This window comes from Epinephelus lanceolatus, chromosome 24, assembly GCF_041903045.1.
Source record: "Epinephelus lanceolatus isolate andai-2023 chromosome 24, ASM4190304v1, whole genome shotgun sequence".
Classification (NCBI taxonomy): domain Eukaryota; kingdom Metazoa; phylum Chordata; class Actinopteri; order Perciformes; family Serranidae; genus Epinephelus; species Epinephelus lanceolatus.
This window is the reverse complement of record NC_135757.1, coordinates 14,329,057-14,573,945: the sequence shown is the minus strand read 5'-3', so window position 1 is coordinate 14,573,945 and position 244,889 is coordinate 14,329,057. Positions and strand designations below refer to the sequence as shown.

General features: G+C 40.8%; 6 protein-coding genes and 1 long non-coding RNA gene across 14 annotated transcripts; 3 read left to right on the top strand and 4 right to left on the bottom strand.

Moving 5' to 3' along the window:
* Nucleotides 1–3,456: 3,456 nt before the first annotated feature.
* stk24b (serine/threonine kinase 24b (STE20 homolog, yeast)) lies at nucleotides 3,457–18,788 on the bottom strand. Its single transcript, XM_033616029.2, has 11 exons — nucleotides 17,967–18,788; nucleotides 14,901–15,131; nucleotides 14,450–14,506; nucleotides 12,786–12,894; nucleotides 12,305–12,462; nucleotides 9,146–9,331; nucleotides 8,900–9,048; nucleotides 8,526–8,649; nucleotides 8,258–8,326; nucleotides 5,875–6,011; nucleotides 3,457–5,594 (listed from the first exon to the last, which is right to left on the bottom strand). Exons 1-11 carry the CDS (start codon nucleotides 18,006–18,008, stop codon nucleotides 5,558–5,560), a joined length of 1,299 nt encoding a protein of 432 aa, XP_033471920.1. The 5' UTR covers nucleotides 18,009–18,788; the 3' UTR covers nucleotides 3,457–5,557.
* Nucleotides 18,789–20,695: 1,907 nt separating this feature from the next.
* On the top strand, nucleotides 20,696–78,244 carry LOC117249933 (sodium-driven chloride bicarbonate exchanger-like). Of its 2 annotated transcripts, none has more exons than XM_078165984.1 (27): nucleotides 20,696–21,075; nucleotides 22,728–22,757; nucleotides 40,762–40,843; nucleotides 48,198–48,341; nucleotides 48,564–48,702; nucleotides 49,069–49,229; nucleotides 50,306–50,494; nucleotides 54,204–54,292; nucleotides 54,611–54,768; nucleotides 54,929–55,016; nucleotides 56,814–56,960; nucleotides 58,815–58,915; nucleotides 61,885–62,059; nucleotides 63,390–63,523; nucleotides 63,692–63,937; nucleotides 67,411–67,516; nucleotides 68,244–68,405; nucleotides 69,512–69,625; nucleotides 70,393–70,554; nucleotides 71,259–71,510; nucleotides 71,631–71,699; nucleotides 71,800–71,973; nucleotides 72,058–72,180; nucleotides 72,295–72,359; nucleotides 75,302–75,415; nucleotides 75,760–75,797; nucleotides 76,304–78,244. In XM_078165984.1, the coding sequence occupies exons 1-26, from the start codon at nucleotides 21,028–21,030 to the stop codon at nucleotides 75,770–75,772; spliced, it is 3,285 nt and encodes a 1,094-aa protein (XP_078022110.1). In that variant the 5' UTR covers nucleotides 20,696–21,027; the 3' UTR covers nucleotides 75,773–75,797; nucleotides 76,304–78,244. The 2 variants fall into 2 exon arrangements, with proteins under 2 accessions (XP_078022110.1, XP_033471705.1); XM_033615814.2 differs by having other exon boundaries at nucleotides 48,561–48,702.
* A 2,071-nt stretch (nucleotides 78,245–80,315) lies between these two features.
* LOC117250142 (glucagon-1-like) lies at nucleotides 80,316–83,752 on the bottom strand. The gene is made up of 6 exons (XM_033616175.2): nucleotides 83,603–83,752; nucleotides 83,385–83,491; nucleotides 82,161–82,313; nucleotides 81,412–81,528; nucleotides 80,778–80,921; nucleotides 80,316–80,696 (listed from the first exon to the last, which is right to left on the bottom strand). Exons 2-6 carry the CDS (start codon nucleotides 83,480–83,482, stop codon nucleotides 80,672–80,674), a joined length of 537 nt encoding a protein of 178 aa, XP_033472066.1. The 5' UTR covers nucleotides 83,483–83,491; nucleotides 83,603–83,752; the 3' UTR covers nucleotides 80,316–80,671.
* Nucleotides 83,753–91,838: 8,086 nt separating this feature from the next.
* On the bottom strand, nucleotides 91,839–108,541 carry LOC117249735 (dipeptidyl peptidase 4-like). Its single transcript, XM_033615425.2, has 26 exons — nucleotides 108,375–108,541; nucleotides 108,180–108,267; nucleotides 107,592–107,690; nucleotides 104,640–104,731; nucleotides 104,394–104,468; nucleotides 104,244–104,296; nucleotides 103,966–104,038; nucleotides 103,633–103,753; nucleotides 102,521–102,675; nucleotides 102,323–102,420; nucleotides 102,095–102,224; nucleotides 100,136–100,174; nucleotides 99,854–99,952; nucleotides 99,629–99,699; nucleotides 97,105–97,158; nucleotides 96,879–96,994; nucleotides 95,987–96,040; nucleotides 95,798–95,896; nucleotides 95,196–95,265; nucleotides 94,905–95,099; nucleotides 94,622–94,676; nucleotides 94,286–94,385; nucleotides 94,118–94,176; nucleotides 93,943–94,015; nucleotides 92,530–92,603; nucleotides 91,839–92,442 (listed from the first exon to the last, which is right to left on the bottom strand). The coding sequence occupies exons 1-26, from the start codon at nucleotides 108,375–108,377 to the stop codon at nucleotides 92,350–92,352; spliced, it is 2,238 nt and encodes a 745-aa protein (XP_033471316.1). The 5' UTR covers nucleotides 108,378–108,541; the 3' UTR covers nucleotides 91,839–92,349.
* LOC144461930 (uncharacterized) lies at nucleotides 108,219–113,419 on the top strand. Its single transcript, XR_013490509.1, has 3 exons — nucleotides 108,219–108,350; nucleotides 110,036–110,185; nucleotides 113,353–113,419. It is a non-coding gene; the product is annotated as an uncharacterized LOC144461930 (long non-coding RNA).
* Nucleotides 113,420–115,740: 2,321 nt separating this feature from the next.
* LOC117250250 (sorcin-like) lies at nucleotides 115,741–136,312 on the top strand. The gene is made up of 8 exons (XM_078165891.1): nucleotides 115,741–115,897; nucleotides 120,500–120,736; nucleotides 121,943–122,012; nucleotides 125,581–125,624; nucleotides 125,899–126,046; nucleotides 130,108–130,221; nucleotides 130,479–130,537; nucleotides 134,733–136,312. The coding sequence occupies exons 1-8, from the start codon at nucleotides 115,874–115,876 to the stop codon at nucleotides 134,757–134,759; spliced, it is 723 nt and encodes a 240-aa protein (XP_078022017.1). The 5' UTR covers nucleotides 115,741–115,873; the 3' UTR covers nucleotides 134,760–136,312.
* kcnh7a (potassium channel, voltage gated eag related subfamily H, member 7a) lies at nucleotides 136,300–233,919 on the bottom strand. 7 transcript variants are annotated; one of them, XR_004501006.2, is made up of 19 exons: nucleotides 233,360–233,919; nucleotides 232,349–232,579; nucleotides 192,431–192,586; nucleotides 184,738–185,217; nucleotides 183,475–183,495; nucleotides 180,357–180,380; nucleotides 179,365–179,579; nucleotides 171,766–172,191; nucleotides 163,117–163,348; nucleotides 162,826–162,993; nucleotides 162,197–162,397; nucleotides 157,542–157,796; nucleotides 154,175–154,374; nucleotides 150,727–150,811; nucleotides 148,168–148,449; nucleotides 146,544–146,703; nucleotides 141,102–141,291; nucleotides 139,826–140,281; nucleotides 136,300–139,555 (listed from the first exon to the last, which is right to left on the bottom strand). XR_004501006.2 is itself a non-coding variant. In XM_078165888.1 (18 exons), exons 1-18 carry the CDS (start codon nucleotides 233,433–233,435, stop codon nucleotides 140,012–140,014), a joined length of 3,669 nt encoding a protein of 1,222 aa, XP_078022014.1. In that variant the 5' UTR covers nucleotides 233,436–233,919; the 3' UTR covers nucleotides 136,300–140,011. The 7 variants fall into 7 exon arrangements, 5 of the variants coding, with proteins under 5 accessions (XP_078022014.1, XP_033471473.2, XP_078022015.1 ...); XR_004501007.2 differs by having other exon boundaries at nucleotides 136,300–138,887; XM_078165888.1 differs by having other exon boundaries at nucleotides 136,300–140,281; nucleotides 157,542–157,794; nucleotides 162,198–162,397.
* Between the last annotated feature and the right edge of the window lie 10,970 nt (nucleotides 233,920–244,889).

The window sequence follows — 244,889 nt, the reverse complement described above, 5'->3', positions numbered from 1 at the left end:
TGTAGGATTTAGGGGCCTATATTGGCAGAAATTGAATTTAATAATAATAATAATAATAAAGTAAGTTTTATTTTGTGTACAGTTATCTGAAAAAGAGTAGTTGGGACAGGGGCAATAAAAGACAGGGAAAGTTGTGAGATGCACAAAAAACCAACAGGGGGCTACATGGTTAACAGATGATAGTATCATGGGCGAATCTGGATCTGCAAGGACAGAGTCAGGTAGTTGAATGAGGTCAGTAAATGACTGTCTGCATGCCTTGAAGGTCCAGTGTGTATGATTTAGGGGCATCTGTCAGCAGAAATGTTAGTTAATATGTTTTTATTGGTTTATAATTACCCTCAAACAATAACTTTGTGTTTTTATGACTTTATATTGTTTCTACAGTAGCCCAGAACGGACAAATCAAAAACACTGGCTCTAGATAGGGTCATTCCCGTTTTCTACCGTAGTTACCCTACACACTTGGCACACCGGAGAAGTTTCTGCAACCTCACTGCTGGAGACCACTAAACTCTAAACAGGTCACAGTCATTGACATTATGCCAGTATATAAGTGCCTCATCTCTTACAGTATAATATATGGCCAATGAGCCATCTTGAATGTTAACACAGTGTTGACATTTTTTGAACTAAATGGAAAAAATATAGACAATTGGGTAAAATGGACCCACGTTCTTTATGATTTAGTTTAAAGGGCCAGTGTGTAAAATGGGTTGAAAACCGTTGGAAACAGTGACATCAGTGGTCAAATTCTAGATTGCAGGGCTCACTCGCTCACCCCTCCCGTCGGGTAAATGACGGTGGCCTCGTAGGGACAAAAAGCCTTGCGCACGAGTTTTTCAGGAGTAGGTCTATCTAGCAACGAGGTGAATGTTTACTTAGAAATCTAAACCATGTTACAATATTGTAATGAATCCCTCACGAGCAGGAGACCAGAGGAGCGTTCGGGAAAAAGGCCCGTTTATTTGAGCAGTCCAGAAACTCTGGTAACACTCCACTCCATCCCAAACTCTGACTCTTCTGGCGTAACAGACACACTTCATAACTTTACACACATACTCGTTTACGATACTAAGTGGGGACCCCCCTCCCCTCTCTGCTCCGCCAATCTCCAGCCCACACACTGACTGACAGGGTAGCCGGTATACAGTGCTCAGCTGTTTATTTAGCATAGCAATATCTCCGGACTATAGTAGCTGCGATGGACAACTTTGAACGCGATTTTGAAGAGTTTCTTGTAGCGGACACAGACCCAGAGCCATACCTGTTTGAGCCGGAGCATACAGATGAGGAACTCCATGTGTTTGATGCTGAACAGGTGAGAAGAGAGGCTGAATGCACAGAATGGGATTCGGTGCTACTGCTGCCATTGTTGGGGAGATATATCATCAGGAGAAAAAGCGCTGCAGAGAGTGCATCACAAGGAGTGAAGTTGCGTCTTCTTTTCCTCGCAGATGACGGTTCGGGTTCATTCTCTCCTGTTGCGTGGTAAGTGTGGTCCATTCGCAAACTTTATAACTAAAAAAACTTTTCACTACTCTCTATCAACGAACTACTAACACTCTGCTGTTTCCTCCTCCTCCTCCTTCTTCCTTCCTTCCGCTGTCTTCGTTGGTTCATTTATACACGCGAAACGCGTTCTCTGGCTGGCTGGATTGTCCACTCGGTCTGCCATACATACATGGCGGCACAAGATGGCGACCTCTCTAAAGCAAGGCCCTTGATATATATATATATATATATATATATATATATGAAAGCATAATTATAAGGCTACGAAAACCAAACGTATTTTATTTTATAGCGATCATACACTTGTATAAACATATTAATGGGTAGAATATTCAGATTCAGATTCAGATTGACAATAAACCATGCCAAATATTACACACTGGCCCTTTAAGACAATGCCTGTTACAGGCTAATTATGTCACCTCAGAAGGGGGCAATTTGTCACCGTTTTCCTTTAAGATTAAGTGGCAGTTGAAAACGTAATATCTAAGATTTGTCTTTTACTTGATCAAACAGCAGTTGAAATTCATTCACATTAATTTTTTACTACCTACGACGTAGTACAATGTGCTTTAATACAATTTTGGACCTGCTCTGCACGCTCCTATTGTGATAGTTTTCAGTCTATGTTCATGCTGAAATTGACTGGAAAGTCACATTTTTAAGCTGATATTTAAAAAAAAAAAAAAACTCGCCATGGGAGCATGCCCTCAGACCCTCTCTATGGGGTTCACATCTCTGTCACCTTTCTCTACCCTGGTGAGTCTGCTGCCATCCACATGTCGTCTTTTTCAGGGATGTCCCTGCCAAGCCACATTCTGCATGTGTTACAACAATGTGGCTTCATAGTAAAAGAGTGCAGGTGCTCGACTGGCCTGCCTATAGTCCAGACCTATCTCCCATTGAAAATGTGTGGTGTATTATGAAGCACAAAATATGACAGGGGACAGCCCGGAGTGTTGAGCATCTGAAGTCACATATCAAGCAAGAATGAGAAAGAATTTCACTTTTAACACTTCATCAATTTGTGTCCTCAGTTTACAAACACTTCCAAGCTGTGTTTTGAATCACACATTTTATCTTCTAACTTTTATTGGGTACTGCAGCTGCCCTTACAAAGTACAAACTGTTGCATGCAGCATGCACACAATTGGGACATACTACTTTGTCGTAACATTGCACCCTAAATGTTGACCCCTTGCTCATATATATCAGTTACCTTGGAGATACAACAAAACCAAACCAAGATAGCCAGAGATGGAGGTCAACCCAGAGCGCTCTGCTGTTGTTACTTTGCAATGTATGTAGTTTAACTTTTAAGTAATAACTATGGACATAGATTCAGACATATTCGTGGCAGTAAAATTACATTGGCATTTCTGTCATTGTTCTTTTCATACTTATGTCCTTTTGATGTGGGTTATGATTATTTCAACTTAAACAATTAATATTCCTATATTGGACTTATCAGGCACTTGAGTCCACTGTCATCCATCATTGCGGCTTCTGACTGCTGTTTGTTAGTGGCTCATTCGATGACATGCCTCCCTCTGCGCAAAAGCATGCTGGCTTGATTACTGCAAAATCCAATTGGATGTAGTAGAACATCCTGGTATCTTGACACACTGTGTTAACATATTATATATTGAGACATGCTTTATATTTTTCTGGCATACTAAATAATATGGTAGTTTTGGTATTGGCATGCACAGTAAGAGTCTTCAGCTATGCCAGTGGCTCTGTGAAGCTGCATTTTGGCACATTGGTGCTTCCAGAAACTGATCATGGGAGCTTCTTCTGTGTGGATCCATTTGTTTCTGCTCTGCTAGATTGTTATTTGACCCAGCACCCATTTCATTGGATACTGGGATGTGTGTCTTTTTTTTTTTTTTAAACTGTTTTTAATGCTTCCAGACAATGACGCACGCACAACAAAGCTCATTAGCATTAGATCTTTATTTCTCATGTCACTTTGAAAGCTTACAAGGAGCTTACATTTAACTTGGGAATTCTCAAATGACACAAGCAAAGATTATATACAGTACTATAAACTGTCAGCTATGATAAAGGAGACCAAATGTACACATTTTGTAGTTATTTCCGTAGCATATGTTTTTCTGTAAGGTATAGATATTTTTTTTTTGCCCGAGGCAGGTGCCCGTATCCATAAAGCATTCCATATTTCCATACTTAACTCTTTGCCGTTATAAAAATATCAGATATTTCTTTATTTCTTTCAATCCCTGTGTTGACAAGTGCGTCTTGATGCAACTCCTCAACATTATTGCTGCATTAGCACAGTAGTAAATTCTGGAACTCTTAAGTAAACATATATAGTAAAACATGGCTATTAGCGACTTTTTTCTTTTTTTTTTTTTTTCCTCTTACGTGTTTCTTTAAATACTCGACACACTTTCAAAGTGCAAAACACTGATCTGAAAATTAAAAAAACAAAAACAAAAAGGTGCAAATCATACTACAAACATCTGGTGAGAGCATAAAAGAGGACATGGCACTTCTAGCGTGGTGTGGAAGTGAGAACAGAAATGTCTGGAGTAAGGAAATAAGGATGGCGTTGATGTCTGCAGCTTGGCTCGTCCTGGTCTGCAGCTTAGTTTGGCCATGAGCACGTGTCATGATGGGATTGCCTGTGATGGTCCTTGCCAGTTTTTCCTCGCCTCCACTTTTAAAGTAACGCTAAGGATAAATTACAAGCCAAGTAAAAATAATACTTCACATAATATCAGCAATCAACCACCCTTAGTGGTTTGCCCTTGTAATTGTCCTCAGCTCCACTCAATACTGTTATTTAAGAGCCGCTGCCGACACAGATCTACCTCCATTCTTGTCCTAAACAATTTCAAAACTGACTTAAATTGTCTAAACATAAGTACAAGCAGCAGCTTCTCCCCTGACTACAAAAACAAAGGAAAAGCTTCTGCCTCTAAACAAATAAGCTTAGTATCATAGTTAGTTCGGTGATTCAGCAGGTGATTGAAATGGAAGATTGGAACTCAGTCATTTATAAGGAGAACACTGATGAATACTGAACTGAATATCATTCACCGACAAGTAAAAGAAACTAAATCTCAGATGAAATGCCGGAACGTAGATGTGTGTATCTCAAAAAGGCAAGGCATTTTCTGTTCTTTCTGTTGGAGTAACTTTTGAAATCTTTAAATATCTACTTTTTTAACATTATCAGTATCTACAAAATGCGCATGACCATTTTGTACACAGTGATTCATTTCCCGCAATGACAACTTGTAATCATGTACAGCTTGGCGACGCCCCCCCACCCCCTCCTCCTCCTCCTCCTCCTCCCACTGCCTCGGAGGACAAAGTCCACTTAAAGCACTTTACCTGAGGTTTCATTAAGAATGCTGCAATTTGCCTTAACAGGGAGTCTTACATACGCAAGAGCACACGTGCACACACACACACACACACACACACACACACACACACACACACACACACACACACACACACAAACGCGCTCGCAGAGGTGCTCACACACGTTGTGCATTTAAGCACGCACACACGCAGCTTGCACACTAAGATAATATCCCTGCAGGTTCATCAAGCATGCTTTCAGAGGTTCTGGGGATATGACGCCTGCATTAAGAGGGGGATTGAAGTCTTGTCTAGGATTTTGGGGGAGATTTTCGGCTCCTCGTCGAGCAAATTCCATGTAGAGACTCCATGGTGTGAGGCTTGAGAAGTCTTGCGTATACAGAGCCCAGAGTCTGACTTGGCTGTTGCTGTTTTACTGGTGGGGTTGCTCTGACTTTGAGTCTTGTCCCATCGCAGCCGATTCCATGGGCTCTGCTGCCCCCTGTACTTATCCTCTCGAAAGTAGCTCCGCTTTGGAGTTCAGTAATTTTTACAGGCTAGATTAGCCCCCCCCCCCCACATGGGAGGTCAAACGCGGTCAGCTGGTATTGAATGACTTGACCCCTGACTTTTAACCCTCTGACCTGGCTGTGGTGTTGGGGGGTGGGGGGCCTGGGAGAGCAGGGCTGGGGCAGAGAGCCAATTACTAGGGGGTGGAGGAGGACGTCCTACCTGTGGAGAAACTGCAAAAAAAGGAAAACAAAAATGATAAATTATTGTCATCTACTGCATAAAAAACATATAAATGGATAGCTTTTCAAAATGCAGCACTCAAGCTCACTGAGTCAATGAGGCACCAAACTAAACTCTCTTGTATGCGTTTTTTCTTACAAAATTAACCAGTTAATTACCGGTTAGTTGGTGTAAGGCTATCGAACACAAACTTGACCGAAACTGACATCCCTAATCTGGATTATATGATGAGGATTCTGCTTTGTACACAAAATCAGAGTCAAATGTTACCTCTGGAGCCTGTGGACCATGTGAGCCACCAGGGAATCGGAGATGCCGGGATAGGCCTCCTCAGCCAGCAGGATGGCCTGCCTCAGCTCATCCAGGACCATGGGGTTTCCATTCACCTGCTCCTGTCTCGCCTTCAGCTGGTAGCAAGGGGAAAGGAGAGGAGGCAGAGATTTGGTTAGACTGATAAAATACAGATAAGATGAGATCTCCAATTTGATCAGAGCAGGGAGCCATCAGGGTATAATTCTAGGTCAATGTACCAGAGTTCGTTTTATGTGAAAGCACCCAAAAAGTCAGTTTGAGAGACACAAAGTACAAAAGTAACATTTCACTACATTCAACATAGGCCTAGTCATGACTAGGTATGGGACAAATGAACATTTTTGGTCACGTATATCCTGGCCACAATAATTCTGATTCACAATATAATCCTGATAATTATCATAATATGCTTAAAGCTCTTAAAATGACACTTAAACATATTGGAATCATTTAATTTTATGTTTTGTTAAGAAACAAATATTTGTCTTGCCTCACAGAAAGGACACACATTTTTTAAAAACAATTTTGCGTGAAAAACAATCTTAAAAAGCCAGTGTTTCAACTATGTGAAATGGCTTCATATCTTTTGATACAAAACACGGCATGGCTGATTGAGATCTTTTGCGTTTTTTGAATTTGCCGTACATGCAGCTGGTTTTTGCAGAGTCTCTCTTATTGTTGGTACCCAGCCCTCAATCTGATGACATCATTCTACATAATAATTAGCCATGTGCTTCTGTTTGGCAGTGTGTTTAGCATTTCAGAGAAACAACAACCCTTCAGGGCAAAGCACATTCCTTTTTGGGATATTGTGCAGTGCTACTAGCATGACAAGTTAGTAGAACTGGCTAATGGCTGCTGCTGCGCTGGTTTATAACAGTCGTGCGCAATATTTCCACCCATGTAGCTGTATTCGAATTGAAAACACAATTGCATTTACACTTGTGTTGAGTGTGGTCACAGTGCATCCCTGACAACATCTAGATGTGGTTTGGCAGATCATAGTCCATCCTCAATGCATTTTAGCTGCAGTCACACCTGCACTTTGATGTGGTCAAGCACTATCTAATTGCAACCCCATCACCCAAAAGGCTTTTTAATGCAAGGGATGAAGGGCGTCTTTGGGTGCCACTGAACACGATATTCACAATTATCCTGATAATGGAAACCAACATCAACTTATTGTGAGTGGGGTTTTTTTTAATCACAATATGCAATAAAATTCTTTATTTTCCAGTTGTGAGTGTGAGGGAGATTGATTTGTGGCCAGCCGGTCTGTTGGTTATCATATAGTAGGGATGGGAATCTCCAAGCACCTCACGATTCGATAACGATTCAGATGCATCTTGACGCATCAACATTTTTGATTTCTGTTCTACTTGCTACTTTTAAAAAGTTGTGTACTGCATTTGTGGTGATCCATACTTTAACAAATTAATTCACTTACATTCAGTGTGGCTCTAGTACAGGTCCATCTTCCCCTTCAACCTTATAACCAGAAAGCTTCCATACAGTTACTTTTAAACCAGGAAGTGCCAGTCGGACTGTATCTATCTGTGGATGCTCATACTAACCCACTGTGGGATGTTTATGTCAGTGTTTACATCCTGTAAAATTCACTGGAAATAGTATGCAATTCATGTACTGTTGAGTAGTAAATGTTCCGAAGCCTTTTTATTTGTAAACGTTAACTGCATTAATTAATGAATTAATTAATGTTAAAGCAGCTTACAATCTCCTGCCTGTATGAGGGGGAGGTGGAGTGCAACACTGTGTTGTTTTAACTTCTCGAGCAGTGGAGAGCAGCTTCTCTGCTGCACATTAGCTCCAGGAAAAGCTAGGATGCTGAGTGGGCCACGCACATGGTTTTTGAAGTGCAACAGACTAAGCAGAGAGTTATTTTCTTCACCACAGAGTTCGTTTAATTTTTTTAATGTTGCAGTGTGTGTGTTGATCATCCGGTCTCATTTGTTTACATGCTGATCGCTGCTACACTTAATGTTCGTCTCTGGGTGATGGCGTAGAGAGTATATACAATATACTTCACGTTTGCCTCGCAAATGTAATCAGTTAGATATTAAATTAAAACAAGCAACCGCTGCCTTTTGTGAAGATAAACTGCAAGTTGATTGTAGTGTTTCTGCTCTGTAGACTGTGCTTGTCTGCTGCTCTCACGGCTGAGTTACGCCTCCTTCGTTCCGTCAACATCTTGGTATTAACAAAAAAATTTAGATAATCGATTTCTGACATTTGTGAATTGATGCCAGATTGTCCATGTCCTCATCGCGGTGCGTCTAAGAATCGATTATTTCCCCCACCTCTATCAGATAAAGCTCCTTACCTCAGCTAATGCAGGAGAGATGACAGTGGCCAGGCTCTGTGAATAAGGCCTCTTTGGAATGTCTTTTGTCTGTGGACAGAGTGAGACAGACATGAGAACAGGGAGAGTGGAAGGAAATTAAATTAGTGCAGCTTCACCTTAGGGGGAATTATTTAAAATTAGCTGCATATTTGCCCAAATAACATCCCACCATTTTACCATGGATTAGTTCTTGTGAAATAATGCCCAATATCAATGTTGTTCTGTCACAGTGAGATGAAGGCCTCACCTGGTCTGTTGCCCCCGACTGTCCCTCCCCATTCTGCAGCTTCTTGGGGTCCTTCTCTCGGATGGTGAAGATCCAGTCGTCACTGCCAAAGTCGTTCCCGCCCGATGCCTGGCCATCCTGCTCTCTGATTGGACAGGTATTAAAGCGGCTTTGAGCATTTATCAGGATGGGTGATGAAGTCATTCATGTTAAGTGCTTAAAGCCTATCATAACAAATGTGGGAGGAAAGCAGCACTGAGGATGTTTCTCTCCTGCAGCAGGATGTGTTTGTGTCAAATTGACTTTAGCACTTTTTCAAATCGGAGTAAAACAGCTGCATGCAGTAGAAACAAAAAGGCAAACATCACAAGTACGGAGGATGGTGTCAGACTTACGAGTCAGACTCATCAGAACTTGACTCTGTGGTTCTTGACTGTTCTGCCTTCCACCTCTTGTACTTGTCCACCAGCTCAGTCAAGTAGGAGGTTTTTTTCGCATGGCGGACGATCAGCTTATGCTTCAACAGCTCTTTGGCAGTCGGCCTCTGTGGAAACGTAGAGATGAACACATGATGCGGTCAGAAGAAACATCCTCTGTGCAGACACACAAAAAAAAATCTTTCAATATGAAATGCAACTTACAAAACTGGGCTCTTTGTTGAGACAGGCCTCGACAAACTCCTTGAGCGGTTTGCTGTAGTTGCCCTCCAGTGTGGGCGGGTTGTTCTTTGGGATGAGGAATAAAACCTTCATAGGGTGGAGGTCTGAATGGGGTGGCTCACCTTTTGCCAGCTCGATGGCTGTGATGCCCAGAGACCAGATATCAGCCTGAAACACAGAGAGAGACATGGTAGTATCTTTGCATGAATAATATCTATACAAGCTAACCAACAATCAGAGCTACTAATAGAATCTCTACAGTAATCCACTTCTTCTTTAATTTTTTTCCTGTCATTGTATGACTTCAGCCTTATGGTGCTTATTATATGCTCTATATTGCTTTTTAATTCTAGTGTTCTGAGCTAAACCTCTGTAGAAATCATTGACCTCTCAACAGAGGAGGGTACAGCAGCCAAAACTGTTCTCAAAATAACTGAGTACATGTAGGAAAACAGCAAAAAATTCGACTAAAAGTCAGTCATGGGCTGCCAGGAATGACTGCATCTCATACAGTACATCAGTGGTTCCCAAAGCGAATGCCCTGTGGATGGCTCATGGCACTCCTGAAGGTCTAAAACTCCACATGGGACCAATAATGATGAGCCACAGGTGCTGCAAGATTTATGTCAACTCTTTATAAGCTGTAAGTTTGATGTTTTAAACCGTGAATTTTTTAACGTGCTGAAACATCCAAGTGGGAGAAATAAGCCAAAAAACTTAAACCACTGTATTAAAAATATTACGTAGTTACGCAGCAACTAAAAGCCTGTTAACAGCTGGTATTTATGTGCGCCTTGGGTGATCTGATCACAAGCGGACAGCTTGAGTCTGTCTGTTCACACTTGGCATTTGAATGCATCTCCACGTGTCTCACTTGTGATCGGCTCTCACCTTCCTGCTTTACATGCAAACTACATGTACATCATTTCTGTTTGCAAAGACCAAATGTGTTGTTTTTCGATAATGGCAGATTTGTCATGCTATGTGCACCACTAAGAGACTACTCCTAGTGAGTCGACCTGCATACACACAGTGACAGGGCTAACTGCTGGCATTACACAGCTAACATTACTCAATGGTTATTAAAGAGTTTAACAGCAGAGTTGACCCGTTGTGGTGTTGGTTTTGAGTTGAAGTCGCTGTTCCCTAGGGATGGGTACCACCTGGTACCTGTACCCAACGGTACCTTTCTCAGTACTTCACTTTCTCTGTAATAAAAGCTGCTGGGGTGTCGTAGTAAACTAAAACACTATTCTATTCCTCTGTTATTTTCTAATCACACATAGAGCTAATCTATCTGTCTGCTTGTGTGGGTGTGAGTGGGCGAGTGCGTTTGTGTGTGTATGTGTCTGCTCGTTTAGCAGCGACACTAAGCCTTTACTAAAATAATATAGAAAAACAGAAAACAGACAAGACGCCAAAACCGTCGGTGCAGGTCAGCACGGCAGTAATAGTTTTGACCCACTGGTAAGCTGACCGAGTGGGCAATGGAGTGGCTGCAGAGCTCCGTGGCCAGCTTCCTGGCTTGGGGCACTTCCACCTCGTGTCTGAAATTGAATCCTGGGGCTCAGCGGAGCTTTGTTGCCAGCCTTGGAGCTCTGTGGCTGGCTTCCAGGCTTTGAGGAGCTTTGCAGCACTTCTGCCTCTTGTCTACACCCGTCAGTCTCTCTCAGATGCACTCTCACGTACTGACATTTGGCACCGATAGATTTAACATGAATCGGTACTCTGTAGTACCAATGTCATTTGGTAGGTACCAAACTCTACGATTTGCTGGGGGGGGGTGGCGGCTCTGGCAACAGCCGTTAGCGCTGCCTGTACCAGCAGGGAGTTGATATGCAAGGATGTCAGCTGAGTAGGCAGTCCTTCAGTGTGGCCCTGGACACATCAGCATACACACTGCTGAACGAAAGTGGCCATATGCGGACCAGACCACCTCCAAATGTGGTCTGAGTCACTTTCTTATTGTGGTCTGAGTGATTGGATCTCAAGATGCATTGAGGATGCACTGGGTGCATTTACACCTGCACTTAAAGCTGATTTGATCTAGGCTTGGGCGATTGGACGAATATATCGCCAATCGCAGATCAGCTGAGTCCATCACAGTTGGTTTCATTTTTGGCGATTTTTTGGGCGATTTTTGTCATTTTATTTTGCTAAATTAATGGTCTGTCTCCACAGAATTCAACTCGGTACATATAGTCCATAATTACTATGTAGAGCACAATTCAAAGTGTGTGCGTATTGGAACTGGTAGCTTCACACTGATTTCCGACGAGTCTTTCACAAAACACGTCAGTGATGGCGGAGCTGAAAGTTACCGGAGCCCACCGGGCACGTCAGCGGCGCGACACGTCTGCAGCGCGAGTCCTGTAGCAGCTCGCCCCCCTGTTAATCAGCGGCTCCACCGGCAACGGGAGCGGAGTGACAACCCCAGTCTGCCGCGCGACAACTCTCTATTTTAGGATGCTCTTCTATTTTTGTCGCGCTACGCTCCCCTACGCGACCCTCCAGCAGATCAAACTACACGAAATAGTGTGGTAAACGAGCACAATGTGTTTTTAAATGAATAAACCATTGTCAGAGGTGATATGTGATGATTTTTTTTTCATGCATTTACCCATGTTTATCCGTGACATTGTGTAAATGTCCGTGGCGGACATTTGAAAGCTTTTTTTTTTCTTCGCCACACACACAACTGCCGAATATATCGGCAACCGCCGGTTGATGGGCTGACGGTGGCCGGTTGGAAATTTTTAACATATCGCCCAACCCTAATCTGATCACCTATATTAATACCAGGTGTAAACCCTATACTGGCAACGACAGCGCATAGCTGCCTGCTGTCATAGTAACACAACATGCCTTCCAGCTGCAAAGCAGTCACAAATAGCAGCAGCATTTGTTTTTACATACTGAGAAAGTATTTTAATGCATAGATGATGATGGGCGTAAAAACAGCAATAATACAGAGTTGACTGCTTTCTGTCACTTTAGTGTCAGCAACTCCAATGTTCTGCTCTCAAGCTGTTCACAGGTTGAGCAGGATGTAGTTAGTACTCATTTGTCAGTACTGTTTGTGGAGGAATAAAAAAATCAATGTAGTGAAAAGAGTGTATGACTCATCGTCTTTGACCTTACCTTGGAGTCATAAGCCGACTGTTTGATGACCTCAGGGGCCATCCAGAAGGGCGTGCCTACAAAGGTGTTGCGTTTGATCTGAGTGTCGGTGAGCTGTCCCGCCACACCAAAATCTGCCAGCTTCACCTCTCCTTGCTCGGACAGAAGCACGTTGGCAGCTGTGGAGGGGAGCACAGATGGATGGTTTGATGTGATGCAGCTCAGAGAACACACATCTTCAGACACTTCTGCCGACGCCATTTATAAGCATCGCCAATTTATTTAATAAAGAGGCAACAACTGTCAAAAGCCTCTTAGTGAACTGCCGCAGAGGTTCATCATCTCAATTCCCTGATGAAATTCAAACTATATAATGAATGAAACCATAAGTGGACGTCAATACCATTAACATGCTATGTGATATTTGTGTGTGCTCAATGATGCCATTTAGTGAGCTGAAACCTGCGTCCTCTAATAGCAGCACTCTCAGTCAGCCTGCTACCTTTGATGTCCCTGTGGATCTTCTTCTCAGAGTGCAGATACTCCAGACCCTTGAGGATTTCTCTAAGAATCGTGGCGATCTGGGTCTCATCCAGAGCTCCAGGCTCCATCTTTAGAAGAAAAACAAACAAAGACCATAAACTGTGGGTGTCAGCTGAGCCTCTGGGGACGATTATTCATTCTACAGGGCTGACAGTAGAGCATCTAAAGCTAAACACACGACTCTGATTCAGATTGAAAGGAGCAGCTTACCTAAACTACACTAAAGAATACGTCTGGTGATATAACTTTCCTTATTCACGTTAAATCCCATGAAAAAAGCCAAACCAACAATGAATGCATCTAACAAGTATAACGGCGATATATCTTATTCCTCTGTGGCATACATTTGTTTGTTTTTTAATTACTTCCCCTCTCTACCTATTCCTCTTTTCTCTTTCATGTTCTCTTCCTTCCTGTCTTTCTATTGAGTATGTGTAGCAACTGTATCTCTGGAGAAAAAAGAAACCTGTGTGAGCACATAAGGAGGAGATATGACAGGAAAAGCATATTCGGCGTTTTTCACAATTTTTATAATGGAGGCGCCACGTTTCATGCCTCCACTAACGTCAGAGGAAATGATAATTTTTATGAAATGTAATATTGGGGTTATTAAGCTTCAGGGAAAACGAGCAGATGTGCCACATGACACAGCAAAGGAGGTATTTAGAGCTGCAGTTTGTAACTGTCATGTTTGTTTAAAGTGTCACTATATTTACACAGCACTTAATGAGACAGGTCTATGAAAAAAATGATACTCCTCTGGCTACTCTATTGCCTTGTAGTGCTTCTAATGACCTTATTGCATGTGAACAAATACAACCAATTAGAGTCGATGAGTCTCTAACGCAGCTGTGAATCACGCCAATCACTGCTTGTGAACTCAAACTGTTAAACTAGGCAGCGCTGATCAAATATGACTTAATATTCTGTTATTGCCTATTTGTCACCTCACATGTTTTCAGAAACATATTTTAGCACATTGTTTAGCTGTGTAATGGGAAAAGCTGGTTGGGCTGGTGCCTGATGCTTCTGTCGACCATTTCCAACATGGCAGCCACATCACAATCCCCAATACAGTTGTTATGAAATAGGGAAATTAGCTATAAAGACCAAAACTATTTTTTTTTTTTTACCAGGCAGCATGGTTATTTCTGCTGTAAAGTTGGACATTGTAACATGGAGGTCTACGGAGACTGACTGGCCTCTGAAGCGAACTTCAAGTGGCCTTTCAAAGAACTGCAGTTTTTTTTTGGCACTTACTATTGGCTTCATTTATCAGCCCCAGAGGTTTCCACTTGGTGTGTATACATATGTAAAGATGGAGTGGAGTAATGGCGTCCTGAGCAGAGAATGAATTGTGGTAAGCCAGTCTAGCTGTGCATGCCTGCATATGTGCATCGCCCCAGCTAACTCATCGACCCTGCAGCAGTTACCCCTGATACTGGGGCGTTGTTGTTACTAAAGCCCACTCCAGTCATACTGTATGTTTACTTTGCAGAGAGTAGCACTTCGTAATATTAAGGAAATAAGAGAGGCTGTCAAAAGTGTTGGATACATCAACGTGTATCTCTCCAGCAATCACATTCCCCAGTGCAACAAAAACCCAAAGCAGGAATCACTTACCAAATCTAATGCTGAGCCTCCACCTAAATACTCCATAATGATCCATAACTTTGTGTCCTGAAACAGTGGAGACAGAGAGACAGAAGAATGAGCTCCCAGTGATGAGCAAAAGGGGGTCATTAAGCACTGGGTTGCATTTGTGGAGACATATTCATAGCTTGTTTATGAAGATGGTTGCCGGCTTATTGCAAAGCGTCAAGAGCCAGGTGCATTCCAAAACAAGTCGTGATGACACTAATAAGGGCTTGGTGGGTGTCTGAATTTGTCTGAGGCTAATCCCTTTTTAATTTAGGATTATTTTAGGGAAAAAGTGGATAGAGGAAGAGAAATCCTTTTTATGTCTCATCCCATTTGCTCACTTTGAGGGGAAAACCAATGAAAAAAACATTGTAATTCATATCACTATGACTATTACCTTGACCTGTGACATCATATATGTAACAAGCATCACCTTCAGGTATGAGCCGTAGTACTTGGTGACAAAGGGGCTGTCGCACTGGCTCAACACTGTGATCTCCTGCTGAATGTCTTCGATCTCGTCTTCTGCTTCCTCCAGGTCAATGATCTTGATAGCCACCACCTTCTGTGTGCGATTGTCGATGCCTTTGAACACCTCGCCAAACGAGCCCTTGCCAATGCGCTCCAGCTTGGTGAACAGCTCCTCTGGGTCAGCTTTGGCGTTCTGGCGGTGATGGGAGGGGGAACAAAGCAGGGGAGGAAAGGGAAGGTGGATTTAAAACAAACAAAAGAAAAGGAAAGAAAAAGGAATGTTTGAAAAGAACTGAATGTTGGGGAGTAAATAGGAAACACCAGCAGGGTGCCATTCTTACAGGATACATTAATTCACTCATTACAGCACCTTGTGTTTGTGTACACAGAGAGAAAAACACAGGAGAATGAAAGGGAAAGAGTGTAACAATTGGATAACAGGCACATTAAAAGGAATTTAAATAACACAAAATATGCTCCTAAAATAGCATTTTTTCAATATCCTGCTGTACCTATGTGGTTCATGATTGGCTAGTTACTTTCTTATTAATCCCATAAAATGTCAGAAAATCAGTCTACCGACATGTCTTCAAATGTCTTGTTTTGTCCAACCAACAGTACAGAAGCCCAAGACATTCAATTATATTATATATATATTATATTATATAAATTCAAAATAAAAATTGATAAAAGCAGACACACGCAGGGAATCTTATGGTTTGAGCTGCTGAAACAGCAATGTTTTTTGGCATTTTTGCTTGAAAAATGACAAAAAAAATGTCATTCATAGAATTCTGACACATTTAAGGCCAAAATTTTACTCCGAGCAGTGGCAATCCTAGACTCTGCGTGGGCCCAGGCAAAAGATTCGTTCGAGGTTCTGACGGTTGTTCTGACGGTATGACAGTTACAGGTAGCTAGAAGACTGTCCTCTCTAACAGTATCCAGGATTTTGGAGCAGTAGCAGTGCTCTGTATCGTGCCTTTGTGGGAGGCTTAAGGGGGTTTATAGTTGTCATTGCAAAATATGCCAATATGATCACCTAAACATTTGTCTGATATGCATTGCCTGATGGTGCGCTCCTGACTCTGAGTGAATTTATGCATACCAGCCCTAGTGTAGATGGTTTACTTTTCTAATCCATAACAAACAAACATGAGAGACACATGGAGAGGAGTTAATTTAACTAAATTTGATATGACTTAAATAAAGATATACAAGTCTATCATGAACAGTTTAAATTAAATGCATTTATATTGATTTGGTGACGTCAGCATGAAACCTCATGCAGAATCTCATGCTGAATCTCATGCCGTTAAAGATTTTACATATGACTGGATTTTGGACAGATAAAGTGCTGTATTTGTAAAGGAGCCAGTTTGTGCTGAGATGCAATGATGAACAATCTCTAACATCATACTCTGTTTACAGCCCAAATGACTCTTGGCACTCTGAGACGCAATGATAACTCCTCTTGAGGCCGTAAGGACAGGAAACACAAATCAAGCACTGATGCATGATTCCAAACTGTGTTAAAACGGTCAGACAAAAAAAAGCTTAGGTGGACCTTTGAAGTGTTTATGAGGTAGGGAAAATGCTGAACATGTGTTCAGTGAACCAATTACAAACCACATTTCCAACTTTTCTATAGCAGCACACTGTAGCATGTGTATGTGAGTGTTGACTCAAGAAAAAACTACTTGAACGCCGCAGGAAGTGAACAAAAATGACTTAACTCTCCAGAGGCTGTTATGTGGGAAACACAAGAGCAGGCACCGACAAAAACAACTTCCTTTTATGACCTCTTTTGAGCAGAGAAAGGGTCAATATGCCCGTTTTGAGACAGCTAAAAATTTAACAGCTGCCTCATGCAAGAGGGGATCCTCATCTCAGCAGCGAAGCTCCTTGAAATCCATGAAAGAGATTTATTTCGGAAACTGAGCAGTGTAATGTAAAATGTGGTACAGAAGTGATAAATTGATGAGTCATATCTTACTAAAACAATAAGATGCTTTGTTTGGGGACAAGGATTCAAACTGGCACTAGAGCTTCAAGTCACATTAAAGATACTGACTTTTCCTGCCAGATTTACAACGCACATTTAACTGGTCTCACAGCAGTCATTGAAATTTAGAATTCAACTCAAAATGCTGTGCTTCTGTGTCCTGTGATTTAATGTAAGAATAATCGCTACAAACAATCTTCACCTGACTGGCAGCAAAAACTTCTTTACAACTTAGCATGAGTTATTATGTTTTAGATGGGCTGAGGGTTTTATAGGTGCCAAAATCCCAGCAGTTTGTCTGCTTCTGATGCATCCTCCCCCAGGTTCTGAGTCTGCATGTCCTTACTTCCAAAGCAGAGAAATCTGCTAACAAGCCTGCACAGGGAATATAATCTGGTGCATGAGGCAGTTTACTTTAGGAACAGTTATCTCCTCTAGTTATCTGCCGAACACAATTATCCCCTACAGGCAAAATCCTAAAGATAGCAGCAAAGGCAAGAACAAGGCTCATGTGTGCATAATAGTTTCTTTGTACAGGGGACTCAGGGAGCTCTATTGCTTTCAAGTCACGGCTGAAATATCGGAATTTTGCGTTCAATCTTTCTGTTGCAGAGATGTGGCATTCAGAGGCTGGCAGACAACATGACATTAACTAATAATGATGACATAGCAGAGATGTAAATTAGCTTTTCACTATAATGTCTGGCGTCCCATATAAATTATAATTGCTATCATGGACCTTTATTTCTCATTTTTTCTTTCAATCAATATTGACATAAGTTACACACCGAACATGCATTTTCTCCTAATCACTGCAGCACGAATACACATCAGTGCACGATCTCTGACATACTTCCGACCTCGGGAGTTGTAGAGTTTACGAGGTGTACTTGAGATGCTCAAAGTCACAGAGTTGCATAGGTGTGCATTGCACAAACACACAGCAGGGAGTCAGAGAGTGTACATTGTGTTCTGGTAGTGAACTACTTATTGCGGAACAAATCCAAAAGACATCAGTCTTACCTGCATCCCCGGCAGGTTACCCTGAACTGGAGAATGAGCCATGGTGATGCTGCCTGGATATGCGCCTCGTCCAAAAACGCAGGGCTGAGCTGTCCTCGGCTTCACTTATGTTTACAGTCCCGGCTGTGGTGCCGTTGATGTTAGCAAGCTTCCAGGGCTCCTGGTCACACGGGCCTACTGAGAGCCGTCCCAGGTACTTTTATGTAGAGAGAAAATGTCCTTCCACACACGCTGATGTACCTCCCCTGTGTCGGAACAACCCCAAGTCACCCAAAACAGCTGAGCAAGCTAACAGCCGTCTGCTAATGCTAACTCCGAAGCTGCAAGCAAGAAATCCGCAATGTTAGTTTGCTAACCCGCTGGCTAAGCGTCAACTAGTGCGTTAAATCCGATTTCCCACTCAGGGAAGTAATGCTGCTGAAACAAATTGTAGCTGTCAGAAACGAAGAAGTAGCAACAACTAATTATAACAAAATTACCCCACTGTCACTTTCTCAACGCGTATTCTCTCGCAAACGGTGTTGTCAGCTAGCTAACATGGTTAGCTCGCTAGCTAGCTAGCTAACGCAGACAACCTGACAAACGTTCTGTCAGCGGGCTGGCTTGGAGCACGATTGGTCTGCATATCGAAAATGTCACCCACAGAATGGAGTCTTGAACAAACCGATGACCCAGCTTTTTATCTTTGCACTAACTTGTCTTCGGCAGCTCTACAGGTCTGGCATTTGCGGCAAGGATAGCTCGCCAGTGTTTTTGTTTCCTCCCTCACTTTCGTCCTGTACTCTCGGCCATCTTGTCGGAGCTGTGACGCCTGGCTGGGCGGATCCGGATCCGGATCAACAGCAACATCCTGACTGCTCTCTCAGGTGCTGATGCGAGGTGCATAGACCGAGGTTCCCCCAAAAGTTTATGAGTCAGTGATATACAGAGAGAGCTACATTAAATTGTTTTATTATGACTGTGCAATTCATGATCACATCTAAGGCTACTACAGTTGATGATTTGGTCCACACAGCCTGAGAGAGTGCTATTAAAGGGATAGTTCAGATTTTTTTGAAGTGGGGATGTATGGAGTACTGATTCATGGACAGTGCATCGCATACAGTAGATGTCAGTCATCATGCCCCCAGTTTCAAAAAGAAGGCTGGAGTCAGACACAGAAGCTAAGCAATGTACTGCTGTGGAGGGGTCAGCAACAAAATATATTTTAGCCACCTAAAAAAGGTCCCACTGAAAAAACAATGGCAATTTAAGTGAATGCTAATTTTAGAATAGTTTTGCTGCTTCACCTGAATGTCAGAAAGTGATTTCCAATGGGAAAATTAAGCTGTTATGTCGCTCTCTTGAAAGCCAGACTCCATTGAGAAAAATGGTGATTTAACATTGCTAAGAACAGGAGCTGCTGGTTTACCACTGCCTCAAATAGCTATGTTCTTTCTTTTGTTATGTGACTTTGGGGTTTAAGAGTTAGTTCAGATTCACCAAAGTCACACAGTAACACAAACAAACCAACCAATCAAAGCAGCTGTAGACCAGCAGCTCCTGTGTTCAGCAAGATAAAGTGACTGTTTTTGTCAGTGGAGTTTGGTGGCTTTGATGAGAGCATACATCAAGGATTGAAGCTGTTAAACGGAAATCTCACATTTTTGGGTGGGACTCTTTCCTTAGGTGGCTAAAATATGTTTTGTTTTTGACTCCCATCCACAGCAGTATATTGTTTAGCTTCTGTGTCTGACTCCAGCCTGCTTTTCCAAACTAGGGGTATGCCGACTGACATCTACTGTATGTACAATATCTCTTTAAGGTAATTCATAAACCACCTTTACACAGCTATAGCTTAATAAAAGTAGAGATACTGATTAAATCTCTTCCTAGTTTGCAATGACGCCATGTGAAAGCCTATCAGGTTATATGCTCCATCTTGGGAATCACTGCCTTAACTCACCGGCAGCTAATCCTACCAAATCCACTTTTTATTATTAAAGGTTGCATTAATCTTGTAACTTAATTACAGTAAAACACTTAAAGTCATCTGTAATATTGATACTCAGGTAATAGCATTATACTGCCAACTCCTCAATTGAGATAACACAATTGCATTGACTAAATCAAATTCCAGTGATTTCCCAACCAATGCTACTTGCAGTGCATCAGTGCTAGTTGAGTTTAATTGACGTTTCGTGTGTTTCCCCAGAGGAGGGCGCCAGTGTATAAACTTTTCTGCAACGGCATCCTTGTGTAATCTGGATGCTGATGCCGGTGCACCATCGCGTGCTGCAGCTACATATAATGACAGGATGGCCGGTGCATAACTGCAGCTGGTGTTTTTGTTGTCGCAGAGAACATTGGATGCAATAGGCCGATCATATAATATTTATTTATAACTGAGGACAGATTCTGATCACAATGATGTCTGTACAACCTGTTCTAATCTTCGCTTGTATGGCGCAGGCCAGCGGTTGAGAAAATCCACATGGGTCGCTCCAACAAGGCACACTGCCTACACTGAGAAGGCATTGCAATATAAATGTATTGGTATTGCTGCTGTTTTTAAACTGGATGTCATGATACACTAGGATTTTATGTGTAATGACAGATTGATATATGGATGAAACGCCAGGTCGCTTTAAATTCAAAATCGCGTGATACACATGCCCCTGTAATGAAACAGCCAATTGGAAGAGATTTTTCATGTAAGAGCCCACGCTTATTTAGACTCAAATATTTCTCTGTGGCTATTTATACATAATTCTGTTGGAGCAGTCTTAAATGAATCCCTGGATAAAAGTGTGCGCACAGCGCGTCTCACTTGTGCGCCTCATCATCGCCGCGTCCAGGGTTGAACGCGTGTAATGGGAAGCACTGCCTCCCTCCTTCATGCGTAAATTATGTAGGGCAGGACGGGAATGCTGTGCTACCTCCATTTGAGAAAACCCGGCCGGTGAATGTGAGAGAGAAAGACAAAAAAAAGAAAACACAAAAAGCCGCCTTCAACCAGCGTCTGGCAGAAGAGGAGTAGCGCATCACGACTTTCCTATTGTGAGGCTGAGGAGAAGAAAAGATGGACATCACGGATCAAGGAGCTCAAATGGAGCCGCTCTTACCGACGGTAGATAGACACGCTATTGTTATATTGAATTTCATAAACTGTGGAATCTTAGACAGAGCTGAATGGACTCTTGGTCCTCAGTTTATATAATTTCTCTTTAGAATAAAGCACGCACACTTGGGATGACCATCAATGTACGATTCATATTCAATACCTCTGTTTCAAAATGACCCATATTTTGACTGCTTTGCTGGTGTCGCGTGGATATCGTGACAAGTATGAATGTTGCGCACCACAAATTGACCAAATTGATTTTTTCGCCGTGTGCACAATTCATATTTGGGCAAGCAATTATCTCGCTATCACTACAAACGCCTACGCTTTCACACAGAAGGCATTTGTGATGCACTGTACAGGTTGATATGTTACACAGCTGCTACAGTAATGTGTTGTAGCTTTCTGCCTGCATGGAAAGGCTCCTTTAATATGTTGCCTTTCAACCAAATCATATAGTCAGTCGACCCAGTTGTTATGCTCTATATCAGACCTGCTATGAAGCTGTTGCTTTATGTATACAGTCCTGTGGGTCCATGATGTTGCACTGAGATGAGAGCATAAAGTGTTTGAACAGTGAGCAGACAGTGGAAGGTATGCCTCATCAGTTGGATATAATGAGCTCACTGTCTTTCCATCTTTCCATGGGGAGCCTCACTGGATTATTACGACTTATTCATAACCCATTTGGCCTATTTGTGCGCATTTTGAGAGCATAACAGAAATTCATAAAAATCAGATTCTTTGACATGCTCATCATGGTATTCTCGACTGAGCAGTTATCCTCCCTTCTCTTGAAATCACCATCCATTGGCCTGAATGATAGAGAGTTGCTGCCCAAGCACCCCCCACATGTTGGTGGACTTCAGCAGGGATCAAAGGGGTTGAATCTGCATCCGCTCAGGTCACAGGCCCCCGAGGCCACTGGCAAAATTTCAAATGAGCATGTTTCAAACCTAACAGCCACTTGAAGGCAGATCCTGCATCTGCGGTCAGCCTCTCCTCATTAACATTCAGGTGCTGAGAAAAAAAAAAGCATGCTGCCTTGGGTGCACTGTTAATGCCGGAAAGAGATGAAATACATTGCTTTGTGCTCACCATGTGTAAAAGCAGTGATTGGTCTGGAGCCAAATCAATACTCTCCTTGTTCTATTTGTGGACGTGTTACATGAGGACTTAGTTTTCCAGAGCGTACAGTGTACAGTTGAAGCCTGACAGCCGGGCTGATGTGGCGTGGGATGGCTGCTCTGTTTTTCCCTGCAGTCTCAATGCAGTGTGGTTGCTTCCCTGTCATTGTAACTCAGTGCTGCTTCCCCACTGTCCCTCCTCCTACGCAGCAAGCGAATGCGTTGTCATGGTTTCACTAGGATGTGTATGGGTATGTGAGGTGTTAGTATGGTGAGAATTTCAGGGAGTCCTCAGTACACAACATGGTTAGAGAGAACTATCCTATTGTACTCCATTTTACCAGGTTACCAGGTTCCCAAGGTCAAGCATGAGAGCATGTATAATTTACAGCAGGAAGGAGTGTATCTGAATGCCTCATTGCCATAATGCACTCTTTCTCAGTTGTTAGAGTTTAGACACTTGAGTTTTCACATTACAGTAATGAATGCCTTGTTATGTTGTCTTATTTCTTGATGTTCTCTGACTTGCAGGAGCAAAGTCCCCAAGAAAATAAAGAAGTGGTGAGTACATCTCTCATTCTCTTCATCTGGCATGGACAAATGTCATATTGATCTGCTCAGTAATGACAATGATAAGTCAATACAGTGCAGTTGTTAAGGACTAGTTTTAAAACCCAGCATGGACACAATCAGAAAATCAATAGTAAAAACAATAAAATAAGAAATATAAAGGGCAAGGCAAGAAAAAGGAGATCATAGGAAATGTGCTGACTGTTGAATATAGGACAAACACTACTCCAACTGAATGTTTATGTTGCTTTGTATCTGCCTGATGTGTAACTCACAAGTTTCCCTTAATAACTTTATATGGTAATAATATGGCAATGTTGAATATAGGACTTTTACTTGTAACTTAGTACTTTACAAAGTTACAGTTGTGATTTTAATTCAGTAAAGGGCCAAAATACCTCTACTAAAGAGGTAATTTAAAGTTTAAAAAGTAAAAAAAATAGGCAGATTTCAGGCAGGCTGTTTTTGTCTTTTTTGGTAATTTCTGTCTTTTAATAGTCATTTTGTGTCTCCTTGTAGTATTTTTTTTATCTCTTTGAGGTCATTTTGTGTCTCTGAGGTTATTCTGTGTCGTTTTGTTGTAAGTTTGTGTCACTTTGAGGTTATTTTGTTTTTTTGTTGTTTTTTGGTCTCTGAAGTTATTTTGTGTCTCATTGCAGTTCCTTTGCTTCTCTTTGTGGTCTTACTGAGTCTTTCTTGGTCAATTCCTGTTAATTTGAGTGACATTTTGCAGGTGAGGGCCAGGAGGCCCCTGACACTTCGGGCCCTGTAGGCCCATTCAGTAATCCATCCATGCTCTGATCCGATATGATCATATTTTGCTGTTAATCCATGTTTTCTATAATCTGTAATCTACGGTAATATTGCACAACTGCATTTGTTTTTATATCTTTGATTAGCCAGCTTGTTTAGCAGATGTTGTGTATTTTTAAAGGCAATTGTCACACATGCCACAATGCATCTGGCAATCACACAAGGCTGAGAACATGCCGGGTAAATAAATAATAATAGATAATGGGAATTAAGTGCAATTGCTTTAAGAGCTCAAAGGATACGAGCATAAACAGACAATTGAGCCGGTCGCGGAGAGGAGTTTTGATGCATGCATGTCATCTGTCCTGACAAAATATTGCTTATGCAACTGTGGGCTACAAGCCAGACTGAGGACAAGAACTGAGTACAAAGTGCCTGCCAGTGGCTAAACTGTGAATCCTCCACTTAGTAGAACTTCATTTTCCCCCTTCGGACTTGTACTTTCCTAAATAATGTTAGAATGCAGGGATATTTGCCACTTTTGTTGTTTGTTAGCGTTAACCCTTGTACTCCTCAGGAGCTGAGGTTGCTTGCTACATTGATGGAATTTAATGATCATAAATAGTGAATTATTTCAAATCTTAGTTTTTGAATAAATCGAAACATGAGCTCAGTGCTAATCTTTTAACCTAAAGGATCAAAATTTCTGCAGGATTTATTTTTTCATTAACCTCTGTCATAATGTATCTCATTTTCTAGGACACAAAGCTGCTTATCAACATGTCAAGAAGACTGTTATAGAATATTTTGTGTAGCCTTCAGCAATTTTTACACTAAAACAAATGTTTTATAGGCCTACTAGATTAAATATGATAGTTTGTGGACTCATGTGACACGTGATGACTCACTCCAGAAAAGCACCTGATGAAACACCACCTCTGACAGCGTCAGTGCTGTGGCATTTAACTGATCCTTAAGAAATAGTTCAACATGTAGGGAAAGCCGCTTATTCACTGTCTTGCAGAGAGTCAGCAGAAAAGTTTGATACCACTCATGCCTGTACACTTAATATGAAGCTATAGCCTTTACCTTGTTAGCTTAGCTGTACGGTGGCCCTGAGAGCTCAATGTAAGTGGCCCTAGTAGGGCACTGACTTATGCAGGGGCGGCATAAAGTGCGTGCATATACACATGTCGGCATTCATTTACTTTTTTACTCTTTACTACTCATATTTACTTTAATTAGTAACATTAGTATCTTAGAGTTTTTCTATTAACATTAGTATCTTAGAGTTTTTTCTATTAACATTAGTATCTTAAAGTTTCTTACATTTCTCACATCACAGATTTTGTTTGAAAAATCTACAACACACAAGAGAACAGAGTAAATGTAATATAAAGCATCATTTGTCCTCAAAAAGAAATGATACATGCATAAGTAGGCACCATACAAAAGGAAAAAAATGCAAGTTTAAAAGCACAATTAAAATAAATAAGCCTGTGTGGACAAAATATTGTATTGACAAAACAGTGAAATGCCAAGCTATAGCTGCCTCTGGCAACCATTGATGTATAAAGATAACTGGATACCGTGTTGGAGGTGGGATCCATTTATTCCTATGAAAGTTGCACAATGGTGCATGAAGCCAAAAACATTTGACGCACCCACTGTAAAATTAAGATTCAAAATTCAAGAAGTTTATTGCCATATGCACATTAAAAACTCAGCGGTTTATACCATACAATTAATTTCATGTCTCCCTTTTCACAAATATAACAATAAAATAAGAATTAAAACCCAGATCTTCAGCATCATTGGGCCCACAGAGCAAGTGCACAACAGACTTTGTCAGCCGAGTGGCTAACTTCCACTGGCTGAGCTGGCTACTTCCAGTTTAACAAACCTGAATTGGGATAAAAATGCTTTAATTGTGCAGCTCTTCTAAACTTTTGAAATGTTATTGGACTGAATGGATCAAATCCTGATAGTGAAACATGTCATTTTTTGGGGGTTGTGATGCTCAAAAAATGTATCCACTGATTTACATAGGTCGATGAGAAAAAGTCTTTTTAGGCCCAATGACATCACGTCACAGACTTTGAAGTTGTTATTTCACTTTGTCAAATTGGCTTCAAAGTCCAGTGCACTTCCTGGAGGCCTAACAATAACACAACTCATGATACACTGGCCACATTTCTGCCTCTCAGATTAAAGACTGAATTGCACCAACAGAAAAACCTAAATGTACAGTGTAGGTTTCAGTTTGACTGAATAAATACCTGAGCTGCTAACGGCCATGTAATGTTCCCGACTGTGTCTTGCTTTCCAGCTGCTGAGTATAGTGAAAGGGGTTAGCTGAAGCAGGAATGGTTAACTGAGGCTTACATTATGTTAGCCAGATATAACATTGATAGTTATTTAAAGAATCTGTGTTAGGGGACATGTAAGTTAACCCAGCAGTAGGTTTTGCTCACATGACAAATTGAAAGAATTCCCTTTGCTTGATTTGTTTATCTGTTAACAATAAAGTTAGTGCTGCCTGTTCTGTCATTACAGAAAGGTTTGGTACCAATTTAAAAATAATGTTCATGCCTTCAAATGGCAACTTATTTTGACTTTTTGAAAATCATTAATTAAACAGTTTATTTCCCTTGAATGTTAATTCGTGACATTTTTGAAAGCAACTACAGCCAGTTAACATGATGTTAGTTTGTGTCACAACTAATTGTGTGTGTTTCATCAGATTATGTGAATTGGCAGACTCATCATAAGCAAAAGGCTAACGCTAGGTTAATTTCACTGTGTGCATCAGTTTTTAGTGTCCCCTGGAAACAGTTTCCATTGTTGTGTGGTGCTACTGTGTTTTTTAAAAATGCTGTGCATGTGTTGTCAAAGTTGTGAAAATATTTGTTTTAAATTGCTTGTGTGTTGTCTATTTGCATGTGTTTTCTTAATGTGGTTACTGATTGCTGACTCAGCTACATACTTAGCATAGAGACTATCAGTGTTCTTATCTAACTCTCAGCAAGACAGTGAATAGGTAATAAGAGTAATAACACAATATATGTCAGACTGTTCTTGTAATCTTGAATCTGATCTTGAGAAATCTGTCTTGAAAGCTTTGACTTGTCCCTGGTTTGAAACAGACTTATTTAAGTCTGCACCAAATCCAATTGCCCGAATAAATGTTGGCATTTTACATTTCCGCAAACACTGGATACTTTACATTTGTACGTTATTATGTAGCAGATACACTGAAACATTACTTTTCAACAACACTGTGGTGAACATGTGGTTAGGTTTAGGCATAGAAAACACTTCATTATGGTTATGAAAAGATCATGTTTTTGCTTAAAATACCCAGTTTTGAGGACACAATCTCCACTTGAAAAGCAGTGATGTCTCTGTAAGGAAAAAACAGCTCTTTGTGCCACTATCCCCTCTGGAAAAACAACGACATGTTGCCAGATTACACCCATGTTTGGTGTCTGAAAAGCAGCAAGAAACACAGCAATGACTTGCTAAATCATTACAGGTTTTATTGTTAGTTGTGTGTTTTTGCAACCGTATGAAAAGGGGCTTGACCTGTAGAAATTTGTGGAATACTGTAGTAAGTAATAATGTACAACAAGGTACAACACATGTTTTTAATGTGTGTTTTCTATGGTCATGGTATGCTTTGTTGTATAGCTACAGAGATTGATATCTTTGCTTGCCTTGAAAGTCTGTCTACTTCTTGACTTGAACTCGAGTGGACCTGGTCCTAGATTTAACTTGGACTTGATTGCCGTGGTCCTCATTACAACCCTGACATAACAGCAGGCTCTCTGCCAGGCTGTCTAGTTAGGGGCTGGTTGATTGGCAAGGTCGGAGAAGATCAGTGAGAACAGACGGAGGAAGTTTGCTGGAGATGCCCGGGCTTGTTCTTTTGAGCGTGGTGTTCTTGGATCAGTGTGAAATCTCTGTTTGACTTGGTGATCCAACTGTGCAAAACTGGCAGGCAGGCAGGAAGCCTCCCCACCGCAGCTAGGAGCCTAGACCGGCTGTGCTCCTTTCCATGGTTAATTATAGCAGTGTCAGTGGGGTGGAGGGTGAAGAGGGCATGGAGGTAGGTAGAGGGAGAGGATACGGAGCTGGATGAAGAACGTGAGAGACAGATGGTAAGATGAGGGGAGAGAGGCGTACAGAAAATTAGATGTTGTATTGTGATTTTTCTGTCTAATCTTCACCCGTGAATATTATATACGTCATCTTTGTCATTGGAAACTTCAAGAAATATCAGATAGCACAAAGCACAGAGACAGGTACTCAGGCAGTGCAGCAGAAATAGTTGCTTGTTCCTCCGGATCTGTTTCTAGCACACCATGCCTCGATCACAGTTTCGCTGACAATGCACTACAGCCAGGGAGCAGCTTCTTTGCCTCAGATAGGTTGTGCAGACACACACCCTCAGACTCATACACTTAAAGATGCACGTATACAGCAAGACTGCAACGCCAACTCTGCTTACTGCTTCTTTTATGTGAGGTGTGTAGTGACCGTGGCACATGTAGCCGTCAGGTGCACTGGGGCTGTGTGAAGCCCCTCATACAAGATGGTATTGTTTGACTCCGTGCGACCTAAGGCTTCTCTTAGGTAACAGAGCTACAGAGCAGAACTGTGCACAGCACAGCGTCAGTGATGTCAGAGCACTAATCTCTCTGGGGGGATTGGCGGATGGACGCTTGTCAGAAACATTTGATGCTACTCTGGATGAAAGCCGTTGGAGGCAGAGGGAGAGGCAGAGGCAGAGTCGGAGCTGTGCTGAGCTCCCTGCTTTTGTTTTTATGTTGTGTTCGTGGAGCTTTCGGGGTGAGGTTGTTGCCATATTCCAGCATGGGAAGAGCTGCTGAGGAGAGCGGCTGAGGAGAGGAGAGGGTTCGACTAATGGCCCAGCAGAGAGGCTGACTTTATCTGTGTCTGCTGTTCTCTCTGACTTTCATTCACAACCACAAACACACAGTCTGAGTCCAGAGTGGGGCTCAGGCCCTGAGCCTTAGCCTCTCGTCTTACCATTGCTGCAAGCACAAGGGGAGTTAGCGGGCATCCTGCCCCAACCTTATAGGAGGCACACCATGCTCTCAGTGGACCACAATAAAGGATTTATTTATCAGGTAGGTCACTCTGATCTTGCTCTCAAAAGTATGAAAGCAGTAATAGAGTGAGCATTTCTTTGACTTTGCTGTACTTTATGTTGCTTTTGTCAATTTAGACAACATGCAAAAATATACATCTGTTAATTAGTCAAGATCTGGATTGATTTCTGATTTGAACGCACTTTTGTTGTGACATTGATATCAAATAGTAGATAAAGGAGATGGCAGATATTATCTGGAAAAAGCTTACATGTGATCTACTGGCCGCAAAATGTAAATCATGTATAGGTGGTAGTCTGCGGAAGGCTCGCCTCCTGTGCTGCAGAGAGGGCCAGTTGTGCTGATGTGCATGCGAAAGGTCCCGGGGAGGTTGGCTGACAGATGGGACTGTCATTCTGGGGCAAGAGAGGAGCTTATACCCGCTGTACTAACCCTGGTGATCTCTGAGGGGGAAACAGGTAAACAAAAGCCAGGAACACTGGATTTGTTTGTGTTTGAGCACATTGTTACATACATTGATGTTTTCTGGGCTGTTTGTGTTTTTAAGACATGCAGAAAGTTCTCTAATAGTACAATGCCAAACAGCTTTCAAAAATCTTATCCTTAAATCTTATTATGGAGGGCAGTGTTCACACTTCTTATCTCCCTGTGTCCGACAAGGTCATAGAGAAGTGATGATGTAGAAATGTTCTCAGTGTACTTAGCATATTCTTCCCTGTGATGCTGCCGATGCTGATCCTGCTGCCATTGCCACGGTAACCATGGCCATCTGTAGGGATGAAAACCATGACAACAGAAGCTGTCAGCCAATCATAGGGCTTGTTCAGCTGCTGATAATCCATCTCCCCTCTTAGCTAGCTACAAGCTATAGAGTCATTGTGGCTCTTAGCACATGTACAGTAAAAAGTCCCCTAAAGCAGATTGAAAGTAAATAGACAGATTTACATTTAGACCCATTCGTATGGGTTTTGTATCAGACGCCACCTGCTTGGTTATTTTCTGGGCTTACTGTGGAGAATGTGTGCAACTTACTACATCTGATATGGTTTTAGAGTACACCTCCTGGCCCAGATCTCAAGGTATAGTAATGTAAACATTCATCATCCCTGCTGTTGTGAAAGCCTCAGGAGAGATCCCTGACGAACATAGAAATGAGGTCACATATCTGCTTCCCTGAGAGCCATGTGATAATGTGCACAGATTCCTGGAAAGGGGCTTGTGGGAATCAATAGGTCTGTGATTTGTACTGGCCAAGAAAATGGAATATAAGCTCTCAGACAAATCTGGTGGTGCTGACACTTGAAGACATCCTCTCTGCTGTTTTATGACCGTTACGTACGAAAGATAACATCACTGGATAGTTAATATGCCCAGCCAGTACTGCACTGATGATATTTTTTCCATTATGTCTTGTGTTTTCACTCCCAAGTGCTGGTAGAAAATTCTGTATGAAAATAAAAAGACATGAATTTTATAAGAATGACTATTGTTTTGCAGACTAATCCTGATTTGACCACTCTATCTCTAGCACTGAAAGCAATAGTTTGAAAGTCAGGGCTCTAAAAAATGGTATTTGAGAGCTGAATGTGAAACAGTAATTTTCTTTTTCATCTTAGCAGAACATTGAATCATATTTTTGCCTGTAGCATCCATAGTCAGAATACTCAAAACAATCACAAAGAAGTCTTCACAGAAAAGTGTGGCTGAATTTTAATATTTACATGTGATGCCACATGACAGTACTTCTCCATAACTAGATCCAGAGAAAATTATTTTTCACATTCCTCCTTCCAGTTTATGACTTACTGTAATTTCATGGGGTGGTGCAGGAGGCAAACTTTCAAATTATTTTGAGTTGTGTTTTGTTGATGAAATGAAAGTAACTTAAATGTCAATATCAATACAGAGCATTTGGTGCCACAGGAAAATCGTTATGAGTATTCCAGCATTTAGTATATAGCATTATATAGTATTTAATAATGAAGTGTTGCTGTTAAACAAAGTTGAGAGTTCACAAGAGAAAGATTGAAAAAAAGAATGGTCAAAATCGAAGTAGCAGAGGCTGATAGATCCTTCATTTAGGCCTGATCAAACAGCACGTTTTAGCAGCCAGCTGAGATTTTGGGTACATTTTCTTTTTCTTTTTTTAATAAATTTATACTGTACTAGTTTTAGGCCCTGATCACACAGAAAGTATTTTGCAACCTGCAAAATCTCAACTTTGTATTCTAACCTTCCTGTGTAATCGATCTACCGTTTATTTATACATTTTAGTTATTTGACAGTAATTAGTATCTAGTTCCTAAAATGTTGAGGCAGAGGGTACTTGCTGTAGCTCTGGTTGAGGGTGAGAGGCTGTCAGCAAATAGTATGTTGGGCACAAGGAAACAGAGATCTGTGTGGGTACACGAGACCCTAAAAGAGAGGGTGGATCATGGGGAGTACCACCAGTTGGTCAAGGGTTATGCCTCGATGATGGCCATTTCCAGGCATATTTTAGGATGAGTCAGGGGCAGTTTGACAAGCTGCTGTCTATCGTCAGGCTGTGTAGATCTGGGTATCCGGCAACCGCTACCACCAGATTCTCCTCTCTTGTTTACAACTGTAAACTTCTTGTCGTGACCACCACAGAAGGCCCGCCTCTCAAATCATCCGATTGGAGAATGGGGAAAAAAAGAGCAGACCTTGGGCCTTTTTCCACTTTGAGTTGAAGTTTTTCCAGCTCAAGGAGTTCAGAGCGCTTCGGCAAAAAACGAGAGCACAGAAACGTAAGGTGTGTCGCACCGCAAAAAATGCGAGCAAAAAGCTTCATTCTCATTAAAAACAATTACAAAAACACGCCTGCAGCTGCTAAAATGCTTTCTGTGTGATCAGGGCCTTAGGTAGCATACATTTTATGGTTTGTGTCAAGCCAACATTTGCTCACTCTCAATGTCAGTTTGGGAGGCTGCGAGACATATCTTAACAAACTGTAGCCTCGACTGCTTTCTAATATCAAGGTTTATTGTTTGGCAACTGACTGGCTGTTATAACTAACATCCTTTTTACCCTGTGTTGCTGTCAGATCATGGTAGCTATGGTTGGTAAAGTCATGCAGACCCAAGTATCCAGCAACCGCCACCACTAGTTTGTTGTCATCACCATTGATGAAGGCCTGCCTCTCAAGTCATTCGAATGGACAATGGGAAATAACATAAATGACATTGACTTTTCCACTCTGAGTTGAGGTTTTTTGTCGTTGTTTTTTTTTTTTTTTTCCCTTTCAAATTTTGGTGTATAGGAGCTCTTGCAAAAATATGAGGTGCATAGAGTGGAAAAAGTGAGGCACTCAGCAACACAATTAAAGACATTCACACCAAGAAATTATGCAGGCAAAAAAATGGGCTGAAACAGGAAATTAGGTTTGTAATGCTCAGAATTTTCTGACGGAGGACTCCCAAACCCCCAGTTGTATATGTGCACTCCCCCCCCAAATGTTAAAATGAAAACTCCACCCTTGACCCTGTTGGAGACTGACTGCCTCCTAAATGCCAACTTCTTTCACACCTCCTGTTGGTAATGCTGGCTTCCTGTTATAAATTATAAAACTAAGTTACATGATGATATAATCAGGGTTGATGGTGATTAAAAGTACTCTCAAACAGTTCCTGCATTTATACAAACAACATCAGTCAACAAAGTCAGTCTCTCATTGATTGTCACTACAGTAGCCCCAGGCAGTACACTGCTATGACAAACCAAATTAAATTCGCTCTCTAGTTTTCAGCTGGGTGGTTTATAACTGTACATCTGAAGGAATGCTGACTTGCCTGTCACTGTCAGTTTCAATTGAGTGGCATTCACCTTTTACTGCACTTACACAGAGAGGTCAGAGTCAGGAGGAAACTGGGGCATATTGTAGAGGAAATTTAGATCTGTGAGATGTAAAATGAGTCTTGATAGAGTTGTTTTTGGAGCAGGATGTTCAGAGAGTATCATCTGAGTTCAGGCAGACACATTTCAGGTCACTTTCAGTGTTGGCTGGGTTTATTTTTGGCATGTATCCGATGAAAGTACACCACAAGATGCTGTGTACAGGATTATGCTGAGAGTACAGCACGCGTTTTTGTCATCCTTTGTCCCATGTTGGCTCAAGAACAATTCAATGAATATCAAAGTAGCTGTAAGTGTAGTTAGGATAGTAGGAGTAAGTGCAGGTGTGTGTATGTGTACAAGGAAAGATTGTTCTGTCTGTTTCCCACGATAGTTCATTCTTTTTCAGCTCAGCAGTGGTCATTAGATGTGTTGAAGCCAGAGTGTTGGCTGCCTGGTGATCCTGAGGATATGCTGGCTTTGTTGGCCCTTTCAGGACAATCACTCCATCCTCTGCAGGCACTGTTTAACAATGTCAGGCATGAAACTCATTAGGAAGAGTGGTCGGGACACGGAATCAGGTGTTGAGAGGTGGTGGATAGATTGGTTAAGAAATGAGTCCAATGATTCCCTTGTATAGAATTTATTTGGCCCCAGAAAATGCATTCTAAAGCTTTTAAGTGCAAGTGCTTGTTACTGTGTGAATTCAATGCTTTTTGCAGCTCCCCACATACATCCAGCTTACACCACGAATAATATATCAACCTGTGGGAAACCTGTGCACTGTCTCACAGATCCAGTACTTCCAGAGATGCCTGTAAATAGGGAAAGCGCCTAAAATGCAGTTTGAGGTTTGCCCCTGAAGTGATCGAATGTAAAACATGTTTACAGCCTGGTACAAAAAACAGTTTTGGTCTCTATAGCCAATTTCCCTGTTCATGATAGGGGATTTCCTTATTTTGATGTGTTCAGGACGTTTCAGGCAGCCAGCCTTTGGGCAGTGTTGTGTAGCCCCCAACCAAAAATGGCACTTAAGGTGTGAGGGCGGGACTCAATCAAAACATAGCAACCAGACACCAAATCATAAGCAACTTTAATATTGCGTTTACATACCACAAGCCACAAACTTACTTATTCCATCGTTAAATAAATCAAATTAAAACCAAAAACTAATGAGCAACAGTATCTATGTCAATACAGGATATTGACTTTGATTCTATACTGTATACACTGACACACTGTGCATTGAATCAAAATCAGATGAAGTCCTTTCAAGGTCAGGATGCTCTACTTACCATCACTGCATAAATGCTTGCATTGTGCCTACATACAGTACATGAACACACACATGCACTCTTAACACAGTGTGACATTAGAACATCCTCTGGTCCTCGGTTTGTGTCCAGGCCTGAAGCCTTTTGCTCCTCTTCCCCCTGTGTGTGGCTCATTTATGTACACTGCTCCGCCCCATCACACCACTGCCTGCAGAGGAACTGTGTGCATGAGCAGGCCGATGCATGATGTGTGCCCCTGTGTACAGTACATGTGCAGCCTGCATTCAATCAGTTGGTACATGCTGCACATGTAATTAATGAGTATAGGACTGTGTATCCAGATCAATAACCAGTAAAGCAAAGAGGCTTATAATGAAAAAAAGCTTCATGGTGAGAAAATGTAGACATAATATATGTTCATGTTATATTAGCGTGCGTGTATTTATCATGCCTGTCACATGTCTACCCCTCCTCCACCTCTACCATCCGGATTCCCCTGGAGTCTTGGTCACGTGCTTTCTGCTCTCGTTCCCCCTGAAGCCTTCATCACTGGCCAGCGGGCCAACCGAGAAACGGCTGATTTAATTCTCTCCACCACGCAGGGCCCTCCATCACTGATCCCATGGTCAGAGACAAGGTTTTAAAGGCTGGCAGATTAATCTCAACCCAGATTGGCGAGCAGGGATGCAACTCTCTGGGCTGGTCTGGGGTCAGCATCATGAGGTAGAGAAACCAGTGTCTATAAATAGGAGCAGAGACCTGCGGGCAGGAGATTCTGGCTCATGTCGTACTGAACAGGGTAAAGCTTTGTTTGGGACAAAGCGGAGGGGGCATAGCATCAGGCTTAGATATGTCATTATTTCAGATCAGCTGGGAAAGGAGGTGGATTTAATTATTTTTAAGACCGTGTTTTTGTTTTGTTTAGGTGAAACCAGTATTGTAAATGTACATAAAGCCCTACTTCTTTCCATGTTAATAAAATCTTATAGATCCAGTTAAAGGGGCAAACAAGTTAAGGAAAATGTTTCACAGTCAATGAATAGCAGAATACATCATGTCAATGTTTAAAGAAATGTATTCCCCGGATATTCTTGCAGACTTTTTCTGTCATCCGAAAATGCGTTCATTGGTATCAAAACTGGCACTGGGTAGTATGAAGTGAAAACAGTGTAATTTATGAGAAGCAATCATAGCTTGACATTTAATCAGACAGCTATTAATATATTTTGATTTTTAGGCTTTATTCATTCAGGAAGCTCCATTGAGATAAAGTTAAATATCTCAGAGCTTAGAGCCTGTTAATACCTGGTATTAATGTGCGTTTTTGTGATCTGAACACAAGTAGACAGCAGAGGTACATCGCCATTCATACCTGTGTCAATCATGCATCTCCAGCTGACCACTTGGGTTCAGATTTTGTTACCGCCTATGTCACTTACACGAGAAGGTCAAAGGGCCCCACACACAATTAATACGTCCACGCTCTCACTAGCTGCTCACTTGTCACATTAGCAGTTTTGTCAGTACAGCTGGAGATATCGCTGTCAACAGAATCCAACACATCTCCTTCCATAGGTCAATACTGATGGACGGTCACGCAACACTTTGTCCAACTCGTCGTAAAATGTCCAAGTTATGGAGTGCAGCCACTGTCACGAAAACAACCAACGTGTTCTGCTTTGATGACATAGTCACTGTTGTGGATGCATCAGGATGTATTAGCGCTTACACTACCAAAGATATGTGGTCAACTTGGTTCCAGACCCCATCTCCAAGTGGTTTGAGTGATGGGATCACAATGTGTCCTGGTGGTTGTTTACACATGTAGTTAGTGCTGTTCACTTTGGATGTCACCTTTTCACCTATTAACTTACAGTGGTGAGGTCACCAACTGTCTTGAATAATAAATTCAAATGACACTGTGAAATGGCATTGAGTACTGTAATGGCAGCAAGTTTCAGTGTCTGCATGTCTGCAAGATGTTACATAAGACACGGTGACACAACACTATGTATGATCAGCATAACCAAAGTCAAACTTTTCATTTATTTTAACATGTGGATCATCTGATTAACAATGGTGATGGTGATGATGCACCTGGCAGAGAGTGATTAGAAACCTGTGTACATGCTACAGAATCCCTGCCACTGCAGGAAGCATATCAAGGTTTCTCAAGATCATGGTAAGGACTTATGTATGTTTGCAACACCAGTTTATGGTGTTTACATGTGCATGTCCAAAACCTGATCATTGCGAGGATACCAGTGTGCGTGTACCTTTTTTCTACTATAGATAATACGGCTCTCCTGTGTCTTTTCCTCAGTGAGGCAACTTTGGATAAATGTGTTACAGTCTGCCTGTCACACTTTGATATACAGTGGTGCAGTGACCACTGCAGTGCTAATGCAGGGGAGATGCAGGATAGACAGAGATGGCTATTGATGTACTTGGTAGACATGTATTAGAGAGACAAATGGGTTCCACACAGTAAGTCTCATTCAGTGGTGCTCCCAGAAATTTTTCAGAGGGGTGGCCAGATGGGGCCACTGCAGACCTTAAGGTGGCACACCGAAACTAAAAGCCACAGTTACATTTCGGGAATTCTATTGTCCTGTCAAAGAAAACAGGCTAGTTGAAAACTATGTCAATATGAAAGTTAAGGAATTGCATACTGATATACTTTGGTTTCTTATTTTACTGTCACTGATGATTATGTTGGCACATTGATTGTCAGGAACAAAACATTTACTGGGAACAAGCCTTCTCAAGTTCAAGGGAGACTAGTGGGTATCCACTGAAATCATTTTCATTCAGATACCTTGAGGTGAGAATTCAAGGGACACCCCTGAGAATGGCCAAGCCGGTTGTTCCCTCACCAAAATTTAACATAAATTTGGAGCACTATGTAGTCCCCTTGCGGTCAAGCTATGCTGACATGGTTGGTACCAATGGATGCATTAGGTTGTCTTGTTAACAGGATACCACTACCTTCGCACTAGCCTAAAAAAGGAGCATGCCCCAGCCTCTTAAAGACACTAATGTTGGCCTCAAATTATTTTCTCCAAGGGGTCCTGCAGTTATCTCAGGGTTGTTACGCATTGTTATGTATTTAGATTTTTGTTGTTCTCGTGGGTCAGAGACAGGGAGACAGTGCGTTACTGAGACTGACTGAGGTTCTTTATGGACCTGCAGAGCCAAAACCCCTGCTCCTCTCATAGGCTCGTCACGAACACTCACATTTTAGCTGCTGTCACTGCCATGAAGGCAAAAAAGAAGAAAATGAATGTATTAGTTAATAGTCAAGTCTGTCAAGTCTTTATGCATGTATATTGCCCACTCTGGCATTGGGATATTACCTCTCTGTCTTGAGTGCTGATTATGCCTGTGATTCCTCTCACAGTAGATGGTGTGCAGTGGTCAGTCTGTGGAGGGCTGGATCGGAGTGAATTGGAATGCAGAGGCACGGACAATGACAAATTAACACATTAATAAAATGTCAAAATATTTCAGATTACCATTACCCATCTGTCAGGGGAAATCTAGGGAAGTCTGTCTACAGGGACTTGATAATGAATCCTCATCTGGGCCTGTGTCTGTGTGTGAATGTGTGCTTGCATGTCTAGGAGAGGACTTCCTCTGTTAATGCCGCCTATACAGTAAGCCCACCATGTCAGTTCTCAGCATCTGTCCACACACTCCTTTGATGCATTAGCTTGTTTCTCACATGGTCAGCCATGTGTGTGGGCATGTGTGTGTGTCTCTGTGTGTGAGAGTGATGTACCATCACTGCTCTTACGTAATCTCTCAGGATCAGGGATTGATGGCCAGTATCAGCCACCTTTAGCTTGTCACAATACAGTATAACACATGCCTCCTGTGTCGGTCATGATTTGATGTAGTTGTCTACAGTATTGTGTAGCACTCAGAGAAAAGAACCTGAGCTCAGTCAAGGCAGACTTACCTCCACTTTGTATGCCTTCATTGTAAAATACCCATAGACCCATGTAGTCACTGCAGCTTCAGCTCCTCATTTAAACATTCCCATGCTGGTTAATCCTTTAAGGGCATTATATCTCATATCTTGCCCATAAATCATATGTGGGCAAATCTGATTGAGGACTGAAAGCATGTACAGCAGATTAATCTGATATCATCCCTGCCCCTTATATATTGCCACCGAGGCTTCTGCCCAAGCTATTATCACTGTATTGATGGTGGGGGCAGCCTTTTGTCTTGTATCTTGACGCAAGGGTTTGGCGGTTAGGTTAGACAAAACTACTTGGTGAGGGCAAGACTGTGGTTGATGTTCGTCACATGAGTCAACTGACTTGACAAAATAACTCAATGCTGACTTTTGGTTTCACACAGGACATAAACACTGATCTCCTTGGTCAAAGTCCTGTGCTTGTTGAACCCCTCTACCTCTTCTCCCATTTGCCAAAAACAGACTTTCGCACTATTTATACTCGGTCCGTTGCTATAAACATCTATTAATGTTGCGAATGGGTTTGCACTGGAGTTAGTTGAAAGCCAGATGGGTCTTTTATGGACACTTAAGGGTGTATTGTGTGTCTGTATCTGATGCAGAGGATACCACTGACCAAGAGACACTTTTTGATGTCCTCAGAGTTAGACCAGGCTGAGCAGATTGTTGTTGTATGGTGTTAATTTTGTCAGCGTTTTTTTACATTAAAGGTTAGTCTTAGTGTCAAATGTCCCTGTTAGTATTTTCCATATTTATTTAACCTCATCATGTTGTTTTTAAATCAATTTGTAGTTGACAAAAAGTCTGCACATTTTAATCTCTTAGTCAAAGAAAGCCATAACTATTTCAGTATAGTTTAAGTCAATGAAAACTGCTGATATTTGAGTCTTTTTTAATCATCAGATTGTATTGAACATTGGAGTCAATCTAGTATAGCTTATAAACCAATAATTTTGTCATTTTTGTCGAAATTTATTACACATAAATTTGTTGTGAAAATCCAAACCTCATATACTATTAGTGATGCACAAATAACACTTTGTAATTTTGCAAACTAATGCAGCATTGCAAATTGTTTACGCTGTCATGATGTACAGTAAGCTGGAGTGATCTGTCTCATGGCTAACAGGAAAACAACAACAATCCAACAGCAGAGTGTACATCCCTTCCAATGTCCAGTGTTTCCCATACATTGATGTACTTGTGCACTTATTTGGAAAATCTTCCTTCATTGTAGAGCTGCTTGCAGGACATTGCTTTGAGCAGTGATTGACATGATTGACCGCTCTGATAGAGAATCCTCGGCTTTGGTCAGTTGTTGATTTTCTTGTGCAGTAAAGCCATTAGAACCACAACAAAGAAACGGAGGCATGATTTTCTTTACAGATTATATATGTGGTATTTGTAGCTCTCAGTGTGCACACAAGCGTGAATCCAAGTGTGGATCTTTTTCTAAAAGTCAATGACATGTTTTGCTTATTGTTCTGCTAAATATGTTTGAGCTTCAGTTTTGCAGAATGATGCAAATCATACTGTTGTTTACTATCTGTTCTCTTACATATTGGTAGTAGTTGGTAGGCTCATAAACAAGTAACAGAATGACTCAACTCACCAATGTGAAAAATAAGTGCTATTACAGCACTAATGACCTGATGCAGGACACAGTCAGGACCCACAGCAAATACATGGAGGACATCTGGAGGGCAGAGAACACATGATCCTAATGATAAACACAACAAACACACCCACACATACACAGACTGGAGGAAGGCAGGAGAGGAGGGAGAAAGTGATGGAGAAAGTGTAACCAGAGCAACTTCTTGTCCTTGTCTTCTTGTTCTTGTGTTCATGGCGGTATTGGCATGCAGCTCCCTGGACAGCAAGTTTTTGATTTTGATCTAAACAAGCACAGGAAGCCATCTCTCTATATTGAGGCTAAAACTGTCAGCATCACTGTCCACTTGCTTGATGATCATGACTGGATACATGCAGCCTTATGTTATTACTAAACCCTCAGTGTTAATAAGGGTTGGTTTTTCAGTGACACATATTTTGAGTTGATAAGTGTTGATTGGAGCACTGATATGGCCTGAGGTCTTCTGTTCAAAATGATCAAAAGAACTAAAATAAGTCTGATTGGTGCAGACATACAGACACAAAGTGGGGATTTCTACACTATCAGAGCTAACAGTTTCGCTCTGCAGCAGTGTTTCTGTGTGATCATTTTCCTTTTATATGATCTGTCCCAGGATGAGATGGTGTGCAAGTTTATGAAAACAACTGGAAACATGAATACCAAGCCAATGTTTTCATTAAATATTAAAAAGCAGAGTAAGCATTCAAAGACCCGTCCCTTTTTCATTTTTCAAGGTCAGAGCTATTTATAGCATGGAGTAACGAGAAAAGCACGATGTTGCATCCATTAGCACCAGGCCTTGTTCCCTCCACTCTGCTGTTGCTCCAGTTCAGACATTCATCTTGCCAGAGGTGTGGGTGCTGGAGCATTTACATGATTTAAGGCTTACACACAATGATGTATTCTTGTTAAAACCATGACTCAAAAACTGTGTAATCTGGCACTCAGCAAGATGAGCGTGGCCTTTTTTTCAAATTGCGATTGGCTGCCTTTTGTTGCCATGGTGACAGTCGGGGGAAGTTAGCGTGATGATGCTGAGTTTTGTGTGTTTTCATTTCAGGACACATCTTCCCACTAGGCAAGGGGGGGAGTGAGGGGGAGCTCTTACGTAACAACTTGTAGCATTTAGATGAAATATGGATTTTGCTTCAGTGAGGACAGACGGGCTTTAGATGGACACGTGTCGTGAGGAGTCAGAGATCAGTGTTAGGGAGTGTCAAATGTACTTGTATTAATTATTAACTCTGAGTAAGTGTAGAGTTGGTGTCATGTGTCAACTCATGTTAACCTCCAGTGTACTTACTGTATATGTGTATGAATCTGTGTAACATGCATCCTTTTCTGTGTGTGTCTCTTCTAGAGAACTGATGAGGAGGCAGTGGTGGACCGTGGGGGCACACGCTCCATGCTCAACACCAACTTTGAAAAGGAAGAACTAGAAGGTAACTCCCATAAGTGATCATTAAACTACAGTTGGTAACTTGTATAAAAAAAAAAAAAACTTGGGGCGTCGGTGACTTAGTGGTAGAGCAGGCGCCCCATGTACAAGGCTGTTGCCGCAGCGGCCCGGGTTCAAGTCCAGCCTGTGGCCTTTTGCTGCATGTCATCCCCCTCTCTTTCTCCCCCTTTCACACTTAACTGTCCTGTCCATTAAAGGCAAAAAATGCCCAAAAAATATCTTTCAAAACAAAACAAAACAAAACTTTTTGTCATATTTGCTGAAACTGGCACTACATCCTAGTGACGAGTGGACAGATTCCTTTCACAGTAAAGTTCCTTTGAGCTTAGATACTTTTTGCAAAATATGGTGTCAGTTTCATTGTGTCACTCTTGTTATAGTGCATACATGTTTGACAGCTAGTCCCGCCCACTCCACAAAACTTTACATACATGAAAATAAAATATTTATTTTAATGCATTGATTCAGCATCCCACTTTTATGTAGGTAGGCTGTGTAAGCTCAAGACATTGTTACAGAAATGTCACTGTCCAACGATCTGTGGTTCTTCAACTGAGCAGATGTCCCAGTTGCCTCCGCAGCCTTGTGCTGCATTCATGCGGTGTTGGAATAATCTGAAAAATTAGTTCCCAATCATATTTTATTGCTCACCAGATCCATTTCCTTTGCTCTTTGTTGTCACCGTGTTGTTTAAATACTCTGAGCGCTAAAATACGGCACATCTTCTTTGAAGCTGCCATGTTGTTTACATGTTACAACGTAAGGCTCATGAACACTGAAGAAGGGATGTCAACAGTTAACTGTTATTTGGTAAATATAACACCCACCCAGCAGCCCTGCTATGGAAACTTTGGGCCCACTCTCCTGGTCTCCCCCCGTGTCACCCCAGTCAGTAAGCGGTTCAATTTTAACCCCCACAGCTTTGATCACTACTGTCAGGTCTGTCAGTGCTGTTAGAGGTGTCAACATAGCTATTGTTGCTAACATAATCAACGTTCATGAGCAGTGATTGACAGCTGCTTTTGAGACTCCTCAGCTCTGATTGGTTATTTTTGTTCATTCTAGCAAATACCATGAGAAGCACTATGAGGGGGAGGAATTTAATTCCTCTACAGATTAAATGTCTCATGCACTGATGTGAGGATGTCGTGACAGTTTCGGCAAATATGACAAATATGTATTTTTGTACCAACGACAGCTTGAACATTTACATTACACAATCAAGAGGACATTACAGTTGCATTCCATATTTTAGATGGAGAAGATGATTTTGGGATTAGCCTTGCATTCCCATAACCTTTAAGTGACACAATATGAAGTGCCTCAACGTTTACAAAGAACCATTGTTGTTGTTTTTTTTGTATTTTTGCCCCATTTTGTCATTTGGAGGTGTATTGTCTCTACCTTTGTAGTCAACTTTAATTGATGGGATGTTACAATATATTTCCAGCCAAGCACTATTACAGTTTGAAAGCAGTAAACTTGTCCAACCTGGCAGATTTACTGACAGCAGAGCTTACTAATAGCAGAAAACTTGTCCGACCACCTGTCCAAATCATTACAAATGGATATTAGGTTTTGATGCGAGTCCTGCAGCATCAAAGAGCGAGGGCTTTATTCTCTGCACGTGTGTTTGCATCAGCATTTCATCCATCGTAAAAGAGACAGAGATGCCTGTTTCTGCACCGACAGCATCCTGAATTGACACAGGGCCTGTTCTGAAAACTCATTTTTTGTCTTTGCTGAGTGAAAGCAGAATCTCTCTCAAAGAATATAAACTGATGTAAAACGATTTCTTTTCCAGACTTTTGAGATTCTTTATTTGAATATTCATATAGATTAAAAAAACCTGCATGCTAATATAAAAAACAGCAGGAAAGATAAAACAATACAGGTAAAGGTAGTGCAATTATTTAAACATTATTGCAGAGAAAAAGGATAAGCAACCAGGTACAAACATATTACGCTGATTGTTAAGAGAAGTTTCATGTTCAGGAAAATGCTGATGCTGACAGAAGTGTCCCTGATGACGTATATGACTTGTTTATTAGGGAGAAGTTTTTCTTTTTGCAGCCAGACGGCTGCATTATGTGTAAGACAAGAAAGTAAAGTACGGGAGAATTGAGGCAATAAAAGTCCATCACCGAGAGATTTGGTTCCCCCGTCAGCATCCACTGTAGTTTTGTTGCCAGGCAACATTCGCTGAGGCAGCCGGCAAAGATGTCACTCTTTGATTCTGACAGTGCCGGTGAGATGGTGCTTTCATCTCAAGGACCCTCATCCTCGGATGATGGTTGCCGCGATGACAAGCTCTCTGTCTGGTGCTGCGGTAACGCTGACACTGCGTCAGCACCACGCAGGAGAAGGAGATCCTCTGAAGTTATCTCGCTCATACATACAGCGCCTCTCCGCTCCAGCACTCACCTACTTCCTCATTTTCGTACACTCTCACATTAGGGATAAAACAGTGAGCAAGACATCTGTTTCTATTGGGAGTCCATGATTGGTTTACTACTTTGTGTTATGGCTTGAATTTTGTAAGATGGTTGAGAAAGAGACAGTGCCAGGGGATTTAAAGGATTAGTCTTGTGATATTTTATGTTTTTCTTACCGTTGACAAATCTCAAAATAAAACCTACAATACAGTTATCACACTAAGCGGTGTTATCTGAATGGCTATGGAGCCAGAGACACAAACAGCAGCCTAGTATACAAGATTTCTATTTGAAAGAATGATGCAACCATTTGATTTGATCATATCACTCAGCATTTGTGAAGCATTGGAACAAGCAGTAACAGAATGTCCAGTACACTGTACATTTTCCGGCCTCTAAGTTACAGGGGTAATAAAGGGAGAACATTAGATTGGGCGATATGGTCCTTCATTAACATGAACACACACACTGTTGCTTATTTTGACTCAATCCCATATACACTGTCCTGCTACCCCAAACACTCATTAAAGCACCTAAGCACTTTCTGAAAGTCAAAATATTAGTTTTTTTATGATATTTGAATAGAAATTTTGAGTGAACATGGTAATAAATTTGACTTTACAACCCCAATAAGTAGGAGAAGTCATTACCTTGTAACCGCAACTATGAGAATAATTTAAAGAAGCGATTGTGCTCCAGCATCAGAGCCGCATAGCTGGAGCCAGTTGTCTGAAGAGAACACAACCCCCAGCCAATCAAAAGTGCTGTACTCAGTGGCCATGTAAAGAAGTACATATATGAATACACACAGAAACTCTTCAGGATATGGAATGCCGAAACCCAGCACGTCACACACCGCTGCATTATTTCAGGCCTTGACTGACAGAAGAAAAGAGAAGAGATTGTATGACATCAGCAGTAGTTCAGGCCTGAAGGAGGCGAGCTATTTAAGTCCTCCACTCACGAGTCTTGACTCCTGAACTCTGAAGCTTTAGTGCCCCGTTCTTATGTTTTCCTCAGATACCTTATTGTTCCTGTCCGCTGGAATGTGCCTTTTATTTTGAAATTTGCTTCATGTGCATAGTCGGGCTTCCCTCTGCTTCTGTCACATACATAATTTACACAGTGCTAACAGTAATTTGCTCTGGATGAATGCGTCTTCAGCAATACACTAACAGAGTACAATACACTCTCAAAGTGCAAAGACATTTTGACATTTAGTTCTCATTACGTTCTCTGAGACCTCACTTAACCTCTGTCCTGGATTAGATACTGAGTGAGTCTGTGCATTCCTTAAATCTGATTAGAGCGCTACAATGTGATTAGTCGTGTCTCCAAGCAAGTGAAAACAATTTAAGGCGTTCATGTGGGATATCCTCCCCTCAGACAAAATGAAAATATCGTGTGATTTCTCACTGTAAGTCTGACAATAAGAAACAGGATGAGCTCAGTTATTTCCGAACTTGCACACATGGCTGAACTTGAGCCATTGGATTTCATTTTGAAAGCAAAATGGGTTCCCCAACATTTTTAATAGATTAGAATCAAGGGCACAGGTTGGTTTCAGAGATGAATAAGACACAAGGAAGTCAGGGATTCATTTATAAAAACAAACAACAAACAAATACACTGTAAAAAGAAACTTTTTGTTTGAGGTTATTTTGTAGTGATTCAATTTGCCTTCACAAATTCAGTCAATGTAATATTTGAAGGCAGCCCAACACTTTTTTTTAAAGTCAAAACAAATGGTATATTTTCACAGTGATAAACAAGTAACATCAATGTCATTTTCTTCATTTATATAAAGTGTATATAATCAAACAATTTATAATTTATGATTGTTTTCTTTTCATGATAATATTAGTATACAAAAGCCACATGAATTTCTGCATTATACTGCACTATAACATACAATTTACCTTCATAGTGGTCTGTTAGCTTTTGATAAATATTATTATTATTATGTTACATGAAAAACAACAAAAGAAATGACCATTTCCAGTGTCAGCAATTAAACCTTAAAGGGGCTGTATGCAAAATTCAGAGCCTACGTATCTACTGTTTGATTCAGAGGATGGGCCGGGATTGCCTGCGCACGGCTCTCAACATGGAGGTGACTGAGCCAGCAGCTAGCATTTAATGGTGCTAACAGCATAGACAGTGCTAACAAAGGCAACAGTGCTAACAGAATGAACAGTGTTAACATGGGGGGGTGTTTTGCAGTGATGCCATTTGGCCACTGTGGGTCGGGATGCCATTATCAGTGGTAACTGCCACTGTTAACTGTTGACTGTTAGCTAGCTGGGGTACATACACAGGCTCACACATGCACTAACACGTACGTTGGCAGGCCCGTCTACCAAAGCAAAGAACAGAGAAGCTTGCATTACAACACACAGAGGGAGTGTGACTTCATTCTCTGCTCAGGGCACCATTACTTCAGTATATCTTTACTTAGAAAATAGTTGTTTGCTGGTATATTAATACCCTGAATGTCACATACAGCTCTGTCTTTTGCTGTATAACCTTTATTAAGGATCAGTTCTTGCATCTTTTTCAGGAGAATCATTTATTTTTTATCCAAAAACGCAGAAGAGTTGGGGAACTTTTTTCAGTCCTGAATAGTGTCTGCAGCCTTTCTCTCAAGCTACATTTAGCCCCAGCAGCCCCACTAAAAAGGTAGGGCAGCTTAGATGTTGCCTGAGAGGCAATATGGGGCATATAAGGTCAAACAGTGACCCCATCATCAGTAAGAATTCTGCCTTTGGTTCGATCACAGTTTCAAAAATGTTATCTGAGAATATTTTTGCAACATGGAACAATGTGTTTGGACTGCCTGTACTTTAGCAGTAAGGTGAGCAACATGTATTATTAAAAATGATCCCTTTGTAATCTGTCATTGTGCTTAAAAAAGAGGTAAATATGTTATAGGAAATCAATTTATTATCCTCTGATGGACCCCAGTTTAGCTCTCAAGCATCAAATTGCCCTTGGTGTCACATTATGCTGGAAACTATGGTGCCTCATTCAGTGCAGGAGGCAGATAAAGAGAACAGGGTGTCCGATAGTCCTGTCTGTGTCCGGCCACTGAGCCGAAAGCCGGCGGGAAGGAAACAGCGGCCGGGCAGCTCGCCTGCAATAAAGGAGGAGAGAGTCAGCTCGCATTATCTTCACGCTGACCCTGTGGATTCACACTCATGTGTGCATGTACACGCACACACATCAGAGAAAGGCCCTTGTGCTTGCATTGTACAATATCCTTTCAGAATCCCAGTCTCATTATTTCTTCTGTATTGATTTAAAATTAAAATCTCCATAATTGTGAAGGTCATCCAGTTTCAAAATCGATTTCAAAGAGGACAATAGCTTTTTATTCAAGTGTGGGCACAGGAGGGCGTGGAGATGGCAGAAGATCCATTAAGAGCTGCTTCTCTGGTTCCACTCTAAGTGACTACATGACGTGCTACTGTCTATTACTTTGTGTTTCAATAGTTGTTTTTCACTGCATATTTCTTTTGACCATGTGAGTTTCAGGGTTACTGACTCAACCACTTAGTCACAGTCACGTCATTGCTCTCACTACCAATATTGGAAGCTACGAGCTCTGAAAGCCTACCTTATTTCCGACCTCATGATACCTTATGTGAATTATGAGCACCACTCCTGTTTTTATTCTTTCACTAAACTGATCTGTGAGAGTTAATAGTATGCAATAGGTGTCTTCCCTTTTGAGATGAGGTAGTACAGCCTGTAACACCTTAAAAAGGGACCTATTATGCTTTCATGTATTTTGTGTCTTATATACTGTTACAATAAAGGATGGTCATATAAAACATGGCCAAAGTTTCAAATAATAAGGTAAATGTATGCAAAAGAAAACCCCAAGAGCAAAAACCTCAGGCTTCCTACTGTTCTGTGTTTGTTTGTTGTGTGTGTCATACAGTTTTTTCTACTGGCTGCAGTATGATGTCATAGTATGCAGGCATGCTACAGGCACACTACTGTTTATATTACGTAGCCTACGCTGCTAAACAAAGCTGTATGCTAACATCAGGGGAACATGTAATCTTGGTTGCAGATGTTGTAGATTTCTCTCAGGTATCAGATCAGATTCCTGGTGAAACATGTCATCATTACAGTTATTCACCGCCTGCCAGTATGTTGTGAACATACAAGTAGCTACATCCTAACATCAATCTTTGTTGCTGGTGGTCATTTGTCATTAATTTCAGATCTCGGTCCTGCAGGAACATGTGTGGTTGTGTTTAGAAGCTTTTATTGGTGATTTTACAGTCATTTCCCAGCTGCAATGATGGTACTGACCAATTAGAGCAGACTGGGCTTTTTTGGGGGTGGTGCTTAAAAAACAGGCGCAAAAACAGTGTTTTAGACAGAGGTAGAAAACAGGTGGTACAGCACAGACAGTATGAGGAATATAAAGTGTTTCTCTTTTTACCATTAAAGCATGTATACATTCTAGTAGAAATCTTAAATACAAGTATGAACCTGAAAAAAGGAATAATAAGTCCTTCTCCTTCGGTGTGATAGGAGGATGACCTAAAGAAGTGGCCTTGGATAATGTATTGTAGCATTTTTACCTACTTCACTGATTCTATGTGTCATGCAAAGGATGAAGTGATGAACAATCTGAAAAACTCTTAGGCCTTTGCACTCTTTTCTTTTCAGAGCAGCAGTCAAGAACCTCTTCATCTGACATCTCTTCCTAGTGCATGAGTAGAGTCAAAAGCCTCTTAAATTTGTGTTATAAAGAAGTACTTTTAAATTAGGTAGAAGGAAACATGAGATGGATGACATTGTAAAAGGGTGAGAAAGATCAAACTAGTGTTAGGTTTAAAGGACAGATGGAAGAATCTAATGTTGTCTGCTGCATCTTGTCTCCAGGTCACCGTACTCTCTACATTGGGGTTCACGTTCCCCTGGGCAGGAGGTCGCACCGACGCCACCGTCACCACGGACACAGACACAGGAAGAGGTCCAAGGAGAGGGACTCCTCAGCTGATGATGGAAGAGAATCCCCTTCACACAGTAGGTCTTCAAAATGGACTGATACAAACTCCAGCAAGTTTGAATTGACTTTAAAAAATATGAAAAATCTCATTTTTTAGGGAAGATTTAAGTTAACTCCAAACCACTTCCACCAGTGTGCATCACGTTCTATTTCTCTGTGTCAAATCTTTTCTGTTGCATGCTTTCCTTCTTCATTCTCAATCTCCACTCGTCCTCCGCCTGTCCCATTTGCTGCAGCAGACACACCAGCTCAGAGGGTGCAGTTTCTGTTGGGGACAGAGGATGGCGATGAGGAACACATCCCCCACGCCCTATTCACGGAGCTGGACGAAATCTGCCTCAGGGAGGGTGAGGACGCAGAATGGAAAGAGACAGCCAGGTACACCACTGCAGTTGGCCACATGGGCTGGATCTGTCCAGCTGTGCCATTGTTCCTTTGTTGCACCTGAGAGTTTGATCCTGTTCGTGTTTGACTGCAAGCTTTTATCATAGGGCTGTTGTTATGGCGACATACCTCTAAGGGTGTCTACACTTTACTTCATTTTACACTACACACTTTTTACTTCATCAAAGCTTACTAGCACTTGTTATAAAAATACATTTTGACCTTAATTGTGCTGCTTGTCAAGAGTAAAATTGATCTGTGCAGGCATGTTTAATAAGAAATCAGCTTTTTATACTTCTGTCAAACATAAATGCTTCACATCTTTATGTATTTACCAAGTTGTGATATTAATGTGTGCAGGTGGCTTAAGTTTGAGGAGGATGTTGAGGATGGTGGCGAGCGGTGGAGTAAACCCTACGTAGCCACTCTGTCTCTACATAGTCTCTTTGAGCTTCGCAGCTGCATCATGAATGGCACTGTAATGCTGGACATGAGAGCCAACTCTCTGGAGGAGATTGCAGGTAAACACTCTGTGCCACATCTGAGCAAACAAAAATTATGTGGAGTTCCCCAAGGCTCCATTGGTGGGCCTCTTCTTTTTAACCTTTACTACCTCAGATTATGATAAACAAAGTATCTTAACATGATTACACAGTCAACACACATAATTACTTAAAAGAAGACACCACTGGTTTGACATATGTAATACTGGCTCAATCCCAGTACACCCCTTGTCCCTATTACTTAGCCCTTATGCCTCTGTTTTGCACATTCATATCAAGCGTGTCCTAATTCTTACATAGCCCTCCAAACAGAGGTGTTTTACTCCAAACCAAGAGTTATGAGAAATTAATAAAGATATTAAAACTATAAAGACCTTTATCCTAGTATATCTTAGAAAATGCCATCAATGATCATAACGATACTGATGATGTATCCGAGTCTCAAAGGGTCGTCCCATTTCAGAGGGCAAGATTTTAACCACAAATGTTACTCCCTGTTACTCTGTTCTGAAGGGCAAAGGGGCATTCGAAAATGAATGATGGGCTAAAAATAAGAAATGGGATTGGGCCTTTGTTACATTCATAGTTTTTAAAAAGACTCCCTGGCCCCAGCTGACTTCACTTGAGGTAATTACTCAGACTTTGCACAGCTCCTTCTGCAACCACAGAAGGCTTTATAACATATATGCAGTACATATAGCCCACAAGTCCTGTAAAGAGACTTTCCCCTTCACAATACAACCAACTTGAAAGCTTTGCAGTAGGGCAGAAGTCAGGTCAACAAGGCTGACATCATGACCAGTAAACAGATGTCCACCTAGAAAACTGTGTTTTAGTTTTTGAGGGCAGAGTGTTTATGTCATTGTGGGAAAAACTGTGCTACTGAAGAGATCTGGCGAACTTAACCTGGTTTGGTGCGATTAAATCAGCAGCAGTGGGTCAGTTTTTGTCGGAATAATCAGCTTAGCATCTCTGGCCACCACGCATGGACAGACACCATCAGGAGTAGCCTTTGTGAGTTTAAAATGAACTGTTCAATGAGTAATGAGGAAACCTACATTTGTGTGTTCCCTTATGTGTGTTTTACTTGTAAGACATGGTTCTGGATCAGCACGAGTTGTCGGGCACTGTAGGTCAGGATGCCAGGAAGAGGATCCGCGAAGCCCTCCTCAAACAGCACCACCACCAAAACCACAAGAAACTGGCAAACCGCATACCTATTGTACGCTCCTTCGCTGACATAGGCAAGAAGCAATCTGAGCCTCATTCCATGGACAAGAATGGTGAGCACATACACATCACCCTGTTATATTCTCTACTCTTTCCATGGTGACCATAAATGTTGTTGTATGTTAATATATACAGGATGTATTATATGTATGATGTCATAATCCTTTGCATGATTTTTCCAAAGTGTGTCCATCTGTGACTTGCTGTTTTACTACTGTTTGATGTCTCATTTTCTCCTCTTGTTTGTGTTTCTCCGTGTTTGTGTATGTGTTCTCGTCTGCTGTATGTTGCATGTGTGTGTGTGTGCACGTGTGCCATTCACTTAACCAGTAAATGGCCTCCATTATTACACTTTGAAATCTCCCAAGTGTTTGCCTGAACTCCCCAAGAACACTCCACCCAGAAAGGCCTTTTCCTGCGTGGCATGGCGGCGGTGTGTGTGTTGTGTGTCATGTTTGTCCACCCCTCCATCTAGCTCCTCCAGGAGCTTTGGCCACATGACCCCAGACACGCCCTTTGGCAAAACCAACACCAAACGCCTTAGTGGTCTCCAGGCAGTTGCGCAGGGCTACTGTCCCATCGCATATGAAGACACAGAGCAGGAAATCTGCACAGGCAACCAGAGCGCCCAAGCTGATGCTTAACACTAAAAGCCTAGAGATAGTCCTGCTGTAGTAATAGAATAAAAAGGAGCAAATTAAAGTGAGAGCATCATCATGAAAGGTTAGAATGGGTTATTTGCAGTCAAGAAGAGAGAGGACCTCTGCATTCTTAAACTCGTGCATCTGTATTCAGAGCTCACTGTCATGATGCCCCTTTGGCTCTTCTATTTTGAAACTTTATTTGAAAAATAAAAAGGATGTAGTAAAGTATGCAGACCTTTTTTGTACTTTAAGTATCTTAAGTATCTTCGAATAATTTTTAAGTAGTAGTCATTCTACAGAATTATTTATAAGGCCAAACAGGGCGGGTTCAGTGTTGTCATGGTAATGCTCTCCACTTTTTGTCATCGTCAACAATTTGTTTAATGACTAGAAACCATAGGAGATTTGTGACTCATGTTTTTCACCCATAACAATGTCTAATTAATTAATATTGGTAGCTCTTTGCTTTATTCATTGTGTGACACCCCAACACGAAATTTAATCTTTGTTTTGTTGCCTTTGTCATTCAAAGAAATAGTTCAATATTTTCGGAATATGCTCTTTCACTTTTTTGCAGAGAGTTAGTTATAGTGTGGTGCAGGAATGACCCAGAAATGAGTTAGCATTTTATCACCTTGAATCTCCAATTTCCCTTGTCTCAAAGTCAATAGTTTTTTTGAATGGGTTTATGGTTAGACGCCTGAAATAAGGTCTGCGGTTAACACAAGCTTAAGAGACTTTCACATTTTGTTTTATGACATAAAATACATAAGTAAATACCCCACCCATGAATTTTGAAGCCTCTACGTGTCTTAATAAAGATAGTTGCTAAGAAGCCTTTGCCTTTTACTTCTGGTGATTGCATTTACTTTTCAAAAATCATAAACGTAATGTTAATTTGTGAAGTTTATCTTGTTGAACACAACATTTGAGCATAATTTTGTTTGTCATAGGTCTTACTTTCTGCAATAATCCAAAATCCAGTAAAAAAAAAATCCTGTATTAAGGGAACCAGGGTCAATGTTAACTTCCTTGTGGGCTTAAAAAAAACCGTCATCCCTGCACCACTTTGTTTCTCCTTATGTCTTAACGGTAGCCTAAATGTGAAGCTGTTTAGCTTAGCTTAGCATACGGTCTAGAAACAAGGGGAAACAGCTTGCCTGGCTTTGTCTGAGGGTGATAAAAATCTGCCTACAAGCACCATAACTCACAAGTGACACATTACATTAGTTTTTTTTGTCTGTATTAAAAGGTAAGTGTAAAAATAACTGTTTGGGGTTTGACGATGGGGGTTATGTTCTGGAGTATTTATGCTAAACTAAGCTAACCAGCTACTGGCTCTGCCTTAATTTTGAGAGTGGTATCGATATTCTCATTTGACTTGTTGCATGTATTTCTGAACTATTCCCTCAAAGGAATCTTTTAACTTTTTTTTTGAGACAATCGATATCATTCTCATGTTCATATGCTAAATATGAAGCTACAGCAAGCAGCTGGTTAGCTTAGCTTAGTGGTGAGTTTAAGAGATGCTAGTGCAAGGAATTTGTTACCACTGGAGAGCCAGGCTAGGTATTTCTAGTTAGCTAAACTTGGCTAACCAGCTGCTGGCCATAGGCCTTCTATAGCTTCATGTTGAACTGACAGCCATGAGGGTGGTATCAATCTTTTTATCTGACTCTCTGCAAAAGAGCATATAAGAATATATCCTAAAGCATCCAACAATTCCTTTAGTGGTAGTAGCATCACTCCTTTACTGAAACAGGTGTCATTTTAAACAAGCCACATTTTAACGTTGCCTTCAAGTGCTGTGATTAGCTCACACAGCTGCAACAGGTGCATTCACATCACAAACAGGAAATGGGAATGTGTTGTCATTAACGGTGGGTCGGACATTTTGGAAGGATAAGGGTAAGAGTACCATCCGCTGCTGTTTACTGTGTCAAAAAGAACTGCTTAAAACACTATTGAGAGATTCAAAAAACTGTCATAAATATTGTATACAGTCAGACACAAAGGTAGGCTAAAGTTGTGTGTTTCATTTTGATAGATGCTGGTAGATTAGTAATGCATTGTTAGTTGATGTTTTGTTAGCATTATGTTAGCATAATATTTGCTAGTTTAGCTTTGTCCAGATGATTGGGCCTCCAAATATTTAAAGTTTTTGAATTGCAGACAGGTGTCGGCGCTAACACCAAACACTACAAAGACATCAGGGCCCATAACCTTAATGAGTGGCAAGCTGTCAATGTCTCCAACGATCGATAGCTTTAACTAACTTCAGTTTTGTAATATTTTGCTCCTTTGCCTCTATCAAGAGCTCCTCTTTATACAGACATTTGTCTTTCACACATATTTTTACATTTTTGATGATGAACATTTCAAAGATAAGAGATGATTAGACTAGTAGCTACCTAAGCTTATCCTTCCAAGATGGCCTTAGAGTGCTCTGTGATTCCCATTCCCTGTTGGTTGAGATTTAAGTTTAAAAGGAGCAATCTTTGACTTTGTTTCAGTGCAACTGAAACAAAAAAAACATTTTAAATAAGCACCTATAGAGTGCCCCAGGAATGAGTCCTTCAACCTGAAAATAAGTTAGTATTTACTACTCACGGTACTCACGGTTCCCTTGACTCGAAGTCGAAAGTGTGTTTTTTGACGAGGAACCAAGGCTACGCTAACTTTCACGTCAGCCAACGGAACAACTCCCTGCAGCACTCTATTTGTTGATACACTTAAATTTGAAATTGAAGTTAAAGATTGTACCTCTTTTATTTTATTACACTTGATTTGGAGAGACTGAGCCTGAGGTCTAAGTATAACCACTGTGTCCACTGCACCACTGAGTAGTCATCAGATTAATATTAAGCTAACTCACCAGGTACACTCTGAAACCAGATACAATATTGTCCTTTGTCTTTGGGGCTGAACCCCTTTTATCAGTAAATGTATAGCACCTACAACAAAGGGGTCCACTGTTGTATCATCTGTTTCAGAGAATGTAACTGTACCCTCTCATTACTCACTGGAGACCTTTGTCTTTGTGTGGGAAAGTAGTGTTGTAATAGGCTGAGTCTCCGTGAAAATTGACATCATGATGCTTTCCTGCTCTGCCTGACAGGCCAAACGGTTTCACCTCAATCCCAGCCAGCTAACAATGAGGGCAAACAGGACGTCAGCCGAGAAAACAGCGCAGTCGACTTCAGCAAGGTGAGCAACCAGACCCACCACTGATCCTGCTGTTTATCTACAGCCACTGATAGCTGGAAACATAACTAGTGCTGCATATTTAACCAAGGTTGGGTTACATGTGAAATGGTCACCGTAAGCCTCTGACCCTGGGAAACCAACTGGAATTTAACAGGAGTAAAGTTTGTTTTCTTTTGTTGTGTGGAGACAGATTCAGCCAGTGTTGGATTTTAATTCAGATTATTTATTATAATAGTCACAGTCAATCTGTAAGGTAAAAGCAGAACAGAACATTCATACGTGTGTTTTGTCTAAAGATGGTTTCTTTCTGTCTCACAGATTGACCTCCACTTCATGAAGAAGATCCCTCCTGGTGCTGAGGCATCTAACGTCCTGGTGGGAGAGCTGGAATTCCTAGAGCGCCCTGTGGTGGCTTTCGTCCGCCTGGCTCCTGCTGTGCTGCTCAATGGCCTGGCTGAGGTTCCCATCACCACCAGGTTATACACAGACTGCTGGAAAAGCTCCCTGCTTCTCTCTGCTTCTCTTTCTCTCTGTATTCTGTGTCAAGTCTGGACAGATGAGCTGATAATCCCCTGAATGCTTCACTGGGAAAGGATTGGACTTTTACCCAAACCTGTTGTCCTTTGTGTTGCACAGGTTTCTTTTCATCCTGCTTGGCCCGATGGGAAAAGGTCCACAGTATCATGAAATCGGTCGGTCTATTGCTACCCTGATGACTGATGAGGTGAGGCACATTATCAAGGTTCAGATCCGAGCTGTGGTATTGATGCTAGCAGTGGTGGACAAACTATTCAGTTATTTTACCTTCATGATAGTGGAAATACAACAATGTGAACATATGCCATAACAAAAATGAGAACTTGTGCTTTGAGACTGGACTCACTTTAGAAATGAAGGCTAAAAGCTGAGCAGACTTGTCTTGGTGACCCATAAATATTGAAAATGCTCTACTAAATGTAGTTAAGCTGTTGGTGCTCTGCCAGACTGTCATGATTAATAAATAACATGACCAGGAAGCACCAGTGTCTCCATAACCTAATGCACACCTTTAGTTGCAGCAGCTGGCTCCAGAGTAAAATGAGGAAAACTCTGAATTCAGATGAGAAAAAAATAACCTTTCATTATCAAATCGATTCATCTATACTCATAAACGAGTAGCTTAATAGTGTTAACCTCCTCTCCAGCATATATTTTCTTCCTTGCAGCCATGCAAATGATTCTGCCATAAAAATCACTTATTTATGTTCTAGTTCCTGCCTGCTTTAGTTATTTAAAGAGATCCTTTTGGTTTTTGTCAAATATTTAACATAACTATTAAAATGTTTTCATTTGTCTATTGTATTGATTATTAGAAATACTTAGTTTTCATGTCATCTTTCCTATTTTAAATAAGTTGTTCGAAGCCGGGAATCAAACGGCTGAATCAAATCATTGCATCTCACCACAGGCCGACCTTCACCACTGCTTTGTGTATTTTCGGTGTAAATGCTCAGGCTGCAACGTATTCGCGTAAATGACATTACGTCCTTAAGGTACAGCTACGTAATTAACTTAAAGTTATGGAGGTTAGTTTTAGGCAATAAAAGTTACTGTGGTTAGATTTAGGAGGAGTAACATGGCGAGGATGTACCTTAAAATGACTCAAAAGTTCACATGGATCCGAACACATGACTCGAGGGAAAAGTCCCAGGGGGAAAACTTTTTTTTTTTTTTTTTTTTTTTGTGTGACCCGTGCACCACCCCAACTTGCCTCTTTAAAAGCGCTTGGGACTGCTTGTTTACTGCTGTCAGTAAAGGTATAAATGTAACATATTTGTGGTTTGCAGAAACATACAGTGCCAACATTGTTGTGTGGCGACTGTGCTGTAAGTACAATGCTTGAGGAGATATACTGATGTGCTTTCAACAACTAGATGTCAGTTCCATGATAAAACTCCATCTTTAAGTTACTCACTGTAGATGTGAGATATTTTCTATATATATTTTTAAATTTTTATATATGGCATTAGGGTATTTTAGGGAGTAGGGAAACAATCCTGTAAATCCACCTAAGAGCTCTAGTATCTAGAGTATGTCATAAAAACAGTGACAGGATTTCCCAGTGCAGCCATGAGCTAACGTAACTGACTGTCATAAGTGCCAGATGTTGCTTTTTTTTTCTTTTGTTGGCAGCGGTCCTGTGGGATGTATGAAAATAGAAGTGTATGGATGTCAGCCTACTTCATTATGTATGGGAATGAATTGTACCCATCACTATGATTTGCTTTACAGCCACTGTGTGCAAAAATCGTGTTCTGTTTTCCATATAAATACAGTATGATGACGGCTGATTGACGTTCTGAATATTTCACATTGATGTGTTTATTTCATGTATGGTGATAGTAATAATCCTCTACTGACAAAACCTTTTATGGCGTTGATGTATGACTTTTGTAAATCGATTTAAATGTACTCAGTGACTCAGCGTTGTAGCACAGAACAGACTGTTAAAGAAAAGAGCGCTCTTCATCTGTCTCCACAGATTTTCCATGATGTTGCTTACAAGGCCAAAGACAGGAATGACTTGGTGGCAGGCATCGATGAGTTCCTGGACCAGGTGACAGTGTTACCCCCTGGAGAGTGGGACCCTTCCATCAGAATAGAGCCTCCCAAAAACGTTCCCTCTCAGGTAAACTAGTTTACTTTTTCTTTTCTTTTCTTTTCTTTTCTTTTCTTTTTTCAAGTGTGTTTTTTTGGTACAAATTGATTGGTTGTTTGTACACTCTTAGAAATATGGGTTCCAGTAGGGTTCTTCACGAAGGGCTGAGGCTCTACCTAGAACCATTTGCTTCTGAAGAACCCTATTTTGAAGAAAGGGTTCTTCAAGAGTTCTTTGTAAGACTTAAGCTGTGTCTCAATTCAGGGGCTGCAGCCTTCGAAGGCTGAATTTGAAGGCAGATTGCGTCACATTGGCGCGACCACAGCTATCCCATTTCGAAGGCTCCTTTAAATGCGGCCGAGAAATGCAGCCTTCTTTTCCGAGAATGCAATGGATGAATCCTTTGAGGCCTAGCCTATCCCAAGATGCACTGCACGCTGGTGACGATTTTGAAGGACGTGGCTGACATCGACCGCAAAGGCCGCGTCCTTCAAAGGCTGCAGCCCCTGAATTTGAGACACAGCTTTAGGGTTCCTTGAAGAACTCTCCTTTTTGAAACAGAGAGTTCTTCAAGGATTGTTGAAAGCATGGGTGTTAAAAGATCTTCACCCTAAAATATTCAAATGTTTACCTATGTTTCAAATGGTGTTTTAAGATGTAGATGTTTCTGGAATCCCCTTAATCAATTCATTTTACTTTTGCTCTGCCATAGTTGATATCTTTACCATCTTTTCATGCCGTGCAATACCTGCGGTCTTCTTCTTTTTTTTTAACATGTACCCAGTACATGGCCCTTTGTATCTGGATCTAGTTTGGAACAGAGTTTTGGTTCACAACTTTACTGCAACGTTGAAATAATACTAACTAAATCTGCTCCCCCTTAAAACATAATTGTGAACCATGAGTGTTGTGCTGGCTGGACCACATCAGCCCCGGCCCTTTAGGAGCCTCATGATGCCTGAGGCTGCAGGACGTGGTTCCCTTGGTTCCAGGCTAACTTGTTATTCTAAAACCCTGATGAGAGCAAGAGAGATCCATGGGAAATGTCGTCAATTATTATTTTAAGAGCCCTCCTGGGTGGGTACTAGATGAAACCCTTTGGATATAAAAGGGTTTTTGGTGGAAGCCCTTAGGTGGGCTCTTGTTTGCACCCTTAGAAGGTAGAAAGTTCAAAGGTTCTGAACTGAACCCCTATTGAGGGTTCTGGGTGGAATCTGTAACATGAAGTACATAGGATGACTGGTGCGATTTTTAAGACCCCCTTCATTGTTGCCACGCAAAAAGCTCAACCAAAACTAGACTGTTTACAGTTGGACAGTCTGTATATATCACTGTTCTTTGAAAATGTGCCTGTGAGTCCCCTCTGCGTCACACCGCCTGCTGAGAAATATTTAAACATCTGTGTTCTCCTCTAATCTCAACTGCGTTGTACTCTGTGCTTTGATGCCGCTCCCCAGGGTTCTGCTCTCAATCCTCTCCAAAACAGTAGTTATCTTTTCTCCATTAGTTATTTTGGTCTACTTTGAAAATCCGCCATCTTGTTTGGGAGAGAAATTTTGTTATCTAACAGAAAGCTGCTCCAGATGATTAAAAGAGTCTTGACTTTCTTTTCCTCATTGTCATTAGGCTCGTGTGGTGAATTAATGACATGCCACTGTGCAATTAGACTGTGGTGCTGATGAACTGTGTATCAGAACTGCCAGATTCATGCACGAGATATCAGTCATTTTGCGTTTAGGCTTGGATATAAGTTTGTTGGAATAACTGTAACATCTGCTGCAACAAATGTCTGAGTGGAGATTTTAGTGCAGCTGGTGCTTGTTATCGTTCTCTTGATGATGGCCAGTAACAGACAGTTGACTGACAGTGATCTTAACTGTACAGGAAAAGCGAAAGATTCCTCCCGTTCCCAACGGAGTGACAGATCTCGGAGAGTCGGAGGAACATGGAGGGCATGGTGGCCCTGAGCTCCAGCGCACTGGGAGGTGAGTGTTACATGGAGACGGTGTGATTTGTGTTGTACAGCCTTGAGCTCTCTGAGCGCGTCTTTGTCTCTGTCTTCCTGTCGCCTGTTAGCTGTCTCGCTGTCCCCCAAACTATAAATATAGCTCTCTTAAGAGGCAGACTACCATACTGGCCCATTATCATTCCTCACACTTCAACTTCACAAAGACCTTTGTTTGAGTTGTATTCATTAAGAGTTTAGATAGTCCAGCACTTTATCCCACACAAAATTACATTCTTCAATATTACAACATTGTGACATTATTTGGCCCATGCCTCGTTTAAGTACATTTACTCAAATACTGTACTTGTGAAGACTCACAAGTCAGTCTTTAGACGCTTTGCTTAACTAAAGACTGATGACTTTCTCCCTGATTTTGTGTTTAGATGGGCGGATACAATTTCTCCAACGTAGGGAGTTTAAAAAAACTCCCTACGTTGGAGAACCAATAGTAAATCTGCAGGGCGGTCCTTCGGTGGCTCGCTGAACTCTTGTGCTTGTAAACATAGTCCCACTAGAAACACGTGTAGCGCTACAAAATGGCTCAGTCGCGCTCACAGAAAACGCCGTCAAAGTTCAGTGGATGTTTGTTGCGTTTGCGGCGACACATTCTCGCCAACTAAAAGAAACAAACATAATCTTTTACAAGGCCATGACTCATCCATCCGGCCGGACTATAACGTTAGAGGGAATTGCCTTGTTGTTTACAAATACTTCCGGGTAGAAAACCAGCAGAGCTTTTAGCTATATATATAGCCTATATATCACATTTTTCACATCACTGTATCACCGTTTGGACTAATCCGATGTTTGTAAAGTCTATAAACACAATGATTGAACAAACATTACTATTTCTGTGTGCAGTGTCTGTAATAGGTAATAACTCATTAAACGGTCCGTGAAAAAAATATCTTTTCCAGCAGATATCTTAGTTACAACATGATTGAGCTAGCAAAGCAGTTTTGTGTTGCTATGTATGGTATTTATTCAGTTTTAGGAAATCACAATGTCTAGAAAGCATCAGTGGCTGCAGCTGACAGGGACAGCTAACAGCAGCAGCAAAGGTAACAGGACATCATCTGTTAAAAGCCTCCCATTGTCGGATACGACATGAAACTACTCCAGTTAGCTCAATAATGGACCGCAGAGTGAAGGCAAAGGGGCCAACAAGTGCTAAACACCTCTGGGAACTCCTTCAAGACTGCTGGAAAACCATTTCAGGTGACTACCTCTTGAAGCTCATGGAGAGAATGCCAAGAGTGTGCAAAGCAGTAATCAGAGCAAAGGGTGGCTATTTTGAAGAAACTAGAATATAAAACATGTTTTCAGTTATTTCACCTTTTTTTGTTAAGTACATAACTCCACGTGTGTTCATTCATAGTTTTGATGCCTTCAGTGAGAATCTACAATGTAAATAGTCATGAAAATAAAGAAAATGCATTGAATGAGAAGGTGTGTCCAAACTTTTGGCCTGTACTGTATATACTGACTCCTTATCTGAGTCTGGGTCTGACTGAGGCTTAAACACGTACGGCTGAATCTCTCCAATGATTCCACTAAAGCTAACATTAGCCATCTTGATGCACACTGCTCTTTTCACCAGTCAGCCTACCATGAGGAGCACTGGAGAGAGCCGAAAGTCAATGCAAAACCTGCCACAAGCAGCGGTGGGTGGAGAAATGGCCACATTTAAACAATATTACACAAGAGATTGTGCTTTACTGTCATTACTGGCAGGACAGTGATGCAGCAGGACCAAGGTGTTTTTGGAGTGATGAGGAAGGTGTGCTGTCATGGTGATTTGCTCATGTTCTAAATGTATAGTTGACCAATCAGATTGCCTTGTCGGATATAGTTATCGTATAACTATAATTTCTCAATGAAGGAGAAAGAGTAGATCTGTCTCTAAAGTCCCAGGCTATGTATAAATGTTTGAGAGAGCACCCAGGCTTTTAAGGGTTAAAACTCAAAATGTACTGTTGTTATTTCTGTTCAGTCTTGACAGCAAGAATTAAGTTTTCACATATTTTGATGGTGCAAAGGGACAGCATGATTTGACAAGCCAGATATTAATATTTACAGAAGGAAATAAAGATGAAAAAAGCATTATGTTGTCATCACCCAGAAATCCCCTGATGGCAACCAGGGGATTTTTGAACTCCAGCTTGGAACAATGAAATGATAGAGCAGTGTGCAGGGATGTTAAGTGTACATCTCGTTGGTTTAATTGCAGGCGAGTGAGTGATGTGGTGCCGCTGAGCTGTGGCATGCTGCAGTACAGGATCTTATCCCAACTAAGATTGGCTGGAAGCTCAGTCTCAGCTATCAACCCCCCGCCCCCCCCAACCCCCACCCCTACTTCTCCACCAGCACCTCGTGGGACATGGCACTGCTGCCTCAGACTGAAATAAGCATAATGTCCCACCCACTGTTGCCATAGCAACCATCTCTAGCTGGTTCACCGCGGTCCCGGCTCGCTGCAGCAGGCGGGCCTGCTCACTGTGGCTGAGAGTCATTCCGAGATAGATGCGTGAGTCGACAAATGTACACACTTCCATGGATATTAGCACGTGCAACACGCAAGTAGGCTTCGTGTGGGAGCACTGTCCCTTTTTAATATTCTGGTTCACATGAGTAACACTATATATACTGAAAGCAGAGGAGCTAGTACTCTTAATACTTCTCTGCTAAGCTCACTTTTGTTCAGCAGCGGAGAGAAGTGCTGCCAAACTGCAGTTATTGAGGTCTTAGTCACTGCAGCATTAGAACATGATACAGTTTATTTTAAGACAGTAAATAAGTTAGATGAGAAGATCAATACCACTGTCATGTCAAACTGTGTTTCAAGTTCTGTTCACAGAACCCCCAGATGCCATTTGTGGTGCCATAAGTATATGTATGCCTAATGTTTGCGAGCGATTGTTAAATAAAATCCTTGTTTCACCACAGGTTATTTGGCGGGTTCGTCATGGACATCAAGCGAAAGGCTCCTCACTACCTTTCCGACTACACAGATGCCGTCAGTCTGCAGTGTCTGGCCTCCTTCCTCTTCCTCTACTGCGCCTGCATGTCACCTGTCATCACCTTCGGAGGACTCCTGGGTGAGGCCACAGAGGGACGTGTGGTAAGAAGCAACATCTTTATTGAGACTCACACTGAAACATTTTGTCTTAAACTTGCAATAACTGATTCTTGAAGTCATGACCACAACATTGATATATCATCACCACGTCATTGTACAGTCATGGCCAATATATTCACAAGAGTTAGAGAAACACTTTAGAAACAACCAAGGTCAGATATTTCCTTAAATCTACATATTTTGCCTGAGTATCTGGGGAGGACATGACTCAGAACACACGCTCTTTTTCAGCAGCACCCTGAATCAAAGGCTTGACTGGTCTTGCTCACAGGCTCCTTGAAACTAGTTTCTGATTAAAAAGAACACATAGTGTTGCTTGAATTGCTGATAGTGCTTCACATATCTACACATATCTACATACATTTCTTTTTCATTTAAAACTGATATTGTGGCTTAAGGGATGGCAATGTCAGTCTGTTGGTTGGCTTTTTCACCATTTTGGTTTGGAGTGAAATATCTCAGCATCCACTGGATGAACTGCTTTGAAAATCTGTACAGGCATTTATGGCACCCAGAGAATTGATGCTAATATGACTTGGTGATCCCCTGACCTGATTTAGTGTCACTATTAGGTTGATATTTGTAGTTTTGAATGAAATGTCTCAAAAACAACTGGATAGATAGAGGGGCAAAATCCCTCCCTACTCGCTGTCCCTAATGGGATCTTATTTTGGAACAACATCAACATAATTTTGCAAGTCAAGAAAGATACAGTTTGTTGATGGTTTATTGTTGTACCATTTAATTTTATATAAAAACCAGTTAACTTCATCTCTCATCCAGGACGACATACATCACCAACACCAGCTAGCTAGCTAGCTTGCAAGGTAACTGAGCTGTGTTCCATGCACAAATGTAAAGTTATCTTACCTGATGTGTTTTATCCAGCAACTCACTGATTCACAGATTTACCCCTCTTAGACTATTCATTTCCAGTCATCATCAGGTCAAAATTTTGTTTGTGCGATACTTGGTTTATGACAAACTACCTGCAAAACTAATGATGTTCCTATCAGACTTAGCTCCACTTGACATTTAGTGCTAAGACATACAGTATAAACATAAAGCTCACCAACACTCTCTTGTAGGGTCATTTCCCCCAACCTGTTAGTTCGATCTCTGCTGTCCAGAAGCATCCATACTGTTTGTATGAACTGTGACATTTTACTTACAATTGTCAAGGGCTTACGGGAAATGATGTTCTTCTAGAAACAGAAATATTTACTAAATGTTAGATCGTTTTTTTAACAAATGATTAACAGCATCTAGACAAGAAGAGTGTCTCACATTACTTACTTTCCTGTGTTTCCAGAGTGCTATTGAGTCCCTGTTTGGGGCTTCCATGACTGGAATAGCCTACTCTCTTTTCGCCGGTCAGCCCCTCACCATCCTGGGCAGCACTGGGCCTGTTCTTGTCTTTGAAAAAATCCTCTTCAAGTTCTGCAAGTAGGTTATCATCTTCAATTTTCAGTACAAATTGTGTTTTTGTCGTACTAGAAAGTGTGTGCTTTCTGCTTGAGTGCGGATGCCATATCTAATTGCTTATCCCTTCACTCCTGTGTATGTGTGTGTGTGTGTGTGTGTGTGTGTGTGTGTGTGTCCTGTCTCTCTCAGGGAGTATGGCCTCTCCTACCTCTCCCTGAGGGCCTGTATTGGCCTCTGGACGGCCTTCTTCTGTCTACTGCTGGTGGCCACGGATGCCAGCTCGCTTGTCTGTTACATCACACGCTTCACTGAGGAAGCTTTCGCTGCGCTGATCTGCATCATCTTCATCTACGAGGCACTAGAGAAGCTGATCCACCTGGGGGTGCACTACCCCATCAATAAAAATAACAACCTTCAGAAACTTACACAGTACTCGTAAGTGCTCTTTTGAAAATCCATAGTGCTGCTGTTTGTGTTTGTTTGATTGTAGTTTTGGACTGTTGGATAAAGACAGAGGAGGGAGAGGAGTGAGCCTGAATTTATTTCTTGGAAAAACAACTCAAAGTCAAATGTGAACACACAGACATGATACACATACTTTTAGATTCAGTGTGACCAAAGATCCTGACACACCAAACAGACAGTTAGCTGTCAGTCAATGTTGGGCCGTCGGTGAGTGTCTGTTGCCCTAGTTGGTGCAGTGTGTGTCCTGCACCATCTCCCCTCGCTGGCAACCGTTGGCTTATTTTTTGCTGATTACGCATGTTGAATCAGTGACAGCAGAGCCCTTCAGTGAATTAAATCATTCTGACTGGCAGTTCAGCTCAGCACACAAGATGAGAAACAGAAGTCAGGAAAGTGAACAAAGAGCTAAAGGCAAGAGGGAGTGAGACCAAAACAAACTTGTTACAAACGGTAGGATTATTATTTTTTTTTAAATATTATAATATTGTAAATTATATTATTATTATTGTTATTATTATTATTATTAAATTATAATATTTTCTTTAGCAGAAACATTGCTTGATGGTTTGTGGTCTTGTTCACTAGCAACGGTAAATATGCTTTGTTCTTTCAACACTGGACTGTGTTACGGTTTCCCTTTTTGAATGACGATTACAGAGTACCGCCGTCTCCTGGTGTGGAGAGTTATTTCCTCTCATGCAGGCACAGAACGTGTGTGCTAGATGGCCTTCAGCTGTAGTCTTTCCAGTGTGCTCATATGCAACTTTTTGGCCGAGACACAGGCTTTCATTGCCAGAGGAATAATTTCCTTTCTTGAATTTAGAGGGAAGTCAAAAAATGACCACTCATTAAATATCTGTTTGGAAAAATTATGAACTAACTGATGTCAAATATCCACTCTGACCCTTGAGACATTCTGTACTGATGTTGCCATTGTTGTTGCAACCTGCGTTGCATACACAGTGTACCCAACTTGGCACATTTACACCCACGTGCTCTAGAGTTTTGCTGCATCATCAAATGACAGATGGTGCAGTGGTATAGTAGACACACTGTCCAGTTTTTCAGTAATGGTGCTTTATGGTGAATAATCCCATGTTGAGCGTGTGTCAGGAGCATCGTGCATTATCCCGACACATAAGCTGGCTGGTGGCTGTGTCAAGCCAAGAGCTCCTTCTGTGGTTTTCTATTCTGGTGTAGTGGACAGCAGGGGATGCTGACATTTAGTTTTGTAAAATGCCAGCAGAATAAGTCATTTCATGTTGATGGTTGAACGTGTTGGAAGTGGTGTGTAATGAAGAGTGAAACACTGCAGGACTGCAATTAATCTGCCCATAATTTTCTTGATTATTAAATGAATTGTTTCCTCTGTAAAACTAGAAAAACTGCCCATCACTAATTCCAAAGTGTACATATTGAACTTGCTTGTTTGGTGCCACTAACAGTCCAAAATCCAAAGATATTTAGTTTAATATCCAGAACACTAAAAAGCTCAGCAAATAATTACATTTGAGAAGATGAAAACAATGAATTTTTGGCACTTTGGCTTAAAAAAAGACTTAAAACATTGATCAATATCAGTGAGTGGGACTTTAGATTGCTCATACAACAGATAGTAGTTATACATGTTCTGTATTTGTACCGAAAAGCTCTATAGAGATCTTTGCGGGGTTTTATTATGATTTAATCATAAAATGCGATCCTGTGGTTAATAGATATTAACCTTTACAAGCCACAAAATTTTGGGTGGACATCCCCCTAAATGGCATTTGTTGTCTTGTTGAAGTTGCCATGGTATGTGAAAGCACAAAATGAAGACAAATCTATTCAGATGAAATGTATGCACAACTAATCTTTTTATAAAGCTTTCAAATGCAGCAAATAATTGCTGCAACTGCCAGTCTGTGGATTGTTCTCTAAAGGGTAACTTCTGTGTTTTTCAACTTGGACCCTATTTTTCCATGTCCAGTATTTAGCGAGATGCAACACAGGATGTCAGTGTAACCACTCAGTTGTTCGAACCGTCAATTTACGTCCAGTAAAAGTGCTTGTTTTTGCCACTGACAGGCTCAGATTTTTTTTATGAATGTCGACATCATTATGGATAGGATCCCTACAAAGATAGACCTTTTTGTTTAAGAGTAAGATCCATTTTCTGTAACCAAAAACAGCCTCGAAATTTGTATCACCTAACCCACCAGACTTTATTTAAGAAAACTATAATTGTGTATGCAACCAGCATATGTATACATCTCAAAAGGTAAATTAAGGGTTCATTTCAACCAAACCAAGGTTTATGATTGTCGGAGCAGTGGAAAGATGAACCAAGATGGTTTTTGTGAGTTTTATTTTGTTTCTGTTGACAATGAATGAAGGTTTTATGATGCTGAAATGGTTTTTTATTTAAATGGAGTCTGGTGAATTTGGCAGTAGCCATTTTTATGACGTTTCTGGTTAAACGAAAATGATTTTACTCTTAATAAAAAAAGGCCTATCTCCTTAAGGATCCTTTCATAATGTTGACACTTAGAATAACAATATGTGAGCCTGTCAGTGGCAAATACAAGCACATTTATTGGACAGAAACTGATGTTACATTATAGCCTTTTTCGTCACTGCCAGCTGCAGTGTTCTTTTTTTTTTTTTTTTTTTTATAAGGGCATTTTTAGCCTTTATTTGATAGGACAGTCAAGTGTGAAGGGGGGAGAGAGAGAGGGAGTGACATGAAGCAAAGGGCCACAGGCTGGAGTCGAACCCGGGCCGCTGCGGCAACAGCCTTGTACATGGGGCGCCTGCTCTACCATAAGCCACCGAGGCCCCAGCTGCAGTGTTCTTACTCATTACTGGACCATTTTCAAACATTGAAATAGGGAAGACGGGAAAACAGGGTCCAGGTTAAAAAATACCAGAGTAACCCTTTGAATTGACGCTGAAATGTAATTAGTGATTGGAGCCTGATCAATTCCCACTGCTAAGACCAAACCAACGAACTTAAAAATGACAAGAAATATCAGTGCAGAAATGCCAAAGATTGTTTTGATGTTATTTTGAATCATAAATTATACATTATAAAACACTGACAGGTTTGATTTTCAGCGGTGAGATGTCTTGCTCCATGCATATCTTCACCACAGGGCTTTGGAGAGTAAATATATGGGATCCTAATCAAATATAAAAAAGGGGGTACAGGAAATTTCAGTTTCAGTAGCAGCCTAAGTAACCAGTATGGTGAACACAAATGGTCCTTAATGAAGATACTGAGAATCTTAATTATTTACTGAAAGTTACATCACGTGTTTGTTAGTTTTTACTTTCTTTTGTTTGTTTTTCTCAGTCTTTTGAATTTGTCCTTCTGAATGAATTTGTTTTTATTTTCTAATGTTATACACATCTTGATCTCTGATAAGTATTTAGACAAAACTTAATAAAAATATCCTCTATAGGTGTGCGTGTGTGGAGCCCATGGACCCCAGCAATGAGACTCTGCGGTACTGGGAGGAGAGAAACATCACAGCCTCACAGGTCAACTGGACCATGCTGGAGGTCAAGGTAAGGAACCCGAGACAATATGGGGTGAATAACAGCAAAATAACTGTACATAAGGCGCAAAGAAATAAGGATTATCTTTAGCCTTAAATCTTTAGCTCTTGTGTTCAGGTGGACTTTTAATAGAATCCCAAAGAAGATCTGAAAACATAAGACGTTAAGAAATAGCAGTGAGGCGGAGAGAAGAGGAAAGGCTGTGGAGACAGAAATAGCACATCTGATCACAGTCACTTACGCAGCCACAAACAAAATACCCAAGAAAGTTGGTGATATGTTTTACAGTCTCTGGCATGGCATCGTGTCTCCCACACTTTGCCTCAATCAAGAAGTGTCATAAGTCTAGGCGGGGATTAAGAACATGTGGGCAGGATTTGACGGGATTTAGCCGTGCAGAATGAGCATGGAGATGAAGTGTGAAGAGTGGATTCTCTCACTGTCAGACACAAATAAGTCGTGCCAGTGGCGGTATGTGACTCCTACACATGCTTGTTAGAGGTATAGCAGCAAACAGTTCGAGAGGCACGGGAGGCCACTGGGAGCGTATGCAAATGGATGAATCATGTACTATATGGATATTTAAAGCCTAGAGTGCTGAATACATCAAAACTGAATGCACCACTGACACGGACATTCATCATCGCCATTATCTCCTCTGCCATCCTATAATCATTTTTATTGGCACCATCTTCATCCTCATCAACATCATTACTGTGTCCTCTGGTGCCAGTAGGAGTGCGAGATGTTGCACGGGGAGTTTGTTGGCAGCGCCTGCAGTCCCCACGGCCCCTACATCCCCGATGTCCTCTTCTGGTGCGTGGTCCTCTTCTTCTCCACCGTCTTCATGTCCGCCTTCCTCAAGGAGTTCAAGACGAGCCGCTACTTCCCCACCAAGGCATGTATCACGCTATAGTCATCCCTGAATAAAGCTCAAACACCCACTTCTTACCATTATTTTAAAATCTTTGCATCCATTATGAAGTACGCACTCTTTTAGAGTACCTGCTCGACACTGTGTTCAAGTAAAATTGAGTGTGCTTCATTAATTTTACAGTCCTGCATTCACTTCTCATTTTGTTATGGGACTGAAATTGCTTCACATGCCAGAGCTTTGCCTCAGTCTGTCATTTAGATTCTGCTGCCATCTATTTGTTGGTCTGTGTCACAGCAGAAGCCCTGCAGTCTGTGTGGCCCTTCTATGTGTGCAATTTCTATGATTTATCATTGAGATGACACTCATGAGCTAACGTGTGGCGTGATGCTGGAAAACTCATCTATAGTGTACCAGCGCCACCTTGTGGTGATGATAATGACACTGTAGTCTGACTGTACAGTACTTACTGTAGATGTCAAGCCAGAGAAAAGTTCTGCAACAGAATCTTTCTGATAGCGCACAGTAAATTAAATTTAACAGAGCCATATTTCAGTCTCACAGAGATCGTTGTCAAATCAACATATGAACAACAGCAGAATAAAACACATGTAGACACAAACACTCATCACTGAGGGGGCGACTGAGTCAGTCTGTGCTCACACTGGACCATCAGAGCGGAGCTGGACAGCTGGACTGAGTGTGTATGTAGGGGACAAAACATGCCTCTATGGAAAGAGCAAAAATTAAAGAAATATACAGTATATGTAACAATATCCAAAAAGTAAACAATGATTGTAGAATTTGCTACACAGAAATGTATATATAAAGAAATAGAAACTAATAATAATAACATATTACTTACCCATTTTTCCTTTGCTTTTATTTTATTTTGTTTGTTTTAGCTTTTGTTTTCAGTGTAGTTTAGTTACAGTTAGTGTCCAGAGTGGGTTTTAATGTTTAAATCTGTAAAATAAGATTAGCTGGGAGCTATAAGTACGGTGTGTTGATCTTTTGTCTGAATCCTGTCTTTAGATTTTTTTTTCTTTTCTTGAATCAGGACCTTTTTCTATGATATTTTGACGTAACATGAACTGTGTCTGAAGGGTGTGTCTCTTTGTTCCATCCAGGTGCGCGCCATCATCAGTGACTTTGCGGTCTTCATTACCATCCTCACTATGGTTCTCATAGATTATGCCTTGGGGATCCCCTCGCCTAAGTTACAGGTCCCCAGCAAGTTCAAAGTAAGTCCACATGAAAACTGCTGCATGCGTCTATTTCATATCCTTTCTTTTACACCTTGAAATCTTAAACAGCATACTCCAATGAATGCATAATAAGAATATCATTTAGATTGATGCCAAGGGTCATGTTATTTTAACATTGATTAAATATGTTTCCACACATTTGATTGTGTAACAGCATAAAAACAGATTAAATAAGTAAAACAGATGTGACAGGAGAAGACAAAGAATTGCTACTTTAATCTTAAGAGCTGCATTACAGTTGATTGTGGCCTGTTAGCTTGCCTGTTAAATGTTTCTTTGCAATGTGCATATTTAGCTATAATCACTTTTTTCTTGACAGACTTCATCAGTGATTATATTGTTCCTCTTTGATTGACTCTCCAGATACTTAAACTTTGCAGAAAGTTTGTCAAAAATGGATTGCACAATTGAAATGTATTTCAGACCGGTAGCGTGGTTGGAGAGTCTTTTGTAAAATCATCTAAGTGCTTTTGTGAGAAATGTAAACTGTTCTGCACATCTTTCATAATTCTGTCAATCCTTTGGTTGGTAGTAGCTTCTTCAAACACTTATTTGAGCAACAGGAAATAAACTTGAAGTCCTTTGTGAAAGCCACGTTAAAACCATGAAGCTAGTTTGTATGGAATCAAACATATATTTTTGTCTTAGTTCACGCGGCTTGTAGAAGCACACGTGTGTGTATATTCTCTATGTATTAACACATTCTTCAACTCATTTCTGCCTTTCTTTTCACTCTCCCCTAGCCAACCAGGGATGATCGTGGCTGGGTCATAAACCCTGTGGGGCCCAATCCCTGGTGGACCACCATCATCACCTTTGTCCCTGCGCTGCTCTGCACCATCCTCATTTTCATGGACCAACAGATCACAGCTGTCATTATCAACAGGAAGGAGCACAAACTAAAGGCATTTCAAAACTTTGGTTTACATGGTACCTCCAGGGTTCTCCAAGACATTTAGAGACCTGTTTGATACCACTTAGGATGGCATGTAATGCTAACTTCACAGATCTTTTACTTAAATAAAAGTTGCAATACAACATTGTAAAAAAATAACCTCTTACAAGTAAAAGTCCTGCATTCAAAACCACGTAAAGAAACAAAAGTATTAGCATCACAGTATACTCAAAGTACCAAAAGATCTGGTTAGTTTAATCTGTAATAATTCATCATCATTTCTTAGTTTCTTGAATTTTGTATTGATAATCTGAATCTGCAAAGTAACATAAGTTACTAAATAAATTCTGTGAAGTAAAAAGTTTGCCTTAATATAATGTAGTAGAAGTATAAAGTGGTGTAAAATGGAAATGCTCAAGTAAAGTACAGGTAAAATTGTACTTCAAATAAATGAATGACATGCAGCAAATGGTCCGGCCAACCATGTGGTAAGTGCCTAAACCACTTAGCCATGGAGTCGTCTAGTTATTACCCACTTGCGCAACAAGTGTGTTAATGAATCTCAAAAATAATATTCCTGCCAGCTCCAGGACTGCTGTTCTGTCATCGACCCTGACCTCTGATTTTCCTAAAGTGGGTCAAGCAATAACAGAGCTCCCCTAAAGTAATAACTGCTGTATCTAAAACCCACTGTCCTTGTCCGGCTCCCTGCAGAAAGGCTGTGGCTACCACCTGGACCTGTTTGTGGTGGGGGTGATGCTGGGCGTGTGCTCGGTGATGGGCCTGCCGTGGTTTGTGGCAGCCACTGTGCTCTCCATCTCCCATGTGAACAGCCTGAAGCTGGAGTCGGAGTGTTCGGCCCCCGGAGAGCAGCCCAAGTTCCTGGGCATCCGAGAGCAGCGCTTCACCGGCCTCATGATCTTCACCCTGATGGGCTGCTCTGTCTTCATGACCTCTGTGCTGAAGGTGAGAGGATAAACACCAAAATATACACAGTGATTTCACTAGCTTTGCAGTTTATTTTTTCCAGATGACAATAAAAACTATATTTAGAGGAAACATAATTATTATTCCGTCTGTCTCCAGTTTATCCCCATGCCTGTGCTGTACGGAGTCTTTCTGTACATGGGGGCTTCCTCACTCAGAGGTATTCAGGTGAGCTCGGAATTCTGCCTGCTGGTATTTTACAAGAAGGAGTAACAGAGAAAAGAAGCAGGATGAATTCTTGAATGGATTTGTGTTTACATCTGTGCAGTTCTTTGACCGTCTGAGGCTGTTTGGCATGCCGGCCAAACATCAGCCAGACTTCATCTACCTTCGTCACGTCCCACTGAGGAAGGTGCACCTCTTTACCATCATCCAGCTCAGCTGCTTGGTCCTGCTCTGGGTCATCAAGACCTCCAGGGCCGCCATTGTCTTCCCCATGATGGTAACCAGAGAGTGTGCTTGTGTATGCATGTTTAGTTTTGTGCTTATATGATTGGTTGACATCTCTCTGTTTCTGCTGCGTCAGGTCTTGGCCCTGGTGTTCATTCGTAAGCTGCTAGACTTCATCTTCAGCAAGAGAGAACTAAGCTGGCTGGATGATCTGATGCCAGAGTGGAAGAAGAAGAAACTGGAGGATGCAGCAGAGGAGGTTCATGAACAGACTACAGCAGAGATGACAAAATGCCAACAGTGATGACTTCAAATTTCCACCACTGCATCGGCAAAGCTGCCAACCAGATTCTCTATTTGTCTTTTTCTTCAGGAGGAGCACAGTATTATTGCAGAGGAAGAAGGCATTGTACAAGTGCCACTGGAGGGACACTATAAGTAAGTCATTTTGGTCTTTTATCTCTTCCACTCCACCCCTCCCTACCATAGCCTCTTATTTGTCTTTTTTAGGGGGGACAGGGGATCTTTAGGGGGAGAAAGCAGGTCAACATTAGATGCCACATAGAAGTGGTGTTCATCATCTGAAAGCTGGAAGCTGAGGATTAATATGAGCTGCAGCTCAGCACTGTGCGTCAGGTTTTTCTAGCTATAAACCCGTAATAAACATTGTGTTTTGGTTAGGGACCTAATCAAACTTCAAAGGTTAAGAGTGTATAGTAGCTTAGAACATAATGATGAAAGTATATGATGGCCATTTTCATGCTCAATTATGTCTCATAAATTGTTGCATCAATTTTTGGCTTGATACAATTTGTAACACTGATTTGGTGCTAAATTTAAACATTTTCGACTACTTGAGAATTAGATAAAAATGTTCAAAAATCCCTCCAGAACACCTCATTAAGACACCAAGACCTTGAGGGACACCATAGAAAAAGCCATGCTGGGATTTTGCATCAAAAACTTTGAGGCTGTGTATCCATCAAAATAGGTCATTTTATACAGTGAGATCCCTTTAAAAATGGTGCTACTACAATGAAATGGCTACTATGGGGGCTAAAATCATTATGCATAAATACATCTGAGTCTCGGCTTTCCAGTCATACCCAAATTATGCAATTCCAATACTGTTAGAACCAGTGTGCAGAAATATTCAAATATAATAGGCAAAAATAACACATTTGTTACGTATTCTCTATCTTCTTCTCTTTTGTCAGTGATGCAATATACATGTAAACTGCTACAAGTACATAACAGCTGTATGCATGTACAGTACTTGAGTAAATCAAATGAAGACAGAGTCAGAGCAACTACATCTGTTTAAATGCAGTAGTCAAAGGTATTTAGCTTTAGTATTTTGCTATTTTACTGTAAAATATGAATCTATGTTTAAAATCTTGAGCTGGATATGTTGTTTATGTTCAATTAAGTGATATGCTTAAAAGTAGTGAGAGTTTCCTTCCAGACCGTCAGGTTTTTCTAGCTATAAACCCGTAATAAACATTGTGTTTTGGTTAGGGACCTAATCAAACTTCAAAGGTTAAGAGTGTATAGTAGCTTAGAACATAATGATGAAAGTATATGATGGCCATTTTCATGCTCAATTATGTCTCATAAATTGTTGCATCAATTTTTGGCTTGATACAATTTGTAACACTGATTTGGTGCTAAATTTAAACATTTTCGACTACTTGAGAATTAGATAAAAATGTTCAAAAATCCCTCCAGAACACCTCATTAAGACACCAAGACCTTGAGGGACACCATAGAAAAAGCCATGCTGGGATTTTGCATCAAAAACTTTGAGGCTGTGTATCCATCAAAATAGGTCATTTTATACAGTGAGATCCCTTTAAAAATGGTGCTACTACAATGAAATGGCTACTATGGGGGCTAAAATCATTATGCATAAATACATCTGAGTCTCGGCTTTCCAGTCATACCCAAATTATGCAATTCCAATACTGTTAGAACCAGTGTGCAGAAATATTCAAATATAATAGGCAAAAATAACACATTTGTTACGTATTCTCTATCTTCTTCTCTTTTGTCAGTGATGCAATATACATGTAAACTGCTACAAGTACATAACAGCTGTATGCATGTACAGTACTTGAGTAAATCAAATGAAGACAGAGTCAGAGCAACTACATCTGTTTAAATGCAGTAGTCAAAGGTATTTAGCTTTAGTATTTTGCTATTTTACTGTAAAATATGAATCTATGTTTAAAATCTTGAGCTGGATATGTTGTTTATGTTCAATTAAGTGATATGCTTAAAAGTAGTGAGAGTTTCCTTCCAGACCGTCAGGTTTTTCTAGCTATAAACCCGTAATAAATATTGTGTTTTGGTTAGGGACCTAATCAAACTTCAAAGGTTAAGAGTGTATAGTAGCTTAGAACATAATGATGAAAGTATATGATGGCCATTTTCATGCTCAATTATGTCTCATAAATTGTTGCATCAATTTTTGGCTTGATACAATTTGTAACACTGATTTGGTGCTAAATTTAAACATTTTCGACTACTTGAGAATTAGATAAAAATGTTCAAAAATCCCTCCAGAACACCTCATTAAGACACCAAGACCTTGAGGGACACCATAGAAAAAGCCATGCTGGGATTTTGCATCAAAAACTTTGAGGCTGTGTATCCATCAAAATAGGTCATTTTATACAGTGAGATCCCTTTAAAAATGGTGCTACTACAATGAAATGGCTACTATGGGGGCTAAAATCATTATGCATAAATACATCTGAGTCTCGGCTTTCCAGTCATACCCAAATTATGCAATTCCAATACTGTTAGAACCAGTGTGCAGAAATATTCAAATATAATAGGCGAAAATAACACATTTGTTACGTATTCTCTATCTTCTTCTCTTTTGTCAGTGATGCAATATACATGTAAACTGCTACAAGTACATAACAGCTGTATGCATGTACAGTACTTGAGTAAATCAAATGAAGACAGAGTCAGAGCAACTACATCTGTTTAAATGCAGTAGTCAAAGGTATTTAGCTTTAGTATTTTGCTATTTTACTGTAAAATATGAATCTATGTTTAAAATCTTGAGCTGGATATGTTGTTTATGTTCAATTAAGTGATATGCTTAAAAGTAGTGAGAGTTTCCTTCCAGACCTGAAGGAATAGTGTGACATTTTGGGAAATAATCACGTTCTCTTTCAGCCTCAGAGTTTGATGTGAAGATTGATACCACCCTCATGTGGGAGTGATATCAGTCTTCTCATCTAACGCTCAGCAAGACGGCAGATCATTTCCCCAAATGTTCAACTATAGCTCGACCTGTCTCCCTTTTGTCCATGATTCTTCAGCAAAGGGAAATCATCATTTTTGTCCCTCTGCTCGTGTTTTTGAAGGTGTGACCCAGCCACAGTGAACATCACTGATGAGATGTCCAAAGGATCTTTTGGAAATGTGTGGAAGAGTGTCAACCCTAGTGAGAGCACAAAGAAGGAACCAAGCACTAAAAGGTGAGCCTCCTTGTCCACATTACTCTTAGCTATCCAGATTAGTATCAGCTTCAATACCACATGCTGCATAGAGACTTGCTGAGTTAAATGTGTTTTTGCAGGGTCATAATAATGTCAGTTTCTAGGAGAAAACTGTGTCTTTGGGTGTCAAAGCAAGCAGTGGCAGGTGTTTACTATTAAAATGTTATGGAACATTTACTTTCTATTTTTCCAGGAAACTGAGGAGCTAGTATGTTTGGATAAAAATGGTTTATCTAAGAGCAGCCCTGCCCTCACAGAGTTCCCACAGAGTAGACTAACATAGTGTCTCCTGCCTGCCTCTCTCATTCCACTCCACCCCTAAGCTCCCCTTCCTAACCTCTCAGAAGCTGATATCCCAAAGGTAAGTTGTTCCCAGTCCCTCAGCATGGAGAGTCTTGTCCTGTGTCTTCTGTTTACTGCTAATGACTGTTGATTGTTGCATGATGAAAACGGTGTTGGTCTGTGCTGCAAGTAATGGTTCAGTGATGGAAGTTGACTCAAGAAATAGAGAGATAAATCAGTAATAAATTGGTGTTGACAGAACAGCATGGCCTGGGCGTGCATGTTACTTCAAGGACGCATTTTATGATGCTATTTGCATGTTGTAAAAGCTGTAAAATGAATAACTCTATTATTATATTTTAGTGTCACAAGATATTGAAGTGTTAGGGCAAACTGCTGTTAAGCTTTATGAGACATATTTGCATGCTGTGTGATCTGGATTAAATGAGTGATTATCAGCCAGCTGGCAATGCGTCTGTATTCTGCACTTGTGTCTTGAATTGTGAGAATGTCGTCCCAAAACATCAATACGCTTGCTTGTTCTCTTTTTAATATTTTCCTGGTTTAAATACTTCTTTTGTGCAGTTGTTCCAGCGGCGGCGAAAAGCGGCACAAGCGCCGGAGACATGAGAAGAGCTTGGACAGGGAGACAAGTTTGTGATGACACATACTGGCGGTGCCACTGTGCTGTCAATCAGTAGATCAAAAAACAAAAAACAAAAAAAATGATACCGTGCCACACTCAACCACCTTTGTACTGTGCTACACTGTGTTTTTGTCATGTAAGTCCGTGTGCAAGTTGTGTAAAACGAAGAAAAAAATTGTTAGAAACAGTATTAACACAAGGAACCAAGACACATTTGTGTTCTTTTTCTATGTATATCAATGTTTGGTGATACCAGCAACAGAAGGAAGCCAGAACTTCATGACACTTACAGTAACTGCTGTGTCAATGGGCCAATTAACGTAAACATTTTAAACAATTTTTAAATCTATTTTATTTGTATTTTGTATGTTTTTATATTTTTCCAACAACAACAGTTGTGAGTTGTCCTTTTAAGAAACCTGCCACAGCAAACTGCAAATAAGGGGATTTTGTGTGCAGCATCTAATGCCGCAATTGACTGGATGCACTTCACAAGAGAAAATCTAAAAAGTAGATATTTGCCAATACTATTCTATTTCACTGGTATCTAAAAGAGTCGGCTATATAGCGAATCTAGTAATTTTTTGAAAGTATTGATTAAACGTTTTATATATTCTGTATATCTAAATGTTTTTGTGACAGTGACAGCTCATATCACTCCAGAGTCTTCTCCATTGCTATTTTACAAATAAATGTCTCCCTTCCAATAAAGCATGTCTCCAAACGAGTTTAAAGGAATAGTTTGACACTCTGGGAAATACACTTATTTGTTTTATTGCTGAGTGTTAGACGAGAAGATTGATACCCAACACGTTTGTACGCGAAAGATAAAGCTAGAGCTAGCAGCTACCTAGCTTAGCTTAGCATAAAGACTGAAAATGGTGGAACAGCTAGCCTAGCTCTGCCAAATGTGACAAAATCTGGTTAAAACTCATAAATTAACACAAAATATTGTTTGCTAAATCCATACAAAAACTGAACTGTAAAACGCCTCATTTTAGTTTTGCTACTTGCTTAATAATTGCTTAATATTTAGCGCACAGAAATGAGAGTGGTATCTGTCTCTTTATCTAACTCTTGGCAAGAAAGTGAATATTTCCCAAAATTATTCTCTTGACGATAATGTACTTTGGGGGCAGCTTATTGGAACATTTTCAAGCTAGCATTTCAGCATAGTCCAGGATCTTTCAGCACCTTTAGCTACTTGGCCTTGGCTTTTTAAAAACTCATCCAACTTGTGAATGCTGAACTTTAGGGTGACTGTACAGACAGCTCTATGTTTTCCACCTGCATACTCTTTGTCATCTTGTCAGTAAGTGTCATCCATGGACATGTGATCTCCTATCCAAATGACCCTCAATGTGTTAGCATCTGAAGCTAATTGTTTTAAAAAGAAAAACACCTGCATGACGACGAAACAGACTTGACTGTCTCGCTGCAGGACCATGGTTACTTCTAGAGATGCAATAATACCTTTTTTCTGGGAAGGGCAACATGTAATAAACGGTAAAGAGTCTTAACAATGTATAATACATAGTATATTTTATTCATGTAAAATGTTACTAATATATTACTAACATGAAGTCAGTGTTGAAGGCAGGTTTTTGTTGTAGATGTTCTTTTCCCATTGTCTAATTGATGGTTCTTAGTTGATTAGAGAAACTAATAAGGGGTCAGAATTATATCAGTATCAAATATTTTGACCACTTCTGTGTGGAATTCTGCCTTAAATTTGGTAGTGATAGCTGTACACTTTCTGTTTAATAATTTAAGTCACCTGTATAGAAACCTATCAGTTCAGATCTGTTGTTATATTGTGATTTGTTTCATGAGAATGAGAGTGTGACTGAGTGAGAGCATAAATAAAGATCTTAAACAAACTGCTGAAATCATGTGGTGCTTTATTGATCCCTATACTTGCTCTTGTTTACAGGGAGGTCAGAGGTCACATAGGATAGCTCATTCTCACCATACTGTTATATATAAATATTTGTTTAATATTGTACCATACTGTACCCTAGAGTTATTCTATACTACTCTCCAGATACAGTGTCAGTAGTGTGTGAATACTGGCTGTCTTGTCTCCACCTTTGACCCCAGGAGCTCCATGTCTTTGGCTTCATTGGAGCAGGGGTGCGCAGAGCAGCCCGCACCCTCAGGCTGAAGCTCCTCTAGCCTCCGTGGGGCAGAGCTACAGGAGGTGACTGACCCGTGATGCTGCTGTTGATGCTCCCAGAGAGACCAGTATCCTTGTTTAAAATCATATATCAGAAATAGTGGGAGGAATCTGTAAAGACTGTTGCACTTCCTGTAGGCCTATTATGATTTGTGTTGTGAGGCTTTCCCTGATTCCTGATGCCATGAAATGTGGGAGACAGGACAGGCTTGGATTATATGAAATTTTCGTTGAGAGTTGCGGTTCATTTCATAACTTAAGTATTCAGTTTCATGCTACTACAGTATATACTTGTACTCAATTCATTTAGTTATTGCAGATTCAGATGAATAATACAAACTGTAATCAACAAATAAGTTATAATATATTGATATATGTTAAGATAATGATGTGTGACATTAATGCATAGATAATTATAATCCAGTAATGTATATATTATTCTGATATGAGCCATTATGCATAATTAGTACTTTTACGTCAAGTTAGGTTTAGGTTATATAGAGAAAATCAAATATCACAATATTTTTTACCAAATACCTCGACATTTATATTGTGACAATATTGTAGGGTTGACTATTGGTGCTTTCTCAAGATATTTTAAAAATTGAAATTTTCGATAAATATTGGGTTACTAATGTGGACATAATGACTAAGTGGCAAGTAGCAGGACAGAACAGTCTGGTAAGTTCAGAAAATTACATCACTTTACTGTACTACAGCCTATGGGATCAGGAAAAGACAACTCTTATTACCAAAATCTAAGACGACAGCTGGTTTCATACCACAATATTAATTTAATATGGGTATATTTCCCAGATTGAATTTGAGTACTTCTACTCAAAGATCCAGTGTGTAGGATTTAGGGGAACACATTGGCAGATGTATGTTTTCATGTGTTTATGAGCAACTGAAGAATTATTGAGTTTTTGTTACTGTAGAATGAGCCATTAAAATCTACAGAGCGACTCCTCTTCTGTGAAGTCAGCCATTATCTATGTTGTTTCTACAGTAACCCAGAACAGACAAATCAAAGACTGACTTTAGATAGAGCCATTTTTGCATTTTTTCGTCAGCCACAGTTGTTCTCCTACTCACTTGGCACGCAGGAGAAGTTTTAGTTGGTTTGCAATCTGTAACCTCACAGCTAGATGCCAGTAAATCCTACACACTAGACCTTAATGTAAAAATTAAATGCATGATTTCACCTGTAACAGAACACACTCTGTAGTTTATCTTGACATGGTCCCACAAACACTGTCCTGCTACCCCAAAAACTAGAGCACCAACTCTGGATTAATCCGCTGCTGAAAATAGTACCCAACAAATGCACTGTTTCCTACTGTTTGAGTAGCCTGTGATAGGAACTCCAGTGACCAGCTGTTTTAGGGAATTACTGAGTGTTTTAAGCTGCGATCTACAGCTCTACAGCTCGCTCTCTCTTTTGATTGGTCCACAAAAATGTCCCCGCACTTTGGCAGACACAGCTATTGTGAATTCATGGTGTGTTGTGGTGGCCAAGGAGTTGTAGGCGCTGACCATGAACCATAACATTCCAGGTTTTAGTTGTGCTGGAGGTCTTTGTTATTTGTCCTTCTTTATCTCCTTACTCTGTATCACTAATTAAGATATAAAAAATCCAAAAAAAATTTGAGCCGTATTTAAAGCTTCACGTCTCCACTAAGAACAAATGTTGTAATGTTAACCCTCAATGACACAGTTAAAGCATTTATGTGAAGCTCATTAAAGATGTCTATCTTAAAATAATGCCACAAACACTCAATGAACAACTTTATTTTTGCAGAGCGAATCAATAATATGCGATGAAAACCAACTACACTACATGTGTTTTCTGTAGGCCTACCTGAGATTTCACTTTTTGTGTTCTTGTTTTCACCTAATAAATATAGAAAATAATTTAAATTTGTAGAAAAAAATAATGCCCTCAATTCCATTTCTTTTCTCTGGTGCACCATAAAAACTATGGAAGAGTAGTAGTTTTTGTATCTTTGCATTACATACGGTAAGTAAAAAAAGATGTGTTGACATTACAACATGCAAAGCAGTATGGCTTTCTATTCCTCCTGAATATGGCTTTGTGTGCAGCACACAGAGGGAGTCCTTGATGAGCGCCTCATTGGTCCTCTTGTCTTTTCATACTGCAAAAGAGAGAAAATCACGATCATGTTGAGTTCAGCATTTTTGGAAATGATCACATCAGCCATGTGACTCAGTTTTACCTCTGCCCTGAAGGCTTGGAGGTCATGACCCAGAGTAAATATTCCTTGGCAGCCATGGAGTCCAGCACTTTGCTCACATCACTGGTGAAGCTTCCATCTACATGCCTCCTGCTGAACGACTCACCCCACCTGTCCGTTTCAGATCTGAGTATGTACACAGGCACATAATGTAAACATTGCCTGTTAAGGGTCAGTAGCCCCACATTGTGGAAACCTGCCATTTGAGCTCTTATATTTGACCCGCAGTACAGAGTTAATCAGGGAATCATCGTGTTAGTTGTTGTTATTTTTTTTCCGATGAGTACAAATATGTTGTTGCTGTGATCATTCTGTGATTGGTTCATTGTCTGTTTGCATGTTTTGTGTAAAATCATTTCAGACAATCATCACACAGTGTAGAAACACATCAATCAACACGGTGCAAAAAGTTAAGGTGATTTATTTTTGCACAACCACAAGGAACATCGAGAAAATAAGCAAAGAAAGGAAAAAGGTGGAGTGACACAAGAAGCAGATGATTAGCTCTTTCTCTCTGACTCTGTCTCTCTCATCACGGTGGAATCAGACACAAGAAGGCAGGCCGGCAGGGGTTTTGGTACTGCGGGAGGAGGAGAAGGACGGAGGGGCAGCCTACTCTCTTCTGACTTGTCCCGACTTGAGCCTGGCGACAAAGTCTTTGATTGCCTGTTCCTTGAGGTACGAGCTCACGTCGCTGGTGAAGGTCCCGTCTGCATGGCGCTTTTCATCAGCACTAAAAACACAGCATTTTAAAGTTTTAATAAGCTGTTCTAACACAACACATCCATGTAAAAATCCAATTTTGGCTTGTGAGCTGAAAAAGTTTCTAAATTTAGATGTCTGTTAGCAGCTCCCTCAAAGAGACATCTCTCTCTATTTATAGTATGATGCCCCAAAACTTATAAATATAACCTTTTTGGACTTAAGTGGCTCAATATCTATATCTATATATCTATATCTATATCTATATATATATATATTCTTCTTTCCACTCTCATTAATCATATTTCAACCCCTCAGATTTACCTTGTGACCCTTTGAAGGGACTCAAACTAAACTAGCTGTATATACAGTAGTTTAAAATGCTGCTTATACACTTATGCAATCCAATGATTTCATGTATACTTATCAGTCACAGGACATATTTTTACTATAGAATGAATACTTTTTATGTTCATTTAATTAAGAAGTAAAAAATCTGAGCACATCTTCCACCACTGCTGTTTAGTCCCTTTATCGTTGATTGTAACATCCTGAGTTTGAACATAGCCAGTGTTTCACTGTTTAAATATAAGGCTAACAAGTCAAAGCTCTTTTACAATATAAATTCTTATGATAATTTCAGGAATTTGTTCCCGCACTGACCCGCTCCTCTTGTTGTTCATCAGCCACTGAACAAAGTCCTGCGCCCTCCTCTCCTCCAGGTATTTGCTGTAGTCGTTTGAGAAGGTTCCCTCTGAATGTCTCTTCTTGCTTGCCAGCTCCCTCGGCCCATCCGCTAATGTGTCTGCCTCAAAACTACAGTGCAGGAGGGAGAACAGTATGATCAATTTGATTTCACATGACCAAAATATATGGGTCAGGTTTGCACAGAATTCTACACAACACTTAAGATGATGCAGATGAATCATATGCAGTATATTTATTTGGGGTTGTAAAATGCAGCCTCTGTATCTTCCAAACATATTTTTCAAATCTATCTCATATTTTTCATTGATACAAGAGTCTTCCATTGTTTTAGTTGAATTTTAGCAATTTGATGATCCACATTTAAAGCAGCATACGTCTTTAGGAGAAATGTGCAGTACAGTATATCATACACAGTTTTATTTCTTAAAATTACCTTTATCCAAGGTTATTATAGTTAACTAAAACTAAACTAAAAACTAAAACTGGTTGTGAAAAAAAAATCATTAACAATAAAAACTAGACTTAAGGAAAAAAAGGAAAACTTACTGAAACATTATGTAGCCTATTTACAAAACTAACTACAATAAAATTCATATACATGAAATGTCTCTAATTTTAGTCTTTGTCAGTTTAGTCAAATTTGTGAATTTATTGAGACTGAGATGTCTACATGACTGAGTCATTGCCAAGGCAACTTATCAAATCTTGCCCCTGACAAATACCCACCATATTATTAAAAAAAAAAAAAAATCCAAACATGATAAAAGCGAAACGTTTTAAAACAACAAAAACTAAACTGAAACAAGCAAACTCACTCTGGAAACTAAAGGAAACTAAACTTAACTGAAAACAAAAACTAAAAATTAAATAAAAAACTAATGGAAAATACAAAACTATTATAATTCTAAAAGTTTTATCCTCTTTGTTTTCCTCTTTGCAGGAACAAATTTCAGTTTGAGATCTGTTCTCATGGTTGTCCCCATCACTTTGCAGATTTGGGTTCAATGCCACATATAACCTGACTTTTTACCCACCATTACCACAGTTTTAATTGTGATTCAGTCAGATTTAAACCCTTTTTGCGACAGAGAATTTTCTGTTTCTGTGCTCTGGGGTTTTAATACAAAGGTAGTAAAAGTAGCGAAACCAACTTAATTTGTTTAGATGTGATCTCTGTACCTTGAGCTGTCATCAGCCTCCTGCAGAGAAACCTGCCAGCTGCCCTGGACAAAGCCGAGGACCAGAAGGATACCGGCCAGGGAGTGGATGCTTTTCATGGTTATATCCTGCACCACAGAACCACACACACATATATTGGATTGAATTGGATATTGGATCAGAAAAAAGCTTTAGCTAAAGGTACAATGGTTTCTCCATTACAACAAAACACAACTCACCTATTCTTCTTTCTTTCCAAAGAATGGTGCTGTTAGTTCCTCTGCTTGTTTGTGGTGTCTGTCTCTAACCCTCGTCTCTTACTTTGTGGTCTTATATACTGTAATAGGAGGCGGAAGATGGGTCTGCTCAGGTGGGCCAATTTTACCACTCTGCCAAGTCCACCTGTTACTCTCAACCCATTAGACACAGGCCCCGTCACATCGGCCGAATCAACAAGCCGAGCATTTGTTCAGAGAGGAAAGATGCTATTCATGCGTGATGCCAGCTGGTACTTAGGTGTTAAGATCAAACAACCACGGCTCATCCTGTTAAACAGAAAGTAGGGGAGATGCTTTAATGTGCTACTGTGTCATCATGATGAGAAGTGATACGTGTGCTGTCATATCTGGAAGGCGAGTCAGTGTTTGTGTCCTCTTTCTGATCAAACTTGAAAGATGGGGGATATTGACCAATCCTTTTTGCATCAGTGGCGGTTGTCCCCATTTTTACAAGCGCCATTGTTCAATAAAGGCTGATGCTCTATAAAAATAAATGTTCATGTATTGCTACATGACTCACATACAATCCTATGTATTTTATTTGTTGTAGAGCTATATTAGCATGGTATCAAGACTGAAAAAACACAATAATAATCAGATATTATTCTCAAAAATTCCCATAGATCCAAAGTTTTATACAATGCAATAAAGAGTACTGGGCCCCAGTGCTGTGCGCAGCACATTATGCACCCTAGGTGAGTTTTCCCATCATGCTAGCTTCTTCCATTCGCAGTTTGTGAGACAGTGCAACGTATGTATTAAGTTACCTGAATGCAAGACCTTAAATGCAAATCCACAAAAAAATTAGTAATCAATCATATAATGCTAACTCGATATGGAAACCAAATCCCGACACAGAGACAACTTTCACTAGTAAGAATAAGATTTATAAGACATTTTGTGACCTTAAATTTTAAGAATAAAATGTAATACTTTTTAAGACTTATTAAGAATCCGTGGCCACCCTGTGGTAGTTCAGGAGTGGTGGGGCCACGGTGTCAAGGGTTTTATGGAGGAACAGTTTCTCCAAAACTTTATGTCCAAGGCTAATCCTAATATCGCTATTGGTTCCTCATGACCACACTGTCACGACAGGAGTCAGAATGTAGGCAAGCTATCCCTGTCAGAAAGCGTCTGACAGTTGGACTTTATTGGCTGGCAACTGGGGCAGAATACCACAGCAGCAGTACAGGTACAGCGGCATTCTGTAGTTTCAACTGACTACTCCGATACTGTGAGAGATATGTGCCTTCATAGTGAAGTGCAACGTGGAAAAATCATGTATGTATGGAGAGACACATGAATTCCAATATGACTGTTCTCACAGTGGTCACATGACTAATGATTGTGTATCGGATAGAGGACCACATATAAAACTAGCCCAGATTTGATTGGAGGGTGTCTATTTATTCATAATGTTGCATAAAACATCTGTCTATTCTTAGGTATTAGAAATAAATTGTTTTGGTGCTGATTATCTTTAAAGGCAGGTGAATTTCATTTTTAAAATCTGTGAAGCGAAAGGGGGGAAACTATGCCCCCTTGTGTCCGCTAAAAGGAACTGCGCAAATAAACCACCTTCTGCGTCAGAACAAGATAATGCCTTTTTTCAGTCGAAAATAGTCAGACATGGTTTTGTTAACCAACAGACTAATGAATGTTAACTGTTAAGAGAGACTTTTGGATATACTGGGACTCTTCCTGGTGAGTTGAACTGTTTCTGAGTGAGACATTAAGCTAAACTCACAACTCTTATGCTAACGGCTAATGCAATTGGCTAAGGAAGTGTTAGAGTGAAATTGTGAAGGCTGGGCTTTTTACAATATGTTGTTAGCTGGTTGTAATATTGTACATAAACAGTACAGGTTACATGCACATTGTAGGGTTTGTGTGCGTTGTTGCACCAAGCATAGGTGCATATATTGTGCAGTGCAATGCACTCAAAATGTTTTTTTTTTTTTAACCTGTAGTTTCTCTGTGGCGCCACGCAGTCGCCATTTTGAGACTTCAGGAGAGCCCAGTTTCTTGTTCCCGTTGGTAAGAGACAACCTTTATCACTGCATTTGTTTTTAGTCATTTGTGTACATTGTTAATAATTAATTCTTCGTTATTTATTTACAGACTCCAGGTCCAATGATAAAAACAGACAACAGGTTACTAACAAACAGACAAACAAACAATATAGACAGCACTATGTCTGTCCACACACAAATTAAAAAAGGTGCAGTTGTTCAAGCTAATATTTCCAATACATAGAGGTATATCTTGAGTCACTCAGAGTAGGGTCAGTCAGAGACATTATGATTCCATTCTTGGATCGACACATTCTACACATAAACTTATAAATAAAATTCCTTAGCAAGGCATTGAATGTAGGGATATTACAGGTCACAAACATATAGCTGGCACTTTCCCACCATGGTACCTCAATAAGATTCGAAGGGCATCATTATACGCAACCTTGATCTTATTCATCTTAACTTTGCTATAATTGCACCAGAGGTGTGCTGTATACAGTGGTGTACAGTAGGCTCTAAAGAGAGCAATTTTAACATCCTATGAGCACATGTGAAATTTGCATGCAAGTATATTTGCTTGAGCATATAGCTTACAGCATTGGCGTTGCACATCGTCATTATCACAGAGGTTATCTCGAATAATATGCCCCAGGTATTTAACCTTGGTGACAACATTAAGTTCTTGCTCAGACAGAAAAAGAGAAGGAAACGTTTGCTTTTGGTCCTCCTTAGTTCTGGCTATCATAACCACACTCTTCTTGGTGTACCAATAGTACAAGATATGTATCAAATAGGGGGGGACCCCTCGCTCTTGTAGTATAGTGAACAGCTTGCCATGGTTAATACGATCAAAAGCTTTCGTTGCATCAAAAAAACACATAAACACTGTTGTATTGTGCCTCTTATATTTAGACACTACTTCTTTTAGTGCATACACACACAGATCTGTGCCATGCTCATTTTTAAAACCAAATTGATATTCAGTGGTTGTTACATATTCTTGGAGTCTGCCTAATAAAATCCGCTCTAGCACCTTAGAAGGTGTACTTGCCAGAGCAATAGGTCTGTAGTTATCTAAACTTGATGCTTTACATGTTTTATCTTTAATGACTGGCACTAGTAGTACAGATAACATGGGGTCAGGCAATATGCCATGTGCTAACAGTCCAGAGAAACGGATAGCAAGTAGGATACATAGTCTGAAGCTTGCGTGCTTAAGATGTTCAGTTGTTATCAAATCAAGACCACATTATTTGTTTACCGTTAGTTTCTCAATAGCAGTATACACTTCATCTGACTTTAACCTCCTTCCAAAAAACATTGACATCATTCTTTTGAAGTTTCCTTGCCATGGAGTTAGCTCTCATCATCTGCTCATTCTTTTTAATATAGCGTTTGGCATATTTAAACTTAGCATTTGTTTTTTTTTCCTGTGTTCAAACTCAGGCCCATGTCTGACTTTTCCGGCTAATACCCATCTGTGGGAAGCTTCTTTAGCCTCAGCATTTAAGTCAGACACATGATCATTCCACCCTGGCATGGTTTTGTGTTTTCTTTTCTCTTGAGCAAATTATTTACTGACATTAATTAAACTGGTCACCATTCTTTCATACATTTTAAGTATATCACTGTGATGCTACTGGCTCTTGCAATTTATGTCATCACATATAATGGCTTCACAAGGAATATCAATATTACTAAGACTTATGTCAGTTTGACAGTTGTATTTCCAAAGATCATATTCTGAGAGCTTTGGCCTATTTTTTCACAGTCATGCTTAACATAGCTGGTCAGCTCAGGTAAACTGTCCAGGTCTAGTGTTATGGAGACCAGAATATGGTCTGCTATAGCTAGTCTATACAGAATCTCAGCTTCCACTAAGCAGTTGTGTGCATCAGCTGTGCATATGCAGTGATCCAGCCATGATGTTGTTCAAATGCTGCCCAAACAGGGATTTGTCATCTGACACATCAGAAACAGGGATTTGTCATCTGACACATCAGCATTCATATCACCCATGACAAATACACATGTACATTCACTGTCTTTAATAAAAGAGCTAATAAAAGCTAGTCTATTGAGGTATTCACTTTCATTCTGGTGACATTCATAGGGATTATAAACATATAAAATAATAAAGGTGATCCTCTCATGTGCAACTTTAACTGCAGTGGCCCAGTCAACCTCAAGCCGAATCACAGAAATCAGTGGGTCATATTTCTTATGCCACAGAATGGCCACACCCCCGGGTATTCTGCCACGCAATATGCCCGTACTTAAGTCTGTTGTTGACTCCCCAACCCCATAGAAGTCATTGTGCACAGAGTTAAGTTTATCTAGCTCTTGTTTGGGTAGCATAGTCTCTTGTATACATAAAATATCGAAGCTCTCAAAGAGTGTGAATGATTGTACACTGTTAAAAATGAATCAATTTGAACTAGTAGAATGATGTATAAAAAAAGATAAGGCAGTTGGGTGTAGTTTTTTAATATCATTCTGATTGTCATGTACAGGTCAGGTCTCAATGTCTGATTCAACAAATGATTCAATCCAGAGATGGCGAGGCACTACACCATAGTCCACTGTAATGATGACAAATGGTCAGGAGAAGCTGAAACTCCTTGGATGGGCCTGATTCTGCTTGAGTGGTAGGACGCACTTGCACTTCATTGCTCCTCTGCATATCCTGCAAGGAAAATAAGTAACTTCAAAGTATCAAACTAAACCTACTGAGTTGGTCTCGTTAATTAGCTATTCTGCTCCAGCAGTCAAACCTTGGTGTTGGTCCAGCATCCAACTGAATGCTGAAATTTGTATTCCACTTACTGAATTGTGTGTTTCAGTTAACCCTTGCTCGTATGGCTCACAATTTACTCCAGTTATCTGAAAAATGTATCATTCGACTGAATTAGAATGGGAGAGTGCTGACGGAGAAACGGCACTTCAGAGCAGAGCATGTTTGTTTTTGGGATACCCTACTGACAACTGACAAATGACTTTTCACGCTAATGGAATGAACTAATGGAGCTACAGACTTTTAAGTCGTCGTAGAAAAATGGCATAGAACCATTTGGACCGCATTTGCTTGTAATGTGAGCGTAACCTAAGGGCCAATTTATAGTTTTCGCATCCATGAAGGTCTGCAAGGGTCCGCTTTGGTCCATATGACATAAATGTTGTCTTCCATCCATGTCTATGAAGGTCTGCATTAATACACCAACAGTAATGCAAATTCATATATACATACCGGAGAGCAGAGGCATAGGTTTTCCAGGTAGCAGAAGGGTGAGAGCCGCAAGGCAGCGGCTTGATGACTACCGATAAACGGAGGCCAAATAGAAGCCACCCTAAGTCAGCAAAATAACATGAGCCAGCCCAACAAAGAGTGAAGTCGTGCAGAGAAAAGGCTCAAAACAGTATCCCTCCAGATCTACTGCCTTGAGATGCGTAAGCTACGCTGCAAATCAAGGACCAGAGGCAGATATAACGTTAATAACACACACTATGAATGTGCAGCACAGGAGAGAAAAAGAAGAAGAATGCACACCTTACAATTGCTCGGACACCTGATCATGAGGAAACACCAGCCATGTCCAGCTTTAGGACACGCCAAACTGTGGACCACACCACACCACACCACACCACGGAAGCCAAGTAGGAAGTGTACGTCTGAGCAACAGTCACCCAGACATAGCACTAAATGGTGCTTCCCAGGGAATTCAGTGCAGTGACAAGTTAGTGGGCAGGTAGAAAGGGGAAAACCCTGCCATTTAGTGTAGCCCTCAGAAATCGTTCATAGGGGTGGCCAGATGGGGCCACTGAAAATCTTGGGATGGCACACCAAAACTAAAATCCATGACTGAATTGCAGGAATTCTTTTACGCTGTTGACGTATACAGGCTTGCTGAAAACTATGTCATTATGGAATGTGAAGGAGTTGCATGCTGATATGCTTTGGTTTCTTATTAGTGTCCGGGCAGCTAAGCTGCCAGGACACTATTGTAATCCTAGGTATTCTTCTTCTTTCTTCTACCGAGGAAATCATACTTCACATGGGTGAAAACTCACCAAACTCTGCACAAAGGTCCAGTCTCATGCCAGATATCCTCAGCTGTAAACTCAAGCCAATAGTCCTGATGGTGGCGCTACAGCAGGCGTCTAAAGTTCAAAACTTCATAACAAATCAACCATACGTGCTACAACTTCACAACTTTCATCAAACTGTAGCCCCAATACTGAAGAAACTTTTGTACATTTAAACCTATTAAAAATTATGAAGTTCATCACTCTGTTTTTTCAAAAACTGTAAAACTTCTTAAACCTATCTCCTCCCACAATTTTTGCTCAATTGACACCAAACTTGCTACAGAGCATCTTCAGACTGTCCTACAAAAACTACGTTTCTCAGATTTTTGATTTATCAAAAATTGAGCCTACAGTGCATCAAAATGTTTGACTGTAAACGGTACTGTAAACATATACATGCAAATTCTTGCTAATAAATCTTCAATGTTCATAAAAAAATGACAAAATTCTAGAGTCATGGTAGATGATGTGTGGCAAATTTCAGAATTTTATCTCAAAAACTGAATTTTTGACAGCATTTTGAATTTTGCTCTAATGTGAACAATTGGAGTCAATGTAAAAATGGCAATTTTAAACATCAGTTTTTCACTTATGGAGCAAATCAATCATTGCTACAAACTACCACAACTACAACAAATTACCAACATCTCCATGCTGTCTAGATGCAATATGTGTATTTTCAGATTTTTGTCTTAATAACTGAATTTTTTACAGTGGTTTCAAATCTGCCTTTCCTACACAACAGTGAATGGCTTACTCAATTTGTGAAGCCACTGTTGAGTTGCTACTTGCCAATTAGCTCACAGTGGTAGATGACTGTCTTAGGCTCCAGGGGTTGCGGATTCGCACCTCAACTGGTGCAGAATCCACATTATAATGTAAACATCTTCTTGTGCTCCAGCTTATTGCTTAAAATTGCCTGAGCGTGACTGATCACTGTGCAGCATCTTCAAGTCTTTTTTATGCTAGAAAATCTGCCTTCTCATGCTTGAAAATAAACCAAATTTTGCACAAAGATCCAGTGTCAATACTTCAGTGTGAAACCATCTGAGTCTTCTCACTTTGCACATAGCTCAACTAGTTAAACATCAGTTTTTCACTTATGGAGCAAATCAATCATTGTTACAAACAAATTACCAACATCTCCATGCTGTCTAGATGCAATATGTGTATTTTCAGATTTTTGTTTCGATAACTGAATTTTTTTTACAGTGGTTTGAAATCTGCTTTTCCATGCATGGACGGCTAAACCTGCACGTCTGGCTTAGTCAATTTGTGAAGCTACACATGAATTGTCACTGACTAATTAGCTCAGTGAGCTAGATATTGATTCTTAGTCTCAGAGGTTGTGAGTTCAAGACTCAGCTGATGCAAAAGGCAGACTGTGTTACTAAATTCCTAAATGTCTTCCAATTCTTCTGCTTGTTGCTCAGAATCACCTAAAATGCCCGGACCCTACTCATCGCTGCGCAGCAGCTGTAATTTTACCATTGTTCTCACTAATAACTTGATGTACACAGACTAATACCAGTACATTTAATATTTTGAGTTCCAAAACAGTCTTTTTTAATGTGTCATCCATGGTTGTTTGGCAAGTCATTGTTGACCTTTCCTTTAGAAAGACAAATATATAGCTTTAATTTATGGGAATACATTGATTGCAAGGAACAAAACATTTGAGAACAAGCCTTCTCCAGTTTAAAGGAGACTTATGGGTACCCAAAGAACCCATTTTCATTTACCTGTCTTGAGCTGAGAGTTCAATGGCCACACAAATTGTTCCCTTGCCAAATTTTAGCCTAACTTTGGAGTATTATTTAGAACCCAATCCTGACAAGCTGCGCTGATATGGTTGGTACCAACTGATGCCAGAGATTGTCTAGTTTACAAGACAACCACGAACTTGGAAAAAAAAGAATGAATGTGTGTCAAAACAGTAATGTTGGCCTCAGTGGACAGCCTCACTGAGATTTTAGCATGGCTGAAGACTCTTAGTTATGTTAGAAAATTAAAATTAGATAATTAGATAGCTACCATTGCCATGCTTATTTGCCCTAAAACTAAATTAAGAGCATGATGTATCAAACAAAAAGTTGTCATTAATTAATTCTTTATTAATTTACAAAACAATTATTACGTCAAACAGTCAACAATCATAAATTTGGTAAAACTGTATAAAATTATTGTGGTGCATTATGTTTCTGTGCATAATTTAACACAATACTGTAAAAACTCTTCATATCCAAGTAGTACAAGTACAGTTACACCTTCACATTATTATATCAATGTTGTTCCACAGGTCAAGTAACGGCCTTTTCAGAAGTTCACAAAAACAAACATTAGAAAATAAATCACATTTTCCATGTAGATGTGTTAAAAGTAAAAATATAGGATATAATTTCCAGAGAAGCTGCAGACAGAATTTCACATACATAGAATAAGATCATGATTTGGACCACTTTGTGTTTGTGAGTTTCCGCTCAAGACTTTTTCCTGGCATTTGGAGCACTGATAATCAAGCCTGCATTCACGATTAACGACTTTATCCAACATTTTGTTATTCACGTGACGCAAAGAAAATATTTCTTTATCATCCAGTGGGTTTCATGCAAAGCACCTCTGTAGAAAGTGACTCATGTGGGTGTAGACATGTTGATAGGCCGAGCCGCCGAGCCCGTGATCCTTATCTGTGTACCACTGAAAGAAGGCACAAATTTTTTTATTTCAATATCACTAAGCCTCAGTCTTCCAGTAATTCTACTCTGGGTTTTCCAGATAACTCACCATCGCCTCAAAGTCCACTTGCTCCTCCACCAGAGCCTCAGAGATCTCGGCTGCCTGCTGGAAATGAACATTGTCTAGAAAACACAACAACGTTTAATTAATGAGGCTTTCAATACAATCTGCCCATTTTGGTCTAGACAGGTCGGGGGTTCATGCGGGACTTGACCACAGACTTTTCCAACCTACCATGTTATGACCCAAAGTGTTGGTCATGAACAGAGTTTGATTGTATGCTGGCACTATAGATTAAAGGTCAATAGGTCAACAAAATCCTAACAACATTTTCTGAAAGGCACGAGTATCTATGTTAAATTTTAGAGGAGCAGTTCAACATTTTGGGAAATACACTTGTTTGCTTTTTGCTGAGTGATAGATGAGAAGATAGATACCTTTTTCATGTCTGTATGGTAAAGATGAAGCTACTGCAGTCACCAGTGTGAACGATGCAAATTTACCTATACATGCTTTGCCATGCTGGTGGGAGGGTGGTAAAAGCAAACAGATGGGCATTTCCTCTGTTAGTGCTCAAAGCCAATCTGGCCTGTCTGAGAGTATCTTTAATTTTATTTGGTAGCTGTTTTCCCTTTTGCCCCATAAGGCTATCAACCTGGGCATATACTAGAGCTTTAAGCCTGTGCTCTGGAGAATGATTGGAGAGAAGCATTGTCAAACAGAATAGTGGAGTGCTCAGTTTTGAAGGACACTTGAACCAATGCCTGCTCAAACTTGTGGTAGCGTGGTAGCACACCATGTAGTCTCCTGTGTAAAGCGTTGTAGCAAGGTTTGCCTTGATGTTGTGCAGCTGTCTGACTAAGAGCTTACATTAGCAGTTTCTCGCTTCCTTGACTGAGTTGACTCCTGAAACTTTTCATGTGCTTCTCTGAGCTTCTCAGGTGAACTTTAAAATTAGTGGGATTTTGTTCTTTTAGCTGTACCCCACAAATATCATCGTCCCTCTTCATCACGACGCATTCAGGCTACTTTTGTCTGCTACAGGGTTGTAGTCAAAGTATTTCTGTATAGATCTGTGCTGCTTTCTACCAGGAACGTCAGTCAAGCATCTCCTTATTTTTCTTCATCTGCTTCTTCCTCCACTTACACTTCTTCTAATTTTATGGCAGCCGGTGGCATCTGCTAGCTGTTGTGTTGACACTCTCTGGGACTAGTCCGTTACTGTGTCATCAGGCAGTAAAACAGAACAGGAGTGTTACACACCACAGTGCAAATGGAGGTAAAAAAAAAAAAGAAAAATTAAGTTTATTTTACCTGCAATTCTATGTAGTGTTTTTTTTGTAGTTTTCATGTTTTTGAAAACTGGTGCTTTTAGAACATGACTGATCGGTAGTACTTTACAAGATGTAAATTACTAAAATTTTCAAGTTAATAAATAAAGAGTGGCCCTGTGTAACTCACCGTCAGCTGTTCCATGAACCAGAAGATACTGCACCGAATGGAAATTCTTGGCCCGCTCAGTTACTGTAGAGTTCTGCACACAATCAGATTTGTGTTTATCAGTGACCACAGGCGTAGCTAATAATGCCCGTCAGATACAAGAGATGGTCTTGATGTCCCTGAGTGTACAACTTACAGTGTAGGCAAGGGAATTCTCTGAAGGCTCCATCATGTAACGCTCTGTGTAGATGGAATCTAAGAGATCATTGCAGATATTGTGTGTCAGTAAAGTGGGAGGGTTGTTAACATGAAGCATTAGCTTAAATAAACATATAAATATATATATATAGAACTATGTAAATACCATAATATTTCCATTTGGACACTGGAGCGACCGCCATTCCACATTTGAAAACTCCACTTCCTGATCCCAAGGCCATTGATGTCACGTATCCACCATAAGACTGTGAGAGACAATCAGCTTTTTACTGCAGCTCATCCTAGCCTTTCTGTAAAGTCCTGACAGCAGGGTGAAACATTAACTCATTTTCAGAGCCATTTATTGCCCTCTGAACTATGGAATAACACATGAATATTGCTTTAGGAACACAATAAAATCATCTTTGTGTTTGTAACATTTTTTGTTTTAATACACTCGTTCTTCAATAAAGGTATTGTAATACAAAGCCTGGCAACTTACCCAGCCCCAAATAGCAACTCTGTCTTTGTCAATGTAACCGTCTTTGATGAATCTCCTAAAATACAAGAAAGACAATTGAGGGCAGTAAATAAAAAGGATGTAAACTTGGCTTCTGATCAACGTTGCCACCCGCAGACTCTCATGACCTTTCCTGTGTGTCAGTGTACACCTGGTAGAATTTCACAGAAACAAGTCAAATCCAGTTTTCTCAAACAGAGAGTGAGGCTGTTTGTTTGAGCGGGAGATGCACTGACTTGTCTAAACTGCTCCTCGCTTTCCTCACCTGGCCGCCGTTATCTGATCTTCCACCTCATAGGTTCCCAGACGTTTGTAGATTGCGTGCATTATCTTGTCGCCTTGGTAACCGCTTCCTCTTCCGTCAAAGCTGGCGACAATGATTTTCTCAGTGCTGGCCAAATAGGTGGACCAGCTCACTCTGTAGATGTAGTCTGCTTTCTGACTGCAGGGACCAGCATACCTGGAAGGTTGGGTAAAATCTAGTATTAGTTTATAAACTCTCTTTTGAAAAGCATTTCTGATTATATGTTGCTTTTTTATGTAGAGAAATTCTTACACATCTATCAGTAAAGGATACTTCTTGGATTCATCAAAGCCTGGTGGCAAAAACATCTGGTACCAGAGTTCTGTCAAAAATATGAGCATCCATAGAAAGATGTTAGTTAATTATTCATGGTTCATTAAAACTTTTTTGCTTCCAAGTAGCTCCTGACCTACAGGGGTCAGCCCCTTCCAAATGGTCAGAAAGTAAATTTGGCGGTTTGTGAGTTTATTAATGGAGTAGGAAAGAAGATAAGCTAAGTGCTGCTACACAAATTTAAAATTGCCTTTTGGACTTTTCTTCAGTTCTTGCTTTTTGTGAAATATTGGATTTTACTTCTTTTGGCATCAGATTGTAAGAGGGACAATTCAGCATTTTGGGAAATATACTTTTTCTTTCTTGCTGAGAGTAAGCAGAGAATATTGATACCACTCTCATATCTGTACACTAAATATGAAGCTACCGCCACTAGTTTAGCTTAGCACAAAGACAGAAAAAACTGGGAAACAGCTAGCTTAGCTCTGTCAATGCTAACTAAATCCAACTACCTGCACCTTGTCTGTTTAATTCGTACAAGCTGGAGTAAAATAAACTGTGAATCACCATTGATCACTTACTGTATCCTTCAAGTGTGATGGTGCCTCGACGCATGGTGGGCATCTGGATGTCAGATATCAGGCTGCTGAATGCTTTATTGTCCTCCAAAACATAGAACTCTTCAAATGTTAAAATACAGAAAACAAATTAGAAAAACATTTTCTCCTCTTTGGTATTATTTCAGATTAAAATTCAAATGTGTGGATTACCTTTATTAATATTATTTCTGTTATCCATGAGAACATGGTAAGGAATGCCAGGACCTTTGCATAGAAAGATAGAACAATATTATTAGCTCTTGTAAAATCAACCATCCATGTATACTCACAAATACAGATGCTCCTTTTTGGCTCCTCTTTGTAATAAGTCATACAGATATACTGTATTCAGAATATATTGTATGTAGTACACATTAAGGCCCTGACACGCCAAGCCGACAGTCGGCTGTCGGCCAGTGTTGATCCAAGTGTCCATCGCCCTCGTTTTTGTGATGTGTCCTGCGCTGTTAGCACTAGTTGGCTGTTGTTGGCTTTTTTTCAGACAAATCAGCATGTTGAATCAATGCGTTATGTATTGATGTGCAACTTTTTGGCCAAGACACAGGCGATGTGAGGCGACGCAGCAGTCAGCCTTTGTTGCCACTAGTTCTTGTCGGTCAATGTCTTGTCAGTGTTGGTTTTCTTCTTGCCTTTATGTACCACCATAGGCCAGTCTCTATTGATGAGACAGGCAGCTGAGCTGAGAAACGTGGTGACCGTGAGTTGTCGGCAGAGAAAGACCGCAGGAAAAATCAGGATATTTTCACATCTAACTCAGTGAATTAAATGGTTTTCCAATTCAGTGAATTAATTGGTTTTGATGTGTTGAATTTTGTTGCTGTCAAGTTTGAATGAAGTGTGTTTTACAATGACTTAACAAGGCAATTAAGCAAATCTTAGTTCTGTGAAAGAGAGAACCTTGAATTCAGAGGGGGAGCAGTTGTATTTCTCTATTTAATAAATAAGTAGTGAGTAAAGTACATATATATAGTAAAGTATATATGTATATACATATGTGTGTATATACATAGCACAATCAGAGAGGGACAGGAAAAAAACTGACCACTGCAGCTCAGACGGTAGAAGGAGGCATCGTGACTGAAGTAGGCTGAGTTATACAGACAGTCGTCTCCACGTATTGCACAAGTCAGACACTTAACTGGTCCTTGACCGGTCAACCTGACACACACAAAGGCACACATTTAAGTCTGAAGAAATGCTTTGGAATTAAAAATTATGTCTGTAAATCAGAGACAAAAAGAGTAAAACAGTAAATTAAAGACCCTTACTGGTAAACATTCCTTCCTCCAGGTTTTTTGTCCTTTTCATTGCTTGAATAATATCTGTGGAGTAAGTTGTATGAATGAGTACAAAGGAATTTTCAGACTGTAGCGAAGGGGGAATTCAGCTATGGGACCTCATCATTTAGTGACAATACCACCTTTTTCAGAGACACCAAATTAAGTTTGGCAAAGCGCATAAATAATACATTAGAGACATTAGAAGGTCGATTGCAATTGGAATAAAACGTAACTAGCAGCTAAAGAATATAGGATACTGTACAGAAGGATCGCTTCAGGGAACCCAGAGACGCTATCACATACAGAAATTTGGCACTGATGGATTTAACGAGAATAAATACTTGGCAGTACTGACGTAAGCCAGTCGGAACCCTTTAACCCTATGGGCCCTAGGCCTTTTTTGGGGTATTTTTACTGCCTTTACTTTTAAGCTCATATCACAGTCATTATAAAGGCTACATACACATGCCATATCTTGTTTTGTTTCAGGACAATCTGGGCTATCCAGATTTGCCATCATTACATGTCCTTCTATGTGCCTGTATTTTATATTAATTTTTATATCAATGAAAAAAACAAATCTGTGTTACTAAATTCTTACATTTTTACATGTGTCTCAACATAGCAAGTTGGAAGTTGACATATTCTGCCATATATGAAGTGGGGAGACTCTCTGGAATCTGGCAATATAAGAACCATGGTGGTGGGACATTCTGTCACTTCACAGTTGTCCAAAACATGTGGTTTGTGCCAGGCAGACATGATTGCCAGTATTTTTTCATTATTGCAAGAAATTCCACTGACTCATTCACAAGTCAAAAATGTGTTTTATCTGAAAGAAACATGCAATATTTACATCTAAGATGATAGAAAAATAGTCAACCAAGTGCAATGATGTCCTCCAAGATAATATTTGCCACTTTGCAGTGAAAAAAAATTGGGGGGACATTTTGGGCATTGGGGGGACGTGTCATGTATATGCTGACTACTGCCCTGTCATGCATGCATAATTAGGCTACAGTTGTCTGGGTGCGCAAAGGGGAAGTGTGCTGGTCTTGTCATACAAAGTTTGATGGAGTGTCAACTGGGCAATATGGAGATATTTGCATCTTGAAAGCTGGACTACAAACATGGATAGACAGGGAGAAACACATGCAAGTCTAAGGGGGTGATCATACAGAAATGAGACGCTACAGACGCGGACGCTTCAAAGACGCTTGAAACGCTGGAAGGGCTTATTCAATGTGTGCTAGACAAAAAACCAGCAAGGAGCGCCTGTGGAGTGGGGATGCGTGCGCAACACACACACACACACACACACACACACACACACACACCTCCTGTCATCTCCCTATCTCTCCCCTTGAATATAGTGACAGTACTAGCTTACATGAAACTATCACGAGCTATCAAATCAAATCCAACTTTGTTTATATAGCACTTTTCATACATAAAAATGCAGCACGAACACTGTGAACTACGAAATAAGGTCACCAGCCCTCACACATATCCCACTGTCTGCTCGCACAGCTCAATGCGTGTCTCCTCCTGTGTTTGTTCGAGTACTGAGGTGTGCATGTGTTGTATAATTCTTAAAAATCAAATATTGTCAGGATAAATTTCTCCTCTTTGGATTGCATTGTGTTGTCTGTCACTCATAACTGCTGTAAACTGCCATAACTGACCAAACTGCCGTAACTGCCACAACAAAACAGGAAGGAGGATTTGATTGGCTGCCTGGGCCAATGACAACAGTGACGAATGGTGCTACTGGCGTCTGACGCTCAAAAAGTTGAAAATATTTTAACTTTTCAGCGTCTACGCGCGTCTAAAAATGCGCGTTTAAAAACGCGTGTCTAAAAAGACGCCTGAAAAACACCTGTCTAAAAAGATGCTTGAACGCCATATCATAGGAAAACAATTGTTTTACTGGCGTCGCGCTTCTAGCGTTTCATCTCTGTGTGATCGCCCCCTAAAACGTGGTAAGATACGATATTCCTCACTATATGAATTGACTGATAAGATCTGTATAATGGATTGTAAAGAAATTTGTCAGGATTTTATTTTGGAGACAATTGATCTGTATTTATAGTGTGATGGGATGGCAGCACAATGATCCAAGAGTAATGTGTGTGCAAAGCTGTATGAAAGCTCTATTATACATAATTTTAGTGTAAATGTGTCATTTTTTTCCGCTGTGAAAACATTGGACTACTGACAAGTGCCTGGTCTTGTCGGAAAGCTATGGTTCTGCTGTTTCACATGATATGTGTGGCTTCTCGCTATGATGCACGGTTGCGGAAAAAATCCATAGAGAAAACAGGTGTGAATTTGGACGCACTATGCGTCGTTTGGGCCCATAGGGTTAAAGTACCAAGTTCTTTACCAAACCTACTGTACAGTCCTACAGTTTTGAACTATCCATTATGCTTTGTCCTATAAGAGAGAAGTTGTGTGCATGTCAGGTATTATGGGTGTGTATACATCTGTATGCAGATGATGAACAACTTACACACTATCTGCAGTTACTTTCAGAATGTCAATGACTTCCCATTCTCCAGAAGTGATTGGTGTAGCTTTGCCCTGCATGAGTCAGAACAGATTATGAGTGGGTGGGAACATGCTAAAACATTTTTTGATATTGTGCAATATGTGCGATATTCTACAAGTCTCAACAAAGAACTCATTTTGCTGGTATAATATTGGATCACTGGCTAAAATAGATCATACTGCCTACCCCAACAACATGATGGATGTGCTTGTACTCTTTGGTGTCGCTCATCAACAGGTAGTAGCTGTTCTTGTCAGCAGCAAAAACTGGCTCTGGTGGAGAGAACTAGGAAGAACAAGTGTGTTATCATATATTCTCTGATTTTTTAACAACAAAAGAACTCAGTGGCACGGATTTGTAAGGCTATGGATACACATACAATACTTGTTAGAAGTATGGCTTTGGTCTTTTCATGGAATTCATGAAAAGAAAGATATTGAATATCCTTTAAAAGTGTGCTGGACATACCCGTCCAATCCATCCGGTGGAACTTTTCACCTCCAGATGCTGTAAGAAATACAACCAGTTTTTATTGCTGCACTAAGAAAGACTTTATAACAGTATAGCAGCCTTATCAGTGTAAATACAAAGAGACATTGCAACACAAAAATTAATTTAGAAACCTGACATGGAAAATGTACAGGTGGCAAGGCCTTTCTTTGCATCAAGCTGAACATGTCTGAACTTTTTGCAACCAGGTTAATTTAAAAACCAACAGTGTAAGCGCCACTTTAATCACCACCAAAGAAGTCTACAGTAAGAGTTTGTGACATGGAGCTCAGGAAAATAAATGTCCATGATTCAGCTAAGTTTATATGTAGGTCATGTTATATTCTGGGTAGTTTAAAGGATAGGTTGAAATAAGTCTGTGGTAAAACAATACTCAGATGACAGTATGTACTTTTCAAGTGTTAAAGGTTGCTGCATGTGTCCCTGTTGTCCATATACTGGAATGCATTTTTAGCCTTGCTAAGACCGGCACGTATGTGTACATCGCAAAATGTCAAGGTAGCGTCCCCTTTTTGGGCATACAAACCCAAAGATCCTATTGATATCAATGCAATTTGACATGTGTTTGGATAATAATTTTGACATGTCTGTATGCATTTATTTCTTGTTAATCAAACATTTGTTTTATAGACATGTCTAATAATTGCTTTGTGCCCTTGCCTGAACCTAAGCTTCTCAGATACCTTAATATGTTAAGGTTGATAACCGTTGTGTCCCTCCAGTCTTCTTCCATCCAAGTGGATCAATGACTCAACACAGTGGCTGGATATTACATTTTTGGACATCTTTATTTGATGAAATCACCAGATATGGTTAGGCCAAGTGTTGTCTGTAAATAACCAACCTGTTATTTAGCCAACTGTTGATTTTTGGCAGAGATTTAATTGGAGATGACAGTCATGCTGTTGTACTGTAAGACTGTACTGCAGCAGCCTTGCACTCAAGCTAACGTTAGCTGTTCATCAGTAGTAACTGTCACCAGCATCATTTACAATAATGACAGTAAATATTCATGTTTATTTTGTGCCTTAAATCGCAGTGTGAACGCCTTGGTTTACCCGCTACAATACAGCTTTCCACCATTTTCCTGTTTCTCTCCTTATGTAAAAGCACATTTCTTTTCACCAAAAGGGGACACAGAGTTAGCGTGGACGGCCAGTTGATCTGTAACTTGAAGCCAAAGCCTGAGCTGCTATCTTCTCTTTTTCTTACGACATGGCAGGGATAGAAATCAGAGATAAGCGTTTTTGGATTTATCGTTGGTGCAACCAGCTCTACAGCAACTTTTTGGCATATCATTGTCAACTGAAACCAGTTTTTTTAAAGTAGAAATTTGGAGACATGTTTCAGTCTGCTCTATGTGCACTGTTGCAGTTAGTACTGATATTAGCATTGAGCTCAAAACATCAGTGTCTATGCACAGCCACATGGAGCCACTGCATTAGTTATTGCTTCAGGAAGAGATATTTTCACAGCCAGTATGAATAAGAGGAACACTTACATCTACAAATAACTTTTTCAGTGTACATATGACAATGTGAATTTTGTTTAAAGACAGACTTGAACAAGGTTGACCTATCCCATAATCATATAAAGAATTATGTGTGGCTGCATTCAGCTCAGCAATGCATGGCAGCTGGTTAGCAGTTGAAATGAAGGCAATTTAGACAAAATAAACTACTTACATATCTATAAAACCTGACCGTATCCCCACTTTCAGTAAACAGTGTTGCTGTGTGTAGGTTTTATTGGTACTGAAATGTTTTATGTGCTGAAAAGTCATCAATAGCTGCTTGCAATTTTACACTAGCATTACACAAAGAAAGTAACTGTGTGTAACGCCAGTGTAAAATTTAAGGCTATACATTGCTCTAATGTAGAAAAACAATAATAATTGTTCATAATATCATGTTTTACCTCAGCACGATCCCATGTAGATTCACTAAAATTGTAGATCTGTAAGATGAGGTGGTTTTGTACTCTCTTCAGCCATTGGACAGCAATACGTTCATCTGTCACCCAAGTAACAGTGGCCAAGTAGTGCTCACTGAGGGCAAGAAAAAAAAAGATGGCACTTTGTTGTCTGTTTCTGATTTCCATTTCTTGATACAAAGCTAAAGAAAATAATAGAGGCTGTTTGATTACCTCATGTTGAATGGGGCTGGAACAACAACCTCAGTAATACTTGTTACGTTGTCAGTGTCCACAACAAACAGTTTCACAATAGGGTTGGGAGTACCAGGCTGCACAAGAAAACAATGTAAGATACACTTATTGACATGCGATCCGAAGATCCGAGTACAAGCTTGTTGGAGTCAAACAAGCCCTAGATGGATGTCCCACCTTTGGATATGGAATGGAAACAGTGCTGGGGTACTGGTTGTCGCCATACCAGGAGTACTCTATACTATGGACCTCTGTGTCGTTGAACTGAGCATAAGCCACGTACTTCCCTCCAGGTGACCACCAGAAGCCCTGACCGGATGAGAACATTTCCTCTGGAAGGGGGAAAGTGTGGAGATGAGTTAGGATTCAGGACTGCATTAGGGGTCAGGTTTAGGGTTCAATTCCCACTACAACACCTGTGCTAAAAAATACATGTATTGATGAACCTGTAGGCTGCATGTTGCTGTTTTCGTATGCAGGTTCTTACTGCAGCTGAAGAATTTCATCAGCCTTGTTTTATGTGATTATTTAACTATCCTACTTACAAAATGCATTGTCATAAACAAGGACAGTTATTTGCTCCTTCCTGATGTGGCATGCTGGAGAAGAAAGGATTTCAAAACATTTACGGTAAATCTGTACTACAGTGTCACACTATCATTTTCTGATCAGAAGACAATATGGGTGTGCAGTGTAAAAAGTATACGGAAGTGAAACTTCTCAGAAACTGACTCAGAAAAGTAACTGAAGTACAGATTATAGAATGGTTGTAACTCATCTGAGAATGTAAAAGGTCTCATACAGTACTTTGGTGAAACAATTAATAGACATCTAAAATGTGACAAAGACCCCAAACAGATAAAATTTTTTTCCAAGGGGTCACAAGCCCCAAAGGTTAGAGACCAATGGTACAAGTATAAATAAACATAAAATGGATATACAGGTACACCAAAATAGTACTAAAGTTTCAACCATTGATAGTTTGTATGTTTGTATCCAACCCTTTATGTGTTAATGTCTTATTTTGGTAGCTGTTGTCAATGTACTTAAGTCAGTAACTCAAGTTAATTCCCAGTTAGTTTATTCAGTATTTAAACCTGACATTAAAATGTGATCTGTATGAGGCAAAGGCCAGTGGATCAGATGTCATTCTAGATAATTTATAGTGAGATACACATCACATGTCAAAGGGTCTAGGTTGAAAATACAGAAGTTTTCCTTTAATACCAGGTGGAAATGGGCCCTTATTGTTTGACATACATGAATTCTCTACACAATGTGCCACTTACCTTCATACACCCAGTCCGGGATCCCATTCAAAATCAGATTCTCCTCCCCATTGAAAGTGACTTGCTGTGAGGGCGACCCGGGGCTAGTCTTTATATACACATTATTTTTCCAAACATAGGCCTGAAAATACAAGAAAAATATAAATAAATCATTCAGTAGAGACAGCTTGGTTTGTTTTCTGAACCCTAACAAACACAGTTTGAGCCCTTTTTGCTCTGCTCAAGTGTTTGGTAAGGGTTGTGCTCGATTGCCTCGTCTATCACCCACTTCAAAGCTGAAATGTCATTCAAAGTTATGCACATACAACCAATCATTTGTGTGTCCAGGCTTACCAGTTTGTGGCCTTGAGGAGCCCAAGCAAAGTACTGGACTTCGTCAGGAATGTCAGATGGTGTGAAAAATTTTCTGAAACAAAGTGAAAAACGTACTATTATTTTATTTCAAAAGCAATATTCCACTTTAAATGCAAAACATAGACCATTTGGCTGATGCTTTTAACTGGAGTGCATTGCATTATTATGAGTGCAAACATTTAACCATCTATAGGAAGCAAAATACTTTGTGTAGGTGTAAAAATAAAGCAATGAAAACACATTGTTCAGGTACTTACTTCAACTCCAGGTCATAAAGTGAATATGAAGCTGTAAATGAATGCCGCCACAGCTAATGGGACAAAAAAAAAAAAAAAAAAGACAACGCTGTGGCGTTATCACTTCATGAGAATATGCATCAGATTTAAGGGACTAAAAGCTTAGTGTACCTTGGAATGGTTGCTCATGAATGCAACATATTTGTGGTCAGCGGACAGCTGATAATCATAAGCATCCTTTTCGTCCTGTGTAGGGAAGAAGAAATCTGTTGTGAGAGTTTCATAGAACCCTGCTCATGACCTCACAGACAACACTGCATTTGTTTGGATAGGTATGTAGTTTCCATGCTGATTTCATGTGGTTTATGTTGCTGACACAAAAGATGCATACAGACGCAAACGAGAAGCACGACTTACAAACTTGTCTTTGCTCAAGAACTCCTCTGACCCTCCTGTGAGGATGTTCTGGAGGAAGACTGAGCCCTGGGACTTATTCAGAAACTCATGATCTGTGAAGGTGAGAAAAACCACGTGCAAAATTGAATATTAGATTTAAATCATGGGGCAAGCAAACAAATCCCTTAAGACATCAGCCTAACACTTAATAATAATGGTTCAAAACACATGCAAGTAATACAAATGCATGGATCATGATTATTTATGAATGAATGCAGGATGTTTCATGAATTCTTGCTGCTCACCATTAAGAGATAATCAAGTTTATGTGATTGGTTAACACTTAAATGGCCACTCTGCCAGTGGTGCTCCTTTGGGAGGAACCAGGGAAGAACATGGCCTCCCAAATACGATTAAGTCAAGTCTTTGGTTCTGGTACAGCGTTGTGTGGGTCTGTGTTGGAGCAGAAATGACAGTCTGCTGCTGCTGTTGTTGTTGTGTGTGGGTCTGATTTGCTAGCATGTGCTCTTGCATAATTTGTTGGTGCCCCTGACTACAACAGTTGTTATTGGTACATGCCCCAGGAACTTGTGTAGTGGATTTGATCTATAATCATCCACAGACTGCAGACAAGCAAGATACAGTAAGGATTGTAAGACTTCAGTTTACTGAGGCATGCACCTGCACTGTACTGGGTATCCTTTGCGTCTTGGACAAAGAGCAGACCCCCTCCCTGATTGTCATTGTACAATTTGCACTCTGAATATAGGGTTCCATGAGAACTGTATTCTGGTCAGGGTTGAAAAACCTCTGAAGCACTATTTTACACACCACTCAGTGTTTAACTTGCTCCTGAAACCTGGCAACTCTAAGTAGCACTTAGCAAGTGCTTCAATATCAAGTGTACAGAGTCATCCAGTGGGCCGGATTGGACCCTTTGGCAGGCTAGTTCATGCCCCTAGTCTAATCTACATTGTATAACTTAGAATCAGCATATTACACTTTAAAATCGATGCTTGACAGCATCTCTCAAACAAAGTGTCCACCCAATCATATTTTAAAGGCATTAATGACTCGGTAGACATCTGTGCACCAGCTGTGTGGAGTGGATTCCCATTATGTACTGGTCTGTTTCGTGGAATGAGCCCCTACAGGCCTGCAAGTTAATAAGGAAAAAAAAAACAAATTACTTCTCCTGACTTACATTTTGGGAATTGCGCGGCCCAACTTTTACTTTTACATACTTGCAACTAAAGGCATCGATATCTTGGCATCTGCTGCACAGATTTTGACCATTCCTTTTTTTTTTAGATGATTTTTTCTGGCTTTTGTCTTATTTGACAGGACAGATTATTCACATGAAAGGGGGAAGAAAAAGAGGGGATGATATGCAGCAGAGGGCAATGGGTTGAAATCGACCCCTGGCCACTGCAGCAAGAACAGTGCTTTTGTACATGGGACCCCCGCTCAGCTACTGTGCGCCCTAACCAGTCTTTCTTTTTTTAAAAAAAAAATCTGTCTCTTGTGAGTCCATCGTACTTCCATAAAATTCAGCGTTGGTGGGCAAAGTGTTGCTGACCGACTAGTTTCTGTTCTGATTTTGCTTTTGAAATGCATTTTTTTGTTCCTGCTCCTTGATTCCAGCTAATTTGGTTGCACACAGATTTACAGTCATTCACTGATGATTCTTCAAGTGTTAACTCATCACATATACTCATAGTGATTTGATCATTCCTTAAAGGGTCATTTCAGTATATTTCAACTTGGACCCTATTTTCCATGTTATTGGATGTAAATGACTAATCGGAACAACAATTTTTGAGATTGGTTCATTAATGAGAAAGACCATCACAACCTGCAGCAGTGAAACAGGCTTCATTGTAATCCTTGCAGGCAATTGAGCACCATCATTTTATGTTCACTGAAAGTGTTTTTGACACTGACAGGTGCAGATTATCATACTAAGTGCCTGACAACATTATGGAAAAGATCCTTACAGTGATAGAGGTTTTTGTTAAAGAGTAAGATCCTTTAACCAGAAACAACCTCGAAATCGAAGAAGAAACAGTAGTTTTTATCATTGCAAAGCACTTCATTGAACGATGATAGAAACAAAACAATTGTCGCAACTACCGACTTGGCTCATCTCTCCACTGCTCCAACAATCACCAGCTCTGGTTTGGTTAAAATAAATCATTAATTCAACAGTTGGATGTAATGACATGCTGGCTCTATACATGCTAAAATTGCTGTTTATTTAAATGGAGTCTGGTGTGTTTGGCAATGGTGATTTTGGGTTTGTTTCTTATTAAACAAAAAGGATCTTACTCTGAAACAAAACAGTCTGTCTCTGTTGGGATCATTATCAGACACTTGTTATAACATTCTGAGCCTGTCAGTGGCAAAAACAAACACTTTCAGTGGATGTAAATTGACGGTGCTCAGTTGCCCCCAGGAATTACAGTACAGCCTGTTTCACTGGACAATTTCAAAAATGGCTGCTTCCTTAATCACATAGGATGGCAGAGGAGATACCTGCACACTAATGTAACTGGGCTAGAAAGCCACAAAAAGTCCACACGCTGAGATCAATGCAAAAATAATCCATTTATGGAGGCATCTGTGCACAAAAAAGGTGCTCAAGTGCAAAATAAAAATGGTAAAGAGTGAGTAAAAACAGCAGCAAATATTTCAGTCCTTGAACTATCAAAATGAGGATGTATTTGAGTTTTTGCATTGATCTCAGCCTGTGGACTTTTTTGTGGCTTTCTAGCCCAGTTACATTGGTCGTCCTTTCTGGTGTGTCTCTTGTACCAACTCACCCAAAATAAACTTTTACATGCATGGGCTTAAATGAGGGGATCAATCCAAGTCAATAAGTAACCAGAGAGAAGGAGAATACTGTAGCTGATGGATAATAAAGTATCCTCAGTGACACATTTACGCTCCTTTTTACAGGTTTAATTCTCCCACCTGAGATCCACCTCATGCCAAAGGACTTCGGTTTCAGTGTATTGTTGAAGACATCCTCCAGGGTGAAGGATCTCTTGTTCTTGTTCTCATCCTTCTCCTCTGAAACACACATCAGAAAGTTAGAGCTTGGCAGGAACTTGAAGGTCACAAGTTACAGATATGATATCAAACACACGCACACCATGATCACTATCATAAAATGAGCTCAGTGCTGTTAAAGCTGTAACTGATAATGACAAGTGGAATATTACTTACGTCAGTGTGTATTTGAGGGTCATAATGGGAATTGTCAGTGTGTACTGAGTGAGTGTGATGCTATTTGAGGGCGCGTGCTGTCTCAAAGAAACTAAATTGTGATCCCCTTTGTGATGTAACACCCTGATTTACGCCATACATTAAATAAAAAAACAGTTTCCATTAGGACATTTTTGGTGCATCAGTGAAGAATTGCAATTTAAATCGGTCCTAACGCATCATGCGTAATGACGCGTGCGTAATGCACTTATCTTCGGGTGTGTTTAATGGCGCGTCGGATCACAAATGATGCGCTAATGCCAACATGTGAATCATTTAAAAGCAAAGCCTTACCTTTCAAAAATATAGCCGTGGGTACCGCTATCAAAATGACGACCACCGCCACCCCGAAGACTCCGAGGAGCACCTTAGCGATGGAAACCTGCGCAGAGTTGAACGGACAAAAGTCAGAAAAGCGCTCCAAAAACGCTCCCTGTGAGGCTCACCCTGACATACCATCGACATGTGAGTATAAAACCAAACACCAACCATTGTTTTCTGCGCTTAGGTGAATTGTGTGACCGATATCCGTGTAAATCACAACTCCATCGATCCGGGCGGCTGCACGCGCGGAGAACACTAAAGTTAGAAGATAGGCTGCTTTGCTGTTAAATATTATCTCAACTGAAGTTTCAAAGGTGGGACAATAAATGTCCGGCGGAGTAAAGTTCGTCAGCTTTGATGGTGTTCCAGTGTTTTGAGGAAGTGTGCGGCTGCCTGTCAGGTTGTTCCCCAGACTGTCCGCTATTCAAAACATTGATTCATTCATACGTCGATGAAAATCGTGGCCATAAAGCCGTCTTTTTAAACATTTTATGACCGTTATTTTACATGCAAACAACAAATTACATAAAACAAGTTGCATTTTTTGTTCAAAACCGCAACAAGTTTATACTGTATATTAATAAATGCATTACTCATGTGTAACAGGGACTTCCCACCAAGCACCAGACGTCCATGGATGTTATGATTATTCCGTTTACTGAGAGAATAGCATGAAATAGTCATAGTGTGGCTGCACAGTTAGCTCTCAGACAGGCTCAGGCACTGACTCATGGTACTATGTTTGCTTATTATCATGCAGCTGCCCAGGCAAACAAATTCCACCTAAACAAATGCCGAAAGAAAAGCAGAATGCAGAATATTGTACATAAAATACATCTTTAAAATACAATTAATATGCAGAGTATAAGAGATGGCTCAGGCAGTATGTAGAGTTTAACAGATTCATACTGTACAGTCCTGTCATACATTTAAGGACCTTCAGCTGTCAGGGTCAGTGTGAGCATCTACTCATGCCACCTAATGAAGGATATTCACCAGCACATAAGCACCCACTCCAGACTTCCATTTGCTAATTTGCTAATTTAAAGTTAGACATGGTGGATTTTTAAATGGTGGATGTGTGTATTTTTAGACTGGACGTGCTTTTTAGGCCGAGAAAAATGAAGAAATAATGAATAAAATCATGGACCAGCAGAGTTTATTTCTGGCGGAGTGGAGAACATTCTTGGAAAACAGCTTTTAGTAGCACGTAGGAAAACTGAGGATGTACTGATGAATTTTAATGAATACAAATATTTTTAGGAAAATAAAAAGAAATGTGAAACATGGACAAATATTCAAATTAATAGAACATTTCACAGACATTGTAGACCTTGTTGCTTTACTTGTAACATAAAAATCCTTTTCTAACTCATCTGTCTCTGTTTATTGCCAGTTCCTCTTTTATCAGATTTGATAAGACAAATAAAAGACTAAAGCCATTTGCCTGAATACACCTTATCAGCATGAGATTATGTGTCCCAGTATTTTATGAACTCAGTGCTGACATATTCATGATTGGAAAACAAATGGCCATTTAACAACAAAATACATGAGGCATTTGATGTTACATCTCTGCCAGTCGGTCCACCACTTTGGTCCAGACTGAAATATCTACACAACTATTGTATGGATAGCTAAGAAATTTGGTACATACAGTCATGGTCCCTAGAGGATGTACTCTTGACTTTCCTCTTTTGTGCGAGTCATTAACTGTATATAATAATGGACAAAGCTACAGTGACATCACCCATTGGCATGTGGACTCCCACTTTGAAGCCTTGAGTTTTGGCCGTTGCCATCTTGTTTTTTTTTTTTTGATCCAGATGTGACCATAGTTGGAGAGGATAGCGCTGCAGAGGAGCGAGGATTGGATCTGACTCACAGAGTGCTGCAACGCTTCACACAGAGCCTATCACTCAGGCAGCCCTGCCTGTAAATATGGGTAATTTTGGGCCTCAATGAAATGTAAACGGGTGAGTAAAAAAAAAAATTCACCCCCTGTTCCGTTGTCATGAATGTTGAAATTAGCTATAGAGACCAAAATGTTTTTTGTACCAGGCTGTGAACATGTTTATTTATGCTGTAAAGTTGGACATTTTAACATGGGGGTCTGTGGGGATTGACTCTGTTTTGTAGCCAGCCTCAAGTGGCCTTTAGAGGAACTGCAGTTTTTGGCACTTTCGCATTGGCTTTATTTTTCAGCCTCGGAGGTTGCTGCTTGGAGCCAGCATGAGATTGACATTTGTGGACTGAGTTAACTGTCAGTTAACAATGAAGGGATGGACTGCCATAAAATTCAACATGTATTCATGTCCCTAAATTGTAGTTGGTGATCCCTCACCTTGACATGTAGCGCCATCATCAGGACCACATACGTACCTGCAAAACTGATGTCCTTACCATCAGCCTCAGCTGTACTTAGTGTTTAATGTTATTTAGCAAATGTTAGCATGCTAACAGGCTAAACTGAGAGGGTGAATATGGCAACCAGTATACCTACTAAACATCAGCATGCTAGCATGGTCAATGTGAGCATGTTAACATGCTAATGGTAGCATTTAGCTCAAAGCACTACTGTACCTATGTGCCCAGGCGGCTGTGGCTCAGTAGGTAGGAAGGGTCGTCGATCCTTGGCTGCGCTATTGGGCAAGACACTGAACCCCAAATTACACTCAGTGTAAGTGTGTGTGAATGTTTAATTGATGTTAGCCTTGGGCACCAGTGGGTGAATGTGGCATGTACATGGAGTGTAAAGGTGTAAAAGCACTTTGAGTGCTCGAAAGGCAAAATCCATGTATCATCCATCCAAGGGCAGCCTCACGCAGCAGCCTGCATGGCTGTAGACTCTTAGCCTTGTTAGTGATCTAGGAGGCTACATTTTCTGTAACTCAGAGGACTTGAGTAACATTGAGGAATGACCAGTCCACTTCTGCATTGGATGACTTCACATAACTGTTGTGTGACTGATAACAGCTGGTATGAAGGCTAATAAACTCATAAATGCCATAAAATGCATACACTGTATTTACATAATCATTAATATCCTTCCTGCTTCAGCCTAGTTCCTTTAGGAAGTGTGAGAACTATGTCACCGACTGTGGGACACAAGGGTGAAAACTCAAAAAGCAGCATATTATGAGAACAGACTGATCTTTTTACATGAAAGCGTTGAACACACTTTGGAGCAGGAGGACTAAAAGTAAAGTCAACTTTGGTCCATGTTGCCACAGACTGTGGAAGTTTTCCACTTTGTGCGTAAGCGCTGACCAGTCACAGTCAATGCTAAAAGCCTGTTAAAAGCTTAACAAATATAAAGCTGTGCCTTTATTGGGAATAGGCATCATATTGTGCACTTGTTCCCTTCACACCGGACGTCCTCAGCAAACAAACAGACAGTGGATGTCTTTCCTAATGCAGCACAGCTTGTTTGAAGAGCATTACTTCATAGATGCCTCCATTTACCTCTGCACAACTAAAATCGTTTATAGGTGTCACTTTGAACACATTTGGTCTCACTGGATACCTTGTTGGTGTGTGGAGACACAGAGAGACAGACATGGGGCAGTAAAAAGAGGGGGAATAAATGAGAATGGAAACAGCCATTGAGGCATTACAGAGACTGAGAGAGCTGTGATTGAACAGTCATGTAAGTGTCTGTACAAGTGTTTCATAGGTTATTTTCTCTGTTATGAATTATAAGTGTAGGGTTACATTGATATTTTTGTCTTTCGTGATTTAAAAACTTGGGAAATATGGCAATCAACAAACCAAAAGAATATTAAATTACAAAAATATACTGACAATAAGAAAAAGGCCTACAACTGTTAACTAATCATTTAATAACCCTGCTGAGTATTTTTTATTAATCAAAAAGAAAAACGCCAAATACAGTTTTAAAAGTCTAAAATACTTTAAAATGTCTAGTTTTGTCTGACCAGTATTCTAAACCTCAAGGTTATTTGTTTTAAATGACATAAAACAGAGAATTAAATAGCTGACACACGAGAAACACTTTGATGTTGTTGTTGATTGTTGATGAATCTTTTTGGTTAAAATATGAACAATGGAAAAGTCCATATTCAAAATGCTTTTGTGTGCAACACTGACAAACTGAGTTAAATGTTGCACAAACTTAATAAAACTGAGCATAAGCACACAATCATTTATCATAGCGAGAGCACATCTGACTGTTTATATGCTGCAATGGATGCTGGGTATTTGCACTCAACTGTTACCAGTTCTTCGAAGAGGAATGTCCAGTGTTTATTCGCAGCGATAAACAGAGACGCCCTTGACTTTGATTTAAACAGATGTTATGTAAGTGTCAGTACTATAATTGCATTCTTGGCTTGTGGTTAAGTAGAGTTTGGATGTTATTGTTTGGGAGAACTGTGAGGAAATTACTGGTGTTTGAAATGGATCAGTGATGCTTCTATTAACATCTTATAGCACTGTGCGTATGAGCGTAATGCACTGGAGCAGCAGCTGACCTCCACACTGTCTTTTATATTAGACACACTACTGTTATCAAGTGGTGGTACTGTACGAGTACTCAGACATTTTAAAGTGCCAGTGCAACAATGTAAAAGTACCTGTCACTGAGAGCTCCACTTACAAACAGTTTAACTGGAAGAGCAGATATCTGTGATGTAGTTGTCTCCTATTTTCCAGTGCAGTGAGAGGTGGCTTATAAGAGAGTTCTGTTGAAGGTAGTCTTCCTTTTACCAACAAGGGGTTGGCATATTTCCAAGAAAAAGCTATCTCTGTTGGCCAGCTTGTAAGACAATCGTATAGAAGTGCCTCTTGATGGAACACTGTGGTTTCTGATTTATTACTCAATCCTCTATTTTAGTAAAAGTATGAAAATAACAATGTAAAATGCTCTCGCTTACAAGTAAAATATACTTTAAGTACAGTATCTGCCACACTGACTTTTTTCTGTGTCCGTTTTTTTAAACCTCTGTGGACCTTAAACAATTATTTACAGGAAATGAAACTCTCTGGTGGAACTACTTAAAAGTGATAGACATCTGAAACGTGACACTACACAGGTTTTTTGTGAAGGAATCACAAGACCAAACGGTGGAAACCACCAGTTTAATCTGTAACAATGTGTTGTATTTTATCATCTTATTCATAGGTGCAGATGTGAAGACTTCGGGATTTAGGACATGTGCATTAGCCCCCCCCTCCCCAGTAAAAACACATAGGTAGCAGAGGACTTTTATTCTGACAACATGAAAGACATTAACATCATTGTTTGATGCAGATAACGAACACATTGGTGCATAAAGATTCACTAGAATGCAGGAAATGAAGTGATTGATGGAGGACCCCCAAACTCATTCCCCACAAAGTATATTTATACGTAAAACTTTAATCTGTGAAGTAACTACAGATGTCAGATAAATATAAAGGTGTAAAAAAGTAAAATATTTGTGTCTGAAGTGTCAGTGTAAAGTAGCATAGAATTAATATACTTGGGTAAAGGCGTCGTTACATTTGTTGCGATGTGACCGGTCCTCCTGTGAAACCACTGAGTGCCTCATAACAACTGTTTTCCATATGACTCTCCATGTGTCGGCCGCTCCAGAGAACTACTGGTACCCCTGAATGTCGATGTGATATGGAGTCATTGTATATCTACAGTTGGCTTTTTGTCACAAATGAACTTTACCACCATCTACTGGATTTAAAAATGTATGGCATTTATTCCGCTGAGGCCATTTGACAAAAGTATTTTAGATGCTTTTTGTCCACTGCTATGGTCTACAATCTGCAACAAAATGAGAGATGAACAGTATGATATATGTAGAGGTCTCTGATTCTAAATAGTACATTCACAGACCAGAGAGAAGAGACAGCATCTTACTTACAAAACCTAAATTTATGATTGTGGCAAATTGGCACAGAGAGAAATCTGATTACAGTGCAGTCTTTAGGGATATAATTTTTGATTAGTAATATGTGTGTTTGGTCAACTTTAGAAAATAATGGGGCAGACAAGACATCTGGATGTGTATCATCAAACCCCTCAGAGGAAGATAAGTACCATGAGAACACTATCACGTTACCAGAGTAACTCCAGACCTCCATCAGGCCTGGGTTACACCTGAATACGTTCTTCTTGTGTGCAGTTTGCATGTACAAGGGACCTTCATCATAGTTTTGATAAGCAATGTAGCAAAAGTCTGCAGATTTTAAAATGTGAATGAAAACTTGCAGATTTATCTCATCGCTTGTTTTGAAGACAGGGACTTATGGGAAATCTGTCATTTTACATTATTGCACTTAAAGTTATGCTATCATGTGACTTCAGATTCACAGTAAATCTATGTAGGTATCTCACAAAAACTTGTCATTATTCCTACAATGTCTCACATCTGTTATTATGAGTATTACAACATTACCTTCATAACTGCCAGTGTGTGACCTCCTGACCTCACTTTGCCCTTTCTGATGTGGCAACAGGAAGTTGCGGCATCCTCTGCACCTTTCTCTACCCACATTTTTCTCCATCTGCTTTCCAAATAACCAGATGCACTACTTTTCTGTTGAATTCATGATTCATTTCCCCTGAGTTTCACTGAAGGGTGAAATACAGTGCACATGTGGCTCCTCTAACTGTCTTCTCACCTTGTAACTTCTGATATATTTATGTCATGGTCGACTGTCTTTGACATCATACGGTACATGCTTTTTGAGCATTACATATTTGTGTTAAGCTTTTTCTTCAAGATTAATAAAGCAGACAAGTGATAGATGAAGAGAGAGTGTGAGATTTCCTGTATTTGGTAGCTAAAAAGTAAAATTTGCTTAATTTTATCTAATTTTATTCCACTTCCTTTGCCTCTCCACTGTGTTTTTGTATGTGTGAGGTATTTCTAAAGCACTTTAAGTCGTCACTGCTGCTGTTTAATCTGCATTTATCCAAGTCATAGAAATAAAATACTGTTCAGTTTTTGTTTATAGAGCAAAAGTTACAAAGCCGCCATCTAGTGGTGATATTAAGCCATGCAGGACAGCCAAACATTTTTCCAAAAATGGAAAAGCTTTACAAACATGTTGAGAGTGGATCTTCAGCTTAGTGAAGCAAGAGACATGCCATAATTCGGATTACAAACCTTTTTACTGTCTACATGCGCCACCCAAAGGCCATAAATACGATTTTAACACAGATAACATCAAAAGGAAAGAGCATTGGAAATACTTACATGAGAAGTTTAAAGACACCGGGGAAATCGAGATTATTGGCTTTTATGGCGACAGGGAATGTAACTCAAGTTACCAAAGAATGACATTCAGGGGGCAGTTTGCGTTAATTTTAAACAGCTTTGACGATTTGGTCTTTTTGTAATTACTCGTCTTTATATATTTTCTAACTTTTAAGTATTTGCGCCCCAACATTTTGACTGTCGTTTTAGAGATTGACTTTACGAGGAGCACCTAAAAGCAGCACTTAAACGAGGTAGGCGGGTCTGTTTCTCATTCTCCTCACCCATTGGCTATCTGCGCCATCAGTCAACCCACTTCGACAACTTCCGGCAGCTCGGATATGATGTAGCAACTGTTGTGGCGTAACTGAAGTTACAACCGTTCAGCACGGCGTCAATCACACTTTACAGGTATTAAACTTGTAACAGTTTGACTTGCTTGATAAAATGGCGTATCCAGGATACGGCGGGGTGAGTAAACAAAATTTTAACATAATTTTATAGTGATAAACGAGGCATATTAGCAGAAAAGCAGGCCTGGGGCTCCTTTTACAGACAATTTCCGATGTCACAAGATGTTCTGTTAAAGATTTCCTGGTCTTCCTGTAGCAGGGTACTTATCCATATATAGCCTATGTGAACCGCAATAGGGCGGTCTTTTCATCTTATTTTGGCAGTTTTAAGCTATATTGGCACCTCAGTGTTATCGTTAATATGCTGAAAATGTCTTCCGCTATGTAAATTCCTCAATATTCCACAGGACTAAGCAGAACCAGCATTTACCTTTAGCCTATTACACGTTGTTATGAGCCCAGGTAAGGGGGCGTGTCCTTCACTAATATGCTTATAAAACTCTTGTTAAAAGCCTGTAGACTATATCTTAAACTATGATATAACTAGTTAAATGTATTGCTTGCAAAACACTCTCCTTGTATACTCAAACATTTAGCTATGGGTAATTGCGCTACCCTTGTAAGTTAATTGATTACAGGGACCATAGACACACCTGAATCTAATTTTATCCTACTGTGTGAAGAGTCACCTGTAATTACTGCTGTTCAGTCAGGCCCGAGTGCAGTCAGTGCAGCTTAAAAATGGTCCTAAACTCATTTTTAACACTGATACATGTTATTGTTATGGACTAAAATGTAAGCATGAACAACTCTCCCCTCATGTTAAAAACTGGTGATTTGATCAATTATAAGTTCTGTACTGCTCCATAGACAATGAATTGGGGAAAATAGTTAAAGATGACACTTTCCCCATAACGTCCTTTATTCAGTTACCATAAAAGGATACAAAAGCACAAAGGAATACAATTAATATCAAAGAACGCAAGTGGAACAGCAGTGGTACATTAACAGGGCCGCAAAAATGTATTTTTAATTATATATTTTAAATCAAAAAGAGATTTTCAAGGCATTGTAAACGACCATAGTCCTAGTGGCTTTCTGATTTGTAAGTTCTTTTAATGTCTCAAAGTCCAGTGTCATACCATTGAAGTGGTAATGTTGTATTGATATAAAACTTACCCTACAAAATGAGAGGATTTGAAATAAAGACATGCCCTCTGTTCAGATCAATTTCCCCTAAAATAAAAAGGTTTTTTTTTTTCTGTAGATTAATCTTGTTTCCACATAATATATCATAAACATATTCAACATCAGTCCAGAGGAATTTTACATAAATGCATTCATATAACAAATATTGTTATTGATAATTGATACCCAGGATACAGAATACACAGGTATCAGAAAGATTATTTCTATTTTTTCAAGAAGTGGTTTGTTGGATAGATTAAATGTATAATATTAAAATACACTGACACATCACTGACCTTATTGTTGACAAAATATGTGTTACAGTATTATAGATGACCTGTTTAAGAGGCTTAACCCGGTTATGATTATATGCAGGATATGGTTTTCTCACAAGTTTCAGGGGGATTATGGCTCCCCATTTTTACTTATGCGTTTTCCGAAACATGGTGGACTTGTTTTCATTGGGAAATACCAATGAGGTGTGGTTAGGCTGTGGGTTGATAAAAGGTCATCAGTGTGACGTACACACACATCTACTGGAGTCACCTAATGATGTGACGAGGTTCAGGTGTGTGGGTACTGCGGAATTGGCAGTGCTAAGAGGCCGTTTACACGTACACGGTGATTTTGATAAACGGAGACATCTTCCTTCGTTTGTGCCCTTCGTTTACACGCAAACGGAGATTTCTCCTCTGAAAACGAGTCTTTCTAAAAACTCCGGCCAGAGTGGAGATTTTGGAAAACTCCGGTTGCGCGTTTGCATGTAAACTAAGATAAACGGAGATAAACGGAGTTATAGGCAGCCGACGTCACAGTATGCGCCGGAACTTGCGCCTGTGTAAAAAGTGCGACCTATGTTGCTATGGTGACAATGGATACATGGAAGGCTTGAGCTTCTCGTTACACTGCCACCTACAGGTTTGGCATGCTCTTGTGTATATATACACGGGTAAGTGTAAACGAAGATCTTTTTGAAAACGGAGACGGTGAAATGTCCGTTTATGAAAATAGCCGGCAACGTGTAAACGGCCTCTAACTCTCCTGCTACACACCTTTCCAACTTATGGACTTTTGTGGAAGACCAGCCTGTATTTTTTTTGGTGATTCAGCCACCAACAACCTAAATTGAACCAAAATATCAAGATGGAGCACCGTGCTGCTCATGAGAACACAGACCGGCGACGTTGAGGCCTTGTCTGAGGGACCGGCTAACTGCTAGCCCACAGATGGGCCTGCTAAACATGAAGCTAACCCACCTCTCAGCTGTTTTCCCAAGTCTTGGAAGCTAGTCCATCTGTTTTTGTTTCTTTCCTTGCATTTTTCCACACACTCCAGGTTAGGATGAGTAACTTTATAAGAATTGACAAATCCATGACAGAACCATAAAGAACACAGAAATCATTCCTTCGTACACACACACATACATGCATGATCCACCATGTTATTGGAGGTACAAACAAACACTGGAGGTGCAAGGTAACCATTTGATGTAGCGATTGTTTGCGTTTTTAATTGCTTTTCTGTTTAATGTCATCCGATTACATTTCTTAGCTCGAGCAGTAAACATAAGTTAAAGCTTTGTGGACTGAATACATATTCTCTGGTGATGTTTGGTTGAATTATGAATGAATTCATGAAAGGCCGCCAGTTGACTGGAGCAGTAAAATGATTCTACTGACCTATAAAAATATAATGTAGCCTATAATACATTATAGATACAACATTAGCCTACCTGCTTTTACGATTTTGCACAATAAGGAGCTCAATTAGGTGACTACTTGTGAGAAAAGCATTAATCTGACTCCTAATGAATGACTGGTTTTGTTACCTGCTAAGTTTCTCACCCAACCCTCTCTTTCAAATACATCACCACTTTGTTTGCACCAAGGAAACTATGATCTTATATGATATTCATTGGTTTGCACCTCCAACACAGTGGTATATAATTCGCCTTTAACTGTGGGTAGCGCGTGACGTCACTGTAGGTGAAAAAATAGTCCCCATATACATGAAAAATACTTGTAACGCGGTTACTGATGACTGCAGCCTATTTGTGCAGGTGCCCATGATGTTTACTAAAACAGGGTGAAAGGAAATACTACACAACACTGTACATTTATTGCTGTCACCATGACGTGACAACTGGAAATTTCTCCCCTGATCTCCAACAGCTGTCTGATCTCTCTCTCTGTCTCAACACACGCTATGTCCTGAGATAACACTATCCTAAAGGCAGCTGTGCTACTTCTGTCACTGTCACTGCCATTGTGTAGGACAGGGGAGCAGTGGATGAAGATGCCAAGCCCATCTAATTTACAAAAGATTAAACTCTGTTTATTTATCGCTTCAGAAGTGATATCCTTTCACTGCTGACATTGTTTGTGTTTCTGTTACATAACTTGGCTGAAGCTGCACCTGTGCAGGTCGTCAGCAGCTCTTAATACCCAGGATAAGGTGTATACATGGAACTGTGTCCTGGTTTTTATTGGAGTACTCCAGATAGCATATTCATGTTTGTCATAAACAAGATAAGGACTTATTCAGGTTTCGGAAATGGGGATATGATGTTTACATGCTCACACACACTTATGAACAGGACACTCCAAAAACCAGACCACCAACAGGTTATTCATGTCCATGTAAACACATTCTGTGTATGGGTCATTTTCTGTTTAAAACTTGAAGAAAAAATAGAATAAAGATCATTTGGGTGTAAAAACAAACATCCCAAGATCTACTTCTCTGTTTTGTGGCTTTGAGAGTGAGTAGCTCATCTTCACTAAATTATTATTTAACAGTATAGAGTAAGCATGAAAGGGGAGAGCGAGAGAGAGGGTTGTAGGCTGGAATTGAACCGACAGCTGCTGCAGCAAGGAGATTGAGCTCGTACATTGGATGCCCGCCTTACCCACTGAGCTACTGGGCACACTGCATATTGTGATGCATTATTTAGGTGGTGCACCCCTTATGAATGGTCTGACACTTCTCAGTAAAGAGTAGGCTGTGTAAGCTTTGTGTGAAGAAGTTGAAATTAACCCTTAACAAAGTCTAAGTGTGATCCAGAACTGTGGAATGCCGTGCCTCAGTGTTATAGAATATTGACTCTTGCCCCTATTTAAGCAAGCATTGAGTCAGCTAATAGAAGATCTCGAAGGTGACAGGGTCACTTCAGCTTCATGCACACCGTGACATGATTAAGAATACCCGCCAGTTATTGAATGAAAAGCTTACATGCTATAACAGAGAGAAGGGCATGTGTAACATATTCCCAAACAACTGTGTTGACAATAAAAGCGTAAGCGTTTCTTTTTGCTCTGTAGTTGGTGTGCAAAGTCAGACCTGGTATTTTAGTTTCATCCACGGTCATACATTTCCACAGTATATAAAGTGTGTATCTGCTGCTGAGACCAAGTTTGAACATGTTGATTCACGAGAGAAAAATGACATCATTCTTTACATTTTGACACACCACCTGATCTCCCTCTGAGTGTCTTTAACATACCATCCCTGCTCTCCTCTCTCATCTGTGTAGCCTCAGTATGGGGGTCCTATGCCAGGAATGCCAGGTCAGGGGATGCCGCCCATGGGAGGCCCAATGGGAGGCCCGATGGGAGGTCCAATGCCTGGGCAAATGGGTGGGCCGATGGGAGGCGCACCACCCCAGGGAGGATATGCCCCCTATGGAGGAGGCTATCCAGGCACATTTGGCGCCGCACCCCCAGCTGCCAATGATCCAATGTGGGGTTACTTCACAGCCATTGCAGGCCAGGTGAGTGTGGAGAAACCAACTTTTGGTTTCCTATGAATGTAGAGTACACATTGTTCATGTGACCTTTATAAAACCCACGCTTTTCAATGAAGGCTTGTATTAACCTTCACATTTCATGTTTGGGCAAGATCAAGAAATTCTCTTGTTCATGAATCAGTTCAGTAACGACATGGTTGAGAGACAGTTGGGCTCTGTCTTTACTTGATTCCCCTCTGCTTCAATTGTCTTACATGTCAGCAGTGCAAATACACTGATTCTGCAGTAGAAAATAAGTCTTTGGTTGTATGGGAGATTTAGAAATACTTACATAAAAAGCGATACATTACACATTGTTATGTATTTCCATTTTTATGTATGCATTTACCATGTCATAATTAAATAGGGCAGTTATGAATTTTTTTGTCTTTGATAACTGAATAAATATTTTTCCATTGCACATACAAACACACTTTTTGATTTGTTTTCACATCAGCATTTTAAATCTTCCATACAAATGCTTCCAGCCTTACGCCAGGGTCACATCAGACACAGAAGAGACCGATAATTCAGTTGTTGCGTGAGCAGTCCCGTGGCTGTTCACACCAGAAGTGCATTTCTCCGTGCTGCTCTTCTTCCCTGCTCTTCTCTAACCACATGTAGAGTTCTTTCTCTTTCTGTTTGTCTGCACATAATCTCTCACGCTCTGTTTAGACACAACTGATAAAAATGTGGAATAAGTAAGCATGGGATGCATATTCTGTAATTAATAAGAATCAGATCATTTACATCAATCATACTTGTGTTATATTGTTCAGATTAGTGTGACTTCTTTAAAAATTCACTCATAGAAAGACTAAACCGGACACCGAAACTATCGCTGCAGATCACGTGCTGTATGAACAGCCTACTTGGTTGCGATAGGTGCTGAAAGAAGGCAGCAGCACGCTTCATGGCCCTTCCTGTGCTCAGTGTGAGCCTGGTGTTAAGTGGATATTATTTACGATGACTTAACGGAGACCACTTTACTTCTTGACACTTCTTCTGTTTCTGTCTTGCTGTTTTCCACACTTTGACTCAGCATAGTTTAAACATCACTTTAGTGGTAGCATACACAGCTACATGGGTGACATCACTTCACACTTGACCAGCAGGCCAGTCTCCTCAGAAAGTTTTTTTTATTCCTGTGAGAGTCACACATGACTGAATATCACTTCCTGCTCTGTGCAGGACGGTGAGGTCGATGCGGAGGAGCTTCAGAGGTGTCTGACCCAGTCTGGTTTCTCTGGCAGCTACACACGTAAGTTACCGACTCTCCCTTCCACAAAGGAGGATGACTGACTCCTCAATTATACCACTCCCATGAGTTCTTTCCAGTGCTTAATTGTATGTTTCAGTCAGGTGTTTTAATCATGCATAAAACAAATGCACAGCTGGGGTGTTGGGATCAAAGTTAAAGGGTGTTAAAACACAGGACGGAAAACACAAAACGGTTGCTTATATCAAGTGATGCTGGTTCAAGCAACTATACAATGCATGCTGGTTAGTACATAAGGCTTGACCCTGTTTCATCAAAGTTACAACATTCAAACTCCTATTAATAGAAGGTAATGTGTGCACATTCAGTATGAACACTACCACCATCTGCAAGTCACTTCTGTGAAATAGACCTTTGGAGTCTACACTATTGTTCAATATGATTCCTCTGGAGGGGAAGTGAACGAGGGGAAGTCAGCGTGGGCTTGTTGCAGGTTTTGGTCGACACCTGACAAGTCTGTGTCAGTGAGTATGAAATAAAATACTCCACAGTATACAGGAGCAGCAGGCACAGGTTTAGATGGACAGATACTTTATAATATAATTAGAAGTAAAATTATAACATCAAACACCATCTTCAAGTCCATACTGTGATTTTTTTTTTCTTCTGATTAGCCAAAAAAATCTCAAATCTTTAAGTGTTCTACATATGGCACCAATCAGGCTAGTCTTATTTACTCAGTTACTTGAAAACTTAATGAGCTGTTAAACCAAACAGTGTGTGAAGAGAGCATTTTTGGGTTGAAGAAACAGTCATGGAGAGTTGTGCAGACCGTCTCTGGTGTTCTTGGATTTGATTGTTGATTTCTTGTTGAGCGGACTGGATCCTCATTACCTCAGCAATCATATATTTATTTAGCCTTTATTTAATTAGAAAATCCCTTAACATTAAAATCCCCTTGTGAGGGAGACCTGGCAAAGCACACTAGTACAAGTTGGGGTGTAACGATGCATCAGTCTGTACCGAAGTATTGATTCAGTGATCAACGATCTAGTGTCATCGATGCAAAGTGAAAACATTGATCTATATTCAGGGTCACCGTCAAACAGCATCAGGCAGTCGGCAAGCAGCAGAGAAAGATGATGAGGATAATATTTCTTACCTGGGAGTAAATCAGCAGTGTGAAAATATTGTCCATTATGGAGAAAATACAGGTCAACGGACAGAGCACATTGTGTATGTAAACAGTGCCGTTATGAGATAAGACATGACTAACTTCGCTAGTATTTGCGGCTCTGTCTCAACAATGTTCGGCTAAAAAATTGCACATGCAGGCTGAAATTCCAACGTACGGTGACTTTAACCAACAGTGAGCAAGAAAATGATAATGCCACTTGTCATTTGTTAAGCTGTGAGTAGAGGAAAAAAGTCTGCTGGCTGCTAGGCTAATTTGTGCAATGCCTAAGCTAATAATAAGCATTTATAATTTCTGTCTTAAAGCCCCGAAAGTTAACTTATCCCATGTACTGTTTTGTATGTGTTTGTGGAGTCAATTTAAAGTGAACTTTACTGCATTTGTTCGTGTTGTTTCCATCTTTTATGGCCAAAAGTAAATAAGAAAGAGGTGGCAGCTTCCTCTGTAACCGATTATGTTAAATGGACATTTATTATCGTCTTATATAGATCGCAGGTCCCTGAATCGCATTGCATTGACATTGTATTATGGCAGACTTTGTAATATCGCCAAATATGGTATCGTTGTCCAAAGGTTAGAAACATTACAAAGAGCACATTAAACACAGACATGGACGATTAAAAATACAGTAGAACACGACAACAGATATAGAATATAAAATAATAATTGTACCCGTTGCTTACACTGTGTTTTTTAATCGGAACTCTCCCAAGGAGACAAAATAATGAAGCTGTAGTCTGTTCTGCTTTACTAAGCTCTGGACTACCCTGGGTACCTGGTAGAGTGGAGCGAAAATCATAACAGCTGTTGGTGAGTGACAGGAAATGTCACAGATATGAAGTGAGTTTAATCTGTATTGACTGTATCTTCTGAGGTTTAATAAAAGGCCAGGAAACCAGGGCCTGTTCCATAAAGCAGGTTTACCAAATAAGCCAGGCTTTTTTTGGACTCAATTTGACTCATTTACAGGTGATTCAGTTCCATGAAGCAAATCCAACATAGTGCAAGGTCATTTCCTGTGATTACTTATGCTGGGAAACTAACCTGGTCCGGGGCAGTCTAACCGTCACACTGTTGCTTAACCACAGTTCCTCCCCGACAGGAAGGCGATGACTTTACCACTGACTTTGTGGCATGCTGCAATATTATTTTACTTTTATTAAACACTATCAGTCAAAAAAATGAAAGTTTATAGAAAAATCAACTTAAGTAAATACATTTAATAAATTGTACTAATATAAATGTTTGTATATAAACCTACATGTGTTTAATTGGTGTGTGTGATATTAAAATGTTGGGTTATGCCACATAAAATAAATTTAAATTTAAATTACCCCTGCAGAATTATAATAGCTACATAAATAGTTAACAGTGCAATTGCACCTGCAGCAACGTTCTTTCCTCCTCACTTAAGTTGATCGTGTTGAAAGTGTCCCCCAACCCAAATAAAAAACTTTAATTTGTTGAAATCAGTTACCAGTGTTCTTGTATAAGATATTTAAACAATCTACAAGTTTTCTGTTCTTACTGTTGGAATGTAATGTGCCCAAAATTGTACTAGGTTGGATCAGAATTTTGTTTAATATTTTAACTTAGTCGCCACTTATGCATTCAGTCGATCAGCAGTTTCTTGCCAGTCTTTCTCTCTGGGTGCTGCATTAGATTTTTTTGATTGTAAGATGTTTGAAGTCTTCATCCGTCTCTTAAAGTAAGTGCTGCATGGTAGTTGTGAACATCACTGCTGTCTCTTAACCACTGCTGTTTCCATGGTGTATCAGTGTGATCCATGTTCAACTACTTGGGCTGCTTAAGAACAGTGTGCACACGTAATTGTCTTAAATATTTGAAACCTTTATGTGTTGAATTAGTCTGACTGCATGAACTTGAAATCACCGCTTTAGCGTGGATTGATTTGTTGGGTTCATTCAAGGCAGGATTTGGATTTTAATCCCATGTTAGCGTGCTTTATGGAACAGGCTTTGGATCATTATCTACACAGTGATGTGTGTGGGACATAATATGCTTTTACATTCAAGATCTTATTTTTTCCAAAACCCTACAGTGGCCTGCAGCAGTCAGCTGGTTATGAGCAGGTCTTGGTGACTTTGAAGCAATGTAGACTGCATCTAACATCTCACAGGAGCAAATATTAGCTTTGTTAATTGCTCTTAATTTGGGTATGGGCTTCAACTAACAGCCTGTCAGGAGAAAACCTCCAGCCTCAGAGTGCTTTGTGAAGATGCCCTCAGGTGTAAAAGCTGGTTGTGCAGCTACAGTTTGTGGACATTTAGCTCATGTGTGGTTCTTTCAATTACTAAAGTTTAGACTGGGACCATCATAGTAGTAGTGATGTAAAATGCGAGGGTTGGTAAACATGACTCCACTAATTCTTTACATGTTTTATTACCTTCACAGCATTCAGCCTGGAGACGTGCAGGGTCATGATTGCAATGCTGGATGTATCCTTTCTGTACTGTCAGGGTTAACTTGGAATAAATGTCTGTGTCAGTCAGAGCTGGAAATGAGACTGGCTGATTGTTGCCATAATGTGTCCGTCACCAGTTCCTGTTGTACCCTGTCCATTCATGGTAATTGTTGAAATGTCTGACAGTAGGTGTGGTGTTGAACCTTGAACAGGGTTAACCAGCTGCTGTCTTCATTCCAGTCACACCTTGCTGTAATTATTCTTGTGGGTCAGCAGCAGTTATTAAAGCTTAACCAGGCTGTCTGCAGAGGGACTTTACAGGCAAGATGGGCTTCAATGAGTTCAAGGAGCTGTTCACAGCTCTGAATGGCTGGAAGCAGAACTTCATGATGTTCGACCAGGACAGGAGTGGGACCGTCGAACCTCACGAGATGAGTCAGGCAGTCAACTCTATGGGTGAGAGTCTCAACAGTTTAACATGATGGATATTTAATGTGGTGATGATAGCACATCTAATGGTTGTCACAGTGCTTAATGATACTTAATTGGACTTGATATAAGTCATTTAATGTGTGCTGATTGGTGTGATCTGTCTCTCACTTATCATCCTTTTGATCAGTCTGTCACTTCTTCATATTATCATCCACAGTTCAACAGAGGAAAACGTTACACTTGTGATACACTCACTGCGACATATGCTCCATATTCTTAGATATATTCCTCCAAACTGTCAGGTTATTAGATGTGGCATTACGAAGGCATGTAAAGTATGTGTCATTTAGTTTCATCTACTGCATTTTGGTTAGTGGATTTTACTTAAGAATTACTAAAGGACATCAGTTGCCACAAAAAAAAGTTTATGGCATGAAATTTTATGATGTAAAATGCCATTGTGTTTCCTAAAAACACTTCATGAAACAAACACTAAAGACAATTTGCATGTTATCATAGCTCAATCACTTCTGGATTTTTCATGCTGACATTATTATTTGTGCCCAAAGACTTTATTTAGTATGATAAGGAAAAATGCTTAAACATTTGCTCCAATTGATTTATAATCTTAAATTCGGGTACAGATGTACTATCTAACAGAACAACTTTGAAACTTTTTGATCACATGAAAAATGACAGTTATCAGTCGTCAAAATCAGGATTTTTAAAAATGTTAAACTTGTTTTATCAAGTGTTTTCCTCATTAAATAATTTTTTACACTGCACGTGTGCATATCTTTGATATTTAACTTCTTACAACTTCATAGATACTGAATACTTTATTATGCTCCTTGTCGTCTCTGAGATACAGTAATTTTCTTGTCATACTATGTTTAGTGTTTGGGCACATGAAACTACAGTTTATTCATAAAATATAATGAAATATGTAGAAAACAGTCCCATGTCCTCAAAGCCTAAATATAGTATGACAAAATAAATGGCCTTTTCTCAGAAACTGTTTAAAATGTCTTCAGATTTTTGCCACAAAAGGAAATTAAAAATTTTAGTTGCAGGCACAAACAGGTTAATATTTTAGTTTAGGAAATCTGATAACAGTTATTTGCTCATCTTATTTCTTTTTATATAAGCACATAACACAAACAAAAAAAAACCTTGATAATGTGACCAAGATACATACTTAGTGGGATGTCGTACCGTTTAAAAATCATCTCGTCAGTGCTCCTTAGTAGAGAAACTACAGTATGTAAGGGATTATATTTCTAAACATATCTAGACATACAGTCAGGTCCATAATTATTTGGACAATGATACAGTTGTCATCATTTTGGCTCTGTACACCACCACAATGGGTTTTAAATGAAACAATGAATACCTGCTTAAAGTGCAGACTCTCAGCTTTCATTTAAGGCTTTTTTCAAAAATGTAGTATGAACCGTGTAGGAATTACAACCATTTCTTCACACAGTCCCCCGACTTTAAGGGCTCATAAGTATTTGGACAAACTAACATAATCATCAATTAAACAGTCAGTTTTAATACTTGGTTGCAAATCCTTTACAGTCAATGACTGCCTGAAGTGTTGGACACATAGACATCACCAGATGCTGGGTTTCTTCCCTGGTGATGCTCTGCCAGCCCTTTACTGCAGCCGTCTGCACTTCCTGCTTGTGTTTTGGGTGTTTTGCCCTCAGTTTTGGCTTCAGCAAGAGAAACGCATGTTCAATTGGATTCAGGTCAGATGATATGACTTGGCCATTGCAGAACATTTCACTTCTTTGCCTTAAAAATGTCTTTGGTTGCTTTTGCAATATGCTTCAGGTCATTGTCCAACTGCACTGTGAAGCATCGTCCAATGAGTTTTGAAGCATTTGGTTGAATCTGAGCAGATAATGTAGCCCCAAACACTTCAGCTTTCATCCTGCTGCTCTTGTCAGCAAGACAAGACTTCACTAGAATAAATACAGAGGGTTTATCACAAGATGCAAACCATTGGTTAGCCTTAAAAATGGAAGGCCAGATTAGAGTTTGTCAAAAACCATCTAAAAAGCCTGTACAGTTGTGGAACAGCATACTATGGACAGATAAAACAAAGATCAACTACCAGAATGATGGGAAGACAAGAGAAGGAAGAAGGGAAGGAACTGCTCATGATCCAAAGCACACCACCTCATCAGTGAAGCATGGTGGAGGTACTGTTATGTCATGGCCATGTATGGCTGCCAGTGGAACTGGTTCTCTTGTATTTATTGATGATGTGACTGCTGACAAGAGCAGCAGGATGAAAGCTGAAGTGTTTGGGGCACCATTATCTGCTCAGATTCAACCAAATGCTTCAAAACTCATTGGACGATGCTTCACAGTGCAGTTGGACAATGACCTGAAGCATATTGCAAAAGCAACCAAAGACATTTTTAAGGCAAAGAAGTGGAATGTTCTGCAATGGCCAAGTCATATCATCTGACCTGAATCCAATTGAACATGCGTTTCTCTTGCTGAAGCCAAAACTGAGGGCAAAACACCCAAAACACAAGCAGGAAGTGCAGACGGCTGCAGTAAAGGGCTGGCAGAGCATCACCAGGGAAGAAACCCAGCATCTGATGATGCCTATGTGTCCAACACTTCAGGCAGTCATTGACTGTAAAGGATTTGCAACCAAGTATTAAAACTGACTGTTTAATTGATGATTATGTTAGTTTGTCCAAATACTTATGAGCCCTTAAAGTCGGGGGACTGTGTGAAGAAATGGTTGTAATTCCTACACGGTTCATACTACATTTTTGAAAAAAGTCTTAAATGAAAGCTGAGAGTCTGCACTTTAAGCAGGTATTCATTGTTTCATTTAAAACCCATTGTGGTGGTGTACAGAGCCAAAATGATGACAACTGTATCATTGTCCAAATAATTATGGACCTGACTGTATATGTCTATCATTATACAGGTGGAAAATGTAAATATGTCAAGTAGATCTGCTAGTCTATCTCTACATGGTATGCAGAATTCTGTGCATAGCCTGTTTTAAGTACACAATGCTTTATGACTCAAAATCCTTGCAACTAATCCCAAGTGTTAACAAATAAAATGCAAACATATTGCAATTAATGTCGTTCAACTTTACTACAAAACTGGACCCCATGGCATGAAAATGAACACTCAAGTATTTGTTTCATACATTTCAGGTCAAACGCAGCGTCAAAGTAACTAAAGTTGAGGACGTGTATCTACGAAGCATCTTAGAATTAGTCCTTTAAGTTAACCTAGGAGGAATATGTCTCTTACCTCAGAGTAGATTAGTTATTTATGATGCTTCTCACACAGGCTAACAGCCAGAACAAGGACTCCTGGGAAGAGTACAGGTTTGCTGATTTACACTCAGCTGCAAAGTAGAAATTTTGATGACGTCTTGTAGTTTATTGACAATTGCAATTTGGAGTATTGGATAATAAAAATATTGAAAAATCACATAATTAACCCAATTTTATTATTAGGTGGAGACTTAATGTATGTAGGCAATCAGTGAATTGGCTAAGTTATCTTGGCTGTAAAACACTGGCAAACCACTCATGAGGCTTAATAAAATCAATGTACACACAACTGAAAAAAAATAAATAGTAAACGTAGGACCACACTTTGTCACTTTAAGGCCTTTTGGCCAGTGAGGATTTCTGTCCTACTCTAAGATGTTTGATAAATACAGGCCCAGATTTTCTTGCGGATGAAGCCCAAGATGTAAATAGTAGTTTTGTCTGCCATTCATGTTTTATATGCAAACTTAAAGAAACTCAGTGAACTTAGTTTGCATAGAATTTGAATATAGCTCCTGTTTTGCAGGCTGAGAGAACAAGTGAATACAGAGGGAGCAGTGTGACACTTGTTTGCAGTCGAATGAGGGAATTAATGTGAGATGTATTCACTCAATGTGACACATCATGCTCATAAAATATAATGTCAGCAAAGATGTTATTATTATTGTTATGTTAAGGAGCTCTTTTGAAACATTGGTATCTCTCATGGACACTGTTGAAATGACAAAAAGATAAGTCTGACATTTTTCCCTCCTATATCAGGCTACCGCATCAGTCCTCAGGCTCTGACCACAATCATCAAGCGCTACAACAAAGGAGGGAGAATCTTCTTTGATGACTACGTGGCCTGCTGTGTCAAACTGCGAGCTCTCACAGGTAGGAGATACAGACACATGATATGTGTTTGACGGAAATGACCCGACACGTTCAGTGAACAGCCGCTCGTGTGCAGATGCATGCTTTAAATGTGGACTGACTGACAGTGAAATTGCATTAAGGTTCGTTCCACCTGTAATCCTTGTGTTATCTCTGAAGTGCTGTGACATTGTGATTTGCTCAGTGCACAAATCTGTGTGACATTGTTATCAAGTAAGCTTTATTGAAACAGTGATGGTTTACTCCTCATCTTGCAGACAACTTCAGACGGAGAGATACCATGCATCAGGGATCGGTCAACTTCCAGTATGATGATGTAAGTTCTGATGTCTCTTTGGAGCGCCCGCTCCATCAGGAGTTTGCAGTTTGTGGCTGGACCTTGAAGATGTTTTAGCTTTATTTATTAACATTTCTCATTTATTGCTGTGGTTGGTAACTTTTATAAAAATAATTGTCATATTTGCTGAAACTGTCTGTATCCACACAGTGTTACATAAGACAGATATTTGAAAAAAAAATCATGTTCCTCATCCTCCTTGTAGTGTAGTGTAGTGTTTCTCAACAGGAGCATCACCACTCCCAGGGGCCCCACAGACATTGTCGGGGCGTTTGTGTGGGTCTGCATTTCTGCAGTTTAGTTTCACATGCTCATCTACACAATGTTATCATTAACCTGCTTTTACCACCATCATCTGAGGCTTTCCCTGCTGAAGACTGGGCTTTTTTTCCTCAATTGCATGTTTTTTTTGGTTTACAAGGGAACATCGGCTCCTCCGTCAACTTTTACCTTGCGTCAAAGTGGAACACTTAACATGTCATTCACTGCTCGTGAAGTGCGGTCAAACTGTCTAACCAGGCAGCACTGATCAAATATCAATAAAGATTCTCAAATTCTCATCTCAAATGTTTTCAGAAACATATTTTAGTGTACTGTTTAGCTGTAAAATGAGAGTGTTTGTGACCTTCCAGCCTTGATGAAAACAACCAAGCCATAACCAAGCACTGCCATTTTAATGACATACTTTACTATGACTTTTTTCAGCATACTGTACTAAGACATTTTATGACGGGTTTTTTTTTTTGACATACAATGCTCAGGTTAACAGTCAAACCTACAGTGTGAAAGGCCCATGCATTGACCATCCACCACGTCTTTAGTTCTTTGGGGACACTATTTATACCATGTCACCTGACTGGTTTTAATCTGCAACTTTTTGTCTTGTAAAATTACACTGAGGGTTTTTTTGTTTTTTTTTTTGACCTTGTGAGTTTCTGCCAACAGTTTTTGACATATACTTTGAAATGTTTTAATTAGTGATACAGGACCTTATTTATTTTTTAATGCTTTGTCTAAAGGTGCAAGAGAAAATCATCAGGGTGGAGTCTTCAAATGTTTCCAGCTCATTAGCTCAGGGAGATAGGGGACTGGTTTGTGAGCCTTGTAACAGTTTGTTAAGAGGCTCACAGTTCAATTCTCAGTCTGACTGTTAGTCTGTTTGTTTGTTTTGAAAGCAGATGTCTGAAGAAGAAAATTAAGTTTTAAGAAATACAGACAAAGTGTCTCTGGACTGATAGCTCAGGCTCTTAGAGGACTTGAAAATCCTGAGTTTGCTTGTTCGGTTCGTATTAAGGCTAGGTTGATTTTAAAAGCTGCTGTCCAGCGGAGAGAGTGAACGGCTCCGTGAAACACAGTGGAAGAGTGAGGTGAAATAGCTCAGGCTGTTAAAGAACTGCTTAGAGATTCTAAGGTTGATGGTTTGATTCTTATCCAGGGCAGGTGAAATTTAAAGTCCAATGCCCAAATGAAAAGGGTAAATGCTCCCAGAGAAAAGATGATACGTGTAGCAGCAGGATAGCTCAGTGGGTAAGACTACTGGCCTTAGTGTAGGAGACTGGCGTTCAAATCTGGTCAGGTTGATGGTTTGATTCTTATCCAGGGCAGGTGAAATTTAAAGTCCAATGCCCAAATGAAAAGGTTAAATGCGCCCGGAGAAAGGTGATATGTGTAGCAGCAGGATAGCTCAGTGGGTAAGACTACTGGCCTTAGTGTGGGAGACTGGGGTTCAAATCCAATGCTACCATATGCACGTCATCGCACGGCAAGGGGGAGCCAGGACGCCAGGAAAAAGTGGGGATGTCATCATCATCCCCACATTTATTAATATTATTTGGGTAATAGGAAAGGTAGGGTATGCAGGAAGGTGGCACTGGGTGGACTGGGTACTAGGAAAGGAAGGTGGAATAGGAAAGGTAGGGCATGCAGGAAGGTGGCTAGGACAGGGTTATATGAGAGGGTAGGTTGGAACAGTAGGTAGCTAGGACTGGGTAAAGGAAAGTTAGGTCTAGTTGGTAGGAAAAATAACATTTCTATTTACAGTGTTTCATTTACCTCTTTAACAGTTAATTTAACTTCTTTCTACATAATTTAACTTTAACAACTTTCTATAAAATTACAAGCAGCAGCTTAGCTCAGTCGGTAAGACTACTGGCCTTGGTGTAGGAGACTGAGGTTCAAATCTGGTCAGGTTGATGGTTTGATTCTTATCCAGGGCAGGTGAAATTTAAAGTCCAATGCCCAAATTAAAAGGTTAAATGCTATCTTCCTGCCTATCCTACCTTTCCTATTCCACCTTCCTTTCCTAGTACCCAGTCCACCCAGTGCCACCTTCCTGCATACCCTACCTTTCCTAGTACCCAGTCCTAGCCAACTTCCCTACTACTTTGTTCCTAGCTACCTTCCCAGTCCCAGCTTCCTTCCTACTATCCAGTCCTAGCCACCTTCCTGCATAGTCATACCGTACTTTTGCTGTTCCCCAGTCCTAACCTTTCTGCATACCCTACCTTTCCTGTTACCCAAATAATGTTAATTAATGTGGGGATGATGATGACATCCCCACTTTTTCCTGGCGTCCTGGCTCCCCCTTGCCGTGCAATGACGTGCATATGGTAGCATTGGATGTGAACCCCAGTCTCCCGCACTAAGGCCAGTAGTCTTACCCACTGAGCTATCCTGCTGCTACACATATCACCTTTCTCTGGGCACATTTAACCTTTTCATTTGGGCATTGGACTTTAAATTTCACCTGCCCTGGATAAGAATCAAACCATCAACCTGACCAGATTTGAACCTCAGTCTCCTACACCAAGGCCAGTAGTCTTACCGACTGAGCTAAGCTGCTGCTTACACACATACCTTTTCTCCAGGCGCATTTAACCTTTTCATTTGGGCGTTGGACTTTAAATTTCACCTGCCCTGGATAAGAGTCAAACCATCAACCTTAGAATCTCCAAGCAGCTCTTTAACAGCCTGAGCTATTCCACCTCACATGTCCTCTGTGTTTCATGGTGCCTTTCACTCTCTCCTCTGGACAGCAGCTTTTAAAATTTACTGAGCCTCGATAAGGACCGAACCACAAATCTCTGGATTTCCAACCAGTCCTCTAACAGCCTGAGTTATCAGTCCAGAGACACTTTGCTAGCGTCCCATGTAACTTTGAACTTTTTCCTTCAGACATCAGCTTTCAAAACAGACTGACTAATCACCTGAGAATCGAACTTCTATCTTCCAACCTTCAAAGCAATTCCCTCTACCAGCCTGAGCTACTGCCTTAGACAGTTTCACCATCTTTCCTCTGAGCATTGGAACACAAAACACACCAGACTGTTGGAAATAAGACTCAACAAGACAGTCTATGATTTGCTGAATATACTGCTTTACTATGGATAGATACTTCTGCCAGACAAAAAGTCCCTCTAAAAGCACTGATTCTGTAAACCATGACTGGTGTCACACATCTCTCCTTGTGGTCATGAGAATTTTGATGATGTGTCTGATCAACAAGGACAAAATACTGACTTTTCAGTGCAGGGTTTGGACTCGGGAACAGGTGGGGAGACATTTGGTCAGATACTGAACTGGCGACTCTAATGTTGGGTGCCCACCTTGAAACTGTGCCAATTGTATAGACCTTGTGTGCTGCTGGGGGGGAAGGTGTGTTTGATGCATCCATATTTGAATGCAGTAACAGAATCTTGATTCATATTTGATCAGCGCTGCCTCTTTCAGTTTGACCACAGTTCACGAGTAGTGATAGACAGCTGTGTTAGACACCACTCATCTATTTTTCTGAGGTTTGCAGATATTAATGGTCCAAGCCAGATTCAGTAAACTGTCTTAACTGCCCAAACTGTTCGTGAAGAGGTGCGCTTTTATGAGAAAATACTATTGAATTTTAACTTGAGGCGTATTGTAGTCTAACTTTATATGACACATTTACTCCTCATCATTTTCATGCAGTCCCTGATTCCACCTGATTAAAAGGAGGTAGCTTTACTCTACATGTTTGTGTTGTGCAGTATACAGACATGTCACAACATTATTTCAAGCGGTTTCATTTTGCTGCAGTTGGAGTTGAGCTGCATGTGAAACAGCTCAGCATCTCCTGTGGCTGATTCACAAACCTGCTTTGTGGTTGACACTCACTCTTTGTCTCTGTGCCTCCTCTTCACAGTTCATCCTGTGCACAATGGCCATCTGAGCTCTGCTGTCTGTCCCACACCACGAGGTCAGTGCACCTATGGAACCAATCAGTGGTGGACTGTGGATCACTGCCTCACAGGAACGCAAAGGGAGGCCAGTATATTAGACTGAGCGGCCATGAGCCACAACAGGGAAGTACCCATGGCTTTTAACGCTTGCTGTAATGCTTTAGTCTTGTATGTCACAAAGGGACGTGCTGAAGATCTATTGGTTGTACACACACACACATATATATATACACACAGTATATTAGAGGGGAATATATTACATCTCAGTGTCTTTAAAGCCCTCGTGTAGATTTCTGACCTCCAAAATAAAAGCTGCAGACACTGCAGCACAGTAGTGCCAGATAACACATCAGAAATATACACAGAGGCTTTAAAGAATTGAAAATACAGAGTCTCAGTGGGACAATACAGAATTACTCAATCAGATACCTTAAACTAGTTTGCATATTATGCTTTGGCTTTCTCATTTGGGAATGAAAGTCCTAAATGAGTGAACTGATACTATGAGGATGTCCTGACCTATGAGACACCTACTGTGCCATTATAACCTGTGAATGTATGGACTAATATATTAAACACATTTATATGTAACTTAGTAACAGCAGCATCATGATTAATGATTTAATGTTAGCAGCATTTACACTGAACTTAATACAGTTAGGTTTTTTTCTCATTATTTGTGGTAATATTTTTATAGGTGCGTATTAGCTTGGTGTTTGAAGGGATATTTCGCCCCAAAATACACATTTTTCCTCTCATATGTAGTGCTGTTTATCAGTGTAGATTTTGTGTGAGTTGCAGAGTGTTGGAGATAACGGCCATGGAGATGTCTGCCTTCTCTTCAATATAATGGAACTAGATGGGACTCAGTTAAATCAACGCAACTCTACTTAAAGCACCACAAGCTGTTTTCTTTCTACTGAACTAGCTAGCTTAACTTAATCTCAGCCACAAGTAGATGCACGCTCCCCTCTGTATGGTGATACAGTTGGTGGGTTTAGTTCAGTACAAAGAAAATAGCTCCTACATGAAACTGCTCACAAGGTCTGTGGATTATCTTGAGTAACCAGGTCATGAATTCTGTAAAGAGACATTAGTGATGAGTTTTTCAAAGCACCACAAGCCGAGTGTCATCCATTATATTGGAGAGAAGGCAGACGTGTACAGCTGATATCTCCAACACTCTGCAACTCTTACTAAAACAATCTAGACTGATAAACAGCACTACAGGTAATAGCAGAAATATCTATTGAGGGGTGAACTGTTCCTTTAGCTTGATAACAAGCCATAGTGACTGTGAGCTGATATAAATCCACACTGATAGCTGTTATTAATGATAGTGAGATATAAAAATATTGTTCTATAGCTACAGTATGTTCATATGCCTGAAGTTTTGCAGCTGTAAACTTGTTTGTTTTGGATGTTTTCGTACAAACACAGCCATGTTTTTGTAAACAATGCAGTGAAATCAACCTCAGCACACACCCACTGTTGTAGTAAAGACCACATTTTGTTACTCACATTAAACACTTTCTGATCATTATGCATTCTGTTTATTAATTTATACAATTGCGCCCCCCCCCCCCCAATCTATTTACACAATATATTTCATTTTTTTAAATATAGTTAAGAACAGAAACATTCAAATTAGCTGTTAAGTGTTGCATTGTATAAAATACAGTGGCAAACATTTAAAAAATGCATAAAAACAATTGTGAACAGCACTAGGTTTAAAAAGTGACATTTATATCCAGTACAGCAAGTTTTCTAATCTGTGCAAAAGTTTGCAAATCCCATGAAAGTTCAGTAGACTGTTCAGGCATTGGACGTGTCGAGTTAGGCTTTAGCAACTTTTGTTCTACATCTGTGCTTGAGAAAGAAAGCTTATCAAATAAAACACCCCGCGCTCTGCTGGATCATCTGTATTGTCCTTTTTCATCTCATCCATCTTAACTAATATTCCCCCGTTATCTCTGACCTCTCAGGTTTCCACTGAGGGAGTCAGGGGACTAGATGAAGCCCAGGCTTTAGATGACAGCAAAGTGTTGGATGTCAACTCACTGTTCAATAAGGGTAAAGTCAAAACTCCGCAGAAATGATATGAAAATCAATGTGCAATATTAAATCATAACAAACTATTTCAACAGCATACAGTAAATGCAGCACCCAGCTTAAAGCCTGTCTCTGAAATCTTACTTGCTACATTGAGAGGCTATGCATTGCATTCATCATCATCATCCTCCTCCCATCAGCAGTCCACAACACTCTGCCTAACATCAGGGGTTTAAAAACAATAAGGTACATAGAAAAATAATGGCAAATTAAATACTTTGTTTTAGAAAAATAGGTCTAACGGTTATTTCTAAATCTCTCTGGGTGAGTTTATGTGCTGTACCTTAAAAAGCAATACATGTCACACACAGCTGATTGAGACCTTTTATAATTTAGTCAAGTGCAGTCTCCATGCAATACATGAGCTTGTGTTGGAATTTATGTAGTTAAAAAACTAAAATGACTAATTCATTTGTCATGCAGATCACCCTAAAATGGCTCGGTACATTTACATCTGACGGTGGAGAAGCAGGTTTCCGCTGCATTGAACTGATGTCGTCTGTCAAAGGCTAGAGCAGGCTTATAAAGCTAAGGCTATTGGAGGCTGGCCTGTGTCCTCGGCCCAAAACATGAAAACTTCTGTCCTCCCCACCCCACCCCCCTCCCCCACCCCCCCTCCCCCCCCCCATGGTGCTTTGTCAGCGATTTTTTTATCTAGGAAATTGTACTTTTAAGAGGACGGTGGAAGACCTAAAGCATGCAACTAAAAACTACCACGTAGGATCGTCAGGGTTTTAGAACGTATGGATGTGGCGTCTGTGTGGCAGCGTCACAATTGCAATCAAAGCTACACATACAGTTTTAAGGGGTATTATGTCGAGGCATTTTGAGGATTTTAAAAGAAAACTTCACCCACAAAATTACCATTTGCATATCAATTACTCACCGTGTGTTACCTTGAATTTGTCAAGAAAACTTTGTCTTACTCTCACACATCATGCAGTATAATCTAAGTCTCACGTATCTAGTCGGATGCTCAGTACTTCCCAAACACGTTTTCACTGAAACATTACAATTCAAAACACTTCAGCCTTCGAGTAGTGCGCCCTGAGCATGTGCGTGTGTACAAGCTCCACTTGAGCGGAGTTCAAAGGAATGCACATGCCCAGGAACACCACTTGACCCTGTGTGAGACTTTACTGACCTGTTTTAAATCCGAATGTTTAACTGAGTACTGAGCATACGACGAGATAAATGAGACCTGGACTATACCGTCATTAAACAGAGTCCCCATTTTCTTCAGGTTATAAAAAATGTTTGCCATTGTTGGATTCTCCGTTCAGTAGTAGAGCTGCACACAGCTAAATTTTGCATTATGGATAAGTGCAAAATCCAAATTCCAGGAGCTGTATTTTTTTGATGAGGGTAAATGTGTGACAGATTGCCATTACAAATGGTAGTTGGGGGGGGGTCCTTCCAAAGAGGCTTGTGTAATTGATAAAAAAAAAAAAAGTCATTTTGCAGGTGAGGTATTCCTTTAGCTCTACAACTGTTCTTTTTCTATTACAGAATGATGAGAAATGTCAAAAAAAGGGACTAAACCTTGGTTCTTTTCAACTTTTTTTTGTAGGTTTTGAAAATCTGATGGATTAAAACACACACCAGTGTAAACTAGTGTCGTCACGATACTGGAATTTCTGCCTTCAATACAATACTTTGAAACTTACTTTGAAGAATTTAAAATTCTAATTAAAAGATAAATACAATAAGCTGATAACATGACAACAACTTTTCCATTCTTGGTTAGTAGGGGAGAACAGCACAGTGACTGTAGTAAATATTAACAATGAGAGAGCAAGAAAGCGCAGCAGAAATTGAGCATTGAATCCATTTCAACTATTCAGAAATGCTATGTATGTTATTTTGGATGACACTAGTGCAAACAACTACTGTATAATTAAATACAAGTACTGGAAACAGTTGTCTGGAAGAAAACTCAAACTGTCACCTTCTGCTGAGAGACTACTGGTCCAGATGGTTAGATGTCCAAGATTCACCATAAATAACTGCAGAAAGAAACAAAGAACAGCTGTAGGAATCATTACAATCCCCAAACTGCCGGGACAGAAATTTCCCTCACAAGTTTTGACTGCAACTGCAAATACCCCACAGCTACGCTTACGTGGTATTGATAGGATGTAGGTTGTTATATGTTAATTATGTTTTCAAATCTACGAAATCCAAAACTTGAAGCATTCATTTTGTTGTCTTTCAAATGTTCTGCGTGTCAAGGTTGAGCTGTTGAATTCACATACAGATCTTAACATAGCAACATAAATGCTGTTAAAGATGCTCTCTTCTTTGTTCAGGTTGTATAAAATGATCTCCAGAGTACATTAAACTCTAGAAATATACCGAGATTCAGTTCGTTCCTGTACTGGTTCATCATTATTGCTCTCAAAGACTGACATAAGTCTTGTTGTGCTATGTAAGGTTCATGCAGCCTCTACACACGTTATTACTATTACAGTGTTCTGTACTTTGAGCTGAATAAGAAGTGATTTTCATCTGTTGTGGCAAAGTTGTGTACAGTAGGTACACTAAATATACAGACGGATCTCCTTGTGAGTTTGAAACTGCGTCGACTGTTAGGAGCTGCTGACAACAGGTGAACTTCAAAGCCGTGGAGTGGAATATAGAAATGCCTCGGAAAGAGTTTCAAGTAGCTTTGTCCCTGTGAAGAGGGAAGAGTCATAGAAAATGAGACTTGATAGCTACAGTAGTCTGTAAGCATGCCAAGGTCACACCTGATTGCCCGGTGAGTTGCAGTGAGTGTGTGAGGAACATGCGACAGAAAGGAAAAGAACCCATGAGAAAGGAAAACATGCATATCTCTTTTAGAAAAAGCACATCAGGTGCCTCATGTTGCTGGCAGTGTTCTATTTGAAGTATGTACAGGGTAGATGACGACTTTACATGTGGTAATAATATAGTGTATAAATACCTCTGTATAAATGGACTTTATACATCTAAATCCGAGAGCTGGAAGGGCAGGGGGCTGGGAGGGTTTCCGAAAAGGAATGGAAGAAAGTCTACAGTTTGTTTGCCTTTGCATATACAGTCTCTTTCTTAGACCCTGAGTCAAGCTTGAGAGGACACCTTCGGTCGACGTTGAAGGGCTCGGGGACGCCTACTTTCCTGGAAGCCCAGGGTCAGAAACTGGTCTGTGGAGTCCCAACATTCCTGAGCTGCTGGGGACATCAGGTAGGGAGGCTTGTCGGCCTGATGAGAACCCCGGGGGCTGTTCTACTGAGTCCATGCTGTTTTGCGTTTGTCTCTGCTCTGTGTCCGTGTCGCTCTCGAGCAGTCCAGCAAAGTTCCCGTCTGGAAGAGTCTCTGTGCGAAGAAGGTCTGGGGAGGTTTCTTTGGACTTGTTCTGGGCCTGCTCTAGGCCAGGACTCTGAAAAAGACAGAGGCGAGGTGGCGTTATGAGCCATTTGGCAGAGAACGTAAAGACAGATACATCAAAGGAAGCAGACTACACAGAGCTACCATACAAATGTCTATTTAAACCAGGAGCAGGCAACCATGCCGCTCTTTAGCCCCTCTCCACTGAAACTTTACATTTTGAGTCCTCAGTAAGATGTAATGCACTCTTCACCAAATAATGTAATGCCATTTTAACAACAGGATGACATAATGAATTAACAATAATCATGAATTGCTTTTTAGAATTTTCATTTATTTGTTGAAACAAGCGTAACTGAACTTAATCCTTAGTGCTGACATCACTCTTTCATATTAAGCACTATTGAGCAGTACACACAACAGAATGGATTTTATGTTTCTGTCCTGTCTTGTTATATTTAACTCATCTCAATTTGGATAAACTTTTTATCTCCCTAAATTCACAAGACATTTTCTGCAGACTACTTTCCTTTAAAGTGATATTGTATACTGCATGTTTTATGTCTAAAGGAATTAATGTTAACATTAGTTTGTTCAGGATTCAAGGCACACTCTTGCAGGACATACTTTTTAATCTTTGGCCTCAGGGAAAGGCATCAAGTATTTTTAAGTCAAAAGGCTCAAAAGACCAAGTGATTTCAAGAGTCCTTATTGTCACAGCCATAGTACATTGGACACAGCCACGGTGCAACATGTCTGCTGCAGACATGTCCTCCAACAGGTAAAAACGACACAGAACATTATTTTTTACTCAGTAATTTTCTGCATTAACTGATTGGTTATTGTTGAGGTGGGTTAAGTGTCTGATGTACCTGTGGCCGAGGCGGTGCAGGAGCGAGGCTGAGCTCTGTCTGAATGGCAGACACCGGCTGGACCCAGATGGCTGGCCTCTGGTACTCGGGGCTGGAGGTGACGGTGCTGTAGGCGGGGGGGCCTGATGCTGTTTGCCTCTGGAGGAGCTGCAGGATGGCCTGGATGTCTGCAGTCATCTGGGACTCCAGTCTGATGGACAGACACAGAGGAAAACACAAAATAAAATAAAATAAAAAAGGAAGCTGTGAAACACATTGGTTACAAGATGTCTGCTGAGTGATCCTGAGGTGAATACTAACATGAACAGGAGATCATTAATGTTGGGAGTCTGGAGAGTTGATTGTCTAGATGCTCAGTGTTCTTAATCAATACTGATTTACAGACTGATGACAAACAGGTGATGAGCTGCTGCACAACAGTTCCCACTACATCAGTCACATATGTAAATGAGCAGGGTGCCATCATCACACAAGAACACATGAATAAGAAGTCTGTTCTTTAACCACTTCCAGTCAGCTAGGAATTTTTCAAGCTAGAGTGAAGATACTGGTCATAGGAAGCTAGATCTCAAGGTCCAGTGTCATGCTAGCTTGTTGGGAAGGGGTTAAATAATGCTCCAAAGTCAGGCTACGGACAGATGGACGGACTGGTAGGGCAATTTTTACAGAGGTCCCTTCAACTCTCACCTCAAGATATGTGAATGACAATGGGTTTTCTGCAGTACAAATGAGACATTTTTAGCTATTGTATTTGAATATTTCTGCCTACTGGGCTCCCTAAACAGGATTGGAATTGCATAAAGTGGATATGACTGGAAAGATGAGTCTCAAATTCTTTTAATTTTTACCTGACTGTATAAAATGACCTACTGCAACCTCTGGGATAGTTACAGGCCCATGAAACTTTACAGCGACAAACCAGAGACCTCGGGCATTCAGAGGGTGTCTGGTTTTCGTAAGTATATTAACAAGTAGCAACCTCTGGGGCTGAAAATTGAAGTGCCACACACTGCAGTTCTTTGAATGGCCACTTTGGGCTGACTCCAGAAACCAGTCAATCTCTCATTTTAAAATACCCAAATTTAAAGCAGAAATAAATACGTTTACAGCCTGGTACAAAAAATCTTCTGGTCACCTCAGCGTGCTTCTGGCCTTTGTGGCAACTGTATGGTGGCTGAATGTTTATATAACTGACGCATTTATATTTTATGAAGGATTAAAGTTACACATAATTAAGGGTGGGCTGCTCTGAGTGACAGGCTTTCTGCCAAGAGTGTCATCGGCTTCGCAGTCAGATCCCCTCTCACTTCTCCACAGCGCCAGCCTCTCACCCAAATATAGTCACTTCTAGCACCAAAGAACCAAGACAGCGAAAGTCAAAATCCGTAGATCAGTGGGTGACGTCACCATAGCTAGATCCATTGTTTTTCAGTCTATGATTGACAATTAGGGGGATTTTCAGCAGTTTGCAGAACAGAAGTGCTCGCTGGAAAATGCTGTCCTTACTGAAATCTAATGTCAAAAGTTGATATTAAACCCAGCATGGATTTTTCTGTGGTGTTCCTCAAGGTCTTTGTGTCTTAATTTTGCACTTTGAAGTGATATTTGACTATTTTAACACATGGTATCAACCTCAAAATGTGCTGCAACAACTTATGACATACATAATACACTCTAAACTTTCACAATCTGAACAGGCGCTTTACTAAAGCACAATGTTTGTTACATCTTTATGAGCTGCGTCTCAAATTAATCATCAGGTTCCCAGCTGTCAGATGATGTACACCATTTCAATGTGGCATATGCTGTTCACCTACTATCTCCCCCTAAAGATCCTCTGTCCCCCTTCCAAGAGACAAACATGGGTCTATGGTTGGGAGATGTGGAGTGGAAGGGGTTAAAAGAAGTCATTTGCTTTTGATTGGTCCTTGTAAAAGTTATGATCATTACAATTAAAGGTGTAATGATGCTGATCACTGCTGATGATTAAACCAGTACTATAAAGCCCCACAGCTCTCAGTGCAGTGCTATCAATGTCACATCAGTGCAGTGTATTAACTGCCACTGCTCAGCAGTGCTCATGTTGTAATGTATGTGTGTATACTCCATTTCTTAGTTTGTGCTGTGACCTAATTTCACCGTATGGATCAATAATTTCATCTCATCATCACTGTTGCTTGGCTGTCGGCCTGAAAATAAATATGATGACAGATGTTATCATTTTGCCCCTTTGCTCGAAGGAAAGAAAAAGCAAAAACCCAGATAGTAAATGTATTTAATCTGCTGACACATTGTATGACGTTTTCCCCTCTTATGTACAGTTGTGTAACACACTGCAATCATTATGGGATGGTGGACGTGTGGTCAATACTCATACCAAACACTAGGGGGAAGCTCAACCTTACAACAGGATGGTTTACATGGAGTATTACAGAACAGCTGCCCTCTGCTTCTGAAATGCTTATCCTCCAGGAAGAGCAGCAGTTCTGACGTTAGCCTGAGTCAAGTATTCATATCCTTTACTCAAGTAAAAATACTCAATTACAAGCAAAAGCTCTGCATTCACAATCTCACCTCAGTAAATGTGTTATCAGCAAAATGTTAAATGTGCAACACTCAAGTTAACTACAAGTACTTCATAAGTGTAATTAAGTACAGTACTAGGGCTGCAGCGAATGATTACTGCATTGTTGATTAATCAATTGATTATTGTCTCGAGTAACTGATTAGTTATTTGATCTATAAAATATTAAATAATGATGGAAGAATGTTGTTCAGCGTTTCCAAGATGACAATGAAAATGTTTTGTTTTGTCCACAACCCAAAGACATTCAGTTTACTGTTGTAGGAGGAGAAAACATTTACATAGGATTTAGAGTTTTTGTCTGAAACAATTACTCAAACCAACAAATTCATTTTCAGATTAGTTGGCGATTCATTTAGTTTAATAGTTGATAACTAATTGAAATAGAAATAGTATCCTCTTATCTCACAATAGAATTTCATATGAAATCAGACCAAGAGGTGGACTTATAAATTTAAGACAGGGCTTTGATATCTGCAGGAAAGTTTCTGTGGTGCAGGTACCATAAATTCAAACACCTGCACTGTGTGTCATCACCTAATGCAGCAAGTTACATCACGGCGTGGAGTGTCTGAGATGGTGAATCACCTCTTTTCCCTGCACACTCCCTTTTTTCAGTCCATCAGCAAAAAAGGACGGAGACACAGAAAGCGAACAGAGTGAGCAGAGGCTTCCCGGCATGGAGGGGAATGCCTCTTGTCGCTCTGCCAGGTGCCTGTTTGCTCTTTAGAGGACAATAAGTGCAAATAAACACTTTGGCTCGGGTCTGTTTGAGTAGACAGTTTGTGGTGCAGTGACCATGTCTGCTGCCTCAGACAAAAACTCTGCCAAACCAGCATAAATGGATGAATGATGGGGACACTCACTGGCCCATGTTTCCACTGGGATCACTGTGCAGAATACTTCATCATTATATCTCAAGTGTATGAGGCTGTGAAGGACCACACTGTTTCCTCCTTTTCCTCCATAACTGCACCAAAACTCTGCAACTTCACCACAACATCCAGCATCCTAACCTCACAGGATGACGTCGACACTCTTTGCAATGTGTCTGCATCTCGTGGCTTTGTGCTATAAATAGACAGCCGCTGACTGTCTGCCTCCCCCTCATCTGTATCGGTGCACCAGCCGAGAATCACACGAGCTGCTCACACAGTCCGCTCTCTGCATTAACACAGCTGCAGTGGGTGACTGGCCTAAAATGTCTCAGTGCAAGTTCTCAGCCAATTAAAGGCAGAATCAAGGGGGGGTCTGTAGTGCAAGCTCTCAAAGAGGACTTCATTGTAGTGAAGCTGAAGAGAAATAAAAAAGACTATAATGGGAATCTGAGCCTGAAGGTGTCTTTCGTTATCTAAAGGTCAAGATCCTCATCACGAAAAGATCACACTCTGTGCTTCAGACTTCAGCTCACAGTCTGAAAATATATATTCATTTTATCCTGATTTATTTTTATTAAAAATGACTAAAAGAGTGTTTTTGTACCCCTGTAACACTGTCAGGCTCATCACGTTCTTCTTCCTTGTTAAAACCTGGCGCCTACATTACCCACAATTCAACTCGGCTGGCAGCAGTTTGGTCAGAGATTTTGGTGTGTTATGGTGCATTTCATTTGCAACAGGAAGTTGTAAGTTCAGGGTCACCAGTTGGAAATTTCAGCTGGAACGCCCCCTGTTGGTGTATTGCTATTTTGACGCAGTAGAAAGTGACCAACAAAAACCTGGTCTAAAGTCAAGATGGCGGAGTATTTTCCTGCCATTCAATGGCTGCATTATTCAGATAGTAAGATCCGCCTAAACAGGGCGGTTCACAGCATGCAAACACTCCGCCTGTTACACACACAGGGATGTGGGATGGGCATTTTAAATAACTTCTATATTTGAGTACATGAAAAAACAAAAAACAAACAAACAAAAAAAAAAGCTATGTAAGAATGGAAATGTAAATTGGCCCAAAACTGAAAACAAGTGCATCTGAAATTCATTTACCAGACATCAATTAGCCTAGCGCTGAAGGGCCGTCTCCGAGCCGCTATCCCCGTACTCAGTTCAACATCTGCCAGATGAGTATGAGCTAACAGCAGCAGCAACAGCTAACATCCAGCACCAAGCTGTTTAACAGTCCCTCTGTCTCGTTAATAACCTGATGGGTAACATTAGCCGTGTGATGCTAACAGTAAGCCCTGTCACTGTGTGTGTGTGCTGACACTCAACTGTTCCCCTGTGCATAGTTAACACTCCCAGATAAACAGAGAGCCCAACAGCGGAGCAAAGAGGTGCTGAGCGAAGCAATACACTGCACACAGCTCTACAATGAAACATCATTTTACCCATTTCAAACACATTATGTTGAGCAAATACTGACGTCTGAACGAGTACGAGGCAGAACTACGAGGCCCATCTCTAGTTGTGGGTGGGTGAAATGAAACACCATTAATGAGGAATATATTAGACATTCTCTCAAATGTGGCATGAGAGCAGAGCTGCTGTCTGATTCCCATTAAGAGGCTCTGTGTTACACACGAGGAGCAGTGTAACTCCATTCATTAATTCCGAAGCTAAAGGTTTAGTTGTGTTTCCTCTGTCAGGTTTATAACTACAGTTTGTAGGTTTGCTGCCATATGATTTTTATCATATCCTTTGAAACAATCACATGATGGGATTTAACATAAAGCCAGAGAAGGATTATATAAATGAGGCCACAGCTCATCAGCTCCTCCATCCTCACAGTTTGAGGGCATATGGGAAAATATATCCTTATACATGTTTCCCCTCGGCCATCAGATGTGTCCCTGGATGTTAATAAGGCAGGGAGCATTTTGGCTTTGGTGATGTAAGCAGTGTGGTGTTTCCTCTCCTCACCTGTTGAGGTGCTGCTGCAGCAGGTCCAGCCGTTGCTCCACCTCTCCGTAGGTGAGGTCTGTGTCGCTGTCATCCTCCCCGGCTGGCGTCTCTTGACACTGGGCTGACTCCTCTGCACCCTCGTTGGGACGCTGACACACCCACTCATCTTGATGGAGCTCTGGAGGGAGGGACACGCGTGTGCAAACACACACACACACACACACACACACACACACACATACAGGGTAAATGATGTGTGTTACTAGAACAGTGCCTCAGGGGAAGCATCTTCCTGTGTTGTGCCTTTTCATCATTTAGCTTTACTAAGCTCTGATCAGCTTACCGCCTCCTGAATCCTAACATCTATCCTACAGAGGAAAACACTCATCTGACCCGGTCGACAATCACACCCTCTGTGGGATTTTTTTGTTCCCCTCCTTTTGGGTTTCCACAAGTGACGGTTGCAGATTAAATTGGCAATTCCTGTATGTTGTTCTCGCCGGGCTGTTTAGAAGAATCAATATCTCTCTGCTCTTGACTCTGGCTGAAATCCTCTTATGGCTGCAACAGCTGAATTATGGGATATTAATATCAAATCAGTTTTCCAATCTCAGTGCAGAATCACGCTGAATTTAACTTGGCAGTTAAAATACAGGATAAATGTTATTGTTGTCCTGCTGTGTGTGCGCAGGAGCTTTGTTCCCGGTGGATGATTTTATGGAGGTTTAAGCCGACGGAGCAGTTGCATCTTCTGACAGGAGGTCACAACAGGTCAGGCTGCAGACACAAACTGGTGTGTTTGCTCGACATGGAGCAGCAGGCAGACGGTGAAAGTGAGGATTTCTCCCAGAGCTTGCCGGGGATCTCCATCCCAGATGCAGCTTTGTGTGGAAGCTGCTCAGTCAAGCCTGCTGCTCTCACTGTCTACAATACACTGAGATCCACAGGAGGATTTCATTACTATTTACTTGTTTGGTTTGGGTAACTGCACAGTGTCACAGCGCAGTGTCAAAGTTTAACAGTAGCTGAATAAACAATTAAAACCATTTATCTCTAAAATAGATTTAAACGTGACCAAAACAGCAGATAGAGTAATGTCAACAACATGATTTTACCTAATGTTTCCTGTAAATCCTTTATTTGGTCATGACCTCCGATCAAAAGGGGTGACCCCGGGCCAGTTTCTGGATATAATCCTCTTAAGTCTATTACTGAGTTGGTTTTAGGTTTCGCCGTAATGACACATAATCCCTGTTTGGATTTTTAATAGGTGTGACATTCCTCCTCTGGGGCTTAGGGATTTTTGGGGTTTTTCTAAATTAATTTCTGAGCCAACTACCGTTCCGAGAGTAAAACTTTAGAGGACGAGCTTGTGGATTTACAGGAAATTTCATGTCCGTTTCAACAAGACAGTGATTTGCTTAATATAGACAGAATAAAAACCTCTGATATTTTTGTTTGTGTAAAATCAGTTTTTTTATGTTTGGGCAAAAATAGAAAAATCTGTTCAGGATAAACATTTATTTGAATGACAGGAATGAAAAAGGCTTTGGAAGCTGCTTATTCTTTCTTGATCCAAAAATAAATCCCATGTTACTGAACAAAAGAATGAGAACAACTGTGAGATTATTTCTGTTGTCACCTTTATACGTCTGATTCTGCATGTTGTCTGCAGCCTGTGCGTCTGTAGCACTGCTCAGCCCGAGTCCCACAGTGTGGTCCCTAACCACAGGGTAGCCCAGCACAGCAGAACACAAGGGCCTCTGCTCCTCTTCCTCCTCCCTGCCTTCTTCCTCTTCCTCATCCTCCTCGTCTTCTCCCTCCTCAGCGGACTCTCTCCTCTCCTCAGCTGCTGAGGAGGCGTAGATCTGCCTCCCTTGCTTGGTGTCGCAGTAGGTGGCCGCTGGTTCCTTGTTGTGGGAGCCTACAGGGAGAAATGGTAATCAGGAAATCTGCCGGGGGAACACTGACTGCTCTGCTAAGACTTCCTCTGGGGATGACGGGTAGTCTCATTAACTTTGACAACAGGTAGCGAGTGTTTTGCTTTGGGGTTAAGCTGAGGACAAACAATGTTATGGGAGAATCTGGCTTCTAAACTACTAAGGATGTTTAACGCCATGCAACTGACAGTCACTCCACATGTGTTTACAAGTCACGTGTGACCAACAGTAAATGAATAATGCTCCCGTTCACTGAGCAGCTCATCAGACCAAATTCTACATCTTCACACCTGAAGGATGGAGGCAGGATACGCCGGCTGCTGGACTGTGAAGCGGACTGTTCAGTACATTCTCTGTCCTCACTTGTGTTATATTGGGAGATGGTGATACTGTATTCAGACGGCCTGTAACCATGGTGACCAATTAGATTTGCCTGAATCAAAGCCAAACTGCTGAGTGCTGCTGTGCGGAGGATCTGTCTCCAAGTCCCAAGTCTCTTAGCTGTTAGAAGTCAAATTACAACTGTTTCCACGGTACAGGTTGCTCTCAAACACTCTGTATACTGTCATCTGAAAGCCGAGGCTGCTGTGTTTATCTACAGTCTGAAGACATTTTCTAACCAGAATACACAGGTACCCGGGCTTGAAATACCACGTGCATATGCATGGCGGTACTGTGTACGTATTATATGGGCTGTGTATTTTCAGATCTCTACTGACTGTGAGACTCATGCAATTAAAACTTTTCACACAACCTCGTGCTGCACGTCCATTTTACAGACATTCATCGTGCAGAGAAAAATAAATTTATAAGTGAGTTAAGTATATAAAATAAGTAAGTGAAGTTGCAGGGTGAAAAGAGGACACTGACAGACAAGACAGAGCAGCACAGGTCTACAGCAGCACTGTAACATTACTGTCAAGCCAGCTACGGCAGCCGCACCACAGTGAAGTTCATTTAAAGCTGGATATCTGACAGACATTCACTCCGGACCCAGCGGCATCTTCTTACACAGTTTCACCCAAAGTTGGCAGTAGGACAACGGTTAGCTCACCCCTCAGCCCTCGTTTACCTGTTTTTTTATATTTTCATGCTGGTTTGCTAATATAAAATTCATACTAAATTGGTTTCACGTAGCACAGTTATTTTTGTTACTAATGTGTAGTTCATTCATTTTACATTATTTCTTCTTGCTATAAAAGAATGGGAAAATAAGAGGAACCTTTGGGGAAGTTCAGATATCAGATTGATCGAAACATCTTTCAGGCCTGAAGTGAAGCTAAGCCTGTAAACTAGCCTGGTCATCTTAGGTCAGACTTATTTAAATCTTCTTTATGAAAGAGAATTTCCTAAAGGTAAGCCTGATTTACTGAAATAAGCCTGGTTTAACTGGTAATCTGCTAATCATGAAACAGCCCTCTGATGTAACCATCACTTCAGCTATTAAACTGTAGCAGGGTGAACGCCAGCATACCTTGAGGGTTGAAAAACTCCACGGCAGCAATACCATAATAATGCTTAAAATGTAAATAAACTATTTTAATTAAACCCTCTCAACCTAACAGAAGAGTTTAAATCAGCACAAAGAAATAATGTTTAATGTTGGTAAACCAGGAACATCAGTCTGCTTTTATCAGTGTTACTGTGAGTGAATCTGACAGTGTGTATTGTCCACACAGACTTTATGAAAAGCCTCTCCCTCTGTTCATTACATCTCTGCAGCCATTTAAAGGCAGCAGGATGGATATGTTGATAAATCTGCAGCCTCTGACTGGAGAAGTGCCGCACCAGAGCACAGGCCCGTTATGCACAGCTGTCCACGGTGTTTACCTTCATTAAATCAGGTGCAAATGACACCATAACCACACACATCAGACAGATTGCTAGAACTCTGCATTCTGCCTGTTATGCATCCGATTATCATCTATCCTTTGTGTCACAACCTTCAAACTTTTCTAAAACAAATCAACTGTTCATGTGTTACATGTTAAAATGCATTAGGATGATACCAGATATGAAAGCAACATCAAGTAGAGTCTTTATAAACGTATTCTGGTTATTTCTCATGCAGCAAAGTATTTAGACAACACATACAATAAAGATTGATACACTGAAGAAATATTTTACGTCATACGTCGTGTTGGTATGAATGTGTTAAAATACAGTGAAAAGGACCAGAGGGTGGAGTCTTTAATTAAAAAAATAAATAAACAATTTTTATGGCGTAAAAGCACAGTAGTGATGTTGTGTCTCAATCTGACCTGTGGAGGATTTCCTTCTGTAGGACACTCGTCTTCGACACTCAGTGTCATCTGTGTTAGAATCAGCTGCTTGTGTGCATGTCGCCTGTAAAGGGATGATGTATGATCAGAGCCATGTAACATAACAACACATACTAACTCATATGTACATGGACATAAAGCTATTTGCTGTGTCTGCATAATGAAGAGGATGCCTTTGCTTTGGAGCCACAGTCTTCTCTGCTGGTCTAAGATCAAACCTTTAAAGTATGACATGAATAGATGCCACACTTTCTCCACTTTTTCTTTCCAGGGCTGCACCATCAAGGATTTTTTCCACTTATCCTATTTATTAATTTGCACACAGAATACACACTAGTCCGTCATTACACTTCCAAATTTTTGTTCCGCCACGAGTCCTCAGTAAATGTATATTGAAACCAAATCTCCAGTAACATGTTGCAAACAGGAAAAGAATCCAGGCACTCCAAACAAAAATGAGAATGAGGAAGGAAAGATTAGATTAAAAAGCCTTTAATATAATGGCCAACGCATTAAAAAGCCAACATGGTTCGACCACTGTTGGTCTTCATCAGGGCTGGAGAAACAGATGCACCAAGGTGTGGTTACATCTATATAGCAGCAGCAGCCAATAAGAAACTGTCACATGACACAGTTAATGACATGACAGGTGAAGCCAATGAACCATGATAATAAATCACAGAGAATGAGAAAACAAGAAAAACACACAAAACATAACCAAAAGAAACACCAATCAAACTTAATAAAATACCCATGAACCAGTATTCAGTTCCCTCCTTTTTTCCAAGAGCACTTGATACATTTTTGGATCTACACTCTACAACACAGAGCAACCAGTTATCTGTTTTTTTTTTTTATCTCCAGTAACATGTATTGACCAAAGGGAAAAACTGGTCAGGTCTGAGTTCCCAAACAATCCTCCAAACCACTTTGCCTCTCCTCCAGGATGTCATAACTGACTTAAAGAACATAACAAAAGATGAACAGAGCCTGTGGGATAAAACTAGTCCAAAATCAACAGACAGCCTTAACAACAAGGATTACTATATCTCAGATTAAAAATTAAGCAGAGCTCTGTTGTACAATTTCAAATAATCTTTGTAAAGATTAGATAAATGTGTGAATATGGAAATAGAGATCAGCTAAATACTACTGAGATCAATGCAACTTAAATGATAAATCCTTGGTGAATCCAAGTATATTGATGCAAACCAAAAACATACAGAACACTGGCACAACAGATACATTTATTTATTTATTTATTTATTATTATTTAATGTGGGCTACAAAGCCATCGTCAGTGTGATGACTTTGTCACTGAAACAAGTCCGTTATTGTTTGTCCTGCCCACAGTAAATAACAACCACCATGGTCGCATACATTGTTGAAGACGTTTAAGGTGCGCGGGCCGCCATTTTAGACCTTTAGCGCGATGGCAGAGTGGGGGGAACCCGTTAACGTTCGGCTGCTCTGCATCACTTTACGGTCCGTTACACTGTTAGCTAGCTAATAGTCGGTTAGTTAGCTTAATGTTACTCATGCTGGCTCGACAGAAAGTCTCTAATTTCTTATCCTTAGACAAAAACTCGTTGGCTGAATTAACGGCGATTTATGGGCAAATACCAGAAGTAAAAAAAAAAAAACGGACAAAGGCGCAGGAAAAGAGACACCGCCTGAGTTAAGTGCAAACGAATACAACAGCTATTCAGCAACACCGTAAAAGTATGTTGGTGTTAAAGATTTAGAGCGGATATGTTAGCAGAAATTGAATATAGTTATGTTTTCTTTATTGTATAATTACCTGAAACTCACAGTCGTCTCTTTTCGTTACCTTTTAATGAGCTGTTCATATCTACACATGCCACAGGTGCCCAAATCACTCTCGATAGCCATTTCCGTTTTCTCGTCGGCCACCGTAGTTTTCCCACACGCTTGGCATATGGTTTTGGAGGGTTGTCGGAAGAAGTTTTAGCCAAGCAGCAACCTCAAGAACTGAAAGCCAGCATGGAAGTTACAGAAGCTGCAGTTCTTTGAACGGCCACGAGAGGGTGGCCCCAGGAGCCAGGCCCCTAGACCCCATGTTAAAATGCCTTTTACAGAAGAAATGTTTACAGCCTTGGTCTCTGAGTGTCAGGCTGTCTGCTGATAGCTCCTCAGTCAGATCCATCCCTCGCTCCTCCACGGTGCCAGCCTCTTGTCCAAATCTGGACAAACCAAAATGCTGATTTTTACAGTCAGTGGCTTTAGTTGGCTCCCAATCTGCAACTTCACTGCTAGATGCTTCAGATCCTGCACACTAAATGTTTTCTGGATCACTTTTAAAACCTTTATGGTTGCCAGATAATTAAATTTGATCTAGGTTTAGGTAGATTTAAAGTTTAACTATGACTTAATTGGGTTTGAAAATGAATCCTTGTTGGTGCAACCCCAGCCTAAGGAACATGAACTACAGCCTGTCTTGTTGGAGCACCGTGTATCTCCTGTTTTTGATGTAATCCCACCAGAACCTTCTCTTGTGTCTCCTCTGCTCTGTCTCGCTCTCCTCTTTCCCCGTTCTCTGAATAAATAACAGAAGGCCAACACAAAGTGCACTTCCCGCTCGCTTTAGAAGATAATTAAAACAACTGACTAATGTGGGTTCTTGTTCACATAATGTCACATCTTTCCCCTGCTCAATTCATCATAATTACAGCCTACATCATGTCCACAATGTCCACCCCACCCTTGGCTTGACTAACGCTCTCTATCTCTCACTCTTGTCTTCAAGCCAACGGCAGATTAAAGAAAAATGTCTAAATTAGCCCTCGTGCTTTCATTCCCACAACTTTGGATAAATTGAAGCACTAAAGAGAATTAATAAGAAAGCCATTCATCCAATGGAAATGGACATGGCAGAGATATGGCACATGGAATGGATAGCTTAATTCAAGTTAATAGTCTCTACTAGGAGCTGTCTTACAGTACAGCAGGGACATCAACTTGTTTTGCCCGGGGGCCACTTTTGCTTAATGACAGGAAGCCAGGGGCCAGTTAATAAACAAACAGTATACATAATAAATAAATGAATTGCCGGTTTTCAATTTTCCAATGTTTGCTGTCCTCTGCTTAGCACAGACCTCTGTCAGGGGATCCGCTAGATCCTCCCTGGCAAGTTGTTTTTATAAACAAGCTACATTCATGTGTTTCTTTTAATGCACTCTGGCACCTTATTCACGTTCAAAGTACAAAAAAAAATCCTAGTGTAAATTAATGAATTAGAAAATGGTCTGCAGGCCAAATCTGGCCTGAAGGCTCTTAGTTAGGGGTCACTGCTGTACAGTGACGATTCATTGTTCCATAAAAGCCTCCAGACCATTTCACTACTTCGACAGCTTTAATCAGAGACAAGAACAGGTGGTGGCACCTCAATGCTAATTACACTGATTACCTTCTCATCACGGAGGTCAAAGGTCAGCTCCAGGTTTGTGAGGAAGTGGTCGGCAAACTCTGGATACATGTCCAGCACCTCCAGGATCTCCTCCCTCTGAATGGTGTGGAGGTCACAGTAGCTCAGCGCCCGCACGTCTGCACAAGATTTCCCTGGCTTGGTGAAGAGATGGATCATCTCGCCAAAAATGTCATTCTTACCTTCGGGGGTGAGGAGAGGGGGGAAGAAGCAGGCAATCAAATATAAGTAAGTGACTCCTATTAGCTAATCAAGGACATAAGGTTTTCCCCTCATCTATTCTTGGCTTCTTATGGAACAACATCCACAGTTGCTGGGAGTATGTACTGTAGTTAGATACTATGTAGAACAGTATGTGATGACCTATAAAGAGACGGGCCACCTGGCAGAGAAGTGTGACAATGTTAAAGAGGCTAAAGGGCATCACAGTCATTTAAAAAAGGATTTACACAATGCCGTTCTGTCCGCATGGAAGTCACACAGGCCTAACATTCCTGTCTCTGTTTAGTGTGTAATGACCTACATGGGATGGCCACAGGGTTAACCATGCTCGCTTTGGTCAAGTCTCTGTGTGAAGGGATGATGGTGCTCAATATTACATAAATAAATGATTAAGAAGGAAATAACTGTTTCAAAAAATGAATAAAAATATATAAATGAAATAAAAAAGTGAAGTAAGAGATGTTATTTCATCATTCTTACATTCATAATTACAGTTTTATAAGACTTCATTTTTATTTTAAAATGACCTTTTTCAAAAGGTTTTATTTCATGTCACTTTTTATTTCATTGACAAAATCTCATAATGTCTCTTTTCATTACAGTGGTGATGTCACGGCCCTCTGACTTTTCAGTCAATCACATACTCCCTGACTCTTATGGTGTTATCATACTGAATGTGAAGCAATCATTGTATGCAATTGACGCTGTATTGCAAAAGCCTATAAGCATTGAGATGTGATTGAGATTCTTCTGACGTTACTGAGATTCAGAAATGGAGGACAACCTTATTGTCGCCGTCTGCGGGCACCCAGAGATCTACAACTAAGCATCAGTACTGTACATAGACAGAACAAAACAGAAGAGGGCTCAGAGATCAGTGAGCGAGTTCTTAAAATATGTATTTGTGACTTGTGTAAGCTATTTTGTTAAGTGGCTTCTTTGCAAAACACTTTAGGTAATTTGTTTTTTTTTACACATATTTGGCAGTTTCCAAATACTCTAAAAGACACTCCAGCGGCCGTATTCACACGAGTAAAATGGAGCGAAAATTTGCTTCGCATTTTGTATGAACACACCAACACTCCAGCAAGCATCTGCTACCAGATTTAACCCATTAGCCGTCATGAAAATTTATATTATGTGCTAAAAGTGTTATTATGAAAAGAAGGAATATGAAATAAAAACAGACTTCTGAAAAGAGAGCATTTATAAACGAAAATATCAATGACGAAATTTAAATTAAAACCAATAAATCTTTATGATGACAGCTCATTTCAATAGAATGAGTTGAGTTTTAATAATTTCTTACATCATTTTAAAAATAATTGGTTCATTAATAATTTTTTTTATTATTTACAGTATCTCAATGTATTTTAGATGTATTTGACATGAACTACTTTGGGGTTCAATAAAAGAGCTCCATGCACAGGAGTAAAATCTCATCAGATCTTATAAATTATAAAATCTTCAAACACTGCTGTGTATTTAGTTCGAAGGTGTTTGCAGACTCTCACATTTATCTTGTTCACAGCATTGAGCCGACTGATAATTTCTTATTTCCATCTACTTAACACCGTGATCAGAACATTAGCATTTTCACGTGTAGTGTAATTTAGTGTAGTATGCGACCATGTGACAACGGTGTGCATGCACGATGCTGTGAAAATGAAGTAATCAGCAGTTCTCTTTCTGTAGCAGAGAAAATGTGCTGAGTGGTGTGGAACCTACAACTTTTACATCTGTGCCTCTCGCTCATCATGACCCTATTGTGTCGCTGTTTTTCGCCAGACCTTATTGGCTGCATGAAAACAGTCATTACAAGAAAAAACTCATACATAAAAGGCTTAGTAGGATACACCTGCTGGCTGCTGGGATGAGAGGAGAGGAGGGGGGATTAGATTTGATGTGATTACATTTGGATGCTGTCGATAATGCCACGCGGCTCAGTGGCTCCTGTCATCAAGAACTGCATCACACCACTCTGACAACCAACTTCCTTTCTCCGTCTGTCACTTCTCTCCTGAATTTCTCAAAGTACCCTATTTCTTTTACTCTCCTCTTCCTCTCCCATCGCTTGTCTTTCCTTTCTCCCTAGCCCACTCGTTCTGCTCTCCACCCCTCCCTGCTTCTATTGTCATCCATCTTTATTTGAAAGCAATCATGCTCTCTTTTTTTTTCATCACACAGATCCGCCGTTACCTTCGTCCTACCATGTGTCCTCCCCCACTCTTTTCTGTCCCTTCCCTTCATCTGAAGCACGACTGTGAGGCAGCGACAATCACAATGTTCTTTGAAGTAAGTTATTACAACATGCCCAGTAGGGATCACAGCTGCCAACCCAGCCATATCACAGCACCACGGCGCCATCTTCATTTAGTTGGCCCACCCATGTCTACACTAATGGAGGTTAGTTGGGGCAAAGCTAACCAGGCTGGAATGACAAGACTATCAGAGGTAGTCTTCTGTGGTTGTGTTTGAAGTGTTGTTGAGCTCCATGCTGGCTCAACAACAGAATAAACTGGGCCAATTAGACATATTTCTCTGTACAGGAACGCAGTGAATGCCATCAAGTTCCTATGTTACCAGTGTTGTTACCAGTGTTCACTGGCATTCCTTCCATCATCAGACCTGATTATCCTACAGCCAGACAAACTACTGGAGGCCTTTTCAAATATCTGTGTGCAGCTGAAGGTATGTAGAGTGCTTACAGTAGCTCAATCCATGGATGTATGTGAGAGCTAATGTCGGGGCCAAAGGGAGGGCACCCAAACAAACCTGAGGCATCCAGAAATACTACGTAGTAAAGATCTTTTTCATGCATGAATGTGACTGTTTCAGTGAAATCCACAGTTTTAAATACAGTTAATCCCCACAAAAGCTTGCAAAATCCTGGAAGGACTGATATTTACCATACAGACATGAGACATTTTTCCCAAAATGTCATACCATTCCTTTAAATATAATAAAATTCTTTCCATGTAATTCAGCCTTATTCATCATCGTAAAGTTTGTTCATTGCATCCATCTGGCTTATTTTGCTGAAACAAAGAGATCATTTAAAACTTCTGATCACACACACAAATCCATAACCAACTACTCAATCACAGACAGATGTTAGTACACCTACCGAGGATTGCCACAACAACGTCATCTTTGAGGATTTCTATGGAGCCACGGGAGACAAAGTAGAGTGCGGTGAGCACATCTCCAGAGTGGACTAGGGTGTCTCCAGGGGGAGCATGGGTGGTCTTGAACCTCATGGCCAGGGCCCGGAGGCAGCCCTTGGTGGCTCCACGAAACGCCTTACAGCCCTGGAGGAGGTTCTTGTTGAGGTGGAGGCAGATATCCGCCTGCAGGCACTCTGGGAAACCCTTCAGGACCTGTGTGTGAAACACAGGTCAGAGCAGACATGATTGTGGTCAGATGTCGTGTGGAAGTTGTTTCATTCAGGGCTTTGGTGTATGATTTATAGTGTGTGGTAAATTTTGGTTGGGAGTGAAGTTGCAGGTCAAATTTTTCCAGAGACATTTTGATACAATTGCCACTTGTGTTCTTTCCTTCTTCTCAAAACCTATTACACCCTGCGGTAAAAATAGCCTGTGATGTCTTTCAGTACGGAGCTATGATCAACTGTTTTACTGAGCCTTTCAGCAGCTTTAGCAGCAGATGAGAGACAAGACAGAACATTTAGAAAGTGAGAAGCTGCGGATAAAAGACAGCACAAAGTGAAAAGACATGTTCAAAATTTATTGTGTCTTGTTTGTGATACTTTGGCACAGTTTAAAGCTGTTTGCTTTAAGAGTTTCACTGCCTCTATGTACTGAGAAAACCCAATCGCCTGAAAAATGCTGTCACTGTTTATTTCTGCAAAGCAGGGATATGTTACAATTGTCAAAATTTGTGGTTATGTGGCAGAAACGTTGAAACAATGTTGTCGTTAACACATGGTTTGGTTTAGGCACCAAAACCACTTGATCATGTTTGGGCTTAAAAAACAGTTTTGGCAGCACAACCACAGCTGGAGAAGCTGTTGAAGTCTCGGACTGCTTTTCGTGGCACTATCTCTGCGGAAAACACATCGTTGTTTTGGCCCAAAACTGTTTTTCATGGCACTAGCAAGTCAGGAAACACAGAGATGTCTCAGGCATTATACTGTCAGGAAAAGTATGGAGCTTTATCCCTATCTTTATTCAAGAGAGTGGTCTATCAGTTTGAGAGCATTATTTATTGATTTCACGCTCAAAAACCCTGCCCTCGCACTCAAATAGCCTCTGCTTGCACTTGGAAATACTCTGTTTCTGCTCAAACTGTGTGCTTGCACTCAGATACCATGTTGCTCACACTCAGATACCATGTTGCTCGCTCTCAGATACCATGTTGCTCGCACAGATTTCCTGCTCGAGCTTCGGCTTTTCTCCTCGCGCTCAAACTGTTTCTGTGCGCTCGCGGAATTTCTGCTCTCAGATTTCTGCCCTGCGCTTGGATTTTTTTATGTAACAACCCTGTCAAAATCCCCCAACCAATAGAATGCCAGATTTACTGTTGACCAATGAAATGACTGAAATGACCTGCCTCCTTGTGGGCGCGCTTGCTTTGGTATTAGAGCATCCCATCCGGGCGGGTACTCTTTAACCAGGTTCATCCACTCCCACCCTCCAGGGCTTTATTAATTGTTCTTTCCTTGCTTTCTTTACCACTTTTGGAATAAAGGAACTGTTAATTTCCACACGTGCACCATATGTATCTATATCTATATCTATATCTCTATATATATATATATATATATATATATATATATGTATGTATGTATGTATAGAATATGTATTATACAACAGTTAGTTCCGACTGAGTAATTTGATTGGCCGAGAGGCATTCCGTGAGTGCTGATATAGAGTATAACATCATTGGGACACTGGACATATCACTCCGCTCACAGGCGTTATAAATATAAATACAACCGTTAATTAACCAACTGTCACACTCGCTACATTGACGCAAACTGACACTATAGTGTTCCAGGTTCCAAGGGATAGTGAGCCAGTGACTGTTGGAAAAATAACTCCCGACAGGGGAAGAGGGTGGGAGTGGATGAACCTGGGTAAAGAGTACCCGCCCGGACGGGACGCTCTAATACCAAAGCAAGCGCGCCCACAAGGAGGCAGGGATCATTTCATTGGTCAACAGTAAATCTGGCATTCTATAGGTTGGGGGATTTTGACAGGGTTGTTACACAAAAAAATCCAAGCGCAGGGCAGAAATCTGAGAGCAGAAATTCCGCGAGCGCACAGAAACAGTTTGGGCGTGAGGAGAAAAGCCGAAGCTCGAGCAGGAAATCTGTGCGAGCAACATGGTATCTGAGTGCAAGCACACAGTTTGAGCAGAAACAGATTAGATCCAAGCGCAAGCAGAGGCTATTTGAACGCGAGGGCAGGGTTTTTGAACGTGAAATCAATAAATAATGCTCTCAAACTGATAGACCACTCTCTTGAATAAAGATAGGGATAAAGCTCCATAGAAAAGCAGCAATGAATCAGTAAAGAAAACAATTTTTTGTGGCTCCGTGGAAAAACAGCAACAGCGACAGCTCAGTAAAAAAACTCCCACATTCGATGACTGAAACGCCACTGGAAACACAGCAATGACTCACTAACAAACAACTGGTTTTGTTGTTTGTTGGTGTCAAACAGTGGTCTGCAGCTTGGCAGATGTCTCGCCTAGGTGACACGCCATCCACCATCCCCTCCCCCTCCCAAATATAACGTATCCATGGTTTGCAGAAATGTACGATGCCAACATTTTCCTCTGGAGACTGGGCTGACTGAAATGATGAAACTATGAACCATAAACTGGTACTTGCAAGACTAATAACAACAGTATTAGATCTTGTCTGTCTATTAAAACAGTCCATAATACTCTGACCCATGTTCTGCTATGTAGTAAAAAAACAACACAAAAACAGAAAAAGTATTACAAATGTTAAAACTTGACCCAACCGTGATGGGTCAAGCATTCCTACCCATCCGAGTTAGCCTTGGAGACTGCTGAATATACACTGAAAAATATTTGGAAAGGTCATTTAACATTACATTTAACATTTTCTATGAATGTAACATTTTTCGTGAGGACGTCCTGATGCATAAAGACTTATAATACACTTACCCTTTAAAGACAAAGAAACAGTGACCACTGACAACACAGCTAATGATCCTGGGACAATGGGAACTGACTGTAATGGACCACATTTTCAGGTTCAAACTTTAACACCATCACAGACACTGGGAGGTGAGGAGAGGGGCTTTGAGGACACATAAGGGACAGTTGAAACGAGAAAACACATTTCTTATCTTTGTCATTTACACATAAAATACAATGTGCTAATGACACGAGCACAGCAAAAGAAATGCAGCCTGAACTGGTTTTCTGGCTCTGACAGGCTTTTTGTTGCTCGGAACAAAAACTGATCAGTAGATTTGGAAAGGAAAGACTGAACAACATTTGGCAAGCGCAGGTGCCACCGCCGAGCGTGCCGCCAAGGCTCCCACAGTGGGAGGGAAACCTGGCAGCGCCCGGCGAGGCTGTGCCCACTCTCACAGGCGTGATTCACTCTGTCTCTGGTACCAGATGAATATCATGGGGTTGTGTTTGAATACACAGATTTCATGCAAAAGGGACCTCGAGGCAGGCCACGTGCAAGTCTACCAGTCATAGACAATTAATGTGGCCTGCGAGAAACTTTCAATGTGTCCTCTGCAGTAACTGGCATGCAAAAGTAGATACTGTAAATCCTTCTATGATGTGGCATCACAGTAACTGTTTACAGTATGTGTTCATGTATGTAACGGATAAGACACTGGGGAAACAACAACATGCATGTTTGGGACACTATTAAACAATTGCACATTAAAACTTTAATGCTATCTGTGATTTTTCTGTACAACAAGCTAAAGGCTAACAACTCACTCCACTACTAGTATCAGACACAGCTAGGTGAAGCTCTACCACTGAGGAACACTCATATCAGCATTAGTTGTGTTAACACATGTACCTCCTGCTCTTACCAGAGTGGTGGGGTCATTCCATTTGACATGAGGCAGACATGGAAAAGACAAACTTATATAAGTACCATGAACAGTATCATGATGAGAGAAGCCAGAGTTGCTGTGCGCAGAAGCAGTAACTGTGGCTTCCACTTCACTTGTGGCTATGACTGCACATTGCACAGTATAATCATGATGAAAACATTATACTATGCCAGTGACATAGCAAGGTCGCTTCACGATGTGGTAAGAGCATTTCTCGACAGGATAGTTGAAACTCACACAAATGATATTGGGGAAAGAGAAGAAACAGTTCACCCCAAAATCAAAAATACAAATTTTTTCTCTTACCTGTAGTGCTATTCATCAGTCTAGATTGTTTTGGTGTGAGTTGCTGAGTGCTGGAGATATTGGCCTTCTCTTCAATAAATTGGAACTCGATGGCACTCAGCCTGTGGTGCTCAAAGCGCCAAAAAAGTATATTTGAAAAACTCAACAGCAATGTCTCTTTCCATGACCCAGTTAATCCAGATCCAGACATCTGTACAGCCGATATCTCCAACACTCGGCAACTCACACCAAAACAATCTAGATTGATAAATAGCACTACAGGTGAGAGGAGAAATATGTGTTTTTGATACTGGGGTGAAGTGTCCCTTTAACTTTATATTTTGCTACGATTGCTGGGAGAAAAACACAAGCTAGAGGCGAGAAGCCTCACACTGTTAAACACACTCCTCTCGTACCATATTCATATCGATGCCGTTGGTGTACGTCCAGGCGTGTTGGAAGTACTCCTCCAGCCTCTGCCTCAGTGGGTTTGGGATCTGGTGGAAGCGAATGAATTCTTTGACCCGTAGCATCTGGAGGTGATACCTGGCTGTACCTGAATACAACCTCTGGATGATGGCGGACACGTTCCCAAAGATGCTGGCGTACATTAGAGCTGGGAGAGAAGCCATACAGGTGAACGTTGAGCCATGGTGGCTGAGGCTGCTCATACACAGTACCTACTTCTCCTATTTACGCAAAACTACTGTTGCTGCTCCTGTGTGTCAGGAAAGACCCACCTGATGTAATGTAAAAGCCTTCATGCTGAATTAAATGACAACTGTGATAAATTAAGGGGTAATAATAGTACATCTAAAATACAGTGGATCTTACACTTAAAATACCCATGTTAAATTTATGAGATCCTTTTGATATTTACTGGCTTTTATCTGAAAAATGTCCTGTAAAATTCTGATCATAGAGTTTTAATCACTACATGAATTACTGTGTGACGCTATCTCCCTAATGCAACCCTGATTACAGAGGGTTCCAGTAATAACAGGATTAAAATGCTATATGTGCTGTGACTCAGCTGTCACTCACATCCAATGAGCATGACGCAGATGGAAAAGATCTTCTCAGAGTTGGTGTTGGGGGAGACATTCCCAAAGCCCACACTGGTCAGACTGCTGAAGGTGAAGTAGAGTGCTGTCACGTATTTATCTTTGATGGAGGGGCCCGAGCTGGGGTCACTGTAGTTATATTTTTTTCCTACAATGAACGACAATAATACAGCACATACAAAAATTGACCAAATCTGGCAGGAAAAGTGGCACTAAGTTTTCCTTCTGTTACCACTTTGTTTTAATGTAGAACAAAAACAAGGACGTTCACCTATCGACACTCCCAGGTTGTCCAGCCAGCCGATCTTATGCTCCAGGTAAGGCTTCTCCACGTTGCCAATGGCGTACCAGATACAGGCCAACCAATGAGCGATGAGGGCAAAGATGCACATAAGCAGCATGAGGACGGCAGCACCATACTCTGAATACCGGTCCAGCTTACGGGCAACTCGTACCAGCCGTAGAAGACGGGCTGTCTTCAGTAAACCGATCAGAGTGGTGGTCTATGGTGAAAAACAAACAGAGATATACAGGGTTTAGTTAGTCATGGGTTAAAGTGTGACGAGTAACCAGGCCTACCCAGTATAGATGGCCAATCACAAAGCATTAGGCTGGGATCCCTGAGCAAATCAAAAATGATGACAACATGTAGAGATGAGCTGGTATGATTTGTTGTATTAAACTTTTGCCAAATCCTGCCAGACATACGGCAAACATATCTTTGTTCTCAAGAAAAGTACAATTGATTGTTGTTCTTCTGGCTAAAATACACCATTCAGTTTGTTCAATGTTGACGTGATAGTGGCTTCAACACAAAGTTCCACATCAGCCGCAGCCACCTTGCCTCTATGGCACGCCACTTAACAGCCTTTGTCTCAAACCTGCCCCATATTAGACAGAGCCATTGAGATTGGCCCGGGACGTCTCAGGCTGCTGGAAATCTGTCCAAAGTGGAGGAGGCTCAGCACATCTGCCAGAGCAAACAAAACATAAACTTGGAGATTCTTCTTGACCTTGTGGACATTATCTGCTCCCTGCTTATGCCCATACTATTTGTATTGTGGGCTATTGTCAGGACAGTGTCCAGAATTGGTCCATACAGTAGCTCTTCTGTACATTATATCATTGTTTTATTCTATAATGTCAGAAAGGAAGTGGTTATGTTGTTCTCTCCCCTGGATAAAACTGTAAACTGTGAAGCACCTACTCAAATGATGCTAGAACCTCTTTGCCTTTTAACTAACAGCTCAAATTTATTTAAAAAAAAAAAAAAAAAAGTACTCAATCAGCAGTTATATCTGGGATTGGGTACAGTTCACATTTGGACTGATACTCTGGTATCAGTACCTAGAATTCTGTACTGGTATCCAATGCTTCCTTTTTTCGATTCTTTACTCTGTCTGTAATAACAAAAATGTAATTTCAGTTGCAAAAACTATTTCTGAATGTCGAGCTGCTGGGAAAAACTAAAGGGAGCAACTGTGGGATTACAAACCACCTAGGTCGCAAAATGTAGATAAATATATTTACTCAGTGCCTTTTTTTGGGCATCAACACTGTGTTTATGTGCGTACTGCCAAAAAAAGGTAAACGTATAATAAATTAATGCTACAGGTCATGGTTACGAGATACAGAGATACAGCTGAGACACCAGCCTGAACAGAGCGAGTGCAGACAACTGCATAGGTTAGAATGAGAGCGTATCTGTAGTGAAAAATGTATGAGTGAAAAATGCTGACGTGTGTGGTAGACATGGGGAAGGTTTCCACCTGGCACCACTGAACCACGTTCCTGCTGAGACCTGTTTTTTTTCCTGTCCCAAATTGTCTTGAGTGGCTCCCCTGACCACGCTGGAAAGTGGTGCACCATCTCATCCACTTGTGCTTTCAGGAACTGAAATTTGGCACCAATTGATTTAACATGAATCGGTACTCAGTAGTGCCAACATAATTCGGCCAGTACTCTTAAAAGTACCAAGTTTGGGACCCAACCCTGGATATATTCAGTCAACGATTGAAAATGTGACCTTTTACTGTCCCAATAAGGTACAATGTAAATTTCCAAATATGACCAGTATGTCAAGTATGTCAGTAGACACTGATAACAGCGTTCCCTGCAATCAAAGTGAACAAGTTGTTTGTCTTCTTTCAGGGTCAAGGGTCAGGGTCAGGGTCACGAGGACGATCGGCTCAGTAGAGATTCAAAAACATATGTAGCTTAGGAATGCTTAATCTTATTCACACACACTACACATGCGAGACACACAGGCTAGACAGTGGATCACTCCTGGATCATTCCTGATTCCTGCTGCAGACAAATCTTTCAAGGTCTCAGCGTCCCCGAGTGTCAACACAACTTCACTGATGGAGACAGGGCTGCCTATGGCTCTGCAAATCATACAGTCAGTATGCAAGTGGCTTTGGTGGAACAGACTGGTATGCAAATACACGTATGTGAGAGGGGGGAGTTTGGTGATTCATTCATTTGGCTGATGATAAAGCACTTTTGAATAACTGCATATGACAATGGCAAAATTAGCTCTAAAAAACATAAATATCAGCTGCTTGGAACCTTTGACAAAGCCTCAAAGCCAGTCAGGGGGAAGAAAACAGCATCTAAGCAGCCCCACAGAATACACACACACACACACACACACACACACACACATACATTACAATGTACACACACGGCCTTCTGTTCTGTTTAATTTAAAGCACTTTAATCCTCCCGTCTCAATTTTCTAGCCTGACTAAATTAAGACAGTCTATGGGAGGGGAGTTGTGGAGAGCGGGGCAACATACAGCCATAACAAGAGTCCGGATCTATTAGTGTCATGCAATCTGTAAACACAAGAAGTAAGAATGCTAATAGGTACTACCACTCCCTATCACGCCTGACAATTATCCTAATATCCTTGGGGAAATCATTACCCACAGCCTTCTGCAGAAGTTGTGCTACTTCTCATCTACGTGTCCTCATTTCGGCCTCATGAACAGGTGAGTCAATATAACGCGTCTTATTCAAAGTATTAGAAGCAGGAAAGGGGCTGGTGGAGTTTTTCTGTAAAGAAGATGATTCATGAGGTGGAGTGCGTCTCCGTCATGGTGAGGAAGAGCACAGTAGCTGCTTCTGATGGGTCCATTAATGAGCCTCCGTCCTCCCAATCTCACCCCTAAATCACCGCCATCATTCACTGCTGTGCATCCGGCCAGCGCGCCCTTTCACTGACAACTGAGCGAACAGTGAATGAATCATATGTAGGAACAGATGAGCCCTAAATTATCCATCGTTTGTGAGCATGCAGTGCCTTAGGTGTAGTGCTGCTGACTCTATCTGAGTGACCTGCACAGATGACACAGCGCACGCTGTATGATGTGGCCCACACAGTGTAATGTTGATTAAAATCTGGGCTTACAGTAAGTCGGAGGCGTTTGGGGCTGAGGAGCCAGGCTAAAGCTCCCATTAGCAACCAGCTGTATAAAACATATCCGCTGAATATCCCTCTGGCCATCTGCCACTGTGGCTTTCCAGGCTCGCCTGGCCACTTTAAAACACCAAGAGTCAACTGAAGTTAGGCTGTAACCTTCTGACTCTGTGTATGTGGGCACAACAAGCTGTCAAATATTACAGGTGTTCTCTTATAAAACTGTGTATAAAGTTGACATTGGATTGACACTAATAAAGCTTAGTCTCTGGGCACATTTGGAACTCCTGCCACCAGTTTTTTGACTCATGGGAACATTTCTCAGTGTTATATTTGATTTTACTTTGTACTAATGATATAGGATTTTCCTAAAAAGCAATGTAGAGTTTAATACAGAACTAATCCTTCTTAATCATCACTTATGTATGTAGGGGTGTATCGATCTGCAGAGACTCAGTTGTAGGACTGTAAGCAGCACACATCTAAGAGGATGCAAAAAAACAACAACTTGCAGACACAGCACTGAAAAATGCAAATATAGCCAGGCGAAACTCCAAACGGAGGGAATCTGGGGCTAGCTTATACTTTCACTTTGGCTGGCAATACTGTTTACAAACAGTAATAAAAAAATCCTGCATAGTAAACCTCATCAACAACAATGTGGGCAGCAGAAGCTGTAAACACAATATTGACATATTACTATTTTTTGAGCTGATATAGCAAACAGTTGCCCACTTACACACCCAAGAGATACCGCGATGTTAGCATTTATTTGGGGTCATGTTTGCGCACATCTGATGAATATAAGTGCAATATCCACTTAACTTTCAGCTGTTTTGGTCTCCACCACCTACTGAGAAGAATATCTGGCTCTTTAAAGGGAGTCTATAGGTATCAGACACTTAAATTGAATGATTTTTAAGATATTTTTAAGATCATTTTAAACTGATTTTTGGACTAATCAAATATCTCTCATTCAAGCAGTGCAGGTAAATATAAATTATAATATATTTAGTCTTGTGCAGAGGCGGGTTTTATAGGCTATAGGAATATATTTATATACTACATTTTTTGTGCAAATATAAAGCAAAAAGACAGTATTAGGTGCAATGGTAGGTTTAAAGATTTCTAACATCAGAAATTAGGGATGTCCCGATCCGATATTCGGATCTGTATCGGCAAATCTGTATATTAGCAAAAAACGTGCATCGGATCGGACTGCATGGAAAAAGAAGAACTCCGATCCAGTTTTTCACGGAATCCGATCCAGGTTTTCCGGCCAGCCCAGCGCTCCGCGATTCAAGCAGTCCATTCCAGTGATCCGCTCCAGCTCTTACTATCAATCCACCAGGCCAGCATGCAGACGGCAGACACACGGAGGGTAGGAAGAGTAACGGTCAACTTAGTTAACTGACTATTTGTTTTCTGCTCTGGTTTTTTGAGAGTGATATTTTTATTTGGTTTACACTCTTACTGTTTAAGTAAAGAGCACTGATGGCATTGTTTTGGGCACAATTAGTGAAACTGGAGCCATGGGTGGACTATTGCTTGTTTAAACAGTTGTACAATATTGTGTGTGGTTTTTTGTCCCCTCTGTTGGTCCCAGGAAACAGCGGCACCAAGCTGGCACTGACACTACTAAAATAACTGAAAAGGAAAGGCTGCATTGTTTGTTAAATGTCAACAATGTCTTGTGGTGTTAATCTATTTTTTTATTGATTAGGGGGCCAAAGCACAAGTGTGTGGAGTCTTGCTGCTATTTTAATTTCAATATTAGACATTTTAAAGATTTCTTGTGTTGATTTATTTTCTATTTATTAAGGGGCCAAAGCAGCCAAAGGAAACCAGCTATATTTTTTATTTAATGTTAATGTTCAAGTTTAAAGTTTGTTTATTTAACGCTGTTAACAATAAACAAGTCAGTTAATCATACCAACTGTTGTGGATCATTCTAACTAACCCGATTAAGTAGTTCTTCTTGTTAGAGTAATATCGCTTGATCAAACCTTTTCTAACATGACTGACAACAAAATAAGTGAATATGTATAATACGTGCTTGGATCAGATCGGTATCGGTATCGGCCAAAACTCAAGGCTGTATTATCGGTATCGGATCGGAAGTGGAAAAAGCTGGATTGGGACATCCCTATCAGAAATGTCAACTTTAACACACAATACAATACACATTTTGACAAAAAGCAATTGAAAGATGGATACATGAAATTAGATAATATTTGTGATTATTATTAAGACTATTTGTTGAGTTTTAAGGCCCTACATATTTATAGAATTGAATTAAAGACACTGCAAGTCGTTTTAAGGACCTGCAGTCACCCTTCCTTAAGCTGTGAAATGCTCCACTATGTTCACCAGCTGGTTGCTAACTTTGTCTGTCTGCTGTTTGGTGCTGGGTAAATAGGGTACATTAAATTTTTGGAGCTTTCTCCCTGAAACAGCGACCTGCTGCAGCAGAACACAACACTGATGAGAACAGCAAGACTGAACCACAGCCAAGAAACCAAAACAATATGCTGGGAGATGCTGTAGGGGAACAGCAGAGCTGCTGATGATTCTCACCTTTCACACACACACGTGGTCATGTAATCCATTGTTAATATGAAAATATTGATTACTGCAGCTTTAACAATGTTCCTTACAGCCCGTATGATGTCAAAATGTCAAAAATGGTCATATTCCCTCTGTGCACTGGAGCTGTACAGGTCACAGAACAAGTCAGCAATATTGCTTTGCTTATTCATCTACTCTAATAATAAAACAAACAATAATACTGTCTGAGTAAAAAGATTTTTTAACATAAGTCTGTGTCTATTCTGACTGTTTGCACAATTCCAGCAGGGCAAAAGTGAGATTGAGGGGGCTGCTTGTTACAATGAACCTGCCTCCTCTTTCTTCTTTGTTTAGCTCAGCCGCTGCTGCAGGTTTTGCAGCATGATAGAGTTGGAGTGAATTTCTGTCCAGTCTGTTTCAACCAAAGGCGAAAAATAATGCACATGTTACAATGTGACAAAACAAAGACAGAGTCTAAATGCGAGGGGAGGGTGGGGTTGAATTCAATAAAAGCTATTTCAATTTGCATTAAAATATATATGAAAAATCTGCTATAAAAAGGGGACGTGGTTCACTTTGAGCTGAAAAGCTGAATTTAATATTTGTGAGCATAAATAGCTCTCGTCCCAGGATAAGCTCCAATCAATAATAATTATTGACATGAGCAATTTTCTGGAACTGCTTCATTGACAACAAATAAAGCGTGACTGTGGACTAATGTCTGTTAATTTATTACTGAGAACTGAAAGAGATTTCAAAGTAAAATCACACATGCCCTGAGACATTCTGGATAAAGAGTGTCTTTGCTTAGTTTAGTCGTTAATGTGCATCAACTCTACCCTGAAAATAATATTTGCATTCTGGTTTAGAGCACATTTTCACTCTGAGCCGACGTAATTTGCCATTACCTCAAATTTGGAAACTATAAACATGTGAACACGGACATAATAGGCAAACAATCTCATCTTATCACAACAGGACATTGATACGAAAATGATGGAGGAGCTCAAATGACTCCTGCAGGTAAATTCAGCACCGCACCATTTCTTTTCATTTGCCTTCCTGCAGAGCAGAAATCCAGCACTGACAAGAAGCTCTCATGGGAGATTTCAACCTGCCATGTTTCTAATGAAATCAGCAAAAAAAAAAAGAAAAAAAAAAGAATCATACCGTATTGTCGGTTTCCAGGCAACAAAGGTGCACGAGATTATGTCTAAAAATATAAAAATAGTATCTGTCTCTGCACAAAGAGCTAAAATAACACACCTTAAAGGCAGGAACTAAAAGTGTACATGGATGTGATATTTTCAGTTTGTTCTGGTGATTGGAGGAGCTAAAAATACAACATTTTGTCGCCACTCATCCCGTCACTGTGTGCTTTTGACACGAGCTGTAACGGGAACACACATTCTGTCACTGCACCAGTCATCTAGCTCTATGACGAGGACATACATCGTGCTGTGGCGTCGCTCGGCTGTCTGCTCTTTTTTCTTCACCTGCCACTCACTGATGGCCTCAAACCATGGACCCCCTCACAGGAACACACACCTAATGGTAAAAAATGACTCTGCAAACCAATGAACTGACAATGAGGCCTTGCCCTCAACACACACATCAATCTGGGATGTTTTGAGTGTGTGTTTTGGGGGAGGGGGTGTCACATCACACATCTTAGCATCTGGCACTGTAACACAATTCAGTAGCCTGTGTTCTCCTCTGCATGCTTTAGCTCCTCCATAATTTGAAAACTGAAACTAGGTGTCAGACTGACATCGAATTGCATTTCACTTAACTTGTTAATATTCAAAAGTACAGTAGGATCTAAATATAAAGGTAAGCACTGCAGTGTAGGCTCATAATGACTGTTACTGCACTCTCTAAACTGCTCTCTCTGAGCATTAGATAACTTGCAGAGCCATCTCCCTCAGACACACATCACGAGCAAAATAGTTTCTCACAGGCAGAATGGTTAGGGAGGCTGAGACCTTTTTAACTGATTTGGATTGCCCGGGGCCGTCCAGTCTGGCGCTGATGAAAAGAGAGCAGAGGGAAGCAGATGTGACAGCCCAGCATCAGATTGCTTTAGTCGTATAAACAGCTCAAAAACATGACTGCTGGAGCTCTGGCTTCACATCATGACACAGGAGTAACCAAGGAGGGACTCGGCTTTGCAAGGTGAAAAAGTTTGTGGTCTCAAATAGTAGTAGTAGTTATAGTCGTAGTTCTTAAAATGCCATTTTGAGGGACTTCTTTTAGCTCCTATTTCAGAGTAGGCTCAAGAAGAATCATGAGTGGCTTAAGTATATGGTGACAGGTCGAATACATGAAGCGATGCAGCACTGGCAACCACCACTCTTACAAACCAGTTTAGGCTCATTAATACTCCCTTGACATACAAAAATAGATACATCCGTTTCAAACTTTATAAACGCCCCTGCCCTCATACTTTCATGCGTCCTTTATGATGGCATAGATACAGCCAACACATTGCAGAGTGAAAAGTTCTCTTTCTCTAACGCTAAGAATATATAAGCCCTTAGCCGTGTAAACATGAGACACATAAAACACAAACAGCTCACCTGACAGGATGTGTCATAAGTATGCACTGACAATGTTTGTTTCATTACTCTCACTGCCAGAGGGGGCGAACAAAGGTGCTTTTAGCAGGCAACTATCGCCGTCTCAGAAGCATTATAAATCCTACTTTCATTTAACTTGTGGCACTTCAGTGGTATCGAACTGCAGATGGTTACTGTATGGATTGTTGTGATGAATAAAATTGCGTACTGTACTGCAGAGAAAACACATTGACCACAAAATATTCAGCATGTCCAATAACAATAAGCTTCCTCTGAGTCTACACGACTATCACTCACGACCCAGGCTGCCCGTACAGCATGACTAAGTAACTGATTTACCCCCTCTCACCTCATCTGATCCTGAGCCAAAGATGAGCAGGTCGAACGGGATGGCAGCTACCATGTCTATGAGGAACCAGCCTTTAAAGTAGTGGATGGCAATCTTGGCCGGGTGGCTGACCACTTCCTCGTTGGTGTTGACATACGTGGTCCTAAAGTTTATAAGGATGTCCACGATGAACATAATGTCCACTATCAGATCCACCACGTTGAGGGGTGAGCAGGAGTAGCCGCACTCCCGCCTCCTCTGCTCCTCGATGTCATTGAGGAGGAAGGCAGCAGAGTAGGGTGTGAAAATGGCGGTGTAGATGACCAGCAGCAGGATGAGCCAGTCCCACACTGCTTTGAAGGGACTGTAGTGAAGGATGGTCCACTTGTCCATGCGTGGTGTTTGGAGCTTATACTCAGGCAGCACGTCTGCACCCAGAGAAAGAACCTGAGGAGGGGGACAGAGAATTTATCACCTTACTCCACTGAAGTTTTATCAAAGTGAAGGATTCATTTTTCTGGTGAGAAAAAAAAGCCTGATACAATGGTGCTGCAGATTTTTCTCTTCAGAGCCGAGTGTCTTGCTTTAAAGGAGCAATTCACCCATTTGTACATGAAGATCAGTGTTTACTTATCACGAGGACCTCAAGGGTGTAGGTTTCATTTCAATTGGGTGGAGGGAACATATGAGGTTGGGGTTTAGGGGTCCTCCACCAGAAAATATTTGGTTGTCAAACACTTTCTTTACGATCTTTTATGCACCAATTTCTGCCTTTTCTGCATTGATTTAAGGTTTAAATTTCATCAAAGGCCCTCCGCTATTTGATGTTGTGTTGAGGGGGGTGTGTCCCCTGTGCTTTTAAGTCATCCCTCTTCTTCTTTCAGCAGAAACTCAAGGTTTTGGCTTCTGAAGAGGGGTATGACTAAAATGTCTGAGAACCACTGTTTTTACTGCACAATGATGGTCTTGTAAATAAAATAAATATCCTCAAATTTCCCCCTGTACAGTATTTCTGCATACATTTCCCATGTAGACGAGGTTAGAATGATGAGTACCAGAAGAATCTTAAACATGCCTTATGGTTCAAGAAAATATGCTAAATTCAGTAACATGTAAATACAGTTTAACATAAGCCAACAAGCATTAGCATTTCCGTGCTACTACATTGATGTGCGTGCCGGGATGTGAAATTGCATTATGACATACGACTGAAGATTAGGTCAAGGAAAGGTCATGTTTATTGATATGTGAGTAATCTGGCTGTGGGAGTTGAACTTCAGTGCCACGACTGTACATACTGTACAATCCTAATCCACTTCAACATCAGCTCCCGCCGACAAGGAAACCTCGCATGAGCTGATTACTTGAGGCACAAACTCCCCGCCCTCCCAAATAAATCATGCATGTGCTAAGTGAAGGATGAACAAAAAGGCTACTAGTCTTCAATTAAGCATATTTTTATTTCACATATTCCATACAGGAGCAGGCTGCCATGGTTTAATAACCTTCAGAAAATCCTATGATTACAGCTGCCGTTGTGGGGATAACATTTAACGTGTTTACTTGTGTGACAAAAATATCTGGGAAGTTGTTCCTGACTTGGCATTTGAACAGAGAACTCTCTTTGAGGAGAGAAAAAAATCAGCATGAAGAAAACAACTCTACAAAACAAGTGCATGCATAAAGCCCTAAAAGTGTTTTGCATGGAGGACGGAGCTATAATCCATTCCAGCGAGCCAGGATGTCACTATCATTATCTCTGTTATTGCAGTTACCATATATACCTGAATAGCTTTTAACATCAATATTACAGCACCGTCATGGACCATTTCGGATAAGAGTCTCAATGACTTGGAAGTAATTATAGGCGCGGGCAGAGGATACATCTATTCATCTAAGTGTCTGACACTTCAATGGCCAGGAATTTTCAGGGCATGGCTCGTTCACTGCTGATTATTGTAGCTCTAAGGAGGAATGAGAAGAGAGGGAGGCAGATAGAGTACAGGAGCGAGAAGGGCAGAGAGACAATTACTGTGTACCGGTAAGAGAGAGAGAATGAAACTGAAAAGATTCTGTACCCATCACATGTCGCTTTATCTTTGCCCTGGTCGCCTTCATAACCCCTGTGATTGAGAGGAGAGGACTGAGGGACAGAAAGATGATGTATAGCACGAAAACGCCCAAGTGTTAATAACTGAATTGGTTATTAGAAACTCCTGCCCTCTGTGCAGTGGGGAGGGTCAAACGCTTTTACCCTCTGATATGGGATAACCTTTACAATCGATCAGAAACCAAAGGACAAACAAAAGGCAACGTGTTCTATTATTCATCAGGCTGCTGCTTCATTAAAAGCAGGTGTTCCCACTGCTTGTTTCATTACGGTCACGACACAATGTGTAATTGCTGTTGACTTTCAAAAAAATGTGCTTAGATTTCTGTATCCTTAAATTGATTTCTGTTAGACATGGCAGAGAAAGAGGTACGAAGAAACAGAACAGCTTGCACATATATGTTTAATGGACTGAAAAAACACACCTTGTATCAACCAACATGTCTCATGCAGGCAGCGATCCAGCAACAGATCCTCATATTTTTGTTCATATCCATGATTTGTTCTTACGTCACCTATGACTTCTGGGATTTGCCACTGTTTTCTTATTTTTGCCCCTCACTTATATTATCACATGTTTTAGAGTAATTATAATGATTAGAACGTTGAATTTGCGGGCTAAAGAAATACTTCCATAGGTCTATTGATCCCAATCGACCCTTTGCTTAGTCCCATCCTCGGAAGCAGACTGGCCAATCATAACGTAGCATCAGGCTGGCTCAGACCAGGGTCCGACAACAACGCAGCTGTGTTCCATTAACTCTAATGCAATCGTTTCAGACTTCCTTCATTTTCAGGGCTGGTTTTGTGGATTTGGAGCTAAATGTTGTGCCTGGGGCACGTCATGTATTAATGATACTCATTACCTAGAGAGGTTGGAAAAAGATATACGTTTCTTCCCTATTCCAAAACTAAAATCAAACCCTGAAAAATGTAGGGTTAGCTAGCTAGCTACTGAAGATATAGCCTACTGAATGTATACACATGCTGCTTTTTATTTTTAATGGTTATAACAGTGGAAAAAAGACTGACCCTGCTGTACAGGAACCAGTGAAGGGAAGCAGGGAAACTTTGCTGATATTCAACCAGCTGTGTGTCATTGCAGTGTGCGCAGATGAACGGTGTTTGACTTCCCCTGGAGATCCCTGCCTGTCTGGCAGCAGAGGTCGAAGCCAAACACCATTCATCTGCACACACTGCAATGCCACACTGCTGGTTCAATATCAGCAAAGTTTCCCTTTATATTCATTGTTGTGATGTGGTGGTTCACTTTTACACTGTGATCTGTAGCCTATAGTTTGGCTTTAGCTTCTAACTATCTTTGTCTTTTTAACCTGTTGTTGCTGCTGAGTCAGTTTGACATCCTGGATATATCCTTCAAACACAGACTGTAGACCCCTCTGTCTGCTTCTCTCTGGAATCACTGTTTCATTTTTCCAAAAATACAATAATATTTCATCAGAGTGCAGTTAGTTACAGTGTGGGCTCCATGCTTACTCCGACAGCTGTTGGACCATCACAAAGGCTTAACAGAAGGTCAATGCTGACTGAGTACATTTACACAAACACTGTACACGGACAAATTTGAAGTACTTTTACTTCAGTATTTTAATCTTATGCCACCTTCTACTTCTCAACGTCACTTAAAAGGGAATTAGTGTACTTTTTACTCCCCAAAAATTATTTAATAACTTCAGTTACTTCACAAATTATGATCTTTATACACAAACCATATGAAAATATACAAGTGTAGCTGAAAGTAGTTGACTGATAAAAAAAAATTAATTGGTGACTCTTTTGATAATTTCATGCAAAAAGATTTCATGGTCTTAGCTCCTAACTTATGAGGAATTGCTGCATTTCCTTTTAATTATTTCTGATGTATTAAATTGACGAACATTTTTCTGCACTGCGGTCTTTCACTTTTAATACTTAAGTACAAGGGTTGATCAGTACAGTCAGATTAAACGAGCATCCAATATGGATAATGTACTTAATACAGGAACGAGTATCATCCAGGCAAAATGAGTCAACATTTGCACTTGTGATGAGGGAAAATCTTCATTTGGGAAGCTGTGTTTTAATCTCTTAATCTTATGATGAAAATGATCTGAAGCTCAAACCTGAGATTGTTCTGCTAATTTTTTTTCAATGATAAATATACCAACTTCTTACCATTCATACACCAACGGCTTACTTATGCTAGTAGTTTACTTATGATCAAGTGGGATTCATCATTCTGTGCACTGAGTTAAGAGCATATTTGGATAGTTAAGAATGTTTGGTGCATCTGACTTTGACCTCTCTTATTTTTTCTCTTAACAGTTAATTAGGAGAAAACACAAAATGTAAGAGGATGTTGCTGCATGTGGCCCAAAGTGTTGAAGTCCTCGCACAAACACTGCTCTGCTGTCAAGCAGTTTATGATCATTAGTGATGATACAAACAAGATGGTAACTCTGCACTGCACCAGCAGCGCCTGCCACCATGGATACATTACCCCTCGGCCTGGTGGGAAGCCTGGGAGGAGTTGGTTGGTTGGCAGAATGACAGTTCTGGATTAACGTGTTGTAGCCAATCTGTTTCTAAATAAAAGATCCCATCTCAATTATTTAACCTACCTACTGTATGCTATGTGCACTTGGCGCAAATGAACTCTCTTGTGGGATAATGGAGGGCTCGTTGTGTGTTTGGCTTGGCTTCAAACAATATGCAAATGAGCTTTAGCTTTCTCCCCTTCTCCTGTTCTTCTACACTGTCAGGGCTGGGCTATTATTTATAAGAGTGGAGTGTTGTTTCATGTTTCATTTGTCACGTGGCTTCTTTCATGAAAAATGATGCATGTACCACTGGTGTAATTCCACATCCAGCTTCAGATAACCCCAGGATGTTTAAAATGAGACATTAATGGAAAGTCGTGGGCATCTAAGACTCATGTGTGCACGAGCTGCATGCACTGAGACGTTCAAAATGTAAGAATCAGCATGTGAGCTGAAACTCTGCTTTCTTTCCGAGCTGACCAGCTAACCCTCCATCTGCCTGTTGTAGCTGTGAGGCACCGAGGCAAGGAGAGAGCGTGTCTGTTCTGACGCCCGGATCGGTGCTTCAAATGAACTCAGAGGAGTCCGGAGTCAGTTTCAAGACATCTGCTGTTGCTTTGTGTTCCTAACAGTCAGGTGTCGAGAGAGCTGTTTGCAGATCTAAACTGTGGAAGATTGGGATATGCCGCCGTCCCCCCATGGCTTTTTACTTTATTTGTTACAATGATTATTTTAATGCTCAACAGCATGCAGTAAGTGAAACATAGAATGACACACCATATGCTCAGTCAGAGAGTGAGCAGGAGGGGAGGGTATAGCTACCAGTGTATCCACTGAAACATGTATCTGACAGCTCATTTCAGAGCAGTACTTGCAAACACAAGGAGGCAGGAGATGACACAGGGGCACAGCAGCGCTAGTAATGTGCTATACACACACACACACACACACACACACACACACACATACACGCTGATTTTTATGTACACACACCTCCCTCCACTAAAGCAGAAGTTACACCGCAGCTGTTTTTCAGGTCCTCATGTGCCACGTGGTACAAAATTCCATTAAAACCAAATTAACAAGCCCGCCCTCTCTGCTGCGTAATAATAGCGCTGACTTTAACGCTGGATGGAGAGGTCAGTGTGGTGCACTGCGGTCTGCTCTGCCTTTGGCTCCAGTCTTAGCTGAAGTTGCCTTTAGTGTGAACAGGGGTCAACTTCTGCGCCCTTTACCTGTTACACCATTAATGGTAGAATGCAAAACTGAGACCTAATCAGTGGTTTGGGGCGGCCTCGCTCTACTCCTGGGAATACATTAACTTACAGTCCTCGTCTAACCCATGCTGCCTCACAGCTCTGGCAGGGAAGGTGAGAATGACCTCTAACCCTGTGTGTAACTCTAGAAATATGGCCCAAGCTCTGGACACTGTCTGGCAGCGGTAAGAGTATCCCTGATTATCTGCCGCAAGTGATAGACACCTCTGCCGTTTTACATATCAAACCCCTTGAGTTTCAATTACTCATCCTGAGGCAGGCGGGGGGAGGAAGGGGGAGGAAGGGTGGGGTGTGGATACAATCTGCTGACTTCATCGGCTGCTCAATCTATGCAAGTGTGATTTGTGATGATAGTTAATGATTTTATGAAGGACATTACTATTGAATTCCAATGTCTCTCTACTGCAGTCTGCACAACATCAGAGACAGTCAACAAAAGATTGTGGGTATGAATTACTGATAAATGCTAACTATACATGCCTACTACTGTACTTCATTGTTTTCCAAACAAGAATTTACAAACAGAGATTTCTTTTAAAAGAGAGAGAGATTCCACACACATTAAATTTAAAAAGGGAAAACTAAATTTGTAGTGTTTTATGGGAATTTTCACAGAGATTGAACACAATATGCTTGACTAAACTAGATTGGAATATGAGGCGACAGTAATTATTGCTGATATATTGTTATTAGATGTCCGGTTAGGACTTTTTTTTAATGGAACAAGATCACAGATTTATAACAACATTTGTAATGACATTGTTATTTTAGCTGTCCTTGTTTTTTATGTAGGAGTTACTTTTCTATTTTGTTTTAAGTGCAGCAATGTGTGTTTATTTTAATTTATGCAGAATGCACATATTAAATTAGATACAGCCTCATTTACATATTTAAACATACAATTTCGGAAAACTTGTAATACAAACAAAAATGTGCTCATTTAGGTAATCAACCGGGGAAGTTTCAATAAGATGTCTATTCAAGGCTGCAGCCATGGAGTCAACATTGGGGAGGACCAATTTCACAACACATATCTTTTAAGATGTGTTTTTTCTCCTTCTCTCAGTCGGAAATCTCTCCTGTTTATACATCATTCATAGCCTGATTTATTAAACATTTTACTCCTAAAAACATGGCAAAAATGTTTTTTAAATGGCTGTTCACGCTGTTTTCTGAATTATGGAGTGATAACAAGATATATTCAAATTCCCTCTGTAGAAACCTTTGACTCGAACATGTCAACAAAATGAAACAACAATTTTGAGCCTGGCTTTATCCAGTGTTCAGATTTCTGCTCTGACACGTTTAGTGTCTTCCCTTCAGGTTCCAAAGTACTGTACAGGTTTGAGATACTGTGGGACTGAAATTAGCACTTGAAGGGGATAAAAGCAGAACAAAATGTTCAAAATGTTGGACCTGATTAGCTCTGATCACGTGGGTTGTCACACCCTGTAATCAGAGCTGATACCGAGTGCACTCAGATCCTTTCAGATCCACTCAGGTATTAAATGTATTGACATTAGAACTTCAGGCTTGTGGCAGTAAAACTAGACACTACCCGACCACATCAGTGTAATCTGGATCCAGGCTGGTACAAGCTCTTGCTAGCAGAATGTTTCACATGAATCCAGAGATTCAAGGCCCACACATGAAGGAAAAACATCCTCAGAGTGTCGCTTGGTTAGCATCTTACCTGCGTGACCTTGTCGGTGACATTGTGCGTCCGGTCTTTGACCTTTGGGGCGATGATGGTTTTCTCAGAGGATGGAGGGGAGGGGCACTTCTTCTCATTGTTGGCCTCAGAGAAGTTGAGCGTGATGAGGGGAATCTTGTTGATGGTGCTGTACTTGTTGAGGTTGGAGTCAGACGTGGAGCCGAGCAGGCTGGATTTGATCTGACTGAGTGGGCCTGGTGGAAAAGCGACAGGGGGAGGACGTCGTCATTAAAAGTTGCCACATCTTGTAACGTCGTTGGGCTATTGTTGATCTAGACGTTCTGAATTGTGGACATCAGTCTAGTGATCATTTGTGATTGTTGTGACATGGGTAGTGAGCATGGGGTGGCCGTTACTTTTGGAGTGAGTTCAAACACAACACAACACGGAGAATACAACAGATACTGAAATATAAACTCTACACCCTCTGACTGACTCGTCTAGGGTGAACAGGCCTTTCAGAGTTTCTCATGAAAAGATAATGAAGAACACTGTTGGCGAAAGAAAAGAATGATTTAATGCACAATCAAGGAATGCAACTCCACACAGTTAGTCCAACCATCTATCGGTCTGATGAGGTGTGTGGAATTAACAAAATGCTCCCACGTCAATGGTCTCTACACGTTCACGGCGTATTAAAAACTGACTTTGAGACATCAACTCCCTGCCTTCTTGTGAAAGCATTCAACAATATGTGACAGCACTACACACAGTGACATGAGGCCCGATGAAAGTGATAAAAAGTGAAAACTGATTCAGCCCTGTGAGCCAGCAGGGGAAGGTTACACTGTCCCCCCCCCCCCCCCCCCCCCCCCTTTTCACAAAGTATAGTACAGTGATTAAGTGTCAAGGACAGAGAAACAGACAGCTGAGGATGAGAGATTGCATGCACAGCTTCAATGCATGCCACAGTAAGGATACGTCATTGCAGTCATGAAAAATAACTTCAAAAGGAAAAGCCAAAGCCATACCCCCAGCCATCCAGGAGCGAGACACTAGCAAACCAGGAGAGAGAAGAAATAGGGGGTAAAGGGGAGAGTGGGAATGTGGAGGGGTGGTTGGATTGCAGGGTCAGTAGTCATGGATACAAGTTCATCAATCATATTATAGCATTCATTAAGGAAACTAAAAAGGAAGGAAGGATCGTTATGTCAGTGACAGCTTTTGAATTTCACACTGGTGCCAGACTTTGGTGCCACTTCTACTGAAGTCAGTTCTTCAACAAAATAAAACACACACATTCCGTGATGTTTACTGATGCTTTCTATCTAAATGTGCGTGTTCGTTTTCATTGTTCCTGGTCTCCAAACAGATCATCGCTCTGTCCAGCAGCTGCATATAACGCAACATAAAGCCCCTGTACTGGGCAGGGCTGACATATATTATCAATTATAAAAAATATTTATTGTGTTGGATTTAGGGGGATATGTTGGCAGAAATGGAATATCATACAATAAGTATGTTTTCTTTAGTGTACGATAACCTGAAAATAAAAGTGATCGCGTTTTTGGTACCTTAGAATGAGCTGCTTGTATCGTGGGAGCGTGTCCTCATCGTCGGAGTCCGCCAAGTTCCACTGCCATGTTTTTACAGTAGCCCAGAATGGACAAATCAGATACTGGATCTAGAGAGGGCCATTCGTTTTGTTGCTTTGGCCACCGTAGTTAGCAACCTCTCAGTGTTTTTACTGGTTTAACTCACTAAGTCTGTTTGTTGAGGCAAGGAGGAGACCTCTGTGGATAATCTGGCTCCTGGTTAAAATCTTGTGAATGTTTGATAGGGTTGGGTATCGTTTGGGGTTTTTCTGATACCGGTGCTGAACCGATACTTTTAAAATCGATACCTCAAAATATGGTGGTTGAAAAGTGGCACAAATGGGCCACCTTTCAGAAGTGTGTGAGTATTTTGTATAACAGTTTAAAATTATAATAAAAACAATGTTTTCATTTATTTATTGCTGAGGCAAATTAGAAATACCTAGAAATAAATAGGTATATGAACTCTATTAACAGTTTTAAAATATAATAAAAAACACTTAACAAATTAACATTACAATAATATTAACTCTATGAAAGTCCGGTCTCTGTAGGCAGCCCAGGCTCTGCAAATGGCAAAAAAACCAAAACATTTGGGTCCAGGCTGTACCAATCAGCCAGCGCGAGACCAGCGAAAGCAAGCACACACACACGGTGCCCAGAGAGGCAGTTACAGCCACAGGCTACATTGAGGCTAAAAACAGAGTGCAAATGACGTTTTTCCAAACAACTTTTTATGTCGGGGCTTCAGGACACTTAGATCACTACGGATGAGCAATATGGAGATATTCTGTGGTTTCAATTACGTGTTTTTGGACGTTTGAATCTGGGGCGCCATAAGCCTCCATTAGGTGGAGTTGTGTTGCTACCCTCTCTCCCCTTGGATCTCTGCAAGTGTTGTGAGGACTCTAAAACTTGACCTGATCCTCCATTGGCATGAGGGTGAGTAGATAATGGGTGAATTTTCATGTTGGGTGCACTATCCCTTGAACAGGTGTGTAAATCCAGGGTAACTAGCAGCTATCGCTTGTTCATGTGACAGAGTCACGGAGGAGGAGGGGGGGAGGGGGGAGCTAGCTCCGTTATGTTTGATAACATTGTTGAACGTAAACAGAAGTGACGCCCAACGGTGCTTAGCGTGCCTTTAAATAATAATATACGCTCAACAAAACGAACGAATGAATGAATGGTTCTGTAACGTGTAACGTCCAATAGAGGGAGATAAAGCATTTAAAAAAAAAAAAAAAGAGCACCGAAAGGAGGCACCGTAATGTGCGTTTTGTTTCGGTCTGGTAGGTATCAGTTGTATAGGTACGGGTCCATATAAGCACCGACTTTTGGTACCCAACCCTAATGTTTGGATAAGAAAAAAAAGGAGAAATAAGCTGAACGCAAGTTAGCAGATGCTGGGCAAGCGGCCCTTCTGTGAAACACTGATCGGTATTGTGACACTGCTCTATTCATTGTTTTACCGGTTTAAATTCCCTGTTTTGGAGAGGAAGAGACCTTTGCAGATAATTCAGCTCCCAATAAAAAACTTTCTGAACAATGAACGCTGACAGAATTCTAAAAATCTGCAATCCTCACTACTAGATGCCCCATAAATCCACCCTGAATTTTACAGACTGCTCCTTTAATGGCTGTATTGAGAGTTGAACTAATGTTATATACAGCCCCTGGACAAGCCATATCTGTTTAGAGACCAATAGCAATGAAAACAAACGTGCACATTTAGATAAAAACATCAGTAAACTCGACTTGTGATGTCCATCCCATTAACTTAGAAAGAGCATCAATGTCTGGCATCGATGCAAAATTCAAATGCTGTCACTGACATGATGACCCTTATTCTTTGTTAGTGTCCTTGGCATTTATCAGGAAATAGAGCACTTTGGCAGCTCTGTGTGTAGATTTACATACTGTGATGCTCATCTTACAAAGCATTTTGGGAACAATTCATTTGATCCTAAATACAATTAAACATAAATGCATTAAGTTATAATCTATGTGATAATGCTGTGAAATGCATGCAGAATCGGCACTGCTACAAGTCCTTTGCAATTTAAATTACTATGGGAAAAGGATGAGTGTGAGCATATCGAATTTCAGTGGAAACACAGTCAGGTTTCTGTTCATTCACTAAGACATGGCAACAAGGAACCCGAGGTTTCACAGAAGAAAACAGAGGCTACAGACTGTGGGAGGGATCATCTCATAAAGCTTCATTGATTTCTTTTCAATGAACAAAAGCAGGAGAGAGATGTATTGCTTCATGCAAGCGCGTGCAGAGGTCAGTGTGTTGTTTTAACTGAGCCTTCCCCTGGGCAACTGGCTTGAGATCAGCAGGTCATGTGCACTGAGACCAAGTCATTTAGTGCTGTGCCAGTGTTTTAAGGCTCCGGCCCAAGACCTTACAAACACAGGCGTTGCACTCAACATAAACCTCGGTCATGTGGGGAATCTCATGCAACAAGCAGGCTTTGTGCAGCTTATGTTATCCAGTAGACATGCTAAACTTTGACAGCTCAAGATGCAGCAGGTTGCTGTTTGTTACCTTTAATATTGCGACCATTGTCTGTGATGGCAGCAACACAGCATCGGAGAAGAAAGAAGAAGTGTAGTGAGGGGAGGTGAGAGAGGAATTTCTGGTGCTTCCATGATGACAAATGGGGACTGGCATCAACCCCCCGCTACTGTCCCCATGAACAATTCATTACTATGAAGTAGACATATTACTGTGTCAGCCACTGGGAGCTATTTGAATGAGGATTGTAGATAAGGCTATGGGGGTAGACTGATTGGCCTGAAGGAAACGGCCAGTCTGGGGCACTTTTACCCTCATCCAAATGAGGGCCAAAAGGCTAATGAGTGATTCAGACTCAAGGGAAGATCAATAGCACACAGTGTAGATGGTGACTCAGTATAATACTGATTAAGAGGCTGGCATGCCACATCTCGAGTCTCCTATTTTGGGACCACAGGGAGTTTGGTCATTAATACAACCAAATTATACTTAGTGTTTGTCACAAGTAATAAAATCCTTCAAAAGTCCCTTATTGTCAAATACAACAATTGGGGTACTGTGATCACAACTCACTTTTTGTTATCACTGGGCAATTAGTGTTTTTGTTAGAGCATTGCTCATAAACCATGCACATAAAGGACAAATACTGTACTTCATAAAACTTCTTTTTTAAGATCCCCTCGGTCCCTCTCACTTAAAAAAAAAGTTTAACTACTATACTGAAAAGTCTTTTCACAGTGAATGTGCACTGGAGGTTTCAGGTTTCCATATCAAACTTGTAAGCTGAGCACTGGACCACAATTGACTTTCAAATTAGTTATGTTATGTCACACAGTCCTTTCGTATATCCATGTGTTATGTAAAGATTTGAGGTGAGCATAGATAAACTTTCCTCCGTCAGTGGGTTAATGTAGAAACAATCTTTTAGTGTCAAACTCTGCAAAACGTCCGAGTGACATAACACAACTTGAACTATAAAGTGGGACACGCCGCAGATAAAACTGCAGTATTTGTTTGAAACTCAAATTATCTGGTGTTTCCTAAGTTTTCCTGGAAGTGAGAACTAGAGGGGGTAAAGGGGATATTAAGTCATTGATAGGGGACCAAATGAAACTCATTACCTTGAACAAATGACAGATTTCTCTGGGTTTGAACAGTGTTGGAAACATTTGGGATAATGCAAGTACACAGCTCAACACATATATAACATAGATCTAGTCGCTTTTAGACATTTTAATGAGGAAATGTTACAGGTTATACCTTTAAGGGCATAGTACAGCAGTAAATTCCTACCTTCACTTGCGTGTCTGTCCCTGAACGCCATCTTGGAGTTGGACCCAAAGCCTTCCATGTCATGTACAGAGGAGGCTCTGCGAATACTGCACACACTCTCTCTGGAGGCGGTTGGAGTGAGGCCCGGGATTGACGGAGCCGCAATGAGCGTGTCCTCATTGCTCTGGTGCTGGGTCTGGGTGATGGACTGGTCTGGGTATGTCCGATCCCAGGGGCCCTTGGGCGACGAGTGGTCCAAAGGCCCGGACACAGGGGTGGAACAGTGGCTGGGGCCGATGAGGGCGCGGGTGTCATTGGCGTAAGAGGGACTGCAGCTCTCACGGGTGGTGGGAAGTTGGTAGTCGCGTGTAGCCACCGAGCCATCGCTGTGGCGAGGTGAGTCCACCAAGATGGCATCGGGGTCTTCCTGGGGCAGGGACTGCTTGCTGATGCCCAGAAGAGGTAAGGCCGGGAATCGGAAACGAAATAGTCTCCCTTTCCCTGACGAAGACAAAGACAGAGAAATGAGAATGAGATTACTGTCATCTTATTTCACACTAACACTTTTGGAAGACCAGTTTCACTGTATATGGAGTGCCTCATGCCACCATACACTAGGAGACTTTGGAAAGACCTTCTCACATCTGAAGATAATGTGAGGTTTGAGTCACACACTCTAAGATTTCGCAAAGACTCAGGATCATGCACGGTCACAACAGCTGGATTCCTTTTGAGATTATTTCCCATCCTGTTTCTTTAAAATATTACGCCAAACTCCCTTTAAGAAATATGACATATTACCAATTTGTTACGTGTCTGCAAAACACATAACTCTGGCTACTTTAGCTAGAAAGCCTCCCCTGAGTCCCCTCCTTGTTTGATGTCCACTGGTTTGCTACTTCCTGTTTGGTGCTGGAGAGAGTGTAGCATGAGCCAAGACTAAAAACTTTCATCAAGACGGGAAAAACACTGACTTAAAACAGGGCAGACTGAGTTTTATGACCACCTTACACCAACTCTTGGGTCACAAGAGTGTGAACCAACTGGGGTTAAACTTGTGATTTTATTCCAGCATTGGGAATTTGCATGTGACAGCGACATCACTTGAAAAGGTGTTTGGTGTAAAGCCGGCATAAGGGCAACTGGTAAACACATCAACATAAATACTAAGACAGTGGATAGCTGTGTCATTCAGTTATTGTGAAGAAGCTATTTGACTGCTTTGAGACCAGAAACAGTGTGTATGGTCGTTTTTAATGAGACAGTGGGATTGACATAACCCCCGCCGACCTTGTGTTGTGTTTTCATGGTGTGTTTGTAGCAGAACTTGCTTGCAGTCTACAATTTCCCTGCTGATATCTTGTACTTGTTTGCCAGTAGCACGGTGAAGCCTGCCAATGCAGCTATCTTAAAAAGACCCTGGCAGATCAAAACAAACGCCCGTTCTGCCTCAGGCACTAGTTCAATCTTCAATTTCCTTCAATTATTCATGGAGGAGGACATTTGGTGAAATATTATAATGGCAGTAGTGCGTTGAGTCAGTCCTGTAAAGGATAATGTGCAGGGATTTAATGAGTGATTGATAGCTCCTGGGGAGATGATAGGGAATGTAACACAAAGTGTTGACAGGAGGTAGTTCAGAGGAAATTTTATGCAAGAAAAAGTAAAGAAACACAAGAACAGAGTTAAGTTTAGTGTGAAGTTAAAATTAAGACTATGCTATATACACACAGCACACATCCTCACACACCATTCATAAATAGTCACGTGTACTTGCATCTAACAATATCGGCAAACATGCCATGAGAGAGACTGCACAGGATTTCACATATGGACCGCAAACTGCGGCCTGCATGTTGTGAATCATTTAGACGGCTGAACATATGCCATACATATCAGAGTGCTGTCTCACTTCTCGAAAACAAGTCCCACTGCCTAAGTCCCTTCATAAAATCATTACAATATAAACAGGCTGCACACACTTGAATTCATGAAACAACCACACCATTATGTCCCCTTTGTGTATTTGCTTGAACAAATGCAATGCTCTGCTACAACATCTGCAAAAGTGGAGCAGCTGAGGACACATTCAGAGACACAATAGGTGGTAAAATAAAACATAAAGTGAATGTTTGAAGCTCAGGAGGGAGCAGCATGCATCTTTATCTTTGTCATTACTCCTTGTATTGGGGTGAGACTGAGAGGGAGGAGAGAGAAGGAAAGTAATTTTAGACACAATGCTCCGAGTCTTGTTGGGTCAGAGTAGTGTGTTTAAATTAAATCTCTATCCAGATGCTGATGATGCCAGAAATGATCATTAGCCTTTAACTGGTGATTCAGGGCTGAATCTGAAGTTAGTGCTCAAATCCACAGCACAGTGTGACTAAACACGTGGTTCATCTTAATGAAGATGAGATGCAGTTGAATTGGCATTTCGTTTCTGCCAAAGAATTGTGAACAAAGTTCTGTTTCATCTGAGCTCTCTGCTTTGAGGCAGATAAGACTGCTGATCAAAAATACCATCTGATTCATCAGTCTGAAGCCGATCCCAAACCAGCAAACCCAATTTATATTCTAAAGAGTCTGTGCGTAGCATGGCCCTGTTTAGTGGGGCTGACTCAAACACTTTTCCCTCCAAAGGAAAACTGTTTTGCAATCACACAACCGCAATACTACAAAATTGACATTTTTTCCAATTAATCAAGCAGCTCGAGCATTTCACATTTCCGACAGTACGATTTAAACACATGCCTCAACTCTTAAAATGACACCTCAGAAAAATAATGAATGGTAGCTCATGAAGACTCACACACTCAGAGCTGTGTTTCTAATTACTGCGCCTAGAGGATAAACATATACCCCACAAATCTTTTAATTAGCTCATAATTCAGTCATGCATTCATGCTGCATGCTGACAACATTGTGTGTAGCTATATTTAATTGTGATATTGAAAGGGCTGAACCTTGCAGGAATATGCTGCCCTTTGAGTGCTGTTACCGCATTGTGTGTGTGCTCACTCTCACTCCCTCTCCAAGCCTCTCATTCTTTCCCTGCAAAAACTCACCAGCGGCTTTACACAACCAATGGACGCTCAGTGGTCCTTGTTGCTATGATACGGGATAGTAATATTTGCATTGAATATTAATTGGGCCCTCAGATCCCCATGTTGGGGAGTGAAATGTCTTTCTGTAATGTGAGCATGATTCAGATGTCAGGGAAAAGTAGAAAGAGAACAATAAACCTTCATCCTTTGGTAAAAGTGGCACAAAGACGGCTTTGTATCCTTTTGTTTCTGTCTCTTGTTCTTGTGATTCTGCTGACGTTAAATGAATAAAAAGCAACAGTGCAGTAAAGGCGCTTACTTACTGATTTGCATGAAGGGTTGTTTTACCTTAAGGAGTGTTTACCTGGGCTCCCAGACCTCCTATTACTCATCAGCTCTGGAGAATAACATGGGTAATTCTGCTGTGTCCCCACTTTGCCCCACACTCATTTACACAGAGAGAAAATTAAAGTATGATTGCAGTGAGCCTGGGTTAGTAGCAGTTTTTATTTATTATGGTATTTTTCTTAATTAGACAACTGCCAGCAGAGCGTGACAGTAAACATGAGGAAAATGGAGGCAGCATCGTATGCACCTTCTTCACACGTAGAAATAAAACACACCTGACTGGCAACATTTTAGCCACAGATGGTCTTCTTCAGGTGGTTGAAACATTGTCACCAAACGTTAAATCTATTTTCTCAGAAGGAAATCGTATCTTGGAAATGATTCCCCATTGCCCGCAGTATGGAGCAGAGAGAACAAGACTCACAGCTGCTGGTGTGTCTTTTAGGCAGCCAACCTGTCCTGAGGGATGCACTCGGCTCTGTGGAGCTGGTGCAAACACCTACACCTACAATGTATGCGAAGTTCCAGTTTAGGGGTTGCTAAGTTTTGTAACAGGAATGAGCTTTAAGAGGGCAGGAAGCTGATGCAAAAATGGCTACTATGATGAGCTGGCAAACAGCCCAGGCTTTTATTTGATTCAGTCACTGAACTCAACTGGCGTATATTTGGGACAGGCGTCGACATGGGACTGCCCTTTAATTCCTTTGGCACAAAATCACATTGTTAATCTAAACCTGTAGGAATATTACTTATATAAAAATTAGGCTATTAAATAACATTTCAATTACAGATCATTTATTTGATCCAGCTCCAACAGACAGGCTGTTGTGATGAAAGAATTTCCCTCGCAGTGATTTAGGGTGGCTCAACTGTGCAATATATGGTATTACTGCCATTTTTTCAAATTAATTTGTGAATAAGAGGCACAATAAGGGGCACAGCATTTTTTCAGCTGAGACGTTTTGGTTGCATCTGGTTGCTACGATACAGACTATCTGCTGAGGGTGAAATGTGGGCACAGGGTAGAGTACTTGCTCTGGATGAAGGGAAGGTTGAAGTACACCGAGAGACAGGACAGACCCGTCACTCTATGTGAGTTCAGTACTAATTTCTCCTCCACTACTGTCACTCAGAGATGTGACAGTGGGTCTTTGTGGTAGGGTATCTGTCCCACCCCTTCTCCACTGTGATTGGATGGCTGGGTAATAAGTGACAGTGATGAGCGGCTGCAGCATTTTACCCAAAGTGGAATATTTTTCTACTTTTTTTAATTCTTAGGCACATCATGTAAATAATTCTATGTGAAAGAGTCAAAAGGTGTTTGAGAATAACTTCTCGAAAGTTTTTATTAGTGCTGAAAGGACAGATTCGGGACTTAAAGTAATTTCTAACAGCTAACAGTTGGATCCCACAGGAAGCTTGGATTGTAAGCATTGCAAATTTCAATGAAAGATATCGAGCTAAACTGTATGGAGTGTGTTTGGCTGAAAGAGTCTTAGATATTTTATTACACCTACTCAGAAGTCTCATCACTCAGGCTCTTCCAGCTGCCCGAGGCTTCCAAGCCAACCACTACCACTTGTTTTGGGCCTGTCCAAAAGTAAATGCTTTTTGGCATTAGTGACTATATTTGGGACAAAATTTACATTTAAGTGGGATGAACTCCTTTTTTGGCTTAAAACAAAATACTTATTTGGAATACTGAGTGTAGCTGCTAAAAAAGCAATTATAAAGAAATTGCTTAAGCCAGACACCCCATGACTGAAAATTGGTTTGATATCATTTATGAAACATTTGTAATGGAAAAATAACCTGTTTAATGAGGCTTCAGGAAATTAAATTGAAAGAAATGGAAGAATGTATATTTCACTAAACATCCCTCTTTTGTTCAAATTGGTTTATTCAACTATTCAACTACTAATTTTATTATTCATTTCTCTCAAATGAAAACCACCCCATGTACTATGTTTGTGTTTTATTACTACATTGAATAAACCTTAAAAAAAACAGTCTCACTCTGTAAAACTACCTAACTAAAAATGACTGTGTGAATCTCGTTATTAAGTGAAACCAAATAAAGGAAAAATAAATAAATCCCACCGCTTTTCCCTTTAAACTGGCAATCTAGAGCTGTAGTCAATAACAATGCCATTTCTTTTGTGTATGTTTGTCTGTGGAAGTGGCTCTGCCGGGAGAATCCAAGATGGTGGCAGAATGGATGGATCGTCCCTGAGCGGTTAAGGCAATCGATGAGCAGCACCGATTGGCTGCTCATCCCCCAGAGGGAGTTGAGATAATGCAACACATGGATCATCCCCTCACACAGTCTAAAGGCAGCTGCTCCTACACACACTATAGAGCTGCTCCTGCACCATGGGTTTCATTGAGTTAAATTTACATCTGTAGCAGTTTGTTCATCTGTGATGTTCACTTAAATTATGCAGAGTTATTCATGATCTGTGACCTCTGTCCATCTGCCAGTTCGAAAATGCACTACTAGGTCTCTGGAGTTAACTGAGTAAAGGCTGTGATGAAATGAGGCTGAGAAATACCAACTCTCTCCGGTAATCCGTGCGACGGCAGAGGTTGCGTGTAGGCAGAGAAAGAGAGAGATGGTGTCCAGCACTGAGACTCAACCTTGTAAACAAATCTGGACCTCACCACCACATTTGCAGGGATTCCCACTTAGATATTCAGATAGGCATGAATAGACTGTAACTCATAGAGTCCTGCTCCATCAGGGACTGCCCTTGTGCTCAGGCAGAGCAATTAGCTCCCATAGAAAAGTGAAAGAGGAAGGCCTTATCAGTGACACTGACACTCTTGCACACACACTCACAAATTGAAAAGCTTATACGTTCACGCATGGCTTCACAGGAGTCTGAGTGTACGCACAATCACACAGTGCACACAAACACACACACGGACAACACTTGCTTATATACTCAACACACGCATTCCCACTCTTTCCACCACACACCCCATGAGGCATGCAGCCTGTTAGGGCCTCATCCAATTACAGTCATCTAGAGGTGACCTCTGGTCCTCCATGCTGCTGCCTTATATGTCGCAGACAGAAGTGGAGAAAGAGAGAGACACAGAAGAGAGAGGAGGCATCAAGAACATGCTGGAGAACACCGCGGGGGAATTGCATTATACACTATTATACCGACAGCTCTGGGAAGAGTGCTCTCCAGCACTGCTCCAGTAGTTCATCAGGCCATCCTGGCAGGCTATGAGCTATAATTGGGCCAGACCTTTGAGATGATGGCAGGCTAACACATCAGTGTCTGCTAAACGCTGGTGTCAACATGCCAACGGAGCTGTCTAGCAGGGAATTCCTGCGGTGCACAGCTGCAAGTAGAGATGAAAGCACAAGGTGGAGGGCGCTACAGGATGTGTCTGGTTTTAAGAGTTATGCTACAGAGGCAAGACACTAAACAAATGTATCTGTTATAGCATCGAGCAGGGAGAGCAACAATAGTAATAGGGCCATGTCAACGAGAGGCACAACTTGATGTGGGAAAAGGTCACACGTAAAAGGTCATGAGTGGCTGTGACATTACTATCACTCCCTTTCTTCTTCCTTGCTCTTCCAATCTTATCATGGGCCAACTTCTCTCTGGGACTCGGGTTCACGCACCACACGTGAGAAAAGAAGTGCTTTTAAGGGGGAACAACGCCTATTTTCAAAGTTCATACATGTTATTCCTATGGTCTAAGACAGTCCAGCATGACTACTATGGAGCACGCTAGCAAGAAGCAGCCAAGAGTGTGGACGTAATAACTGTGCGTGGAGCCCTTTGACCTTCTAGCGTAAGTGACATGGGTAGTAACGATATCTCATCACAAGTGGTCAGCTTGTGGGCGCATGATAGTCATAGGTGTGAACAGCAATGTGTCTTGGTTGTTCACTCTGTACAGATCACCAAAATGCATGTTGATACCAGGTGTAAACAGGTTCACAGATGACACTGAGAGCACCCAGGAGATTGTTCTGTGTATATGGGTACATTTTCTATTTCAAAACTGAGGGCACCACAATAGAATAAAGCTCACTGAAAATAGAAAAGCACGAGTCCACAAAATCAGGCTCCCATTCATTGTCTAGGGAGCAGCTCCAGACTTCATACATGATGACATCACAAGTTTAAGACTTACTTCTGTGGTTTCTGGCTTTGAGTAGCTCATACTCACAAAAATTATAAATAACTTTCCTAAGCCATGGAAATAACATATTGGATGTCTTAATTTAGGTGGCGGTTCCACATCGAATGCCACGTATCATGTTGACCCTCCAGTCCTTTTCTGCCTGTACTCACGTTGGTCAGCTTTGGATGGTGAGGTGTGGTTGAGTCTGTTCAGTGAATCGCTGCTCCCTTCATCCAGGATGTAATCGAAGTTCAGGATGAACATCATGACCACGCCCTCCTCATTCTTCACAGGGATGATATGGGTGGCGCACAGGAAGTTTGAACCTAACCAACAGATAATTAAAGTTAGACATGGGTAATAAACTTTTGTTTTGTGTTCACTTATAGAACCTCAAAATTCTGTGCCCCATTAATCTAAAAGAAAAACCTGCCTCATTTAAAATTCACAACTTAATATGTTTCTGTGCAAAACAAACAAAAAATGATCAAAGACTCAAAGTACCAGAACAGCTTTTCAGATATAGTACAGTTTGACCCTGAAGCTTTCTATTAACACTCTTTGACATTCAAACATCTTATTTCAGATAACGCTCTGTGCGCAGAAAGGCCTGGCAGCGAGATGAGGGTGAAAAGGTCAAGAGGTCCGCTGAGAGGAAAGCCTCTGGAGCTGAATGATTTCATATATCCAGACATGCCCCGAGTCTGTCCTGCTGCTGGGTACAGTACTGCACAGTTCAGTACAGTCAAACACAGAGAAACATCCATTCACCTCAAGTTAACATTAAAGGAGCTCCATGCAAAATTTAGAGCTTAAGAGCGTCTGCACACAGTTGATGTGTCCAACATGGAGGGGGCTGGGCCTGCGATGGGACTAAGTCACTGCTTGGCAAGTCACAAGTAAATTTCAAGTCTTTGCAGTCAAGACCCAAATCAAGACCGGGAAGTCCCAAGTCCTACATTTTGAGCTTCAAGTCCTAAACAAGTCATAATGCACTCCTCACCAAACCTTTTAATCTCTGGGCTTGGAGGAAGGTATCAAGTATTTTCAAGTCAAAATGCTCAAGTGCAAGTGAAGTCATGAGTCATTGGTGTTAAAGTCCAAGTGGAGTTGCAAGTCTTTTTGACTCTGTCAAGTCGAGTCTTAAGTCATCTGTGACTTAAGTCTTGCCACATCTCTGCTAGCAGCCAATGGTGCTAACTACAGCTGCCCCTTGAAAGTCAGAGATTTGACTCATCAGTCGGAGACCCTCAGTTGACCCTCAGATTTGCTTCAAGTCGAGCAGTCTGGGTGTGCTGTGCAGTATACTTAAATGTCCCCAGATTATGCTGCAGAGTGAACGCTCTTGACTTTCACGCTCCTCTTTGGTACGGATAGCTGGAGACGTGACAGCGGCACAGAGGAGTTGAAACTCTCCACTGAAAGGCCCAAAGATAACATTATCTCCTCTCTTTTGCCTGGAAGTGACAGATACTTAATACAACACAGTCTCTGACTTTTGTTTGATATCTAGTGTCGATAAAAAATGTTGTTGCACATTTACAATCCGCCATTATTGCCCTTAGCTTGTTTACTACATTACTTGATGCTGCTGTCACACTGAGCATCCCACTGAGCCCTGTTCAAACTTTCAAACTTTATATGAACAAAAAACAATTGTTGGGTACAGCCCTAGTGCTAACAACATGAAAAGTGCTAACAACGGCAACAGTGATGACATAGCTAATGGTGTTAACCAGGTGGAACCAGAGGGTGGGCACTATGCTTCCATGCCACTGCCGCCCTGATACCAGCTGTAACCGCCGTATGGGCACAGTGCAAAGCAGCGGTGACAAACTGCAGAGGAGCTTGGATTACAACCCACACGGAGGTAGCGTGACTTCATTCTCTGCTCAGGACACCATTATTCCACTCTATCTTTACATAGCAAATAGTGGTTTGCTGCTCTGAATATTGCATGCAGAACTTGTAATGCCTTATCCAATTACTTCCATACTGGATGACGTCCAAAGTCATCACTATGTAACATGAATAACAATGCCCACACACAATGTATGTTTGATATGTATTTCCCCAAAATACAGCAGCCAGAAAAGTTTCTCCCTTCCTATCACTCTCTTTATGTTCTCAGTCTCATGGAAAAAATGAATTGCTCTCAGTTAAACCCCAATTACTGTATTAGAGTTGCCGATGGCTCCGCAATGGGAGGTAAATTTAATGCGGCCCTGCTCGCTGCTAATGCCTCGTGTCTAAATGTTCCTAATTTATCAAACAGCAGACAAGAGGTTAACAGAGATGAAACAGAGATGGTGCGCTCTTCGTACCAGCTGTCTTTTCCTTGGCTTCCAATTTAATATTACCATTCAGAAAAAAAGATAAAGAGACAAAGATATTTTAGGTTTGCCAGACTTTAATAAAAAGTCTAAACAGTGCTATCTCTGGTTGCCAGCACTGGCTAGATGAAATGTACAGAAGCTGTGACCAGGAGTACTGGTGTAGAAAATGAAATGTATATTAAGTTTTAAATAATGAACATGGACATCTCTGGAAGATGCTCTCCCGCACATTAGGCTCTAAGTCCTGCTGTCACCAGGAGGCTATTTATAGCTCACCCAGCAGGCACCCTGCCTACAGCATTTCTTTTCTGGGGGAACACAGACACACAGACACACACTGCTGCACAAGCACATTCAACTGCAATTCAGACTCTTGCAAATGTATGCGCGCTTGCAAGTATGCATGCCACTGCGCGCACACACACAGACCTACGCAGAGAAAATAATTACAGAAAACCAGTCTTCGGTCATTTTCTCGTATTGTTTTGTCAGCGTTCAAAATCGCATTGTGCAGCTATATTACAAACCAACTGCTCTACTACACTGGGGTTTGATTTATGGATTGTGGAGCCCTAATTCTGCAAGTATAAGCAGTAACCTGCCCCTAATAGTACATCAGTGTCACAGAGAGTAGATGGAGCCATTCATTTCATTTATTTATTTATTTATTTACAGGGTTACAACAGCTGAAGGCAAGTTTGATTTAATACTTTTAAAGCCTTTTTCTAATGCCGGTCAAAATGACATTTAAGACCAATTTTACAACAAACAAACATGGACCAACATAAATTACTCAGAGTTGGGACAATTTTGCCCAAATATTTATTGTATCGTAAAAGATGGCTTTTTTTAGGTGAAAAAATATTCATAAAATTCTACTTTGCATTTCTTAGCATTTTAAGACTTCCATTTAAAACATGTCAATACCAATTAAGGCCTTCTTTTTAGATTCATGAATTCCAAGCCTATTAAGACTTTTTAGGGAGGCCTGTTTTACAGTTTTTTCTACCTTTAGTGACAATTTGCAAAAGTGGAGGTGTCTCTCTGCTTTAAATGGTTTAAGGTATATTCTGCATACTGTAGCTAAAGGGAATACATATTGTAACAAAAACAGGGCCTTGAGTGTCAGTACAAGTTAGTAGATTTAAGAAAAAAGGCTTCCAGGTTTTTTGGGATACAATTCAGATGATCTTGTGTACTAATCTAATTTTGACAAATGACATGATTTACCCCTTACTAGCAATTCTGAATTATTGCTATTCACTACAACAGACCTTGTAAGTAATAAAAAAAAAGTCATTAACTTTTATGTCAGCACCTCATCTGCAGGCAATTTGTTGATACGAAAGAACAAAAGTGTCTGTTTTATCTCCTTAACCACAACGAGCAGAAACGACAATAACAAGTGTCCCATTATCTGAAATCCTGACAATTCACTTTGTTTGAAAATTAAAATTAAAATGATCAAGTCCGTCTCCATGGAAACAAGTGAGCACTCTGGAGAAAAGCAAACTCCCTATGCCAAGTTGGATATTAGTTTAATTTGTCTCCAGCATAGAGCGACTTCAAGATGTTTCTCAAATGAAATGAAATCTTCATTGTGCTGAAGACATCTGCCAGTTTGTGGAGAACTCTAACAAAGCAAGAGAAATTTCCCTTTCAAACTCACACTACTCACACTTCCTGTTTGTAAAGATTAATAATTAATACAACAAGTAAAGATGGAGCTTCTCTACAGTGTATGCACCATCATACATCAGCATCAGGGGCCATTTTCCGGTACAGTATCGAGAGAAGCTTCAGCCAAAGAGGATAAATTCATAATGATTGAATGTCTCCCTATGGACGAATTTAATGGCTGAGTGTGTGTGTGTGTGTATGTGTCGGACCAAACTCACTAATGCGAAATAAATTCCTCCAAAGTAGAGAACTTGCACACACACAGACACACATGCATGCACATCATTAAGAAAAACGTGCTTCACATACGTCCAGCACAAGCACATAAACTCATAACACATGCACACTACAGAGAGAGTGCTTTGTGTAACCTCCACATGCCTCAGGAGGGGACATAACCCCAGCTTTGTAAAGCAATCTGTGTATGTTAGTGTGTGTGTGTGAGTGTGTTTGCGCATGGGGGCATGCTCTAAAAATAAGCCGCTTGGAAACCATGGGCATTTATAATTCATAGGAGTTAAGTATTATGTTCTAGAAAGCATAACGGTTGGAGTTGTTTAGGCAATATAAGAATGAGGAGAGGCTCGATGGTTGTGTGCGCGTGCACGTGTGTGTGAAGCAGATGACGAGCGAGGGACAAGGATAGGGAGATACATATGAGAAAAGTAAAATCAACTAATCAGGTTGTGTAGAGAAAGTGTGTGTATAGATTTCTCAGATATTATATCTAACCTATTAATGTTAAAGACTATTTCTTGGTTCATCATCAGGTTAATCAATGTTCTTCTAAGCATGTGCCGCCTTTTAATGTCACACTGTTTCGGAACAATCTGAATTTGACAGAGAAAATGCATCTCAACAATACATAACAGAGAGGTGCTGTGTTTGCTTACATCATGCGTAGGTGTGTATAAAGAGGGGCATATGGTATATGTATGTCGGGTCCAAGTCCAAGTGGAAGTGTGTGTGTGCATGAGTGTGTCTTTTGACTTGCATGTTGCGTTTATTTGTGATATAATACTGCATTCATAAGTAAAAATGATCTCCTTATCTGTATGAGCCAGAGTGGACTGGATTCATTTTGCCATTTCTCTCAGACATACAGACATGTGTCATGAGAAACAACAGCTGAAGCCAATTTTGAAGTACAATAAATTTGTTAATACTGATACCAATGTTTAAAACAAAATTTTAGCCATTAGCCAATACTGATACTGATGTTTGTATACTGTTGTTAATTTTGTTTTTGTTAGTTTACTCCCCATACTTGGGAAACAAAGAAATCTACACAAAGCCTAATTAAGCCCTTCATTACACTACCTTTGAATGAGCATGAAAAACATCTTTAGCTTAAATTATAAAAAAGGAAATGCTTCAAAAGCATTCTTACTAAATATATCATAATATCTATTTAATATTGCTGTGAAAACATCAACACATTTCTCCCTCAAACAACTGTATTATTCAAGTTTCTCACCAAATACTACACTTTAATAGATTACATTATAATGTTATAATTTATCTTCGCCTAACAGTCATTTTTTTAATGGAATACAGCTATAAATAGCCATATATATACATGTATAATATAAATAAACGCATCGTAAGTCAGCTGATTGTCCTGGCAACTGGCTGGTAACAGCTAACAGCTCTCCTCCTGCCGATTTTAACACAGATAAAATGTTTACAATGTCAAATCATCAGGCAAATACAAGGGGGTGCTTCCTGGCATGTCAATAGTGAGTTTACTGCGTCCTTTCTTCCCAAAGGTGACCCGTGAAAGATCTCTGTTCATCGAACACATTTTGCATTGTTCCCGAGGCAGCAGGATACCATTAGTTTCGAGCCCTACCTTTTAGACACTAGGGGTGGGCGATATGGCCCCAAAAATAATATGATATTTCAGGGTATTTTTGCGATAACAATATTCTTGACGATATGACTAATTAGTGTATACATATATATATATATATATATATATATATATATATATATATATATATATATATATAAGGGCTCAACAATAAGGATTGCCCGATTGCCCGGGGCAAGTAAAACTCACGGTCGGGCATGTAAACTAACAACTCACTTGCCCGATCGGGCAAGTTGCTAAAAAATAGTAAAAGTTAATATAACTAATTGATAAAATAAATGTATTTTAAAATGTGCTCTTCAGCTCTGATGCAGCGGTCTCTCTGCCTGAAGTCACAGGCACAGCTGTGTAACAATGTCCTGCCCACAGCGCCCATTGATATTATTTTGCGCGATGGACGCTTCATATAGTAACATAACAACATACTATTTATGGTGTTATGCCATCGTGTCATTTCTGTCTCTACATGGTCACGCGTTAACAATTCTGCTCTGCTCTCTGTATCGCGCACGGCGGAGTTCCGCCACACACGCAGGTGAGCACGTTAGAGCGGCTCGGGCCGCATTTTCCTGACCAAACCTGACCCCGAGCCCGGTGCAGTTTGTCAGCTGACAAAGTTATTGTTATGGACACTGTGTAAATAACCAACAGACTGCTGTCACGCACAGACAAACACACTGCTCGCACAGCAGCGCGGCACTCATGCTGAGCTTGTGTTGCGTTCAGGCGTTGTCACGTAAATAACAACTTCTAACACTTGAATAGGTCATAGCACAAAACAGCAGCATGTCAAGTGACTTTTTACTTTTATTATATTCAATAAAATTGTATGTTCTTAAATCTTGAGACACCTCATATGTAAGCTAGACAGACATTTCACCTGCTCATACTGTGCACACATGTACTGTATGTACTTAGTCCTAAAGAGCCCTTCTGGTGCCAGTAGATACATAGAAACATCCCAGCAGGCTGTGCTTTGCAAGCATACAAAAAAGTTTCACGCATGTGAAAATTATTTTTCATGCGTGTGCTTCACCTCCGCTGCTACAACTCCATCCTAGGGGAAACACTGCTGTGTGCGTTTTGTGCAACAGGTGGATGTGGTAGTCTACTGGTAGAGTAGAGAGAGAGCTAAGTAGCGTTGAAGTACAGTAGAGCAGGGCAGAGAGATGGAAGCAAAATATATTAAACCCGGTGTTAATACAGCAGAACTGGAGAGAGGGGTGAAAAATAAATAGAGGTGGGCATGGCTCAAGTAGGGCGCAAAATTATAGACGGAGAACGATTGACAAATTTTTCACTTTAAGCCCTGACACTGTCATTTTTGTGTAGGAATTAAGCTACAATACATGACATATGTTGTTTCAATTAATAAATACAGTGTGAATAAAGATTACATAACATAAAAATAACTGCAGTCTTTGTTAATTGATAGCCGCTTAAATTAAACAATTTTTATAGGGCAAGTAAAAACTGAATTCGGGCAAGTAGATCTCTGACCAACTTGCCCGACTGGGCAAGTGGAAAAAAACCTTAGCGTTGAACCCTGTATATATATAATATATATACAGTACAGGCCAAAAGTTTGGACACACCTTCTCATTCAATGTGTTTTCTTTATTTTCATGACTATTTACATTGTAGATTCTCACTGAAGGCATCAAAACTATGAATGAACACATGTGGAGTTATGTACTTAACAAAAAAAGGTGAAATAACTGAAAACATGTTTTATATTCTAGTTTCTTCAAAATAGCCACCCTTTGCTCTGATTACTGCTTTGCACACTCCTGGCATTCTCTCGATGAGCTTCAAGAGGTAGTCACCTGAAATGGTTTTCCAACAGTCTTGAAGGAATTCCCAGAGGTGTTTAGCACTTGTTGGCCCCTTTGCCTTCACTCTGCGGTCCAGCTCACCCCAAACCATCTCGATTGGGTTCAGGTCCGGTGACTGTGGAGGCCAGGTCATCTGCCGCAGCACTCCATCACTCTCCTTCTTGGTCAAATAGCCCTTACACAGCCTGGAGGTGTGTTTGGGGTCATTGTCCTGTTGAAAAATAAATGATCGTCCAACTAAACGCAAACCGGATGGGATGGCATGTCGCTGCAGGATGCTGTGGTAGCCATGCTGGTTCAGTGTGCCATCAATTTTGAATAAATCCCCAACAGTGTCACCAGCAAAACACCCCCACACCATCACACCTCCTCCTCCATGCTTCACAGTGGGAACCAGGCATGTGGAATCCATCCGTTCACCTTTTCTGCGTCTCACAAAGACACGGCGGTTGGAACCAAAGATCTCAAATTTGGACTCATCAGACCAAAGCACAGATTTCCACTGGTCTAATGTCCATTCCTTGTGTTTCTTGGCCCAAACAAATCTCTTCTGCTTGTTGCCTCTCCTTAGCAGTGGTTTCCTAGCAGCTATTTGACCATGAAGGCCTGATTCGCACAGTCTCCTCTTAACAGTTGTTCTAGAGATGGGTCTGCTGCTAGAACTCTGTGTGGCATTCATCTGGTCTCTGATCTGAGCTGCTGTTAACTTGCAATTTCTGAGGCTGGTGACTCGGATGAACTTATCCTCAGAAGCAGAGGTGACTCTTGGTCTTCCTTTCCTGGGTCGGTCCTCATGTGTGCCAGTTTCGTTGTAGCGCTTGATGGTTTTTGCGACTCCACTTGGGGACACATTTAAAGTTTTTGCAATTTTCCGGACTGACTGACCTTCATTTCTTAAAGTAATGATGGCCACTCGTTTTTCTTTAGTTAGCTGATTGGTTCTTGCCATAATATGAATTTTAACAGTTGTCCAATAGGGCTGTCGGCTGTGTATTAACCTGACTTCTGCACAACACAACTGATGGTCCCAACCCCATTGATAAAGCAAGAAATTCCACTAATTAACCCTGATAAGGCACACCTGTGAAGTGGAAACCATTTCAGGTGACTACCTCTTGAAGCTCATCGAGAGAATACCAAGAGTGTGCAAAGCAGTAATCAGAGCAAAGGGTGGCTATTTTGAAGAAACTAGAATATAAAACATGTTTTCAGTTATTTCACCTTTTTTTGTTAAGTACATAACTCCACGTGTGTTCATTCATAGTTTTGATGCCTTCAGTGAGAATCTACAATGTAAATAGTCATGAAAATAAAGAAAACGCATTGAATGAGAAGGTGTGTCCAAACTTTTGGTCTGTACTGTATATATATATACAATTAATTTAAAAAATAGTATTGCAACAAAATAAGTGATATAGTTTGCCTTAAAAAAATTCAATAAAAACTAAAATAATCTCCCATTCTTAAGTTTGGAAACAACAATAGTATCTCAGAGTGAGATTCAGATTCTGTATACATTATTAATAGTTCAATAGTTGAAGATTAAAATCTACAACAAATTACACATTTAAACAGCTCCCAAATACAAAAAAAATGTACCCTGGGATCTATATATATAAATCAACGGGTGATTTTCTTCTCTTTTGGCAAAATCCTAAATGCTTGAGTTGTTTTTTTTCCACCTGGACCTTTAAGCTCTGCCATTTCTCCTCTAATCATTACGCTGTAACCTGTGACAGGCTGTTATGCTACCAGAACTATCACACATTCACATATATGTAGTTTCTGTCGAGCCGCGACCTTTGGTAATGTATAGGTTCACATTACCAAAGGTTTAATCACATGACCTTACTGACTCCCCGTGTGTTCACGGCGAGAGAGGAGAAAGAGAGAGAGATGCTGTGCTGCTGCCAGAGGAGCCGCTGACTGAGTTCCCACTAAAGGGAGGGTAACTCGCGGTAACTCGCTCAAAAGGGTCTGAGAAGTCCGGAGCGGTTCAAAAAACATAAAGGACACCCAGGCCTAACAACACCACAGTTAATTCCACACAACTGAAGCTGATTCTCTTTTTGGATACACCACAGAACCAGTGATAATTTTGCTGTCAGCCATGCTTGTTGTTGCCATGGGTAACAGCATGATGTCAATATGTTAACAAGTTGAAATATCGAGAGTATCACAATATGAATTTTTCATATGATATTAAAAAATATACCAGTGTTATTGTGAACGAGATGATATGGTAAACTCCTATGTGACACAACGGATAAACGTCTCTCACAGTCATTGGTGAATGTCATTTTATTTGATGTTGGCAGTCATCATGGAGAATATTAGCAGACACCGATGTTCAGCCAGTATATCGGTGCATCCCTATCTATGAATACTATTTGTTTTCATTTCCCTCTCATTCGCTTCAGTCACTTTTTCTTTAACTTTTTCTCTCCGTGTCCTTGTCTGTCTTTCTCCTCCACTGTTAATAAATCCACCCCAGTGCTCATTTGTTTTCTTCTTCCATCGCTGTTTCTCTGACCATCCCTGGTTCCCTCTTCAGTTTCAGTATGCCTGCTCTCCCTATGTGTGCACGTCTCTCTCTCTGAGAAATGAAATAGCTGCCCAGGTCCTCTGCAGGAAGGCCACCTGACGTGTTATAAGTGGACAGATCAAACAGATCCTCGGTGCTGCTGCCGATGCAAATTTCTGCCAGTCTGCCTGCATATCCTGCCTCAGCGGAGGGTCAAAGACAAACACACACACACACACATGCATGCACACACACACTCTCACGCAAACAGAAATAACATTTACATTTCTAAGTTACACACTGGCATAGAGACAGACAACCATGCACACAAGCACGCGCACACAAACACTAATGACGTTCATGGATCTGAGTTCAGCACACTCCAAAACAGGCACAGACAGACTCTGGCTCACACACACGCACACACACAGGCGGTCACACACAGCCTGCCGGCAGCATTAATTAGCAGAATGTTCTCTGTCCAACTAAATCTAATAAGCAGGCAATGGAGCTGGTTTACATGGTGCAGTGTAATGAGAGAACGCACCTTTGAAAGGAACTAAAACAGCTTTAGTCAGAGCATCTCTGACCTGAATATTTATGGGGAGCTGCAGAGCAAAACGTAGTTAAGCATCCTAATGTGATACATCAGGTGCCATTTTCTTTAGAAATACATTTGGAAAAAAACTGACCTCCTCCATCTTTCAAAAACAGCATGACTCAGCAGCATTCTCCTTCGTAAATCTACAGTCATGGATGGATGGATAAAAACAAAAACACACACAAAATCTGTTCTTTTTGAGTCTCTAATCCTCCGAGGACGGCGGCTGGAGGAAAGTGCTGACTTGCAATTTGAGAGGGAGGTAAATAATCTCAAACTTTGGCAAGGTGAAAGTGAGTTGAAAAACACAAAACTGCCAATCACCCGCACAAACAACCCGAAATCCAGAGTCAATCTTATATATAACAGCCTGTTAAGGCTGCTGCGTTGTTAGCGCATTGTTGCTCTTGCCCGGTGTGTCAAAGTCAAGCCACACACGCCTTAAGCCTGAGTGGAAATGTGGGTCTTATTGATTTAAACATTTTCCGCTCGGCTTCATTTCCTCTCTGACCGCTGCACAGCCTACCTGGATTAATAGGGCTACCTGGTAATCTGGTGCTACACAGATGGCTCGGCAGGATGACAGCACAGTGTGGCACCAAGTGCGTACACAGAATATGCCAAATCACAGTATGCTGAGGGGTGCTTTAATGCTGTTACACCAAAGCTGCATTATTTAGTGTCATCTCTATTGAACACACTGCTACACTGATGCTGTGTAGAGTCAGTTTGTACTCTGACCAACCAAAAGATTATAAAAGGCAGGTCCGCACACACAAAGTCACCTCCATGCCTGTTTGTTTTGGGCCAGATGTCTCGCCAATAAACTACTTGGATGACTGGTCCAACCAAAGACATTAGTCATGGAATAAACACAATTATGTGTGCAGACATACAGAAAAATGTGGCTACTCATCCAAAACGTACTGGAGAAACAAACACAACGAGTGTGACGTTTTCATGCATGAGATTTATTTTGGCGTGTTTGACCTTGAGGTTTGGACTGGATGCAGCACCACAGTTGGACCTCGAGTTCAGACGAGGACACTGTATATCGCACTGATACACCACTGACCAACTGTTCCCACAGAGTTGTGTCTTCATTACACGGAGCAATCCAATACACCCTCACCACACACACACACACATACACACACACCTATGAAATTAGCTCCCTGCTCACCTCAGTTCACTCACCCTGAGCCTCCCCATTCTTTTCCTAAAGTTATATTAATTACACCCTATCAAGGCTGTGTCAGTTCCACCTCATTTTAAGCTTGAGGGCTCACTACTCCTCTGTGGTAAAGGTGATGCACATATTCCTCTCACTTTCATTTTGCTCTACTCATTCATTCATAGTTAAGCTAAGTAGTCTGTGTTTGATTTTGTTTTCTGTATTTTTTATGGAGATGAGGTTTAAAAATGTCCATATCTCACTTGTGTTAGTTCCTTACTGGACAGGGATTGGCTCCAAACTAGTTTTGATGTCATAAATCCTGCAGGCACAGTATGTACAGTTCTTAAACTCAGATTCAAGGTGAGCACAAAAGCTTCCCCTCCAGCAGAGAAACGTGAAAACAGCCTTCTGATGTCAAACGGTGCTCATATATCATTCTGCACAGCGAAGCTCAAACATCACAGTAACAATAAGCACAACACAGTTTGGAGTGGCGGGGGACTTAAAGTGAAAACAGCAATAACACAATGTAAAAATATTCCTACATTTAAAATTCTGCTTGAGTAAAAGTACAAAGTATTACCAGAAAGACTTGTACTATTTAAAGCAAAGCTGCAATGATTAGTAGATTAATTGATCAATCAAAAGAAAATAATCAGCAACATTTTTGAAAATCAATGACCACATCATTAAGCAAATGCTTGATGGTTTCAATGTTTAACTTCTTTGTTTGTTGACAAGAAATTAATGATGATTTCACCTTGTGCTGTAGTATAATGTCACAGTTTACTGAAGTTTAATTTTCCCCAAAAAATCATAAATTCATTGTGGAAAGAATATGCAGATTAATTAATAATGAAAACAGTTGTTACTTGCAACCCTGACATTAAGTTTCAATAGCAAATATACTTGTTATATAAAAGTGTCCCCTTTCAGAGTGTTAACACCAAACTGCAACCTGTGAGGCTGAAAAATGAAATGTCCAAAGAATGCAGCTCCTCTAATGGCCACTTGAGGCTGGCTCCAAAACCAATTCAATCCCCATAGGCCCCCATGTTAAAAAGTCCAACTTTACTGCAAAAATAAACATGTATACAGCCTGGTACAAAAATGTTTTTGGTCTTTATAGCTAATTTATCACTCACCTGTTTAAATGTTATCAAGTATTAAAAGTTATGCATAATTAAGGTTGAGGCTGCATTTGAGTGACAGGTGGGTGCCATCTGTTGACAAGTCTCTAGCACAGCAACAATGGTGGTTAAGTAACACAACCATGGCGTAACCTTTGATTCAGAGTGTAAGCGTAGCTGTAGCTGTCGCTATTTCATTGTGTTTTCAGTTCATGAAAGTTAAATGTTGTGTTGTCACGGATAAAAAAAGTCTTGTTCAACATTTAGTTGCACTAAAAGACCCTCTAAGGAGTAAGATAGCTTTTTCCATTAAGTACATTTTGTGTAAATGGTTTTAAGCTTGTTTTTCACTCACGAAAATTAGCATTAGCATTATCACAGTTAACTGTAGCTGTAAATGCACTCTGCTAAATAAGCTAGCAGCGAGCATTATGCGTAGCTCCAGCGTTTCGTCCAAATATGGTCATTTCTGTCTCCAAAAATCCAAGATGGAAGGTCAAACAAAACTTTAGGGGCTCTCCTATTAGTTTTGTTGCAGGAAAAGTTACAACTTAGTCATCAGTACATGGTTACCTCATGTAAACCTGTTATATGAAATAAATCCAGGGCAAATTATAGCTTTGGACAAAGAGGAGAGGAAATAACTTTAATCACTCTAGTTAAGCTATCCCAATACATTTCTGATCCATAATTTCACCGCAGCAAAGCCATATTTCTTTGTGTGTTATCACTGCATTTTCTCACACTGGGGAAACTTTAAATTATTGAACAATTAGGAATTGTTCAGTGTGAGAGAGTGTGTTCATAGGTGACGCAGTGAGGAGAGTTCTAGTTTCAAGATGCTGGAAATTTCATTAGATTCTATTTCCACTATCAATAATTAAGACAATGCAGCTCAATGTGCACTTGTTCACAGTGGCAGGGTAGCTAAAGTGCAGCACACACATTGACTAGTTAGTGTGATTAAAATGCAATACATCAAGTCTCTCCTTCCTCTATGTCTCTCACACACACATGCACACACACAAGCACACACTCAGAGACCAGTTTAACATCTGCTGACTGGTTGTGTCTGACAGTGATTGTGGGATAGTGGCATATGGGAATCTTGATAGCCCTCATTTAGAGAAACCGCTGCCAAGAGTACCGCAGTCGAAATCATTTTAAATTGCAGCCTGTGCTTTTTGCCCTGGCCTAATAGACATGGTGAGTGTATGTGTGTACACATAGGTGTGTGTTTGTGTGTGTGCATGCAAGTGAGTGACAATGATGTGAGCTGAGCCTCCAGCAGCAGGGAGCTGTTGGTTGGTGCTACACTGCTTGAGGGGTTACAGTGACATCTACCTCCTTGTTTGCCTGCCTCTGTCTCTCTCTTCCTCCCTGTCAAAAGCTCAGCAGGAAGCATCTTCATGGCTAATTGTCATCAAATCAACGTATCCGGGTCGCTCTCTGACCATGCGTCTGCATGTCAGTTTGTCTGAGTCAATCACTGCTACACTATCACTGCCTCCACTTTGACTTTACATCAGAAGGTAAGCAAACCGACATCACGTGAATGATGATAAGACTATTAGGGTGTGGAAAATTTTTAAAAGTTAAATGTAAGAATTGACCTGCTTTACAGAGGGAGGAGGGCTTATTTTCTGCCGTCCATTCTAGGGAAATGTGATCCCTTCCTCTTGTCCCACGGGAACATTCAGTTTTACTAACTCTGATGCCAGCTCTGTAATCCAGGAGTTCTACCTTATCACCAGGGTTACGACATCATCAGTGGCATAGCAGGGGCCTGGTGGTTGAGAAGAGTGTCATATGTCAAATCCATGCAACACAGACATTTGTCCATCACTGGGCGTATCAATGAAAATGTCCACAAGTTACCCACCAAGATATTTGCTCTATTACTGTAGGAAGTAAAATGAAGAACAAAAAAAAAAGACTAACTGTTTACCGCAAGTGACTGAAAATCATTTTCATTTATATTTTCCTCCCAAGCTCTCACTTCCATGGCAACAAGGGGTGTAAACATACAGAGGAATCGGGGTTCAGGTCATAGCCCCAAATGAATAAGGATCTGTTCCTTTTCATTAGGGATGCACCGAAATGAAAATTTGTGGCCAAAGTCAAAGCCGAATAATATTAAACGCTTGGCTGAATACCGAGTACGGAATATCGTTGTTTAGTTTTTCATTAGTTTTTGCAGATGAACCCCCTCCAGATTAGTGTTGTCACGGTACCAAAATTGGATCCCACTGTACGATACCAATGAAAATATCATGGTTCTGAGTAGTATCAGGATATCACAGCGAAAATGAGGCAGATGTGCCTTTTGTCATTTATAAAAAGATAAATCACTTTTCTATAATACATCAATGATACTTCAATGGAATAAATTACTTATTGACTTATTCATACTTCAAAAACAGCATCAATGAGTGATTAACATAGCAGGGATCGAAATAAAATAAATAAATAAATAAGAATCAACCAGCCACCCTCCTCCCCTTCATAAGTAAAGAACAGTCCCTAAAGTGCGATGAGGTTTTTGGGCCGTGAACGGCTCGTTTCTCCTCTGACACGTCACATACCTGTGTTCGACTGGCTCGGCTGTTCAGGTACTTCTGGGCAGTCCACACGCCAAGAAGTGGATATTATTGGAGCCGACTTCTCCGTCACTGGGTAAGCCGATGGCCGCCGTAATTGACAGGAATACATTAACGTTACTGTCTGTGTCTGTGACCCCCGTTCAACCCACAATCAGTGGGATTCGCCTTTCGTTTCTGCTGCTGGTTGAAATCTGTAGGCTGCTCGCACAGTGTGCTGAATGATTTAAGCCTATTTTGCTCGCTCAAAACTATTTTTAGTCGCAAATGTGAGTGCGGTGACGGGCAAATCGCCACACTGCCGACATTTTAATCCGCCCGTCACGGCAAGCTGTTTGATTGCGTTATCAAAACCGCGCCGCTATTATTCGGCCTTGCTATTAACTTATTCCACCGAATACCGAATGTGTGTTTTTTTGCAATATTCGGCTGAATATATTGGGTTATTGAATATTTGGTGCATCCCTACTTTTCATTTATTTTGAACAGACAGTAGTGCTAGAATCAAGGACAGGCAAAATCCTTCTGCTAGGGACTGAGGCAACACTATTTTTTTGTAAAAACAGAGAATATTTCTGTATTACACTGTACATACACTGAACAAACACTTACCCAATAGCCACTTTGGCTATGTTTAACCATTCAAAGCACCCAAACACTGATCATCTTGGTGATCGGCACATCTGGGTGACACTGTACGCTATCACATTAGATGTGTTTCCATCAACACTGACAAACAGTCCCTCTCCGTTACTACACAACCCTCTCTCTGTTGCTGGTATAGCTGACCACCACAGCTTGGCAGGTGGGTCTTACAGCTCCAGCATTTCATTTGTACTCACCATAGTGTGAATGACTCACATGCCAACCAGCCTGTTGTGCTAACCACAGCACATGTTCCTAATGGCATATGGCTTTAGGTTTCCAGGCGGAATTCACACTTATGAACTTGGTTCCACATTATGTGCATCAACCTGTATACCATCAGAGACCATGATAAATGAGACTTTAGAGTCATTTCCGGTATCTGTGTCTCTATCTATTCTATCTATTCATTTTGATGCGAGAAGTGAACCTGAGCAGATTATGTCTGATTCTTTGCCCCTGAAGTAGTTTTTTTTACAAGCCATAAGCTTTCTGAACATTCTGATAGAAACATGGCATTTTTCAGACTATTAAATCAGGAGAAAATGAACTTTGTTTGAGACCTGTCTCTGTCTCAGCAGCACACTCTCACGAGATCTGGCAACAACTGATCTTGCACTGATTGGTTATCAGATACTACGCTAGCAAATGATAACGAGCAGCAAAATAAGGAGCAAACATTTAATTTGTACTGTATAGCGCATTGTTTTGAATGTGTTTGGCGTTCACGGCATTCACAACACATTTCACACCATTGGCGCAGCTTGTATTATGTCAACTTTTGCTATAAAGCATCTCTGATAGCCGGAGCTGACCCCATACCGTCTCAAGCTAGAATGACAAGGCAATTTTATCTTGACTGCAGCTTCACTGCTCATTACATTATCTTTATGCAATACTTCTACAGTGACTTGACCAATTACACGAAGATATTTAGAAATCAAAGCCAGACACAATTAATGTCATCATTATTTATATTGGCTTTGAATAGGACTTGATCATTTTTGAGTATTACTCGGGGAGACAGTCTTTTAAATAGAAGATCACACAGCTGAGTCATACAAACCTCAAGGTCACTGCGTCCTGTTCCAGTATCTGTGTAAGACACCTTCCGCTCTCTGAGTGTAAGTTGCAAGCTGTAACAGTCTGTTAAATGATCAGATGACAAGATATTCGAGTGCACTCAAGTCAAGCAAGGATTTAATATCTTCAGCAGGGTTTTGATTTCACTCTGAGATTATTTATTCATCCAAAATTAGTTTTAGTTAGATTAGTTTTAAGAGATGATGGTGGTGGTTCTTAGCCTGTGCTTTGGAAAAGAGAGGATGAGCAGAATACAAATCATTTAGTCTTATTTAATGTTATGAAATATCTTCATTAATGCCGCACTCTCAGTCTTAAAGTCGCTGGAGTCAACATTAAATTATGAAGCAATTTTCTTTCCATGTTAGCTATTTCACGTGTCATTGTGCTTTCTGGATAGAAAGGTTTGATGCTGAAATTCCCTTATGCCTGTGATTGTACCTTTTTGTTCGCTTGCTACGTCCGATTTGTGGTGGTGAGTGAGGAGTTAATCTGAGACCACAGAACAAGTCCTAAGCAATTTACGGAATACAACAAAGCCTTGCATCGCAGTATTAACAGGAATAATCTGTCTGAAGCTTTGGACACCATGCGGCGTCACTGCAAAAGGTTATCTGAGAGATCATGGTGGGTGATGGAGGGCTCTGCGGACTCAGTCAAACAGCAAGCTGTGAATGGGTGCCATAAATACACTTTATGATTATGAATGCGGAAAATAAGTCAGACTTGACAGACGGCGCAGCAAACAAGATACCACAAAGCAACAGAACTGTCTATTCTGACTCTTTGAGAACAGATGCCTACTTGGTTTTTTTTTATACGCTAAACATATGAAAGACTTGTTTGTGTCCCTGGCCAAAAAGGGTCCTGGATGGACAGCAAAAACCAAAACATGCACAAAAATTGAACTCATGTAAATCAAATAAAATCCCAATTTAAATGATGTGTGAATATAATTGGAACACAGATATGCATATGTAAGTGCCAATTTATTTATTTTCGGTTTGATCAAGTTTTGGTAACACATGGTGACGTCCTTTCCATGCTCAGTAATGGTGCACCCCGACTGAAGCATTCTCTGGCACAAGAATTTCCCTTGAGATAAATAAAGTTCTATTGAATTACACTGAATTGAACTGTATGTCTGTTTAACTTAGTAGTGGATGTCTTAGAGGAACCTTCAGACACGAGGACACTGTACATTGCTGCAGTGTTTGCTGGGAAAGGAGCCGGGCTTTATTAAAGACAGCAACAATAAATCTGTGAATACTCAATGCCCATAACATTATCTTTTCTAAACAAATACACATACAGGTTAAACTGAAACAGCACAGAGCTTATCTCAATTTCTGAGACTGTACTCACTGAAAATAGGCTGACAAGAGGGCCTGACATATCTACAAGCAAAAGCTATTCCAGCATCATTGGGGTATACTGTTAGTGCTCTTGTAGGTGCAGAAACAAATTCAATTAAAGAACACTCAGGCTCCCGTTCTTGTCACCCTCATCTCCTCACAGCACTGCCATACTAAATTACTTTTGTCAAATTGTCAACGAACCAGCTATCCGTGTATCCGTCTGCCCACAGCTGAAGAATAAAACAAAAACAACATGCGCTCTGCTGTGTCTAAGCTGGACAGAATGCTCGAGGAGGACTCAAATGGACAAAGACAAATCAGAAGCCTCAGTCACAGGGTGGGACTCCAGAGCGGGACCATTGTGGTCCAACACCTTGATAATGTGCGGATGTCAGGTTTTGTTGAGAGTTCGACTATCTGTGATGAAACAGGCCAGTGGCCGTTGGCTGTCCCCTTGGACTCTAAGGGCTTGTTGAATTAATCTCCATCAAAGTGCCTCCGCAGGCGCTGCAGAGTGCTGATCCCTGCCTGGCATTTAGTAGTGGGGTTCTAAAAATGATCCAGTTCATGAACATAGGCTTTCACCTTATTCAGTGGGTAGAAATCATATATGAGTCATCTGAATCAAAGGGTCAAACACAAACTGCCTGGACACAAAGATGCTGTAACAACATCTCCATATAGATGACCTTGCCAAGCACCGGGCTGGCCACTATGCCTACAAGGGGAACTAAAGAACATTTCTTGCAGAAAAATGCACATAAAATAATAATAATAATTATTATTAATATTCTAATTCCACATATATATCTAGGAATAGACCAAATGTTAAACAACAGCCATGTGAATGAAAACAATCAGGTCAGCATGTGATCTCATGAATGAAATGGCTGTTCATTCACAGATGTGCGCATATCCAATCTGTGAATGAGAGAAAAGCAGGGATCATGGTCTGAAATCACATAGCGACAAATATGAGTGGTTGACGAGGACGGGGGGGAGGGGGATTATATGTTTACCAATAAATCTTTTTACTGCTCACGTGAGACATTCTGGAATTTCTACACATTAAAAAAATCTACATAATCTGAGGAAATAATCCTTGCTCACATCCAGCTCATCATTTATCTCTGGTTGAATGATATCTCCCATGCATGTGCAAAGCTGTGGAGGGTGGGTGTGGGTGGGTGTTTGCCCCTCAGTGAAGCAAGAATCAGGAGACACGAGGGGGAGGGGGAGCCGCAGAGCGAGGTGTATGAGTGGGAGCAGGTTGGGGGAGGGGGCTGTCAGACTGTTCACTGTCTGTTTGTGGTAATACCATCACATAATGGCAGCGTGTGTGGGCTTAATCCATAGATCCAACATCACAGTGACCTATATTTATTCATTGGCACGCTGCCTGCAAAGCATGGCTGTGAAATAGATTTCATATGTACAAACTGAGGTTAAACTGCTTCATGTGGTTGATATGGGAAATCAGAAAATACTGTATATCAGACGGTTACAGGGCTGATATGGCTACAGTAGTTTGTGCAACTTGCAATCATTTTTTTAATCTTCTTTGCCTATTTTTATGTGTATGAATATATCAAAGTGACACCCCATCATCACAACCTGAAAAAGCTGTCTCAAAGCATGTAAGTCCTTGTCTTATAAACAACTCTTAGCAGGTCTTCCAGCTCTGGCGTTTCCTTTGTTCTCGCAAAGGAAACGCCAGAGCTAGTGTGACTCCATTAGGCGGCATAAACAACCAAAATAGCTCAAAAGTTATTTTTTAATTAAAATAAATAAATAAATAAGGGAAAAACATTTGCAGATATAATGCTAATGGTCGGCCTGTAGTACGTGTACCACCTTGAGTCCAGGCAATGCATTTCACTTTAATGTGTTCATCAGTGAGTGATCATTATAGTCAGACCCTGCTATACCACTGATGGGTATGGAAAGCATTCAATGGAGAGCATCATAGTAAGAGAAAATAAAAAGGTAAAAGCCATCTGCATTTTGCAGTATACAAAAACAAAAAAGAAGACGACAAAATTTGCAAGTTTGAACATTTTTATCTTATCTATTATTTATTATTATTGTTTGTTAGCTAAGCTGTTCATTTGTGCTTATTTCTTAATATCTCATTAGCTTTTGCTGTTGTTTGTAATCAATGTGGAGTATTTTTACAAAAAAACTGTGAAGAAACATACAAGCCTGCCTCGGGCACCGCATATGCTAGGTCTGACACTGGTGTGACTGTCTCCCACACCAATTAGCTTGACGTGCTAACCTAAGCACATAATGTTAACAGCATATGGCTATTGCTAAACGGAACCCATGCTTACGGTACATGCATAAATCTACGCGTCATGTTTTCAGGGTGCGGCTGCATATATGGGAACATGACCCCCGAATGAATTCACAAACCTTCACAGCCCCAGCTGTCACATAAAATCTCCAATGTCAGTGTCAAGTCTCATATTAGTTATTGGAGTTCAAAATCCAAATTAGATGCAACCTGGACAATACTGACTTTGTTCTGTGTTGTGTTTTACTTTAAAGATATAAGCATCTTGATAATGACCCTGTAATTCTTTTAACTTGTTGAGATGACAATGTCAAAATCTGTGAGTTTAAATAACGACCCATCAGGAAAGATATGAAAAGGGAACGGCCACTAAAGGAATGGGTTATTTAAAATAAATAGTTAAATAAATAAAGTACAAGGTTTCATGAATTTCAACACAAACAGGTGAAAAACAGCAAAATATTTATTTTATTGTACTACCTAATTTCTAAGGTCACAGCAGGTGCAGTGTTTCTTTTTGTCATACATTAGTAAATGTTGAATGCTCATGTTTCTGAGAGACATTTTAATGTGGCAGGATAACGATAATGTTTCTTTAGGCAGTAGAGATATATTGACCACCAATAAATCAATATGTTGTGATAATGTGCATGACGCCATTAGGGTAAATGAAGAGCATGGACATAGACTATTCAGTTGTTTCACAAAGCCATCATCTAAGCTTGTGTTAAGCCACGCTGGTGTCATGTCTCTATAGATGTTGGTCTGTCATCAGTCCACCACTTTGGTCCACACTGAAATACCTCAACAACTATTGGACGGTTTGCCATGAACTTTTGTGCTTTCATGATTCTCAGTGGACAAATCCTCATGATGATCCTCTGACTTTTACTGTTATGCCAGTAAGTATTTAGATTTTTGGCAAAACTAATGACATCCCGATGAATCTCAGCTATACTTTAGTATGCTAACATGCTTTGTCAAAATGGTATACATTATACCTGCAGTTAACATCAGCATCATGTCAGGCAAATTAACATGCTGATCTCAGCTCAAAGCACTGCTGTGCCCATGTGCAGCTTGACAAAGCTGCTAGCATGGCTGCAGACTCTTAGTTATGTTTAGTCACACTACACTGTTACTGGGAATCCACATTAAAAGCAAGATTTGAGCAATGTGAGGCTGCCCCCTTATGCTGCGTTTGCACTACGAGTGACACAGTAACAGGCTACGAGTCATTTTCAATGGAAGCTGGTGACATACAGCCATGAACTGATACCCGACACTTGTCGCTGCTGGCGTCACATGCTAGACAATGAAAGTTGTGTAGACCTCAACTTTTTTCAGCACTCTCTTGTTGTTACACTTTTTGTTTCTAGCTCTGGTTCTGTTATTTAGCTAAGTTACCTGACGCTACTCGTGATTTATATGCACTGCGTCTATGTTTGCAGTGCACACACTAAATGTAATGTTACAATGAGGCTGACATTGACCAAAGGCATAAATATCTTTCTGACCAAATACAAACTTTGGATTATGTCCTGTTAAGATTTGTTGTAGCAGATAACATTATCTTCTGCCCTCTGCATAAAAGTGGTGAATTTACAGCTCACAGCAACTTAACACCATATAATCTCTGGCTTGGTTTGATTTCTAGTACAAAAATGCTGCATATTCTTGGTTCGTTATTAGCGTAATTAGCACGCGTTCGTTAGGAGGGCTAACTTGGCTTGTTTATTACATCAGGTGAGACTCACTATCACCTTTAATATCCCGCCGAACCCAGTTCAAATTCTCAAACTCTATGGAAAAAAGGAACAAGTAGTCTAATATTAGCATCTAATATAGACTCAGTGACATGAATATGAGTTGGGTACAGCCCTATAGTGATGCTAAAGTGCCACTGAAGTGTTTGCTCAGTTCAATGGACACAGAATCCAACCTATTTTTGGCCGTCTCTGTCCTCAAAACCAGCTGTATTACTGAATCGGCACTTCTCAATGTACCTACAGTGAAACCAGAGAGCTCATAGTGACACTGGGAGCCTTGATCAGTCATTGCAGATAGGTTAATAAGTTCAGTAGTAACATATGAACAGCCCTTTGTGGAGATAACACCACTCTAAGTGTGCCAGAAGAAAGCTCCATAGCATTACAGTGAGCTAGTTGTTCTTCGTGTGAAGTCATTACAGCTCGACACCAGCATCACCAAGTCAAATCCCTCTGCATTAGTTGTACTTGGTAAATTACACCAACTCTGATTCTGCTTTTGATGACAGTTTCAGTATTGTGATTTGGTCCCAGTATTTTTGTTCTCCAGCTGTGAAACCTTCAAAGCAGGCATGCAGGATGAATACGAGAGTAGCGATGATATATAATGGCTCTTTCAATGGTTGCCAGGGCAACACTATGCTGTTATACACATAGAGATTGTTTTTATAGGAATAGCAAAGTAAGGGTGTGACAGGAGGAAATCCATGTGAATACTAAGGGATGTTAAAACATGGGTGGAAAAGTACAGCAGGGGTATGTGTCTCCTTTACATCCCTCCGCTTTGTCTGTTTTAAAGCACTCTGGTTTATAACGGCAACAGTCAAGGAGAGCAACTACAAATCGCCTTGTAAAGGACCAAACTGCAATTCCTCTCGCTGGCAGCCTGAAGAAGCCATTGAGGAAACTCATTATAAATGAGATCCACTGTGAGGCATGAACACAGAGGAAATCGAAGCCTTTGCTACAACACAAATCTATCCATGTCACTTTAGACTGCGAGTGGGGGGCTTGCTCATTACAGTCCTTTCTCCCAGGCTCATGAGAACTGATGAGAGCAAGCCGGACAGCCGTATTCAAAGCCACACACCATTTACCAAGCGGCTCCTTTAGTTATATGATCTTTTATTGGTTTAGTCCTTATTGGGCAGTACAATAACAGACAATTTTTACGGCAGTCTATTGAGAATCATTTTATCTGCATAGCCCTAAAGACGGAGGGTGCTGTAGACAGAACTAGGGCCATCCATAATTGAAACAGCTCTCAAGCTGCTGGACTGGATTCAAGAGGGCATCCCGCAATGGAGGAAGCCACCTGATATTCGGCTGCACCTGATTTCTCTCTCTGACACCTTCATTTATTCTCTCTTGTCTGCTCACTCACTTCATCCCTCACAGTCACACATGTCACACTTAGTTTAGGGTAAACGCTCCGTCCTCCATCCCCACACTCCCTCTGTCTCATTTATGTGCCTAAATTTGTCTTTGTGTTGCCGTCCCTCTCCCCCACTGCATCTGAGCTTCTCCTTTCTTCCACTTTATCTCCCTGCATGCATATGTCTTTCACAGACACAAGCTGTCCACTGTATGCTCTCAAACACAGCCGAACCTGAGAGTGTGAAAGAGACTGCAGGCAAAACAGAATAAGAGCTTATCTCGTTTGCTCAGCAGTGGATCTACAAGAATTGGTTTTACAGAGAATGGCTGCTATTCCAGAGTCACACCATCAAACAAGCAAATAACCCAAGTCATATCATCATCACTCATCATGTCTGGCTTCCTCTGAGGCTACAGAGCCTCACTGACTAGTTACTTGTTATTCTTAAGAGCAGTTCAAACAACTTGCAAATTGCATTGGCAGCACACTGCAAGAATATGAAATGTTAGGGCTGTCACGTTCATGGATTGTTACAAATAATTAACAATTTGTCTTTTCCTGTTCATTTTATGACACACAGTGGTGCTGTTGCGTGTTCAGCTTTGCAATTAGACCTAAATCCGTGTTGTTAATTTCAATGGATGCTCATTGAAATGATGCGATTGTTGTCAAAGGAGTGCCTTTAATCCTTCAGACAGTTTGCTCAAACAGTGTGTTTCACCTTTCGCTGTACTGCACACAGATTTATCTTAAATAGCTCTTTCTAAAACTGCTGTGTAGGCCGATATAATGCAACCAAAATGTGGTTCAGACAGTTAATTACTGTGAAAGGAGGCTTGATTATATTTTCAATAGTTAATATGCAACATGGAAACACAAGGCCAGTATGAAGGCTTTTATTTCAAACATTTTAAACATCACTGCCCTCATATTTCCATGTGTCCTTTATGGGACATGTAGATGCAATACTTCCTACACTTTATCACCAATTTGTTCTGTTCCGCCATTTTTAAAATGTCTTTGTCGTGTCCTGTGGTTGTGTCTCAACATGGACTACGCTAAAGTGCCTCTGTTTGGTCCACAAGCTTTTAGAAAATATCCACAGACACAGACACACAGCTCCACCCTTGTCCATATACATATCTAACAGTGAGCATACACAAGCCTTCAACTGTTCCTGCTTCAGCTTTCAGACCCATGGTCAGGACACATGACCACACGCTCAGAACACACATTACACAAAGCTATGACACCACGTTTCAATCCAAACATTTGTATGTAAATTTTCTTATTACAGAAACTGGATGAAAACGACACCTCCAGCATAACTTTCCTCAGAGCTGTCAAGCACACAGCTGGAGTGCTGCACACTGCTACTCTCACTATAAATCTAGAGACCTGCTGTCGGCACCTCTCTGTCATCATCTTGCTTCGCACAGCAACAAACACAGACTTATTTTCCTGACATTGTATCCTTGCACTCAGGCAGACACTATTTACCCAGTGGATGAATACACACCTGACTCACCTAATGTTTATTGTCACATTTGTGAGACTGGCATTTTGATTGTGGAATCTGACGATTATGCAAAATGACTGCGGTCAAATCAAATAATTGGGGTTGGGTGATTATTACCATCATGTGTTTGTAACATAGATGTATAATAACTAGGTACTGGATCACAAGATGGTGTCCACTTATTCCAATGAGTAGCTTGCTTGGCGTATCTGCCATACATGAAGTTTATTTTGCGTTTTGTGGAATACCTACCACGGCAGTGGTTCTCATGCTGGCCCCGCCCACAAGTTCCTGCTTAGCTTATAGACTTTACCTTGTGATGACAAAAGGTTTGGTTTAGATTTTGGATTGGATCAAAAAATTCACAATAGAAAGATTCATATTTGACCTTGTTTGCAGTTCGAGGTGTCCTGTCCATAGTTTTACAGACGTCTCTTTAAAAATGGTTGTCTATGGGGAAGGGGGATTTTAACGCTGTAATACTGCAAGTGGCCACTGGGAAAAATTGGTTGCAAGGCTGTGTAGGGATAATTTAGCTGGTGTCCATCGAGTTTTCACTTGGAGTTTCATCAAGTGTTTAGGACCACAGCTGAATATGTGAAATATGTGTGAAGCCTTCACTGTCTCCAGAGGAAGCTGTGTGAAGTCCTCAAATAATGTCATCTTGGCGTAAGGCTTGAGCCTCCAGACTACATTAGCTGCTACTAGCATAGCCCACCTGAATTTCTGACCCAACTGTCTGCTATTTAATAACAATGTGGGGAATGTAGGCACCAGGCTTTGTCAAGGAAGAATACAAAAAAAGATATCTCCGGTTCTGCTGTACCACAATGTTATAGTGTAATGATAAATTGATGTGCTGCTCCTTTGAAAAGGGGACATATGAAGCAGATCAATTCACTGATATTAATCACTAGAGTAAGATGCATTTTAACTCATTAGACAGGGGAGTCACTTTGCAAGCAAAAACTGTCTTGCAGGTTCCCTCATATGCACTGAAGACCTCAGGGCTTTGGCCTGTTAGTTAGACATTAAAAAACCAATCTGGAAAATTGTGGTAAGCATTTTTCATTATTAGGCAAAACTGCAGAGAAGATAACATTTTGGTCCCTAGTGTGAGGTATTCTGGTGATTTAAATGAGAAGATGGCATATAACAGGAACACTGAGAGATAATCTCAAGGCAAGACTGAGTGATCACAATCTGAAGTTTCTACATTGATAGGCGACATTTTAAAGGCGTGGAGGGAAAAAAACCTCTAATCTCAGTGAGCATCACTGATGCACAACCAACTTTAATCTATTTATAGCATGACATTTTGAGTCTCATTTGCTATTTGCAAGTGAAAGCTTTTACCATGTACTGAGCTTATGGATTTCTTGATACACCAAGGCCCCCGTGAGTTGGCTCTTAAGTAGGGAAAGTCAGACACTGTGATTATTCTATTTGACTCACTGAATGGAGACGCAGATAGAGCAACTGTTGCTGAGTAAATACGTGCCCCTTTGGTTTGAACACCTTATTTTTTACTTGGTAATTTTTGAAGGTTGCTTTTAGACAAGGAGGTTTCAATGTTAACTCTAACTCGGGTCATTCATGTGCAGTGCTGCATGCATTCGTTAACGAATAAAAGACCGGAGAATAAGAAGCGCTGACCGTTGAGTTAGTTGTAGCTACTTACTACAGTTTGTTGTTCAGTGTAACATATGAAAAAACATGGTGTTTAAAAGTAGGGGGTTATACTTCTTGGCCAGCTTTTGCTTTATTATTTGCATTTGTTTTGAAGAGATTGTGCCATTTTGCAAATTCAATTTCTCACTACTTTACCATCTAATTACATTGTGATGCATTAGCATTTAAATAGACCATGTTGCTATCTGTTACAAAGCCGTGCCAGAAGAAAACAAACCCAAATCCAAAATCTTGGCAACAGTTCAGCATTTATTGTAGGGCCTCATGATGGAGGGACTTTGTGAATGGCGAACTGAACGAAAAATGATTATGTTCTAGGTCCTCTCCTTTTGCTCTCATCTGCCGTTTGAACAAATGATTGCTCGTTGTGATGGTCCCTCGGTGATGTTGGATTTTTTTAATGACATCTTTGGCTTTAACCTGCTGTTTCTGGATGGAACAATGTGTCATAAAGAGAGCGACCTCTCCTCATTTGATATAATGGTTATTTTAATGCTGTTTTAACAGTTTTGTCATTTGAAAAGCCAGTGACTTTTCAATGACATGGTACAAGTGGAATCACTTGTATTACCCGAATTTTTGCTTTTATGTGATTTTAATTTGGTGAAATTTATCTGTCATCATCTGTCTCACAGTACACCCACAGAATGGGGTGTACACACCAGTCTGCATATCTTACGCACACAACATCATGCATAATGACCACTGCAGCATCCTCTTGTTCTCTCACACAGGCACAGGTTTTTTTCCCATTGAATGCGAATGGAATAACTAAAATGCACAGCAAAGAGCAAAGCAAAATAGCAGTAGCACATCACCACCCATTTCAAATGTTATCACTCTATTAGATAGGTGTCAGTGGTCATTAGTGTTAGAGATATAGGTTAGACTGATGCCCTTATCATCTTATTAAAACAGCCATTGCTAAAGCTTTAGGTTTCTTTACATTTCAAGAACATTGTGGTTAATGTGGTTTTGATTAGTCACAAAAGTCACGTGGTTATGGTTAGGAAAACATCATGTTTTGGTTTAACCTCTCTAACTCCGCTCGGACGCCCGCGTCCGCGCTCCCTCCCTCCTCTGTTAAAAGGTATCTTCCAGGCACACTACGTCATCAAACCATGTGATGTTTGGTATTGCCAGATTCAGTAAGCTCTCGGCTTTTCAAAGATAACATCGTTTTTCTTTTATTTCTTATGGATTTCGCACCAGAGCAGCCTAAACACACAAAGTCCAAAATCGCGATGAGTGCTGTCAAGTCATGTCATGCCGTTTTTCGAGGGGAAAAGTTAAAAGATTACTCGCGATCTTGAGCGGAGCTGCGAGTGGAGACGTAGATCTTTTATAAAAGGTAAGAGTCTCACTCCTACCACTATTTTTGGCTGAGATATAAGGCCTAGAAAGTGGGATCATAACATTCACATTTCATATGGCTCTATTTGGTGATATTTTATGATGTTTCTGTGTCATAAACAACATCAGCTATCATAATCACACCTAATTTCAATAAGGTACAATGTTTGAAGCTGGCTGAGTGTTGTTTGATCACTGATAGTACTGTTTTGAAGCAGAGTGAGCGCTCTTGTCATTTGGAGCTCCGCCTGGATCTTTTCATGGAAAAAACACTGTAGAATGGTCATACTTTGAGCAATTTTCTTCAAATTTGAAACAAATGTTCATTGATAGTGTGCCTACAGCCCCACAGTGTCATTTACCTGCTCAGATGAAGCCAGAGACAGTTATTCATCCTGAAAAATATTTTTTATTTTATCTTAGGCAAAATCTTCAACTTTTTACTGACTTCAGAGGCCCATTACTCTGTCTCTGTATCAGTGTTTCTGACACTTTCACAAGAAACTTCAGGGAGTTTTCTTTCTGGCAAGACCTCATGCATGTATGTAGTCAAAGCGGTTCAGACACTACAGTCATTTTAATTTGGTTATGTCATTTTAGGCGTTTTCGCCACAAAATGGGGGTGGAGTGCAAGAGTTAAAACAATGTTTGGTAGCATAAAAGCTACTGGAAACGCAACACGTCACCAAAAAAACACCCACATTTGGCGCCACTGGAAATACAGCGACGACTCATTAAAAAACAGCCATATTTGGGGGCAGAAACACTGATGGAAATGCAGTGAGAGGTTGCCAAAGAAAAAAAAACACATGTGGCAGTACGAATGCTGCTGGAAACGCAGCCACGACCTCTTTCCCAATGGGAATGCAGTGATGGGTCGCTACAGAACACCGACATTTGGGGGCACAAATGCTGGAAATGCTGTGCTGTCTTTCGAATGAACAAATGGTGTTGTTGGTCTCAAACAGTGGTTGGCTGCTTGCCATCCCCTCCACCTTCTGACGACAAAATGAGCTCGTATACATATCACCGCATAACAAGAAACATGGCCGTTTAACATTTGACAATGGTACTTTGAACATACCGTGTACAGTGTAGCAGGGTCCTTCTAAAGTAAATCCACAATGCTGATAAACACAACTAAAACCTTTTTAATAGAGTGATAGACTCACAGTCTTTCTCGGTGTTGACTGAGCTGAGAAGAGGCACTGTTCAGAAAATGTAGAGGTCAACAATAATTCAAATGACACAAAAGTTGCATTTGAGCAAAGCTGGCCTGTGCTGAGTTTAAGAGATTTCTGTTGTAGCAGGTGCAGTAAACAGCTCAGCATCTAAGTGTCAAGCACAGTGGTTTGGAGTAAACTTTGGCCACTATTCGGGGTTACCTCGGTAGCTCACTGGGTAGAGTGCTTACTACGAAGGCTGAGTCCTTATCACAACAGCAGCAAGTTTGAGTCCATCCTGGGACCTTTGCTGCATGTCATCGCCTCTCTGTCCTCTGCTTCTTTCTCTATCAAATAAAGCAAATGTGCCCAAAAAACTTTTGCAACTTAGATGACAGCTATTGCTCCTATAGAGGTCGTTGAGATATGTGCACTGGCTAAAGGACCAGTGGTCCTGTGAAGGCACAAATCAGAAAGCATTAAAAATGTGCCAGAGATTGTGCTGACGAGCAGAATCTCCTTCACGGACTGTAAAGGACAGCGGACGATGCGTTTATGCAGACCCTGGGTCAAAGGATTAAAAAGAAGAAGATTGCCTCATAGAAACCCCAGTGGTCCACCAGCAATCAGCTTGCCGCAATGACATTTCCCCTGGAATTCCAATACAGGAGACAACAGAGATAGGGACTGAGAGCTGTGTGTGTGTGTGTGTGTGTGTGTGTGTGTGTGTGTGTGTGTGTGTGTGTGTTTGTGTGTGTGTGTGTGGGATGGATACGGAGAGGGACAGAAGTAGTTATACCTAAAATGAAACTATTTCACAAATTGCTGCAATCTGCAATCCTTTATTTTTAATCTTCTTTTTCACTTTGCTCAATTATGTTTTCAAAGATGTGCTATTACAATGTGACACCAGAGGTGCCTCTTCACAGTTTCACTCCCATTTTGACCACGAGTGTTGCATAGTTAAATAATATATATGGTTACACAATAGTGTTGTCAAAAAGTATTGATTTAGCCATACATATTGATTCTGAATATTCTAAGCTGTTTCAACACTCATTTCCTGAGATGGATTGTTCATACTAAACATAAATTTGATAACACTTGCTTGTTTTAAATTATTTGTGCCAAAGATGGCAGGGTTCAATGCTAAGGTTTTTTTTCACTTGCCCGGTCGGGCAGGTTGGTCAGAGATCTACTTGCCCGAAGTCAGTTTTTACTTGTCCTATAAAAACTGTTTAATTTAAGCGGCTATCAAATAACAAAGACTGCAGTTATTTTTATGTTATGTAACCTTTATTCACACTGTATTTATTAATTAAAACAACATATGTCATGTATTGTAGCTTAATTCCTACACAAATATGAGTGTCAGGGCTTAAAGTGAAAAATGTGTCAATCATTCTCCGTCTATAATTTTGCTCCCTACTTGAGCCATGCCCACCTCTATTTATTTTTCACCCCTCTCTCCAGTTCTGCTGTATTAACACCGGGTTTAATATATTTTGCTTCCATCTCTCTGCCCTGCTCTACTGTACTTCAACGCTACTTAGCTCTCTCTCTACTCTACCAGTAGACTACCACATCCACCTGTTGCACAAAACGCACACAGCAGTGTTTCCCCTAGGATGGAGTTGTAGCAGCGGAGGTGAAGCACACGTATGAATTAATTTTCACATGCGTGAAACTTTTTTGTATGCTTGCAAAGCACAGCCTGCTGGGATGTTTCTATGTATCTACTGGTAGGCTGCCAGAAGGGCTCTTTAGGACTAAGTACATACAGTACATGTGTGCACAGTATGAGCAGATGAAATGTCTGTCTAGCTTACATATGAGGTGTCTCAATATTTAGGAACATACAATTGTATTGAATATCATAAAAGTATAAAGTCACTTGACATGCTGCTGTTATGTGCTATGACCTATTTAAGTGCTGGAAGTTGTTATTTACGTGACAACGCCTGAACGCAACACAAGCTCAGCATGAGTGCCGTGCTGCGCTGCTGTGCGAGCAGTGTGTTTGTCTGTGCGTGACAGCAATCTGATGGTTATTTACACAGTGTCCATAACAATAACTTTGTCAGCTGACAAACTGCACCAGGCTCGGGGTCAGGTTTGGTCAGGAAAATGCGGCCCGAGCCGCTCTAACGTGCTCACCTGTGTGTGTGTGGTGGAACTCCGCCGTGCGCGATACAGAGAGCAGAGCAGAATTGTTAACACGTGACCATGTAGAGACAGAAATGACACGATGGCATAACACCATAAATAGTATGTTGTTATGTTACTATATGAAGCGTCCATCACGCAAAATAATATCAATGGGGGCTGTGGGCAGGACATTGTTACTAGGGATGGGCAACACAAGCAAAAACACTATTCGAAAATCGTGGCAAGTACACAGAGATCCATTCATCTTTAAAGGCCCGAACATACTCGGGCGGAACGGACTCCACGGAGGTCCGCGCGGACTCAAAGCGGACGTCCACAAGCCCTGTGCGCGCACACCAGTGACTGCTTGGCATGTATTTTTCACATCGCGGGAATTTTTCACGGACATTTTTACAGGAAACTACAACGCGGAAGTGCGCTCGGCTATGAAAGCCCGAATGAATGCGGACATACCTCACGGAGTAGTAGTCTCTGCATGTTTCTCCTGTTTGTAGAAGAGCATCTCACACCGCTGTAGCAATCCTAGACTGCCCTCGTGCGGTTAGGAGCTGAATTGCATGTCAAATAAAGGGGGGGAAATAAGACGGCGAATAGTAATAGTCGCATTAAAAAATCGATTTTTCAAAAATAAAACAACTATTCGAAAATCGAAAATCGTGACCCATCCCTAATTGTTACACAGCGTGTGCCTGTGACTTCAGGCAGAGAGACCGCTACATCAGAGCCGAAGGAGCACGTCTTAAAATACATTTATTTTATCAATTAGTTATTAACTTTTACTATTTTTAGCAACTTGCCCAATCGGGCAAGTGAGTTGTTAGTTTACATGCCCGACCTTGAGTTTTACTTGCCCCGGGCAATCGTTATTGTTGAGCCCTGGATGGAATACAATTGGGGTCTTATAAAAGGCAACTGACGGCAAACATAACAACTGCAACTGCAATTGTACATATGCATTTACGTATGCCACTTTTGCTGAGTAAAATCATTCATTCGTTGACTACATAATAAGAAATCTGATATTGTGTTTTTACAGATTACATTACTGGCAACACAGAGAGACACAGCTTACCCAGCCAGAATAATAGGTTTGCTAAAATGTTGATGGCGGTCAAGTTTAGCTGTCAACCTGTACTCCATCTCACTAACTCACTAGTATAACTCCATGCATTCCTATGAAAGCTGCTCAGTCGCACTTGAAGCCAAAACAGCTCTATTTCAGTGGTATGAAATCACTCGGATCTTCTGCATCATGGGGCCCACAGAGAAAGCACACAGGAGACTTCCAGCGGCCGAGCTGCTAACTTGCAATTTAGCCCTCCACTAACTGGAAGAGAATAAAATGATTTATTCGTGCAGCTCTTCTAGACCTTCTGGATCAAATCCTGATAGTGAAACAAATCATTTTGCAGAGGTTATGAAGCTGATTTACAGACGTCTCTTTCACAATGTAATTCTACAGGGGAAAAGTCTTTCTGGGCCCAATGGCATCATGTGATGGACTCAGACCTTGTAATTCTACATTTGGCCACTTCATAAACTGGCTTGAAAGCCGGGCGCTGTTCCTGGGGGCTTGGCCTGACCTCTCAGATAGCTTTGTGGCCAATTTGATTGGTTGAGTGTTGGCAAAATTGTAGGTTTAGAAATGGCCTTGTCAGCCTTAAAATGCATTTGTGCACGCCACGTCAGGGACAAATGATGAGCACTTCTAAATATGCAGTTCTCAGAATCAAATACAGCAGAGTCGCTGTCCTTCAGAAATAACAATGTGTGCATGCCGGTATCAAGATTGCAGTCTTTTAACAATAATTTAAATCAAACTATGGAAATATAGTTAAATAACTGTACAGTCATACTTGCTTATTATAAAAGGGAGACGATACGAGCAGTCTGCCCTGTGGAAACAGGTGTATGACCTTCCCTGGAGAATCTCTGAGTCAGGTGAGAGGAAAACACTGAGGTAATTAGAGGCTCAGCATACAGAATGGTAATGAGGCCTTTTCTCCTTGTTGCAGGGTCTGACTGTCAGAAGTCCTCCAGCTCTTTTTATCCAAGTCTCCTGTGGGCCAGCCAGTGGAGGGAGGGCATTTGGCCATCATTGATTTCCCCTCTCCAATGCACCGGTTTTGAAGATCAATGCAACATGAAGGTATTTGTGTCCTCATTAATGCTGTTTGCTCAGCGAATCGATGCAGATTGAACCCCCAGCTTGGCTTGGCTGACATTAGGCTGGCCTAGAGAGGAATAAGACCTCTTATAGTTATGTTTTAAGTACTCAAATCCTTTACCTCGCTAATAGCACAGTATACAGAGAGTCCACCACAAGTGAATGTCCTCTATTCAAAACTTAAGTTCACTAAAAGTTAAAAGACGGAAAACACACTCAAGGATCAAAGGTAAAAGTACATTACTCAACCTGAGCTTTACTCCCCTTAGGCTGCTCTTTGGTAACGTGTCCTATGGCCTACAAAGATTTTTGTTTGGTTAATTAGTTCAACAAATATTCCCATAAGGTTTCTACATAACGTCATCTTGTGGTAATGCAATACTGTTCCCTAATGAGAGTCCTCGCTAATGGTTCCTGCAAGCTCTTTTTTACAGAAAGAACCGAACATCTCGACAATGTTTCTAAAAGGTTCTTGTAACTATGCAATGTTCTGGTAACTAAAACAGTGCCAGAAAATGTCTGCAACCAAAACAAATTTTTTGGAACTGTTATCTAGAATGGGGATGTAATGAGAACGATACGTCTGTACCGAGTCAATGCCAAATTCTGAAAAATGCGATGGTATTTGTTTTTCTTCAGTACGGTAGTTACCAGGGAAGGAATTCTTCCAGATGTGACGGGCAGCATATACAGCAACGAGTGTTCTCATCTGCTGTTAAGGAATAAGGAGAACGCCTACCAGCACAGAACAACACCAACATGCAGAAGTCTGCAATAAGTTCTGCTGCAACAACAGCTCCACCTCGACTTGTCAAAAAGAATAACTTTTTTTTTTCTGAGACCAGTAAATTTTCCTAATTCTTTGCAATGAGAAGGCTGCTTATTTACACTATGCTACAAAAGCAAGCTGTGGGACCAGGCACTGAGGGTCTATTCTGTGCTGAACGCTGCATGTTCGGTGCTTTTTTTCTGGTCGCCAAGTTGAAAAATGTTCAACTTTGGATAACACGCTGCTATCATCGCTGTCACCCAGCCGACCAATCACAGTGGAGGAGGGGTGGGACAAAAAAGCCTGCCAAAAAAACCAACCGTTACATCTTACATGTACAAGTGCTAAACAATGACAACTATGGAGGAGAAATAGGTTCACATACTGTAGGCTATCCCTTAATATATGTTTACTTGCCCACAAAATCTCATGCACAATTTAAAATAGATTAAATGAGTGTGTGTTCAAGTCCATTAGATTTATTATTTTGTTTTTGTTTTTTATCATGGTATCAAATTGGGTTTTAAAAATCGTGGAACATCATGAGCATTGGTATTTACCCATAGACTGTAAAAATAATGGACGTAACTACTGTGACATGACCCACTGGTTTGTGAACTATTGTTTTTAGGCCTCAAGTTCAGCATTTGGCCATCGCCATCTTGGTTTTTTGGAGCCAGAAATGACTATATTTGGACGAAAGGCTGGTGCTGTGGAGGGGCAAGGGGTGGATCTGACTGAGAAGCCAAGGACACTATCAGCAGACAACCTTTCACTCAAAGCAGCCCACCCTGAATTATGTGTAAATATAAGCCTTGATAAAGTGTAAACAGGTGAGTTATATATAAATTCAATACCCGTACAATCTTACTATATAATGATGTAAACTCTGTCTGTGGGTGTGTCTGTCTGTGTCTCTGTTCAACATTTTTCTCCTCATTGACTTGGTCAATCCATGTGAAATTTGGCACAGTGGTAGAGGGTCATAGGAGGATGCGAATGAAGCAATATTACATAAATTGTCCAAAGGGGGGCACTATAGCATCCGATTGAAATTGCAAACTTTCTCATATCTCATGCCCTGTATGTCGTAGAGACATGAAACTTTGCACAGAGATGCCTCTCCTCATGAGGAACAAATTTGCCTCAAGGAACCATAACTTCCGGTTATATAGATTTTCCACCATTTTGAGTTTTTTGAAAAACACTTAAAATCAATCTCTTCCGAGGAAGTTTGAGCGATCTGCATGAAACTGGGTGAACATAATCTAGGGACCAATATCTAAAGTTCCCTCTGGGCAAAAGTTGGAAAACTTACTAAAACTGAGCTTCTATAAGGCAATGAATATTGCGGAGGGCGTAGCTCATCACATAAAGGTGTATAACATCTCAAGGGTTTCACCCATCACCACGCAACTTTGTAGGCATATGACCACACATAATCTGAGGGGACCCCTCCATTATGAACCCAATCAAACAAAATGGGGGCGCTAGAGAGCTAATTTCTTATCCAGCCCTAACCGCCATATCGATTTTTACTAAACTTGGTAGATATGTAGAACAGGACGCCTCAAGGTGACTGGAGAAATTTAACTCTAATTGGCAACTGGGTGGTGCTTTAACAACAGAAAAATGCTTAAACATGGCTAAAATGCGACTGATCGCGGTGGCTCCCCCTGTGGACCAATGTTTGTTTGTTTTTTCCTAAATTTTGGTATGACTAAGTCATGGTATGGTATGCTGTACATAATCACGGAAACTGTCAGTGTGTCATTCTGTCAGTCAGTCATTCTGTCTGTCCCACATTTTTCTACTCACTGACGTGGTCAATCTATGTGAAACTGCACATAGGCATTGAGGATTGGCATAGGTAAAAGGTGACAAAGCTACCAATGGGTATGGACTAGCTGTAATGAACAGGGAAATTAGCGATAGAGACCAAAACAGTTTTTGGCACCAGACTGTAAACCTGGTAATATCTGCTGTAAAGCTGACTCGCTTCTGGAGCCAGCCTCAAGCGACCGTTCAAAGAACTGCAGTTTTCGGCACTTCCGTATTGGCTTCAGTTCTCAGCCCCAGAGGCTGCCACCTGGTATCGACTATTGAATTTCTGGTATTGTGGCATGCCTTATCTACAGCGTAACAGCACCTTCAACTGTCAAAAAAAATAGAATGGACTAAAATTGACAACATTTCCCTCTGAAATGTAGCAGAGTGTAAAACTATATAGATGTACAAGACAGAACTTGGTACTTGAATAAATGTTCTTGGTTCATACCCGGGTGTGAATTTTGTGGCACACATAAAATAAGTAATGTTGCAACTCCTATCACAGGGGCAGGATCTCATCTTTAGCACTGGAAAACACAGGGAAATTGTAGTATTTATGATACTGACTGACCTTATGGTCCTTGTCAAAGTTCAGGAAAGATAATATTTTTTAAAAAGGCTATGGGCTGCATATTGACTCCAACCACTCCACTCAAAAAATAAGCTGACTTCTCCACTGCCCAGTCCCTTGAGCCTTTTTCAGCTGCTTCATCTCACTCTTTCAGCCTTTGACCTCATATATCTATGTCTCTGAGGATACTATCATTTGTCACTGCTCTGTAAACTACCCTTGACCTAATCTACATCACCTCTCTCCCTCTGGGTTTTCTTATACCTGCCTGAGAATGAATTACACCACCACACACACACAAGTGGTCAATCTTCAAAAGCCACATCATCATCGCTAATCTGAAGCTCCTATCTTACATCAAATGTCAAATCGAATCCCTCTGATAGCATCTTGTTTCATTACAAAAGAATACATCTGCTCTTAAGCAGAGAGAAATTTTAACCCTTTTTTTTACATCAGGAGCTTTATGTTTCTCCTGCAGCACTGATGAGTCACCCGGTGCAAACTGTGCTTCTTCACTCTAGATGCTCAGGGGGACGTCCTCCTTAACTCAAAGACGCCAACGCTAACTTAGATCTGAAGTGGGCTTCAGAGGACTTTGTGAAGTGATTTATTCAGCAAGTATTGTTCAATATTTTTGCAAAAAAAAAAAAAAAATTGGCAAGGCTCCAGACCAACTTCTCCACTGGTAGCACTGCTGCTACTAACTTTCTCAGTTATTTGCACCGACATATTATTTAATCGCACCACTTTTGGTACAGCATGTTACTAATCAATGACCTCGTCTGCTGATGAATGGTTTTCTTTATTTGTATGCCTGCAGGTTTTGTTTGTTAGTATTAATGTGCAACTCAAAGTTTCAAGCTTTAACTGTCTAGACACAGTTGCCTCTCACATTGCCTACAATACACACACAGCATAGCAATCCCCTCATAGCGCAGACACAGATTCTGGGTTAGCCATTGTGGCTGAAAGTGGTACTTTTTTTTACTTTTTTACTTCCTAATTTTATTTTTGAAATAATCAGCTACAGACTGCTTTATGTTTTGGAATGCTACCATGTAAAATTTAACTCACGCACTCACAAAAAATGATCGCCTATGTGACCATTTTTGTTGCAGTCTGGAGCACTGTTTGGGATGTTATGTGAGAGGGTTAATCAAGTTTTTATTGTTGTTTTAATATCATTTGCTGTTAAACAAGTTTTCAGGCTATTGGTTGTGATTTATTAATACCAAAAGTATAATTTCTTGTTTGAGGCGATGTTTCAGCTAACTTTACAGCTCTGCAGCAATAATTGAGTGCACTCAACCCAATAAAAAACTGTAAAAACTATAACAAAATGCTGCACCCCATGGGCTCAGCCTAAGTGCAGTAGATTGATTTTTATTGGATTAAAAATAACTCACACACAACAGCATTAACAATCACTGAGGATAAACATTATGAAGCCTAAAGGCAACATACAACAAACACCAGACAGGCACACGTGGATGATCCCTTCATCAGTCTTAAAAAACTATTAATCCTTATTTGAGTCGGCGTGAAACTTCACCTTAAGCGTTATGCAAGGAGACTTAATCGTCTGAATACATATGTCATTGTTAGAGGTCAGCACATGAACTCTCCCTGAACCAGCACATTTGATGTGACTGGTTTAAACTTTCACTCTGCAGCTCGCCTTGTAACTCATCAAAACAATACCAGCTGTCAAGCCAAGTCATGATCTGCATGCAGTATTCATAAGCAGCATGTACACACAGCAACACAATCTGAAGTATGGAAAAGCTGCACAGATACAGTTAGTCAGAGACAACTGTCAAGTCTGTGAGTGCTAACAGGATGTTAGAATTATAACAAACATCTGTGACATCTGTGTACACTGTACTGTACAACAACTATGCTATTTTTTTAAGAGATGATGAGAACAGAAACAGAGGAACCACACGCCTCACTATCTTCACATTACTCTTTAGGGATGAGTAATGTGTGAGAGTAATGTGAACCACACGCCTCACTATCTTCACATTACTCTTTAGGGAAGTGCGCTACATCCTTCCCAGGGTGCCCTATCCAGCGCAGGCTAATGAACATCTCTCCCAGCCACCCAGCGCTTGCATCAGTTCAAAACTGGACTTCACAGCAAAGGAAACCTTCACAGCTGCTCTCCCCCCCTCAGGGTTCTAAATGGGTGCACTCAGTGATTTGCTGCTGCAAAATGCTCCAGATAGAGCCGACTCAGAACTAAAAATTACCCACTGTGTACCTAGAGTGTGAGACATTGTAAAAGTCACCTTTCGCACATTTATCCCACATCTTATCTTGCACTAACACTGCAGGTGGCTCGGGCTTGTGCAGCACACAACAAAAATCAAACTCTGTAGCACAAATGTTGTGTTTCAACCTTTCTTATCAGTCGAACACTGGCGAAGAGATCAAAACATGATGATTACTTTCGGAGAGGGGGCAACAGAGCTTCAGTGCACTTTACAGCAATACTACTGCAGCAGCCTCGTGTCATGTGCTGTACATACCACCTGAGCCCACATGAGACGGCGCGTGGCACTCACCATCCTTACGGTGGTAGGTAATCTCCACCTTGCGCTCCTCCGAGCCCAGCAGCGCCTGGGCCACCTGGGCCACCGAGTGCCGGGTGGTGAACTGGCCGTGCAGGAAGTCACAAGTGCATGGCTTCTGCATGACGTCCGGCCGGGAGAAGCCCGTCATCTCGCAGAAGCCGTCGTTACAGTAGATGATAGCGCAGTTCTGTACCCGGGCATTGGCTATGATGAATTTCTTATCTGTAGAGGAGAGATTTAAAAAGGAGGAAGAATGGTAATTTGTTCATAGGCAGAAAAATCACATAACCAATTTACTGAGGACATTAAACATGTGGATATAAATGAAACCATTAAAACCATAAATATATTAACATAATGTGACACAATATATTTCACAAAAATATAAAAACAGGTAAGTGGGTGTAATCTGTTTACATGGGATTATCCTCCATTATATTCCTTAATATATGAATAAATAAACGTAAAGCAGGCTGGATTGCTTTATACTTGTTTATGCTCATCTTGTAATCATTACAGCTTGATTATCTATTATTTTAAGTGGAAAAATGCATACATTTTCAGCTGTACAACCAGATTTATGGCACACTTGATGATTGTTTGCCCATTTGCTTGATTCAATAGGCCTCCAGCATGCATCACAGCACAAATAATCTACCAAAACTAAACACAACTGGAGGATTTAATAAAGGCAATGCAGGTATTTTGAGGATATGATCTGAAAGTTATTAAATCCCTTAATCTTTGTTTTTCATATGCAGCTTTTTTAACTACAATTTCCAGAGTAGAGGAGGCACTCCAGCACTACAGAGCTGCTACACAAGATCAGGCAGCAGGGTGATTAACTTAAAATTACTTTCCATTGACATATCAAAATCATTCAACTCATCAATGTCCTAACGACTATATAATTGTTGTCAGGATGCAGCAGGACAGACACAAAGGCAGGCAGCACAACACAGCGCACCCACACAGCACTGGACACCAGGGAGAGGTACTCACTTTGTCCTTCGAATTTCCGAATAATTACTCCCAGAAATGTGTTTTGTGGCGCAACATGACCTCTCCGGACAGGCATGGTGCCCCTCCACAAAATAATGATGATAAAAAATCTTTGACTGCCCAAGTAAGCCGGTCCCCCAAAACGCCTTCCGTCAAGTTCTCACGGATGACAAGCGAAGCCAGAGGGGGCTCCCCGTTTTCTTTGTCACCAGTCAGTCATCCTCGTAAGAAAATCTCCCCCTCTCTCTTTTCTCTGCCGACCCCCCGTGCTTCCCTTATTTCAACTCCGACGCGTCCCCGGTTGAGCGCATCGCAGAGGCTTCCCTGCGCTCCTCGCCGATGTGAAGCTGAAAAGAAGGGAGTCGGCAAACCGCAGTTTCACCAACATTTCACCGACGCTCCTCGAAAGCACTGTGCGCGTTTGTGCCGGCGCGTGAGCGAGTGTGCGCGTGGGGGTCTATTGTTGTGAAGGGAGGACTGATGGTCTGTGAAGCCAATGGCTGAGAGGAGAGACTGACAGAGAGGAGAGGCACAACACTGACACTGCGAAGGGAAAAACCCACATGGATGCGTAGACAAAGCAGACGGAGAGGTAGTAGAGGCAGGGCTGGCTGGTAACGGATTACAGTAACGTGTCACGGCGACGTTACTTTACTACTCCCTGTTTTGTTTCAAAGCATAGGGACTGTTCGTTATTTATGAGAGTGGAGGGGTGGTGCATAACGGGGGTGGCATATCAAATATTTTTTTAAGCACTGGGGAGGGAGTAATGTTTTTTATTTTGGCCTAGAGGAGGGACATACAACTTTAAATGTCTGTATTTTGTATTTATTTTTACCACCTTTTTTTAAAAAAAAGAAAACGTGCGTGGGTATGGAAGGCATGCTTTCTTTACAAATCACCAAAATTACACCATTTCCCATAGCCAGAAACTGTAAAAACAGAAATTACTGTTGGATTTTCAAATTTTCTACGGTCCTTGAACACCTTAGGTGGGACAAACATGTCTAATTTAAAGAAATTGCCAAAAATAAAACTGTTTACACTAACCAGCATGCATGACAAGAGTGACAAACCAAGGCTTTTTTATTTAACTCCATGATTTCATCCCCAACTTTTAATTTTCAAATATTAAAGGGAAGGTTTTAAAAATCTAACAGCTCAAGGAAAAGTATTTATAGCATTGGGGAGGGCCCAAAAAACAAACAAACAAAACAAAAAACACCCCAGCCACCCCCCTCATATGATAAATAAACAACAGTCCCGTATAGTGGCAGCATAAACAATTTGTAATTACCTTCTAGCTTACCATATTTAAGTCTGTTAATTTCCTTCTCTCACTATTACACAGCTAATACAATTAAGATAGTTAGCTTAGCAAGTGCCAGGTAGCTTAGCTTATCTGCGTCTGATAAGTTACTTTACCATGCTTACTTTGATTTTATGGTTCTAATGATGCCCCTATTAAACCAGCAGCATGGTTTAATAGGAAGGCAAAAAATCACGACGACAAGTAATGAAACATTACGTTTGACACTAATGACTGACTAATTTTCCTGTCTTCTCTCTGAGTCACGAGGCCAACAGTGCTGTGAGTGGTGACATCAGGGCAGCAAACGCAGGTGTGCCTCCCATGTCATTAATGAAGAGTCCTAGGCCAAAGTGAAGCTGGGCGGTCATGTTTTAAATGTCCCTTCTAGCCTCAAGCTTTTCCAAACATTGTTTGCATAAAACGCTCCACTGTCACTGCCTCAGAGTGAGGGAGGCCTGCTGCGCACGAGCAGGCGCTGGCCATGGTGCTGCTGAGACAATTCACTTTTCCTCCCACTGGTGGTATCAGTCCCATGGTGTAGACATTTTGTAAGGGGATTATACAGAGTGAGAAGTCAGGAGAGGGGGTCAGCGCCTTGCTCAAGGACACTTCAGCAGGAAATAATCAGTGGTGCCCCCAAGGAGGGGCCATAGGACCCTGATATACCATCCAGGCTGAGATCTGGCTCATTTTTTAAACTAACACACACATAGTGGTATCTTGTGAAAATGCACAACACAAGGCATCCACTGGCACCAACCATGTCAGCATAGCTTGTTGGGAAAGGAGTTAAATAATGCTCCAAATACCTGAGGTACCTCCATACCTCAAGATATCTAAATTAAAAAAATCAATACACGAAAATACACATAGGCTACCAACTAAAAATCCTTATTTTGTGTAAAGACAGTTATGTTACCGTGTCAAAACAATGACAGGTAATCTCCACTGGAGGTTTTAATACTCTCCTCCCCTCAATTTATTCCCCTTGTTCCATTTTCCCTTCAGATCCAATCTATTTCCCTCCCTGTGTTTCTTTTCGTGTCTCACTCAGAACACGCACATGCAAACAAACACACCCAGAGTCTAGTGAAACATCTGTCCTGGTCTTACACTCGCTCTCCCTCCATCTGGTCCATTGAGAAAACGACTCCGTATACACAGACATGGGTTGGGGGGGGAGAAGGTAGCATATGCTGTTTTTACAACCTTGTGTTTTAACAATGACTACAGTAGATTGCACGTGCAGGCAGCCTTTGTTCAACACTTTTCTCCTTGTCGTACACTGGCAGCTTTCTTTGGATACAGCATGTGTTATTTTTTTCCCTTGCAGCCTATTGCACAGATTCTATTGGCAGCTTTAGCATTTATCAGTGCTAATCTGCATTTTGTTGCCCACATCCAATTTGTCATCACACGGTAATGATATCTGAATCCATAACAACAATCCACTACACAAACCTTTCTCTCTCTTTCTCTCTCTCTCTCTCTCTTTTATTTCCTCCTCTCTGTCTCTGTCACACAGCAAGCACGACTCACTGACTCACTCACAGCAGTGAAACAGTAAAGGGTAGGCCTGCCCTTGAGTCAAATTCACATTAAAGGGAGTGACAACATTAATTAATTGTATTTTAGCCCATAATATGCTCACTGAAAGGACAGCTGGTGGTGACGAACACTATTTTAACAGAGAGAGGAACATAATCCTAAATAAGTAAGTCAGTCCTGCACACACGCAGCAGTTATTACTGTAGTTTAACACTGTAGAAACTGAAGAATTCCTGTTTGAGATAGTGCAGAGATATAAGGACACAATATCAAAAAGCATCTAAACAGTATTAGGACAAAGCCTGATACAAACGTCTTGAATGCAAAATTTTTGTAATAGGAAACACTTTGCCTCATGTCAAAAGCCACACTGAAACTACAGAAAACTACAACCTACAGGTTAATTTCAGCACAGTGGACAGCTCCCCATGTTCTAAGCATTTTCTTGACTTTGTTACTACAATAAGGTTTGTTGAATCAGTGGTCCTAGCTTACAACTGAGATCATAGGTTAATCACATGAGGGTAAGTGCAAACAAGAGCTTTCAAAGCCACAGTTTAGTTTCAATTTCCACTTAAGCCCAGGCTGCATGTCAGATTAGATGCTACATGCTAGCGACTGCGCTCCACATGATGAGAGGGCGAGTGATGATTCAAAGAGAGAAAGACATGTGACAGGTAACCGCGTAGTGGCATAACTCAAAATGTGTGCTGAGATGTTACAAAATTAGCCAGTGTGCTCACATCCTCTTGTTTCAGTGTGCTCCTTGAATATCTCCTACCAGATGCTATTGGCAAGGAGGCCTGGTGCTTTATGGGAACTGATAGCTATAAATAGGTAAAGCTGTATTTACTTTCCATTTATTTGGAACGTCACTTATCCGTTTATGCCCTTTATGAGACTGCATCCTCCTGACCAGGTTTATGAGTCACTGTAAGAGAAGGAAATTAAGTTTTAGTCCTAAGATGCTGTTATAGGTGTAATGAATAATTAAGTTGAAATTAAACAATGCAACAGGGATGTGGGTCTTATTGGCAATACACGAGGGAATTTTCTAAAGTAAAGCTGGAGGGTTTGAGGATATTTCAGAAGAGATATTTGCTGTGGTTATGAGTTCAGCTGTATTCCATTAAGTGCAACCAAGTGATCATTTCTATCAGACTGAAATATTAAGACCCTTTGCCTCATGGGTCAATATTGTCTGTCAGGAGAGTCACTTTGTCCAGCAATTTTATGGTCAAATGAATCTATCTAGTGATTGAGTTCCTCTGCAACTGTAATAATAGAGCCTCACTTACATACACTGAATGTGAGTGACGCAAAGATCACAATTAGAAGGATAAAGCCTGCACAGAATATGTTGTTGTAGAAGCTTAGTGACGTAGGAAATATTCATATTGCTATCAGTGTAGCTGGTGACAGTGACATTTTTTATGGTGGGACCAGATGGAGCCACTGAAAATCTTGGGTGGCACAATAAAACCAAAAGCCACAGGTGAATTTCAGGAATTCTATATGCCGTTGAAGTATGAGAGTTAAAGGATCAAATACTGATATACTTTAGTTTGTTATTTTGCAATTGCAATTTACGCATTTTCATTCAGACATCTTGAGTCAAGAGTTCAAGGGACCTCTTTCAAAATGGCCATGCCAGCTGTTCCCTCACCAAAATTTAGCTCCCTCGTTTTCCGACAAGCTAGCATGACATGACTGGTAACAATGGATGCCTCAGGTTATCCAGGTTCACAAGATACCACGACCGTTACATAGGTTAAAAAAATTGTGTGCCACAGCCTTTTGAAGACAGCAATTGTATCAGGGTGCCCCCTCCCGGACTCCCTTTGGGGCGCCACTGACTGACGAGCTAAAGCTCAGCCCCCTACTCCTCTTAAGTGGAGCAGGTAATGCTCCACAAGAGGAAGTAAAATAATAGCGGATGGTGCAACATATCTAATAAGCTACAATATCTTCCTCCATTTTGGAATCTCCTGCTCTCCATTCCTTTAAAGGTCAGCACTGTCCAAAGACAGTTTGCTATTGGTCAATGATACAATTTTGCAAGTCAAAAATATTTACTGGATTTACTTTGTCCCCTCCCTGATCAACTTATCTCAGTGAAAGTATTTTTTAAATGCTTCTTGTGACCCAGCCTTAAGGGGCAAAGACTGTAAAGTTTGTCTCAAGCAGTGCCTTTGTTTGGGCAAGGATGGATGTTTTTTCCTGGGTTTCGGTAAGACGTGCCTGAGCTGAAAAAGGATAGAGCTGAAGCAGCCGCTTTATAATTGGAGCTTAGTCAGCAGGTGAATGATTACAACTTTGCCCTATGGGATCATCACCATCATTATGATGTATTGGAGAAAGAAAAAAAAATGATTATTACTGCAGAGTGTAACCTTGCCCTGGGCCCTGCTAATTAGTTAGACTAATACCAAACACTGCAAGCTCCTGACAGGCTGTCACTCTTGTAGCAAAAAGGTCCAGATTCGGCATTGCATGTGGTGGAGTGATACAGTGACATGGGAGGTGTAAGTGGGGAGTGTGGAGGCTGTCTTTCAGCCTGGGTTCAAGACCCTTTGACAGCAAACATCCATCCTGCTGAACTGTCCTAGAGCAAGAGCAGATACTGAAATCCCACCTGCTCCTAAGATGTTAAGCCAAATGAGAGCTCCCCTCTTCAATTGATAGAATATCACATAATTTCTGTCTCCAGCGTCAGTGCTAAATCATTTAAAATTGGCTTTGTCATGCAGAAATTACAGATGCTGCCCGCTGTCAAATAGCCCCCGTTCACTTAATGTGACACAGGATTTAAAGGTTAGGACCTACAAGGGGTTTATCCTCCAGATTTTGTGAGTGTAAGAACGCTAACATGGTTAATTACATGGACTGCCAACAAACCAGCAGTGATTTCCCCCGGTGGTTGTAAAGGATCTCTATTACTATGAGGCATTTTCTCTGACCTCAGTTCATGAGAGAGGCTCAGTGTACTGTAGCCTGTGCAGCAGTCATTAAATAAACCCCGAGGGGCCTAATCCACTCAACATCAGCTCATTCACGACTACAGAGAGGAGCGAAAGTAGATGTGTATCTGAGTGTATGAGTATTTATATTTATCTGGTTATATCTGGATCATCAGGGTTTTTCTTGACTGCATATCATAACCCAACAGAAAGTCTTTTTGAGAGAAAGAGGTTCTACAGAAATATATTTTCCCTGTTTTTATACTCATATCACCCACTTCTGCCCTGAGGCAACAAAAGAAAATCTGGGTGGGAGATGTGGGTAATTAATTTTGATTGATAATCTAACGAGAGACCCAATTTTTCAAATAATAGGGTGAAAACTTTTCTGGGAATTCAAGTGAACGTTGAGTTATTTTAAGGTACACCATCACCATGATTCTTCTTTCTAAATCTAGTCTATATAACTTCACTTTCCTAACTCTAACCTACGTAACTTTACTTTCCTGACCCTATCCAACGTAACTTTACTTGCCTAACTCTAACCCACGAAACATTCCTTTCCTAACCCTTACCAATGTAACTTTACTTTCCTAACCTTTACCAACGTAACTTTACTTTCCTAACCCTAACCTGTGAAATGTTCCTTTCCTGACCCTAACCAACGTAACTTTACTTTGCTAACCCTAACCTACATAACTTTACTTTCCTAACCCTAACGTACAAAACTTTCCTTTTCTAACCCAGATCTATGTAATTTTACAAGTACAAGTTGCGTGACAATATGTCAAACATGAGCATGCTAACATGCTTATAACAAATTCTGATTTTTAACCTTTTTGGTGGCACTAGATGAAAGCTTAATGGATCGTCAAAGCTATTACAGTTCATCCTGATGGAAACATGAATGTCTGCACCAAATGTGACTGCAGTGTTTCCAGTAGTTGTTCACTCAAAACCAAATGCCAACCTCATGGTGGTGCCAGAAGAAAAATCAGAAGATCAGAAAAGTCATTTGGATTCATCCTCTGGGACCAGGAATGTTTAACATTTTCTGGCAATTCATCAAGTAGATGTAGAGATATCACACTGGATGAGTGAAAATTTTTGACCTGCTGGTGGCACTAGAGAAAAACAGGGATCGCGTCAAAAGCATTCATCATCTGGGGACAAAGAGCATGTGTACAAAATTTCAAGACAATCCATCCAATAGTTGTTGAGATATTTCAGTTTGAAGTACAGTGGCTGGCTGACCAACCAGAAGATCAACTGGCATTGCCATCAATAGCCAAAAAGATGGAGATGCTGGTGCTGCCAATACTGTGGCGGCAGTCATTATATTAAACTGGTGATAATGATGATTATAGTGGTAATTATGACAAGCATAATCATGGTGACAGTGGCGTCAAGCAAGGCAACGATGATTTATGTTGATAGTGATAAGGGTTGTGATAATTATGATGCTAAATCAGTAGCATCAATGAGGGTATACCCATGCCAGTCCTATCTGTTTGCTCCTCTGTGAGACAATAAGTTCCACTCTGTGTTAATCTCCCAACTGGCATTGGCCTTTAGCCTCATTGCTGCGGCCGCTGCTGTGGGGAGTGTTTTTGAAGGGAGAATATCCCCCCATAAGCCTGACTCTATCAGCTTGGTTGGTCCATTCATTTTTAACTTAATCTGTTTGGTACGTGGAGCAATTTGGATGAGGCAGCCAGGCCTTGGCCCCTAATCCACGGATAACTCCAGGGCAAATGGCTGCCTATACACCCAGGAATGACCCCCCCCCCCCCCCCCCCCCCCGTCTCTCTATTCTTTTTCTGTTCATTTCTGGCTGTTGTTGTTTTAGTTGACCCTCGATCTCCACTCTCGCTGGGAGCCAAGACAACAGGACAAGGCTGACAGTCATAAAGATCACAGCTACATGATTACAGATAAAGTAAGGCAGAATAAAAAGAAAATGTTCCAATGTTGCTGGTTGGACTTTTGTTTTTGCCGCAGTCCCCCCTCCAACTTTGTCCCAGACTTTTTCCACAGCTGGCCCCTTTCACAGATAAATGTCTCACCTTTCCTCATCTGCTGTCTTGCTATCTTTTGGGAGAAGTTCAGCTCAGTGGTTCATGGGAAATACGCGCCAGGGACGCACTGTTGGTGTGTCAACGATAACCCACGTGTCACTCCAAGATACCACTGGCGGCTCTCTGTAAACTCGTGGCTTTGTCTTCTGTCAGTGTCGCCATCACAGCTAAACGCCTGTGACTGCACAGCTCATCGCCAAAGAGAGGTGTCATCCCAGAGATGTATCACCCTGCACATGTCCCCGTCTCTTTGCTAGTCCACTCGAGGTGCAAAAGTGAAGTGACTGTGACTCAGAGTAGTGTGTGTGCATACGTGCCTGCGCGCGTGTGTATATGTAAATACTTTTGTGCCTGTCCTTGTGAGAACAGATTTGAGTTAAAGCCCTTGGAAGGAGGCCATTTTGGTAAAGTGAGATAATTTCGGCCTGTTCTCACCTCTTGATGGAGTCATGACCATGGCCAGATTCACCAATTCAAGGGCCTGAGGGCAGAAACTCATAGTTCCCATCTTGCGTTCAACTTCCCATCAAGTACAGTGCACACAGAACGGCTGTCAACCAATATCATAAATTTAAATATATATTGACATTGTAAAAAAAACAAAAATATATGTGATTATGAAAATTAGTATTACATTGTGTAAAGAAGGGTGGGCACTACGCTTTTGCGATGGCCTTGTCCCACCACCATGAGGACTCAGATGCACTGACAGTGTATTCATTTCCAATGGAGCGCAGGAGAAAGCAGTCGCGCAGCGCATGGTGGGAGTGTCGCAGTGAGTTTGGAGGAGGGGTTCAGAAGTTTTTGCGGATCTTTATCAGCCTAAAGCAGACTAGATTTAACTTGATGGAAATGAGTCCATCCAGCACGATGTGGCTGGCTCATGAAACTTGGACCAAGCTGTAAAAAAAGGCAATGTTGTTCTAAAATAACAATTTTCAGCAGTGGCATCACCTATTTCTTCACTAAAAAGTTTTCAGAGATACATTTTGGTGCATAGTTTATACGTAATAACAGAAAGTTTATGAGCATAATTTTTAGCCAATTTTGACAGCACTAACACAGAGCATGCTGTAAATAGTACTCCAGCGCTCCTGTCTCAGTATAATGGTAATTAGAGGAATCATAACGTTATGTGGGAAAATTCACCAACTGAGAGCAAAATAAACATAATAAAGTTGTCAGAAATACTTCTAGTGAATGGACTGGCACAACATTTTGCTTATTCATGGCACCCAAGTGATGCATGCCCTCCGGATAAACAAAAATTTCAAAGTGTTTATAAAGTGGATAGTTGCTTTTCAGACCATCATTAGCACAAATCCCAAGCCAGGTCTCAGATCAGCCTCTTGTGCCAGTTCCTACCACCAAACCCATGAGCATAGCACTGAGTCCTGTTTCTGCATTTAGCATTGCTTTGCCCTACAATGACTCCTGCCGAGAGACCTCAATGAAATTCTTTGTCACTTCCTCAATTACAGCCACAGTGATGCTGAGCTCTAGAGCTCCTCACTCTGTCTCCTCCTCACGCACAGCTCATCTTGTAAACATGTGTTAACACCTGAGATCTGCACTCATCATACACCTCTGTGTGTAATTAAATGAAGCCGTGATTGCCATTACAGATGGTGACAATTGCATCTATTTATGAGAGCAGCTGGATGTTCCCCAGTTACAGAATCACAAACAAGTCACATGAATCATCTTCTGGCAACAATACTGAGTTGGCGTTTGCATCTAAAGGATGATATTGGAACAAAGTCTTATAAAAATATCACTCACTTGGCAGCAGAACTACAACATTAAATTTCAAATATAGCCTATTTGCTGCAAAATCGAGCAAGAATAGAGTCATGAATCTGAATATATGTAATGTTCACACCCCTGCTTCCACTTTGCAGTCTTTGTAGTGAGCAATGCAAGCACTTTTATTTCCTATAAACTCACCTTGGAAACATTAAAATTAGATGTTAATGTTGTCATATTGCTTCATACCTAGTACAATGCATACTACACACAGATACATCAAGCCAACATCATGATGCACTGCGATTAGTGTTGACAGATCAAACAGGAACAGAGGTATTTTTAGATTTTGTTTACCTACTGAATCACTCTCTATCCTGGTAATCCCTTGCATTTCTCTGATTTGTACAGTTGTTGGTCTAAATCAAGCCCTCTAATATTTATAGCTCTCCAGGTCACAGTGCATATTCATAAATAGACTTCATCCTGTAGTCATGCATGTTTAATCCTTTGCTGATGAAACAACATTTATTCTTAACTCCTAATTGGTTTGATCTGACATCCCATTCAAATCTTTAAAACTGTTAATTAGAAACATCTAGACAAGCAGCAAGGCTTGTGACCCCTTACTTTGGAGCAATGTCTATTTGTGATCGGACATAATAGAGGCCCCATAGAATTGAAGTTAAAGGGATACTGTGTTGATTTTCAACCATCTTTGTATCAAAAATGTTGGAGTGATTGGATTGAAATGAATTGTTGTAAACTTCCCTCCATTTTACCAGCGCCCAGATCACTGTGTTCATTTGCCAGCAAAAATCTGCAGGATGATGCGTTCTGTGGAATCCATCTTGGACTGTTGCTCAAACTACAGATTGTACCTCCTCATTTTTGTCAAGGCCATTCAATGAATGCTGAGACACAGTTTTTGACCCCATAGGAGCAATGGGATATGACATATGCGCAATGTGACTGGAGCTGCGATGTTGGAGGAAATAAAGGAGTGACGTCTGCTCAGTTGCTCTTTGGGTGCACTCTGCCAGACAGAACTTTTGGCGGCCGATATACCATAGAACTTTTGCATATAGAAACTATTTGTTTATGGTCTTTTATTACTGATTTATTCAATAATTGCAGAACTGGAATTCTCACCCTATGTTTTCTCTGTAGCACCAAGTTAAAAAGCATTTGTGTCTTTCTACTGCATGGACAGCCCATTTTTTTGAGACAACCATCTTCCTAGCAGTGAAATACTTCATTACTTAGTTAATACTTAGTTTTTTCTTTTATGGGTTGACCAATAAGAAAACAAGAACTATAAAACAAGCTACCAAAATAGCATAAAGAAAACCAGAATCATATGTGCTGACAATAAAAAAGAGATACATCTAAAATATATAAAAATCTTGAAGAAATATTTCATTATTTCGGGAGATACACTTTTGCTTTCTTGCCCAAAAGAGAGATGTAAAGATTGACACCACTCTCATGTCTGCACAGTAAATATGAACCCATAACCAGCATTAGCTTAGCATAAAATCTGAGGAAAAAGCTAGGTAACATATCTTGTTAATTCTATCTTATCAAAAAGTGTAAAAATGACAGGTTGTGATTTCACAGGCCTGTTCCTTGGCTGGACGCAACGGCTTCCTGCAGTGTTTGCTGGTGCCTTACAAGACTCCATGAAGTCAGTGCACCAGGCCAAGAAATAGTCTCACACATAATCCCATGTAAAACCACAACTTGTTGTTTTAAACTATGGTTTTTCCATGCATTTCCAGGCTTATGCTGAAATAAGCTAACCGTCTGCTGGCTGCAGCTTCAAAATGTATTCTGTGTGTATTTGCATTTATGTGCATCCAGATTCTGAGTTTCATTAATCCCTG

What these genes read in the sequence shown, in the direction of transcription:
- LOC117249933 (XM_033615814.2), top strand. Translation starts at nt 21,028, where the DNA reads ATGGACATCACGGATCAAGGAGCTCAAATGGAGCCGCTCTTACCGACG. An exon ending in GCGCAGTCGACTTCAGCAAG is followed by an intron (nt 54,293 to 54,610) that starts GTGAGCAACCAG and finishes TCTGTCTCACAG; the next exon opens with ATTGACCTCCACTTCATGAA. An exon ending in CCACTGGAGGGACACTATAA is followed by an intron (nt 72,360 to 75,301) that starts GTAAGTCATTTT and finishes GTGTTTTTGAAG; the next exon opens with GTGTGACCCAGCCACAGTGA.
- LOC117250250 (XM_078165891.1), top strand. Translation starts at nt 115,874, where the DNA reads ATGGCGTATCCAGGATACGGCGGG. An exon ending in TCATGATTGCAATGCTGGAT is followed by an intron (nt 125,625 to 125,898) that starts GTATCCTTTCTG and finishes GGCTGTCTGCAG; the next exon opens with AGGGACTTTACAGGCAAGAT. An exon ending in TCAACTTCCAGTATGATGAT is followed by an intron (nt 130,538 to 134,732) that starts GTAAGTTCTGAT and finishes TCCTCTTCACAG; the next exon opens with TTCATCCTGTGCACAATGGC.
- LOC117249735 (XM_033615425.2), bottom strand. An exon ending in CCCGGACTGGGTGTATGAAG is followed by an intron (nt 102,676 to 103,632) that starts GTAAGTGGCACA and finishes TCCCCCTTCCAG; the next exon opens with AGGAAATGTTCTCATCCGGT. An exon ending in GATCAGATAACGGCGGCCAG is followed by an intron (nt 94,677 to 94,904) that starts GTGAGGAAAGCG and finishes CTTGTATTTTAG; the next exon opens with GAGATTCATCAAAGACGGTT.
- stk24b (XM_033616029.2), bottom strand. Translation starts at nt 18,008, where the DNA reads ATGGCTCATTCTCCAGTTCAGGGTAACCTGCCGGGGATGCAG. An exon ending in GAGGCTCAGCATTAGATTTG is followed by an intron (nt 12,895 to 14,449) that starts GTAAGTGATTCC and finishes TTTCTTCTAAAG; the next exon opens with ATGGAGCCTGGAGCTCTGGA. An exon ending in TCAACAAAGAGCCCAGTTTT is followed by an intron (nt 9,049 to 9,145) that starts GTAAGTTGCATT and finishes ACGTTTCCACAG; the next exon opens with AGGCCGACTGCCAAAGAGCT.
- LOC117250142 (XM_033616175.2), bottom strand. Translation starts at nt 83,482, where the DNA reads ATGAAAAGCATCCACTCCCTGGCCGGTATCCTTCTGGTCCTCGGCTTT. An exon ending in ATGAACAACAAGAGGAGCGG is followed by an intron (nt 81,529 to 82,160) that starts GTCAGTGCGGGA and finishes CTGTGTTTTTAG; the next exon opens with TGCTGATGAAAAGCGCCATG. An exon ending in TCCAAGCCTTCAGGGCAGAG is followed by an intron (nt 80,697 to 80,777) that starts GTAAAACTGAGT and finishes TCTCTTTTGCAG; the next exon opens with TATGAAAAGACAAGAGGACC.
- kcnh7a (XM_078165888.1), bottom strand. Translation starts at nt 233,435, where the DNA reads ATGCCTGTCCGGAGAGGTCATGTTGCGCCACAAAACACATTTCTGGGA. An exon ending in TCGGAAATTCGAAGGACAAA is followed by an intron (nt 232,580 to 233,359) that starts GTGAGTACCTCT and finishes TCTCCTCTACAG; the next exon opens with ATAAGAAATTCATCATAGCC. An exon ending in CAGAAGGAAATCCTCCACAG is followed by an intron (nt 148,450 to 150,726) that starts GTCAGATTGAGA and finishes TTCTCCCTGTAG; the next exon opens with GCTCCCACAACAAGGAACCA.